This window comes from Peromyscus maniculatus, chromosome 21, assembly GCF_049852395.1.
Source record: "Peromyscus maniculatus bairdii isolate BWxNUB_F1_BW_parent chromosome 21, HU_Pman_BW_mat_3.1, whole genome shotgun sequence".
In the NCBI taxonomy this organism is placed as follows: Eukaryota; Metazoa; Chordata; class Mammalia; order Rodentia; family Cricetidae; genus Peromyscus; species Peromyscus maniculatus.
In genome coordinates this window covers 53,130,638-53,418,995 of record NC_134872.1, presented here as the reverse complement: position 1 = coordinate 53,418,995, position 288,358 = coordinate 53,130,638, and the positions used below count along the sequence as shown (strand labels likewise).

At 39.1% G+C, this 288,358-nt stretch overlaps 1 protein-coding gene across 1 annotated transcript; it reads left to right on the top strand.

Annotated features, from left to right (window-relative positions):
• Positions 1-88,739: 88,739 nt before the first annotated feature.
• On the top strand, positions 88,740-266,719 carry Ptchd4 (patched domain containing 4). The gene is made up of 3 exons (XM_006994449.4): positions 88,740-89,368; positions 146,762-147,242; positions 260,909-266,719. The coding sequence occupies exons 1-3, from the start codon at positions 88,769-88,771 to the stop codon at positions 262,540-262,542; spliced, it is 2,715 nt and encodes a 904-aa protein (XP_006994511.1). The 5' UTR covers positions 88,740-88,768; the 3' UTR covers positions 262,543-266,719.
• The last annotated feature ends 21,639 nt before the right edge of the window (positions 266,720-288,358 follow it).

Below are 288,358 nucleotides of genomic sequence, written 5' to 3'. Positions count from 1 at the left end.
TAACATCATTCTAACAGGCTCTAATCATTGCCTACACACTTGATTAGAAATTAAGAATGGAAAAGTATTAGAACTGCTCATTTCTAGTGTTAATAGTATAAAATTAATCTTTATAAAATAATGACCCCTTAGAGCTATAAGAACATAGGGGAGCACCTTTCATTTCATATGGAAAACCACTCAAAGTGCAACTGCCTGGGAGAATTTCTCAAAGACAGATGGTAAGAAAACAGTAGTAAATGTGCACCCTAATCTTTCTTCAATTTTCTTGTCACATACATTGCCAACATGCATATTCTACTCTATATTACTTTCTCCATGAACTAATCTACTACCTACACCATGAACTCTGGACACCAAATCCCACGAAATTACGTAGCTTGGAGTTAAAGTTAAGTTAGAGTTCAAACAACAACTTACTCCACTAGACAAATGTGAGTTATCTGCTGTGTCGATGGCAGCATGAGCCACTGGGAGGAACCCATTCTAAAGCAAGACTTGCCTTGCAGAAGCCAATGAATCTTATGGTACAAAAGCCAGGACAAGGATTCAAGTAGAGGCTGTCACTAGCTATCTCCAACTCAAGGTCAGAAAAATGCAGTGCCTGATGGTGTGTCAATCCCAGGTCACAGATGAGCCACACATTCACTATGCATGAAAAAGAATGAACTCCCTTGGTTACTACGAATATCTGCAAAGGCCTGTTGGTAAAGACTGGGTCCTCATATCAGGGTGCTATTGAAACATAAGAATAGGTGGCTAGGTTATTGAGCACTTACCCCAAAAGGGAGTTTTGAGATGCCAGTCTTTTCCTTCCATTCTTTTACTTTCTAGTCACCTGTGCCTCCTTAATGTCACCTAATTACAGATGCAATAGCCATGGGACCAACAAAACACAAAATGAAACATCCAAAATCATGCGCCAAAGTAAACTCTATTTTTAAAATTATGTCAGGCATTTTATTACATTCATATAAAAGTGATATAAAACTTACTGATTATAACCTATGAGATACTCCTCTGGTGGCCCTGTTACCATCTAGTTACCCTTAATCAGATTCACTTTCCCTGCCACTTAAAGAATTAAAAAGAGGACAAATCTCAAGTACATCAGGTAACAACAGGGAAATCAGGGGGCAGGAACAAATAATAAAAAATGCTTTTATTGGGGATAAGAAAACACACACAGCAAGCACACGGAGGGAAAAAAATCTCCCCAAAGCAAAGAGGGGCTCAGAAAGCCAAAGCCTGATCCCTCTACAAAAGTTGAGATTTTTTAAAAAAGAATTTAAAGTGTCCCCTCCCACCCCCAGCTGCCCGAATTTAGGATTGATAACTTTGAAGAAAAAGAGGATGGCTGACTGGCCTGATGGCTGATTGGCCCCCCAATTGTTGTGTGATATGTCCTGATCTGTCCTTGAACTTGTTGACCCAGTTCTCAACAGGGGACCACAGGAATAAAAAACTCCAACAAGGCCTTTGTTTTAGGCTGCCAGGCTTTTGTCTGACATCAGGAGGGTAAGGAAGAAGCTGGGCATCTTGGAAGTTCACAGTCTTTATTAGCTAGTCATGGCCATTCCCTCTGTCTGTCTGCCTACCTGGGAATCTTCTTAACTCTTAGCTCCTCAGCCAGATTTTGAATTCCTGCCCACAATGTACTCAGCACTCACAAATTATAAGATATTCGTAATCCCTCATCTCTGTTCATCTGTTGATTTTATTACTCAGGTAGAGCCAGTTTCTTTATGGCAAGGACACTCTGCATCTAGAGCATCTATCATCCCAGGGAAGGATAGTCTCAATAAAAGCTATATGTCAATGAAAATCTGCAGAGAAGGCACAAAATAAAAAAAATAAATTACAAGACAAAGTTATGTTTCCAGTGGTAGAGGAAGCTGTCACTGTGGGAGTTTCCTGGAAGGTAGAAAAACCCGATTTTATGGGAATCGGTTTGAGATGAAGTTTCTTTGAATAAGTACATTTCAAGCTCAATGAAAATAACACTATTAATGCTGTCATTGCAACGGTGTCTGCTCCATTTGAAAACCTGTAAGTAGCATGGTTTTGCTTCTAAGTTCTTTTTATTAAAAAGAGCATCGGGGAGTAGATTTGTGGATTAGACAGATACAAATGGAGCAATCTAGGAGATGGCACATTTGGAAGTTAAAAGGAATAAGGAATGAAGGTGATTTTTGTCACAAAATGCCATGTTTCAAAGTAATGAACCCTAACATATATACTTCAAAATACTGATTAGAAAGCAGGTACAAAGGATTTGTCAACTTAATCACAAATGAACAGAAAGTTAAAATCAAAACAAACAATAAGTGCACACACACACACACACACACACTTCTTAAAAATTTGATAGAAAAGCTTTTGATTCACCATTCATTACTTATTCAGTAATGTTACCATTAAGTTAGAATTATTTTTCTCACATGGCAAGCAATTATACAAGTATATTGTATGCTGTAGTCCTTAAAGTAAAATGTTTAAGAGCACTGGCTGCTCTTGCAGATGATTTCGGTTTAATTCCCAGTACTCATGTTGTGCCCAGATTGTAACCCCCAGAGAGACCACCAAGGACGAGCATACCAGAATGCAAAAGCAAGGTTTATCTGTTACAAGTCATGACAGGGAACTCAACTCAAGCTATCTCAAGTGAGGCAGGGAAGAGTTACTCTTTCTTGGGGAAGTTAGTTTTTATAGGCAAAACCCATAAAATTTCTTAGAGGGGAGGGGGTTAGTACGGGTCCATCCTTGATTGGTCCAGTTTTTCCGGGGCCTGTACTTTATCTTATTCTAGCTTATCTGTTTGCCCTGTCAGGAGTTTTACAACTCCTCTCCGGGGTCTGGTCATGTTATCTCCGGAGAGGGGCATCTCATGGTTAATTGGTTACCATCAGACATCCTGACTCTGTTCTTTTGTTCCTGGGGCTGGCTCCATCATTTCTGGGGACTTGAAACTGGCCTGGGTCTATCTATATTGAGACATCTTTGTCTAAGGCCCTCTTTTTGAGACAATAGAGTGAGGGTCTTGTTGTGCCTAGATCACATCCCCAAAGCCGCCACTGGACACTTTAGGTACAGAATGCAAAAGTAAGGTGTTTTATAAGTTTACAAGCCTCCAGGGAGGCTCTTCCAAATCTCTCACTCACAGCAGGGAGGTTGGAAGGAGCGCTCCCCTTTCTTTGTGAGGCTAGTTCTTAAAGGCACAGACCATATGATTTATTTTAACCTGCCTCCCTTTTAGTCTTTTGGTCGAATATCCTGACTGTTTTCCAAAGTCCCTGTAGCAGATACAGCCACCTGGGGAAAAGGGGTCTAAGTTCTTATCTACACTTAGGAATCCTGGTTTAAGCTTCTCTTTGTCTGTAGGGGATAGAGTGGGGGGTTTTACTGAGGTATCACATTTTCCCCTTTCTTTCTTCCTAGAGGGGCTCAATCATGGGCCCCTAACTTGTTCTAATTTAAGCCATTTTTATATTTTCACTTTAGGTTCTGCACATGACTCATATTCAGTGGTCCTGACTTGTGTATAACCCCATTGTACCATGAGTTATATGGTGCCTAGCCTCTGTTTTATAAATTGTGCTAGTGTGTTAAGGATATAGGGCCTGAGTAAGATAATGAGGATCACAGTGGGCCCTATTAGACTTGCCTCTATGTTAGGGAGCTTTTTTGACCCAGCATTTTAGCCTTACTGAAGAGGGGACATGGACAACGTATTTTCTTCTGGAACTGCTTCGAGCTGGCACTGGGGCGCAGTTGTCGGGCGGGGGCAGAAACCTGAAAAGCTGGTCAAAGACTGGGCAAGGGGCATTTGTCAGAAGCATGTAGCTGCCTGACCCCATAGGGACAGGGAAGAATCATGTTAGCTGGGCTGGTCCACGTCAGCTTTTAGCAAGTACGGAGCTCACAGTCCTCTGGAGCAGTGTAGTCAGCAACTGAAGCTTGGAGGTGACTGCTAGCCAAGTGGAGATCTGTTGAGACAAATTTAAACTAGAAACAGAAGTTAAAATTTATGAACTTATTTGGAACCCTTAGGTCCATATCCCTTAGTAATGGGAAAAGCACTAGTCCCAAGACCACGAGAGAGGAAAATATCATCTTTTGGAATACTTATCTGGGGTCCTTTCGACCTCTGTGAAGTGGGTCTAGGTTTTATGACTCTTTTGATCCTTTGAGGCCTACTTACAAAATGACATAAAAGTTTACATAATACCAATCTGTACTGAAATTCATATTGTAAACAAAGCAGGTAATGGGTATCTGTAAAACAGCAGAAGTGGACTCATACCTTTGAGTCCCAACAAGAACTACAAATTTGGGTTAAAAGCTTGTGCATTTTCCTTCTGTCCAGAAAGCCAGGTATAAATTGGACAGAGATTTTTGGCCTAATGAGAAGCACTTTTAGGTTTATATTTAGATGACATATATTTAGATGACATCTAAAACAAATCTAAAATGTTGAGCTTGTTACTGAACAGTAAGTAGTCATTGCCCTATCAGGGCTTCTAAATGTTAAGCTCTGAACCATAGAACAGGAGAGTAATCTGAAACATATTTTATCTTAAATCACTTTTTTTGAGATCGTCAAAGCTTAGAAGTTTTGTTGGTTTTTTTTTGTTGTTGTTGTTTTTGTTTTTATCTTAAAAGTGAGCTAACAAGCTAACTATATCCTTGCAGAAGGATCTGGTTGTCTGATGCTGCCACACTGACAAAGTTAGAGCTAGACTAGCCATCAGTACTATCAGAAATCTGAGAAGGATAATATGTGAGTGCAGACCAAGAAGTTTTTAATCCTATAAATTACAAGGACCAATCCCTACGCAGGTCTCCAGAGCCTTGGAGGCACCAGTCAGAACAGCATCAATCTTCTTTCACCATCCAGCCCACTACGATCCTGTTTCCTGACTTCAGCACCAGCGGCTCCGTCACAAGCTTCCCATCAGCTACTTTATCAGGCTCTAATGTGACCATCATTTCTCCATCAGGCTGGGGGATGCTTCAGAAGAGACAATGTTGCTCCCAGATGAACTGTCCAGTCAACTTGATGTCCACATCTACCTGGCCAACCCTGGTGACATTATCTTTGATGTAGTAGGGAAGACACTCAGACATCAAGGGGTCCTCATTTAGATTTACCAGGTAGGGGGTCTTTTACAGTACCACCATCCTCTCAGACAGCCACGCCCATCTTAGCCAGCAATGTTTCTCTCTCCATTCTGAGGGCTTTTGTCTTAGGAGGCGTTTTTTTCAAGTCTTATTTATCTTGGCAATAATCTTTTTCGTCTCCTGTAGCCTCTCTATGGCCTCCTCAGGCCCAATCTGGGGCTCAGCACTGGGAGAGAAGGAGGGCTCCAGCTCCCCATTGTGTGGAGGAGGAGACTAGGGTGAAGCTGGGGTGGGAGGTGATGATACCACTGACAGAGCATCTCCAGGACTGTTTTCTTTTATCTTTAGACTTCTTAGGGCAGAGGCTGAGAGTCCCTGAGCCATCAGCAGCTCCCAAAAATGTGCCACCTCCTTCTGCAGCTCTCGGGTAAGCCAGGCCTTGGGGCATCTTGCCCTGTGGTCAGTGTAGCCATGATCCAGGCAGACACGTTGTGGTACCTTGTATGTAATCTTCTTTGGAGACCTTGGGTCACTGCTAGGATCTGGAAGCCTGTCTGATATAATAAGCTTTTAGATCAACATTTAAATGCCATATTCTGCAGATCTCTGAAGTATGAGAGCTGTCCAAGTGTATCTGAATAGACAAACTTTGATTCTAGTTACTTGTTTCAAGCTCAACCCTGAAAACATATGAAAGGGACTGAGTAAATAAGTAAACATATCCCTGTAATATTATATCAGTATTTACTTACCCTGATTATAATTTTTAAAAAACTTGATTATTTATGACTGACTATTTATGTTCTTTAATAGTCTATAATAAGTAGCCTAAAAACAATGCTTTTAAGTTGAAGCTCTTCTAGCATCAAATATGGGTTCAGTAAAGAAAGCAAGATAAAATATCAATATAAACATATATATGTATCATTTTATCTAAATAACTTGAGCTTAACAAACTTAGAAAATACAAGGAGGCTAGACAACATTTTTAAACATTTTTAAGTCATTGGTTTTTAACTATAAAAACTGTTTTTAAAAGATTAAGATCTCTCAAATGTCTTTTGTAATATCAGCAATAATACACACACACACACACACACACACACACACATATATATATATATATATATATATATATATATATATATATATATTTTAAGGGGGAGAAAACATGGCATAAATTACAAAGTTTAGCTGCCAGAGCAAGGTATATTCCTGTGTAAAAAAACCATTTAGGTGCAGCTTTAATATTTATCAAATATCTTATTTTTAAACATATGTTGTTATCTATTTAAATTTTTTTAGAAACTTGTTGTTGAACACTTGGTAAAGACATAAGTACTTATGTGTTAACCCGAGTAGATCTTTATAACCTTAGTAAAAGATGGCTGCCAGCCACATGGCTGCCCATGAGGTCACCAGCCAAGATGGAGGAAGACACATGGTTGCTGTTTAAAGCACATTTTTTTAAAATAATAATTACTTGCACATATACATACAGTTGGATCCAAGTTATATATATACATATGTACAGTTAAAGCTTGTTTACATTTTTAAGTCACATACCTGTACATATACATATATAAGCAGTTTGCAGAATCATTAGCCATTTTTAAGATGAAAACCAACCAGAATTAAATTTAGTATTTGCAGGTATAAGAAACCATGACAAACAGTTTATATTATATTTTTTTACCTTTTATAACCTTTTATGTACCCTCAGTCTGTTTCTTTGATCCTTTAAACATTTATTTTAGACAAATTTCCTTTAAAAAAAAAAAAAAAAAACTCTTACCAAAGTCTTTTTTGTGATTTCTTTAGTAATCCAGAATATATTGTAAAGTTGCAATATTTTAAACAAGAACAGAAATACATGCATATACCATAACAAGAATAACTCTAAATTTGCATCAGCACTGTACCATAAACAAGAAACTGTTGGTTAAACTTATAACATAGCCATGGTAGCTTATCAATCATAGGCAGTGACATTCCATTCTTGGAGCCAGACCTTGATCAGGTTTTAGCCCCAGGGCAGGTTATGGAGCCCCACCCAACAGCATGGAAGAAGAAGAGGACAGAGAAGGTGTGCACCATGGGAACAAAGGATTTCTGTTAACCTTAGATTTTTTTTTAAATACAGGAGAACGGCAGACTGAAAGTGACTCCATATCCTGGCTGGAGGGGCAATTAGTTTTTTACCAGCTCCCATAATCTGAGCTCCTCCAGGCTCCTGCAGGCTTCAGCCAGCTCTGTCCCATGTCCACATGGGAGCCCAGCCAGAACCTGCCAGCAATATCTGGGCCCCACAGTGCTCACAGCCTGCCCTAGCACACAGCCATGCCTAGTTCCCATGCAGCCTCTGGGCCAACCTGGCTGCCTCTATTTTACAGCTCTGTGAGCAAGCTGGGCCCCCCCAACCTGAACCCACTGCATCTAGGCCCTGTGATGTTCACAGGCCGCCTCGCCCTCTCAGTGACACCCTGGGTCTCTGGGGTCTCTGAAGTAGCAGCGGCGAGCGGGTTAAGTCTAGGGGTGAGAAAGTCGACAATGTAAACCAACAAAGAGAGAAAACAACAAAGCCACAATCAAAACAAGATACAAAAAGACACCAACAATTTCCCGGGACAAAGTACAAGTCGGCACTCCCTCCTGGGGCTGGGGGAGATACCCAAACCAAACAGTCACCTTTGAGGTGGCCTCGAATGGCTCGGGACCAGAGGGTCCCTTGCCCAAATGGCTCAGGACCAGGGGGTCCTCGCCCAAATCAGGGAAGGAGGCGTCCCTCTTCCCCTCTCAGGATCACTGTCCGGACATGTCTGTCCCAGTGAGAGCCTGCAAAAGTACAAATTGGTGCCTGCAAAAGTACAAATCGGTTGACCGGCACAAAACTAAAGTAACAAGAGAATGACATATACAGGACAGACATAAGACAGACAGTGCTTTTACCGATCGGTGCAGATGGACCTCTGGAGCTCTTAGGGGTCCTGGCGGGGTGGGGGTGGGGGTCTGTGGGGATCCCGGACGAGTCCCCAAATGTTGTGCCCAGATCGTAACCCCCAGAGAGACCACCAAGGACGAGCATACCAGAATGCAAAAGCAAGGTTTATCTGTTATCAGTCATGACAGGGAACTCAACTCAAGCCATCTCAAGTAAGGCAGGGAAGAGTTCCCTGTCATGACTGGTAACAGATAAACCTTGCTTTTGCATTCTGGTATGCTCGTCCTTGGTGGTCTCTCTGGGGGTTACGATCTGGGCACAATACTCATATCATGGATTATAATCGTCAGCAACTCCAGTTCCAGGGGATCTAACACCCCCCCACCTTTTTTTTTACCTCTGTGGGCACCTTCAGGTCCAAAGACCCTCATGCCCCAAAATGGCAGTACTGGTGACAATGTCCTAAACAGAAGGATTATTATTGGATGTACAAGTCTGAATGTTTCTGTTTACTAGAAAACAGATCTCTTAAGTCAGTTTGTACCATGGGAACCACCCTTGGTCCTCCAGAAGCCTCCCTTAACCTTCTCCCAAAGGTCAACTACCTTTGGCAAGAGTGCCTAGTGTTGATTTTATGTGGTGCAATGTTATTCATTAAGTGGCGCTGTTTACCGTGGGAGAAAAGCCACAAGGCACAATAAAACCCACTCTGAGAGTTTACTGGGAGAAGGGAGGGACAGGGGAGGGTGTGCTCAGGCCTGTTTGAGAGACAAGTGAGGAGAGGGTAGAAGAAAGAGAAGGGGGAAGAAGGGAGGAGGAGTCTGTGACCCGATTTTTATGGATTCCCCTACACATGCACATATGGGCTCACATAGCTTCACCACACATGGGCATAGATTGTGCGGTGATGCTGCGTGCAAATTATGCGGCCACTTGCTTGGCTTCTGAGCAGCAGTCAGGTAGCAATATTCCAGACTCTTTGCTTATTTAAAAAAAAACAATTTCAGTTGAACAGGAATAGGGCGCTGTATGACTACACATACGCTATTCAGTAGCCAAGTAAGGGGCCTTACGTCCTACGTTAATCCACACACTGTGTGGCCGCACAATTTGCATGCAGCATGACCATGCAATCTATGCACACATGTGGCGTAGCTTTGTGAGCCCATATGCACATGTGCGGAAGATACATAAAAAGCAGGTCATAGACTTCTCCCCCCCTCCACTTCTTCTCCATTCTCCTTCTTCCTCTCTCCACACATGTCTCTCAAACAGGTCTGATCACATCCTCTCCTGTCCCTCCCTTCTCCCAGTAAACTCTCCCAGTGGGTTTTATTGTGCCTTGTGGCTTTTCTCTCAGGTAAACAGTGCCACTTAATGAATAACATTGCCCCGCCATATAAAACCAACACCTAGTTTGAGATCAACCTGGAAAACCTATATCAGCTCACATCCCCACCCTGCTGATTATCATATAAAATCTGCTTGACTTTCTGCCATTTTGCTCTTCTCTGTGACCCCACATCTGAGTAGAAATCAGCATACCAAAGCTATACTGAGCTCCGTGTTACTACAGCACTATTCACAATAGCTAAAACATAGACTCAATCTAATTGCCCCTCAAGAAATGAATAGATACGGAGAGATGGCCTTCACATTTTTATCCCCAATCAATCTCTCTTTCTGCCCCCAGAGCACTCTAGTTCAGTATCTTTCTGCACCATTGCTTCTAGGTACCAGTCAGTGCACAGATATACATGCAGACAAAATACCCATACATACATAATTTAAATAAATGAATGCATTTTAAAGAATAATAATGTTAATAATAAAAAGCAATTTGGATGTGATTCCCATTCAAAAACTAATTATGTTCTTCACAAGTCTGGTATCAGGGATCACATGGAAGTAAAAGAGGACCTGGGTAGCCACAGCAAACTCTAATGCAAAGACCAAACCTAGAAACTTCATAGTCTCCTATTTTAAGAAATATTACAAAGTAATAGCAATCAACAGCAGAGTTTTGGTGTAAAATTAGATATATAGAGTAATGGAACAGAATATAAATCTCAGGAATAAATGCACACATAGACAAGCAGAAGATTCTCCCTAAGTGGCAGAAACACACACTGGAGAAAAGACAGCCTTTGCAGAAAGGAAATTTGGAAAACCAGATGTAACTAGTAGAAGTCGCTCACTTAAGCTCTGTCTCTAACCCTCTACCATAATCGGTTCACAACGGATCAAACATACATACATAAAACCTGAAACTATGAAACTACCTCAGAATAAAATGGGGCAAGTGTGTAGGCAGAATTTTCTTGTCCCAACTGCCTGCTCCCAAATAACCAACACAGAGGGTTTATATTACTTACAAATGACCAGCCAATAGCTCAGACTTGTTACTAGCTAACTCTTTCATTTAAATTAACCCATATGTCTTATCTATGCTTCACCACGTGGCTCATGGCTTGCTATCTAAATTTCTAAATGTCTTGCTTCCTCAGCAATTGGCTAGCATCTCTACTGACTCTGCCTTCTTCTTCCCAGAGTCCTCTGTTTCTGGCTGTCCTGCCTTTACTTCCTGCCTGGCTACCAGCCTGTCAGGTTTTTATTAACCAATGAGAGTAATACATAGGGTACAAAAGGATTATTTCATAGCACAAATGCTTCAAGATATTAATGTTGGCAATATTTGCTTCATAAAATCAAAAAAAAAAAGCAAAAGACAAAAAAAAACCCAGAAAAAGTGAAATTACTTCAAATTCAAAAAGCAAGAAAATAACCAAAAGAGTAAAAATAACCTGCAGAGAAGGTGGAAAGTTTGTGTCAATGACCTATCAGGAAAAGGATCAATGTCTAAAATATATTTGTAGCTGAAAAAACTTAAAGACAAGTCACCTGAGTTAGAAATGGTCCTGAATTTCAATGGACCCATATTTAAGAAACCACAGAGGATTCACAAACATATTAAAAATGCTCACTATTTTAACCATTCTGGAAAGACAAATTGAAACTACATTTTAATGTCAGCTCACCAAAGTCAGAATAACTATTATCAAATGAACAAATTCTGCTGCAAATAGCAAAACGGGGACCCTTACACATTGTTACTGGGGAATATGTATAATCAGAAGATTTCCTGTGTCCCGCCCAGTCCACAACCACTCAGACTCAAGTAAATACACAGAGGCTTATATTAATTAAAACTGCTTGGTCATTACCTCAGGCCTACCACTGACTAGCTCTTACACTTAAATTCAGCCCATTTCTGTTAATCTATATGTTGCCATGTGTTCTGTGGCTTTACCTGTGTGCCATTACATGCTGCTCCCTGGATGGATGGATGGATGGATGGATGGTGTCTCCCCCACCTTCCTCCTGTCTCTCTCTTGAATTTCCCACCTACCTCTAAGATGCCTTGTCATAGGCCAAACAGCTTTATTTATCAGCCAATCAGAGCAACACATATTTGCAGCATACAGAAAGACATTCTCCCCTCAGATATGACCTAGTGCAGCTATTATTGAGAATAGAGAATCTGCTTTACAAACTGATACTAAAATGATCATATTAGAGAATACCACATCTGAGTGGAAATCAGCATGACAAAGTTGTACTGAGACCCATGTTACTACAGCACTATCCAAAAGAGCTAAGAAATGGACTCAATCTAAGTGTCTCGCAAAAAATGAATAGACACAGAAACTGTGGTTTATAAAAGCCATGAAATATTATTCTACCATCAAGAAAAAAATCTTGCCACTAAAATTGTGGTGGAATTGAAGGGCATTGTCATTGTCCTAAGCCAAACAAAAAAAGACAAACACCTCATGTTCTCCTTTATATTTGGATACTGAAAAAGACAGCCTTAATATACAATAGCAACTTTGAATACTAGGTAAAGTCATGGAGGGAAGATGGGTAAAAAGAGGTTGGATAATGAGTACTAAAACACAATTATACAGAAAGAAGTTTCTGGTACTGCACAACACAGAAGGATAATTGTAGTCTGCAGTAAGCTGCTTTGTGTTTTATGAAGATGTAGGGAAGAAAAACCAAGGGGTGCCAAAAAAATGAAAAAAGGAAGTATTATCTATGATCAGAGTACATATTATGTGGTATTGGAATATCACACTAAAATTCATTATTGTATGTGTAATGTTAATAAAGAATGAAAAAATGACTCTTTGCACTCATGAAGTCAATATACAACCTCACACAGAATCAAACTCATTGAAGCCTTGTTGTGCTTTGAATGAGAATGGCCCCCACAAGTTTAGAAATTTGAATACTTAGTCACCAAAGAATGTCATTACTTGAGAGGTATTAGGAGGTATGGTTTTGTTGGAGGAAGTATGTCACTGGGGGTGGGCTTTGGAGTTTCAAAAACTCAAGCGAGGCCCAGTATTTTCCTTTTCCTGTTGCCTGCAGGTTTAAATGTAAAAATCCCAACTACTTCTCCAGCACCATGTCTGACTGTATACCACTATGCTAATAATGGACTAAACCTCTGAAACTGTAAACGACCCCCAATTAAATGTTTCCTTTATGAGTTGCCACAATCATGGCAGCTATTCACAGCAATAGAGCACTGACTAAGACAAGCTTATACGTTAGAAAAGGAGTTGGTTTTGAATTGGTCACACCAATTTGACAAGAGAAAAATAGTTTTGCAAAAATTTCTTAGACTATTTGGGATAATAGCATCTATTAATTGAATTTTATTAAATGAATACTTACTCGACCCACATTTTGCTCCTCACAGTGTGCTATGTGTAAAATTGTACCGTTGAAAAAGACAGACACAATCCTTCCTGTGGTAGTGAGTATTAATTGACAAGTTGAGAGAAATGAGAATTACCTGGGAGATGTGTCTCCAGGTATGCCTGTGATGAGTTGTCTTGGTTATGATTAAGGAGGGAAGATCTGGCCACTATGGTTGGAACCATTCCCTGGTTGGGATCTTGATTGAATGAAATTGAAACAGGAAGCTGAATACTGTTCACATTCCTACTTATGGGTACTGTGTCTAGCTAGTTCAGTCCTGGCACTGTGACTTCCTATTGTGATACACTGTAACCTCGAACTTTATGCTCAATAACAATTGTTTTTGTAAGAGTATTATATCACACAACAGGAAAAAAAAGTAGCTGAAGCAATATGCCTCATAAATTTTAAAATTTGGCAGCCAACTCTGAGTAGAGAGTGTAAGTTCATTTTCCAAAACTCAATTATCAAGTTTATTGTGCAACAAAAATAAGATGGTTGTTGTATCTCTTCAGTAATGGGAATCATCAATATTGTTTCTAAACTCAAATGACATCTAAGATTTCTTTAACTTACATTGTCTGTGTTCAAAATTACTTAGGTCTTGGAATGAAATCTATAATTTCCTAATCTATCACACGTGTGCAGTATGATTTAAAATACAAAATACACTCCTTGATCAAGCATCAGTCAGAAAACAAACACTTCTAATACAATGTAGTGTATTAGAAAGCAGTGACCCTAGTATTCCAGGTAAAATACTTGCTCAAGCAGTTGCCTATTTGAGACTTCAGTGACAGATGGTTGTCACTCAGGACGGTGGCCAGAAAAGTAGATGCTTGCTTGTAGCTATCATTAACTTATATAAGAAAACCAAATGCTAAATAAATCTACTTAGTCCATTATTAAAGATGAAAAGGGGAAATGTTTAATAAAAGGAATATTGCATCTGAGATCTGTAATCTAATGTGACTGCACATTTATTAATTTGGGCTCCCATGGGCAGAAGCCAACTGCTTCAGCAAATCAACAGCCCAGATATACTCAGACCTTTCCAGTATGTTTCATAAAAGTTCATTGCTAAATAAAAGAGTCATCTTGGGGGCAAAGCCCAAATTAGGACTATTGCCTACTCACAAGGTGGGTGCTGTGAATGTGTGGAAAATGGGGAATGATTAAGTAAATGAGATCTCAAGCCTATTAATCACATCTTCAAAAAAAATAAATCAAGATTTGAAAAGGAGCCTGTTTCTAAACCTCTTGTGACTTGAGTTGTAAAGTGCTGTCAAAACAGTTTGGTTCATCAGGCTGTGGATGCAGAAAGTCCATGGCACCTTCCAACTCCATGTTAAACCAGTAGAATTAAGCAATTAATCACATAGTCCTTCAAATGGCATTCCCCTCCTCCCCCCGTTAAAAAGAATGAAATAAGGCTGAGGAGATAGCTCAATTAGGAAAACGGTTGCCTCATAAGCTCAAAGATGTGAGTTTGACCCTGCATCCAAAAAAGAACATGGGTGTGGTGGCAGTCTTGCCAGGGAGGGGGAAACAGACATGCTACCTGGCTTGCTGGGCACCAATCCCAAGGAGGAGCCCCCAGAGCTTATAGAGAGGTTTTTTTGTTTTGTTTTGTTTTGTTTTATCTTAAAAAACAAAATAGACAGTTCTTATAGAGAGGTTTTTTTTGTTTTGTTTTGTCTTAAAAAACAAAATAGACAGTTCTGGGGAATGAAAATTCAGTGCTGACTTCTGCCTTTCACATGCATAAGTACAGGAGTGCACTCATACATACATAAATACACAAACAGACACACATATGAGAGAGAGAAAGAGACAGAGAGAGACTTGGGGAGAGAAGTAAAATCATCAGCTAAATTATATTAAAAGTCTGAAGTAAACTGAAAGGCAAAACGATCTAAGACAGAATACTACTTTACCTCTAGCTTCTTTTCAGTTTATGGCACAGCAATTTCCTAGCTTGGATATTGTTTGCCAATAAAAAATATTCATCAACTTGGAAACATTTTCATTGCTCTAAAGATTAAATATTGATGCCTTTGTACAATGTGCAATGATTGTATTTTCTCCACATTTATGTTAACTTCATTATATCTCATTTATGACAAAAATGTTTTCCCATATTATGTTCACCTTATTCTTTAACTTTGAATCATTTAATAGATCTAGTAAGATATCATGATCATAATGTACTTTACAACCAATAAAATACAAAAATTTTTATTTCTAGCTGGTGCATTTTTAGTCAATACTCATAGCATTACTTCCTTTCCTTTATAGAAAATGGTATTAACAATACCAATAATTTTCTTTTTTATTATCCCTTACTGGGGTCTCTGTAATAACCTCAAGTATAGATAGGAAAGACTAAAACAGGATGAAATCTATTACTAGATTTTATTTTTTTATTACTAGAGAAGCATACTTTCAAAATCAATCATCAAACTCAAGTGATTTGGCAAATTAGATCAGTGGTTCAACACATGTCCTCATCATTACTCCTTGCAGGAAAACCTTTAATATATTTTTCCAATGATCTATGTAAATTTTTAAAAACTATGCTTTGTGGCTATTGATGTATTTTAACCCTTTTGGAGAACCATGAATCATTGCAGTAGAGGTGATTTCTACCTATATAAGAAGATTTACAGCCGGGCAGTTGTGGCGCACGCCTTTAATCCCAGCACTCGGGAGGCAGAGGCAGGCGGATCTCTGTGAGTTCGAGGCCAGCCTGGACTACCAAGTGAGTCCCAGGAAAGGCGCAAAGCTACACAGAGAAAGCCTGTCTCGAAAAACCAAAAAAGAAAAAAAGAAGAAGAAGAAGATTTACACAATATCAAGACAGTCAAAACTCCAGCTTGGATAGGGAAGGAGCTCCCAAAGACCACCATGATTGGCGGAGGAGCTACTGGCAGTTTACAGATGCGAGGGAGGGAAAGTCATTCTCCCTTGAAAACATGGCAGCTGGAAGGTTCTCACACAACACACCTCCACACAAAAGGTGAACATACGGCAAAATTATGAGTATTGTGCACAACATCTCACATACTGGCTTACTTCTAGTTCACAAGATGCTGCCCATCTGTGTAGATTGTATTAATCACTTAACTAACCTACATTCTCATCATTGCTTTTCTGTAATTATCTTCCTCAATAACTATGTGACATCTAGAAAGGAAGATTGTCTGGGTCACATCTTCCAATTACGAGTTCAGGAGATAAATCTGAAATACACTGAGAACAATTAAGAGACAGTTTCTAGCAGAACTGAGTACGAGAAGAGAAACTTCTCTACAGGTTGTCATCCTTCCTGCAGACAACCTTTCACTTTAGATCTCCTGTGCAAGTGCTAGTCATGTCTCAGAAAATTGGACTTGTATTGAAGTAGAGACTAAATTCTCATAAAGGGTTGTCTGTAAGCAGTGTTGCAAGGCAATGCCTTATTCTGTGTCCCAAATATTTGAATGTGTAAACAAAATTAGCCCTAAATTGTGTTTTCAATGGTCATTACAGAATTGATACCATACAGGACTGTTTTTGGTTTTCAGAAATTGTATAATTGTGATGCCTCATATTAAATCATGCACCAGCTGGTGTACACATCCCAGAACAAATGGGTCATGGTGACTTTCCTGGCCTTTGAGCTGACAAGAGCATTCATGCAGTGGCTTTTCCATGGGGTAAAGTAAGGACACAGACTCATCACCTTGTCTTTTATTCTAAGCATCACAAACTGCAACTTTGATAATGAACCTTGTATTTATTCAAATAATTCTAAGCATTACTAATATTCATAAAGTACAATGTAGCATCTTGACTTGTTATACAAACAATCCCTCAAGTAATTCTGCCTGCTGTTTATACATTTATTAAAGAAAATAATTTAAAGTCAACATCTCTACATCATCTTTTTATCGCCATAGGCTTATCCCCATATATGCCAACATCATTTCATTAATAGTAAGTAGAAATAAATTGTAACTGTACTCTTCATTTAGCATATGTTAATTCTCACAAGATCATCACCTTTTCTTAATCAGCCACATTCTGTAGAAGAGGCCAATCTAGGTGCTGTGTTATACAAGTGATTCTATTCTTTCAAATAAGATCTTTAATGTAAAGCAGACTGGTCTGGAACTCCTCAAATACTCCATTTTGGCATCAATTTCCTAAGTGTTGGGACTTATATAGCTCATCCACAGGTTTAAAATAGCACTCATTGCTGGGGTACAGTGCCAATATAATTAATATGTATAGAGATTGTATTATGAAAAAGAATTCAAGCAAATGCAAAGGATGCAGGAAAAATTGATGGTTGGGTATCCAAGCTGTCATGGTGGTAAAATGAAGCATTTCTCATATGCCCACTTAGATTAATATGAGTTTTTAGCACCAGCCTGCAGACGCTCACTTCATTGTAATTTTCTGGAGGTGATTGTTCATTTTTACATTCAATGTATGAAATGTAGTCAATTGTAGCTACAGGCTTGCTGAGGATTTTATCAGACAGTAATTACTAGATAATCTTAACTACTGGAGAAATCTCTAAAATAGAAGCAGAAGTCAGATTCCTGGTCACCACTGGATCCATCCCACATCATGGAAGGAAAGTTCATTTCTATTAACTTCCTTCACTTTGCTGTGGCCTTGAATTTTCTCCTCTGTCTGTCAAAGTATGTCAAGACAGTTGCACAGATGGCAAAAGCCAAACAGCAACGCAGAACGTTGACTTGAGCTGCAGAAAGCATTTCAAGGAGAGTTCTAACAATCCAGAGGCTGGTTGCTGGGCAATTGTCTTAATGAACTGTAATTGAGGTGAGAAGACACAAGGAGAATCAATGTGAGGCCCAGAGGGCAGAAGTGAGACCTCAGGGGAAATCTGGGGTTTATTCTTAAAATTGTTTTAATTTCCTTTGTCCTAAAAACTTTCGATGTAAAATAGTGCTGATGATATGTCCTTGAACCACACAACAGTTTTATCAAAACGCAATGAGGGTACCACTGTAGAAGAATAGAAACTAAAATATAGAGGTTTGTTTAGGGAAAAGAGAAAATATGAATGACAATGTACCCATTACCTATAGATTTTCCAATAAACAAAGGCTACAGTTTTCTTCTAAATTGAAAATTGCTCAAGACTATTAGTGAATTAGATGATAGCTGATGAGTTTGATTAATTCTAAAAAGATTTTCCTTTATTATAATTCATATTACAATATGTCTTGTTTGGACTTAAAAGATACTTATTTTTCCATTAAAATGCAAATGGCTGAATGAAATTAACAAACAAAAAGATAATTAATAAATTTTTGTCTCACATGCTGAATTTGACCTTTAATCTATTTTCTGTAGAAAAGAAAACAGAAAAAATAAGTATTAAGTATGAGATACTCAGGATATATCCAGTAGGTACACCGCATTAACATGAAAATAGATGATTAATGATTAAAAAGTCACAATGTACATACAAGTAGCATTATACAGACTGAGAAGATTGTATATATATTTAGGAATATATATGTATGTATATATACATATATGTAGGTAACAACCATTTGTGTAAAAAGCAGTCATGAATTTGAAAGAGAGCAAGAAGGAGTATATTAGAGTGTTTGGAAAGAAGAAAGAAAAGGAAGAAATGGTTTAATTATATTATACTCTCAAGAAATAAAATAAATAATTTTAAAAGTTCCAATGCCTGGAAGATTTTCAAGTTAATAGACAATGAAAGATGTTTAGCTGAATTATAAATCAATGATTTAGAGACTCATTTTTCTAATCAACCTTGTGAGTTGAGACATTGCCTGTAATTCACAAGATAATAGAGCACAGCTTCCTGAACCTCTTACCATGCAGAAAACAAGCATGAACTGGACTTCCAGATCTCTGAAGAGGGATAGAGCCACCAGGTGGCCCTGGGGAATAGAACTTAACATTTAAGTTAGCTTAAGCAATAAAAATGATAACAGCAACAGCCTCAAAAAAAGAAGAATCAGTTCCTTGCCCTTGGCTGTTTCTAAGTCTCCTCTAACTGTGCTGTGTATTTAGAATTCTCAAAGTCACGTCTAGGTCTACATGCTTTGCCTTAGTGATCTCCCCATTGACTCCTAATGCAAAGGTCCTTGGATGACCTATGACCCCTGATCATCACCATCAGTCAAGATTTTTCTGCCAAGTTCAGACACGTACATCCAATCAGTTCTTCCTGCTGTCCAGATAGAGTGCTCTAAAGGAAATTCAAGCCCAGCAGATTGAATCTATCATTTTCCTCCAACCCACTTCTCATCTGTAACTGCCCTGCTGCATCAAGTAGGAGTTCTACCTTGTTTGTGGGTATAGATATAGGTTTCAGCCAAAAATAGGTGGCTTCCCTCCCCACAATCCACTCTTCATTTGCTATTTTTTTTAAATCTCATTCTTAAATCTTAAAGGTACCTCCATCCCTGTAACACATCCACCAGCCTTGTCTGGGCTAGACTCTCCTTCCGGAAGCTTGACACAACATCCCATTGGCCACTTCTTCCTGTTTACTTAATGCTCCAATAATTCGTTGTTATTAAAAAGCAAAATAAAATGATTTTTACTAAAATGAAGTTTTATTTCCCTATACCACACAAAAAGAAATCTAACAAATGCTATCACTATTGTACTTAAGCCCCCACCCCCTTTTCCTCCACTGCTGCCTTCTACAATCTCACTTTCTTGGACCAGGCCCTGTAGAGTCCTGTGACCTCATGTGTCAACTCTTTGGGCCACTCTTTAGCCTCCATTAGCCTCGTAGCCTTTTTCATGGCTGCCTAACCTTTTCCACCCATGTGCATCTTTCAGACATCAAATCAATCCATTTCTTTTAATAGAAGTCTGTCTGGAGCCCTAGGGTTCAATGATGTCTCTTCTCTATTAATCTTGTGTTCCTTTTTTTCAATCCTAATGCTTGTCAAATTTTTCTTTTATACATTTGTGAAGTCTTTGTGCTGTTTGCCCGTCCCATGTCCATGCTTCTTGTCCATCAGGGACACAACCATGCCTTCCTTGTTGGCTTTATTCTTGACAAGAACAAGGAGAACAGGTGTTGAAATAAATAAGGAGAATGAAAGGAAACAAACAAACAACGGTGTATGGTCTTCTGGCAACACCAAGCATGTGTGCTTCACCTGACAAAGACATGACTAAACTCTATTGGGCCATAAAAAGAATGAAATCTTACCACATACATCAACGTGGTTGAAACCAGTGGTCACCAAGTTTAGAAAGTTAAGCTACATCCAAAAGACACAGGTAAGTGGCATGATTTCCCCTTCTGTGGAATCCAGAGAAGCTGGTCTCAAGAAGCCTTGAGAGTGGAAGGCTTGGAGGTGCAGTAGAAAAGAAAAAAAGAAGGAATTTAAAATTCTATGAGCCGTAAATTGCAGTTAGGTAGGTGAAATAATTCCTGTGGTTCCTTTACTCAACAGGGTTACCACAGATAATAATAATGCTCAGTATAACTCAAAAAAGTTAGAAGAAAGGATGTCTAACTCTTTCACCACAGAAAAATGATAACTATTTGAGAATATGAATGGTCTATACTTACCTCAGTTTGAATGTACACATTCACAATGCCCAAATGTATTGAAATATCGTATCACACCCATAAAACGCATTATTCTGGTGTCACTGAAAAGAAAACAACTGATAGAAAGGATGTGGAGAAAGTGAAATGTGTGTGCAGTGCTTTGAGAGACAGAAAGTAGTGTAGCCATCAATGAGCATAGTACAGAAATCCCTCAAAAATAAAATAAAAATAGATTTATTAAATGAGTAATCATAACTTATACACATGCTTTTAGAGAATTGAAATCAGTATCACAATAAGATATGTGAACTCCTGGGTTTCGTGTGGCATTACTCATTAATAGACAAGAGATAGAAGCAATCTAAATGGCCAAGAGGTGGATAGATAAAGAAAATCACACACACACACACACACACACACACACACACACACACACACACACAAATATATACACGTGCAAATGCACACAGAAACCATTAAAAGAAGGAAGGAAAGCCTGCAATATGCTACAATAAGGAAGACTGAGGTCAGTATGCTAAATGAAATAAGATGGATATAAAATGAAGAAGACTTCAGTTTTCCATATAGATGACGTCTGTGAGTAGTAGAGCTTCTAGAAACAGAAGAAAAACGAGGATAGTTGGGGTTATGTTTAGGATATATGTAGCCTCTGGTTTGCAGGATGAAAAAGCTCTAAAGATTTGTAGAATATGTATAATTAACACAATTGAATTGTCCACTTAAACAAAGCTAGGATGGTTTGTGCTTCATGTATACACGACCATGAAAAAAGGTTAGAAAATTGGAAGAAGGGCCTGTGAGATGTCTCAGTGGGTAAGGTACCTGTCTCCAAATGTGGTGACCTCCTTTTGATCAGCAGGATGTAGGTGGTGAAATGAAAGAACCCACTATCCATGTTGTCCTTCCTCTGACCTCCATATGTGTTCTGCAACATGCACATGCCCTGTCCTCCCCTTCATCAACACTCACACAATAAATAAATGCTAAAACTTTTTCAATAGAAATGCAACAATACACTGATGTATTTACAGCTTTACAGCTTTAGCAGTGCAGCGTTTATATGGTTCAGCTTAAAATGTCACACGAACTGGCTTCCTACCCAAGCGTTCATTAGTAAGAACGCTTATTTATTTGAGCAAGCATCCTGGAGCTTTTTCTCTTCTTTAACGATGCACATAATCATAAAGAATAAAACAGCAAGCATTAAGTTTGGGGCTTGTCTAACTTCACAGCATCCAACAAAAATACGTTTAGCAACATTTGCATATATAAAGCTAGAATTTAGGTCAGGGCTACAGCTCACCATCTACAGAGGCGAGGGGAAAGCTGAGGAAGAAAGGATTCAAAATAGAAAAGAAAGCAGAGGGCAAAGGATCCTTGAGAGACATTAACAATAAGAGTCTTGAATGCAAGAACTAGACTAGAGTAGAAAGTTTGAAAGGTCACAGAGGATACCCAGGCTTAGGTTAACCATCACAGACACATTCTCAGAAGCAGCAAAGGAAAAAGGCTTTTGCACTAAACAGAGGTTTGAAGTCTTGTTTCTTATTTTAGCACGAAATCACATCCCATTCTCGTAGAAGAATTCTTCTGTGTTTTATAATGCATCATTGATGTTCTACATAGGGAAGAACAAAATTAAATCAAATTCTAAAGCACAGTGTGATGTAAATTGGGGGGTTCATTTATAAATTCACTTTTTAAAAGATAGCAGCATTTAAAAAAAACTAGTTACTAAAATTCATACAGCTTACAATGCAGGGGGAAGAAAACATCACTGGTAAGTTAAAATGACATTTATGCTTTAGAAAAATTACATAAGGAGGCTTTCATCTAATTCCTGTATAGTCAATAATGAGAACCAATTTCCATGTTTAATTGAAAAGAATAAAGCAAATAACATCCAAATGCAATTGAATTTTTTTTTAATGATCAGGTGAGTGTCACTCAAAATCATTGAACATAAAACAAAGAATTATTGGCAACTCAGATTATTAATTAGCCAATGATAGTTGCTCTTAAATATGCACTGACACATACACAGGCGCATGCATGCGCACACACACACACACACACACACACACACACACACACACACACAGATATTTTATAAAAAGCAATCCAAAATGTCGTGGGTCTAAGAAAAAAAATGAAGAGTTGAGGCAATCATTTAAACACAGCTGCCTGCCAATTTTGACTACAGTTATATTTAGCCAAAATTTTCCTCTTCTCAACTCCTTAGTTAAAAACTATAACCAGCTGGAGCTAAATCGGTGCTAGGCTGCCATGCCAAAGGAGAGAACAGAAAGTGAAACTGAACAATAACAACAACAACAAAAGAGTAAGGAATTCAACCTAAAACAACTGAGGCTGGCTGGGGAGTCAATCATTGCCACAGCTGGGATTGAGAGACAAGTTAGGCAGGCTCCAAGTCTCCTTCACACTGTCTTTAGAAGACTTCTGACCAGACTGTGTGCTCCACTTAGAAGGCTGTACTCACTCTCTCACAACGGAACTCATGAAGAGAAAATGCCTTTGCTGAGATACAGAGATGAAAATATCGAACATATGAAATAAACACGAAGCATAGGGACTCTCATATGTATCTGGTGCTTGATAATTGGCCAGGACATCAGCGTTCTCCACCCTTGTCTTATACCTGCATTCCTGGTTAGGGAAGTGCCATTCCTGCCATCTTGCCATGGAAAAGGATAGAGAGTTCAGATGGGAGCATCACGTGACACTCTGCCCTTACCACTCAAATGCAAATGTGTCATATTTTCATTATTCACTAATCTATTCATTCAGGTAAATGGCTCTTAAAAGGTAGGGTCTGGTATATCTTTCTGCCATGCCAAGTAATAAAAAACTCATTTTAAACTTGTTGTTTTATCTCATTCCTTCTTTGGATGGAAACTACTAGAACAATTTGTTCTCTTCTCAATCGTGTCCATGTCCATTTTGGCGATAAGTAGTCTCTGTGTTCATGAGGTAAGTCTTGGCTATACAAAGCATTAAGGTCTAGCTTTATTCTCAACTAAAAGAAGAACTGGTCTCCATCCAATGCAGGAGCTGTGGCTACAACGTAGAAAATTAAAAACACTATATTTTATTGCCATAGTCCACATTACCTACATTTAAGAATTTAATAATATTTTTGTAAAAAAAAAAGCATAATATAAGCTATTTCCTGTGACTGTAATTGCACATTTCATAAAGCAGTTAGCATTTTACAAGCAAATGATATGTACTCTGGTAACCACTCTCCATTCCTTATAATGTAAAGCACATTCATTTTGACACACATAGGGAAATTATCCAAAAAGGATTTGTACAATAAGTCAGGAAACTATTGAGGATCACATTGCAGAAGGAATTCCAAGCTTTCACATTCTCTGTCATGATCTATAGATGAGAAGGTGGTCATTACAAAACTCTCAGTTTTGTCAAAAATCGCATCTTATTTTCTTTACCAGTAATACACAGATAAGAACAACAACCACTGGATGAGGAGCTTGAACAATGCTGAGATAATAATCCATGTAAAGTCCATAGCCACAGCGGGAGCTCAATACACACTAACTGCTCAAGGAACTAGTTATCTTTGTGGTGACCAAGATGGAAGAGGGGTATATGAAATGTCACGTGATACAATCATGAGAAATCATCTCTCTACTAATTTTTGGCAGTTCCATGGTTTGAACTCTATAAGGAATATTTAATTCAAAAATAATCTATTAAAAATGGTTAACAAATAGCCTTAGAATGTGAAATGTCATTGTTGAAGCCATAATAAAATATGATAAATCAAGCTAAGTAAGAGAGATACAGTTTTTTTGTATTATTTACAATAAGTGTTCCTGCCCTGAAATAGATGACAGTGAATTTGTCATTTTAAAGGGAGGAAGATTAATAACACTACAGTGATTCTGCTAAATGTACATAGTATCAAACCACTCTTTAAATATGTCTCTCTCTACCATAAGCTAGTGCATTTCTCAGACCTTATTAGAGAAGTTTCTTTGTGCAGTATGTGGGAGTTAATGCAGAAAATCATTTCTGATCAAGGCACAAAGGGTCAGTGGGATGGTCAGCTACAAATGGAAGATCTATGTCAACTGTCCCAGTTACCAGTGGCCATCTCAGAAGAGGGGCTGAAGTGCTTTAAGAGGTAGATGCCAGGGAGGAATTGAGTGAACTGATATCTTCTGGATATGACAAGACTACTAAACACATGAACTCACAGCATCTGTGGTGACCTGCACAAGAAAGTCACTGGATCAAGCCAATCAACATTCTAACATAGAGTAAGAAGGGACTGACAAGCTCCACACCTAACTGAGGAGCTGTAGACAGTTGGTGGCCACTGGGGGAGGGAGAGTCAGTTTTCTGTAAGGGTGTGGCCCCTAGTAGGTTGACCATGATCCAGTAGACAGCACCATAAATTGGACTAGATAAGTTATTAAAAAAAACAAAAAAAGAGGATAGGAGTGGACATGAAAGGGAACAATGAGTGGTGAATATGATTAGAAGACATTGTATGAAACATTAAAACAATGTAAAATGTTGTATTAAAAATGAGTACGATCTCTAGTTGTTCAGTAGTATTTCCCAGACCATTGAGAATGCTGTTTACTCTCTGTCTATTCAAAAAGCAATGCTGTACCATAGTAATATGCATACATAAATGCATTAGTAGGCTACAGCCACACTTAGGGATACTGCAGGTAAAAACTGCAGGTATAAACCCCTATATAATCCATGACTCTAGTAAATAGTAATGATGAGGTTATGCCAAAAAAAAAATCTAAAGCTTAAGTTCAGTTCTACTGTGAACTAAGTGCATGATCTTGGGAAAGTCATATTGCGTCTTTAAGTCTCTGATTATTTATGTAACAGATGAGGGCTGTGATGGGTCACGTGAAGTCTTTCTATTTATAAATGTTCAGGTGCTCACTCCTAGGCAGAGGATGAGAACTGTGTGAAACAGCTGCTGTCACTCAGTATGGAAGAGGTATTTGATAATCTTCAAAGACTCAGAAATATTCAGTCTCATCCTAAACTCCTTTGCCTTAGATTTACTAATTTCAACATTGGATATAACAAAAACTGTCCACAAATACACATTGTGTGCACAAATGTAATCTGGTGATTATTTGTAAGGATATTGAGGCCATTAGAAAGATTTTTAACAAGAATAATTGGAACAATTCATACTTAGTGTCTTTTTAAAATGTTACTCTAATAATATAGTAACATATAAGTAGTGCATGCTCTTATACTGAAATTTTGAACCAGTCTCGATCTGCTTAGTAAAGTAAGATGTAAAATGAACATTCACTTATGAAGTTCCAGCATTAGCATCTCTATTTGCAATTTAGTGAAAGACTGTTTGGATTTATAAAATGTAAATAAGAGGAAAACTTAGTTCACCTCTCCTCCAACTCTAGCTCATCTGTTTTTAGTCTATCTTTTAAGTACAAATGTTCTTAACAAGCAAATGATCCAGACATTGTCAACACACTTCTGTATTTGTGAGATTTCTAGACTGCAGATGAACTAATGAACTCTTGGGATAAACTGAGACTGTCCTGAGCTTCTTTGTGAAAAATCTTCTTTCGGGTGCTATTTATCTTCGTGAAATCATTAATTTAATCATTGCCTTAGTCGATTTTCTATTGCTTTGAAGAGACACTATGCCCATGGCAACTCTTATAAAGAAAACCATTTAATTCAGACTGGCTTGCAGTTTAAGAGATTTTGTACATTATCAGCATGGTGGGAAGCGTGGCAACACACAAGCAGACATGGTGCAAGAGAAGGAGCTGAGAGTCTTACATCTGATCCACAGACAGCAGGAAGAAAGAGACAAGGCCTAGTATCAGCTTTTGAAACACAAAGCCCACCTTCAGTGACACACCCCCTCCAGCAAATCCACACCTACTTCAACAAGGCTATACCTCTTAATTTCCCTCAAATAGTGCCACTCCCTAATGACCAAGCACTCAAATGTGTGAGCCATGAGGGCCATTCCTATTCAAACCACCATAATCATCAATGTCAGATGAAATTTGAATGTTAACCATTAATTTGGAAATAATTTCAAGACTGACTTTGGGTCAAGCACAATGATTCAAATGTTAATGATACACACAAATGCACACATATACACAATACACATCTACACATAAACATACACACATGTATACATATACAGATATGTACACATATATGCACATACACACAGATAAATATACATATATACACACACAGATATACCTATAAACACATTTATGCAGACATATATACACATACATGAATACATCTTGTAAGGCTAGTTTATTGTTTGTATTCAGTCTTGTATTATGCTTCTCTTCTAGTTTGGTTTTTATTGCTATGATAAACACCACAACCAAAAGCAACTTGGAAAGGGGCATCAAAGACACTCTATATTGAGTTTATCTTCTTCTTGGCAAAAATAACCATTTGGGCAAGAAACTGTTCTTGCCTGTACTGCTTGATCAACTGGACATGAAGGACCTATAGGAAGGTGACCACTGAACTTTGCTTGGTGAAATGGTTCTTCAGGTTCCTGCTTCACAGAGGAAACTGCCAGACATTCTATAGGACACAGAGAGAAGTGACTGAGAGACTCTAGGCCTGTGGGCTGAAGACAGATGCCCTAATTTTACAGAGGAACTTAAGATGACTGTCCAGGCTGCCAGCTGTCTCTGTCTACTCTTGCAAGACTCCTGAAAGTTGCCTGTATCCTTCTTCTGTTTCTCAGCTAATAGTATATCCTTCTGAAGTCTTTGATGAGGTTAAAGACTAGATACTTATAATTTTATTAGTCACGATAAAAGATAAGTTAGGTATGAAAACTTAGATTCACAAATATAGGATAGATAGAATATCTTCTTTAATTTTGCCAAATATAAATAGACTAGATATTATAAATAGACTAGATATTGTAACTGTAATTCTTGCTTGATACTTGTTTTGTTATATGTAATTTTACTATATTAAAGTTAAAAACTTCCCTTTTAGAAAAAAAAAAAGAAAAGGGGAAGTGCTGAGGATGCTGTGAATGTGTTGCTCTGATTGATTGATAAATACATCACTGATTGGCCAGTAGCCAGGCAGGAAGTATAGGATAGGTGGGACAAGCAGACAAGAGAATTCTGGGAAGTAAAAGGCTGAGTCAGGAGACGCCAGCCTGCCATCCAGGGAGCAACATGTAAAGGCAACAGGTAAAGCCACGGAACATGGGAAGACATATAGATCAACAGAAATGGCTTAATTTAAGATATAAGAACTAGATAGCAAGAAGTCTGCCATGGCCATACAATTTATAATTAATATAAGTCTCTGTGTGTTTAACTGGGTCTGAGTGGCTGAGAAGCTGGGTAGACACAGGAATACTCCAGCTACAGAAAGGAAAGGGTTTATTTGCTTTACAGAGTCCATTTTGTAAGGTAGTCAAGACAGGAACTCAAGGCAGGGGCCTGGGAGCTGGCACTGAAGCAGAGACCACAGAAGAATGCTGCTTAATGGCTTGCCCACTTTTTCTCTCTTATATACCCAGGACCACATGTTCAGGGACAGCACTGCCCACAATGGACTGGGCTCTCCCACATCAATCAATAAATCAACAAATACCCCCACAGACTTGCCTACAAGCCAATCTGATGAAGCTATTTTCCCAAATAAACTGCCCCTTCTCATATAACTCTAGCTTGTGTCAAGTAGACAAAAAAACTAACCAGCATAGCTACTGAACTCTTACAGTTGTAGAAATTTCTGTTTGACTCATACATACAGCAAGGGAAATACAGACACACACATACACAGGAATTAGTGAGGGAGATATTCATACTGTGTCACATGTTAGTTGTGTGTTTCAGTCAAATTCAGTAAATTCTTCTATATAGTGAGAGCAATAATATGATGTCTACACCACAGGGTTTGTGGGCTATATTTAATATATCAGAAGAACACATCTACAATTCATAACTCTATTCCCCTTTTCCATAGAAGGAAGCTGCTGAGATTATAAAATGATATTCTCTCCATTAACTGCATTCACTGCTTTTGTGTATAACTTGTTACCACTTTCAAAGGTACTAAGAAAGGAAATAACTAAGTTTGGGCTACCCTGATAACTGTGCATCATCATGAGCAGTATATTAAATATAATCAGTAGAAAGATACTAAAATAATGAAAGACAAAGACAGGCAAAATAGTTGAAATTCCAAGAGAAAACTGGAAAAATGCACTTGAGTCAAAAGGGAGGTGGGTATAAATGTTACCAGATACCTGGAAGCATGTTATACAGATGCCTAACTATACTGCTACAGTTTGGCAGAATGTACACAGGATCAAGGTCATCAAGGACTGAGTTAGGTGTGAATACAAATTATTTACTATGAATAAGAATTTAGAGCTATCAAAATTCAGAGATTAGATATCCTTTTGGCATATACACTGTAGAGATGTCCCTTCATGGAAGGAAACTGCCCTTTACTTCATATTAAACATATAAATACTCTAAGATAAAAATAATGGATTTCACATTATAAAATTGTGCTTATTGTTCTATGACGGGTGACATAGAAAATTGTGAAAGGAGTCACTGGGACAATTAAGCAATCTCTGAATCTTAGTCTATTCTGTGTGGCTGTAACAGACTACCTGGGGTTGGGGAGTTTATAATAAATACACTTTTCTTTTTCATAGTCCTGGAGGCAAGAAATTCCTAGATCAAGACACTATTTGCATTCAATTAAAGGTCTTAGTTATTTGAACCACAAACTCTCTGCCTAGTTCTATCCTAAAATGGATCACTTAAAGGACACATCTGTTGAGCAAATTACAATAACCATACTATATAACTGTGTCTTCAGTCATGGAAATACCACACCCAACCAGGAATTACATCTGTTAGTCCCTGACGCTGAGTTTCAGGGCCCTGGGTTCCCTGTCCAAACAAGACCATCTTTCACATTCCTAGTCTGATGTTTGTCTCAGGGGTACCAAAACAACACTCCATTGCCAGATCCCTCAAAAGTCCTAAATTAACAAGGACATCAGCCTCCATCTCTGTCACTCAACCCCTTCCCTGTTAGGTTAAACTCAGCCAAAAGAACGTCTTTGATCATGTAATTTCTTTTCCTTTGTTTCCTTGCCCTTGGACAACTCCCAAAAGAGATCAATTCAGTTTCTAGTCTCTAAATGAAAACACAGGACCAAAGATTTTGTTAAGTGTAGATTTAAGGAAGAAATGTAAAATGGGAGTGTATAGACTATATTGACAAAGGGAGAAACTTCTTATTTATTATCAGCTGTCCCCAATGCCTGCTTCTCTCTTGCTCTCTTTTTTTTTACCCCTTTAAGAGGAAGGCAACCTTTTAAGATAACTTCAAATGCACTCATACTGTAATTTCACAAAGACTTACTTTCATGCACTATAGAAATAGGCCGTTAAATTTGCATGTCTAAAGGAACATTTGGGTAATTGCCTTGCTTAAGTACGTTTATTATGTCAGTCTGTGAAGCCTCATGAAAAGGGAGGACAGAGTCAATGATCCAGTCTGATTTTCACGTGGAGAGAGCAGAAGTCACCAGTTTCTGTTAACAGCGTTGTCTGTGTCACGGTCTGACTTTGCAAAGGAAACAGCGCACACATCCTTCTCTAAAGGGCTTGCTTGTCTGCTTGGTATCTGAACTTTCTGGCTGGAAGTAGAGAGGGTTTCAAGAGTCTCCCTTGAAGAACTACAGAAACGAAAACAGAATGCAAAATCCCTATTGCTAACACTGTATCTCAGTAGTCAAAAACTCCCTTTAACTGTCTGAGTTTCCATCCAGTCACTTATAAAGCTATATGTAAATCTCTCCCTATAAGGCCTTTAGTGCCCTCACCTCTGAATCAGCAGGATGGCAGGCCCCTCTCTGTTTCCAACTTAGAACCATGTGCAAACAACAGTAAGCCTTGTTTGTGTTTAATCAAAGGTCTTAGTCTTTTGAACCACAAACTCTCTGCCTAGTTCTCCTAATATGGAGCAAATCACAGTAACCAGAAAGACAGCTCAGCAGGTAAAGACTCCGGCTACCAAGCCTGACAAACCGAGTTCAGTTCATGATACCCACATGATGGAAGGAAAGAACCAGCTCTCTCTCTCTCTCTCTCTCTCTCTCTCTCTCTCTCTCTCTCTCTCTCTCTCTCTCTCTCTCTCTCTCTCTCTCTCTCTCACACACACACACACACACACACACACACACACACACACACACACACACACAAAAAAAAATAAATGATAAATAAATTTTAAACTAGGTATTTTGGTATCTAATAAGTCAGCTTTATGTCACTGCAGCAAGTATCTGAGCTAACGATCTTATATGAAGGAATTTTGACTGTGGTTCATGGTGTTGGGGGGTTTCAATCTACAGGACATATGGCAGAACCATTCTGCAGGGCATAGCCCATCACCATCTGATTGGAAACTCAAAAAAAAAACAATGAAGTGGCCAGGTCCTCAAATCCCCTTCAGCAGCATACTTCCAATGATATGAAGACCTCCCACTAAGTACCATCTCTTAAAGATGCCCTCTCTTTGCAATGGCACCATGCCAGGACAAGAGCCCTTACCACAGGTACCTTTGGTGACAGTATCCAAAATAAGGTTCCATGCCATTCTTTAATATATAAAAAGAGTTATTATCTAAAACACGAAGAACTTCTGGGACCTATACTCAGATATATTTTAATTTCTCTTTATTTTTCAGAGAAGGAAACTCAAGACCTTGTTTTAGTTTCTACCTTCCTATTCCCGTGCAGTTGCATTCAGTAAAACGTTTACTGTGTGAACCAGGTGTTTTCACTGTCTCTCGATTTACAGTGCACATTGTGATAAAGTAAGTTCTGTTGCTGCGACTGTACAGAGTTCAGCCCCTGCTTTCCACCTGCCTTACCAGGGAGATTTGCAGCAGCTTTGTGCAGAAGAAAGCTTCCTAGGAACACTCAGTCCTGGGAGATTCGGTTTCTGGAGACACAGATGCTACTTATGCTTTAAGAGCTTCTACCTAAAGTCATGGTTCCACAGTCTTTTCTCAGGAAAAAATGAAGATGCCATTTTGAAAAATGCTGTTTATTTTAACCAGCATGTTATGGTGTCTAAATAGGTCTTATTTGTAAAGCACATAACATCCTACAAAACTTGTAGCTTCTACTTTGTTGCAAGGTATCATTTGAAATAACTTGTATGCATCAACTCATTTAATCTTTGAAACAAGCCAGTGAGGAAAGGAATGATTATTTATACTATAAATAAGAAAACTGGGGTGCAGATTGAGCAAACAGTTCCCCAAAACTTTCACAGCTGGCAAATAGCCATCACAGGATTTCAAGATAGTCAGTTTGGATCTGATACACATTTCCTATCTTTCTGTCATGATCTTTTTCTCAATTTGAAATCACAAACAACTATTAGGCACTATTTTTTTTCTTCCTCCAAAACTGACGTGATTATGTACTGAAGTTTTATAAAATGGTGTGTCAGCGCCTTTAATCCCAGCACTCGGGAGGCAGAACCAGGCGGATCTCTGTGAGTTCGAGGCCAGCCTGGACTACCAAGTGAGTTCCAGGAAAAGGCGCAAAGCTACACAGAGAAACCCTGTCTCAAAAAACAAAAAAAAAAAAAAAAAAAAAAAAATGGTGTGTCAGGGTAACTTTTAAGTTACGCATTAAGTTCAGACAGCTTTTTAAGAAGATGTGGGAAGAAAAAAAAATTAAGTTGGTTAATTATTTAAAATGTTGCTTTTATTTTAAAAATGATATGTGCAAAATTTTTAGATGACAAAATTGATGTCATATTTTTATAAACAAATAAGAAACTTTGAATAATTTTATAATGGAAAAGGGAAGTTGTATCCTGAATGTGGCCTGTGTTAACTGCAGAGGATGGGAAGTCCCAGGTACACAGGAACTGCAGCTCATTAAGAATTAAGAACTGTCAGTCAGGCAAAAGAGATGCTCAGCAGTTAAGAATCCATGCAGTAGTTCTAGAGGACCTGAGTTCAATTCCTAGGACCCAAGTCAAGAGACTCGCAACAGCCATGTCCAGGAGTTGTAACACCTCCTGCTGGTCTCCACATATACCTGCACACGTGATAGGCACACATATACACACATGAGGTGAAAATAAAGCCTGTTTTTAAAAAGGTTTGACAGTCATGACTCACTTCTGAGACAAGTGAGGACTTCTCATGTGGTGACTGGCAAACAGCTTTGTGATTCTCCTATTTCCCACTTGACGTTACCATTTCCTTCTGGATTTTAGATCCTCACCCCCACCTGCCAGGAATATCATACTGATAGACTGGAACTGTCCTCAGCTGGCTGCAGGTGTCTTCCCCTCAAAAAGCCAACCCTGGCCTGAGGGTTATCCAATGACTGAGCTGAATGTGGGGAAGAACAGATGCAAAACCTAAGGCCAAAACTATGTTTGGGAAGATTTCAAAGACTGATTCAGTAAATCTCCTCATAGAGTCAAGCCTCAAATTCAATCTCAGGGTTTGTTAGCCCTTCCTGCTTTGGAATGTATTCCGTGTGCTTCTTTAAAAATTTACCTCCAAAGCATATTCTTCCACATAGCACCATGCTACTCCATGTCTCAGACTGTTTCCAGGAAGCAGTCATGTGACCCAGGACAACAGCCTTTTAGATCATTCAAATCTGATGGTGTAGATTTGACCTTGGCTCAAACAAAGAAATAGGTGAAATTTAAAAAAAAAAAAGCAAGATTCAAATGTTGGTTGGTGAGATCATCAAGTTCCTCAGGGTCAAAAAGGAATATACAAAAGTAACTCTAAGTCATAATCAAATGTCAGCATCAAAACCAGGAGAAAATGAGGTCACTAGACCTGGCTGCCCAGAATGAAGGTAGAGCCAGAGCCACATCACTCAAGTGGAGAGGTGACCTCATGCAGGAGTATTTTCACAGTTTAGAGCTATTGTGTGTTAAAAGTATGACTCATATACACACAGTCTTGGAGCAAATGAGAAATATTATGACTTGCAGACAGATCCAAGAATAATACAGCCATCTAGTAGTTCAAAGAAACAGAAGGAAACAGCCTAGTTCTGTGCTGGGCTGGTACTGATCTGTCTTAGTTGTCTTCGATGTGGGTTCATCCTCATCCCTGATTCCTATGGATTTCTTTGCCTTTGCCTACCAATAATGGAAACTAAACATTTCCTGGAGATTCTCCTTATGTGATGACAGAGATAAAGCACGAAGGCGGGGAACCAGGTTTCCAAGTGAGTCAATAGGTCTTTTCGTGGTTCTCAGAACAGTTAATCTTTCTTCCATGAGTCATGCTTTCCTTCTCTGGAAAATGAAGGAAAAGTGGTTGCACAAGCATGACACCTCTATCAGACATTTTTCTCCAACCAAAACGCAGGGACTATCATCAAAGGGAAGGCAGAAAGACAATAAGATCCAGAGGTCAGGGAAGACCAGAGTGAAACTATATCTTCTGGATATGAAAGGACAGCAGCAGCACTCATGAACTCACAGCAGCTTTGTTTGCCTGTGCAAGAATTGCACAAGATGCATCCAGCCAACCCTCCAGCATAAAGGAGATCACAAGCCCACACATCTAACTGAGGAGCTAAGGGCAGCTGATGGCTTCTAGGGGAGGGAGAGTCAGTTCAATTTAGTGATGTGGCCTCTGTAAGTTGTACGTGGTTGGGTGGATGGACACACTCCTGTGAATATAGAAGCAGCATAAAATGAACATGAGTAATAAAAAAAGGAAATAAACAGAGGACACAAATTTTGGAGAGGTAAAGGGTGGTATCTGCAAGAAATGAAGAAGACAAGTGGGTGTAAATATCATCAATATATTATATGCATGTATGAAATTCTCAGAGGACCAATAAAAATATTTTTATGTTTGTACCAAGTGACTCAGAAATATTATCGAGCTTAAATGAATTATTACATATTAAATTTATGCCATCAAATGTGACAGAATGTTTATTTTTAGTATCTAAAAGATTTTTTAAAAATAGACAATCAGTATTTTATTAAACCAGTGTACAAGAGCATTACCCTACAGCACAGATCTCTGTCCAAGGCCAGCCTGGTCTACAGATCAAGTTCCAGGACAGCCGGATTACATAGAGAACCCTGCCCCCGCACCCCCAAAAAAGAAAAGAAACTCCCTAGTGCATCTACATGCATGCAGTCAAATATTCATACACATAAAATAAAAAATGGTTAAAATCTAAAACAGTCATTTTAATTTATATCTCCAGAAAGTCAAGAACTAGCTGGGCAGTGGTGGCACACACCTTTAATCCCAGCACTTGGGAGGCAGAGGCAAGTGGATCTTTGTGAGTTTGAGGCCAGCCTGGTCTACAGAATGAGACCCAGGAAAGGCACAAAGCTACACAGAGAAACCCTGTCTCGGGGGAAAAAAAAAGAAAGAAAGAAAGAAAAAAAGAAAGAAAGTCAAGAACTAACCCACTGAAAACATCATAGAATAAAGTGTAAAAGTCACCTTCGTATAAAGGTTCAGAACAGTAGGAATTACAAGGTTAGTCATATGGGAATGGGGATGGCGAAATGTAAGTGAACAGGGATGACATTTGCAAAGTGTGGCCCATTTGAATGTTCATTTTAATCAGCAGGGTAATTATGCAAAAATCTAACCTAAGGGATTATAGCGTTGGGGATTCTAGAATGAGCTCAAGGTAATCTGAAACATGAAAGGGCTACATCCTCAGAGACACAGCTCATACTGTAGAAAAACACTAAGATTTTGGTTTTTTAATTGGGTTTGCATGGGCCATACCCTAGGCCCCTGGGAGGCTTTACATATTAGTATTCAAGCTTTTTTTGTCCTGTAGTTTCACAGACTACAAGAATTAAAGGTGAACCAGAAGTGACAGAGGAACAGTCTGAAATCATAAGAAAGAAAGAAAGAAAGAAAGAAAGAAAGAAAGAAAGAAAGAAAGAAAGAAAGAAAGAAAGAAAGAGGGAGGGAGGGAGGGAGGGAAGGAGGAAGAGAGAGAGAGAGAGAGAGAGAAAGAGAGAGAGAGAGAGAGAGAGAGAGAGAGAGAGAGAGAGAGAGAGAAAGAGAGAGAAAGCGATAGTGTTTAGTACATTTTAAGGCATAATGAGAAGTTTAAGATATAAATGTAAAATTGTAAACTATAGAAAAGTTATCATGAACTTCAAAACACTGGCCTCTTGAGAAATGAAGAACAAAATAACTAAATAAAATCAAAAGAACAAAATAAAAAGAAACTCCTTTTAAACATACCCAACCATGGATTATCATTACCTTCAGAATTAGGATCCCAATGCAGAAATTTGGGGACAACGCAAACATTGAGACCATAGCAAGCATCTAGTGGAGAAATATTATGAGTAAAAAAAAAAATATCCTGGGGCCTGAAAGATAGCTCAATATTATGTTAAAGTGCTTCATATAAATGTGAAGATCTGAATTCAGACCCCAACACATATGTGAAAAACCGGGAAGGATGGTGTGCACTTATAATCCAAGAACCTGAGAGGATTCTGGAGTAAGAGGCTCTCTGAGGCTTACCAACTAGCTAGTTTATTCAATTGTTAGGATCTAGGTTCTATGAGAGACACTGTCTCAAAGAATAAGGTGAAGAATGATTGAGGAAAACATCTGTGTCAACCTGTCAGAAGCATTTCCTATTAGGAAACACACAACTATAATATTCTCCTTAGAACCAGAAAGGGCAACAGAAACTGAGGAACAAAACACCCACCCAAAAAAAGACAACACCAGAGATCAGCACCTAGAATTACAATCATCCCCAAACCCACAAGCCTAAGCAGCATAAAAACACAAACAAGAACAACCAGGACAATACGTCTCCTCCACTAATGCCCAGCAACACTACTACAGTAGTTCCTGAAAAATGGAATATACCTGAATCACAAGACAAGGACTTCAAAATAGCCAATATCAATGTATTACAAGTCCTAAAAGAAGAAACAAATAATTTGTTAATGAAAACACAAACAGTGGAAAGAAAGGAATAAAGTTCAAGACTTGCAAGTGGAATCAATAAATAAACCAAAACTGAAAGAAAACTGGAAATAAAAAATTTAGAAACTTGAATAGGAAACTGGAAGCAAGAGTCATCAACAGAATACAAGAGATGATAAAGAGAATCTCAGGAACTGAAAACAAGATAGAAGAATACAGGATACTTTGGTCAAAAAATATTGAATTTAAAAGAAATCAGGTATAAAACATCCAAGAAACCTGGGGCACTATGAAAAGACCAACTCTACAAATAATGGGAATAGAGGAATGAGAAGAAACCAGCTCAAAGGCACAGAAAATATCTTCAACAAAAATCATAGAAGAAAATTTCCACAACCTAAGGAAGAAGATGCCTATCAAAGTACCAGAATCATATAAATAGAGAACACCAAAGATAGAGAACCAGAAAAGAAATTCTACATGTCACATGATAATCAAAACACAAAATACACAGAACAAAGAAAGTTTATTAAAAGTTGCAAGAGAAAAATACCAAATGACATATGAAAGCAGACCTATTGCAATAACACCTGACTTTTCAATGGAAACTTTAAAGGCCAGAAGGGCCTGGAGAGATGTTCTACAAACTCTAAGAGACCACAGATGCCAATCCAGATCATTATACCCTGCAATACTATGAATCACAAGAGGGAGAAAGAAAGACATGGCTTGATAAAACCAAATTTAATCAGTTTCTATCCACAAATACAGCCCTACAGGAGGCTATAGAAGGAAAATTTTACCTGAAGAGGCTAACTATATCCAAGAAAACACAAAGAATAAATAATATCAGACCAGCAAATAAAAACTTATGGGACACAATGAAAGTGGTGCTAAGAGAAAAGCTCATAGCATTAAGTGCCTGCATAAAGAAGTTGCAGAGATCTCAGAGTAGCAAAAATGTGAAAAAAAAAAAAAAAAAAAGCATCTTCAACAAATGGTGCTGGTCAAATTGGATGGATTCATGTAGGAAAACACAAATAGATCTATACTCATCATCTTATATAAAACTACTCCAGAACTACTCCAGATGGATCAAAGACCTCAACATAAGGCTAGATGTACTGGATGTAATAGGAAAAAAAGTGGGAACTAATCTCAAATTCATTGGCACAGGAAATGACTTTCTGAACAGAACACCAATAGCACAGTCTCTAAGGACAGAAATTAATAAATTATACCTCATGAAACTGAAAAGCTTCTATAAGACATCATTCACACAAAGCAGCAACCAACAGAATGGGAAAATACTTTTACCAACTATATATCTGGTAGAGTGCTAATATTCAACATAAAATAAAGAACTCAAAAAGTAGGCATCAAGAAAACAACCCAATTTAAAAATGTGGGAGAGAATTCTCACAAAGAAAACCCAAATGGCTGAGAAACATTGAAGAAATGTTCAGCATCCTTTGTCAGCAGTTTACTAATGCAAAATTACTTTGAGATTTCATCTTAGACAAGTCAGAATGGCCACAATATATAAAACAAAAAGCAACTCATGCTGTTAAGGATGTGGAGTAAGAGAAGCACTCATCCATTGCTGGTGGGAGTACAAACTTGCACAGCCACTGTGTAAATCAGTGTGGCAGTTCATTAGAAAGATGGGGACCTATATTACTCAAGATCCAGCTATACCACTCTTGGGCATACACCAAAAGGACAATTCATCCTACTATAGAGACACTTGCTCAACATGCTCACTGCAGTTGCTAGAAACTGGAAACAGACTAGATGACCATCAGTGGAAAAACAGATAAGAAAATGTGGTACATTTATGTAGCTGGAGAATTTCTCTCCAGCTCCCACCAAGTCCCGCCAGTCTCAGAGCCCACTTATAAAATAAACACACAGACTCTTACATTATTTAAATGCTTGGCCATTAGCTCAGACCTATCATTGTCTAGCTCTTACTCTTATATTTCTATTAATCTATACTTTGCCACGTGGCTCGTGGGTTACTGGTACCTTACATCTTCCTTGTCCTGGTGGTGGCTCCAGGCAGTCTCCCCCTCTGCCTTCCTGTTCCCTCAATTCTCCTCTCTGTTAGTCCCGCCTATGCTTCCTGTCTGGCTACTGGCCAATCAGTGTTTTATTTATAGAGAGCGATATCCACAGCACATTTACAAAATGGAATACTAGTCAACCACTATTAAAAAAAAAATGAAATCATTAAATTCACAGGTAAAAGCATGGAACTAGAAAAAAACAATCATCCTGAATGAGTTAACTCAAGCCAGAAAGTCAAAGATGGTATGTATTTACAGATATGTGGATGTTAGCTGTTAAGTCATTGGTAAGCAAGCTACAGTATAATCATAGGTGTTAGGTAGAGATTAGAGGGAGGAAAATAGAATGCAGTTATGGATAGAGAGAGATGGGGAGACATGACACTGAAATGTGCAGATCAGACAGGGAGGAGGAAAGAGGAGGACAAGGAAGGAACACGGGAAGGGACAGCTAAAACTAAGGACCATGGGTGAGTTGCATGGAAGCCTAATATGGCAGAAGTTTTCTAAAATATATACATATATGAAGGTGATCTGAATGAAATCACACAACAACAGGAGGACAGAGTACCAACTGGCCATCTCTTACCACTAAATGAAGCTCTTAGTGCCAGGAATAGGCTATATCTAATTGAGTTGTTGGCCAAAGAGGTCCGATAGGAGCCCCCAAACAACCCATGCTATTGTCAAGGCTATTGGTGGCTCCCCACAAACTACGGTTAAGGCCCTATTAATGAAGTAAACACCTACCTAACTCATTGAACATGGAGAAGTCACGCTGATGCCTACATAGAGCCTTCACCACTAAGGTAAGGGAAGGTACTCTGCATATTAACAAAGGTAAATGTAAACACCAACCCAACCACAAACCTTTTGGTCTACAATGGTGACCCACCTGTAAGATAGTGGTGCCATAGTGCCACAAAGCTTGTGGGAGCAACCAACCAATATCTGATTTGACTAAGACCCATTCCATGAGATGGAACCCATACCCAATACTGCTTAGGTGGCCAAGAACCTGAACGGCCCGAGGGTAAAACAAAATAGTACTATAGCTGGAGAGTTTTATCTCTGAGTCCCGCCAAGCCCCAGCAGTTGGACAGCTCACTTATAAAATTAACACAGAGACACTTATATTATTTAAACTTTTTGGCCTAATGGCTCAGGCTTCTAGCTATCTAGTTCTTACATCTTAAATTAATCCATTTCTATTAATCTATACCTTGCCACGTGGCTCATTGCTTACCGGCATCTTTACATGTTGCTTGTCATGGCGGCAGCTGGCAGTGTCTCCCTCTGCCTTCCTGTTCTCTCCATTCTCCTCTCTGTTAGTCCCACCTATACTTCCTACCTGGCTACTGGCCAATCAGTGTTTTATTTATTGACCAATCAGAGCAACACATTTGACATACAGACCATCCCACAGCATATTATTGTTCTGCTAAAAGAACATAGCAACCAAATGACTCCTAACAACATTCTGATATACTCACAGATCTATGCCTTGCTCAGCCATTATCAAAGAAATTTCCTCCTGTAGCAGATGGGAACAAATGCAGAGACCCATAGTCAGATGAAATGCAGAGATCAAGAGAACTTGGAACACTCATCCCTAATTGGGATGTCTCCATCAAATCCTTCCCCTCATGACTCGGGGAACCCTGTGAAAGAGGAAGTAGAATGAGTGTCCATTGTATATATATTATATAATGGCAAGTTTGCAGTTTTTAATGGGATTCCTGTGCATGAGAACATGTGTGTCTCTGCATTTTTTTTTGTTATTTTGTTATTGTTCCTTAGATGATATTTGTTTTCTAAGGAGAGACAGAAATGGTGTTGATCTGGATTAGATGGAAGGTATGAAGGAATTGAGAATCATTGGGGAAATCTTAATCAGAGTATATTTATGGAAAAAAATCTATTTTCAATAAATGAAAAAAAAAAGATGCTCCTGTTCAACTTATAACATATCATGCTTTTAATGAACATGAATTCATGCCCAGAGAAATGGCTCATCAGGGAAGAGCACTTGCTGCTTTGCCAGAAGACCTGAGTTCAGTTCCAGCACCCACGTCATGTGGCTCACAGTGGCCTGTAACTCTGGCTCCAGGGGATCTGATGATGTCTTTGGACCTCCACTGGCATCTGTACTCACAGCATATACCCACACTGATATAACAACATGCATATAAATAAGAACAAATATTTTAAAGTACATGACTCCATGTATTTTTTAATTATTCTATTTATTTACACGAAGGGAGGCCCTCATGTCAGCACATGCCTGTGGAGGACAGAAGACAACGTGAGGGAGTTAATTCCCTCCATTTGCCATGTGAGTCCTCAGGTCATCAGAGTTGGAAGTGCATGCCTTTAGGCACTTGCCAGGTATCTTACTGGTTTTCCCTTCAATTTTAATAAAGTAGTTATTATCCTTCCCACTTAAACAGACTAAGATTAAGATTTAGATCTGCCTGACTTCAAAACCTATCTTTCAAAATAATTGTTCTTTTCTGTTGTTACTTTCAAATTCAAAAATTATTTTTATTCTCAGGAAACCAGAAGTGCCAAGACTGGGAAAAGATAAAAACATATTAGTAATAACCTATCAATCTTACCTTTTAAGCAATGAGATATTGTTATAAATATACTTTAAAAAACATTTTAAAGCAACATTTTAATAGCATGAGATATTGTTATAAATATACTTTAAAAAACATTTTAAAGCAACATTTTAATAGCATGAGCTATTTCTATAGATTAATTTTAATAGTATTCTGTTTTTGTCAACTTCAATTGAGTGCCACTCAGTTGGGTTTATGTTTTACTTTATTTTAATAACAAAACTACTGTAATTTCATATCAAAACATTATTTTTTTAAATTTTTACTTGTTTGATCATCCCTGGTGGCAATGAGGAAGAGGTCATCCTCTAATGTTTGCCTGAGAATGCAGTGAGGTCTTTAAAGCTAACTTTGGGAAAGGTACTGATTAACTGGAATTATAGTTGTGACTCTCTTCTTTTTCTGCTAATCCGTGTAAGGAAATGAGAAAGTTTTACATATTTAATGGAAGTGGCAAGTTAGGAAAATATATCCATGAACATTTCTTTTAAAAATCAATTTAGAACTAAAGGTCTTGAACCTCTAAACAGACTTCTCAAAAGGGAATAATTTATGCTCAGCTCCCTAGGGCATCACCAAACCCAAAGGCAGCCCAGTGAGTCTGAATTTAAAGGTAAAACATTTCCAGTATCATGTTGAGTTGGGAATAGGAACATCTGTTCTTTCAACCAGTTCCCAAGCATGTCTGGCACCACAGCAACACAATAGTTATTTCTTTATAACTTCAGGGGCCAAGCCCAGAAAGAGAGCAATCAGGATCGTTTGCAGAAGCCTCTTCATACTTTCATCTTGAATCTTGACAACCAAAAACTTCTTTATAACTAGAATGTTACCCTTCATTAACTTAAAACTGAATTCTATTTAAAGGGTCTAGGTATTGCCTTGACAATTTGAGTTACTTCAATTTTCTGTTTTTCCTTCTTTCCATTCCCCTATGAAAAGGAAGATGGTAAATGAGCCTATGTGTCATGTCTGTAAAGTGAACATAAGCAAGACTCTTTTAAGCAGCTGTCTATTTTGCTTTTAGCAAAAACAGTTTCTCTTTTAAAAATTTTCAGTGTGTGTGTGTGTGAGAGAGAGAGAGAGACAGAGACAGAGACAGAGACAGAGAGACAGAAGGAGAGAGAGAAAGGGAGGAAGAAAGAGTGCATGTGCGTTTCTGTGCACTACTTGCATGCAGGTGTCCCCAGTGGCTGAAGAAGGTATCAAGTACTCCATAGCTGGGCTTACAGGCAGTTGTGAGTCATGTGAGTATGAGAAACCAAATCCAGTCCCATTGAAGATCAACAAATGCTCTCAATGGTTGACCCATCTCTCTAGAGTCCAAAGATAGTTTGTCTTGCTGTCTTGTGCTAGCAGCACAGGTCTCTATACATTCTAGGGTGGAACTCTCCTGGCTCTGTTGCTTTAGATGTGGAGGCTCTGCTTAGAGCCTTCTTTCCACACTATCAGTTCAGCAGTCCTAGAAATAACCCTTGTGTAAATCCTCCCTCTTTTTGTTTGGCTTCATTAAAAGAGAAATCTCAGAAAACTAGGTGTAAAATAAAATTATCATTTTCCAAGAACACATTATACATTTAAATAATTTTATTATCATGTGCTTTATGTTTAAATAAATTCATTTAAGAGAACATTAAAATAAAACATGACAAATCTTCATTGTTGTGGATAAATGATACTTAGGTTGATATGGAGGACTTTTTAAAATGAACATATCCTTTCATCTGGAGAGGTAGCTTAGCCATTAAGAGTATTTGGTGCTCTTCTAGAGGATCTGAGTTTGGTTTCCAACATCCATGTCAGGTGACTCAACACCCCTGTAATTCCAGTTCCAGAGAATCTGACACCTGCTTCTGGCCTCCTTGGGCACCAGAGCACATACAGCATACAATCACTCAGACACACACACACACACACACACACACACACACACACACAGAAATAAATGATCCAAAATAAAGATATCCATTGTGCAATTGTGTGTATAATATGTATAATATATAATATAAATATAATACAAATATACAATGTTTATATACAATTTATATAATGTTTATATATAACATTTATGTTATATTTTTATATACTAATATATATATATACAATTTGTAAAAATGTATGTAGATATACTGCTTCACACTATTAATATGTGCATAATACTTGATAATTTCTATATCATTGGTGATTCTTATAAGAAATATATAATTGAGATAAAGGGAACTTACAAAGGATGTGAAGTACTTAGGTATTTACAACTCAAGAAATAAATTATCATGCATAATATTGAGGACAAAGGTAGAGAATGATTTTCTTACCAGAACCCTGTGAAAGCATGACCATGTGTGGCTTGTCTAGACCTGCCCAGCAGAAGTTTGGCCATAGGCAGAAGTATACAACAGCTACCACTGGCATCAGAGCAAAGTAATAACAGAGTGTAGGTTCCAGAAATAAATGTCATTCTGCAGTTCTGTTAGTGTTTTCATAGGACAATTCAAACTGAAAGCCAAAAGCAGAGGGGACCCCATATCAGCCTCTGAGTAGTCAGAGCAATATGGAGAATGGATATAGAATGATGATACAGAAGCATGAACTTCACAGCTTTAGAAGGATCATCTCATTAATATGTACTTATCACATGTCAGGATGAAAGAATTCAACAGTATATGAAATAAACACACTACCTCCCTAAAATTTACAGTTCTATAATGAAGGCAAAGCAAGCTAACATTTAGAAAGTGTCAGGCATTGTGTGCAATGTTTGTATATATTGCCTTAGTAGGTAATTAGATAGCACCAACTTAGTTTTCTTTTTTCTTTTAATTTATTCTTCTTTCATACAATACATCCTGAGCACATCCTCCCCTTCCTCCACTCCTCTTAGCCTCCTCTTCCCACCCACATACCCTCTCTCCTAGATCTACTGCTCCTCTATTTCCCTTCAGAAAAGAGCAGACCTCCCAGTGATAAAAACTGAACATGGCATAACAAGGTACAATAAGACTAAGCACAAACCCTCATTACAAGGCTGCATGAGGCAACCCAGTAGGAAGAAAAGGATCCCGAGAGTGGGCAAAAGAGTCAGAGACACCTCCATGCCTACTGTTAGGAGTCCACACAAAAAAAAAAACTAAGCTAAAAAACTACAGCATGTGTGCAAAGAACCTAATGCAGACTTATGTAGACTGTGATTGCTGCTTCAGCCTTTGTGAGCCCCAGTGAGCCCTGCTTAGTTGATTCTGTGGGTTGTGTTTTCCTGCTGTCCTCAACCCCTCTGGATGTCAGTCACAGAATGGGGGCAGGAGTAAGGGACTGCAGACTGCAGCATCAAGATCAATCTGAAAAAAGCGAGTTTGCAGAGGAAGACCAGAAGTTCTTTACCTGGGTTTCATCTGATGAACAAAGTGTTATAATACCATTTTAGGCCCATTAAGGAAAAGCTGCTGCCTCTTAGCCAAAAGAATGGAATGTACCTCTGAGTGGTAATGATGCCCCATGAGAAAGGCAGGTTCACTTTAAGCCATGCTAAAGAGGTAGGAGGAATAATTAACCCTCAATGAGATATTGTATCTTTCCTTACCAGAATTCCCAGCCTCTAGCACAGTGGCTACAAGCCACCATGAGAGTCCTTTGTGTCTACCTGTAGTAGGACAGGTCCATAGGGTCGAGGACATTGACTCAGACCAGTTGCCAAGGCATGCACATAACATACTTCCTTATGAGCCAACCTGGAGTCTGCCTGAGGGCCTAGCAACAGACTGTCAGAGTTCCTGGTCACTGTCAGAGTTCCTGATCATGTCCCGCCAATGGGGGACAACCACACAATGCCACAAGACTGTGACACAGACTGGGTGCTGGGAGGAGGGTACATAAGGGCTTTCCCATTATTAAATAAACGAGTTCATTGTTTGCCTTCAACTGACTACTGCTGTCTGAGCCATTGATGCTGTGCCTTCTCACCACTTGTCCTGAGAGGGCCACTAGGATACAGCAACATCTACCCATATTTTGAGTCCTCAGATAGGTACATTTCCTTTTTCCTCTCTTTCCCCCACCCCCACATGCTGATCAGAGCCTATGAAGCCTTTCTCCTATCTTTTGGGTTTTTCTCCACTCTTCCTCTAAACTTCGCCTCCCCATCACGTGGCTGACTATCATCGCGTGGTTGTCCACCATTCTGCCTCAACTCAAATGGCATGGTGTTTTCTTCTCTCCTCAATTCTGCTCTGGGAAGCTGTTGAATTTGTCAGCCTACCTGCCCTGGGGTGTTTCTTCTAAATTAAAATAAAATTGTCCTTGAGCTTCCCTTTGAGTCCATCCTTAAATTCTTTTATTGATGAGACTAAGAATTCCAAGAGGGGAACCCAGTTTCCCTGGTACCAAGAGCATGCATGAAATAAAAAAAAAAAAAAAAAAGCCTGCAATATACAAATGTAAAAAGTGCTGGTTCTACGAAAATGTCCTATAAAGGATCATGTTTTCATGGCCCATAGCTTTGGGGTTCTCTTCTCTTAGCCCACTAGCCCACTGCCAATCTCAGGAGTGCTTTCCATTTCTTAATTGTCTCTATTTCTATTTCTTAACCACATGTCCTTGTTGTCCTCTTTTGTTCTGAGACCTAAAAATCTGGAAACCTGAACTCTATGAACACGGGTTTATGGACCGACACTAAGTATGTTTTTCCTTTTCTTTCTCTTTGTCTATTTTGGAAACCAGTCAACAGCCTAAGCATGCTTTCCTCAACAATCTTGGATTTCTCATGGTTTTTTCATGTTTTTCTCCCCATCTCCCTTATCCTGGAGGCTGCCAGGATCTCTATTTTATCCACTCTGTTGCTTTCTCCCCTAGATCTAATAACATTGTTCATTTTTAATCCATTCCTATATTCTTCATTGATGAGATTAAGAACTCAAATAGGAACCACAAAGTTTTCTGGCAGCATAAAGTTAATTTTGCCCCATTTTTGGATGCTATCCGTAATATCAAAATAAATATTATTGGGTGGTGTTGTTTGTTTTTGCTCTTTTGCGGGTCCTGCCACTCAGCTCTCAAATAAATCATACATGGAGGCTTATTCTTAATTATAAATGCCTGGCCTGAGCTTGACTTGTTTTTAGCCAACTTTCCTTAACTTTAAATGATCTCATCTGTCTTTTGCCTCTGGGCTTTTTAATTTTCTTACTTCTGTATCCCTTTCTTCTCTTACTTTGTGGCTGGCTGTGTGGCTGGGCCCTGGTGTCCTCCTCTTTCTCTGGCTATGTCTTCTTTTTCTCTCCCAAATTTCTCCTTCTATTGATTCTCTCTGGCTGACCCCACCTCCTTTCTCCTGCCTTGCTATTGGCAATTCAGTTCTATATTAGACCATCAGGTATTTTAAACAGGCACAGTAATACAGCTTCACAGAGTTAACAAATTCAACATAAACAAAAGTAACACACTTTAAATAATATTCCCCAACAATTGGGCATCCTTTGTGCAAAGAAATAAGCCTTTCCAGACATGAACTGAGTCAAAAAGAAAGCATTGCATTGATGTTTACAGATTCCATTCTCCAGCAAACAGCACAGTGTCATGGTCTCCAGTGAGTTTCAGTTTCTCTAGTAACTACTCTAATCCAAGTTTTATTTTCTCCAATTACCTAAACAGAAAATGACACTCATTGTTTTAATTTGCTTTTTTCTAATTATTCATGAGATCAAATGGATCCATTTACATTTATTAGCAAATACAATTTCTTTTTTTGTTTCTCCTTTTTCCTCAGTAAAACACCAAACGGCAGATGATGAAGGTGTAGCGGGAGGGCCCAGAGGACAAGTGGAGAGCAGGATTAGGAGTCAGAGGAGGCTTCCATGGAGGATTCCAGAGAGGCTCAATTCTTGGTGGAGGCCACAGGGCTGGAAGAGGTAAGTCAAAGAATACCAAGGAATGGATTCCCATCACCAAGCTGAGCCACCTGGTTAAGGACACGAAGATCAAGTCCCTAGAAGAGATCTACCTATTCTCCCCACCCATTAAGGAATCTGACAGTATTGATTTTTTCCCCTGGGCTCATTCCTAAAGGAAGAGGTTCTAAAGATCATGCCAGTGCAGAGCAGACTTGGGCTGGCCAGCAGACCAAGTTCAAGTCTTTTGTCACTATTGGGGACTATAATGGTGATATTGGTCTTGGTGTTCAGTGCTCCAAAGAGGTAACGCCAGTGCCACCACCTTGGCCAAGCTTTCTATTGTCCCTGTGCAGAGTGGCTCCTGAGGGAATAAGATTGGCAAGCCCCATACTGTTCCATGCCAAGTGACAGGCCATTGTGGCTCTGTGTTGGGCGTCTCATCCCTGCCCCCAGAGGCACTGACATTGTCTTTGTTCCTGTGCCTAAGAAGCTACTGATAATGACTGGTACTGATGACTGCTACACATCAGCCAGGGTCTGCACTGCCACCCTGGGCAACTTGCCTTTGATACTCTTTCCAAGACCTACAGCTGTAGGTCCTGACCCCAGATTTCAGAAAAGAGACCATGTTACCAGGTCTCCTTATCAGGAATTCACTGACCGTCTTGTGCAAACCCACAGCAGAGTCTCCTTTTAGAAGACCCAGGCTCCAGCTGTAGCCACCACATAGGGTTTTTATACAAGAAAAACAAGGTGAATTAAGTTTGTTTTAAAAAAATTCTACTGTAGACTAATTTGTAAACAGTCTTATTAAATAAGAAACACAGAGCCAAATACAGAGTTAATAGCCAAAGAGATCAGAGCAAGAGCCACGACTAGCTTACCACCAGCAGTAGCTTTCCCAGAGAGAGCTTCTTCCTGTCTGACTTGTGTTTTGATTGCCTTCCTGTTCTGCCTTCTCATTGGCTCTAAGCCCAGCCACATGACTTCCTCATTACTGCCTGACTATACTGACCTCCAAGTCTCTATAGTTGGTACTGGGATTAAAGGCATGTGTCACCATGCTTGGCTGTGTCCTTGAACACATAGAGACTCTGTCTGCCTTTTGTGATCAGATTAAGGGTGTGTGCTACCAACTCTGGACTTCTGCTTATGGTTCGCTATGTGACCTCTCATCTCCAGGCAAACTTTATTTATTAACATACAATAAAATCACATTTCAGCACAAATAAAATATAACAACATTTCTCAACTATCTATAGGACCACATCTATTATAACTTAAAATAGATTGGTTGTACTGTGTTTGAGTTGTACACGATGTTTGTTATGCATATGGACATAATACAGACATTATGATGAAATTTGTCATTGGAAACAGCCACCTCTATGGAAAAAAAAATACTAAACTATTGTCTTAGGAAACTTCCATTTCATGTCTCAGTCATGGTGTACAGTTACGCTATACCATACATTTATTCTTTGTACAGATCCGCAGCCTTCTGTCTTTGACCAACATGGCCTTCTCTCCCCATTTGAACATTTCCATTTCCTCTGCCCTATGGCTACGGTTCTACTGTTTCTGTGTATGACTTAAAAACAAAATTCACATATAACTGAGATTATACAGTGTTTTTCTTTCAATGCCCACCTATTCCTGTTAGCATCACACCTTCTAGTTTAACCCTTATAATTACAAATGTCAGGAAGTCTGTCTTATTAAAGGCTAATACATGCTGCATTTTCTTCACTGGTAGTATGTGGACGGATTCCATAGTTTGACTCTTAAGAACGGCATTGCCAAGGCTCTCCAGCTGCTCCTCTGGAATTCTGATTTAAGTTCCTTTGGATATATACCTAATAGGGAGATTGTTAGATCATGTGGTAGTCAAATTTTTAATTTCTGAGAAACCTGCATACTGTTTCCAATCATGGCTGTTTCAGTTCATGTCGTCCACAGTATGTAGGAAATCTATGTTGTGCACTCTCTTGCCTGAGCCCTCTATCTATCTATCTATCTATCTATCTATCTATCTATCTATCTATCTATCTATCTATCATCTCTATCTCTCATTAATTAACAAGAAAGGAGGTTATACCTTACCATGATTTGTATTTCTATATTTCTATTCTCTGATGATTAGTAACATAGACCAGGACCCAACCCTAGAAAAGGGGCAAAGGAGTTAAAGAACTTGGAGGCAAAGTTGAGAGGAAGCCATCTGTTCCCTTCCCTAGTACGCCAGAAGCATTGCCAACGAGAAAAAGAAGATGCCCGAAATCAGACGGGAATTTGATGGCCACTTAAGACTGGACACTGTATTTGGCTGCACTGAGTGCTTGGTAAATTAATGTAACCAGGAATTGTCCATTTATGGCAATTGTGACTTTTCTGAGCAGAGAAAAGTAGAAGTAGCTCCCCTGAACAGTCGTGAAGGATGACGCAAGGCCCATCGTGGGAACCCTGGTTGTTGGCGCACTGTTGGATGCACTTGATCAGAAAGCTTCTGGGAGGACGTGCTGGCACTTACCTCATGTTGCCATCGACCTGTCCCCTTGGGAGTCATCAGGGTTGCTTTGGATCCTTTAAACTGATGCCACCAGAAGAGCAATGGCTCCTCAATGCTGCCTGTAGTAAAATGGGCATTGTGTCTGTGCCACAACAAAATAGGCCTCTGTATCAGATAAGCATCTTTGACATTGAACCCTGTTTTATTAATATGGCCTTACCAGTGTTTTTTTTTCCTTTTTTAATTAGCATACATTAGTAACACAAAAGAGCCCTTGCTTTTAAAATAAGGTTTGCCTGGCATTTTCCATCCTGCATTTTTAATTTATACTTATTTATTTATTTATGTATTTATGTGTTTACTTATTTGGATGCATTTATGCCATGGCCTATGTGTGGAGGTCATAGGGTAACCTGCAGGAGTCAACTCTCTCCTTCCACCATGTGGTTTGATTCCAAGTCATGAAGCTTGGAGGTAAGTATGCTGATCCACTTAACCATCTTTTTTTTTATTTATTTTATTTTACAATACTATTCAGTTCTACATAACAACCACAGATTCCCTTGTTCTCCCCCTTCCTGCCCCCTTCCCCTTCCCCCCAGCCCACCCCCCATTCCCACCACCTCCAGATCAAGGCCACCCTCGAGGACTGAGATCGACCTGATAGACTCAGTCCAGGCAGGTCCAGTCCTCTCCTCTCAGATTGAGCCAAGCGTCCCTGTACAAGTCCCGGGTTTCAAACAGCTATCTCATGCAGCGAGCCCAGGACCTGGTACCACTGCCTAGATGCCTCCCAAACAGATCAAGCCAATCAACTGTCTCACCTATTCAGAGGGCCTGATTCAGCTGGGGGCCCCTCAACCTTTGGTTCATAGTTCATGTGTTTCCATTCTACTGAACCATCTTGAAGGCTCCCATCTGTATTTTCTGGCTGTTGCAAATTTTGCTTTAGGTTCATAGTACATGGTGATATTGTGTCCCCCAATATATTTTGCACCCTAATAAACTTATCTGGGATCAGAGAACAGAACAGCCATTAGATAGACATAGAGGCCAGAAAATGGTGGCACATACACCTGTAATCCTAGCATTCCAGAGGCAGAGATCCATTCAGATCTCTGTGAGTTCAAAGCCACACTGGAAATAGCCAGGCATAGTGACACACTCCTTTAATCCCCGGAAGTGACGGCAGGAAGCAGAAAGGTATATAAGGTGTGAGAACCAGGAATTAGAGCCTTTGTTAAGCTTTTAGGCTTTTAGCAGCAGTTCAGCTGAGATCCATTTGGATGAGGACTCAGTAGCTTCCATTCTCAGGAAACATGATCAGCTGAGGAATTGTTGAGGTGAGGTTGGCTGTGGCTTATTCTGTTTAGCTGATCTTTCAGCATTCACCCCAATACCTGGCTCTGTGTTTTTTATTAATAAGACCTTTTAAGATTAGTGCTACAATAGTATTTTGACTCTTAATTTTAAGGTGAACCAAAGAGACCCTTTCATCTCTCTCATGGTGGGATAGTATCAATTTACTAAGGATATACCTCTTAAAAACAGCATTTATATAATATTTGAGTTATTTGTCTTTTTCTTGTTTCTCTCTTTTGATTTTTTTTTACCCAAACCAATGTTCTCTATCACTTAGGGGAACACATAAGCCTTTGTAGCTCTTTTCATTACTTTCAAAATATTGTGATTATTTATTTTATGGTTGTAATTATTTTGATCTAATGACATAATAGACTAAATTATTTTAGGCAGTAGGTGTACCCTTTCCTCTTGACAGTGTAGTCATTCTGTCCTTGAACTTTACATTGGGATTCTCTATTTTAAAGTGAGATTTTCATGATTTAAAATATTAGAGAAACATGTGCACATGTTTGTGTCCAGTCTGTTGCCAGGAAATAGAACAATGAGAGACACACACACGGCTTCAGTGCTGGCAGAATGTCAGGACTTAGCCAATGGCAGGGAAACTCTGCCTTCTGTCGCCAAGCTTAGCTCATTCTCTGTGGCATTGTTCCTTCTGACCACTGCGAATTTTGCTTAGTGATGGTTTAGGTTCATATTATTTTGACTCGCAATTTAGGTTCATAGCCTTTTGACTCCCAGTTTTGAGGTGAACCAAAAAGACCCTTTCATCTCACTCATGGTAAGACAACGTGGCAGAAAATAATTCAGATGTCTCTAATTTTGGTTATCTTGGTTCAGTAGTTGTCTCTTGGGAGTTGGATCACCCCTATTAGAAAGAGAGAGTCTGTTACTAGAGAAAGAAGCAAGGCCCTCCCATGACTACCATGCCTTACTCATGGATTAGGCACTTTATAATATATACACTGGCATCTTTTTGCTCATTGCTAGGTCTCTCCAAGCAACTGTGTCCCTATGTCCGATTCTGTAAACAGCAGATGTCTCCGCTGCTTTAGTTTTTCGCTCTTCCACCCTGTCACTTCAGGGTAGGCGGTGCAGCTTGTTTCTGGTTGCATCTAACAATGCTGGCTTTAGCTATGTTGTTCTTTGTGCATTTATTCCCAGTAACAGAAACTTTATCTGGATTTAGCTTGCTATTGAAAAGCGTCTATGCATCCCACACTGTCGAACCTCGTTAACTAAGGCCAGCATTGCTGGTAGAGGGTTCTAATGAGGTTAGTGGTAGAAAATCTATTTATAGTAGGTATTTGTTTGCATAAAAAAGCATGTCCCTAAGTACTCTGGGATATATTGAGTCTGCCTGTAATAAACTACATTTTAAGTTCTGAGTACCTAGTTCAGGAAGTACTACTCACAGCATGGCCTAGAACAGTGGTTCTCAACCTGGGGACGCAACTACTTTAGAGGGTCGCATATCAAATATCTTGCATATCAGATATACACTAAGATTCATATCAATAGCATAATTATAGTTAGGAAGTAGCAGGGAAATAATTTTGTGGTGTGTGTTGGGGGAAGTGGGGGGGTGTCACCACAACATAAGGAACTGTATAAAAGGGTTACAGCATTAGGAAGGTTGAGAACCACTGGCCTAGAAACTCAGAGAGGCCAGAAGGTCTGCCTCAGATGTGCTGTGAGATAGTGATAAGACTTGGCTACAAAGACTCTGTCCTAAGCCTAGCATCAAAATTATTTTCTTTTGCTGTGAACCTATGGGTACACTGTTTTATTATACTACAGAAAACATGGCTGAATAGAGGTCATTGTCAGGGGTTCTGAGATGGATAGGACTGTGTTGATGATTTCTTTCCACATAAACACATAGTGGCTTTCCTTCTCAATTAGCCTGCTTATCATACGGACTCGTGTTATAGTTCTCCTGTAGAATGGATGCCTGATGCTTCTGTAGTATTGGCATCTTGCACACAGAGCATGCATTACAGAAGCAGCAAGCAAGCAGCTTTGAGTTACCCCTGTGATATAAGAAATACAGTTATTTTGCCAAATCCCAGAAAAGTAGAGATTTTGGAAATGTTCAGGTCTGCTTCTTACAGAAGTCCCTTACCACATGTCCAGCTAAGCTAACAACTAATCTCAGAGGAAGCAGGGATCCCTTTAAGGACTGGAATACTGTGGGCTGGCAGCCACTAGTGGAGACCCTGTGGCTCCAAAGGCATACTGGAAATCTGGATCAGGTTTGTGTTAGTGATGCCAACCTCATTACTACCAGGAAGGAAGAAGCTTCTCAAACAAAAGGAAAAGCAATGAGATCCTCTGTCACACCAATTCCAGAAGAGAAACAATGATAAAATTACAGGGAAGCTTGAAATTTAGTTATTTTGAGTTTGAGACTTTTAAGGGCCCTGCTCATCTATTTAAATCTTCAAAACACCATAAAGCACACCACCCTGTCTTACTGAGCAATCTCAATGTCTCTGTTTCTGTTTTCATTTTTTTTTTTAACTCCAATAAGGACAAGAACACCTAGAGTTAACAAGAATAAGAAAGGAATCTTACTGGAAAGAATACCTTCTACAAAAACTAGTTAGCAATACATAGGGCCACCATAGCTTAGTCACTACACTGGAAATAATAATTTCATCATGAAGTGCAAGTGCTTGCCTCTATCCATTTAGCTGGCTTCTGTCGTCAGTGAAGCTAATGTGACTCCTTAATTGGCTGCTGTGTATCCAGCATCATAAGCTGAACTTTGTGTTGGTAAATGTAAAGTTGGTGCTACTTAAGATGTCTTCAGAGGTTGTTTCATGTCAGAGAATGTCAGTTTAGGTGATCATAGCATCCTCACTGATGCTATGTTCTGGATTCCATACAGGAACTCAGTGACTGAAGTGACTAAGCTGGTCTTTGTTCTCTACTATCTTCTTCTGAAGCACATATTAAAGGTTACTTTTTCCCTCTCCCTGCTTTGTGGCTTGTCTATGCTATTTCCTAGATATCCAGAAAGGTGACTCATTAGTGTTCACAGATGGGAGAACCTAACTTGTATAATTTAAAACTTCTCTGTCTTTCCCCCCAATCACAACTTGACTCTTGTCAGGTCCCTCTGTTTATGACAGCTCTCTTCTGAGGTCTTCTAGAGGACCAGGGCTATGTCCTATTTTTTGCAAAGATGCTAGGCAAGAAGGAGATGGTCAGTGAAGCTTGGCTGAATGAAGCCATCCAAAGGTAGACCAAAGATGGACTTGATAAACACAGGTTGTGTAGAGCCTGTTGTGTAACAGTGTTCTCTGAGATTGAAACATTCCATCTTGCCAGGGACGGGAGGGGGGCTCAAGGTAAACAACTCAAAATACCTTGAGGAAGTGACTTAAACTGACCAGATTCACTATACCCCATCCCTTCCAAATGTGAATAAAGATTGCTGAGAGTCACTTCCACACAAGACAAGCTGCCAGAAGGACTTTCTTTCTTTTTTTTTTTTTTTGAATTTTTTAAAATTTTATTTTATAATTTAATTTAATTTTACATATCCCCCACAGATTCCCTTGTTCACCCCCCTCCCACCCATCCTTCCCCTCCTGACTTCCCCCCAGCTCACCCCCCATTATCATCTCCTCCTTGGCAAAGTCTCCCCTGAGGATTGAGTTCAACTTGGTAGATTCAATCCAGGCAGGTCCAATCTCCTCCTCCCGGGTTGAGCCAAGTGTCCCTGTATAAGCCCCAGGTTCCAAACAATCAGCACATGCACTGAGGACAGGTCCAGGTCCCACTGCCTGGATGTCTCCCAAAGAGATCAAGCTAATCAGCTATCTCACTTATCCAGAAGGCCTGATCTAGTTGGGGGCTCCTCAGCTATTGGTTCATAGTTCATGTGTTTCCATTTGTTTGGCTATTTGTTCCTGTGCTTTTTCCAACCTTGGTCTCAACAATTATTGCTCATACAAACCCCCCTCTTTCTCGCCAATTGGACTCCTGGAGCTCCACCTGGGGCCTGGCTATGGATCTCTGCATCCGGTTCCCTCAGTCATTGGATGAGATTTCTAGCACGACAATTAGGGTGTTTGGCCATCCTATCACCTGAGTAGGACAGTTCGGGCTGTCTCTCGACCATTGCCAGCAGTCTATTGTGGGGGTATCTTTGTGGATTTCTGTGAACCTCTCTAGCACTTTGCTTCTTCCTATTCTCATGTGGTCTTCATTTATCATGGTCTTTTATTCCTTGTTCTCCCTCTCTGTTCTTGATCCAGCTGGGATCTCCTGCTCCCCTAAGCTCTCTTTCCCTCAACCCTTGCCCTTCATTACCATCACTCACGTCCAGGTTGTTCATGTAGATCTCATCCATTTCTCTGTCATTGGGCGATCCCTGTGTCTTACTTGGGGTCCTGTTTTCTAGGTGGCCTCCCTGGAGTTGTGAGTAGCAGTCTAGTCATCTTTGTTTTACATCTAGTATCCTCCTATGAGTGAGTACATACCATATTTGTCTTTCTGAGTCTGGGTTACCTCACTCAGGATGATTTTTTTCTAGATCCATCCATTTGCCTGCAAACCTCATGATGTCATTGTTTTTCTCTGCTGAGTAGTATACCATTGTGTATATGTACCACATTTTATTTATCCATTCTTCAGTTGAAGGGCATCTAGGTTGTTTCCAAGTTCTGGCAATTACAAACAATGCTGATATGAACATAACTGAGCAAGTGCCCTTGTGGTATGATTGAGCATTCCTTGGGTATATGCCCAAGAGTGGTATAACTGGATCTTGGGGGAGATTGATTCCCAATTTTCTAAGAAAGTGCCATATTGATTTCCAAAGTGGTTATACAAGCTTGCATTCCCACCAACAGTGGAGGAGAGTTCCCCTAGCTCCACATCCTCTCCAGCATAAGCCGTCTTCAGTGTTTTTGATCTTACCCATTCTGACAGATGTAACATGGTATCTCAGAGTCATTTTGATTTGCATTTCCCTGATGATTAAGGATATTGAGCAATTCCTTAAATGTCTTTCAGCCATTTGAGTTTTCTCTGTTGAGAATTCTCTGTTTAGTTCTATAGCCCATTTCTTAATTGGACTGTTGGGCATTTTGATGTCTAATTTCTTGAGTTCTTTATATATTCTGGATATCAGTCCTCTGTCAGATGTGGGGTTGGTGAAGACCTTTTCCCATTCTGTAGGCTGTCGCTTTGCCTTGTTGACCATATCCTTTGCTCCACAAAAGCTTCTCAGTTTCAAGAGCTCCCATTGATTGATTGTTTCTCTCAGTGTCTGTGCTACTGGTGTTATATTTAGGAAGTGATCTCCTATGCCAATGTGTTCAAGACTACTTCCTACTTTCTCTTCTATCAGGTTCAGAGTAGCTGGATTTATGTTGAGGTCTTTGATCCACTTGGATTTAAGTTTTGTGCATGGTGACAGATATGGATCTCTTTGCAGCCTTCTACATGTTGATATCCAGTTATGCCAGCACCATTTGTTGAAGATGCTTTCTTTTTTCCATTGTATATTTTTGGCTTCTTTGTCAAAAATTATATGTTCATAGGTATGCGGATTAATGTCAGGGTCTTCAATTTGATTCCATTGGTCCACATGTCAGCTTTTATGCCAGTACCAAGCTGTTTTTATTACTGTAGCTCTATAGTAGAGCTTGAGGTCAGGGATCATGATGCCTCCAGAGGTTGTACAGGATTCTTTTGGCTATCCTGGGTTTTTTGTTTTGTTTTTTGTTTTTCCATATGAAGTTGAGTATTATTCCTTCCAGGTCTGTGAAGAATTGTGTTGGTATTTTGATGGGGATTGCATTGAATCTGTAGATTGCTTTTGGTAAGATTGCCATTTTTACTATGTTAATCCTGCCTATCCATGAGCATGGGAGATCTTTCCATTTTCTGACATCTTCTTCAATTTCTTTTTTCAGGGACTTAAATTCTTGTCATATGGGTCCTTCACTTGCTTGGTTAGTGTTACCCCAAAGCATTTTATGTCATTTGTGGCTATTGTAAAGGGTGATGTATCTCTGATTTCCCTCTCAGCCTCTTTGTCAATTGTATATAGAAGGGCTACTGATTTTTTTGAGTTGATCTTGTATCCTGCTATGTTGCTGAAGGTGTTTATAAGCTGTATCAGTTCCTTGGTGGAATCTTTGGGGTCACTCGGGTATACTATCATGTCATCTGCAATTAGGGAAAGCTTGACTTTCTGATAAACCAAGCTGCAGACCAGACGGGCTGTCTATGAAACCAGCTGACATGCCTAGAAGAAGTTAAGGCCAAAGGAGTCCACTGGAAAGGACATTCTCCAACCTGTTTGTCTGACTGCAAGCTGTGCAGTGTGCTCCAGGTTTCAGCTTTTAAGAACTGTTCCCATGATGGAGGGGAGGGATGCTTGATGATGTGGCTGCCTCTGAGTCATTTCTGTGCTTGTAAGTAACGGTCACCCATATTCCTGTAAGTAACCCAAAAAAACATCACTGGTTCACCAGAGTTAGACTCTGGAGATCTCCACACTTTGGTCTGTGGTGAGCTCCCTATCTGGGGTGAGGAGATGTGTGTTGTATCTCCTCAGGAAAATTCTTTTCACACAACAGCACCTTAGACTATTTCTACTCAATTATTTATCTTTTCATTAATTATTAGTTCATTATAAAGAAATGAGCCTGATATTTTCATTTTGGTTGAATTTATTTCTATTTTCCAAATCTGCCATTTATTTCTCTATAAGTGAAGTATCTTTAGTTTCAAATTCCTTGTCTTTAAGGTGAAATAATGCTGACTTTTAAAGTAGATATGCATACAAATTAAACTAAAATTACATAAAATTGTTAGGAAGTATGCTTATCATATATGACAGGAATTTCTCCAACAATAAAAATCTAATTTTTCCATCTTAAAAAGTTATATTCATGAATAATTTTTGGAGTTTCCTTTAAACAATTGGTTCTTAAGAGTATTCAATCTACATGGTTTTAATGGAAGCTTTCAGTTGTGAAGCTGAGGGTTTTCATGGTTACACAGGTGCAAGATACTCTGAGCAAGCAAAAATCCTTCTAAGTAATTCAGAATTAAAATATAAATTTGCTTCTGCATGAAACAAGTTGACAGGTGAACAGGGAGAGGTGAGTTCCCTCTCTTTTCTCCCACCAATGAGGATCAATGAGGAAAACCCTGATTTTCTAGGATTCCTCAGAATTAAATCCAGTGGCTGCTCTAGTTTGGGGTTTGGGTGAGACCTGGGAGCTTGGAGCCTATAAAAGAGGATGACTAAAGTCTCATGCAATAGCCAACTCTATTCAGAGTATCAGATCATTTATACCCCGAGGGTTAAGAAAGGTCTTATGAGCAAAGCTCTCACGAGTTCAAAGGAAGACAAGCTGTACATGGCAAAACCGCACTTTTCCATGAAAGCATGTAAACAATTAACAATGGCCAGTTGTAATAAATAATATAAAGTAAACTCACTCCTATCCTTTACACCAGGGAGGGGCACAAAAGCACATTCCAAGAACGGGTCTATGTATTTTTAAGAAACTGAGATCACAAGACTCTTGTCTTGTTTCCTTGTAGTTTGCTCACAAGCACTCAGAACTCCCCTTGCACAACTTTCCCCTTGCACAACTCTCTCCTTGCACGACTCTCCCCTTGCACAACTTTCCCCTTGCACAACTTTCCCCTTGCACAACTCTCTCCTTGCACGACTCTCTCCTTGCACGACTCCATTTCTGGACTGTTGTTGACACTGGGTCTCTAATTTTATGGACTTTTTTTTAAAGATCAAAGACATCAAGTTACCACTTTACTAATTTCAGGGTTGTGGTAAAAGCCAGGTAGCTTGACATTCAATTCAATCCTGTTCAACACAGAACTATGTGTGTTCAGTATGAAAGAGCAGCTCCTTCTACACTGGAGTCATTTCAAGGGTTTTACATGCAGATAAAAACAATTACAATATCTGATTGTAGGGTATCTACTGTATATCAAGTCTATGCTATATATTTTGTAATTATTGTTTCATTAAAACATCACAAAGATCTTATAATTTGAGTTATAATGGTATTGCCATTTGACAATGAAGAATTTATTAAAATCAAATAAATCACGTAAAGTTATCATCCGGTAACTCTGCTAAACTCAAATCATGCTAACAGCAAAAATCAATGCCGAACAACACCAACTCAAGAAATTGTGTGGATGTGTTTGATAGCTCAGTAGTGTTTGAACATTTCAAGGTTAATTAAAAATATCATCTGGTTCCATTCAGGGGAAAAACATTTTTCTATAGCCAAGGTTTCTACTCTATAACTGGTCCCCACCTAGAATTTAGCTTTTTTCAGTTTCATTTACTTGTGATCAATTGTGATATACAAATATTAGATGAAAAAATCCAGACATAAATAATTGACACATTTTACATTAGAAACTATTCAAAGTAGATGATGAAATCTCATTGCCCCATGCCATCCTGCTGTGGTCACAAATCACCACCTTGTCCAGTGTATCCATATTTTATATGCTACCTACCCTTCAGCCACTTAGTAGCTGTCTGAGCCGTATGTATTTGAAATATTTTAGTCCCTACAATATTGTGCTTTTGTTCTGAGCATGCTATTATCCTTAGAAATGAGTTCCAAACTTCCAACTAGTGATTTGAAAATTTTATTACAGTGCCTTGTTATAATTACTCAGTTTACTACTAGTTTGTTTTTTAGTGTCATATTATGCCTTACTTAAAACCTTATAACAGGTATTTATGGATGAATAAATGGGTGGATAATATCAATGTCCCTTTTAGGGAATGAGTATTCAGCACTTCCTTATTCTCAGCACTTGATAGGTTAATGAGTCTCTGATTTGACCATTATGACCTGCCAAAAGAAGCTTCTGTGCCTAAGGCTGAGAGATGTACAAGTCTAGGAGTCTAAATATAGATATTGAGAAACAGTTTAATTACACAACCATTCATCAAAGTATTAGTTATAGACTCTTCTATAAGGTCTGAGAGATCTCTATCCATAGACTTTTGAAAAGAGTTATTGTATCAGGCATATATTCCTTCCCATTGAATGAGCTTAAGATCCAATTGGAAGAAGCTGGTTGTTCCTGGAATAGTCATTGTACCAGTGGGTATATCTTGTCTAGCAAGTCAGGACTGTAGCACACAAGGCCCACAACTTGGTCAGACTATTGCCACATTTTCTCCCACAGCAGACTTCATAGCACCTTCTAGTACTACAGATGTTAGTTATCAAGGAGATTCCAACTCTCTATAAGCTTGATTTCTCTGTGCCTTATATTCAAAGAGGTCTTCAGCAATATATTGTCTTCAGCAATAGGATCTTGTTATCTAGTTACAGTGGACAACCAAGAGCAGTGGCTACAGCTTGAGTTCTTTGGGGAGTCTCTGGCAGGTCGGTATCATATATCTCATGTTTATTTCCCAAAATGTAGCTAAATTTAGTCAAAATTTTAAAGAAATTTTTGATCTATGATAATGCACTTGTAGCAAACTTTTATATTAAGTAAATATATAGATGAATACTTGTCATAAATTTACCTAGATTTATGTTGAAAATCATTTTAATAGAGAAAAAAATTATGAACTTTTAATTCTGTTTTGTATCAATTTTTGTTTAAATCACTCCAATTTTATTGGTAATAAAAAGTTATTTTCATTAAAGTACATATTAAAAGAGTGGTTGCCAGAGCCTAGAAAAATATGTGGAGGAGGAAAAGATGAAGACAGAATATTTAATATTGTAGGGAAATTATTGGATATGAATTCTGTGTTCTCTGGCATAGTAAAACAACTATGAATGTCAACAATTAATGTATATCTCAGGATAGCTGGTAAATATTATAATAGTCACAAATCAAAGAAATTATAAATATCTGAGATGATGGATAGGCCAATTATTGTAATCTGATTATGAATAAACTATTCATATATCAAAATATTATGCCATATCCTATAAATATATTCAGTTATTGTCAATAAAAATAAAAACAATTTTTAAAATATCAACCATTTAATAAATCTCTTTTTGTATTGATTATCTAATATATTAATTAGCATCTCCTAATCTGGTACAATATATATTAATGCTTATTTTATAATTCATTATATACTTTAATAAGTAAAAGTCCTTATGCTTCTATTATGTTTAGGTTTTCAAAGGCATTCTCAATATTGCTATGCTGGTGAATTTTATCTCAAGTTGACAGAGCTATAGTCATTTTGGAAGAAGGAATCTCAATTGAAAAACTACCCCCACCAAATTAGTCTATAGGAAAGACTATGGTTCATTTTCTTAATACGTGATTGATGTGGGAGGGCCCTGCTCACTGTGGGTGGGGGCACTGCTGGGCTGGTGTCCTAGGTGCTATAAGAAAGCAGGCTGAGAAAGCCATAAAAGCAAGCCATAAAAGTAAGCAGCAAAGTTCTGTGGCCTTTGCTTCAGTTCCTCCTCCAAATGCCTACAGTGAGTTCCTGTCCTGACTTCCTGTAGTAAGGAGTGTGACCTGAGAGTTATAAACTAGAATAAACCTTGTCCTCCTCCAAGTAGCTTTTCAATCAATTTCTTATAGCATAGCAATAGACGATCCAAACTGACTTCAGATTTATGTTCCTATGCTGCCCTTGCCACAGGGCACAATTCGTTTCAGGACGTCTCCCATACACTGTGTTCTTTTTTATGCCTGTCTTCTGTACAGTTCTTTAATAGTCAACCTCTGGACTCTTGTCACTGTTGAAATATTTCTTCTTCAAGAGGCAAAGGAAATGCCTTCTTTCCGAGCTTTAGGTGAGTTCCTCCCCTCTTTGCACTCTACTGTATTCTTCCATAACATCACTGTGAGATTTCAGATATCTATTGTAGATTTGTCTCTCTTCCTGCCTTTGTATCAATCTACTATCTGTCTTAAGTTTCTAGGCAGAAGAGACCACATCCTACTTATCTTTAAATCCCTAAAGCCTTGTACAATAGGATTAAAAAAATATTGTAACTGTTTTTAAGTAACTTCATCTTTTTAGTATGTGAATTGTAGCGTATTTTTGTTCCCCTTTTGTGGGGACTACGAGGTCTATGCCACAATCAGACAATTAGCGTTAGGAGATGCACAGCCTTTGCTGTTCTACCAGTGCACTCCAGAACTCTGCACTTCACTGAGATGGAACAGTTGTTTCCCTCTGTAGCTGTCATTGCAAGGTAGTGTCTCTGTTTAGCATGAGGAAGAGAGATCTGTGCTGGGGAGTCCAATGTTCTCAGATGCTATCCAAAGAAGCATTTGCCAAAACCACTACACATTCTGAGTGCAGTAGATTGTCTACCACCCACGTGGTCTGCCTCTGAATAATGTATGTTTCACAGTGTGTGTGTGTGTGTGTGTGTGTGTGTGTGTGTGTGTGTGTGTGTGTGTAAATGTGATAGCTTTTGATAAGTGGACCTTTCTGAAATCAGCATATCAAGATTTAGCACAGAGGAACAGCATTTGTCTAGCAAGCACAAGGCCCTGTATTTAGTCCACAGCAGTAGGGAAAAAGAAGATAATGAGCATGACAATAAAGAAACTTCCTTGTGATTCTTAATAATAGGACCTATCCCAATCTCCAATTGGTCACTAGTGCAGGTTCCTTCCATAAGACTTAGTTTGTTTTTCTGCAGTTGCATATATGTAGAATTATACCTGTGTTTTCTTTTCGGGTTGGGGGCTTTTGGATTCTTGCACTCAATATAATTGTTTAGAGATACTCCCGTGCTGTTATGTGTATCAGTAGGAATCTCTAAAGTCAGTTCTCACTACAACCTACTGTGATGTCTAGGAGAGGCCATATTTACCTTTCAAATTAAAATATTGTTCGTATGATCCTCTATTCCCATTTGTGTTATTACCCAAACAGAGCCTCATAGCCTATAAATCAGAATTATTTCACTGTAATGTCTTTTGAGATGTAAACTTCTAGATTTAGTTATATCTCTTAGAAAGAAGGATTTGGAAAGATTATCTGAAACATGTGGTGAAAGTCAGTTTTCGACTTGTTCAGTTCCCAATGTCTTCTAGTGTTCTGCCCTTGCCGTCCTTATTTAATTACATTGCATAGTACACAGTGAGGCCTTGCTGTCCATTTTTCCTGCCGTATAACCCTATTTCCTCTTTTTTCTTTTGGTCCATCAACACAGTACAAGATTCCCACAGTCTTCTAAATAAGTGTCCTCAAGGAGACTCTGCCCATTGTCACTGACCATGACTCATACCTTCATTTTCTTGTATTAGGCCTTTATAGGAACCATAATACCACCACTCATACACCGAACAAAGAAAGTATATAATGCTTCAGCTAAAACAAGTTCTATTCTGCAATGTTCTTTCTCTTTCAATCCATTTTTATAAACAACTATGTTTTCCTAGATTCAGTGTGAATTATATTCCTTATCTTCTCTTTTTTGGTGTGCTCTTATTTCAATTCCTGTTTGCCCTATCATTGTATATTATTATACATTCATTATACAATAGACATTGTGTAGGTCATTAACAGTATAGTAATATTTATTATTACATATTCATTAACTTTGTGGTAAACTGATGTAGGCACAAGACACTTTTCTGTGGTTTATAAGTGCTCAAGTCTTTGAAAATGCCTCTAACTGATGAGGATTTCATTTCATCAGCATAAATGCCATTCTTTCATCTTCCAAATGAATAGTAAGCTCCTATGGTGAAATTCCCATCATGCCAACTCAGGGATTGGCAATCACCTTGTGACCAGCTTCCATCTCCCAAATTATTTCATCCTTAAAATGGACAGATGGAAAGAGGCGACAAAGTACATGATGAGACTGGGTTTAACATTTTAAATAGGAGGAGCAGTTAGTTTCTTTATTTCTTCCATGCTTTGAAGCTAAGTAATCATACAGTTGCTTCTTCCGCTTGATGGAATCTGTACTAGGAACTTCTCTGTTGCTGTGATGTGTACCCTGACCAAAGGCAACTTAAGAAAGAAAGGGTTTGTGCTCAAGAGAGAAAGAGTCCACAGTGGTAGGAAAGGCCTGGCATGGCAGCAGGTACAGGAAACTGGCTGATCACATTTTCATCTATACACAGGAAGCAGAAAGGGGAGAGAGAAAGTGAGATGGGCTATAAATCCTCAAATCAGGCCCCAAAGACATCCTTTCCCCAGCAAGGCTCCAACTCCTGAACCTCCCATAGTACCTTCAAACAGAGCTGCCCACTGGATACCAAGTGTACAAATTCATGTACCAATAGGGGACATCTTTTTTATTCAAGCTATTAACAGTATCACACCTTGTTCTATGTTCAGTCTTTACAGACTATTGACACATCAATTTATAAACCTACCTCCAAATATTTGTTCTACTTCAAGAAAAAAAAGGAAGGAAGGAAGAAAAATTACATGAATGCCCAAGTGAAATGAAATGAAACTTAACATTTTACTTTTACAGTAATTAAAACATAACTCTGTGGCTTGGAATGATTAATCTAACTGACTCAAGCGAACACTCTTTAAAAAGAGCACTTCTTGGACAAGTCACTTTGCTTTTGAGATTTCAGTTTTTCATCTGAAACACAAAGGAGTTTGAAGCAGATGATATCTGAAGTTTCCCTTCTCTCCAAGCCTCCACGAAACTGTGACTCTATAATATGTGCCTCGCAGGAGTTCTGCAAGAATTAATGTTTTTGAAATAATTTAAGACCTAAGGATGAAAGGTTTTATGCTGGTGCCAAAAAACTATTTTTATTAAATGAAGCGTGCCAGGGAAATCTGTTGTGCCCAGGGACAGCTGCTGTCAGTGGCATCCCCAGCCTCGCCTGCATCCAACACAGTTCCCGAAACAGAAAGAGAAACAAGAATTCCACCAGGAGACCAGAAAGGACAGAAAGTGGAGAACAAAAGCGTTCCTGAAATTCCAACCCGAAGGCAACAGCATGCATATGCAAACTTGTCCTCCTGGCCCTTTCACATTCGGGGTAGAGGAGTCCCTGGTACCCCACCGCAGTTCCGACCTCCTGACCTCCTCATTTAACTTCCAGCCTCAGCACAGCAAATCTGTTTGATGCTCCAATTTTAGCTACTTATTTAACTGAAGTGATTACCCAACTGTTGGTGATTTGCTGGCACTCTTACCCTGCGAGAAACGTCACAAAACACGACAAAATCCACTAACAAGAGTTTTATTAAGATAAAGGAGAGGGACAGATGTGCACAGGCCCGTGGAAAAGACACGTGAGTAAAGATGAAGCCGGGAATCATGGCACGGGCTTGTAAAGGCTGGGCCACGCCTGTGCACACAGGCCCATGTGGCTATTCCACACATGCGCATAGATCACATGGTTGCACTTCTAGCTTTACACAACCACGCAAAGCCAAGGGGTCCTGGTCATGCAAGATGTTTTGATCTGGAAATGATTAGGCAGAAGTGGCTAGGTCCACCGGGCATGCACAACCATGCCCAACCCTGGGGGCGTGTTGTGAATCCATATCACCAACCACTAATTTTTATCTCCAGACTGTTTATACATTATTAATCTATTTTTTTAAATTTTGCCTCAGCTAATAGACAATCAAAAAAAAAAAAAAAAAACACAATCAATGCATAATTATTCCATGACTGAGTAGCAGATCTGTGACTCATAGCCAGTAGCTCGTTAGCCACAGTTTATATGTTTTAATTATATTTTTATATCCTCATTATTTGCTGAGCATAATGAATCATACAGCTGCTTTTTTGACAATGAGACAAAGACTCATTGCGTTAGTCTACAATGTTGACTGAAGGCCATAACCTACCTAGTATGCAATACGAAATTGTGCAACAGTACTGCAAGAGCAGGTGTGAACTGCATCACAGCAGGGTTTGTTGTTGTTTGTTTCATAAGTTGTTACTTTACGTTTACAGGTGTGCCTGTGTTTGAGAATGGGTATGTGCATGCAGTGCACAAGGAGGCCAGAAGAGGGCAGGATATCCCCTGGAGCAGAGTTACAGGTGTTGCTGAGCAGCTTGGCCTGAGTGTTGGGAGAACTCAGGTCCTCTGGAAGAGTAATGTGCCCTCTTTATCTGCTGCACTGTCTTCAAGCTGCCTCTTCCATGCTGTGTATTGACAATAAAAGAGCCATGGTGAGTCTGGGTCCACTTCGGCACTGTTAAGTTCAAGTTTTGAGTACTGTGACTCTACTCCATGGGGCCTTCTATATTTTTTTTATTACTGCCACCAATGTCTAAATGAAAGTGATGCTGCTTTTGCTTTATTTATGAGTATAAGATTGTAAAAACATGCCAGTTTGAAATACATTAATGAAATGTACAAAAATATAAATGTTTGGACTTCTTTGTACTGTATTTCTCACTTAACCCAGACAATGATGGTGATTTTGCTGGGATTTATTTAACCCTTGCAGAATATCCTCTCCGGAGGAGATGGACAGTAAGTTCTGCTAATACAGACACTGCTCCAAGCTGATACCACAGGGGTATTTTAAAAAATGAGGTAGAAAAGGTGGTTATGGTAGAACTGATTGAAGTGTGAGCGTAAAAACTTTGTAACAAGTTAAAATTGTGAAAATGGTCATATTTAGGTATTGTGGTCACTTAGTCACTTAAAGGATGACTGAACATACTTTTGTGACTTCACATCTGGCACAAGAGAAACCATCAACTCAAGGCTTAGGTAGAAAAGTGATAGGTAATACAAATAATTTCCTTTAGTGACTGAATGTGTTTTTGAACCTACCTTTGTACCAATGTCCATTCCGTATTAATGTTACTGTTTGTATTTGTGAGTGCCTGTAATCTGTGCACAGTGATGACAGAGCATTCTATGTCCATTGGTAACCTTATTTTATCATGGAATAGTTATTTTCTCTTTATGTAAATATTTTTATGCTAGTTAAAAAAGGTAACAAGCTTTGAAAGAGATACATTTTAGTTTTGGCCCAGGTAGTATTTATCAGAGTGAGTCTTTTTTTTTTTAAGCATCAAAAATAATTTCCAAGGAGAGAGATTATCTTAAGTGGAGGGGGGGAAGGAGGAATAAAAGAGAATAACGGAATAGGTTAATATGGAAGCAGGAGGACTCTCAGGAAGGAATGGGCCAGAGGGGAGGACAGGAAGATGGTGTGAAACGGAGGGATTTATAAAGTAGTATATTAAGGTTTATGTGTGGTCACCGCCATACCATTGGAGGCCCATGAACTGTAGACAAGTGGCTGTGAAGCCCCCAAGGGACTGGACTAGGCCCTCTGGATATGGAAGATGGTTGTTTGGCTCGAACTGTTTGGGGAGCACCCAGGCAGGGGGATCAGGATCCGTCCCTGGTGCATGGGCAGGCTTTTGGGAATTCAGTGCCTGTGGTGTGATGCCTTGCGCAGCCTTGGTACAGTAGGAAGGGGCTTGGACCTGCCTAGGCTCAGTGTGCCAGGCTCTGCTGACTCCCATGGGAGACCTTGATGTGGGAGATGTGGGGATGTGGGGTGGCTTGGGAGGGAGGGCTGGAGGAGGTGGGGTCTGTGGGTGGTATGTACAGTGAGTAGAAAATTTCTTAATAAAGAAAAATGGAGAAAAAAAAAAGATTTATGTGTAAGCTGGGAGGCAATGGCACACGCCTTTAATCCCAGCACTCCCTCAGGAGGCAGAGGCAGGCGGATCTCTGTGAGTTCGAGGCCAGCCTGCTCTACAGAGTGAGTTCCAGAACAGGCACCAAAACCACACAGAGAAACCCTGTCTGAAAAACACAAAACAAAAAAGATGTGTGTGTGGAAATGCCACAGTGAAATACATCACATTGTATGCTAACTTGAAAGATGATAAGGAAATATACTGGGAAGAGAGCTGTCTAACAGAATGAGCACAAACAAGTTTAAGCATTCTACAGTGCAGATTGGAGCTTCCCTGGGAATGATTTCTTCCAGACCAATACCCCCAATCACCAAAAAATAACAATATTGACTTGTAATTATTGACCTAAAATATGATAGATAAGCAAAACCAAAAGAATTATGTACATTTTTGAACACATTTGCTTAATGTTTTTTCACATTTAAGTTTTTTCCTCACAAATATATTACCTACTCTCAAATTTAAGCAGATAATAATGAGTGTTTATCAGTGTAGGTTCTCAATTAGCTAATATGTATTGATATATAATAATATGTAATAATACATATTGTTATATTAAAAAGCAATATGAACTGAGGAGCCTCCATGTAGTAAGCACTGAAATAACGAAGTGGTGATGGACACTGAAGGAAACAAGCCAACTGACTTCTCATCCAAACAATTCCATAGAAGAAGGCACATGGAAACTGTTAAAGAAAAAGATCAGAATATAAAATGGAAAAAAAGTCAAATAATTTCATAAAAGTCCAGGATTTGAGTCATTAATGCCAGAATCAAAGTGAAGACATGAGATGGGACATAATTTAGACATGAAATTCCAATTTAAGACATAGAATCAGGATTCCCAAGGTTACTGATAAGAGCAAAGCATGTTTGAAAATCTCCTAATGTGTTCAGTCCTAAATGGGACATCTTTATCAATATGCACCACTGTTCCCACAGCCAACAGGCAGGAGTGCTTCCAGACATTGTCCCCTGGTCATGACAGGGCTCTTGAAGTCATGATCTCACAGCAGCTGAGGTTGCTTGTATAAGATCAAGCCAGTCAGAATCTATCGGCCATTGATGAGGGTGAGGGAATGAGAGCGATTTTCTTTGCATTTGTGACCTTCATAGGCCACCCATGCTTCAGTGGATGACTCACACCCATGCATATACAGCCAACACTAACTGGACTCAGTGGTTGGTATTTTAGACACACACACACACATAGACATGAAGTTGGTAGTGAGGTGTGTTGGGAGAATATGGAAGGAGTTGGATAAGAGGAATAGGTGTGGGTGTGATCATAATACTTTGTGTACAAGTATCAAATTCTCAAGAAAAAAATCCGTAAAATAATTCATTACTTTAATCTAACTTTAAAAAATTTAAAAATATTTTTATCAGCTTTGTGCGTATCTACTTTTAAATTGATGACTAAGCAATTTACATTTATGAACAAAATGATATTTAAAAACAAAAACAAAACAAAATCCTATGTAATAGGAAAATTCAGCAATGGGAGCTTTGTTGATGACTGCTAGTTTAATCATTAAGTTACATGTAAGTTTCCAAAGGACTCATCATCACATTTATAATGAATATCATCAACAGTTAGCTTTTAAATGACCATACAATTAAATCCATTAAAAGATGTTGATGTTTTTATTCCTAATCATCAGAATCTATTAAAACAACAACAACAAAATTATATGTGGGTATAGCCAGAGATGACTCCTGGGTGAATGGAGACAGTCTGATGGGTATTATTCTACCTTAATTAGGGATAGTGTCTTCTACCACTTAGTAAGTGGCCCAAACTGCCTGAAACCTCAAGTACAAATTATGTAAATCATGAAATCGACACTATTCAGTGTGTTCTTAAAGCCATGTCTGTGTTGGAAGAAAGTTGCTGTAAATGATTCTGCTGCCATGGTATTTAATTACTGTTCATGTTTGGGGATGTCTGGTGTTGTTGTTGTCACTCACTGCACTGTGGCATGGAACCCTTCTGTCTTCAACACCAGCAAATTTGTGTCAATGTGCTCATCACTCATATTTCTTTGAACCAGGGATTTGGACAGAGCCTCTGCATTGGGAGAAAAGACAGGTAATTTCATCTTTGTGAGATCCCCTTTGAGCTAAAAGCACAATCTTTTAGTCCCTCGAACATTAAGTGGTATTCTTGGAGGATTTACTGGATTTTACAGGTTTTTCGAAGTACGGCTTTTAAATGACAAGTCACCTTCAATAACTTCATATTCGAATTTAGAAAGCCACTCGAACATAAGAGCATTCATATCATATGCTGATTGTGTTTCTTCTCTTTCACAGCCATGTTTAACCACTGAAAAATATCCATTAAACAAATAACAAAATGTCAACTTTTTTATGAAAAAAGGAAACATCACAAAACTGTAAATCGCATTTATTTCAGAACTTGGGCTTGTCATAAAATTCATTTATCTGAAATTAACATGTATTTTGAGCAACTAAATGTGTTTAGGGATGAAAATTTATCAGTACTGATTAAGGAAACCCAACCTTCCTGAAAGGACACAAGAAATATGACCTCAGAAACTAAAAGTTTTCTATTATGTTATCAGATCTACCAACACTTACCTTGTTGATGGTCCTATAATGTGACATGTCCATTCCAAAAGTTGACTTTGAAATAAAATGCAATTGTTGGCTAAAGTTTAAATTCAGGTAGGTAATTGTATACTATAAAATAAAGTTCATAGTATTACTGAGAAGGTGTTTGTTTAATATGTCAACGTGATGTATATATTGTGTCACGTATCTGAAATTTAACTGCCCAAGATTCACCATATAACAATTCCATTGAGAGTGTGGATACATGTATAATTGACCTTGTCTTTTTTTTTAACTTTAAAATGGATGTAGTTTATTGTATATAAATTATTCTATAGTTAAGTATAAGACTTCCTAATAGGCAGAAACAAAAATACCACCACAGAAATGCGAAGCACAGACTATGACTCACTTCCTATGTGCTGGGCAAGTCTTCTTTCAGTTGACCTAATACCTTTTATTTGTACTTCCATTTGGGGCACTTTATCTTGATTGACTAGCTCATAATACCTGGGTTAGGAAATAAACTGTAGTTCTTATCATAGCAAGATAATTCTTTTTGGATAGTTATGGAATTTTCATTTGTCTCATCAGCTTTGTGGGTTTGTGAATTAGAGACATCTGGATTTGGATCCAGACTCTGCCACCTAGTGGCTATAAGACCTTAAGAAAGCCATTTATCTTCTTGGAGCCTCAAATCATTCACCTAATAGCTTAGTAATAGTTAATAATATTGCCACCTAGGACTTTTGTCTGCAACTATTAAATTAAGTAATATGGTGTATGTAAAGTTCTTAGCTTTTAAGAATATTCCCATAACCAGTCATTATTGTGACCAACATCATTAACATTGTTAGTGTTTTACTAATAGATGGCTTGGCTTATCAAATTTATTTTTTATAATTACTGAGATTACAGTTACTGGTTTGAACATATGTCATAGGATAAAAAAGTAGGAAACACAAAATTTCAGATACTTAGTGTTTGGGATGCTATAGGTATTGAATAGATCCAAGGAATAAGTAATGAGAGAAAGTCATAAGAGTCTAACATTAAATTCCGTTTTATAGTTATTCAGATTAGCCCTGTCCTGAACCAGTGTTGTATGGCATCATGATAGAAAGAGAGAGGTGTAGTTGGACATTTCTTTGGGCCACCAACCAGCTCCCAAATAAAGACACAGAGACTTATTGATTATGAAAGCTCAGCCTTAGCTTAGGCTTGTTTCACTAGCTCTTTTTAATTAATTTAATCTTATTCATCTACATTTTGTCTCAAGACTTTTTACCTTTCTTTTATTCTGTATGTCCTACTTTTCTGTTTCCCCCAGGTCTGTCTGTCTGGCCCCTAGTATCACTTTTTCTTTCTTTCTTTTTCTCCCTCACAACCTAAATTCCTCCTGCTGCTCTTTCTTTGCCCAGAAGTTCTGCCTATACCTCCCCGCTTGATACTGGTTGTTGGTTAAGTGGCTGCACTTGTGGCTGGCCGCCTCCCATGGCCGCCGCCCATGGCCGCCATGCCAAGGAAAGAGAGCGCTGGATGTAATGGTGATGGAAGAATCACAAGCCATGGTTACCTTTCTAGAGCTTTATTGGGAGAGAGAGGGAAAGAGCGAGCAAGCGAGTGAGCGAGACAGAGAGAGACAGAGAGACAGAGAGAGACAGAGAGAGAGAGAGCGTGTGGAAGCGAGAGAATACGAGAGGAGAGAGTGCAGAAAAAGAGAGGGCACAGAGAGGGCACGCCTGCCTTTTAGGCTGGGATGCCTTTGCAGGCTGGTGACATAATTGAGGACATAATCCTTACACTGGCCATTTAGCTTTTCATTAGACCAATCAGGTGTCTTAGGCAGGCAAGGTAAAACAGCAACACATCTTTACACAATTAAACAAATGCACCATATCTTTACATAGTTAAACAAATATTCCACAATATAAACAAATGCAACACACCTTTATATAGTTAAACAAATAGTCTGAAACAGACAGGCATAGGGAGGAGGAGAGTAGCCGGTGTTTAAAGGAAGAATTGGCAGATCCTCCATGTCTACCATTTCAATGTTTTAAATGGCACACAGCTCTACTTCAGTTTTAAGTCCACTTTGGACAAATGGTGCTATAACATTTAATTTCACCAATATAATTTCAACAGTGTAGTAGCTAAAGATTTACAATGCAAAGGGTAAACTTGATATTTTTGTCTTTTAGAAAAGAACATTTAAACTAGATGTAGTGGAATGTACTTGTCTCAGTTGGGAGGCTCAAGTTCGAGGATCCTATGAGCCCAGAAGATCAAGGCCAGCATAGGCAACAGAGGGAGGCCCTGCCTCGAATTAAAAAAAAAAATTAATGGACAAAACAATCCCAGGACAACAAAATTGTAAGTCAAATTTTAGCATTTGTGAGACAACAAAAACTGGATTGTATATACATACATAAAATCAAGAATGTATATATAACATAAAAGTAGACGTGAAACTGTCCATGCCAATCAAAGAGAACTATTTGGGGGGGGGGGTGAGGAAAGGAATACATGAATGGAGTCTGCTCAAAGTGTATTATTTATGTATATTAATATAAAAATATCCCTATGAGGTCAAGTACAATGAATATACACCAATAAAAAAGAATATTGAATAAAACAACAACAACAAAAAAAGCCACAAGGATTGTACAGTGTTCCCATCTCCACCTGCCTCCAGTTGGGTTTGAGGTGGATGAAGCGGGAGAGTACTGAGAAAGATGACTGGACGAGGGGTTGCATTTCGGGGTCAGAGAGAAACCTGGTGCAAGGGAAATTCCCAGGAATCTACAAGGATGAACCCCATTAAGAACATAGCCTGAACTGGCTCCTATGACCAGGCAAGACTTTCAGTGGAGGAACTGGGACACGAACCAGCCACACAGCCTTTGGCCTACAATCTTTCCTGCCTATGGAATGTGCTGGGTTGTTCAGAGATTGTGGGAGCAGCCAACCAATGACTGGTCCAGCCTGAGACCCAGGCCAGGAAAGGGAACCCACTCTGACACTACCTGGAATGCTAGGATAGAATCAAACATGATTGGAGAAAAAAACATCAACATAATGATGCATAACGATATTCTGCTATACTCATAGTTCGGTGTATAGCCCAATTGTCATCAGAGAGCCTTCATTCAGTAACTGATAGAAACAGATGCAGAGACCCACAGCCAAACATTAGGCAGAGCTTGGGGAACCCTGCTGAAGAGAGAGAGAGGAAGGACTGTAGGAGTCAGAGGGGTCAAGAACATCACAAGAAAACTCACAGAAACAACTAACCTGGGCTTGTATGAACTCACAGTTGTCTGAACTGACAACCAGGGAGCCTACATGAGTCTGACATAGGCCCTCTGCATATATATGACAGATGTATAGCTTGGTCTTCTTGTGGGACTCCTAACAGTGGGAACAGGAAGTGTCTCTGACTCTTTCACTGACCCTTAGGACCCTATTCCTCATACTTGATTGCCTTGCCCAACCTTAATACAAGAGGAGGTGCTTATTCTTACAGCAACTTGATATGCCATGCTTTGTTGATCTCAATGGGAGGCCCCCCCCTTTCTTAACAAAAACAGGCAAGGGGTGGATTGGGAGGTTGGTGCAGAGTGGAGGTGGGGAAGGGAATGGGAGGAGAGGAGGGAGGGGAATCTGTGCTCCAGATTTCAAATACATTTAATTAAAATAGATTTCATCATTTTCTTCAATTGTCTGGAATTTGCTACAAAAGCCAAATATTGGACTACAAATTGTGATGGAAAGTATATGAAGATATTAATAAATTTAAAACTGCTTGGGGCCTTAAAAAAGAATGTATGGTAGAAATGATTTATCTTTTTACAGGTGTTATATTTTTCTCCATAGATAGTCTCTCACCTTATTAATCTGAAACTCACTCAAGATTAAAGTAAGAAAAGCTAATGGGAAAAATACAAATGCCACTTCTCATTTACACAATTTTGCTGTTCCCGCCTCATAGCAGACATGGATTCTTAGTTCACTGGTATTGGTCTGGAAAATACCTGAATTCCCTTTCCTTCTCAGATCCAAATATCCATCTACCATGCCAGTTCCACTGAAAAATAGAAAGGGAAAACACTAAATTACAAACAACAACAAAAAAGTAGGTTCATCTTACCTAATTTAGAAATAAACCTTCAGCACAGAACCTGCAAGCTAGGTTCAGCCTGCGAACTTTATATAAATTATGTGCTAAAAATAGAATTTGCCTTTTGTAAATTGATGAAGAAAAAAAATTAAAGTATGTCATGTGAAAATTAGCATGAAATTCAGATGTACACATTTATACTAGTACACAAAATACTAGTATTTTGCACACTACCCATAGCTATTTGGTGTCAAAACAACAGAGCTGAACAGTTGTAACAGCCCAGACTTGGAACTCTGGTTGTTTGGCCCTGCTACTTATATTACAGCAAATCACCTAAACACAGCTGCAGTTCCACAGCATCCCTATTGCCATGGACAATACTTCATCATACTTTTTATTGTTTTAGGTCATGACAAAGAGAAAGAAGAAAGGAGACACTGCATATTGTAGTGTTGCGGTGCAATGAAGTGTGGATTAATTCACTGTCAACTCTTTAAATCATTGGTGCCGAAGGGAAGCTAAAAGAATAAAATGTGGACAATTCCAAATTAAGTTTTCTTCACGTCTCTGAAAACCAGTGATCAGGACAAGCAGGAATTTTGAGTGGATATCCCTTCTCAACAGACTGTCTTCATAAAACAAAAGGCAGATATGAGGCCACAGCCAAATTTCTCAGCAGTTCACTCTGCAGCCACTGTGGTAATCTGCTTCCCTGTGTGGACTTGTGAATGATTATGTTTGTGGCAGCTGAAAAGTACAGAGGGGGGCAATTAAGATTATCAACTTTTAAAATAACTTCATTTATTTTTTGAGGTTATAATTACATTATTTCCCACTTGTCTTTCCTCCCTCCAAACTGTCCCATATACATCACCTTTTCTCTTTCAAATTCATTGCCTCTTTTTTCATTAATTGTTGTTTACACACACACACACACACACACACACACACACACACACACATTGCTAAATGTAACATGTTCAGTCTACATAATGTAAATTTCATGTATGTTTTCAGGACTGACCATTTAGTAATTGGAAAACCAATTTTAAGACCCAGTGGATCAGGGAGTTTGCTATGAGATTCTGTCTCCTAGATGGGGCTGACACTACATATGCAGTCTCACCAACATGACTGCCTAAGCATGAGCTGAACAAGACAATAGTACTAGATCTGCAATCAAGGAGACAGACCATGAAGCCTCAACCCTACACAAAGATCTATAGGCAATTAAGAAATGCTGAGAGTGAGAGAAATAGTTTTCCCCAGGGAAGAACACACCAGTTTTTCTCAAAGTCTTAGCAAGATCAATTTTCCAAAGAGTTGAAAAGTTTGGCAATGGTCTCAGTAGTCAGTTTAAGAATGAGGGGAGTGATCCCAGTGGTTTTCCTGGGCTTTTGTGAAGTAAGATGTTACTCCCGTACATCAGTTATTTCCTGTTGGAGAGGTCTGTGGAGAGCTTGACGTGCCTGAACCATTGACTCTTACCAACATCTTTGTAAAACAATAGAGAGGATATTTTCAAATGAAGCTGAGAAAACGCTAATTCAGTACTGCCTGAAGTGGAATCTGCTAAGACATGGTTTAAGTGATGGTATCGAGAATATATGTGGAATGCCAAAGGCTTTGCTGTTTATAAGTTCACAAAGTTTACAGAACTTTAAGATGCTTAAAACCTGAGTTATTTACCTTATTAGTCATCAGCAGTTACTTGGCAGAAAAGCATTTGAATGTATGCTGTCATTGGGTCAGGAACGTCAATAGCAAGTATCCTAAGGGTTCAACCATTGGGTGAGTTTGAGATCAGATCCCAGACTAAATTGTCTCTGAACATGTATTCTCAGCCACTATTACCAAACACTGAAAAGGTTTGATACTAGGTCAGTGTCAATATCCTTGTGGACTCAGCAATGTTCCTTAATGAGCAGTAAGAAAGACTAATACTTAGCCGGGCGGTGGTGGCCCACGCCTTTAATCCCAGCACTCGGGAGGCAGAGCCAGGTGGATCTCTGTGAGTTCGAGGCCAGCCTGGGCTACCAAGTGAGTTCCAGGAAAGGCGCAAAGCCACACAGAGAAACCCTGTCTCGAAAAACCAAAAAAAAAAAAAAAAAAAAAAAAAAAAAAAAAAAAAAAAAAAAAAAAAAAAAAAAAAGACTAATACTGATTCTGAGATACATTTTAGTAACCACTCCCACATAAATAATTTTTGTGTGAATCATACAGTGGCAGATGCTACACATGCCTTGTGCTATGGAAAGTTAAAACTCTTACCTAGTCTTTATCCATATACAAGTTGACAACGGCTTAACCCACAGTTATGAGCTAAAACTCAACTTCAGTGGGAATTTACTGGTCATGATGAAAGTGTCTAGGGAGTTTTGTACTTAATAGTCCAGTTAGCTATACAACTGAAAAACTTCCACAGAACCTCCAATTAGAAACTACTAATCCATACATTATCTCATGTACAAGTCAAATATCAGGACAGGTATCAAACAGACTATAGCAATGTCTTCCAAGATGCCTTTATGCTGAAGAAACTCAGGCTTTATACATTGGATTTAAACAATGTGTAAAAGAATGTTTCCTAGATAAACTAGACAAAACCTAACTCAAGATAAACAATAAGTAATGAACATTAGCTATCAACATGGTAAAACAGAACACTAACTTTGAACCCCGAATGTGTTTTTAGACATTACTATAACAAATTCGTAAACTTAATTATTTTGTAGTGTTATCATCTTTGAAGAGATTGTGTAATTGTGGTGGCCATCTAAATATATATGTCCAAGTTTAATAATTAAAAGTTTATGACAGGAGACTGTGAAATGGAAACAGTAGTCTATGGGGGACAGATAACATGTGGCATAAAGGCAGAAGGGAGTCTACTGGAAGGAGGGAGAAGAATAGTTAGAGATGAGAGGGGGATACAGTAGAGGAGTGGGGAAAGAAGCCAAGAAGAGTGCTTTTGTATTAAAACTTAGAGCCCTATTATGTTAGTAAAATCATGTAATGAGACCCATTCTTTTACATCATAAAGCAGTGCATGGAAATTTTTGTTTCGTCCTGTTATATAAAACATATAGGCTGGAGTGATAGCTCAGAAGTTAAGAGCACTGGTTGCTCTTCCAGAGGACCTGAGTTCAATTTCCAGCAACCACAGGTTGGCTCACAACCATCTATAATGAGATCTGGTGCCCTCTTCTGGCCTCCAGGCATACATGCAGGCAGAACACTCTATACATAATAAATAAATAAATCTTTAAAAAAAACATAACATCTTCAAGTTTACCCAATACATATACTACCTGTGCTTTAACATCGTAAGACAACATTTTTCAACATATTTTCATGTAGGTATGCTGGAACAACACTTAACAGTAAATTCCAAAAGCTGAAAAACAAACAAACAAAACCTGAAAATGCATCCAAATACATTGTTTCTTAGTATATGTGCTGCGGAAGCGAGCACCAAATACATTGTTTCTTTTACCTCTAGGAATCTATATGTGTGCTTACACTTAGTAACAGTGTTTCTCTACTCTGTAACATTAGCAGCAGTAGAAATTTGGAACTAAGCCAAATTTATATATATTAAGGGCATGGTTGAATGAGAGAAGTCCATTCTGCATAAAATTACAAACAACGTAAGTGATAGCTATTTGTAGCATTATTACTTATACGCGCTTTGATGATTTCACAATGCACATGTATTATATTGAGAAAAGAAATGTAATTAAAATTAGGTCTATAAAATTGATTGCATTTTGTGGGGACAGTAAAGAAACAATGAAAAAAACAAGGGTACAAAGTGGTAAAAGTCCATGAATAGAAAGCTCCAGAAACATTGTTCAGAAATGTGAAGCACTCTTTAAACAAAAAGGAAGTTCCAATTCTCTAACTTCAGCTTACCTAAGAAAGGCACACCCCTCGAAAGCTGCAAGCTTTTTATTTGCTCAGGAAGATTCCAGTTATTCCGTAATTCTTTGATGGGTGTGCTAAACAAACTTGGCTTCTCACATCTTCGTCATCTCACACCTGCTCATTGATTCAGAATCTTTTTTTTTTTTTGTTAATCCTGCCTTTGAATTCATGAGCTGGCTACAGTGAATTTGTTCAGATCTCAAAAATCACCAAGAAAGGAACCAGTTCCTGAAAGCACATAGTGCTCCATACAAGAGCAATAAGCACAAAGACCAAGATAACCCTTTATCACCAGAGGAGTTGCTGCAGGTGGCAGAAGAGAGACAAGGTCCAAGCAAAGATGATGGAGAACACAGAGAGTGGACACAAACCGGACCATCACCATATCATGGGCTGCAAGGTCTGACCTTCAAAGTCAGAGGGAACTTGCTATAGGACATATGTGCTTCTGGCATCTTTCTTAGATTTGCCTAACTGTATCTTCTTTGAGGAGAGCACTTCTGAATGAATTGTGCAGCTACTGTGTTATTATATATTACTATTACCCCCAAATTATTGGAAACTGGAGATTTATGCTGACTAGGCATCGAAACCGAAAGATTTATGTGGACTAGGCATTGACTTCATTAAACCCAAGCAAGTGTGTTACTTCATCCCTCATTGCCTGTCACCATAGAGGCTATGAACAGAGACAGAAAGTGAATCTGAAAGTGCCACTCTACACTTAGAGAACCAGCAGTCTGGGAAGACAGCAAGGTAACACCTCAGGAACAACCTTCCATCTCAGCTGCAGCCAGCCAGTTGTGTAGAGAGAAGACAGAGGAAACAAAGGCAGCCAATGACTCTGGAGCATAGTCCTGCTCTTCTGGTCAGGTGGTCCACCATATTCCTGAGAGTGGTGATGGCCGCGCCTCTGTCGTCATCGCCTGCACACTAACCCGTCATTCGGTGGATGTGAGGGCTCTCACACTTCTTCAAGCACTGGGTCTATTTACTTTCTGCCGGTGTCAACCTTGTGCTACTCCAGGGGCATCTGGTTTGGGGTGGTAGTTAACTCAGAACAAGCAAACTATTAACAACGGGCGTGGTAAGGAATCAATAACATAAAACATACGTGTTGTGTATGTGTACGTGCAGATTCCTTTTTAGAATAGGGAGTGTTTTGTATGGCACAGCCCCTTCCTTTTCCTATCCTATGTGGAAGGTAGGCATAGATTACTTTAGTGTAGTGAAGCTCACAATAAATTTTAAATCAGTTCAGCAATGGAAAGATCCTTTCCTAAACATGAGCAGGACAGAAAGAAATTCCACTACAATTTTTGTGCAAGACTATTGATTTTACCCCTGTCAACAAGACCACTAAATATCCAGTCTTAGCCTCCATGTTTTCTGGAGAAGTGTTGTCTACTTACATACAAACAGTTATGTGAAGTTTATTTATAAAAACATTTCCACTTGGATATAAACTTGCATTTCTTTTTCTAACTAAAAGGCTAGATATCTCCCAAAGGTCATTTTAGAATTCTTCTGTTTGGTTGACAGGCTGAAAGCCAAATGTTTGAATGTCAAACTTAGTCTGAGTTTGTCTGCTATCTAATGTCATTTAACATCTACTATTTCTGAAGAAAGCTGTTTCCCCAGTAAGAAAACTCTGTTTCAAGCAAAGCCACAGATTTTGTATAGGTTTGCTTGAACCTGGAATCCAGGTCTTCCATTTCGTCTCTACTACATTCTAAAGGGACAAAATCATCACAAGAGGCAAGGTAAAAATTACAGATAAGAGGCTGGAGAGATGGCTGTATTTAATAATGCTTTGCTGCTTCTCCTGGAGGACCCAAGTTTAACTTCCAGAACTCATGCAGGGCAGCTCATAACCATGATAACTGCACACACATGGCAGATAACACACAGGAACACACACACACATAACCCACAAAATATTTCTAATTAATTTAATTAAAAACCATTTTAGAGTGTTGGAAGGGAAAAGGGGTGAGGGAAATTGTGTAATTATATATTCTTATATATCTTGACATTAAATGCTTATATGACTTGAAAATCATTAAAAAAATCATGATAGGGACAAATGGTTCTTTCATCTGACATTTCAAGGTTAACAGTGAGTCTCACCTTTTTAACAATATGTAGTAGTGTCAGGTGGAAAGATACTCAGAACCCAGTCACAAGTTTTCAGAGCAGTGATATTCTATGTACGGGGAGGGTTGAACAGTGGGAACACCCCCCACAGGTATAAGTAATAAATCATATTAGTTTTAGGAAATAAAAGAAATAATGAAATGGTGAAAAAATCTGGTATGTTCATAATAATCACATACTGTTATTTCAAACAATATCAGTGTTCACATGTTCTTCTCCACTGGGTTAGACCCCTCAGTCTATGCTACCTCCTCTCAAGTCCCACTTTCACTGTTTATATTGCCCTTCTTCCCTCCTAAACAAGGGCATAGATAATCAAAGCTCTCCTACTAAAGTGGTCTCTTTCCAGTGATGTGAAGACAAACATTGCTATTTGATAGGGTAATCACATTATGGACCTTTGTTAAAAGCACTAACGTCTACAGTAACACAGAATGCCTCTTTAACGGGAGTCTTATACCTACTTCAACTCAAGCAATGGCTTTGCCAGATTTACTTTTCAGAGTTCACATGGAGAACAGCCTTTTCAACTGGAAAATACTATTTTTCATGGTTAGGATGGCACATTCATTGGCAACTCATCTTGAAGGAGCAAGCATCTCTCTGGGCATGGTGAACACCACTGAAAGCCTAGCTCATCATCCAACATAACCTGATCTGAATATTAGTTTGAGTTTGTGAAGAAAATATGTATAATGCTGTGATGATATGTCAGGAATGTACTCATGAATTCATCCAGAAGAATGAAATATATTTTAGAGTAATTTGAATAAAGTTGGGTTAAACAGATTTCCAAGGAAGAAAAGTGAATTCCTATCAGAAAGAAGAAAGAAGGAAGAAGAAATGCAGAAAATAAGTTATTTTGGGTCCAAACCCGAATGACTTGTATTTCATTTGGATTTAAGAAGGAAAAACAAAACAAACAAACAAAAACAAGTTCAAGACACATTTTAAATGTGACCACCTTTTCCCCAGATTAGAAACTATCTATTTAAATAGTTGAAAACCTACTGTGGACACAGAAGCAGGTAGCCTTTATAGGTTGATCCAGGAAGACGCCACACTGTAATATGATTTGGCAGAAGAATTTAATCTTCAGTTTAGCTATTCTTCTTGTGGCCGTATTTCAGGTAATTTTGCAGCCTTTATCATTTGCAGAGCAATACCAAAGTTTGGGTTCTTGCATTCTGGGCCACTTTTAATTCTTTGCTATCATACAAATGTACAAGTCACTGGGAAATAAAAAGGTAGGCTGAGATTCAAGCAGGAACCAACGGTTATTGCTTGTCAGCATGTGAGAAATCCAGCAAGTTAATGCATTCTCCAGATTGTCATGAAGTCAAAGCAGGAGGAATGTTAATAAGCATCTAATTCAAGTCCATTGCTTTACACTAGCTTACAGATAAAAAGCTAAAATTTATTCGCATGCAATGGTTTGGCCAAGGTGAAGTGATGGTAAAGAGGACTGGATGCTGATCATTAAGGTAAAACTACCTCTTGATTAACTGCTATTTTTCCATAACGCTATCTGCTTTTCTACCTCTAAAAGGTACTAGTTTAGGAGATGGGAATATAGGCATTGATATAAAGAGCTTGTTTTGGCATGTGCAATGGCCTGATTCTAAATATCGGTTACCCTAACACACACACACACACACACACACACACTAGTTCTGTGAAAATGTCTGTGCTTATAACTCATAGGTCGATATGATCTTCCCTCCTTTAATAATATCTAGTGGAATATTTGCTACTAGAATGAAAATGGTGTTTAGTTCAGGTTTTAAGCCCACAGCATGAGCTCCTAGGATCTGTCCATCTCCAGCCCCCTCTATTCTGGGGTTACAGGCATTTGTTACCATATCCACATTTTATATGGGTGATGTAGACTTGAACTCAGGTCTACAGCTAGTGCTCTTACCCAATGAGCTTTCTCCCCAGCTCCAAATCCTAATCAAACTTCTGACAAAGACAAGATATTTGCAGAGATTCCAAATATCAGTAAGATCTATCTCATGTGATTATGAGAGCTAGGTTTTCCAAGAGAATAATACATTTGTATATTATTTACATAAATAGATTTTCTTTCTATCATATTATAAAACTTTGCAAAAATGACAGAAAGAAAATTAAAATAAGAAATCAATTATTCCCTTTTTAAATGTATTTTTAAATAAAAAAAAAGATTCTCTTAAAACAAATCTTCTTTGTGCAGAAAAATCTGCTCAGAGGTTACTGTTGCCTGCCAGATATCCAAACATCTGCACAATACCATGCTTCTTCCTAGAGAAATGTTGCTCTAACCCAAAACACACTCAAGATAAACTTCACACATGACAGCAAGCTCAGGGATGGAGCTGGCCCCATTCCCAGCCCAGTAAGAGTCCAGGTTGGCCTAAGCCAATTACAGTGTTATCATTCCTACTGCTAGTGATTCATCTAGACATAGGCACGGGAAATAAGACTTACCAAGAACTCCACAGGGAGTCTTCTGGGAAAGGCTTCTTCACTCTTTGAAGACACATACAGGCTGAAGCCGTTTCTTCTTCATCTGAATCTTGTTTGGTCTGCATGCCTTGTCTGTGAGCAACACCAGCACAAAATGCCAACCCAGATGAGGGAGAGGACCTGGGTTTCTAAAACTGCCTTTGAATCTCCAAATCAACTAGTTCTGTAACTGTCGTTCTTTGTCCTATCTTATTATGTGTGTGAGGTAAGAAATCTCCTTATTAATTGAGTCAGCTGCAGCTGGAAACATCCAAAATGCTGAAGATCAGAATTCAGAATTCTCTCTCTCTGTCTCTTTCTCTCTCATTATATATACTATATATACTATATATTATATATATATATACTATATATATATATATATATGTATTTATAAATGGTGTAGGTTTCTGGGATGTAACAACCCCAAACAATAGGTACTGCTAATCTTAGAAATGAACACTCCTTGAAACCGCCACTGAAGGCTAGAAAATAGTTTCATGAAGCTCGTGGCTAGCCTTGCTCACGGGGTGCTGGCTAAACAAGTCCTGGGTGAAATGTCCTAAGGGAGTCACATATTAGACTGGGTAAACACCAGAGAGCAGGGGTGAACAATGTCAGAGAAGATGGTGAGAGAATTTGTTGCCTGATCCTTGCATTTATTGACCCTTTTGAGACCCATAGCTATACTGCATCCTAACGCCTCCTACCAGAGATTAGGTTCTAGTCTCAGGAACGCAGCCAAAAGCGATGCTTGCCACTCTCTACCCAAGCCACCACACCCTCCTGAAGGGCACCTCCATGCTTGTTTCCCTTTCATTTGCTTGGCTGGGAAATGAACTCAGGCGTGACCTTGAATGTCACCAATGGAAAATTAGTGAACACAGAACCACACCCCTGTCTTCTTCCTTCCCCTGCCACCCAGGAATAGCCACAATCAATATTAACTTTGAGCACCATACAAATTTTTGCCTTATATCTGATAAGATCTGGAGGCTTGTTAGAGTTGCTACTGTGAACAAGGTCAGCTCAGCAGACTTGCAGCACTGAGTGTCAGCCCTGAATAGGTGAGTTAATGCCATCCAGATTTACAAATTAGGAAAGTGAGGGTCTGAGAATGGAGTACCTCAGTCAGAACATCCCAGAAGTGAATTGTAGAAACATTCTGTGTCCCCGAGGCCCTTTCTAAAAAAGAACCACAGAAAAAATTCCAATTTGGCTCTAAATCTTGAAAACTGATATTGACCAATACACTAAATAATGAAGGTTGTGTGAATTAAACATTATTGATTATTGTTTTACGTGTACATTCCTAAATACAGCTGCTCTTAGCTTTCTATTAAGCTTTAAGTCATATTTGCAAGAATTATCATGCGACTCATATTCACTGATGTTTTGGTGAAGATTAGCATTCTATAGTTCAATCATTTCTAATTTCCCCCCATCTTAGCATATAATTTGTCTTTCTAATGAATCTCTGGTAGCATTTAACTCTAGGTTCTCAAAAGTATCAAAATTAGGGGAAACTAGGCTCTTCCGTCTTCATTTAAGCAAATTTTTCTAATAAGAATTGATACATTTTATCATAGAGAAAAAAAAGCAATTTGAAAGTCACCTCAAAAGTCAGGTTTTTCACTGTGGAATTCCAGTTACAGGTTAGCAAGAGTGATGGACTCCAACAATCTGTGTAGTACTATAGTACAGCAAGAGGCACCAATGTAAATGTTCTTATTATTAGTTTAACATAGTAACAAAGGATATACATATAGAATATGTGTATACTTATATCCATCTCTGTCTACTGAAAATGGCTAAAAAGGATGACAATCAGCAAGCAAATGGACAAACATTTGTTTCTGATATAATTCTCAAAACAATACAATCAAAACAAAAATATTTAAGACTTCTAGAAAAAGTAGCTAATTCTAGAACCAGTCGTGGAAAGATACAAGGTGAGCCTGGAACATCTTGTAAGATTATAAAGTAATGAATTTTTTTAATGAATGCTTTTTTAAAAGAGAAAAAGGGCATCCCATCACAATAAGGTATGTCAAAGAGACACAGGAGCCAAGTGGTTAACCAAAAGTATGGTCAAGGGCTAAATTAAAAATAATTTCAATAATCAAACAGTCTACAATTATAAAGCAAAGTGCAAAGAAATATATATAGGTTTATATGAAGGTAAATAAAAGCTAAATAGAATAACAGTATCAGTAAAATAGACCAGTATCCTGCATAGACAAATTTCAAATGACTCACAGTCCCAGCTTCAAGGAGGAAGGAGGAAAGGCTAGCTCTTCACACCTCTAGAGTAGCTGCACATAGCAATTTTCCCCTCAAAAATATAGTATGGAATATGGTTCATTTCACAATGAAGGAAGCTGATAAGCATGAATCCAGGCAAGCAGTTGGGTTCACATTAAGAGTCACATTTATAGAACACATCCTTGATGGGATACAAAAGCAGCACTTTCTCTCTATGCTCTTCCTTCATCAAATCGCATCTAATTCTGAGAGAAATATCCCATAGTTCCCATTAGGGAAAAATTATAAAAGGACCCCATGAACCTCAAAAGTTTTGAGTAGATTAATCAAAAGCAAGGACTGTCTGAGACACTGACCCAACTAAAGGACACCAAAGGAAACATGGCCACTAAATATTATGTGGGTTTGTAGATGGGATGCTGGGACAGAAAAAGGACATGAGTTAGAAACTGAAGAAATAACTATATTAAATATACTATACTAATATATTAACAATGGAAGAAATTGGATGATAGTTTGAAGTCATCTTCCTAAGATTTTCTAATCTTCAGTACTTTCTAAAATTTCCTACAATCTAAAAATGTCTAAAATTAAGCCATTTTTATTTTATCACCATCAATCTCATCATCAAATTATAAATAGAAACATTTTAATGCCACCTTTATCTTTCATTTGTGAATATATGCCTTTATCTTTCCAGGTGACTTCATACTGCATATAATTTTCACTTAACAGTGAATGAATGTATTTCCATGTATTATAATTCTACACAATGTCTATTTATAACAGTCATTCATTTTAGCAAGCCATTATATTTCGCTTTGAGTCAATTATATATTATAATCTTTCCCCCAAATTATGATGGATCTATTAGGGGAGGTAATGAAGAAAGTGCAAAGAAAAAGCTAGGTCAGAATAATTGTGGCAGACTTGTGTATTGTGAGAAGTGAGGTGGATGTCTACTGTTGATAACAATGGAAACAGGACTCACTGAGAAAGAAAATACCCAGATATCAGTTCCAGCCTCAGCATTAACTCTGGGGGTAGCCTTGAAGTCCCCTAATCCCCCTACTGTCCAGGGTCCTTGTTTACAAAACAGAATATGCAATTTATTGAACAGAGTCCATTCCCAAATTTTACTGTTGTTATTTTAAGACAGTTTCTTAGAAAAATGCATGTAAAAAATCTGACCAAGTACATTTAATATAATAAAGAGACTGAAGAAAATGGTTGTAGATATTCTAATACTTAAGATTCACTTAGTGTCTGTGCATATGAGTGTTTTTCCTGAATGTGTGCATGTGTACCGCATGCATGCCTGGTGCCTGTGGAGCTCAGAAGAAGGCAACGGCTTCCCTGGAGCTGGAGTTACTGATGGTGCCACCAGGTAAGTGCTGGGAGCTGAACCCAGATCCTCTCCAATAATATATACTCTTACTTGCTGTGCCATCTCTCCAACCCTGATATAAGTACTTTTCATTTTTTGCTGCATAACCAAAAGTTTTGGATCATGTGGCACTGATGGAACACATTATAAATGGTATAAAAATCTGATAGTGGGGGGGAAAAAGGCTTCCCTTTGAGTGAGAGAGAGAGGAGTATTGCAAAGACATTGGGTTCAGCTGAACACAAGGAGTGGCAGTCTAACAGTAGAATGACCTTCCAAGAAAAGTGGAAAGGCCTTAGATGTGAAGAAGTTTGTAGCTTAGACTGCCTAGTGAAACATCAAGAATATTACAGAAGCTATTTCCCAACACAGTCACCAGGATCGTTTCCATTTTTATAAGGCTGGAATTTTTCTACAATCTCATTTGCCCAGTCCTATAAATTCTGGTTCTTAAATATTATCTTTTCTCTTAGAATTGGCTGTTTTATTTGCTGCCTTAGCTGAGGGATCACTTCTAATGAAGAAAAATAAATATATAAAGTATCTATTTAGAAGATGGGCCCATTAGCTTGTCTGTGTCCTGAGATGTGCACCCCTGTAAGCATCTAATGGAAAATGGGTCCCTGGTTGTTACCAAGAAAGTGAGCAAAAAGCATCCCTTGAGACCCTGTCTTCTCTATGGAAGTCGTTCCGAATTGGAAAAATCAGTTCACAATCAAATTACACAACTTGTTTTCAGAATTTCTTCATCTTGTTTGTATATTTGTTTGTTTTATTCCCCTCCCTCCCCCAAACAGGAACTTATGAATACCCTAGCAGCTTTGAAACACGTTGAAACTGATCTGGTCTGCTGGTGAGAGCCCCTGGCCTTCACACTTAGGAGCACTGAGGGCAGCATCGTGGGAGTTTTCTTTCTCTATGATGGAGACTTAGTGTTTTCTTCAAGATCTGCAGTATATTGCCCCCTGTCCACCTAGCTCTCTTTCTTCAGACAAAACTGCCAGCTGCGTCTCTGAAAGTTTTACTTCTGAAATTGGGTTGACAGAAGAAAAGTATCCTAAACTAAAGGTCCTGAAACGACTGTGATAAGGAAAGCAGGGTGGGGGTGGGGGAGCAGAAGCCAATAAGTACTAAAAACTTTAGGTCCTGAACCCTCAGGCTTACAGAACGTGAGTATAATACTTAGGGAGAAGACACACTGCCTGTGACACACACACACACACACACACACACACACACACACACACACACACACACACACACACACACACACCACATTTCTATTGGTAAATGCCTCCTCTCCAACCTCCAGAGCGATGATGAAGAGATCCAGGGAGCCCCAAGCCCTGGCATAGATGGGGTCTCTGGCAGGCCTCAGCTTAGAAGAGCTTGTGGCAAGGCAGCCTGGAAAGTGTTGCAAGGAAAGCATTTGCTTTGTGGAATGTTGAAAATGCAGCATCATCCTCTCTGCTCCCTTTTCTTTGGCCAAAAGACAATTCGAGGGCACGGGGCTCTAAGAGGAGCTTGAAATCTGCCCTCTGGAGAAGGCGTGGAGCCCCTCCCTCCTAGGCTCTGATGGTCCCTGCTCCCGCGGGCCAGCAGCTCCATCACCCTTTCCTCTTCCATTCACTCCAGCCGGGAAGAGAAGGAAAACAAAACTCTAAAAATAACTGTCAGCATCTTAAAAAGAGAAAAGCTTCGCTGCCACCACCACCACCCCCCTCTTCTACTCCCGCCCTCCCTCCGCGCCACGGGGCACATGTCTGCTTCTTACAACACCGCGAGGCACATGGTCCCAGTGAGACACCGAACCCCATCGGGACAGAGAGGAAATCCACATCTGTGGGACGCTCCGCACAGAACCGCCACCTCCAGCGAGGGAGGCCGGGGGACTGCAGCAGCGACATGAAGAAGGGCTAGAGCTAGGGGACGCGGCTCATGCGGTGAGAGGCAGCGCGCGCGCGCTGGCCAGGGCACGGGGAGGCCGGGGACACCGGGTGGGCCCTGCCACCCCCCGCAGTGCCCGCCGTCCGGGGGGGGGGGCCCACGCGCGCTCCCGAGACTTGAGACTTGCGGGCCTTGCTGCAACTTGCTGCAGTGTTTGAAAGAGTAGTAAGAGCGCATGGAGGTGGGGCCGGGGGAAGACCGGGCGGAGCGGTGGTTGCGGGGTGTGCGCGGGGAGGGGGCGGGGAGGAGGCGGTGGCGGAGGTGGGAAGGGGGGAGCTGATCCCCGGGGGTGGGGGGAATGGGATGTGGGAGAGAGGGGTAGCCCCAGCGCTTACACATGTCACATGTGCTTTTTAAGACGGCCGGGAGCGCCTGCGAGCTGGATCTGGTGGAGGATGCTGCGGCAGGTGCTTCGCAGAGGGCTCCAGTCATTCTGCCACAGGCTGGGCTTGTGCGTGAGCCGGCACCCGGTCTTTTTCCTCACCGTGCCGGCAGTCCTGACCATCACCTTCGGCCTCAGCGCGCTCAATCGCTTCCAGACCGAGGGCGACCTGGAGCGCCTGGTTGCTCCCAGCCACAGCCTGGCCAAGATCGAGCGCAGCCTAGCCAGCAGCCTTTTCCCCCTGGACCAGTCCAAAAGCCAGCTCTATTCGGACTTACACACCCCTGGGAGGTATGGCAGGGTGATCCTCCTCTCCTCACCCGGGGACAATATTTTGCTCCAGGCTGAGGGGATCCTGCAGACCCACCGAGCCGTGCTGGAAATGAAGGTGAACCACAAGGGCTATAATTATACTTTTTCCCATCTATGTGTATTGAGAAATCAGGATAAGAAATGCGTGCTGGATGATATTATTTCAGTGCTAGAGGATCTCAGGCAGGCTGCCGTCTCCAATAAGACAACAGCCAGGGTGCAAGTAAGGTATCCCAACACTAAATTAAAGGTATGCTCCTCCTGCATGCTTCTGCCACTTAAAGAGGCGGCACTTCATTTCTTGCCCTAAACAAGCAAAGAAAATGCAGAGGTCTCATCCTTAAGGCTCAGAGGCTACGGCTTCTTTCATTTCTGGAGGGGTGGAGGGGAAATGATGGGCAACTGAGCAAAGAAAATGTGCAATGAATGGTACAACTAGTTAAGAAATTCAAAGCCAAAACAAATACCAAAAAAAAAAAAAAGAAAGAAAAAAGAAAAGAAAAAGAAAAAAAAAAGTTTCTGAGACCCTGCAGTTACATCTTTGTTCAGGGTTAATAAATCAGTGGATGGGGGAGGGGGTGTCCTGAACAATTGGGGGATTTCTTTTCATAATGGGGCTCAATGTATTTCTTATTACTGATTACACATTCACCTGATATCATATCCACCTTTTCGCATCTTCTGCCTGGCTTGAATTTTTTACAGGTGTGGTCATGGAATTTTGCTGCCTTGTGGTTATGTCTGTGTGTTATGAATGTGGCAGGGATTCCAGGAATTGTGTGTGTGTGTGTGTGTGTGTGTGTGTGTGTGTGTGTGTGTGATGTGTGTGTGTGTAAGCTTGCATAGCAAAAGAAGTAGGAATTTTCTATGAATCAGAACAGGTATGTCTACTTAACTGATGCATTAGTTTCCTTAGTATGCCCTTCCTATCCCATAAAGTATCCCAGACCCAAAGAAGATTGATTACAGCTGCCAAATAACAAAAGTAAAGAAAAAAGTTCACAATCAGCAGAAAATACAAGGCATTTCAACATTAAGTTGGTATACTGTTTGGACTCTCAGGTCAAATTTTGACGCTCAGTGAGATTCCTGAACTCATTCTCCACTGTCAGGACTGAGGTGCTGCAGCCAATGAGGCATGCAGTCTGCAGGTGACTGAAGTCTCAGGGACAAATGTGACTTCCAAAAGACTCACTGCACCATTTGTGTGCTTGACCCTATTCGTGCTCGGAAGCTACGCCTCCAAGAACTCCCAAGACAGGTGTTCCCCAAGAAGAAAATGATGTATGTGGGTCTGTGTGTGTGTGCTCTTCTATGGAGATCATGGAACTGGGAAGACCAGTACAGAATATCGCAATGCCCAGTTATCTATTTAACAGTCACCAGTATAGAAAATGCAAAAGACTTCCTCAGGAATTTTAAGAGAAAATGCATATTTCCTGAGTTAAGCAACAATTTAGTATGGTTAGAAAACTAATGATAGCTTTGCCTTGCCTCCTTTGAGCATGGTACTTTGTTTGCAGGGATCCAGAGGCTGCCCGGGTCTCAGCTTTACCAAACTGAGCAGCCCCTCTAAGGCTTAAGGAAAGCAGAAAGATGAGTCATTAGCTTACACGAACGAGGTGAAGGGCTTGCCTGCTTTGTGCTACTGAGGAAGCATGATGGAGATCTGTGGTTGGGCAGCATGCTTTTCATTTCCCCGCTCCTTCGCCATCACCATCATTGCTTGCTAAGGAAAGGATGTGGTGGAGAGGTGGTCTTTCTCACCTAAAGTCGTAACCCAGTTCTCTTTGGTGTCAACCATGTAAAGAAAGATTTGAGCTGTATCATAGTCACACTTCAGTGTGTTTTCCCTATTGAGTCAAGTTTGCAGGTCATTAATATGTATAATTAGTTGGGTCTCAATCACCTTTATTCAGCAGTACTCTCCAAGTGGAAGGACATCATCCAATCAGCAGCTGTATACATTTTGTTGGTGTGGCAATATCATCTTGACATTTACAATACCAATCTACGTGGTATTCTTTTTATTCATCCAGTAGTTATTAGTTGTGCCTGTGTGATTTTCTGCCTGGTCTTCTAGGCACATGAGATTGAATTATGGCAAGATAACTGGTGTTACTTCCAGTGAGTTTCAAGGCAGTAGATGTCAGCATTTTCATTCACCAAGACAAGAGTAACTTGCCATCACAGGCTCTGCAGTTGTGTGCACTCTTGAGCCAACACCATGCTGGCCTATGGTACATCTTCTGTATACACTTTCTGACTGACTGATTGGATAGTTGGTGGATGTATAGGCAGAACTCTATGAGTAATCATAAAGAAAAGGTGTAACTCACTGCAAGTTTATTGAGTAATAGAATTAGTCTGTTACCCACAGAAGGGACAGGACTATCACATGTGGGCTAATGTTCTTATTTAGCTTTATTCTATCATTCATCTTTTCTCAAGTGTGCTGGTTTGAGTCTGTGTTTATGGCTTCAATGGGGAGGGTGTCTTTAAGCCGTCTTGGGGTAAATGAGCCTTTTGAGGTATTTCGAGAACAACAAACCTTCTCAAGACTAGACATAATCTCACAGGCGCTCATGCAGTATAAAACACAATTCTGTAAGTACCACAAAAACCTAGAATTCTGCCACAGAGACTCCAGGGGACCTCAGGAGCAGAACTCTGTGGCCAAGAGTAAAATGAGATGGCTTGTATTGATTGTGTGTAGTTTTCAAATGATTTGAATTTTTGTGTGGCCATGTGTCTCGAGGTGTATCTCCATGATGTTGGTACTCAAAAGTTTGATCACTACTGTTTTTAGTGATTTAGAGGGGAAATTTTACACATACATTTTAGTTTTTTAATTTATTTTGTTCAGCTCTATCTTACCAATATTCCCACCTCTGTCCAGTATTAAAAACTTCTGTGCTGGGAAAATCCAGCAGTAGGAAGGAATCACAAGTTTGGGGAACTGGCAAGATAAATAGCAGCAGCTGGACAGTGTGAAAAGGAACTGTCAATCACTTGGCTTCAAAGGGGCAGTAGGTGAGGGCTGGACATGGAATGATGATAGGTAAGCACTGATTGACAGGGAGAAGTCATCAAAAACCTGAGTTGTGATGATCAAAGTACTAAAACAGCCTGCCTGTCTTGAACTCAGAAAGAGTTAGATCTGGTGAACATAATAATCCTGAAAATGTGATTCAGACAAGCGGGGGTCACATAAATTGGCCAAAATGGAAAAATCCACCTGGGAGATTAAATATACCCAATGTGAAAAAGCAGCACTTGGCCTACAGAACCACAGAGGCAGTCAGATTGATACAGGCTTTGAAAACAGAGAAAAAGCTGTAAGATCAGAAACACATGTATAATATGAATTCTGTAATCTTTACTTGGAACTGATCTCTGTGAGGTAGCCTCAACTGAGCCCATGGGCCATGCCTCACTTCCTTTGTGCACTCCTTTTCTCTTCCCCAGCCTTGACTATATCTCTAAAGACAATATTTACAGTGAATACTTATTGACTAGTTTAGTTCATTCAGTGTCACAAAATTATTATCAGCCTTTGTGACATGCTTCCATTTTAAAGATATTATTTATGTTTTACAGATGTTTCTAAAGTGTTTTTTAAGCTCATAATTGAAAGACTCTTAATACATACGTATATACGTGCATACACTACAGTTAAATATATGCGTTAGGTAAAGTAGTACAATGTGGCTACGTACACATACAACTGTTAAATAGACACATGAGTTACAGTAATACTATGGGGCCAGACTGAGTTTTTAAGTAAAATTCCTGCAAATTGTTAAACAATTCTGTATTTATGAGCTGTGCTAGACTGTAATAAATGTTTTCATTATCATGCAGGCAGCTTGGGTGGTTACAGCTCATGTGCCCCTGCTTCTTAGACAAGTCATTGTAATCTCACCTTTCTCCCCGTGGAAGTGGCAGTTCTCATGTAGCCCCAATTCTGTACAGTTAAAGCAAATGTAGTACAGATAAAGGGGTCCTGGATCTCAGCAACTTCGCTACTACTAGAAAGGAGTAGCTCAGATCCGATTTCTCTGAAGCCTATCTCTCCCGTTAAATTACACCAACTTCCATATATCTGGACACATTTTACAATCAGTATGTACATCAGTATAGCACCTTTATAAACAGGAGGAGCAAAGATACACATTTCTGACCATCAATAGAAGACAGTGCTTCTTAAGTACATTCTTAAGTACATTATCCATTTTTAGAAGGTGTTGCAGTTAATTATATAGTTCTGATCTCAGTGGAAGGGGAACTAGAGCCAAATTGAAAAGCTATGGTCAGCAGTTTTTAATTCTACTCCTAATTCAGTCTAATATATATATATATATATATATATATATATATATATATATATATGTATACATATACATACATACACATATATAAATTTTCAGATATTGTGATTTAAACTTACCTTTTTGACTCTGCCTTTCAATAAAGGGAGAGAAGTTGCTACCATATTAAATATTTTCTTTGTATCCTAAAGGTTTCCAGATGTTGTGTGTCATTTAGTTTATATAAATTTATAAATTGCCTTCCCATTTTATAGGAAAAAAAACAGAGAGCTTCAATTATTTCCTTGTGATCCTCAAGTTAGTGCATATATTCAGGCTCAGCAGACTTAAGCCCAGATCTGTGTAGCTCCAAAGCCTAATTACAACACACTTTTTGTCTTACCATTTTCTGAAATGTTCTCTGTAACAATTTTATAGTAGCCTTTCTCAGAGAGAGAGAGAGAAAGAGAGAGAGAGAGAGAGAGAGAGAGAGAGAGAGAGAGAGAGAGAGAGAGAGAGAGAGAGAACCATTTCCACATTACCCCCTTGCTTCCTGGGAGTGACTGGCTCCTAAAAAGATGGCAGGATGGCACTCCAGTCAGGGCAAACTCCTGCTCTCTACCTAATATGGCAGATGCTACAAATTGAGCAAACTACTCATTGGCGCATGACTTCACCTTTGATATCATGCCCCCTCAGCTAAGAACCAACAGGAGTTTGCCTCTTGGATCAGCTAAAGGCGAGAAAGCTGAAGGTGACCCAAAGTTTTGAGCCAGGGGCTTATATGTCAAGGAAGCTTGTGATTTTCTGGCTTGCTCTAGCACCAAGAGGTGGGGAAGGGGGAGAATTGATGAGATAGCAAGAACTAATCCAATGCAGTTTAAATGGAGAAATGTTCAGGAGACCTTGGTTCCAGTGCTAATTCTTTGAAGACAGGTTAGTGACTGATTGAACTCACCATCAATTTAGGTGTCAGGTTTTTTTTATTGTGGGACATTTGACAGAGCCAAGGCAAGAAATCGCAGGAATTCTTGTCACCCAGCAAAGTTCTCTTATGAGTGTTAGACAGCATTCCTACACATAGTATGTGTTATCATAGTGGATTTGCGGTAGATTTGAATGATGCTATTGAAAAACACTGATCATGGGTTCCTAACTAAATTATTGTATATGAATCCTAGCAACCATACCAGGAATTTATTGATTCCTTAATCTGTGAGTACACAGATTGTGGTCAAACATTCTCAGTTTTGGGGCCTACCTCCTGCTCACTGGCTGCAGCAAAGACTTACTTTAAATCAAATTAAATTATTATGTTTGCATGTACTTATGCACATTGCTGTTTTTAATACACTGTGCTTTTTTACAAACATTTTAATTAGCATGCAAAGTATTAGATTTCATTATTGAACTTGTAGAAAAGTTTGTTTATGTTGATTTTTTTTGCCTTTGCTCCCCTGTGCCCCATTTGCCCTCTTGTGTTCTTACACCTCCAGTAGATTTCTCCCCATTCTGTCACATGTGTCTATTGCTACCCCTTCTGTACCCCTCCCCTTCCCCCGCAGTCGCCTATCTAGTTTTATAGTATATAACATACTCACATCTTCTTTAAAAATCTATGTGTGAAAGAGGTTGCAATTCTTGTCTTTCTGAGTCTGGGTCACCTTGCTTAATACAATATTTTCAAGGAAGCTCTTAATAAAAAAAATGAATGAATAGATAAAAAGGGAAGGGAGGGAGAGTTAATTTCCTACACTCTTCTTCTCATTTCATTACTCTTAGCTGGTCTGAGGAGTTCCTTGAGGATTCAGGACACCAGTGGCTAGGAACAGAAGTGGGATGGAAGTCAGTGATGTGATAGACATGCATGACGGGCCTAACGCCTTCCGGCACCCCTTAAAAGACAAGCCTTTGCCTCTTCTGTTACTTTAAGGCATAATTCACTGTAATGAGTTTTCTCTCATCGTTTCAACTTCAAAATTTTTAGTACAGCAACTCTTTACAATACATTTGGGTAACATTTGGAATTTTTCACCCACTGGCTATTGCAACATGATTGGGCCACATTGCTTTTAATTCAGTTTTAGAACTGATCAGCATATATTCAGACTTATTTCAGTTATGATCAGACATTCATGGGTTGTGCTCAACATAAAAATTTTTGAAGATGACACCTGAAAATTGCAAACTTCTAGATTATCCCCCCCAAAAAAATCATGAATTACACTTCAATTTCTTCTCTATACACACTTCAGAGTTTGAGATGTCCCTGTGTTAGACCTAAGGTGGGCCTCAATATTTTTAATCAATGACTTGAATTTAGACTATCATGTATTTGCTTCAAATCAGAAATGTTAACAGAAAAATAGGTTAGTGTAGGGAAATATCAAGGAAGTGTGTGGCAGATTATCGGGTAACCATTCTACATTGAAAAGCCCTCGCCTTCATCCTGTAGAGTTGGGTCAGTCACTTGGTGACACTTAAAGCTGATTACAGTCATTCAGCAAACCCTGAAATAGTAAAATTAGATCCAGCTCTTTTAGAAAGTAGCATTTCTCAAGCTCTTTTGCAGGTACTGAATAGCCGTCTCCATGCTGAGCTCTTCTCTCCAGGTACATTAACAGCATCAGAGAACGTGACACACAGGAAGCACACATGGGAGCGAGACTGTCTGAGGGAGGTGAAACTAAAATCACAAGGGACTGCAGTGTGCCTTTTAACGTGGTATGGTAATCTGTGAGTTTTCAGAGTTCCTCACTGAAATCAAGACTCATTCTTTGTCATGCTGAGCAATCCAGGCCTCTGAAAGGTACCTAATGAGCTGCACTAAAAAAAAAAGTCTGTGTTTATGTAAAGGATTTGGAATGGAACAGCCGGTGTTCCCTCTCAGGAGCTACCCTGCAAAGTGAGAGGACCCACCTATGATCATCTAACTAGCCCCTGTTGTCACAAAAACAGCAGACAGAGTGAGGGCTCTGAGCTCAGAAGCTGGAGAGTTCACCAACCACTGATGGAAAACGTTAGATTGTAACTCTACCACATACCTATATAGGTTTTTTATTTTCATTATTCCCTAAGCAACATTCATTAACTATTTTATATGGCACTGCAGTTGGCACTTGCAGCTATTATAAGTATTCTAGAGATTATTTAAAGCATATAAGTACAAAGGAAGAATAACATGATACGCAGCAAGATGCATATATGTTCTGTAAATATAGAGAGTCATTTCATATAAGGAAATGAGCATCATGGATTTTGATACTGGCCCAGGGATCCTGGATTTACCTCCCATAGATCCTAAGGAAAGACTCTAGGCTTTGGGTCCTGGAAAGCCAAAGATGTGTTTCAAGCATTCTCACAGTTTCAGAAAGCCCTTGATGTCGATTTGGGTGTTTGCAGCAGATGCTGGTCTCACTGAGTGTTTAGAATTTAGCATCAAAGTTTATACCACTCTTTGAGTGGCAGGGTCTTTTAATGACTTAGCAGCTAAGATTGCTCAATTCTAGCTGTCAGTATTGACCATACTGATGTGGTGAGATACATAGTACATCGTGTGGATAAAATTCAAAGGCATTGGAAAACACATTCACTCAGGTAAATATTGTGTCTGCTCAGTGTCAGGCACTGTATTGCCCACTGTGAGTTCAGCTGGAAGTAAATCAGATGTGGCGCTAGCTGCCTGAGAAAGACAAAAATTACACATATAATTCATAATTACAGATTACCATGGGCGAAAAATACATGACATTGTAAGAGTAGGTATCAAGTCTTGTGGTGTTAAAAACTACTTTCTGAAGAAATGGCTGTGAGCTGAACTGTGAAGAGTGAGAAGGCATTTATATGAGAAGGGTGACTTAGATGCTTGTAGAGACAAACATTTGATTAGGAGATCGGGGTACTTTGGAAACACTGAACAAAAGCCATCATGGGTGGAAATTATAGAATAAAAGCCATGAAGGTGTTAGGGACATATTGATAATTTCTTAAGATCAAGGTTTGTGGATCCAGAATATCGAGGTGTATGTCTTTGGCTTGGACTATCTTTCACAGTGTCAAAATTGCATGTCTCTGAAATGCTAAGCCTCCAAACCATTTTATTTTCCTTATGGAACGTTGCTAAGATATTTAGATACATAAAGCACTCTTATGTGCTTTAGGGAATTCTCATCTCTGTCTAATTTGCATTATGGGTCTAAAGTGAGTCTGTATGTGCCTAGTGAGCTTATAGGGTAAAGAGACCTCTTTATATAAATTAATTTGCCTGGAAGGATCTAGCCAACAAAATGGAAGTTGCTAAGGTAAGGCCTCAGGGAAGGTTATAATAAAATAGGTAAAAGCTCATTCAGGTCAAGCTAACATCCTGCAGCTATGGGTTAGCTTGGAAGAGAGATACCTTCTGAAACACACTGAAAATGATCTTCATGAATGACTACAAAATACACAAAGAACAAGGAACGTAATTTTAGATTTGAGAAAGGAAGGAGTGGCAGAAAAAGAAAGATACTTTGCCATCTGTCTATGTGGCCTCAGTTCAGGAGAGGCTGTAGAGAGAATTACATGTATCTAACACTAGAGAGAGTTGCCAAATTTAACAAATAAAAATATCAGACAACTGATTAAATTTTATTCAAAAAGATAGTAGGCATACGTGGTAAGTACTACATCGTCTGAATTCATAGAAACACGTTTGAAGATTTGGCACCGGGCTGCCAGGACCAATTCTTTCTTCCCCAGGAAAGGTTTGAAGGCCTTGCTATGAAAACAGGAACAGGCCCTGCTTTGTTTTATCTCTTGCACTGCAAGGGAGCAGAACAGTCTGGAGCTTCCCATTGTCTCTGATGGAAGAGCTGAGTCTAAGTCAGGGAACTGAAATTTTCCCAGCCCCAATTCTAATGCTTGGTGATCACCAACTATCCAGGGAACTAGAAAGGAAGGCAAGGAAAGTCTAGCTGAAAACAAAAGTTATTCTAAACATTTCCAGAAATGGACACATAAATTTCTGAAAAGACCAGAGTCTTATTCAGGTGGGGACGTGAGCAAGTGAAATTTAAGTCACTCATAATATGACCTCACTTACATATTCTGGCCTCAGAACACCATTACATTTATTGTTCTACTAATTCTGATAGACTACTGAGTGAAGATTCCACTTAGCCTAAATACCTTTTATTGTATATTTTAACTATGATAAAATGAAAATAATTTTTTTTTTTTTTTGGTTTTTTGAGACAGGGTTTCTCTGCGTAGCTTTGCGCCTTTCCTGGAGCTCACTTGGTAGCCCAGGCTGGCCTCGAACTCACAGAGATCCGCCTGGCTCTGCCTCCTGAGTGCTGGGATTAAAGGCGTGCGCCACCACCGCCCGGCTAAATGAAAATAATTTTAAAGGAAGGTTGATTAGTGGAAAACATATGATGGGTGTGTATACATGCAATTTGTAGGGTGGAAATACTAACTACCACCTTACATTTCTAGAAGAGCTGGGTACCCATTCTATGGATGAAACCTTTTACTAAAAGCAAAGATGATACATGCTCTGAACATCTTTGCAACAACAGTAATAAGTACATATATCATTTAAAATGTGTCTTCCTTTCCTCAGGACTATAAATGTCTTAAGGTTAGAAGCCATATCTTGCTCCTATTTATAGCTTCTCCATAATATTCAAAGACAGTCTTACACATATAAGAAATATTTCATAAAAAGAAGTAAACATGTTTTTAAAGGAAGATTCTCATTAGTGCTGCTTGGGGTTGCCTGACAGTCTTTATCCTTCTTTTCCCACACGATCCTAACCTCCCATGTGCAGCTAGCTTCTTTCATGGTACCCATTCCACATGGCAAAAGCCCAGCTTGTCACTTCTCCTTTCCCATGACTCACCTTCCCGTACAGTTAGATGTATAGAAGGATCTTCACAGCGTGGAGACATGGGTAGATGAGGTATAGACTGTATCACAGGCCACAAGAACAGGGGCACTAGGACAGAGGAGGTGCCCCTGAGGACAGACACCTCGCTAGAGCTCCCTGGGGGCCTGAGAGAAGCTCGGGGTCTGAACTAGTTTAGTGACCCCCTTTCATAGATAGTACACCCTCTCTCAGGGAATAGCACATAAAACCGATATTAGCAACTTGACACTTGATTTCAATTCATTCTTTTCAGTTATTTTTGTTTTTATCTTAGGGATTATTTCTAAGGAAGTGGACTTCTTCATTAGAAATGGCTGTGGAAGTGGAAGTGACTGTGAAACTAGACACATTCATTTAAAAAAAAAAATGTCTTGTCAGAGTATCTTTTCCTAAACGATGTTTTATACTTAAAACTTAAGTTTGTTTGTCTTGTAAGGCAATGTTACCTTACTCACCCCCTGGTAGAATATTTTAGTAATTAATAGCTGCAATGTTAAGTGCTATTTGCTTCCTAACTTTCCTTGTGCTCAGGACACTGATGCTTTATTGATGGCATTAAAGCGGTTGGAATTCTTTAGCAATCTGACAGTGTGCCCTACAGTAACCACTGCTTTATAAAGGTAAATTCTTTGTCTTTGGAGATTAAAATAGTAACAACTAACCATAAATAGTATAATAACAATTAATAATTAAGGACTGAATCTGTCTCCTAATTTTTTGATTGCTTGTTTATTTGAGTTGGGGTCTTATAGTCCAGCCTAGCCTTGAAGTCATAAAGGAATGGAGGATGACCTTGAACTTCTGACCCTCCTGCCTCCATGTGCATACAGTAATCACAGGTATGCACCACCATACCAAAACTCCCAGACTAGTTTTTAAAATAAGAATTGAACAAAATTTGTGTTCGATTCCATTTTTTGAGTTTGAATGCATTACTTAAATTCTTTATCCTTCCTCTTTTTTCTTTATTAAGAAATCTTTTATTCATTCTACATACCAACCACAGATTCCCCCCACTTCCCTCCTCCCTCCCTCCCTCCCCCAGCCTTTTCCCCAACCCACCCCTTCTACCTTCCTTCAAAAAGGTAAGGCCTCCCATGGGGAGTCAGCAAGGCCTAGTACATTCAGTTGAGGCAAGTCCAAGACCCTCCCCACTGCATTAAGGCTGCACAAGGTGTTCCACCATAGGCACTGAGCTTCAAAAAGCCAGCTCATGCACCAGGGATAGATACTGATCCTACTGCCAGGTACCTTTTAAACAGATCAAGCTACACAACTGTCCTTCCTCTTTTTGTGTAAAACAATTAATTCTTTATTAATATTCATGCTATGTCTAATTTCCAGCACCTAGTAGTTTCTTCAACAGCTTTAACATTTTTATTAATATAAACTTGTAATGACAACATCACAGGAATCAAATGAAAAGTCATTTACCATCCCCACTCACCAAGCCAATTTTTAAAAATCCAGTTCTAACAATAAAATATATAGTTATTATCATAGGGTGGATACCTGTTTGATCCTTTTTTATTTCCATAGTTTTGTAAACATGTTCATAATATCATTTTTATCAATTTCACAGAAGTTCAGTTGGTAGTGCTACTACTCACTCTAGAACACTTCTAGGATTTTTTTTAATCTTTAATAAGCATAAGGAAGAAAGCAAAATTTTCTGGCTCATTAATAGGAGCTTTAGGTAGAGAACTTTTTTATATGACTTAGAATGCTACTTCTGTAAGTATAACTATTTGTGCACGTGAAATATAAATATAGGTCAACAGACTCCTGGGTAGCAGTATCCCAGGAGAGACCTTGAATAGACATTAGGAGGACCTAAGTTATTTATAAGCCAGCTTGAAATACTATACATTTTTAAGAACCACAACCAAGATTAAGCTTCTAAGAGTACCTTGTGGCTTGTCAAACTGAGAACTAGTTTTCACTACCTTTCAGTTGGTGAAACTCAATGATTCTCCAGAGAAATAGGTCAGAATCTTTCTAGTTCCCTGATACCCACCTGGCTTCTCCTCAGATCCATTAAGTCAGAATCTAGGGAGTAAGGAGCTGAGCGCTGGTATTTTCATACACTTAAGTGATTCCAGTGGACAATCGGATTGGGAAACTTAGACCTAAAAATGACTGAGTTTGCCCAGCTCTTTAGCAGATAAAATGAGAGGATCAGACGCATTAGTGAGGGCCCATGATGCTCCTGCAGAAACTAAACTTTATGTTTATCTTGGGGCTTCAAAAAGGGGAAGGAATGCCCTGAACTTAGTGGTACCACTTTCTTCCTAGGGAAGCTGCCTGTACTGCATCTGGGTGGCTAATGAAAGTGACCCTATCCTCTTCTGTCTTCACTTAATCTGAAATTGACCGAACAAAATAGAACATCTTAATCAATTTGTTATGCACCAAAAATGTCCTGAATTGTTCACCACTAGGAAAATGTATCATCTTTTCTTGAAAGACACACTTGCTTAATGGATTTGCATAATGAGATTAATTTTTAAAACTGCAATTGTATGGTAAATTGTTACTGTCATGGTGGTACACATAGATGTGATAACTCTTGAGAGTTCACAAGAGTAATCATACTAGAACTTGAAGCAGACCTTTGATTTTTATTTAATTGCTATTAGCCCCCCAACTTACATCAAGATAATCTAAGTCATGCACAGCCTAAGGTGGCTATTGTCAGTCACTTGGAAATGCATTCATAAATACTACCCAAAGTTAACCTATGCTTTAACTAGCCACATGATAGAGATAAAGAAATGTTTCTCCAGTGAAAGGTTGGGTAGATTAACTCTTGGTGTTTTTAATTGCCACTTTGAGTATGGAATGCTTCATATTAAGAATTTAAATGGGACCACGGTGGAGTTCAGCTGGTAACACCCTTGCCTAGTATGCACTGAGCCCTTTGTACAATCCCTAGCACCACATGAACAAGCATGTGTATACCTGGAACCCTAGCACTTGGGAGGTGAGAGCAGGAGGAGCAGAAGCTCAAAGTCCAGGCCAGCTGGGTCTACTCCCTGTTTCAAAAGAAGAAGAATAAATGAAGTGCCACCAGTTTCTATTTAAATAGGATGGAGGAGAAAATCCTCAGCCAAGTTGCACATCTTTTCTTTTCCCTCTTCACCTGTGAAAACAATCATACAAGTTTTTTCTTGATGCATTTACTACGTGAGATGTGAAGCTAATACATACAAGTCCCCTGGATTCACCAGGAGGCTCATGGTCTCAAGTCAACCTATCTTAAAACAGCATTTACAGTATGTCTAATTAAAGAAAACTCATGTTCATTAAACAGTAACGAATATTTAAGGTAGTTCAGCCATACAATCTAAGTGCTTTCCTTGGGTCACAAGAAAGCCTTTCCATTTGATTCCCAATGGACTCACAAATCACACCCTTAGTCTCTTATTATTTGTAGATGATGGTTGTAAATTGCTTGATACATGGGGTGAATGGATGTTTAGTCGGTCAACATGAGTGATGTAGCATCCACCACAAGCTGTTGATAACTGCCACCTTCATATTAAGTGCTTTATTTTTGGCAAAATGGTAAAATCACTTAATGAACCTGAATCCATATCCATATTATATTTTCCAGAACTATATAAAAGTGGGATTATTCCTCTTCTGTGTACTACTTTTGAAATGTTAAGTAGTTGTGATTATATTGAAGAAACAATATCTACAACATAGCATTTAAATATGGATCCACGATGCTTTATCTAGGAAGCTTTGTAATATGTAAAAGTCCTCCATTGTCATGTCACTAGGTAGTATCTCTCTAGAGGGAAGTTTTCCTCATATTTATTTAAAACAAAGTATTTCTAGTTAGTCTTTCTCCGGTAGAGAAGAACCCTGGTCATAACCATGTTTTTCCCCCTAGCAATATAGACTTCATGCATGTCACATGTTTGGTGATATTCACCCCCATACTGTCCTCTCTCATTCTGCAATCTCTGCTTCCATTTTCCTACCTCCATATCATTAATAAGTACTTTTTCATTTCATATCTTTTCTTCCCTAAACTCCACATATGAGAGAAAGCATGTGATGTTTGTCTTTGTGAGTTTGGCTCACATTATGTGACATAAGGATCACTGGAGCAATCTATTTCCCATAAATGATGCATTTCTTTCATGTGCCATTCTCTCCTTGTGATGTTGAAAATGCAGTTATGCTTTTTCATCATTCTCTTTACTGCTTAGGCAGTCTGTTACACATGGGCCTCAGTCTTAGCCTCTTATTCACCATTGCTTTCAGCACTTTACAGAGAACCCTTTTAAATGGGGCACAGTCATGAGTCTGCTGAGACTGAACCCCATAGGGCACGTTGTCATTATAGAGACTGGAAAATTTTCCCTCTTCCGAATGTTCTTGTCACCACATTTATTTCAGTGAGTAGCTTTTTTGACGAGATACGTATTCTATACTTATACTGTTAGACATTCTGCATTAGGGGCTAGTGTCTGGTTATAGCCATATTTGTAGGCTTTTGCCAGAAACACACCATCCAGGCAGAAAGGAGAACACGTAAGTGGGAGTTTAGAAACTTACCCCTGGTGCTTCAGTATTACATGTTAATCCAGAATGATCCAGAACTCCAAGGAAAACAAAACTGATGCAGCGTGGCTTTCAACTTCCTCAAGAGCTTTATAATCAAATTGGCTTTTGTAAAAGAGTATTGCTAGTAGGAAAAGTCTTTCAGAGAGGCTTATTTCCATTGGTAATGAATGCTTTCCTTTCAAAATGTATTAATTAAAATCGAGGTTAGTGGAAAGCTGTGCCCTGTAAGCAGGGAGATATTTTGCTGTGATCAGTTTCTTTGAAGGTTATGAAGTCAGCATAAAATTCCCAATGATTTTATAGATAGAAAAATGAATACAAAACATAAAGTTATTATGGGTAGGGACCAAGAAATATCAAGATGAAAAACCACCAACGATATTAATCATCCACAGGAGCTGGGTAGAAGATTGTTTCAGAGTGGAACTTTCCATGAGTGCCCCCAAATCATCCAGCCTCTGGCTTTCCCCATAGTATGTAATGACTGCTACAATAACCATGGCATTATTTAATTAGTAAAAGTGAAGCATGTGTATAAGATGTCTTTTATAAATTGTGATACATTTATAGTGAAGATGGAGAAACTATAAAGCTTCAAGTTTGTGCATTTTAAAAAGGACAGGACATAAAATGTTAGTTTCTAGCCTGTTTTATGTAATACCTGGTTTCAAAAACATTTCTTAATGTCCACTTGAATGGTAAATCATCATTTTATTCCCACTCAACAAATGAATCATTTTTACACTTTTAATGAAAAGGTCACATTAAACTTTTTTTAGAACAGAATGGATAAAAATTTTCTACAAGAAAAAAATCACATTTTATTAACTGCAAGGTTTTGTGTTATATTTTTCAGAGAATTAATGTTTACAAATCATAAATCTCTGAGCCTTTGTGTTAAGAAATAAGCTATAGACATGTGCAGATTTTTCATATGGATTCTTTGTATTAATGTTTCAAGTACAACATTAAATAGTCATCATCACAGATGTCTGGGAACCACAGACATTCTTACCTGACTGTCATATGATTCAATTTTTTTTTACATGTCTCAGTAATTCAATTCTCTGATTACTAATATTTACTTGTTTTCTTTAATGCAAACATACTAAAGCTGTAGGTAGTGAAATCTCTTTCATTAAATATTTTAAAGGCAGAAATATCTATCAAGTCATATATGATGCAGACCCATGCAATTAGCTTTATGATGCATGGCAGTGGGTACTCAAATGAACCAAGTACTCTATGTCATTTTTATCAGGCCCTGCTCTAGATAACTACACATGAACCAACTTAGTTGTCTCTCATTATTATAGTGAAGCAGGATCCTAATTAGTCTTAAATAAAAACCCAGAGTCAGATGTGAGAGTGAAAGATGCAAGATCAGAGTAGCAGAGCAGTCAAGCCACGAGAGACTTCTTACCTCTACAAAAACTCAGACCAAATGGGCACTCCTGTCTCTATGAATCCTTAGATTGAATGGGCAGATCCTGTCTCTATGAATCCTCAGACTGAATGAGGCCAGAGATTCTGTCTCTACCTGCCTTAAATTCCTGTCCCCATCTGCCTTATATCCCTGTCTCTACCTCCCGAGTACTGGGATCAAAGTTGTGAGCCACTACCACCTGGCTCTATTTCTCTTTTAGACTAGTTCAGCCTCATGTAGTCCAGGGTGGCCCTGAACTTCTGATCTTCCTGCTTCCTCTTCCCAAGTGCTGGGATTAAAGGTGTGTGTCACCACTGCCTGGCCTCTCTAGTTAACTAGTAGCTAGCTGCGCCCTCTGATCTCCAGGCAAGCTTTATTTGTCGGAACACAAACAAAATATCACACAACATTGTAATCTCATTTTTAACAATGGGAAACTGAGGAACAGAGAGTTAAATAATTTATCAAAGTCCATTCAAACTGGATGGAGCCAGTAATCTTATTTACTTTTCTCATTACTGGCCATGGGCCACCACGTCTGTCTCTCAGTTTTGCTTTGGGCTGCTCATACTATTTCTAGCTATTCCTAATGGTTTTCATAGGAAACTCAAATTAGAAGTTGAAAAGTATTCACCAGATCATCAAATTCTCCCACTCCAAGAACTAATAAAACTATGTTCCCTATAGCCCTTTTCCAGAAGTAATTTAGTCAGTTTTATTAAGTGAAATTTATGTGCACCCCATTTAATTGATCGAATTTCTGCCATGCTCCTTGGAATACTCGTCTACAGAACTCATAAACCTGACTAATAACACAGCCCTTCACTATTATAAAACTATTTCTCTTTATTATGATATTTTATTGTTCCTTTTTCCATTAATGATACAGATTGACCTTAAATAATTCTTCTTATTCTAATAAGTCATACTGATTTCTCATTTTATGAAGGCCAAAATCAGAGTCTACTGTGGCTTTGTAGTCTATAAACCATTGTAAACAAGAATATATTGGATGTAGCTTTGTGAACACAACTTCTGACACTCAGAGAAATGGGCAACTAAAGTCTTCTAACCTGCGGGCGGGTGTCCATTGTATTTGAAGATATGGTGAATAGACATTTATGGAGCCCTTCCTTTATTCAAGACAATAATGGTTTGTGTGTTTTCAAACCAATGTGAAGTAGTAACCCAACTAGCAATGACTTTATAAGTTAACTGACCTGTCGCATAGATACAGTGAGTCTACAATGCACTAAATGCATGTTAAGGGATGTAGACACTGCTGTCCTATCTATATACTACCTTGTACTGTAGAGGACAAGAAATCATTGTACTGTCCCATGAGGCTTTTGGGATGAAGGGGGATTTAAGCCGGTTCTAAAAACAAACATTGAAATCAAGACAGAAAAATACAAGGAAAGCATTTGGATGGGGGGAGGGCAATCTTTCTAGTATTCTTACTTGGATGATAAAGTGGCCCTTTTATCTTCAGTAGACAAACAGAAGAGGATGGTTTTACTTTGTAAGGTTATGTTAGGTGAATGAAGGAGCCACAGAAAGCCTTCAAGTAGTTGTTTGCCTTAAGAACTTCAAGTATGCCTTTATTTAAGTGAACCCTAAATTGTGTGAGCTCTTTATTCAGACCAGGGTTTCTTAACCTTTATTGATCCTTAGAAATGGAAAAGTCTTCCTTTGAGGGAGATCCAGCAGGGTACCTGCCTCTGCCCATCAGGTCCTTGTAATGTTTCCTTCCTGCCCCCATTCAGGACAGACAAAAACAAATCTGAAGATGTTGCCAATGTTCTCTGAGGTATGAAATAACCCCCTGCTGAGCCCCTCTATTCTCATCCAGTGAACCCTCAGGGAATCCATTCCCTCAGATCTCTGTCCTTCCCTAAGACGGGCTGTCAGGAAAGAGTTTCTGGTCCCTAACCTAAATCTTTCATTTTGCCTGTGTCATCTCAGAGGGTATATGCCTACCATGTCAGGAGGATTTAGTCTCCTTGGCAGGAGGCCGGACACCAACCTCTGCAGAATTTCTAGATGTCCAGTGAGAGACACTGAGAAATACTCACAAATATGTCTTTTACCCCTAATGAAAAACTCCCCAGGCTTGTTCACTTGTCAACATTGTGCTCCTGTTTAGATTGAAAACCTATTTCAATTGTAAATCCTTCTGGGAGGGGAAACTCAGCCCTAGGAAGCCAGCACAGCTGGTGCTTCTGGATGGTAAATGATTCATCTTCCTTACATCGGGGAGTCAGAAACTGCTAGTTGAGATGCTAAATCCTCAAGGTAATATTGTAAACCTAGTCACTGGCAGCAAGGAGGGAAAGACCTACTAAATCACAGAGGCCTTCCTCCACAGATTTAGAAGCCATAAAAAAATGCTATTTACTAACTTGATTTTCCCCGATTTGGTAACATGGGCACAATAGGTTGTCCCGGGAGAGTCTCATAAAATCCAGCTAAGCAGAAGTCATCCTTTACACACGTTTTAGACATTGTCAGAACTGTGTCACTCATGTATGTAGTTCATTTTATTTTTCAAATGAAATATTTTGACCTCTCTGAAAAACACTTTTCCTCTGGAACCAGAAGGAGAGCCTGGAAGCCAGAACCACCTGTACCAGTGTAGCCTGTAGCAAACACGGCATTTGATTGGCTGCTTGGCGATAGATATTTCTCCTTGGAGTTTCTGTTTTCACATTTGGCTTTTTATTGCGTAATCTATTTCAATCCAAATTATCTTTCTGTTTTAAGCTTGTCTTGGGTTTCGTGTTACTCAGGAAACTCCTCGGCTTCTCTGACAGTCTGTTTTAGATGTTCATTATCAGGCTTTTAGGTAACTAGTAATCCTAGAATTTCTATTTTTACCCTTTGAAAAGAGGTTCCACTTGTTAGTTATTTAGCTGCGTTGTGTTCTTACCCTGCAAGGAAGTGTCACGAAACACGACAGAATCCGCTTATAGAGTTTATTAGAGATAAAGGGACAGTGTGCAGGCCTGTGGGAGAGACACGTGCGTGGAGAAGAGGGACTGGGAAGCATGGCGCTCCACTTTAAAACCGGCTGGGGGCGTGGCCAGGTCATGTCACTACTCCACGCGTGTGCGTAGATCACATGGTCACATTGCGCGCTTATGTGGCCATGTAACATCACGGATCCTGGTCACGCGAGACACCTTGACCCGGAACTTGCTAGGCGGAGGTGTCCGGGTCCTCCGGGTATCCTGGTTACGAGACGCTTTGACCCGGAAATGCCTATCCTGACCTGGAATTGGCTAGGCAGAAGTGTCCGCCAGGTATATGCAACCGTGGGGGCGTGTTGTGAACCCTTCACTACTCTCACCAGGGTGTCCATTTTCCATAATAATGACACACGTCTACACATGGCAAGGTCCATCTGTGTGTTAACTATATGTGTACTCATGTCTTAGTCTCTTTAGACTGTTGTAACAAAGTCATCAGTAAAGAAAGTGGTTTAAACAAGCAGCATTTATCTCTCACAGTTCTGGATGTTGACAAGTCCAAGGTCAGTATAGAGAGATTCCCACCCCATGATTGCCCACTTCTTTGTCTGTGGACTACTCTTTCTGTCTATGTGTCCTCAGACAGTGGATGGGGTGAGAACCACCCTCCCCCCTTGTCACCTAATCACCCCACAAGGACCCCATCTCCACAAACATACATGCATACTAGAATTTCAGCATTCTCTTTCAGGGAGAGCAAAGCATTCGGTCTGCCATCACTTGGTCTAAACAAAGGTCATTGACTGTGTGTGTTGCAAATGAGAATTTTTCAGACGGAAACTTGGGAAACATTCATGTTTTGTGACCTAGCCTATTTGAACAGGTGACGCCATATGATACAAAGTCAAAGTAAACATTTCCGTTAGCCAGGCTTTTCATTTTTGTGTTTAGTTCTCCTGAGAGCAAATGTAGAGAAAAGCAAAAGGTACAGACTTCTACACATAGTCAAGGCAATCTGCTATGGAGGCAATTCAAGCTTCCAAGTGATAATTAAGTTCTTTATCTAGGGAGATTTCACCACCCTCAGAACATCTATATGGATACATCTACAAAAACTTAAATTCTCAATGAAAACTGGCCAGGTATGGTTTGTACAACTGTAGTCTATCAGAAAAAATAATAAATGAATGAATGAATGAATAAATAAATAAATAAACACTGTAGCTCTCAGAGCAGGTAAGAAAGAGGAGGAAGCATTCTTGGAAACAAAATTTTCAATTTCAGTTCAATTGTTAAACTCTTTCTTCAATTAGAAGAACAAAAAAGGAAAAGCATTCTGTTTATGGGACCCATGAGCCATGCAGCTCGATAGTCAGGCTCTGATAACGAATCCCCGACACTACAAGCAATACTCAGCTTATGGTAGTGGTGCTCAGGGGGCTTTAGGAGCATCCGTGCTATTCTCTCCTTTAGAAGTTAGGAATAACCTGAGAAAGTGCAAATTCTTGAATACACAGCTGCCTTTAGTGCACCCCAAAGAAGAACATTTAATCCAAATGAGTTTCCATTTTATTGTGGTTCCTCTGGAAACATATTTGAATTTTATTTCATTTGAAAAGTTGACAGGTTGTATCATAAACCAGATATTGCCTTGCATATGTTATGGGTAACAAATAAGTTATAGGGCCTTCAAATGTCAGAACAATTGAGAAATGTATGATACAGATAAATTTAGAAATACACAATGGAATATAATTAGAAATTTCTGGAGAAGACTGAAATAAATGTCCCTAGAAAAAATACAGTCAGTACAGTAAAACATATGGAAATACTTAGTATTATAGCTAATATAAAAAGGTTAAAAGAATCAGCACACCCTATTAATTACATATGCGTTTGATTGATTTAAAGTGAAATCAAGAGCCGGAACATAGTTAGCAGTTCTTATTGGTCAGACTCCCAAGCAAAGGAGACTAGATGCACAGTCCCAGTTTTATATAAAAAAAAAAAAAAAAAAAAGAGGCTTCTAAGCAAAGCTCTTCTCATCTTAAGTTAATTAACTCTGTAAAGAAGAGCACTGGCTGCTCTTCCAGAGATCCTGAGTTCAATTCCCAGCAACCACATGGTGGCTCACAACCATCTATGAGAGCTGGTGCCTTCTTCAAGCATGTAGGCAACATGCAGGCAGAACGCTGTATACATAATAAATAAATAAATCTGAAGAAGAAGAAGAAGGAGGAGGAGGAGGAAGAGGAGGAGGAGGAGGAGGAGGAGGAGGAGGAGGAGAAGAAGAAGAAGAAGAAGAAGAAGAAGAAGAAGAAGAAGAAGAAGAAGAAGAAGAAGAAGAAGAAGAAGAAGAAGAGCTAAAGAGATCGCTCAGAGACGTAGAGCCCTGGCTTCCAGATGACCCTTGCTCAATTCCCAGCAACCACATGGAGACTCATAACTGTCTGTAACTCCAGTTACAGGGAGCCCAACACTCTCTTCTGGCCTCTATGAGCACTGAACACACAGGGTGCACAGGCATGCCTGCCTGCAAAACACTCTCACACATAAAATAATTTTTTTAAAAATTATTCTGTAAAGAATCAGCTCCCAAAGAAATGAATGAGGATTTAAAGCCAAATAAATCTCTCGAATCCAGTGACTCAAGAATACCAAATGAAAGTGCTTAGTTAGAAAGAAACGATATTCTATATCATTCTAAACTGAGTTAGTTCAAAGAAGGTCAGTTTTAGGATTATGTTCTGATTTATGCTTTCTGACAACATACTTATGTCCTTGGACTATCTTATTTGGGAAACTGACTACACTGCTCAGGTTTGTCTTTTCAATGATTTTTTAATGTCCTCTTCAAACAAATTGTGAGTTCATGAGGAGTCCTCCTTAGTCATAAGTCAACCAGAACATATCAACCAGCAAGGATATAGCTTTTTGCTGTGCTTTTATTTTAAACAAGGTTCTGCTATGTAGTCCTGAATTGTCTAGCATTCACTCACTATGTAACAGACCAGAGTGACCTCACATTTAGAGCAAGTGCTAGGATTAAGGCATTCACCACAGTGTCAAACTTTATAGCTAATGTCATGGTATAAACTTTAAACATCTTAATAAATTTAGACATTCATTCAACATACACTGCAGTGATAATTTTTTTTAACATAACCTGTTACAGCCCCGTTTCAATGACATTTCAATTGCTGTGATAAATGCCATGGCCAAAATTAATATGAGGAACAAAAGATTTATTTTTTATTTTTATTTTTTAGAGTCTATAGTCTATGAAAGGAAGTCAGGGTAGGAACTGGAGGCAGAAGCCAGAACAGAGATCATGAAAGAATGCTGCTTACTGCCTTGCTCTGCCTGTTTTCCTAAATAGCCCAGCAGCACAAGTCCAGAGATAACACTACCCACAGTGTGCTGTGGCCTTCCATAACATTATTAATCAAATGAATACCCCCATGGACTCTCCCAGAAGCCATCTGGTGAGTGTATTCAGTGAGGCCCCCTCCTTCCAGTGAGGCTCCCTCTTTCCAGATGACTCTAACTTGTATTAAGTTAACAAAAATCGGACCAACACAAACCCTGAAGGAAATGAAGATATATTTGATCCAAAAAATACTCTTCAAGCTTCACTAATTAATGTGCAAAACACTCATCTGTGGAATCACACAGACAAAGGTCTGACCATGTGGTGGTGGATACAACACCTGGAAGCTAGCTACATCCTTCAAGGGTGTATCCCCGGTGATATACTAATGAAAACCTGATGATGTTTTCGAACTATTACAGCTTAAATTTTTTAAATGGGTTCATTTCTTCTGAGCTAGAGGAGGGAGTAGACTTGTACTGTGGTAAGTAATCAGAGCTAAGCAAAATGTTCTAACTCCAGAGGTTGTTAGTAAAATTTATCACCCCAAAAAAAGATATTTTTAGAAATATGACATGCAGCTGTCTCCTGTCGATGATTTGGATGCAGGGCTGACTGGAGCCAGGGGGTGACATCTTTAGAATCCTCCTCCTATCATATGATGGATGCAAGGATGGCATGCAGAGTTGACAACTTATAATAAAACACCATGGCAGAGATGGGAAGGGTGTCATAACAGGTCAAGGGAAACTCAGCTGTTTGTCTGTAAGAAATGCTATATGTCCTGTAATGTAGGGAGTTGTGTAGTCTCTTAAAGGTTTGTTGTGGGAACATGAAGATAAAATTTATTTTCAAAAGCTGTGCTTAAAACCACAACTTCTTATCCTTACAATAAGAACAGTATCTTAAAATACTGTTGCATTGACGTCCAATGACACTTTTAGCTATCAAGACGTGATTTGAGAGGATTTTGTAGGTATCATTTGGAATGTGTGGCAAAGCACATCTGGAGGCTTGAACCTGAGTATTGTATATGTTATTCATTTCAGTAGAAGACATTTCTGAGCACAATGAAAGTAGGGGTTGATAAAACTGAGATGCATAGGTTTCACTTTTGTGTGCTATGCATCAGCAGACTTTTCAGTAAAATACAAAGGAATCTAAGCAAATAATCATGGCTGTCTCCCACTAAGACTTTATTTTTTAAAGGAGGGGGGCTGATTTTATATATAGGCTGTAACTTGTTGAACTTGCTTTATATTTTTAAAAGAAAAAAATAAGTATTGTTTTCAAAATGTTGAATGATTCTTTTTTTCAAGAAGCATAGCATTTCTATTAATTCGGATGAATAGTTCTTAAATACTTCTACTAGGTGTCTTGTATTGTCAGCCACAAATATTGTTTCTGTGTCTATCTAGGTTTTCTTTCTATTTTTAGAAAATACATCCTATAACTAAACTTTAACAACAACAGAAAAATTGCATAGGGCTGACCACTTTGTGTTGGATAACCAACCATGGAGCTTATCCCTGGTAGAGGCTAATTCTCCCATAGCAGTTATATATGTAATGATACTAATCAAAGAAAAAGTGGTTATCAATTTGAGAATGAGGAAGGGTCTAGGAGGGCCTGGAGGGAGGAAAGCAAATTGGGAAAGTAATGTAATTATATTTTATTTTTAAATGAAAAAAGTAATTTTAAAAGAAAAGTCCTATTCTATAAAAAATTTGACAAATACAGGCTATTATTCCATTCTTGTGTCCAGTTGAGAAGTCATCTGTGAACCATAAAAGGATGAGCTATGAAGAAGAACACTACAGAATGACCTGGAAATACCTTCATGGTGATGTGTTGAAACTTTTAGGCAGAAAATGTCAATTTTTTCCTTCTTTATGTTAAAAAAAAAGTTCCTGTCTTGAAATTGCCTAGGGATACAAGCACAGAAATTAAAATATTAATGAAACTACATAACATATCAGCATGTAGTTATCAAGGGGAATGGTCTATACTGTACAACTTTTGCTGGGCCCTGTAAAACACAGTCAGGAAAAACAAGGATCCCACTCTCTTCCTTTCTCCCTCACTTCCCTCCACAGACCCCCTGCAGCTTTACATCATGCATCTCAAATGTTGGACACAATTTTACTGTAGATTTTGGATCAAGGATGTTTCTACCTCTAGCTTAAGTGGCACATCTTCCTTAGGTCTTCTGGAGCCCTAATATAACTGCCACATTTCCCATAAGCTTCATCCCCACCCACCCCCTACCAGAAGGCAGACAGCCTCAACTTTATAAATAGTTGGCATCTGGAAGCACGTTTTCATTTATGAATATTGCTATGAGCTTAGCGCCTATTTTGGGTGACATCTCGGAGAGTCACTGAACACGGACCAGCAATCACAAGCATTTGAATCAAGAGTGATGACATTTTTGGGTTTGAGATCTTATCCCTGTCATGGTGTTCAGATGAACCTCTTACAACATACCTGTAGTGTAAGCTATTTTGTTAATGACACAAAGTAAGAGTAAGGAAATACACAGACAGGGAGGGTGTACTTGAGGGGGTCACTTGAGAATCAAATGAAATGAGTGGGAAAATGGAGGCTTAATGCTCCAAGTCAAAGTCTTTTTATTATGAAAGTTTAAAAAAATGCCATTTTCATCATAAAATGAATTATTAAATACTCTTATGAAGAATGAGTGACATATATCATATGAGTTTGTCTCTCAGTTGGCATTAAGACACCACTAATAGTGTGGCTGTGTAAAAGAACAGTTCACACCAGTTAATTAGAATTTGGGTGTAAGTACTACGAGAAACCATAGAATGAATGTAGAAAAGTTTTGAAGGGCCTTTGTGTGTTTTTCTGTGTTAAAGCTCCATTCATACCTTCCTAACTGTGGATGACATTAATATGCTTATCTCTCTGGATCTTTTCTAATAAGACTGTGTTTCTCTAGACCCCACTCTTGTATTTGTTTCCCTATAATATCAACTTAGCCACTGTCATAGGGATTATATAGTTATAATAGAACATATGACCTGGGGATGGGAGGGTTTGTTTCATCTTATAGCTTGTAGTCCATCATCTAGGGAAGTGAAGGCAGGGACCTGTAGTTGGAAGTTTCTCTGGTCCTGCCTGGGCCCTGTAACCCAGGTCCTCTCTCCTGCCTGGTCCTGCGGCCACTGGAGAGAGGAGGCTTAATATTTACAAACTCTATTGCCATTAGCTCAGGCTTATTATTGACCAGCTCTTACACTTAAATTAACCCATAATTCTTATCTATGTTTAGCCACGTGGCTGGGTACCTTTTCTCAGTTCTGCCTCGTCATCTTGTTCCTCTGTGTCTGGCTGGTGACTCCTGACTCAGCCTTCCTCTTCCCAGAATTCCTTTAGTCTGCTCACCCTGCCTATGCTTCATGCCTAATTGGTATTTTATTAAACCAGTGTACATAAGCATTATCCTACAGCAGGAACCCAAGACAGAAACCTGGAGGCAGGAACTGAAGAAGAAGCCAGGAGGGGATGCTGCTTACTGGCTTGCTCCTTCATAGATTGCTCAGTTTGCTTTCTTGTAGCTCCAGGACAACTAGCCCAGAGGTGGCATCCCCCACCCCTACACACAGTGATCTGGGAACTCCCATATAAATCACCAATTAAGAAAATCTACCATAGTCTTGCCAGGCTGGTGGAGGCATTTTCTCAGTCAAGCTTCCAGCATCTGAGTGACTCTAGCTTGTGTGAAATTGACATAAAACTAACAAGCACAGCTACTACTACTTTCTATCCTTTACATAGTAGAAAATCAGCATATGTGTTTGGCATGTATGCTAAAGAGCTAGACCCATGACCACTAGCATGCATCATTTTAGTCTTTTGTGTGACTCTGTTTCTTTCTAGCTACTGTTTTATGGTAAAAATTAAGCCAATGAGAAAAGTCAGGCATCTGATTGAAGTGCTGGATTTTCTTGTCAGTTGTTTCTAATTAAGCACTTTGTTGACTGATATATTTATTAAGTTCTCTTGGTGTCAGATGTCTGCCTAATGTTTTTAATTAAGCAAGACCTGGAAAACAGAATATATTTGTAGAAGGAGGAAACTGCAGTGCAGTTTCAGGACAGGATGTCTCAAAGATCAGTCCAGCAAACAACCTCTAGAAAAACAAATTAGGTCAGAGAATTGGTTGGAAAGGGCAGCCATGATTATTCCAGTCCTTTTCTCTATTCAAAGTGCTGTACTAATATTCTGCAGTACCTTTCAGCCTAACTAATGGACTCACTTTAACAGAGAGTTGCAGGGTGGGGATGTCTTTCTCCAATCAGGGGTGAATTTTACATTTCTGTTCATTTTGCATGGAGGTGTATTCCCTGCTCTGTCACACTGCATTATATTGCAGTAGTTCCTCTTTATAGATCACCTAAGAATGATTTCAGGGAGTTGTTCCTTAAAAGGCACAAAGCTAGGAAGGAAAGGTTAAAACACAAAACTGATTCCATGTTTATGAACTTCTCCCTTATGCACACTGCATGGTGGAAGTATAATGGAGTCATTTTTACTCTCATGTAGAAATCCACTCTTTGGAGGTCAGGATTTGGATTTTGACTTCAAATTCAGATATCTTTTCTAGATATTTTATAAGACTAAGAAAGACCATAACCTTTTCATTAGAAATGAGTTTTCCCCTCATCATTGAATAATAGACAGTTGATAGGATGATTGAAAACACCAGGGACATTTTTGGGTAAATTATATGCAGCTTTGGCTGTCAGTATTCTGTGATAACGACAGAGAGGGTATTAGTAAGCCAGTTTAATAGGGAATGCTCTGAAAGGGCTAAGCTGATATGGATATTTGTGTAGATCTCCTGTGTTTAAATTGGTGCTGAAGAGAGATTTTAGTGAGTGTGGAGTGAGTGGAGTGAGTGTGCAGCACATCCTTTGGTAGCTTTTGGTAGCCTTACCACAGTTACTTTATTTACCTGACACTTGGTAAGAGGCAGACTTCAAGATGTTGGAAGTTAATTTTCTGATATGACCTAAGAGCTACTATCTTATATTGCTAAGTAGATGTATCAGTCTCTTGTTGTTGTTGTTGTTGTTGTTGTGTGACAAAACATCTGACACACAGCAACTGCAGGAGAAGGGATGGCTTATTGTCACTCACAGTTTGAGGACACCCTCCATCATGGTAAATAAAGTGTGGCAATGGGAGGTGAGGCAATTGCATCTCCAGTCCGGAAGCAGGGAGAGATGAACAATGGTGCTCAGCTTGCTTTCTCCTTTTTACTCAGTCTGGGACCCCAGTTCATGGAATAGCGCTTCTCACATTCAGGGTGGATCCTTTCTACTCTGTTAAAGCTTTCTGAAAACACCCTCATAGACACACTCAGAAGTTTGTAGCCATGGTGATTTTAATTCTAGTCAAGTTGACATGCAAATTAACCCTCACACCATGGAAGGTAAATGTGGGGGAATAAAACTGAATGGGCAATAACAACGTTGATAGAGCTCTGTGAAAATTTGGAGTCTAATTAGGTACATCCTGGGTGGACACCAGCCTTCTCTATATGTTCCATTCTATGAACCAGTTTTTCACTAAGCTGAACTGCTACTACTGTTCCATAAGAATTAGTTTTAAAATAAAACTCATCTTACCATGATCCATAGAAGTTGGTGATTGATAAGTAAATAACCTTCTTTAGGGTTTCTATTGCTATGAAAAAAACACCACAACAAAAACCAATTTGTCAGGGAAGAGCTTACTCTGTCTCACAATCCATCATTCAAAAAAGTCAAGGCAGGAACCTGCAGGCAGGAACTGACACAGAGGCCATGGAAGATCACACCTTACTAGCTTGATCCTCATGGTTTGCTCAGACTTCCCTCTTACAGTACCCAGGACCACCAGCCCAGGGGTGGCATGACCCACAGTAAGTTGTACCCTCCATGTCAAACATCAATTTTAAAAAAAATGCTTCATAGGCCAGTAGAGAAGGAGCAATTTCTCAGTTGAGGTTTTCTTTCTTCCCTTCTTGTGCTGTTGACATAAAACTAGGCAGCACATAAAGATTGAGCGTGTGGATTCTAGTAAAAACTGGTATTTACAATTGATATCATACATTTTTATATATGACAATGAGGTAATTTTGATATTTTGGGTGGTATTAGGGATTGAACCCAGGTCTAATGCACACTCAATAAGCACTCAGGCATACCTAATTCCTAAAGACATGATTTTAAAGACATTTCTGAATTCCCTTAACTACCTGTTATCTTTACTCACGAGTCACCAAAATAAGCCTTTGCTTTTTTTAGATGTTGTAGTGAGGAGGTAGAATGCTGGACCAAGCTGAACATCAGTCTCACAAATGAGAAGGCTGAATTCTAAGCTTGACTGCTTCTATTATGAGTTGTATTGCATTGGAAAATCCTCTTCATATCGCTCTGAAAATAGGAATTAAAAATAAGAATAATACCTATATTGCAGAATTATCAAGGCAATTAAAGTATTTCAGAGCATCTACCAAAATATCTGGTATACAGAAAACAATAAATGCTTTTATTTTTGTCATTCTTACTCTCCTAGATTACTGGTAAAATACTCCTTCGTAACAAGCTGCTCCTCGAAAATGTAACTTATATCTATAGGTCTTTCTAATTCATTAATTATAGAGACAAGCAAACAACACTCAACAACACTCATTTTTTTCTTCCCTTGATTTCCCTGAGATAAATCAGCCTGGCAGCTGGCTATCGTTGAAGGCAAGAGGAAACTGCCTCAACAAAAGTATTTGCCAGAGTATAGTTTTTGCTACTTTACTTTATAAAAGAAAAAAATTCAAGGTGGGTCCTTAATAGGGGCCCATTGTCACATTTCATGATGGAAGAACTACATTCATTGCAGTTAAAAATGAAGGAATATAAGATGTAAACATGAATGTTAGTGAAGAGGATTGACAAATGCATAGCATGAATCTTAAAAGTTCTTATTAATAAAATCAAACCTGAGGCCAGTTATTGGGGTGAGTACTAGAAAATCAGAGAGACAGAACAAGCCACAGCTAACCTCACCTGGCCAACTTCTCAGCTGATCTTGTTTCCTCAGACTGGAAGCCTCTGTGTCCTCATCCCAATGGCTCTCAGCTGAACTGTGCTGCTCAAAACCTAAAAGCTTAACCAGCTAAAAGCTTAACCAGCCAAATGCGTAACCAGCCAAATGCTTCTAGTTTCTGGTCTTCACGCTTTATATACCTTTCTGCTTTCTACCACCACTCCATGGGATTAAAGGTGTGAGTCATCATGCTTGGCTGCATCCTTGAACACATGGATTTCTGTCTCTGGAATGCTAGAATTAAAGGCATGTGCTACCACTGCCTATCCTCTATGTTTAATATTGTGGCTGTCCTGTTCTCTGACCCCAGATAAGTCTATTAGCATGCACAATATTTTGGGGAACACAATACCACCACACAAATGTTGCTTACAAACCTGTGGGGAAGAGTGACATGGCTTCAGAATTATGAGACTGACATACCTATGTCCCTGAAATAAGAATTAGAATAATATCATCATTAAGTTTTTAGATCATGCAGGGCCTTGACTATTGTCCATGCTGTAGTACTCAAAGTGACACCCACTGAGTCTGATGAGATGGCTTAATGGATAACTGCTGTGCAAGCATGAGAATTTGAGTTCAGATCCCTGAACCCATGGAAAACAAGTTAGGTAGGCATGGCTGTGACCATTCCTGTAATACAGCAATATAAGGAGTGGAGACAGGGGAGTCAAGAATTGTTAGTTTATTGCCTGTCTGGGGAATAAGGTAGAAAGTGACAGAAAAGGACACCTGATGTCCTGCTCTTACACACATACATATATGGATGTGCAACACACACACACACACACACACACACACACACACACACACACGCGGGGGGGGGGGGTATGATGAGAAAAGGGACATCCATAGCCTCAGAATCACCTATAGTATATTAGAAACAAAGAACCAAGCCATGTCCAAAACTCACCAAACCAGAGTCTGCAGTTTTGCAGGACTTGCAGATTATCCTTCTGTGTGCACAAGTATGGGAAGCAGGACACATGTGGAGGTTTACATCTGTGAATCCTAGCACCTAGAATGTATAGAATATAGAAGAGGATCGGGAGTTCAAGTCCAGCCTCAGCTAAGTGGTGAGTTTGGAAGACAGTCTCGGTTGTAGCCAAGGCCATATCCATTACATTTTCTTATTAGCTTCAAAGTTGATATCTATGTCATGCTTTCACCTGATAAAATTGGTAAAACATTCATTGAAGCACTCAGTAAATTTGAGGAGAGAGCTTTCCAAAATGCCTTTGGAAAAAAAGTCATACTTAATCTCATGCTATAGCTTAAAGCAGCATATTGTATAGGAACATAAGTTTTTCATTCCCAGTGCTTTTTCTTCATGTTTACAAATCATGAGATGTTCACTCTTACATTTTAATTGTGTAACATATCATATATACATAAGAATGTATAAGGAAGAGATGTGTAGCTTACAGAATAGTTGACTACCTATGACAAACCAATAGCCACCATCTTGTTAAATGAAGAAAATTTGTAGCATTCTCGTTATGATTGAGGACAAGACAAGGTTGTCAACTTTCACTGTTCCAACTCAGTATAGTAGTGGAATCCTAGCTAGAACAATAAGAGAAGGAAATAAGAAAGTACTGAATAGATAGAAAAGAAGAAATCAAAGTACCCCTATTTGCAGATGATATAATCTGCTACATGAGAGATCCTAAAGACTCTATAAGAAAACTCCTAGAGCTGATAAACACTTCAGCAAAATGATAGGTTACAAAATTAATATACCCAAATTAGTAGCTCAAAACAAAGTGAGAAGAAAAATGGGGAACAATCCCATTCACTTTAACCTTCAAATAAATACAATACCTTGGGATAAACCTAACCAAAAAGTTAAAGATCTATACAATGAAAACTGTACAACACAAAAGTAGCTAAATGAGACACCAGAAGATGGAGAGCTCTCACATGCATGTGGACTGGTAGGTTAGGGTTGCAAAAAGGCAATCTGCAGACTCCATGCAATCCTCATCAAAATTCCAAAGCAATTCTTCACACAAATTGAAAAAAAAATCTATTTGAAAATTCATATGGAAACACAAAAGACCCCAGAAAGCCTAGATATCTACATATAGGAAAATGAAAGTTGATTCTTCACTCCCCCTCTACACATAAACCAATTCAAAATGGATCAAAGATCCCAGTGTTAGATCTGAGCCCCTAGACTGATGGAAGAAGACTAGGGAGATCACTTGAGGACATAGGCTGAGTAAGGGCTTTCTGAATAGTACTCCACTTGTCCAGAAAATATATGGTCATCAAGTTGGACTTCATGAAATTACAAAACTTTTGTACTACAGAAGAAATTGTTAAATGACTAAAGAGGCCATGTACAGATTGGAAAAACTATTTGCCAACTATCCATCTGCCAACTATTCTCCTGTCTGAAGTATACAAAGCTTTGAAAATCTAAACACCAAGAAAATAAATATCCCAATTAAAATGTGGGCTAAGCAACTGAACTGAGGATTCTCAGAAGAAGAAATACAAATGGCCAATGAATATTTTAAAAAGGAGTTCACCATCCTTAGTTACTAAGAAAATGCAAAGTAACACTACCTTGAGATTTCATCTTACCCCAGTCAAAATGGTAAGATTAAGGAAACAACAGACAACTAATGCTGGCAAGGTTGTGGGGAATGGAACACCTTGTGCACTGTTGGTAGGAGCACAAACTGATGCAGACACTGTGGAAATCAATGTGGAGGATCCTCAAACACGAGAGAAAGATCTACTATATGACTCAGCTGTACGACTTCTGGACACATTCCCAAGGGCTCTGCTTCCATCTACAAAGACACAGCCTGATCAGTGGTCCTAGCTACTCTGCTCACAATAGCTAGAACACACAAATAGCCTAGATGTCCACTAACTGGTAGACAGATATTGAAAATACGGAACGTATATACAATGGAATTCTATTCAGCTGCAAAGAAAAGTGAAACATGGAATCTGCAGCTAAAAGGATGGAACTGGAAAACATTATACTTACTGAGGAAACCCAGACCCAGAAAGAAAACTATCTCATGTTCTCAATCATATATGGATCTTAGCACCAAATCTTTAGACTTGTGTGTTTAACATGGAATACTTGTAAAATATAGGAAACTGGAGAGGAACCATTGGGGAAGAAACATGTTAAGGGAAGGGGGATAGTGGAACATGAGTGATATGATGGGAGGAATGAGCATGATGAGAAAGAGTTTTACATGTGGGGGAGGGTAACTAACACTAAGGATATAATAAATGACAAGTGGGCAGAAGGGCAGGAAAAAATAAAATGTCTTTGCTCCCTTTGTGTGGGAAATATAATACATTCCAAAATAATGTAAAAACCAAGAAAAAGAAAAAACAAAAATACTCGTGGAAGCACCAAACCACTGTGAGGAGCTCCACATCCATCCCACATCTGTCACATTATACCCCATTTCCTCCGTTCTAGTCACAGTAACAGAATACGCCCTTCGTGACAACCTTTCTCTTATTTTCCTTTATGGTTTTTCTCTACAAACATACATCTCTGAACAGTGTGCTGACACTCGTGCGTTCTTGGTCATTTGCATGAATGGGATTCTACAATATGTCACTGACTCAACTATGCGTTATTTATCCATGTTGATTTGCTTAGCATTAACTGACCCTTCTGTTTTGCTGTGGTGTCTTTCATTGAGTTATAATTTCAAAACCTATTTTTTCTAATGTTTATGAACCTTTATTTTCCTTGTTCTTTGGATGTGTGTGTGTGTGTGTATGTGTGTGTGTGTGTGTGTGTGTGTGTGTGTCTGTCTGTCTGTCTGTCTGTCTCTGTCTCTATCTCTTCTGGCTAATTTTCTTATACAATGTAACCCAGAACTATCTGTCTGAGGATATTACTGACAGTAACCTGGGTCATTGTACATCAGTTAGCAACCAAGACTATGCCTCTAACATGCCTGTAGGTCAGTCTGATCTGAACATTTCTTAAATAGAAATTCCTTCTTCCCAGGTGACTCCTGATTTATCAAGCTGATAATAAAAACCAACTTGAACAGTCATTCTACTGGGTTATGTTCTCATGTGAGGAATGACAGTCTTGTCACTATCCATAAGAGCCCTTTTCAGATGTGGCTTAAAGAAGCTCAGATATGCTTGGGGATCCTATTTAAAAGGGAAGCAAAGTAAAAACCACAGCTCAAGGAATATTTTCATTTATGCTTATTTCTCATATTAAGTTGTCAACAACCCTTCCCGGATATTTTAAAGTCACAATAAAATCAGTCTTCACAGACAGATGTAAGAAATTCATTTTCTTCTTTTATCAAATTGAAATTATACCAAGCTCCTGCTACACTGTTCTCTGTGGTTTCAATAGTATCATTGTAGATAATTCAGTGTTTCCTTGGGATCTCTTAGAATCGTGCATGGGCAATTAACCCAGGTTAGAAGACGTCTATGACTTAAAGCCATCATTTACCAATGCTTTTATCCATCTTCAATCCCATATGTTCCTCACCCCTCACATTTTTTGTGTGTGCATATGTATATGGGGTGCATGAATGTGCTTACATGTGTGTGAACATGCATGTGGAGGCCAGAGGTCATCCTTGAGTATCATTATTAAGGAACTATTCACCTTGTTTTTTGAGACAAGGTCTTTCATTCATTATCCTAGAGCTTGCCAAGTAGGCTGAGGTACCATAAACCCCAGGGATCTGCTTGGCTCTACTTCCTCAGCTCTGGGATTATAAGCATGTGCCATCATACCTGTCTTTTTACTTGTGTTCTGGAAGTTGAATGCAGGTCCTCATGCTTTCATGGTAAGAAGTCTGAAAACTGAAATACTTTCCAGCCTCACATCTAGTGTTAATGAAAGAAGAAGGGGAAAATCCTAAAACACCATATTTGTCTTTAGTTTTGCATTTACTGAGACACCAGGAGTTATATTCCTAGTCAAATCCCTGAGATTATGGCATCACTAATCTTGACCCAAGTGAGGAAAAAACAACACAAATAAACCTGAACCACAGAGAGCAATTTTTCCATACTTTTAGCACATGGCTGAAGGTTTTAAGTTTGACCCTCAAACACTATTTTTATAGACTCACGGTATTCTTTAAATGCATTTCAGTCTGTTCTTTGGACTCCCTGTTAAGAGTTAAGTTCACTGGAGACTCCACGGGTCAATGGGTTCTAGAGGTTGTCCTATTTTCTCTCCCTCGGTGGAACTGCTTGTGTTTGTACAATGTGAACAATGTTTTCAAGACATTGCCAACCTTTGGCCTTCCATTTTCTGTTATACAGTTTCATGACAACATTTTCTTTTTAAACTTCCTAAATTCCCCATTCTAAAGGTCACAGTGTCATGTCTGACTAAGTCCAAGCTTGATTGAAATAAGTTTTTTAAAAAAGAGGTAAAGACAAGCATCTGTGTACACGTCCTTTATGAACAAAGGGACCCCTGGCTTCTGGAGCCTTGCTCAATATTCAGCTGGTCCCTAGCTTCATTAACTACATATTTCCACCTACTTGCCTGAACTCCTTTCACTTCCTGTTGCACCATCAAAATGCCCTGAGAAAAATAGCCTAGAGGAGTAGGGGGTATTTAGGCTAAGAATTCCAGGTCACAGTCTGACTGCAGGGAGGACAAGGGAGGAACTTGAGCCAGTCAGTTGCAGCCATAATCAAGAGCAGAGAGAAAAAAGGAATCAATTCATGCCTATTGATCAGTTCACTTCCTCTGCTCTTCTGTAGTCCTGGACCCAGTCCTATATATTATTTATAATGAGCTGGATCTTCCCACTTCAATTGATGCAATCAAGACAATCCCCTACAGACATGCCCACAGGCCAACTGATCTAGGCCCTCTCTCCATAAAATACTCTTTCCAGGCATCAAGTTGACAATTCCACATTGTATCAAGTTTACAATTAAAACTATCACAAGGCCAAAACCCTCAGTCCAACTTCTTTGTATAGTCTTTTCCTCCTGTGCATTGTGTTTATTTCATTGGCTTCTCTTGCTGTCTCTTTACTTACATGTGCATTTTTAATGAAGGAAGGAACCAAAACCCAATTATTTTCTCATGTTTCTCATACCAATCTTGAATCATTAATGTTAAGCTGACATTGCAAGGACTGGAGAAAGATATCCTAGGGTAGAGATCCTCAAACTTGAGCATACATCTGCTAAAGACACAGGCATTCAATGACACTGATGAAGGATGGTGAGGAAGACTGATTCATCAGTGTCATGAACAGGTATAGGGACATCAGCATAGTGGTGAACAGAAAAGGAAGAAAGACTGAAGTCAATTCTAAGCATCACACAGGAAAGTGGGGATTTACAAACCAAGGAACAAGCGAAAGGATTTCTGGGTAAAATTCACCAAGAGGAAACATCAGGAGGGCTAACTAAACTGACCTGGTAAGATTCTTGCCAATCAGACATTACGTGAGAGATAGTGGAGAATGAGGAACCCAGCCAGATATCTAGGATGATCGTATGTTGAGGATAGGGCATCCTGGATCAACTTTGAAGCATTCTTCATAAACAGCTTGCAGAACATTTGTAAAATTCCTACAATTGTATGCATTAACATAGAAGACCAAAGAGCAAGGTCTGCTTTTATAAATTATTTGGAACAGAAGTTTGAATACAGTTTTGTCAAGGATAGGATCTTGTCACCTCAAACTCATCTCACAGCTTAATAAACCAGTTCTCACTGAGTCTCATCCCCTGAATCTCTGATTCAGAGAATCAAAAGTCAGTGAATTTCATATCATATTAGGTTCTCAGTTCATATTAAGGCTGTTAGTTCAGAGAATGTACTTTGTTATACAGTGAATAAAATCCAGGATTTTGATCACGCTGTGGAAGCCTTTTGCTGCTAAGCTATATATTCTGTCCCTTACAAGCACTTTTTGAATACCACGATATTAGAAATATCTACATTCTATGGTATATTAATTTCTCAATTCACAGTGACCCACCTCATCCTCATAATTTTCCATCATAAATGATAGAGTTTGAACTGTTGCTGTTTATTTGTGTCTTATCATTATTCAAGCCAAAATCTGTATGGCATATTATATATATGAGGCAGGACGTCTGAATGCATTTTTCTGCAATATGACAAAGTTCTTATTTATCTACCACAGAGATAATGTAGAAAAAGAATATGAAATAAGGGAGAAAGGTAAAATAATTTACATTCTGTACTTGAAATGCATTGTAGTAAGAATCATAAAGCACTGTGATAATGGAGTTAGAATTTCAGGAGAAATTCATCCCCCCCCCTTTTTTTTGGAGTGATATATAAATGCAGATTCCTTGTAAAGCCAAAGGGTTCTGGAGGGAGCAGGGCTCTGTGGTCCCTGTTAAAGAAGCACACTCTCAGATACCATCAACCAGAATTTTATTATTGTGCACTGTTCAAGACATTTCCTCTCTTAATCAACATTTAAAGAATGAGGTGGTTAACAAGTAAATGCAACCTTTTCATTGCCGACAACGAGAATTTGTTCTGACAAGGGCTGGTGACTGTGCCAGTCAGGTCCGGAGTCGTGGAGCTGCTGACAGAGGCAGAAAGGCTCCAGTGTGATTCAGGTGTAAATGAACAAAACTGTACCAGAACAGAGAGGTGGTAACTCTGAGACCACCATTTCTCCCACCTCGGCACTCCCTTGGCTGTTTCTGAAATGGATCTGTGTGAGAGTTCCAAGTTCTATTTAAATATTAACACTCCAAATCTACAAGATCCTAAAATATAAACATTAATTGAAATATTTCTTACCCCCAATCAGCTTTGTTTCATAGACGTATTAGCCAAATTGTTTCCATATAACCTTTGCTTTTCCAAAGAAAGGAGAAGCAGAAGAAGCATGCCATAGTGGCCGATCATTGATCTTTACATCTGCCCTCTAATTCTGGTCTCTCATGATAATGTCCCATCTACCAGCTTTGGTAACCACATGTAGTTACCTGGTAATAACTGTCCTTAGACATCTATCTTTAACTTCACATGCCATTAATGAGATATAAAACTCCGTATTTATAGCCTTCCATGATAAAGTAGATGTACCAGTTTGTATGAAATAAATAAATAATATATAATAAATATATAAAAACTATACATATATATACATATATATATATATATCACATAATTGAGATGGCAAATATCATGGCTAATTTTAGTCAGAACTCTACAATATACTCAAGCTTCCTTTGGCTTTCAGGGTTTCCTTAAAAGTTCAGTGTTCATGATGCTTCATATATCATGTTTGACTTTTCAAAATCTGTCTATTTAGTCGATAGTCATTTCCAGAGTAACAGAATCTCCTGTGGGCAATCCTGCTCATGGGAAAGGTGCAGCATCCAAACCGATTATTCCTGTTCAGTGATATTCTTAACAGTGATCTCTTGGGGAATGTTGTTACCTACTTTGTCTACCAAAAGAAGATTAGCAACTAATTTCAAAAGTCTCAGGGACAAATAAGAAGTGATTGGAAGGCTATGGAAATCAGTGCAAAGAGATTTTTGAGAGAAGGCAGAAACCATGCAAATATGCCTGACACCATTCTGATTACCAATTTTATATAAAAATATTAATTACCTGGGCCCCATTCATCTGCTAGGAACATTCATGTTTTGCTATTATCTGTTAGTATGATGTGGCATTGTAAGTTTCTGTGTGTCAGTATGTAGACTTCTCAGTAAGTCCTTATGTCTTAACGCCTACCTTCATTGACACACTCTGTGAAGAAGTTCAGGTCTTAGAGATAGAGTGTGGTTTGCAGAGTCCACAAAACCTACTCTAAGTCCAAAGGGAAAAAAAATGGAGGCCTACGCCACTTGATGAAGAGGCACAGCCAACACAGTGTCCATGGAAACATTTGCTGCTGCTGTTGAATGGAGGCAGACACTCACATAGCTCATCTTGAAAGTCATAGAAGGATAGAAGAGAGCACTGGGATGCAAAGATGATCACATGAGATGGAAAGAAGACAAAACATCACAGTTTTCTTTCAAAAGCCCTGGTGCTGCCCCAGCTTCCTAGGATCTCCCCACACTGAAGGTGACAGACTCTCTGGGTGACGGTATTCCAGATCTACAAGGTTCGGTGGATGGAATTTCCATAATGATGGAAGGAGGTTTTGCAAAGTACCTTCTGGAAGATGCTTTACATGGTTGACTATCAGCAGGTTTCAGACTTGGAAATTACATATGCTAATTGGAAAGCAAACAGGTTCCTTTATGTGCTCATAACAAATCTTTTCTGCTTAGAAAAGCAAATACCATGCAAAGAAAATAATTTAATCGAATGAGACATACTTGTCTCTTTGTTTAATAAATAACTTTTGAGAAGATACGTATGATAGACAATTGTAAGACAAAACCATGACTACTTTATCCTGCCTTTAGGGAATTTTCAGTGAATAGAGAAAGAAAAATCTTTAAAATATCATGTAATAATGAGAAATGTCATAGGAATGATACAGAAAATGGCCTAGAACCAGAGGGAATAGATTTCTTTCAGCTTAAGTTTATCAAAAATGTTGATTATTTCTAACTTTTTTGACTGTCCCATATATGAAATTCTCTGGCAAAAAGAAAAAAATTGTTTAAATCATTGTGTTTCTCGGAAATGCTGGAGCTTTATTGCTCATATTGATCCAGTTTGAAAACCTGTTTTCATCTCACCAGCAAATGTATTGTCAAATTGCTCCCCACACAATATGCTATTGTTTCATAAACAGGAACTCATTTTTTTTTGTTAATTTCTCATAGTTTAATTTTATTTCTGTCTATTCATATTGTTTTCAGGTCAAATGAAGTTCAAATTTTGGAAGTATTCCTTCCCAGCACAAACAAACATACACACATGTACACACAGAGAGAAAGAGACAGAGAGATTGCCATCTCCTGCTTAAAAACTGCCAGAGATTCAAGTGGCCCTGAATAAACAAGCTACCCATTTACAAGTAATCCTTGCATATTCCACACCTAATCTAACGCCATTTTTTTTCATCAATAGCTCTATCTTTCCAGATGCCTGGTCATAAATCAGGAAATCTCTGAAGTCACTTCTAACAGTTTTCTTTATATTGTACCCAGAAGAATGTGCATTCTTTTTTGAATATTTGTTCTCTTTTAACATTTTTTAATATCTAGCATAACTTTTTCAGAATGTGTCATTATTATACACTGAGCACAGAATCCTGAGGAGTCCTTCCTTCTGTGAAGGGTAGTCCTGTCAAGGACAGAGATACATCTTTATAATGAGATTCAAATTTCTCATTAAAAGGCAAATCCTCCTTCTCAAAAGGCTGTACCGGATACAACTTAAACTTGACTGGTGAGAATTCCCTGTTAAGAGTATTGGAAGAATGTTCCAATTAGAGACAATGTAGGATCCAAGTTACTTTTATTTTAATGAATTAGGAAATGTGAATGCATTTTCAGGCCAGAGCCAAGAAAAAATTATTCTGAGATAGCTCAGCACATGTCAGCCAACAGGCTGGCATCCATCTCCATTGCCTCTTTGTTTACTGGATGAAATAGTTCATTAATGAGGACTCTCTATGAGACAATGCTAAGTTGCAATATTATTTTGTCATGAATTTTCTCAGTGTTATGCTCTTATTCCTATGAGTTAGAGTCTTCTCACAATAGCTGCTATGCTTAGGAAAACATGCCCTCGGATGCTGATATATCATAATTTTTTCTTAACAAATAATCACTGGAGTCAGGTACAGTGATACACACTGGTAATCCAGGACTCAGGAGGCTGAGGAAGGAGGAACAGGAGTTTGAGGCCATCTGGGTTTCATAGTGAGACTTGTCTCAGGGATAGAAAAAAACAAAACACGTTGGGTTTGGGATGTAGCTCAATGACAGAGTCCCTGTCAACCATATGTGAGGATCTGGGTTAAATACCAAGCATTTATAAAAAAAAAAAAATCCCACAGGAGTATTTGTTTTGCTTAAATCTCAGCTTACATTTTCATGAACCCATCCGTTATTCTTGTATCTTTGGAAATTCTCACTGGTCCACTTGTTTTCACAGTTCCGAGGGGCTGGCTTTTCAGATTACATGTTGGAGTGTTTTGCAAGAGTCTCTTTAACGATGGAGGAATCGGCTCAGAGTTCTTGCCCAGGCATCTAGAGGAAAAGCAAACCACCAACAACAAAACATCATCTCTTAGGAGCTAGAGACAGAGCAGTCGAGAGTAAAGACCACAGGACTAAGACATTTGTTTATTCATGTGGTGTGCAATGATTGAAATAGACGCTGGAACTGTAAGTGATAAAATGACACCAGTGTATATCAAATTTCCATTCACTGAGGATGATCAACTTTCTAAGCAATAAAAATAGGACCTTTTTCTTCCCTGTTTGTACTGAACTGGGGATTGAAGCTAGGGCTTTGTGCATGCAAAGCGAGGGCTCTACTACTGAGCTACACTTCCAGCCCCTCTTTACTCTTCCATCTTCCATTTCACAAATTTAATTAGTCACCAAATTCTATCTATTGGACTTCTTAAACATACCTTTATAATATGTACAGCACACACACACACACATATATATACATATATATATATATATATATATATGAAGTATTGTGTGGAAACAATACATTAAAATCAAAGTTTGCTGCAAATTATCTTGATGAAATGTATTTCTCTGAATAATCCAGTCCAGTGTTCAAATTATGGAGCTCCAAATACCAGGAGAAACTGATCAGTCCCTCTGACTTTAACTTACTCCATCTTATATATGAAATTAAAGATGAGTATTTTATCTTTTGAGACATGATCTCTCTACACAGTACTGGTTGTCCTAGAACTCACTATGTAGACCAGGTTGGCCTTAACCTCACAGAGATCCCCTGTCCAACCTTCCACCCAATGCTGGGATTAAAGGTGTGTACTACCACATCTGACAAGATAGTTTTTTTGTTTGTTTGTTTAAAGAAAGAAACCATGAGAGACCCCTTTGTGCCTCAGCTAATGCTTTTAGTTACAGGACCCTCCAGTGGGGGACTTTCTTTCACTTATTTTAATAATAAATATAATTTCATTAAATGTACTCATTTATTTTACATCCCAACTGCAGTTTCCCATCCCTCCTTTTATAACTGTGGAGTCAGATTTGGATTTTCCATCTTTCTTTCTGGCTTCCAGAGCATTCCACAGACTGCAGACACTGCCTGTCTATGGAACCTGTCACACCTTGAAGTTCCACCTGCTTAGCATCTGGAACAAAGCAGATGGTAATGCTGACAGGTTCCTCTGACGCTAGATCCCAAGGGATCTTGGCCTCCCTGCATTAAGCAGGGGAAATGGCCTGACTCTCTGAGCTGAGTCGTATCAGCATCGCTGGGTTTGCTCTGATAATGAACTGTCTTTCTTGTTTGTGAAGACCCCTGGCCAGGTGGTCACCCAAAGTACCTCACAAAGGCAGGTGACATGTCTTCTTTATGTTTCCCTTCAAAATTGTCCTGCAAACTTTCACTGACCTAGAAGCAAGCTCTAGGTGGTATTGAGAGCAAATCTCCAGGCCTGCATCAGGCCTGGTCTGGATCTTTCATTCCTCATCTTAGCTAAATACACCCTTTTTAAAGAACCCTAGAAACGTTCTTTGTTTGTATTGCAAGCTGGGGCTGATGGGAGATTTTTGGTGTCAAGAACCATGGTCTGTTTTAATTCATGTTATCAAGATCAGTAAATCTTTCAGCCACTGCTTTTTAATTAGATAGTTAACTGTTGATACAGGTTTCACAAAAATAACACACAGGATGCCATATCAAATTTGACTCTGATAATGAAGCTTATAAGCTCTACAATCTCAAATTATAGCTGAAGAAGGACCAGAGCATGTGAATGAAGTTAGAAGAGCCCAAGTAGTAACACTGGAACCTCTACTGTGTACAGCGGGTCTTCCTTCTGAAGAGTAGGCAAGAGAGCTCAGTGCATTTCCTAGAATGTTATAAAAGAGGGTTTGTAAGAATTCTTCATGCTGAAGTTTTATCCTTTAAAAAGAACAGCAGTAATTTATTGAAGAGAAGTATTGATTGTCGGATTATGAGAAATTAAGCTGCTAAAACTAAAATCAAATGGAGAGAGGCTATTTGGATCAAAGTCTAGGCTCCAAATACAGTGAGCTAGGATGTGGTTTCATCAGGAAGACACAGGGAGGAGGGATGTTTTTGTGCTACTAGAAGGAAAAGCAGTCCAAGAGTATGTAGTGAAGGCAATAAGACCCTCAGGGCCACAGGGCGGGTTGGTCTGCTTAAAACTGGCCTCATTTTCATTATTGCTTTCACAAGAACTGCTTTCCCTCTGATCTGTCTAGCTTAGTATTTCCCCTTACTACACAGAAACCTAAAGAAACCCAGTATTAACACTTTGGGGTTTTCTACCACTTATACCTATGTTACAACCACTTGGATTTCTAAGGCTATCATATTTTCTAAGTAAATATGTGAGTGTGTGATCAAAAGAAAGATGTAATTTGTGAATATTATTAACTGAAAATCCTCACAAGGATATAAAATTTTTGAAAAGTAGGGAATTTTTCTCTGAACTATTCTCATTTAAACAATAAAATTACATGAACTTTTGCCTTTTTCACTAAAATTAGTAAACTGTTATTAATTTATAACTTAACATGTTTCTGATCTAATTTCCAGCTTACATCACACTTAGTTTGATTTGGCCTCTTCTCTGCCACATCAGACAAGGGACTATAGGTGGAATACAAACTAATTTTAGTGTAAACCTTAAACAAAAACAACCAGAAGAATTTGTTTTCTCTCTGAAGAAATAAAAGAGAGTAATTATGTCTTAAATTTTTAATGAGTTTTGATTAATCTTTTGCAATGATACTTTTAAAATATCATTTTAAAAACCCACATGTGCTTTGCTCTAGAGTGATTTTTTAACTCAAATATCTGGATGTTTTCTTTGTGATGTTTCCTTTCCTGAGGCATTGGGATATCCCTCTTCCAGATAACATTTAAGACCGTTTTCTAAAATATACCTCACCAGCCCAGGAAAGGTTAACACAGTGGCAAAGCTAAGCCATTACACTCTCATTCCTCATGATGAGAAAAATAATATTTAGCTCCCACATGGAGCTGCAAGATAAGAGAATAGTTACATCCTTGGCTTTATCAAGTGGCATTCAATTATTGTCATAATTGAGGCATTATAATTTGGTCATAGTAGTGATCAATTGCAGGGATCTCATTAGGATGTATATCACAGACTGTAATTTCAAAGCATGCCTGTCCTCTGGGGGATTACAAAGAAAAGGTAATTCAGTGGTGATAAATTGGACTTAAGCAAGTGTTGCATCCTTTATCTAGCATTTTGCTAACAGAGTTCAATAATTATGCCTCATTGTGAGTTTAAGGTAGTTGACTTTCAGATAGCAAAAGGGAAAATGCAAGAACATGGGGAGGAAGGTTCTGAGACAGTTAAAGAGAGAGGGGGGACGGTGAAAAGAGAGGTAAGTGATGAGCCAAGAAAAAGATGAAAAGTTTGTTGATGGAAAAACAATAAAGCGTTGAGGTCTGAATTGACTTGGTAAAGACCCAAGACTGGCACTTGTGTTTTGTCGGAGGAATGAGGCACAGCCAAACTCAAGCACAGCTACAGATAAAGGCTGTATTCCTGACCTTACACAATGTCTGTTTCTTTGACCTAAGGAAAGGTACAATCTGTATTCCCTATCTCCACTAAACTCAGACGTTAAGTGGAGATGCATATTAAGTATCCAAAGAGGTCTCTTTGAATGCATATTCAATACATTTGAAAATGAAAAGAAAATAATAATTAGAAAATTGCATTTTCTAATTTCTAACATTACTTCTAGATTATATAAACCAATGTCATATTTCTTAGTAGTTTTATTTAATTAGTTCTAGAGTCTTATAATTATAGCTATTTAGATAATTCAAGAAAATATGTAAGCCATATTGGTTTTTCAGGATGCTTTATGCATAGTAACTGCTCAAAAAGAAAAGTATTATTGGGCCACCAAATTCATGAGATTTTCTTCATTGAGAAAACAGTAGTTAGCCAAGTGCAAGGTCGGATCATCTCAGAGATTAAGCATATTAGGATTTTACCCTACCTTTAACACTGGGCATCTACTGACACTTGCTTATGACTCTAAATAGAATGCATTACTAATTGTACCTTGGTGGGTAAAACCACAGTCCATCGTGAAGAAGGCTGAAATGTCCAATGATGAAGTTATTGCTTAGAATTTGAGCTGGAAATGAGGGAATTCTGACTCTCGGGCCCCTCGCCTCCTCCACTGCCATTCTGTTCTAGGTGAAACTTGAAGTGTCACACCTAACTACTCCTCTCATCTCCGTCTACCTCTTCGCTCTGTCCCAACGACACATTGCTCTGTTACTTTTGTAGATGCTCGAGGGGTCAGTTTTCAAAATAACACAAAATTCACTACAGATGATAGCAAAATGACCTGGAAGTCTGTACATAGTACAAACCAGTGCTTTTCCTTGGAATGCTGACATGTGTGCGCACACTTTCAGTGAGTCATACTTCATGTGTGTGATTTTGCAGCACCAGCATGTACCTCCATTCTCTAACACACTTCAGTCCTGCAATGTTCCTCATGTTTTATTCTTTCATCATTGTATTTATATGCTTTGTTCCTGTAACAAAAGCATTAACTCTTCTAAGGGAGAAAATGCATTTTTCCTTCTATTTGTCCTTATGATGTTTTTCATACCCAGCAATCTGCCTCCCCAAACACTTAATACAGATATTTTTGATACGTTGGCATGATGGTAAATCTATATAATTTCCAACAACTCCTACATCTCTAAGAGGCAAAATTTTTCTAAAATGCCTTTAACACTCCACAAGAGATAGTTCTTGGGGAAAAAACACAGGTGTGGAAACATTTATTTTCAGAATAGTGTGTATTCCAGAAGATGCTTAAAAATATCTTTCTAAGGCTCACACAATGTTAGGTAATATGCTTTAGAGGAAGCTGTGAGGAAGACAAAATATGCATATGTACATTTGTATATATGGTATGTATGTCATCTTCCCTCTCCAGTACACAGTTCCATCTCTGATGTACTCCAGAAGTTCAGTTCTTTATATTGCAATCAATGAAAGCTTTGGGGGCAAAACTATCCTACTCACTATCTGTTCCAATTTCATTGTTACCCCAGCTCCCACATTGCAGATTCCAGGCATTCTGGATGTTCCAGAAATACAATGTTCTTACACTCTTCGGGAGGCCTTATGCATAATGCTGTTTTCTATGTGCACAGGCCAGGAAAAATCTCATTGCTACTCCTCTGAAAAGCCTTCTTAGTGCCTTCTAGGACAAATGATTCCTTCTTAATGTTCCCTTAGCACTTTATGATAACCTATATCAGATATATAGGTATATAAATGATAGATAGATAGATAGATAGATAGATAGATAGATAGATAGATAGATAGATGATAGATAGTTGGTGACACATAGCTAGAAAGAGAGAGAGATAAGTAGGTAGATACATAGATAGATGATAGATATAGATAGATGAGATAGATAGATGATAGATAGATAGATAGATAGATAGATAGATAGATAGATAGATAGATAGATGATAGATAGATAGATAGATAGATAGATAGATAGATAGATAGATAGATAGATAGATAGATACCCCTACCTACTTACCACTCCCACCTCACTCTTATATTCCATCCCACAGCCACAAAGTCTCTGAAGTAAGTAACTATACTATTCAATTCAGTGCTCTATCTTGGGCCCACTGACTATTTGAACAAATGAATGAGTCTACCTTTTTATTTGTTTCCACCCATGTGTAACATCTAGATACCTAGATATGCTCACTCAGTCTAATTAGACTCAAGTCTAATGTAAATATCGGCAATACTTGAGTTTTCCTGATTTTCCTAAGTTTCTCATTCCTTAGATGATGTTTTTCATTTAAACATTTTTTTATAAAATGTAACTATGGCACTGTCCCATTTCCCTGTCCTTTCTCCAGCCCTTCCATGTGCCCCCTTACTTCTTTTCAAATTTATGGCCTCCTTTTTCTTTAATTGATACACACATAGATACATAATTGCTACTAAGCCCATTTAGTGTGTTGCTTGTATGTGTATATTGTCAGTGCTGATCACTTGTTATTAGATAACTAATTAGGGGGTTCATCCCTGGAAATTTCTTAATTGCCTGTAGGTCTTTGTTTAAGGATGGGGTCCCATGAGATTGCTCCCTTCCATATTAGGACGTCTGTTGGTGTTGTCCTTTTTCAGGTCTTGTTCAGGCAGCATATTGTTGAGGTATCGTAGGTGAATAGTCTTGTCAATTCTAAAAGACACAGTCTCACAGCTGGCTTACTGCCCCTTTGATGTTTACCATCTTTCTGCTTCCCTCTTCTGTGATGTCCCCACGCCTTGGGTGCAGGAGTCATGTTGTAGATGTATCTATTGGGGATGAGCAGCCCATGATCAAATGTTCTCTGTGTTTGGACCAGTTGTAGGTTTCTCTGATCGTCTCTGTTGTTGGCAAAGTGAAGCTTCTTTGATGAGGGGTGGGAGCTGCACTTACCTGTGGGTTTAAGAATAATTGGTTAGAATACAGTTAGGAATTACGCTGATCTAGTAAAGTGAGACTGTAAGTTCTCCTCTAACACCCATGAACTCGCTAGCCCCTGGTAGTTGGATAGGTTTCTAGTACCAGATGTGATTTCTTTCCTGTTCAGGGAGTCGTACATCCAATTAGACAGTTGTTGGTTACCACCAAGATATTCGTACTACTATTGAGCCATAAGGACATCTTGCCATACTGGTCATTATTATGATCCAGAGGCTAGGTAGAGCTATCGGTTGCTTCCCTCTTTTGTCAGCTTGTACGGAAAGTTCTGGAAATGTAAAAGTTAGTCGTTTTATGGACTTTAGCAGGCTTTTAGGGGAGGTGCAGTCCAGATCACATGTCCAAAGTGTATAGTGTTTTCAGCAACAGGACCTTATCTTTTCCCTGTTTAAAGAATGTTTGAACTCCACTCTGAGGTTTCCCCTGTAATTTGTCAATATGACCTGTTTTTCAACTCAGGAGCTGATACCTATGTACCATATTCTTTATAGGACCTATGGTTATAAACAGAGCTTTGTAAGGGGAAAGAATCTTAATCCAAAAAAAGGAGTATAATAGTGAGACTTTCACTATTTCTACCAAAGGGTGAGGGCATCACTAGACACAGGGACTTGGAGTGTTCCACACATGCTAATTTAGGTGACATTGAGCTTCTTTAAAGCAGGTCAGCATCACAGTGATATACTGATGGATGTAAAATACTCATCCTTGAATAGCCATTATGATTCCTTTGTGAACAACTTAACCTAAAAAATAATGTTTTTTAAAGAAAATGTGGGTGATAATATCACTAATATGAGCTACAGAGAAAGAAAATATTTATTTTAAAATCATTATGGGAAAAGGGGGGATTTTCCTCTTTGGTTCTTAGTCTCAATAAAGATTTTTGAAATGGATTTGAAAGAAAATTGTTAGAGTATGAAAAAAATAGGGCTGGGAAGAGGTAAATCTGGCAATTGCCATGAGGAGGGATATGGAGAGAGGAGAGAGAAAGCAGGGAGATATAGTAAGGGAACAGCAAACAAGACAGGCCAGAACTGAGTGGCAGAAGGAGAGGGAGCCTCTAGAGAAAAGAGACTCTGAAAGCCCAGAGTGTCTCAAGAGTGTGCTTACGCCTTGGCCAGTATCCAAAAGAAAACGAGATAGAGGAAAAAAAGAAAACGTTATACTTTTCTGAATAACACAGAAAAGCTGGCAGACCATAGTGCTGATGGTGGAGTCCCTGCAAGTGAGGGGATTCTGAGAAAGAGAAGCACATTATCTCATTAAAGGGATAATTATTCTTCCCATCTTCTTTGCATGGACTTAGGTGAATCAGCCTTTCCAAGGGGTGATGTCTTGCAAGGCCAGCTAATTGACAGGCCCAGCTGGAATACTGCTAAGAGAAGGAGACGCTGATATGTAATGTTTTAATCTTTGAAGCATGTCTCCATCCAGGACATGATGTTTTTCCCTTTGATCAGAAGACAATAGCTTTTCCTCAATGGGGCTCAGCAAACCCTGATATCACCATCAAAGCTACTGTAGCATTTGTTCCTCAAAAGTTGAGTCTTTAAGATCACTTAAGAGATGGTTTGAAATTAGAAAACAGGTATCACCCATTTCCACTGTGGAAATCCGAAAGCTGTTCTCAGACGAGATTAGCATCTAGACTAGAATGTTAATCACACATTGGCTTACGGCCCCATGTAGGTAGTGCTATTTAGGAAAAGAATGATAACATATTAGAGATAGGGCTAGGAATATAATGTAGTGGTTGTGCACTTGCCTAACATATTTTAGACTGTAAGTCCAATTATTAGCACACACGCTGTGTATACACACACACACACACACACACACACACACACACACACACACACAACCAGAACTGTCTTCTGACACCTCCACTCTCCACCCAAGACAGGACTGAGCACATCTTTATCATTTGGCCCAGGACAAAAATGGAACTGCTTTTTTTTTTGGGGGGGGGGAGGGGATCTTTATCCTCCCTATATCTGTCTCCTGTCCTCACCAATATAATTCATATTTAATACAGGTGATAACTGTATTTCTATTCAGTTTATAAATTTATGGGAACATTTGTCATAAACAGAAAAGAGTTTAATGTCTGTATGCTATTGTGTATAAAGCAACTATGGCAGAGTTGATTTGATAGGGATCTGAAGAGCAAATGACTTTTTACTATCTAAAATTGATTAGTTCCATTTGGGTTACCATCTACATCTTAGAGAAAGGGGACAAGTCTCTTTTTGTTGTTATTTAAGACATCTCTCTGGAGATTACTGAAGGGAAAAGAAAGAAGTGGCTTTGTCCAGATTTAGAAAGTGATAACACTTCCTGTTACTATGAAAATGGGCACAGGTTATGTTGTTTTCCCGTGCATGTTTCCATTTTATCACAATAAAGCAGACAGATCTAGCTTGCCTTGCAGCATCTGATGTCTTCACCACTGAGGAATCATTTGGTTTCTTTTGCTGTGATAAACGCCATGGCCAAAAGGAACTTAGGAAGAAGTTTATTTCAGCTTCAGATGTAGCCCATCATGAAAAGAAGTCAGGGTGGAATTCAAGGCAAGAACCTGGAGGCAGGAGCTGATGCAGAGGCCATGGAGGAGTGCTGCTTACTGGCTTGTTCAGCCTCCTTTCTTATAAATCCCTGGACCACCAGCCCAGGAGTGCCATTGCCTCCCAGTGAGCTGGACTCTCCCACATCAATCAATATCAAGAGAATGTCCGACAAATTTTCACCTTCCCAAATAACACTAGCTCTGTCAAGTTGAAAACAACAACAACAACAACAACAACAACAACAAAATCTAAGCAAACAAAAAACAGGACATCATTTAATGAAGAGTACATCAGAACTTCAGAGATAATATAAGCCAAACTTTTTTGCCTTACTGGGAGAAGAGACAAAACAGGAAGCAGCCCTTGTCACCTGGTTATTGTAACACAAGTAGGAATTAAATTCCTATGACTTTGTCCTGTTTCTATATTCTTGACCCCATGTTTCAGACACCTGCTTGCAAGTGGAAAATAACTTTAAACGACTAAGTGAATAAACAGTATTATATAAATATCCATGTGTTGTATATTAATAAGAACAATATCCACCCATATCTGAGCACTGATCATACCTTATATTAACACATCTGACCTTCACAAGACCTTAAAATTCTTATTTTATGGACTATAGAAATGACCCTGGAAAGTACAGCCCTCAATTGTTTTAAGAAGTAATGAATCTTATTATGCCCAATGAGCTTAAGACACCCATACTCCTTGTCAGGCTTGGGCTGGGACCCTAAGCATCATAGGTGGCCTCTCGAGTCTTTTCATATAACCAGTATTTTGCACATCCTCTCTTTCAAGTACATTTACAAATTATCCCCAAATATGCACAACTGTGTTAGGAAGGAGAACGTTGGAATCAGAAACATGAATGAAGCCATCATCGGTGCTCCTGTAGCTGTAACCTTATTTTTGCCTGCTTACTCTCTTTTGGACCCATTGATGCCTTGAAGCTACTGCAGCACAACCCTTCCCCATAGAATAATGGAATAGCTGCCTATAAAAATCTAAATCAGGATCCTAAATCTTTGAGTTTGTTACTTAGGTTTAAATCATTCCAACCAATTCGGTCCACTGATATGCTGACATGCTCTGTTAAAATTACTTTATATTCTGGTAGGCTAACATTTTTGTTTTATTTCAGCAGCACAGAAACTATGTGTTTATTTTTTTAGCCTTCCTCTCTGAAAAACAATCTGCAATACTGCACTTTCTGAGCTTAAAATATGACAAAAGGAATTACATTTATTCTCTCTTAAGGGCATTTTAATGCTTTAAAGACCTCATCTAGAAAATGACTTTTTTATTATTCTTTAATCAAATACCTTGTAGGAAGTTGTTTTCTTATTACTTGCTTATTCCTTCCAAATATGAAATCCTGTGAAGGAAAATCAAGATAAGTGATGATTTCATTTAATCCTATTTTGTATTTACATTTTACAAGAGGGAATGAAACAAAGAAATACGTTAGGAAATATGGTGGAAGTATTATTCATAAAAATAAACAAAATCTCATTATTCTTTCTAAACTGTTATGAGCTCCTTGGTATGAATACAGGAAAACTTACTTTTCAGTAATAAAAGGCAGCTGACCATCTGAAAGTTTATAATACCTTTGTAGCATCTGCCTCATTGAAAAGCAATGAAATCTGTATTACAACTGCCTTGGCCAGGAGCTGTGCTGACAAATTATTTCACAGCCACAAAACTATCTGGATGTTAACCCAGCATCCAATGAAGCAAATAGTTGGCTTTTTTCCTTATCATGTCAAAGCACTGTTGAGTGGTTTTTGCTTTGCACAGTTGTCTACAGCATGAATATCTTCACATTCTATCTCTGTGAGAACATATTCTCTGATCTTTATTCTGGGTTTAATTCCTCCCTCCACTGTAGAAGTGTGGATTGGCTGGAAGTAATTTGAAGGTTTCAGAGTAGTAGCTTTCAATACTATCTAAAAGATCCAGGGATATTTCTCCTGCATCACTGTTACTGGACAGCGACCATGATGCAATGCTTTATGACCGTGAGACAGCATTGTGACCTGTGACTTTATTGATTCTCCTTGCAACACTTTACCTACCAGAGACTGCCTTGGCTGGCATTTTTTTAGGCAGCATCCAGAATCTGAAATCCTTCAGGGTTTCCGAACTGAGGGATTTGCTTCAGAGTCATCCTGACCCCAAAAAACTTTATCCATAGTGTGTGAGTGTAAGAATTCAGAAAAGTACGTAAATCTTTCTCCTGAATAAACTCACCCATGCTTTCACACTGAACTACCAACCTTTTCCCTTAAGAAGGCAATGCTGAAGGAGCACTATTTCCTCTCTCACCTCACATCTTATCACTCCTTAGGTTCTTTGAAATCCTGTGTCCTTTGCCTTCAAGTCCTGTTGCATGCAAATGCTTCTTCCCTGGCTGTCTTGCACTCACGGAGGCCCCCTGTCTGCGGTCACTAGTAGTGACTTACTGTCCTGAAAGTGCTAGATGCACAGTGAATACTGACCAGTAATACATGCTGGGGGAATGGTATAAGGAACTAAAGAGATTGAAAAAGGGAGAATGTTTCAAATTACCCAATTTTAGCAAAAACTGTCTCTACAATATAATGTGGTTAGTAATTTACACCTAAAGGTGAGTTCACTCAGTTAGCAAAGGTTATGCAGAGAATGGGCTTGTTTAAGGCTCTGGGGAAGTTATTAGTAAGCAAACCCGGAAAGGTCACGGCTCTCAGCTAGTGTGTACTCTAACTGAAGGGACAGAAAAGGAGCAATTGAATGACTATGCACAATTTTCTCAGGTAGAGATCATTAGCAGGAAGTTCATAAAATAGGGCAATGCAATGGCCTGACTTCACAAAACAGGGTGTCCAGTTTAGATTATAATTTAAATAGGTTGTTGTTGTTGTTGTTGTTGTTGTTGTTGTTGTTGTTTTAAGCTAAGACATCCATAGCAGGAAGTGGTCTTGGATTTAAGAAGAATATGGAGAAATATTCAAAGCAAAGGGAACACCAGACACAGACCTGGAGGTGGAAATTAACTTGATGTGCTCAAGGAGGAAGATGAACAGGGGGAGGAGGAGAAGGGGCCAGTGAGACAGGAGAACATCAGGCAGGGTCAAAAGACATCTCTAGCTGTGACCATGCATCATCATCGCTCTGCAGGCCTGATAAAGGGCTCCTGTGGCAGGCCTAGTGCAAGTGCAAATCAGTGGAAGGATCAGGTAGAGAGATGATGTGGTCTCTCTCATTTCCAATTGACTGAGTAGGCTCTGCCTATGACGTAGAGAGTACCTTGGGGAACAGCAGAATCAGACCATGATACAACCAGAGACCTGAAGTCATCTTGTGTTGTTGACATAACAACTGAGCTCAGTCCAGCACTGAAATAAAGCAACACTGAAGTCAGCATGCTACCATGCTGCCATTAAAAAAAAAATTAACACATACCTTTATGGTAACACAAGACTTCTATATTCAGAGAAATTTCAAAATTTGTGGGATAAGTTACTATGAGAAATGAAGAGATTGAGTCAAATTACAGGCAACACTTTATCTGACAGGCTGCCTTAGATAAAGAGAAAGAAATTGGAAAGGAGAATACACAGGTAAAATAAAGTTTTGATACATGAGTCAAAGTGGTTTCTCTGCTCTGGCATCATGAAGGTCTAGAAAGGATTGGAGTTGGTGTCAGAAGATGTGAGTAGGAACTAATAGGTATGTGTTTTCTAAACATCTAGGTTCACTCACCTAACAAATAAAAGTTGTGCCTATGATTTGTATGAACAGCATTTCTGACATCCACATCTCTTCAAACTCTTTGTATAGGTAGCTTTTTCATAGAGTAAGAAAGCCAAAAACTTACTTCTATATCCTATAATCATCACTTCATATACTCCTATCTCCTCCTCCTAAGTTAAGACAACTGAAGAAGACACAAGCAATGAACTACATAGAAATTTCCCCCAAATAGAATGAGTTCCACGGTATAACTCAAGTCACATTGTCTTCATTTCATTGACCTGACTGAATGTACTGTGACTCCAAGGAAGTTCACCACAAGAAATAGAATGTTTGCTGCATTCATTCTTAGTACCTCCTACTTAGAAGTATTTAATGATTGATTAGCTTGAGAAGAGGAACTCTTTGCTACTCTTATCCAAAAGTAGAATGGTCTCATGCCCATAATGTATATGATTGGGTTTCTGAAAACTGTAATGGGTAGGTTGGTTGAGCCAACTGCATATACATGTTGTAATCATCCAATGGAGTTTTGATCCAGGATATCAAAACACCTCATTTATATTGTACAGGTGCATAGCTTTAAACATAGACCAGCAATTCATTCTTATTATTTAAATATAACAAGGGAAGATATACCAAAGGTGTATCTCTTATAAGGCATTTTTATTAAAAAATGAAAATTGGCCGGGCGGTGGTGGCGCACGCCTTTAGTCCCAGCACTCGGGAGGCAGAGCCAGGCGGATCTCTGTGAGTTCGAGGCCAGCCTGGGCTACCAAGTGAGCTCCAGGAAAGGCACAAAGCTACGCAGAGAAACCCTGTCTCGAAAAAAACAAAAAAAAAAAACAAAAAAAAAAAACAAAAAAAAATGAAAATTGTACAACTTCAAAAGAAAGGTTGGCAGTTGGTCAAACTCAATAAAGCTTGACTATTTAAAAATCTATACATCTTTAAAATTTTGACTTTTGTCCAGACATACAATCAGTGCCTTCCTTGTCTACTGTAATCTCCAAGTGAGACCTGAGGGACACATAACTCTCTGCACTGCTGCTAAAGTTCCCCAGAGGTCTTTTTAATGACAGAAATGAGCTAAGACAAAGCAAGATATTCTTAAAAAGAAACAGAGCTTTAGGGATATGGGGATATTGCTTTCTCAGATGATCAGACACACACATTTAAATAAAGACAGAATTTCAAAGCCATAGAAAGAAAATTGAACCAAAACATTGTGCCAGTTTTTAGGTAAAAATACACCAAATAAGTGAGCAATTTTGGTATAGTGAGCAAACACAAACTATATCCACAGTCACTCAGTTCTGAGGCATGATTCACATCTCTTTTCTCCAAGCTTGCCAACCCTCTTTGCAAGATCCAATGGGTTTAAACAAGGAAACTTACAGCCAAACCTTCAGTTTGATGCTTTTTACTTAATTTTTTATTTTATGCATATGGGTGTTTTGCCTGCATGTAGTTCTGTGCACCAAGTGAGTGTCATATGCCCATGGAGACAAGAAGAAGAGTCAGATCTCTTGGAACTGGGGTTACAGATGATCATATGCTACCTTCTGGGTTCTGGACATTGAACCAGAGTCTTCTAGAAGAGCATCCAGGGCTTTTAACCACTGAGCCATCTCTCCAGCCCCAGTTGAGTTTTTATAAAGAAAAGAAATAGTAACATTACAAAGATCCCATGGCAGCAGTTGATACACCAAGGGAGAACCCACAAAGAGAATTGTTGTTAAGAAATAACTTGTTCATTTGGGTTTGGTCAAGTTTAGCTTCCTCCCTTCTTTCCTTCCTTCCTTCCTTCCTTCCTTCCTCCCTCCCTCCCTTCCTTCCTTCCTCCCTCCCTCCCTTCTTTCCTTCCTTCCTTCCTTCCTTCCTTCCTTCCTTCCTTCCTTCCTCCCTCCCTCCCTCCCTTCCTTCCTTCCTTCCTTCCTCCCTTCTTCCTTCCTTCCTTTCTCCCTTCTTCCTTCCTCCCTCCCTCCCTCCCTCCCTCCTTCCTCCTTCCTTCCTTTCTTTCTTTTTTCTTTTTTTGTAGTTTTTCAAGGCAGGGTTTCTCTTCGTAGCCCTGGCTGTCCTAGAACTGGCTCTGTAAGCCAGGCTGGCCTCAAACTCATAAACATTCACCTGCCCCTGCTTCCTGAGTGCTAGGATTACAGGCAGGTGCCACCACTGTCCAGCAGTTTGGTTTCTTAAGATGGTTGTAACTATTTAACATGTAGGTACACAGAGTGACTGTGTATTTTTCAATGTCTGATCATTCTCCAAGTTGAACTTGTATTCTCTGAACATCTCCAACTTTTTGTGTTTGCAATATATACTGAAACATAAGGGTTACTTTTGTGCATGTTAAAAGCAAAATGCAAATAAGTGCCTCACATTTTGGTGTCTGGATTAAACAAATCCAGGATAATTATCTCAAGTGCTAGCTAGATGCCTAGTAGTTCCATGTAAACACCTATGGTCAGCACACTGGTCAGTATTATGTTGCCCTTGCCTACTGGTCTCTAGAGAGAACTGTTTCTTGCTAGGAATTAACTCTATTATACCTTTGTGAGACTATCTTTCCCAACGCCATTCACATACAAACTACTTGGAACATAAAGTTTCTTTTGTGCACTGTTGGGTGCCATCTCATCCAATATCAACAGTGTATTTTCAGCCCTGTAAATCATCCTGAAGCCTGCTGTTGAGCTCAATGTTCTATGAACCATTACCATTAAAGTGTGGGGACAACTGTGACAAAAAAATAAAATTTCTAATTAGATTAAAATTTCGCGGTGGCTGTCAGGGAGCACCCTCATTGGATTAGAATAACTGGCAATTCTGTATCCATCTAAGTGTGCTTTAAGGAGGAATGACTGCTTTGTTTACCCAATTCCTAGGACGATGATCTTGTCCATACTTCCTCAAGCCCAACATGGAAGCTAGACCACCATTTGGTGACACTACCTGAGAATCTTCTCAGCCTTCTTTGGGAATTTATTTATAGCAGAAGATAAGTTTGAGCCAGATTTGGGTGTTGGGGGGAAGATTGTATAGACCCAGCAAGTGCTGGTATCACATGTGAAAGTGTTTCAATACCACACTAGCTTTGAGAAAGGTATTTATCCTATTTTCAGCTGTTCATATAACTTCACTAATGTAAGGAAGTAAGACTGTTCTTGTCTTCATGTGGTGCCTATATTGATTCTGGAAAGCTTAGCATATTTATATACTGTATGATTATTTTTTAACTTTTGAAGCTCAAAGACAGTTTTCTTACAATTTAAAAGGAAAACACCCATGACAAACTAAATATTGGAAACTTATAGAGGAGACGAGAAGAAAAAAGGAAGAAAAAAATGCCAATGAAGCATATAGGACAGATACATGACAGGGGATGAGGCTTTAGAGAAAGTGAGAAAACCCAAAGTATCATGGGGGTTGGGAGAAAGCTTATTTACATTCTGGCCAATGTCTGAAAAGAAGAGGCAGAAAAGAGAATGCCTTTCTGACCCACACCACAGGAGGGTTGTAGACCAGTGGAACTTCATGATGGCTCGCCAGGACAGGGCTGGGGCCAGGAATTCTGGGAGGAAAGGTGTAGTATCTCATTGAAGGAAAATGTACTCCATGTCCTCAGCATGGTCGAGGGTGAGCCTCATGCCATGCTCTACTTACAGCTAAACATAAATCATAAACTTGATCTGCTCTTAAGAAATTTGACTAGATTGCTACTGAAGCGATGTAAGGAGTAAGGCAAGTCTGGTGTAGCTTTTGTGACACCGGCTCCATCGTCTCTATTCCTATTAGTCCCGCAGGGTTTCCCACACAGCTCCAAAAGGTTAAGAACAAAATCCTGACTCTCCTCTCCACCCACATCAATTCCACAATCACCAGTACCTCTCTTTGCCTTCCTTGTGCTTCTTCACTTAGACTAAGAAACTGTTCCTTGGAATGTGCATCCTTCTGGTAACTGAAGTCTCCCCTCTTTCTGTTTTCAAGGATGGGAGGAACAGTTTTATTGGACACCAGCTGGGCGGGGTAGTGGAAGTGCCAAACAGCAAAGACCAGCGGGTCAAGTCAGCCAGAGCCATTCAAATCACCTACTACCTCCAGACCTATGGTTCTGCCACTCAAGACCTCATAGGGGAGAAGTGGGAGAATGAGTTCTGTAAGCTTATGAGGAAGCTCCAGGAGGAGCACCAAGACCTCCAACTGTACTCTCTGGCATCTTTTAGCCTCTGGAGAGACTTTCATAAGACCAGCATCCTGGCCAGAAGCAAGGTCCTGGTGAGCCTTGTGTTGATCCTGACCACAGCCACCCTGTCCAGCTCCATGAAGGACTGCTTGCGCAGTAAGCCCTTCCTGGGCCTCCTGGGGGTGCTCACGGTATGCATTTCCATCGCCACTGCCGCCGGGATCTTCTTCATCACTGATGGGAAGTACAACTCCACCCTGCTGGGAATCCCTTTCTTCGCCATGGGTAACTATCCATCCTTGTGGTAATCGGAGTCTGGCTGGTTTGGGGCAAGGTAGTACTTTCTTGACTTCTCAGGTGGAAATCTGTTGTAGTTTTGCTTGGGTGTGCCTGTGTGGTTGTGTAAATTTTTCCTTGGAGTTTGTCTTACCTTGTTGAGGCCTTCCAAGGGCATTATGCAATAATCAAACCATCCTTCCCTTTAATCTGATGACGTCAGAAGTCTTTAAATTACACAATATGGCAATTCTCTACTCATTTTCTTCAGAGCTGACAGGTTAGAAGTATCTGACTTTAAACTAAGGAGAGTGGGTGCTTATTTCCAACAGAATTTTGTGGCCCCAATCATAGTTATACTCAATGATAGTCACATGATAGTTAATAATATTGACAAATGAAACGTCTAAGAACAACTAATGCATCTTAATCTCAAAGATCTTCTAAAGGAAACTCAAACTCAATTGGTAGCTTTTCAAAGAACCTACTCTATTCTTTTACCTGAGTAAATATTAAAAAAAAAAAAAAACCACCCGTGTGATGCCACTTAGATATATTATCCAGTTTATATGTTTTATCTCTGGAGAAAATAATTAGTAATCATCCTTAATTAAGATTCTGAATGTTCTCCCAGCCAAACATAAATGATTCCTAAGTATAAAAACGTTGCATGTGTGCATGCACGTATGTTGTATACATGTATGGATTTGTTCTGGGAATAAATCGTGAGTGGGGACTCAGTGACAGGATGGATGCCTCTTGTTGACAAAGAGAAGATGATGGTGATATCTGTGGTCCTCGAAAGGTTCTGCTCTAGGTAGTATAATTGTGTGTGTGTGTGACAATTCAGAAACTGAACCTCCAGGTAGTGACCTGGTGACCTGGCACGACCAAGAGATTCTTATGCTGGGAAGAGCAACTTTCGATGTACTAGCTTAAAATCAGTTGTAAATAAGGTTCATTATTAAATGCTAAATACGCAGGGATGGGTGCAGAAAGCTCTCTAAGTGGCCCAAGCAAGCACCTATTTCTTTTCACCTTCACAAGCATATTTGTAAATGCACGAAGGGCACACAAATTGTACAAGCTGAGGTCAGATGTCTGTATTGGGAATCCAACTTCAGCATCCACTTCTTTCATAAAATACTAAGGGAAGCTCTTCAAATGATTGCTTTTTATTTTGAGAGAATACAATGAAAGATACTAGTTGAAAGTAAACACTCAACAAATAGCTACAAGTGTTAGTGGGCTACATTGTATGAAAGGGCAATGAATTCCACAATGATAAGGAAACAGCCCTTGGCTTCATGAAATTGAGTCTTCAGGATTTTGCATATCATGACAAATGCATATTCATCAGCTAATAAAAACACCCTTTCCAAAAAACCATGTAAAATATTTTGCCATCAGTGATAAATATGAGTCCAAGACTGAATCATTTATATATTTTATTTTCTTCTGAATATTCCAGTCTCTTCTTGATTTGAAAAACTGACACAAGATTTCTAAGAATCACAGTAAGACTCCCAAGTAAGTCACGGCTTGCTCAAGCCTGGTCAAAACCAGTAGCATCCTAATCATGAAATAGAAAGATACTTTTCGGAAAAGGAAAGAATTATACATTCTATACAAATAAGGTTAAAAAAAAAACCTATACTAATGCCAGATTGTAATGCCAGGCCTACAAGGGCAAAGTGGTATTTTCATCCCTAATACCAAGAACACTAAAAACAGTAGTGATAGAGAAGTCTACATGCACAGCATGCACTCTGTGCCTATCCACTGACCTTTAGAACCACAAATCAACTCTGGACACTGTGGGCATAGACTTAAGAAGACAGTTCAGTGTGCATTCTCAGTGCCCCTGCAGTTATAAGAGGAAAGTGTCTGCTGTGCTCTGAAGGCATAGCAGTTAAAGACCCACAAGCACATGTTTAAAAATCCTGCTCCATCAATATCAAGAGTCTGTTTTCACCCCAGTTTTCTGCTTACGCTGTGTGATACTGAACACTCAGTAATATCAGTTTGCTCTGGTTCTTCACATTGAAAATGAATAATTGAGGCTACTCAGTATTCAGTCTGAAGATGCCACAGAACTATTCATTTCCTCATTCATTGAAGGTAGAATTTTGTCATTTTTTTTTCAAATTGCAGGGCTTATATTAACTTCCAACCTCTAACCTGAAAGAGAGAGAGACAAAGACAGAGAGAGACAGAGACAAAGAGACAGAGATAGAAACTAACTTACTGATAGGAAATATCACACCCTTGCATACAGAGCATCAGATAAGCAAAGCTATGATTCACAGAAAACACATAGCTATGGAGGTGCTGAAGAACAATGTGATGTTAAATATAAATAAATTCTGTTTGTCAAATACATATTTGCCAGTGGCATGCATGATGTTGGTTGATGCAAACCCTCTGGTGAATTGTGTTTATGAAATTTCGAGGCTGCTACATCCATCATCTAAAATCAGTAGTATACAGGAGGAAGCCCAACACTTCTTGGAAACCTCTATTTCTGTCCTAGTTAGCTTTCTGTTGCTGTGATAAAGCATGACCAAAAGCAACTTGGGGATGTATGAGTTTATTTGACTTATGTTTTCACATCATATTCCATCATGAGAAGTCAAGGCAGGAACCTAGAAGGAGGAACTGTAGCAGAGGCCATGGAACAATGCTGCTTATTCACTTGCTCTCAGGGCTTAACATTCAGCTGCCATTCTTACACTTCCCATGACCACCTACCTAAGGACAGCTCCACAGGGGTTGATTGGGTTCTCCTACATTAATCATTTATTTAAAAATGCCCCCACAGACTTGCCTATATACTATTCTGATGGAGGAATGTTAAAAAAGAGCCACCTAGAAATATAGCAAAGAGCTTTTGGAAATGAGAAGAGGAACTGAGGACAAGAATAAGTGGATGGATGGAGTAGAATGAGCAGCCAACTAAAGAGAAGGGCTAGAAAGATTCTATGGGGCACTGAGCAGGTAATACTTCAAATTTTTATCTGGGTGAAATAGAATACTATATGAACCACTTTGAGACAAGAAGGTATGTTCTGATACCCTTGTTTAAAGAGTCTTTAATAGTGTTGTGTAAATCAGTCTGCAAAAGAGCAAGAATAAGGCAAAAAGTGATCACAAAACCATCCTGGGGTACGTGATAACGTAACAGCATCAGAGCAGTGACAGTGGTAAAAATGGATTCAACTCAGAATAGGGTACCCAAAAGTCAATAGATAGGATTTGCTGACGACTGCATATACCCTATAGGAGAAAGAGATATCAAGGGTAACCCCAAGGTTAGCAGAGTGAATAATTAATAGACTGCAGTTGCCACTGACTACTAAGAAGGTCTTGGAAAAATGAGTCACATGTTAAGGTTAAAGTAATCAAAAGGTTACTTTTGTATCTGTTAAGCCAGATATATCCATTAGGCATCCAACTTTAGAAATGTGGATTGGACTAAATATACAAGACTGTGTGGAATTCGGGTTCAGAGATCATATTTGGAAGTTGAAGCTGGAGATATTAGTCACTTCTCATGGCATTAGTAATATTAAATAGTTTGAAAATCTGCTAAGATCAACTAGACAGATGATTATAGACCAAAGCAAATGCCTTTGGCTCCAGCCTGGAATAGTCAATATTTAAGACTGAAAAGATAGGTTGATCCAGAGAAATGAACAATAAAAATCATTTGACAAGGAAGAAAAGCCTGCAAACCAAAAAGAATAGTGTGCTGGAAGCAAAGTAAAGATGTTTACGAGGAGCAAGATACCAGTGATGTAAAAGCTTCTAGTACCTTATGTCCCATGAGAACTGAGAAGTGGAAGTGGCCTCTGATTCATGAATCTGAAGGCCAGGGATTACTTTAACAAGAACTGCTTTGGGGAATGGTGAGGGTGAAAGGGTCATTTAAAGATGTTCAGCGAGGTGGGCAAAAGAAAGACAGTGAGTAAGAACACTACCAACTACTTTTGCATTATTTGCTTTAAATGGAAAGCAAGAATGTTTATGTGTGGTAGGAGATGGTCAAAATAAGAAAAACTTCAGAGTAAAACAGAAAGAAAAGAGGAAATTACAAAAGGAGGAGAGAAGGTTCTGCCTCTAGATCACAGGCAAGTCACTGGCTTTATATAAGGCCATAACCAGTCTATAGAAAAGGAAAGAAACAATACCAGGACAGAACCATTCAGTGGGCTGATGAAGGCATGGGAGCCTGCATGTGGAAGTTTTCCTCTGTGGCTTCTATTGATGTTAGTGTTCATGATTTTAATAAATTAATGAATGAGCAAGAATGCTGGACTTTTAAACCCCCAGCCACAAGTAACTGGGTGAAGAAGTTGAATTTGATCAGAAAAAATAAATCCTAAATAACATGCATACAAAAAATGTTAATGTTCACCATTTTGTGTTGGGCCATACTCATAGCTAGTTGTCTTGCAGCATGTGCTCACATTGAACAGAGCTGGGCTAGAGCAAATATGATCTTGTTCACATGGTTGGTACTGAATCTTGGATCTCTGAAGGATGATTTCATCTTGGACCGTTGAACTGAGTATGTAAATGTGTCCTTACAACCATGGTGTTCTCTGAATAGTTAGACTTCTTATATTCGATCAAGGGTCTCCTAGAAAATGTATTTCAAGAAAGCTATGCAGAAGATACAAGTCTGGCCTACATGCAGAACTTGCTTCACATCAAAACTGTCATATTCTCCTGGCTGCACACCAATCACTAGGGCCAAGCAGGATTAAAGAATTGGACAGTAGGACTCCATGTCTTAAAGAGATTCTTGGCAGGATAACATTTCAGAGGAGGGTGTGGAACAAGAGCTACTATTCTGGCAGTCTTTAGAAGATGTGTTCTTTTTAGAATCATAATGTGAGTGAGCAAGAAAAATAAAGGAGATTCTAGAGGTACTTGATACAAAGGTTTCTCAGGAGAGATTATTCTAGTGAAATAACTACATTCTGCTCTTTCTGGCAAGTGTAGGATTGAGGATTTCAGGATTTCATGGGACCAAACAGGCTTGATATACAATGGATTTTATCCCAAGGAAAATAATATCACCAAAAACTATTATAGTAGCTGTGACCACAAGTACACTGAATTACTAACAAACTATTAACAAAGAGGAGAAACTGTCCCTGCAATCTGTAAAGAAGTTAAAACATACCAAGGATAATTTATACAATATGTAATATGTAATTCAGAAGTGTGAATTTTTCAAACAGGATAAAATATGACATCTGTGACCACCCCTGAGGATGAAGAATGGTACTTGTGGTGAGACATCGTGTACCATAATAAAATTTGCCTAAAGATCAGAGAACAGAACAAGCCACTAGATTAAACATAGATGCCAGGTAGTGATGGCACACACCTTTAATCCTAGCACTCAGGAGTTCAAAGTCACCCTAGATTACATGAGATTGACTCAGTCTAGGAGAGAAACAGAGCCAGGCAGTGGTGGCACATACCTTTAATCCCAGTACTTGAGATCTCATGCCTTTGCTTGGGAAGCACACATGCCTTTAATCCCAGCATTAGGAAGATTGAGACAGGAAGTGATGGCTGGGCAGAGAAAGGTATATAAGGCAGGAGGAGACAAGAACTTAAGGCCTTTCAGGCTGAGGAGTCCTAAAGGTAAGAGGTGGGTGTGACTTGTTCCTTTGTCTCTCTGATCTTTCATCATTTACCCCAAGATCTAGCTCTGAGTTTTTATTAAAAGACCTATTAAATTTCATACTACAGTACTTGCAAGACCCTCAATCCCAGTAACACAAGGAAATAGACTAGAACTTTCCTCAGGTACATATATAAGGAGCAACCAGTTTTCCTTAAAGCAAGACTCTTAGAGCAGTGGTTCTCAAGCATCCTAATGCTGTGATTCTTTAATACAGTTCTTCATAGTGTATTGCACCCCCACCATAAAATTATTTCATGGCTACTTTATAACTATAATTTTGCCACTGTTATGAATCGTAATATAAATATCTGATATTCAGGATATCTGTTATGAATAGGTTGTTCAATCCACAGAGGGGTCATTACCCACAGGTTGAGAACCACTGCTCTAGAGCTATCTGAAAGGGGGACTTGGGAAGTAGGGAATCTTTGAGCTGGAAGTATGTCTTCAAGAGCACCTTTAAGAGCTTTGGGAGGGATGAGAGAATGGTCAGACAGGAAATGTATAGAATTCTATGGGAATATGAGTCCCAAGAAAAGAACTAAGTTTCTTGCACCATGTTTAGTATTCCATTATGAGAGATATATGGCAATAGTAGTAATGCCCTCCCCAGCTTCTCATCTCATCAAAGTAAAAGACAGCCAAGTTCTAATAATATCTCCCTTTCCTTCTCCTCTTCTTCCTCATCCTTCTTTTTCCTTCACCTCCTCTTCAGCTTCCATCTCCTCCTCTTCCTCCTTCTCATTCTCCACCTCCTCTTTTTCCTCCTCTTCTTTTTACCTTTTACCTCCTCCTCTTCCTCCATTTTATTCTTCATCTTTCCTTCTCTTCTCCCTTCCTTCTCTGTCTTCCTGCTTCCTAAATCCTATAAGCCATTTTCCATACCTAACATTTGTAGTTAGGGTATTTCTTACAACTCTATGCAAGATCATGAATATTTCCCATCTCTTCTTGCTTCAGCAGTCTTCTAGGGATTCATCATTGTCTAAGTGTATACTTTTTAACTTGTTATCTACCTTCCCTCACCAGAATGCAAATCCCTCTAAAGTATGCAGTCACCTTGTTCCATTCAGTTACTTCCCATGATAATAAACAGCATCTGGTAAAGAATAGACTTAACAAATGTACATAGAATTAATGATCAAATGGCCTGCTAGTGTTTTTCAAATGGTTTGTGATGTATTAGAGGATCGTTAAACTAATATAATGTGTTGTGAATATCATTTTTATTTCACTAAGAAGAAAAGAGGGAAGGTAAATATAAGAAACTGCTACCTAAGGTGCTTCTGTAACATATTTTTCTTAAGTTTCATATATAAGTATACAAAGGGTCGTGATGTGAAATAAATTTCCTAACATGGGCTACTATCAATATTGTCTTATAAGACAGTGTCTAGAAACTTCTTTGGATTACTGTCTTAAACACAGTATGGTGCCAAGGGAGGCAATATTAGCAAAGGAGGCAGCTGGAAGAACTCATCAGAGGTGCAAACAGCACCTGGTCTTGCTGGGAGTAGAGTTAGGAAAGGACTGTTTTCCCTTTGTTTATCATGCTTGTGTCACATGCTCCATGGCATCTTATCTAGAATTTTCCTTCATTGGGGAATGCAGCTGTGACTACTTGACATCATTACCATTGTCTAAAGCACACACAGTGGGCATTTTTGAGCACTGACTTGTGGATGGTTTCTCTAAGTCTTAGCTTTCTCAGAATAGGATGTCTAAAATTTTGTTTGTTTTTGAATGAGAAGTCTTAATGTGTCGTATATGCTGTTGTTCAATTTTAATTTCCTTGCATTGTCCTCTGTTCTTTCCAAGCTTTGACCTGAGTCCATTTTAATAATTAAGACATTGTCTCACTGCCATAGTTTCTTTTCTGTTTGCTATGAGATACTCTGACAAAAACCAATTTAGGGGAGAAGAGGTTTACTTTAGCTATTTTAGTTCACAATTCCAGGTTACAGTCCAATACTAAGAGGAAGTAGCAGCAGTAGGAGCTTGAGACAGTAGTCGTGACCCCCCACATTAAATAATAGAAAGAGATGAGTGCATACATGCTTACTTGCTTATGTTCAACTCAATTGCTCTACTCTCATAAGAATCCCACACACACCTAAGATCAGTGCCACCCAAATTAATAAACTTAATGAAGACAATTTCTCCCAGTCATGCCTACAGGCCAACTCAGTGTAGAACATCCTTCATTAGACTCTCTTCCCAGGTGATTCCAGGTTGTGTCAGGTTGACAATTAAAGTTGACTATCACATTCCCTTCCTTGTTTTCATAGGTTTTTTTGAAGGGAGAAAAGGAAGATCTTAGCCTAACAAAACATTAAAGGTTATGTCAAATATTGGAGGTAGCATTGAATAGGATGTACTCTTTGTTTATAATGCCATCCAAAATTAGTTAGAATTATAGGCTGACTCCTGATTCCTTAAGGTTCCTTTACAATATAGCAGTGGTTCTCAGCCTTCCTAATGGTGCAGCCCTTTAATGTTGTGGTGACCCTCAACCATAAAATTATTTTGTTGCTACTTCATAACAATAATTTTGCTACAGTTTTGAATCATAATGCAAACATCTGATATGCAGGATGTCAGATACAAGACCCCTGTGAAAGGGTCATTTGACACCCCACCCCAAAGCAGTCACAGCCTACAGGTTGAGAAACACTGCTCTATAGACTCCATCCTCATTTTTGCATATGTATTTGTTCAAGGACTTGTTCAAGCACTGTACTGAATTTTGGAATGAAGAATATTGTTAAATAACACAATTTTACTCAGAGTGAGAAGCATGTAGACCAGCTCTGAAGAATTTAATTTGTGTAAATACTCTGGAAATACATGTAAATATGCCTCACACTGTGCAATTTGTGGTGTTTCTATTTTTAGTTGGTGAATCAGTTGATAAATCAGGATTGAATATTAAGCAGATAGGGAAATGAGTGAAGCTGCAATTTATTCACTACGTGGTAGAATGATGGATGTGCCAGAGAGCTTCGAGTCTCCCAACCTGGACTTCTGAGCTGTCCTCAAATACATGTCCATCAGAAACAGCCTCAACAATCCTTGTTAATTATAATTGACTTGGCTGTCAAGTCAGAATGTGCCAAGAAAAATATTTCTGACATGGGGCAGCTGTAATTGCCAGGCAGAACGTGATTTTCTGCAGAGCTGCTTCAAAGTACACACTGCCATTCACACTCCAAGAACGCAGTAAAGCTCACGTCATTGCTTTTTCATTTCCAATGAGAAAAGCCCTTAGCAGGCAAAATTTACTCTAAAAGTGAAATTTTATTTCCTATGTAAAATTAATTTTTAAGCTAGAATTTTCATACCCTTTCACCTAATACAAGAGAATATTGACATAGAGAAAAAGAAGTACACCTTATGCTTATTTGGCAGTCCTAGAGGACTGCCTCCTAAGAACTGAAGAGCCTCTGGGAGATGAGTGTACCTGATTTTCTGAAACATTTTGACTTCTACACTTCTACACTTCTCAAATACCTCTGTATCTGAATTGTTGGTTACTTTTTACTTTCATTCTTACTCTCTCTCTCTCTCTCTCTCTCTCTCTCTCTCTCTCTCTCTCTCTCCCTTGTGTGGTGTGTGTGTGTGTGTGTGTGTGTGTGTGTGTGTACATGTCTATGTCTCTGTGTGTGCTTGTGTACACACATGTTTTTTGTGAATGTGGTCCATGTAGGCCAATGTCTTCTGGAGGTTTTTCTGTCTTTCTCTTTGTTTGAAATAGAGTCTCTGTCCTTTGGGTTGGGTTGTGGTTGTCCTTTGTTTGTCCACTATGACTATGGATGCCAAGCTAAGTGGCCTGCTAGCTTCCATGGATTCTATTGTTCCTACTTCACTCCACAGGAACAAAAGGACTGTGGACTACCCCTATGATTTTAAGTGGGTTCCAGAGATTCAAACTCAGGGATTTCCCCTTACATAGCAAGTATTTTTACTATTACTGAGCCGTATCTCCAACCCTTTCCTTATAAAAACTTTTTTCATTGTCTGTTCAGTATGCACGGTGCTGTGCTGTGTGAGGACATTTTAATGCAAGTATGTATTGTGCGTTGAGCATATTCCCTCCCATGCTACTCATTCTTCCCTCTCCATCTCTTATCCTATTCTTCATTCTCTGGATTTCTTTTTATGATTGAGCTGTTTTTTTTCATCTAGGCCAAGGCAAAACTCTAATATTCAAGCCTGGGCTATGGACATGGCTTGTTAGATGTCACCCTTAGAGTACCTGAGTACACCTCTAAGTTTACATTTACTACAAAGCAGACGTTGCTGTCTGTTTTTGCCATGATTGACTCGCCCTAAATGGGTATAAGAATGGGTACAGGTGAATGATTAGTCCAGGGATGGTTCCCATTTAAAATGAAAATTCTAAACAATATCATAGTTAACAATGTAAATCAGCATGAAATGGGAATTTGTGTTGTATTAGTTAAATATCTAATGACATTCTCTGAGATGACACAATGAAAGACAGAGACAAATGATAGATACATTAGTGAGTGACAAAAACTACTGAAGGAAATGGAGGTACTTTTACCAGAAAGAACAAATTATATTAGATTCAGCTTTTAAAAAAAAGAAAAGAAACAAACTTTTGTAGCTGAAGTTTTTCTGTGTCCCTCCTGGTCCTCAGGTGCTCAGACCCAAGTAAACACACAGAGGCTTATATTAATTAAAACTGCTCAGCCATTAGCTCAGGCCTTCCAAATGACTAGCTCTTATGTTTAAATTAACCCACAATTCTTATTTTTGTTTAGCCACATGGCTTAGTACCTTTTCTCAGTTCTGTCTTCACAATTTGCTTCCTCTGTGTCTGGCTGGCGACTCCTGACTCAGCCTTCCTGTTTCCAGAATTCTCTTTTCTGCTTATCCCGCCTATACTATACTTCCTGCCTGACTACTGGCCAATCAGCGTTTTATTTATCAACCAAATCAGAGCAACACACATTCACAGCATACAGAATGACATTCCCATCAAACTTTATAAAAGTTAATTTATCCTTTCTTTTTATTTATTCTTCTTTCGTACAGTACATCTTGACCACAATCTCCCCCTGCTCCACTCTTCCAACCCCCCACCATCCACTGCTCCTCCATTTCTCTTCAGAAAAGAGCAGGCCTTCCAGGAATATCAACTGAACATAGCATGACAAGATGCAATAAGACTAGACACAAACCCTCATATCAAGGTTGAACAAGGTAACCCAATAGGAGGAAATGGATCCTAAGAACAGGCAAAAGAGACACCACCACCCCTATTCCCACTGTTAGCAGTCCCATAGAAACCCCAAGCTACACAACCATTATATGCATGCAGAGGTCCTAGCACATACCCATGGAGGACCCACGATTGCTGCTTCAGTCTCTTTGAGTTCCTATGAGCCCTGCTTGGTTGATTCTGTGGACCCTGTACTCCTGGTAGTCTTGACTCCTTTGGCTCTTACAATCCTTCCTCTCACCCTTCTTCAGTATTCCCCCAAGCTCTGCCTAATGTTTGGCTTTGTATCTCCTCCAATTAGCTGCCAGAGGAAGCCCCTCTCATAACAATTGGGCTAGGCACTAATCTATGAGTACAGCAGAATATCATATTATTAGGAATCATTTCATTCACTTTTTTTGCCAATCATGTTTGGTTCTATCCTAGATCTCTGAGCCATCAGCTTCCAGTTTCTGGCAATCCAGACAGTGTCAGGCATGGGCTTTATCTTGTGACATGGGTCTTAAGTTAGGCCAGTGATTGGTTGGCCATTCCAACAAGCTCTGAGCTACCATTGCCCCAGCACATCTTGCAGGCAGGACAAGTTGTGGGTGGAAGGTTTCAAGGCTCATTTGGGTCTCAGGCCCAACACTGGATGCCTTGTCTGGTTACAGAAGACGGCCAGTTCAGACTCTGTATCTTCTGTCTTCCATTACTGGGTATCCACTCTAGGGTTACCCTCATAGGTTCCATGAAGTTTCCACTGAACTAGGTTTCCACATCACCTACGAATGGCCCTCAATTCCAGTTGTCTCTCCCTCTCCCATCTGATCCCTCCTGTTCCCATCCTCACCCAACCAGGTCCACCAGCACAATCTATTGTATTTCACCTTCCCAGGAGATCCATTTATTTCCCCTAAAGTGGTTTTTGTTTGTTTGTTTGTTTGTTTGTTGTTGTTTGCCTCTCTGGGTCTGTGAATAGTAGCATGATTATGCTTTACAGCTAATATCCACTTATAAGTGACTACATATCATGTTTGTCTTTCTTGGTCTGGGTTGCTTTGCTCAGAATGATTTGTGTTCTAGCTCCATTCATCTTCCTGGAAATTTCATGATCTCATTTTTAACAGCTTATTAATACTCCATTGTGTAAATGTACCACATTCTCTTTATCCATTCTTCACTTGAGGAACATCTAGGTTGTTTTCAGTTTCTGGCTATTATGAATAAAGCCATTATGACCATAGTTGAGCAAATGTCCTTGTGATTGGAAGGAGTCTTTAAGTCTATACCCAAGAATGGTATCCCTGGGTCATGAAGTAGATCAACTCTCAATTTTCTGATGAACCACCATTCTGATTTCCATTTGGCTATACAGTTTTGCACTACCACCAACAATGAAGGAGCATTCCCCTTGCTCCACATCCTCACCAGTATGAGCTGCCACTTTTGTTTTTCATCTTAGCCATTCTGACAGGTGTAAGATGGAATCCTAGGATTGTTTGATTTGCATTTCTTGAAGGCTAAGGATGTTGAACATTAAGTTCATTAAGTGTTTTTCAGCTACTTGAGATCCCTCTATTAAAAATACTCTGTTTAGCTATCTACCCCATTTTTAATGGGATTATTTGGTTTGTTGATGCCTAGTTTCTTGAGTTCTTTATATATTTTGGATATTATTCTTCTATTGGATATGGATGGTGGAAATCTTTTCCCATTCTGTAGGCTGTCATTTTGTCCTATTGACAGTGTCCTTTGCCTTACAGGAACTTTTCAGTTTCATGAGGTCCCATTTATTGATTGCTATTGTTAGTGTCTGTGCTATCAGTTCTATTCAGGAAGTTGTCTCCTGTGCCAGTGCATTCAAAATTGTTCCCTACTTTCTCATCTATCAGAGTCAGTATGTCTGGTTTTATGTTGATGTCTTTAATCTAGCTGAACTTGAGTTTTGTGCAGGGTGGTAAATATGGATCTATTTTCTTCTACATGCAGACATCCAGTTAGACAAGCAACATTTGTTGAAGATGATGTTTTTTTATTGTGTATTTCTGGCTTCTTGATTTAAAAAAATCAGGTGTCTATAGCTGTGTGAATTTTATATCTGGGTCTTTGATTCAATTCTAGTGATCAATGTGTCTGTTTTCATGCCAAAACCATGTGGTTTTTATTACTACAGCTGTTTAGTACAGCTTGAAATCAGGAATGATGATACCTCCAGAAGTTCCTTTATTGTACAGGATTGTTTTAGCTATCCTGGGTTTTTTGTTTTTCCACATGAAGTTAAGCATTATTCTTTCAGGTCAGTAAAGAGTTGTATTGGAATTTTTGATGGAGATTGTGTTTAATTTGTAGCTTGTTTTTGGTAAGATGGCCATTTTTAGTGTGGTGATCCTACCAATCTATGGGCATGAGGATCTTTTTCATCTTCTGATATCTTCTTCGATTTCTTTCTTCAAAGATCTGAAGTTTTTGTCATATAAGTCTTTCACTTGTTGATTAGGGTTATACCAAGATAGTTTATGTTGTTTCTGGCAATTGTAGAGGATGTTGTTTACCCAATTTCTTTCTAGGTCCATTTATCATTTGTATAATGGAGTGTTACTGATTTTTTTAAAATTAATTTTGTATCTAGCCACTTTGCTGAAGATGTTTCTCAACTCTTGGAATTCCTTTGTAGAATTTTGGGGGTTGCTTATATATACTATCATACCTTTTATGAATAATACTTTGACTTCTTCCTTCCAATTTGTATCCCCTTGATCACCTTTTGTTGTCTTATCCCTTGTATCCCTACTCATTCCAAGTCTTTATCATGAAGGGATGTTGGATTTTGTTAAAGGATTTTTTGACATCTAATGAGATGATCATGTGATTTTTTTCTTTCACTTTGTTTATAGGGTAGATTACATTGACTGCTTTTCTCATGTTGAACCATCCCTGCATCTCAGGAATGAAGCCTACTTGATCACGATGGATGATCATTTTGATGAGTTCTTGGATTCTGTTTGCAAATATTTTGTTGAGTATTTTTGCATCTATATTCATAAGGGAAATTTGTCTATAATGGTATCAGGGTAACTGTGGCCTCATAAAATGAATTTGAATTCCTTGTGTTTCTGTTTTGTGGAATAATTTGAGGAGTCTTGATTTAACTTTTCTTTGAAAGTCTGGTAGAATTCTGTGATAAAACCAACCATCTAGCCCTAGGCTTTTTTTTGGTTGGGAGTCTTTTAACCTCTATTTCCATAGAGGTTATATGTTTATTTAAGTTGTTTATCTGATTTTGATTTAACTTTGGTAAGCGGTAGCTATTGAGAAGATTATCTATTTCTTTTAGATTTTTCCAAATTTTTGTTCAGTACAGGTTTTTAAAGTATGACCTAATGATTCTTTGGATTTCCTCAGTGTCTGTTGTTATGTTCCCCTTTTTGTTTCTGATTTTTGTTAGTTTGGATGTTCTTTCTCTGTCTTTTAGTTAATTTGGGTAAGGGTTTGTCTATCTTGTTGATTTTCTCAAAGAACCAACTCTTTGTTTCATTGGTTCTTTTGTACAGTTCTTTGTTTCTATTTTGTTGATTTCAACCCTTAGTTTGATTATTTCCTGCCATCTTGGGTACATTTGCTTCCTTTTGATCTCAAGCTTTCTGGTGTGCTGTTAAGTTGCTGGTATGAGATCGCTCCAGTTTTTATGTAGGCACTTAGTATAATAAACTTTTCTTTTAGCGCTGCTTTCATTGTGTCCCATAAATATGGGTATGTTGTGCATTCGTTTTCATTGAAATATAGGAAGTCTTTAATCCCTTTCTTTATTTCTGTCTTGATGCATTAGTCATTCAGTAGAGAGTTGTTCAATTTCCATAGGTTTGCAGGCTTTCTATTGTTCCTGTTATTGTTGAATTTCAGCTTTAATCCCTGGTAGTCTGATAGTATGTAGAGGTTATTTCAATTTTCTCGTATCTGTTGAAACTTGCTTTGTGACTGAGTATGCAGTCAATTTTGGAAAAAGTTCCATGTGGTGCTGAGAAGAAGGTATATTCTTTTATATTGGTGAAAGGTTCTGTAGATGTCTGTTAGAGTTATTTGGTTTCTAACTTTTGTTAGCTACATTACTTCTCTGTTTAGTTTTTGTCTGGATGGCCTGTCTATTAGTAGATTAATCTATTTTTAGGAACAAAAGGGGCAGCGTATGGAAGAAACAAGACAAATGACCCAGTTCAACAGATAAAAGTAAATAAGATCACAAAACAAGGAGACAGCGAGTGCAGAAGGAGTCAACCCCTGTAGGATTTGGAAACTGTGTTGGTAGTAAAGACTCATTTTAACACTGACTGAATTGGTGGATGTACCCTTTAACATTCTATTACATCTCACTTCTTTTCCTCTCTGGGCTCAAAGGACATTCTGAGTTTGTATACTTCAATGCTGTTACAATGTGCTTGGGTTATAATTGGTGTCCTTAACAATTAACTTCTGCTTTAATATTTATTTTATTACTTTTGAAAATTTCATACATGAGTATTTTGTTTACATCATTTCCACCCACATTCTCTTCCCTCCAATATTTTTTGTTCCCCCTACTCTCTCTCATCTACATGATTTCTGCTATAAATATTATGGTAACACGTATATGTATATGTACATACAAGCTGCTGAATCCATTTAGTGTTTACAAATGACCAGTTGCTATTGGATAACCAATTAGAAGCCTCATCCCAGGAGAAGACTGATTCTCCTTCTCTCAGCAGCTACTGTCTGTAACTACATAAGGAGGGGTGGGAGCTTGTGAGATTTTCCCCATCCAAGTTGGCATGTCACATTGTCATTATGTCTTAAGTCACCATTTTGTTAAGATCTTAGGGTTTAATACCCTGTTATTTAGAGAAGACGCTATCTTGCAGCTGTAGTATTGATCCTCTGCCTCTTACATACTTACCACCGCCTCTTCTATGGGGTTCCCTTAGCCTTAGGTGCAGGGTTTGTATTATAGGTGCATCAGTTGGGGCTAGGCACCCCATAATCAGAATTTCTCTGATGATTTTTTTTCCATTTGTGTATTTCTGGGTGATCTTTGTCTGTTGCAGAAATAAGCTTCTTTATGATGAGGGCTGAGTGTTGTTGGATTCTGGCTTTCTCTTGGGCCACCAACTAACTTCCAAATCATGACTCAGAAACTAATTCTTAATTATGAATGCTCTACCTTATCTTATGCTTGTCCTACTAGCTCTTATAACTTAAATTAACCTGTTTCTTTTCTTCTACATTTTGCCTCCAGGCTTTTTACCTTTCATTCTGTGCATCCTACTCTGTGTCTGGTTGGCTGGCAGCTGCCTGGCTGGCTCCTGGCATTTCCCTCTCTTTCTTCTTCATTCTACACTTCTTTCCCTAGCCTAGATTCCTCCCCTTACTTATTCTCTCTATCCACCAGCCCTGCTATCTCTCCACTGCCTAGCTATTGGCTGTTCAGCTTTTTATTGGCCCTTCAGCTACTTATTAATCAATTGCCTTAGGCAGGCAAAGCAACACATCTTTACCTAACTAAGCAAATGCAGCATAAACAAGTGAAACATACCTTTACATAGTTAAAGTAACATTCCACAATAGCTGAGAGCTACTCTTACCTGTGTGCATGAGGTTAGATGTTTAGGATGCAGTTGGGAATGACACTGATTTAGGAAAGCAGTTGATGATATGATATATGCACCCAAGGGACGCTGGCTGGCCAGGGTATCCCGCCTGTGCAGGGAGACATTCTGGCATCCTAGGCAGATGCAGAGGCAGGCAGTGGTCGAGACACACCATGCAGGCATGGCAGCGGTGGTGGCAGCAGACATTCATTCACAACCCAGGATCTGCATCCACGCAGAGTTTATTATAATATAGAGATAAAGATACAGAAAGACAGAAAGCAGAGAGAGGAAGAGAAGAGAAGAGAAGAGAAGAGAAGAGAAGAGAAGAGAAGAGAAGAGAAGAGAAGAGAAGAGAAGAGAAGAGAAGAGAAGAGAAGAGAAGAGAAGAGAAGAGAAGAGAAGAGAGGAAAAGTGGAGGTGTGTACACCTCATGGCAGGGAAGAAAGTGAGCGGAAGAGAGAGAGGAAGGGAAGGGAATTTTTTTTAAATGAGGCTTTTACATCAGGATGTAGGGCAGTGCCAAGGGGTGGGATTTCAAGGGGCAGGTCACAATATTAACAGCTGGTTCTCCTCTGGGGCCCATGACTTCACCAACCACAGAGAACTGAGGTTGCCGGTATCAGCTATGAGTGGGCCTTAAGTCCATTTAAGTGGCTTTTGGTTACTTTTCTGAAAAATTATACCTGGAATAATGTTTTATTATTCCACTAGTTCACAGGTGTGGGCTGCTTTAGGCAGGGATGAAAATCTAAGAATGAAACTTGAAGCTCATTCAAAATTTTTCATTTACTTGAAAAGTCTTTGAAAATGTTAAGGCAATTCTAGATTCCAAATATGAAAGTTTTGTTTAAAGATTTTTTATCTTTTCTTTGGTGCTTCTTTTGGCACAGAAAAGTGTTCTGCTGACTGTTTTCTCATGCAAATCAGCTCCTTACTTGCCTAGATGTAAGTAAGGACTGGCATTTCTATTCAATAATTAAGTAAAGCCATCAAACCCATTCTGCGATCTGTTGTGGGTCAAGGATCAGAACCTACAATTCTTCCCTCTTCTCCTAGACATCTCAGTCTACAGCTGTTCTCAGCAGAGCATTGGAGGCTTCTCAGGATTCTGAGAAGAGCTAAGGTAGCAGGACTTCCAGTTGCCCCCTCCTGCCTCTGACAATGTTCTTCACATTGTCACATTTCTACATTTGTTTAAGGGAAAGTGACTGCGGGTTTACTTTCGTATCACAAAAGAAAGAAGGGGGAGGGAAAGGAGAGAGGGTAGGAAAGAAGAGGTGAAAGGGAAGAGGAGGAAGAAGAAAGGAGGAAACTATAAACACACACACACACAGGAATGTGATTGTTCCTTTCCCATTCCATGCCACCTCTTTCATAATGTAATGGAATGTAGAAACAAACTAAATGTGCTCCTAGCCTGAATGGCTGTGCTCTAGATGACATACTTCCTGTTGTCCTCTTTGAAGTATTTCTGCAGGTGTGATGTTCATTGCACACCTCAAACGTCCCTCTTATACACAGATGGACTTCATTTACAGGGTGGCAGGAGATAAGAGCTCAGGATTGCCATGAGGAATGGAATGAAAGAGTGCCAAGAGATCAATTATGACATGATCTTTAGTTTCACTATTTTCCAATGTCGATCCTATAGATCAGGATAAAGACACAGTAGCAAAATCATCAGTGTTATGACTCCGTTAACCAAGTTGACAAGAGATAAAAATGTTATCCAGAACTTGTGTTCTGGTAATCTTTCCAAACAGTGGGTCACATGTAACTCCTAAAAAGGCTTTCCTTTTGCTCAGTGTGTAAAATACTGCTTATTACTAAAAAGGCTTTGTCATGGCCATAACCTACAGCAAGGGGACCAAAAGTATCAGTATCAACTCAGGATACCCCCAAGACCAAGAACTCAACACAAAAGAGATTTATTTGTACCAGGTGGACAAAGAGCAGGAAATAAGAGACAAAGACAGGAGAGAGAAGACAAGGGAAAGGGGGGGAAAGAACAAGGAAAAGGAGGCAGGGGTATTTGTGTGGGAGGTTACAGGACGGCCTCTGGATAGAGAGAAGACAGATACGACCCACAGGAAAATGGCAGTTTATAAAAGTAAAAGGGGAAACTCGATGTTAGGTACTTAATTTTAATTGGCCATGCTAATTAGGTGAGCCAAAGGTAGCTTTTAATTGCTGGACATCAACACATTGATAGTAGGACCTTGGTAATTAGCCTCAGGAGATAGAAGTGGCCATAAGGGAATAGACATTAGCTGTTAGCTTTAGGAATATAATCTGATGTTTTTCAGAAGGCAGAGAGAATGTGGGAGAAAGGTGAGGCCTGCCAGAGCCATGTTTGCCAGGTCTAGGCTGGCCAGAGTCCCTTCAGGGACATCTTATAAATATCTAAGACTCAAAAATACCGTCAACATCCCTTCCTCTTTGTCTCCCAGATTCATCCTGGGAAATCTCTCTACATGTTGGAGAGCTGCCCATCTTGCTAGAGTCTACCAGTCTATGGCAACCTCACTTTTGTGTTGCTAAGCAGTCTCTAAATGGATCAGTATGGCTTGCTATGAACTAAAGAGGTACAATTTCTTTTGAGACTGGGAGACAATCTTTCTTTGTTATTCCCATACTGATCAAATGTGTTTAATCTCGAGTGAGAGAACTTCTTCCCATTTCAGATGGTCTGGGGTTCTTTTCTGCTGCCTGTCCCCATAATCCCCCAACGACAGTGTTCTCAGAGTTGCGTTTGCTGTGGGATGTTCTGTATGTCCGGTGGGAGCCCGTTCTTGGGTTCCTCATGGCTTTACCCAGCAGGTCCCCATAGAGGATGATTAGGACCACGGGCCTGAGTGCAGGTGTCTAAGATGGTCTGCTCTTGGCTGTGCTGTGGGATGGTCTGTATGTCAAATTGCTCTGATTGGTCAATAAATAAAACACTGATTGGCCCATGGCTAGTCAAGAAGTATAGGCAGGACTAACAGAGAGGAGAAATAAAAGAACAGGAAGGCAGAAGGAGTCACTGCCAGCCGCCTCCAGGACAAGCAGCATGTAAAGATGCCCGTAAGCCATGAGCCACGTGGCAAGGTATAGATTTATAGAAATAGGTTAATTTAAGATATTAGAACAGTTAGCAAGAAGCCTGCCATGGCCATACAATTTGTAAGCAATATAAGTCTCTGTGTTTACTTGGTTGGGTCTGAGTGGCTATGGGACTGGCAGGTGACAAAGATTTGTCCTGACTGTGGGCAAGGCAGGAAAATTCTAGCTACATGCATTACTTAAGTTGGTTTCTTGCATTGGTCACTTGAAGTTTGAATGTTATCTTGAAGAAAGGAAAACCCAAGCCCCTTGCATGTGGTGAGAATCTTGCTGAATCTCTCTAATGCTATCTCAACAGTGTCACCAACGAGCTGTAATTACACAGCTCAGCACTGCTGTGCTCTGATAGCTGTCTGGCCCAGGGACAGTGGTTTATCCAAGGAGGCTAATGAGTTTTGTTGTCTCTACAGAGCTTCTAAGTTCAATCACCTTTACATCCATTGCTCTGATCAAATAAAGCCTTTTATGTCCACCAACACAAGACTATTTCCTGTCTCATGATATTCTTTTTTTCTAAAAATTCCCAGGGCCTTTCATTTATTCTAATTTTCAGGGCTCTCTCATTATGGCTTAAAAAAAATAGCCTCCAAACTCAGGGATGGCTGAATGGCTTCCTCTTCTGCTTTCTCTGCATGCTTGTTTACATGACTGCTTCTACCTCCCTGCTGAGTTTCAAAGCCCACATTAAGAGATTGAGACTATTTCTGTATTCTCAGTGAGTAGAACAGGGCCTAGCCTAGCGTGGGAGGTATTTTGAAGTTATTTTGTACTGCCGGAATGGAGGGCTGCTCTGCCATTGACCCTGGGCTTCAGCCTTGAACTCCCAAAAGTGCTAGATTCTCTTTCAACTGTCACACCATACTTTCTTTCCATCTTTCTATTTCCTGATCCTTGCTCTGGATTAGTGATTACCTTCTAGGGACTGGGTGACCCTCTTTCCTTCACCCTCTCCTTCAAGCTTTTTGTTTAGTTTGGTCAGTAAGACTGACTAAAAAGGGTGAGAGGAAGGCAGAGAGCTACAAAGAACTCTCTCCAGGTCCTGCCTGTCTTGCTGTGGCACTGTTTCTTTGGCAATGACTCTGCAGAGGCTGCTCACTCAGCCTTCAGACACAGACTTGTGTATGTGGACATAAAAGCTTTCATTTAATCAGAGGATGAATGTAAAGGTGGCTGAGTTTAGAGACCCTCGGCTCTCACTAGTCTCACTGGTCACACCGTTCGAAGCCTTTCTTCCTTAGGACTTAACAGTCCTAACAACTTCCTGCCCTTGATAATATGAAGATACCAAAATGTTCGGCTGGAAGCTCCAGCTCACCCCTGCAAAAGCTGGATTTCTCTCTCCCCAAGTCCCACCCTCTCAGAGAAAGCTTGGATCAGCATTCTTGGTAACTGCGATGGCTCCTCACCTAAAGTTGCCAGTGGTCCAATCCTGGCCTAAAGTATTATAACTGGGCACAAACCCAGCTTGTGGCAGACACGTCACCCCTCAACTACAGGGTACATAAGTGCCCTCCTTTAATTGGGCCATGTGATTTTCTCCTGCTCCTTCCTTTCCTTAATCTCTGGGGAGCAGGGGATGGGGGGACGGTGGCAGCACTGGAGGACTCACCTAGGAGTTGCTTTGCTCAAAATAAACCTGGTCTTTTACTTTTTAATTCAGCTGGATCTGGCTTACTGCATCTGCGGAGAAACCTATTATCGGGGTACAGAAAACCTATTACCAACATCCTTTGTTTCTTTTGTTTTTTTCATTGGCTCTGACCATATCTACAAAAAACAGTTCCCTAATATAAGTGTATAATCACACCACCTAAGGAAATCTATGTCCTGCCAAGCCTCTTAAAATTTGCCTGCCTATGATAAGGGCATCCCAGCAACCATCTGAATTTGAAGTATTTCCCAGAAGCCCATTCACTTATGTTAAGTGGTGTCAACCAATTTCATGGGCAATCGATGCCACTCTCTACCAAATCATGTCCTGACCATCAATGGTCCTAACAGAAAGCCAGCTTTATCTACCTGATTGTAGACATTGCCCTGCATGTGGACACTTGCCCTCTGTCCATCTCAAGTTCACAACACCTTTAATTCGTTGCACATTGTATCTCTTTTCAGAGACCAGGCTAGAGTCATGGTTCACTTCACCCCCCTTTCATAATTCCTGGGATATGCTTCCCTAGTAAGTTGATATTTCCAGGCCAAAGCTTCCATGCCAGCTGTTTTTATTTCTTTAAATGTCCCCATTATTGTGATGAATCTGCCCTTTGAGAAACGGTTCATGTTTTTATCGTCACTCTTGGCAAAAGTTGAGGTGGTCATTAATAGCAACTATCTTCTCTAAGAAGTAACAACAGGGAACAATCCCCTGAAGAACACCCTGTCCCAGGGGTCGCTTTCAGATCGCAGTGGCTATTTTCTCCCACATACCCAGTTTAAGCTAAAAGTAGTTGGATATAAAAACGTTGCCTTTAAAGTCAGAGTTACCAGATATATATAAAAGCAGCTGCCTGTCCTTGTTTTGTGCCGTGATTCCTGTGCTTCCGCAGATAAAAATAGCGCTGGCACTCACTCCTGGCACGCGGCACTGGAGGCTTCTCTTAATTTGTTGTCCACCCTCATCCTGAAGGCCTCTTCGTGTTGCTGCTTTCCAAGCATTTCCTTCTCCATGAGTATCTGTGTCTCACGCTACACAGAGCTATTCATTCTCCATTTTCCAGACTGACACATATCCCTCCACCAAGCTCTGCTCTTCCAGAAACAATATTCTCTATTCCTAGACAGTAGGGTTTAATTTTTATTTTTCTTAATTAGTTTTTTTTGATATTATACTATAACTACATCATTTCCCCCTTCCCTTTCCTCCATCCAAACCCTCCTGTGCGCTCCCCCTTGCTCTCTTTCAAAGTCATGGCCTATTTTTGCATTGATTGCTGGTACATACAAATAGATATTCCTACATCCATCAGTATATCCTTCTCAGTCTGCATTCTATTACCTGTCAGTATGGTAGGGTTTTTTAAATTCATTTTTGCCTTACTGAGAAAATAGTGCACATTTGTTACAGGAAGACAGAGAAGCAATATAAAACCACCACCTGAGACAGTAGTCGGTGAATATAGCCTTTGCCTTTGTCAATTGATGCTTAGATAAATACACAAACATAGAGAAGTACAAAACAAAAATGAGGTGGTTCTCTATATGCCTGTCCTATATTGAACCTTCTTTCCCATTTAATGCTAAATCGAGAATATCTATTCATGTAGAAAAATGTATAAAATCTTTTTTATACCCTTTTTATACCTACCTTTGCTAATATTAACATTTTAATGTATGTGAGATTCCCACTCAGTGGAAGAAATAGAATATTATGAGTCTTGCTGCAGTCTCCTGAGGGTCATTCTAAGTACAACCTGCTCCCTGCGATCACTGGGGCCCTTGCTTTTACAGTGGTTACCTTCAGGTTTTCTCTGTAACTTCGCTATCTACCTCACTGTATACATGCAAAATGCCTATGTGCTTTCTGTCTTTATGCTGAATAGACTATATTATCAGTTTAAAATGCCTTTATATTTAGAATGGACTATGTTATCAGTTTAAAGTGCCTTTGTATCTAGAAATGATTCATGTCTTTAAAACCAGATTTGACATAAATCTAGTTCCCGGGATTCTTTTCCTCATAAATATTAAATATACACATTCTATTTCACTAAGACTGGGCTCTTATGATTCCCACATCTCTCTTGCTAATTGTCACAGCCAAATGTGACAATGTTTTCCAGGGAGTTAGGAGAGAAGTCCATTCCTTTAGTAGCTAAAAGATAATTTTGACAATAATTAATTTATATCTTCCATATTTTCTTTATCATTTTCTTGTGAATATTTTTAATTAGCATGTAAAGTAATGGGTTTTATGCAGCATTTCTTACATTTCCTCACACACACATATGTTTGTGTTGGTGATACTTTTCATTCTTTGTCCGTATTTTGAATTAAATTAACACATTCCAATATTCCTTTTTGATGTTTTTTATTTTAGTAGTATGTATTCATTGTTTACAGTGCTAGGATTCATATATATATATGTATGTATATTTATTAGACTTTTTGGTCATGGCCACCCTACTCCTTTAACTTGTTACCTTCCCTCTTCCCACTGCCCCTTTCTTCTGCCTAAGTAGCCTCCTTCTATTTGCATGTCATATATACATACATATTCTAAATTCGGCATTTGAATAGAAAGTAAGCAATATTTGTTTTTCTAACAATAGCTTATTTAGCTTATCACTTTCCTCGAGTCCCATCCACTTTCCAGCAAATAACATAATTTTGTTCTTTCTGAATAAAATGCCATATGGTATTTAGCATGCATGTTCTTTATCCGTTCATCTGGTAATGAACATCTAGGCTGATTCTGTAACTCACCTATTTTGGAAGATGCCAGAATGTGTAGCAGAGATAATAACATACCTATGTTTATCATATCACCTGCTCCCAACATTTTGTGCTTAATTTAGAGAACACACACTACACATTATAGTGCTCACCCTCAATTGACCCAAATGTATGTTTTTTGAAAACTTCATACATGAGTACGCTACGGTCTTCACATTATTTTCCCCTCTCTTCTCCCTTGCTTCCTTCCCCACTCCTTCTCAAATTCATGACCCCCCCCCTCTCTGTGTGTGTGTGTGTGTGTGTGTGTAATATCTTTAAATACAACCTGATGATTTTATTTAGTGTTGCTCATAAGTATATGTGCTTAAAGCTGACCATTCAGGATTGGATAACCTATCATGGGGCTCATCCCTAGAGAAGACTCATTCCCTCTCCCTTAGTAGCCATCAGTTGCCTATAGTTCTTCATCTAGGATTAGGGCCTGATGAGATTTCCCCAATCCACATTGGTGTTTCAATTGCTGTTATCTTTTTTTTCAAGTCTTGTTTAACCAAATCTATTGCTGAGATTTCATAAGTACAACTTCCCTGTCATATAGAAGACATATATATCATCTCAGACAAACTAGTATTTTGGCCTCTTACAATATTTCTGCCCCATCTTCAGTGATGTTATCTGGGGCTTAAATGTTGTTGTCTGTTGGGGATGGGTACCCATGATCATTTGTTCTCTGCATCTTGACCAGATTGTAGCTTTCTATAATGGTCTTTGCTGCAAAAAGAAATGTCTTTGATGACAAGTGGGAACTATACTCACCTGTGAGAATAGGGGTAAGTATTTATAATGCAGTTAGAGGTTATATTGGTTTAAGAGAGTAACAGTAGGAAGTTCTCATCCATGTCCTCACCATGTATGATTAGATCTAGTTTTACAGTGCTGGATATGAATGCCCACCAGTTTAGCTGTGCTTATGTACTATTAGATGACTGTTGGTTACGCCTAGGATATAAGTGCCACTACTGCACCTTTCAGAATATGTCGTCATGGAGTCATTGTTGTGGTTGATCGACATTACAAAGCTTGGTAGGACTGTTGATTGCTTTCTCCCTTAGCAGCTTGCATGGCTTCTTCTGGTACTATGAGAGGTAATCCTCAGGGAAACGTCTTCTAGGTCAGTTCAAGCTTGATCCCTCCAACTACTCTTTCTTCATTGTATGTCTTTAGGAATAGAGTCTGACCTTCGATTTCTAAGAGGCAAACAAGGGCTGTGACAATACCCTGTATTGTCTGGTGGGTCTCTTGAAATGTCCTCAAACAACTCAAAAGGATACCATGCCTGGTATTGTGGGTTCTCATTTTTGTTAGTCTATGGCTTTTTGGAGGAGTATTATCACCCCAAGTGGCATAGCTTCAACATAGATGTGTAGGTACACATATATATGTAATTTAAGTAATAAAATAATATGATCCCTTATGACTTTTTCAATCATCTTTAGTGCTGTGGGATGTCGTTCTGTATGCTGTGAATAAATATGTGTTGCTCTGATTGGTTCATAAAAAAAAAAAAAAAAAAAAAAAACGCTGATTGGTCAGTAGCCAGGCAGGAAGTATAGGCAGGACGAGCAGATGAGGAGAATTCTGGGAAGAGGAAGGGTTGAGTCAGGAGTCGCCAGCCAGACACAGAGGAAGCAAGATGACAAGGCAGAACTGAGAAAAGGTACCAAAACATGTGGCTAAACATAAATAAGAATTATGGGTTAACTTAACTGTAAGAGCTAGTCAGTAATAAGCCAGAGGTATTGGCCAAGCAGTTATAAATAATATTAAGGCTCTGAATAATTATTTTATAAGTGGACCATGGATGGGACTGTGGGGGCTTATCGGGGCCTGAGAAACATTCTTCCTACACCTTAGTGTTACTTATCCATCCTCTCTCCCTTTTCCACTCTGTACCCTCCCTCTTAGCTGATTTTACTTCAAGAACACAATTATTTTATTTACTCTGTGCTAGACTTTGATGAGCCCATATCTACAGAAATCACACTTAGTCCCACTAGGGGAAACAAGTCCAGTGACTTCATGAGAGTAAGACATGCAGTATCTCGCAAGGCAGCTCCACATAGGTATGAGTGGTGATATACTAATCCATTCAAAGGCTCTGAGTTCCTGTGTCTTAGGCTCACAGCTGCTAACTGATATGCATAACACACTCTCCAAGGACAGTAGGGGCTGGTAGGGATCTGTTTGCTGAAGAATATATGCACTCTCTGAAAGAAAGCATTTATACTTTTTTTTATAAACATAACACCTATTTTAGACACATCTGCAAGCCAGATTTTGTGGTCCTGAAATCAGAGCACTTACAAGGTACCAAGGATACATACTTAACATGTGTTAATCAAGTTATTTCTCACAAAAATAATATATGGAAATGGTTATAAATCAAGACAATGATGTATGTAAAATGTTAATGATGACAGAAGGACTTAACAAATGCAGCTGCACTCAAATTCCACAGCTCTGGTTCCATCTACATTATCTGTCCCTAGCACATTGTCTCTTCACATCATTAAAAGTAGCTAATTACTTAGAATGATTAAAGTTCAATAATAAACACAACTCATACTGTCTGCCACATACTTTAAAATCTCATGTATAGTTCTCATTTCATAAAAGGGAAAGATAACATATAATATTGTGTTAACATTGTTATATGCTAATATAAACCATACTAATAATTCTCCAATATACATACAATTGCTTAGTTCAATATAAATCAAAATGTACCATGAGGTCAGTTGGGTTTTGACTCTTTTAAGAAATAATTTAGTGGCTGGAGATCTGATCCAGCAATTAAGAGCATTTGCTGTTGTTCATGGAAAGACATGGGGTCAGTTCTCATTACTCATGCCAGGTGTTTCCAACCTCCTGTAATGCCAGCTCCAAGGGATCCAATCCCTCTTCTGGCCTCCAAGGTGCTGCACATATACTCATACATAAAAAAATAAAATGGAAAATGCAAAAAAAAGGAAATAATGTAAAAGCTGAAATTTTAACCAACTGAAAATGCAAATTAAAAAAAAAAAACTTCTCAGCATGAGATGACATCACCCCACGTTTTCCTCATGAAGTACACCCTATGGATAAGGCATTTACAAAAGTGACATGTTTTAAATGAAAATCTTCCCACTAAAATGACAGCCTTTGTTTCCTTAAATTAACAATGCAAAATAGGACATAGAAACAGAAACTTATCTAGGATAAGGATGGAGACACCATATAAATAATTATATCAGCATGAATTTCATTTAATTAAAACAAGTTTCTTCACCTTCCACCAGATGATTTATTCTAAGTGAAAAAACTAAATACAGATATTTGTATTATGGATTGTTCCTTTTAATATTTTTACCTAATAATGTTAAAACATTTTAAGACAAAATAAATGGCTTCCATACAGTGACTTGCTATCCATCCGTATGCTATGCTACTGCAAATAATTTTATTGCCAGCTTGAAATACTAGACCATGCTAGCTTGTTACTACATAAATTTCCATCTGTATCTTAACATTTGTCTTCACATCATTTATAGATTTTCGCATGTCCTTTACTTGGTGCTGTGGTCCCCTTTTCAGCATTTACTCATGACATAGAAAACCAGTCCTCAGCATAGGAAAGCTTTCAGCTGTACCAGCTAAAAGGAGCAGTACAGATGGGAGTGGAGCATAGAGGAGGCAGGAGCCTGACCCTAGTGAGTGGTTTCTCCGAGGAGTTCCAGGAACTCACAGGAAGAGAGAAATTATTCTCTGAGAGCACAAGTCATTTCGTGAAATAAATGAGGGCTGGGGAGAAGGCTCTCAGTCAAACACTTGCCATGCTAGCGTGAAGATGTGAGTTCAGTCCCCAGCACTTCTAATCCCATTGCAGTAATGGCAAAGACAGACAGATCCCTCCAGCTTGCTGGCCAGCCAGTCTAGCCAATCCAGTGAGTCCCCGACCATTGAGACCTGTTTCATAAAACAAGGTGCATAGTGACAGAGGAAGATACTCAAGGTGACCTCTGACTTCACACCTATATATACTTGCACCTATACCCTCATATATACTAGGACACACACACACACACACACACACACACACACACACACACACACACACCATCACCATCACCATCACCATCACCATCACCATCACCATCACCATCACCACTACCAATAACAACTCAATGAAAATTTATTGTCATGACTTTGGAATTTCCATATTATGTCTGTCATTGCAGAGCACTGAGGTAACCTTATGCTCATACTAAAGTCATCCATAAAATCTTGACAAAATATATGGCATGAAAATTTACCCTTAGAATTAAAGTAAAAATTTCACTCATAAATTATCTGTTTTCACCACTTTTAGAACATCTCCAGCCATTGTTGCTGCACATATAATTTTTATTTTAGATCATAAGCACAATTACGGGATTGCCTGAGTGTTTAAACTAAAGTCATAAAGTGATTTATTAGCACACAGTATCCTTTCAGGTGTAGAATGGGGGGGGGGTAAATACCTGCCAAAGTTGTGCTCACATGAACATCTTAGATATTTACCCCCCAGTTCTTGAAATAGCACCAGAGCCTTCCTGAAGAGAAAAACAAAAATCTTTAAAAAAAAGAAGAACATTTTATTGCCTTGATTTTAAATTTTTTATTTTTATTTTAAATTAAATTTCTCCTCTGTCTGAACAGAAAGAAAATTAAATATTTATGCCACCCAAAGCCAAACCTTTCTCTTCTGAAATTTGGGGACACAGGTTGAGTCATACATAAGCTTTGCACTCACTTTGCAAAGGCATCCTAAAAATTTTCTTCAGTCACATTCATTTACTATAATGAAAGCTCATTTCCCTTCTGGAGAAGCAAACAAAGGTTCGCATGCTTTAGGACACAACGAGGTTCTCTCCACCCTCCACCTCAGCTCCAGCACATCTGCCCTTGACTGCTCAGCTTTCATCGGTCTGTTTGGATGTCTGCTTTGCCATTCCATTGCAAACCCCCATAAAAATAAACTCTATGGAGTCAGTCTTAGAAAGTTTCTCTGCCTTTGTTGCCTGAATTCAATCCTGTTACCCAGGTACCAAGACTTTATTCACTTTCCACTTGTTGTGCATATAGCATGTATGGCTTTACGGATGTTTTAAAGAAATTAACATTACTTATCTTCATATAGCAGAGGCCCTGTGAGATGGCATACCTTTCTATGGAGGCAGTATACATTACACTCATGAGTTAGTTCATCCTTTTATTCAATAGTCTAGTTGAACACTTGTTATCTGTTGGATAGCATGCTAGGTAGAGAGGGTATAGAGGGTGACTTGTTTGTCATGGATAACAAGCCCTTACCTTTCACACATATGAAAGATAAGAGTGATTAGGGCATTAGCTGATATAATAAATAATATTTAGCACCACGAAGAGGCCAGAAACAATATAGGTCAGGTCATGGTTTGTTTACTGGAGAAAATTCACGAGGAAGTGGTTTTGATATCAACTTGACCAGTAGCCATGCTTCTCCTTAGAGATGTTACCTCAGACCATTTCAATAAGCCCTTCTTTACTAACCAGTGGGAGTGACCCAACAACCACAACCACAACCACGGTTCATCAGAGAAGACTATCTGCTATGCTGGATTAAAATGAATGTGAATCAATGTTTGTGCATCTCCTTGGATTTATGCCAGGTTGGTGATTTCCTGGCAGGTAAATGTTGTGGTTATGAGACGTGCACAAAGCCATCTTATTAACAGAGGCATGAGATGTAGCAGCCAAGGCACAGCTTGGGAGAGATAACTTAGTAAAATGTAAAAGTTGGAGAAAAGCAAAGTAGTCTGCACTAATGAAGACGAGCCTGGATGAGAACCGGAAGCATGGCAAGGCAGATTGCCCCCTGATCTGAGGAGCACAGCACTTATGGGCAGCCTCCCAAGTCACAATGACTCCCCCACCACCAAATGTTATGTGTGTGGAGATGTACAATCAGCAGGGAAATCAGCAGATCCACTGCAGGAGGTTTTAAGTGAGCTGGACCAAATTTAAACTTGAGGACGAGCCCACCCTTTCCCTGGCAAGCATCCTCTCGATGTCCGCAAAGTCACTGGAGACAAAAGTGTGTTTATGTAATAAACAAAGAAACAATAGCACACAACCATAAGCTGTGTGGTCCAAGAAACAGAAAACATCTAAGCCTACTTCAGAAAGGATATGAACACCCTGATCCTAAGATCACAGCAATAGAGTAGACACAAAGGTAAGCAGTTAAGCTGATGAGACCGCAAGAGGAAAGCTGACAGAGCACACAAAAACTAGAAGAAAAAAAAAATTAGTAGAAAAATGAGCTACTGGACTGACAGCTGGGGAACCTGCCTGGGACCGAACTAGGCCTTCTGAATGTGGATGACAGATTTATCCCTAGTGCATGAACTGGCTTTTTGGAACCCATTCCCTTTGGAGGGATGCCTTGCTCAGCCTAGATATAGGCGGAGGAGGGACTTGATCGTGCCTCAACTTGATAGGCTAGACTTTGTTGACTCCCCTTGGGAGGCCCAACCCTCTCTGAGGAGTGGGGGAGGTGAGCAGGAGGCAGGGAGGGGGAACTGTGGTTGGTATGTAAAATGGAAAAAAAAAAACAACTTTTAAATAAAAAAAGAAAAAATGAGCTACTTTGGAAGCAACAAAATATAATATAAGCTTGAATGGAAATACCCTTAGAAGTGGGAAGACAGATGAGAAAATCACACCAGAAAGACAAAACAGGAAAGCAACTGGAGACGTGATGATTGAGACAAAAACACTGGCACAACAACAAAACAGTTCTGAAGAAAGTAAGAAACTAGGAAACCGAAGTGCCTGCCACCACAGGCATTAGGAAAAGGACACGTGATGCACCTGTGACATCTCAGGATGGAGCACACGTGACTGTCTCCGAAATAGGAAACACGTTTATTTTTTAAGTGCAGCTATAAAAAGAAGAATCAAAATAAAACTCAGACAAGAAGCTAAGACAAAACTGCCTCAAAGACAGAACCAAAGTCACCAATGCTGAGTGACAGAACAGAAGGCCATTGTTATGACTGTTAAAAGTGTGTGTGTGCTGTGTGTGTGTGTGTGTGTGTGCGCGCACGCGCGCACGCACGCGCGCATACGTGCACGCTTGCACACGTGTGTGTGTGTGTGTGTGTGTGTGTACATATATATCTATGTATATGCAAACATATACACAAACATACACAAATAACAGAATTAAGGAGGGGGAAGAGGTAATGAGACCTACACACCTTTCATTCTCTTATGGGAAACAATAGGCAGATATTCAATAATTAGCATTGGAAATATGAAGTTAAAATTCTGTTCTTTTGGTTTTTCATTAAATTCATCATTTTTACTTTGAATTTTCACTAAGAAACGTACAGTCTTAAATAGAACTATATGTGAATTTTAGTCATTTATTTTGAGCAACTTTAAAGAACATGACAATATTCCACCATGACCAAAGGAATTTAGTAATCAGCACTGATAGTAAACAAATGGATTCAAAACATGATTTGGGAAAAATGAATTTCCCAAATTCATTTTCTTTGGGAAAAGCCCTTAGTGAACAAATGTCAGTGGTATTTTAAGTAAGATGAGTAGTGTGGAGAAAAGAAGGTTAAGGATGGGAGAACAGAAGTGAAAACAGAGGTAAGGAAAGCAGAGGTGATGTGTTGATCTCTCTAGATAGCAGCCTGGGTGTCTTTTCCACAGTAAGATAAACCCTGCAGCATGCTGACATGCTTACAAACAATGATTCTGTTTGATTTGGTGTGGTCTGTGTGTGCATGAGGGTGTAAATATACACTTAAAAACTAGGTTTAGTTTTGTTCTATGTGAGGGCCCTGGGGAATCTTCTTTTCTGGTTTAATATTCCTGTGTATAAAAATAGAAGCATTTACATTTCAGGCTTAATATTCCTGTGTATAAAAATAAAATAGCTTCTCTTTTACATGTTTGGATATTTAAACATTATTGAAAAATTTGCTTTAACAGGAAATGTTATTGTATTACTGGGATTGATGTAACTGAGCTTTTAAATTCTTAATGGAAATTCAAATTTGTTTTTCTTTTGTAAATTACCCATTCATATTCTTTTCTATTTAAGTGAGATATGTTCTTTAAATTGTGAATGTGTAATAACCTGTTTATATAAGCTAAACATCTCAGAATATACTGATGCAGTGATATTTTTACAGACTCCTAGCCACATAGGGGAATTCATTGCCCATATGGGAATTGAGATCTGTGAAGGCTATAAGGAACTCATGTTTTTCTTCTGGGAAAATAGAATTGGGCCTTTGGCCTTACTCAAGAGAGAGAAATAGAAGTAAACTTGTTTCCTGGCTGACCTATGCTTAAGGAAGACTTCCCAGGAGTTTAGAGTCTCCACACACAACCTGAGCAAAGAGCATCAAAAAGATTTGTACTCTCGGGAATCACTTTACCAGAGGAAAGACTCTAGGGATTTTAGAGTGATGTGGTCTTTAACAGTCTTTAGATTACATCACCAACCAGAAGGCCAGGGCAGGTGAAGCACCTGAGTCTCACGATGCCCTAAAAGCAGCAAGCCAAGAACAGATGCTGGAAGACCTCCTTTAGGGGCAGCCTTAGCAGCCTTGTGTGACCCATCTCTCCTGACATTTGCCTTGCGTGCAAATGGCCTGAGATGTGCAGGTAAGGCTGAGGCAAAGGCCACACTGTGAACTTTCCAAGGGAAAGGCATCCCCATGCTAAGAACAGTTCAGTAGAATGGCGCGAGGAGGACTCCTGCCTTAACTAAAAGGTGAAAGCAGTAACACAATTAGGAAAAGGGCACATCGATGCCACAGTGATACTTCCTTGGATGCATGCAAAAGAAGACAGAGTTCATGGTGACGAAGAAGCATTAAGGACAACTTCACTGAACAAAAGTGGTAGATCCAAGGCCAGGTAGTATAAATAGCTAGGAAACACCAGAAAATGACAAATCCATGGAACAAAAAAATAAAAAACAAAGACAAAATGCTGTAAATACAAATGTTAAGAAACCAGGAAGGAAAACTTTAGCATTTGTACAAACACCTGCCTACATCAGGAATAAACATTAGTGTTAGAAGCTTTAATGGAAAACATTTCCCAAGTGGATTAATCATTCTCGTACTTATTCAATAACTATACAATTAGCCCACAATATGGGGCAAAATATGCTTTCAGTTGGTATATGATAGAAACAAGAAACACCCTATAACTTCAAGAAACAGAGTAGAAAATAAAGGCAATGGTGCAGTAAGAAGAGAGTTGTGCATGTACATGTGAGTGTGGATGTGTAAATTCATGCATTAGTGTGTGAGTGTGCATGCATACATGTGTGTATGTGTATGATGAACTGATTTTTAAAAACGTTTTTGTTGTTTGAGAATTTGAAAAGGAACGTATAATGTGTTTTGATCAGATCCATCCCCAATACCTCCCCTCTAATTCCTTCTCACTATTTTCTCCTTCCAACTTCCTGTACTCTTCTTATAAAGCCACGGAGTCCACCGAGTGTGACTATGTGTGCTTGGATGCAGGACCATGAGTTATCAGCTCATCCATAAGGGCTCCCATTGATTATATTTTCTTCTATATCCTCCCCATTTTTCAAAATTTCCATGCCTTATGTTCAATAATCACTTGAGAAAGTCCAGCAAAGATGTCTATAGCCTATCATAGCTTTACTGTTATTGCTGCATAACTATCTTCATTTTAAAAAACAAAAATACTTAACTCAAAGTAACTGAAGGATGATGCTGAGACTTTAAGCAAGGGCCATAGTCTATCTTTAATTTGGTCTGTATTTTAAGATTGCTTTGGTATATTTCTAACAGTCTATATTGGTAACAGTATTGTGGTGGTGGCCCAGTGTGCAAATCCCATGTCTCCTAGTTTAAATGTTACAGGTACTGTAACCAGGATTGGTCTTCACCATTAGCTTTAGTGTTGGCTATAGTTAACCCTTGGCAGTGTCTCAGTGAACTCCTAAAACATTTCCACACTAATAGATGCATAACTGCTTCTCTATATACACAATCATCCTCGAAATCCTAACCCTAGTGTAGACCCTATTCCAAGTCCCCTAAGCATCCACCATGGTGCTAGTGCCTGGACCCACTAGTGCCCCCTCCTTCCTAACCTCTGCTTGTTTAATAGTTCTGATAGAGTTTCAGTTATATATCCAGCCACGACTATTGCCCCCTCCATACTTATTTTCATCAATGTTAGTGGAAGCAGAACATCTCTGTAAATCCCAGGAAGTAAGCATGAGTGAGAGATTCTCCTTGATAATTCTGTACTTGTTTGTTTCAGGAGATGCAGAAAATCCCAACTATAACTCCAAAATTTAGCCTTCCACAGTCATCCTTACTAAAGGCCTAAGTTAATTAAACATAAATACAGATCCATCTGATGGAGGGAAATTCATTACAGTAAAATAACTATTGAAAAATATGGTCATTTGGCTGGTATGTACAGAATGCACAATTACAAATACAATGTTAGAAATAACGGTGTGAATTAAACACAACTCATAAGGATAAAAAAGATAATGATGTGTATATGGAGAAAAAATAGTAAGTGAGGAAATGAGCAACATGAAACAAGGGGCATGATTAGAAGAGTACTAAAAGCATATAATGAAATCATCACACAGAATGACGCTGAGAAGATAGCCTCATTCAACATGCAGCAACAAGATCCATTAAAAGACAATCTTTTAATTTCAACTCTCCACAGATGCTTTAAAACTATGATCATTATTATATAAAATTCTACAGTCTTTTCATCTCCAATCTCTACAGATGCTTTAGAACTGAGATCATTATAATATAAAACTAAAAAACACGAAAAGAGTTGAAAATAACCCCATGTCACCTCTTAGAATAATTATCATTAACATTTAATGAGTCTTCGTCTGAGTATTTCTCACTTATTATATATACAGACATCATGGTTGGATGGATAGATGGATAGATGAATGGTTGGGTGGAGGGATAGATGGATATTTAGATGAGAAATAATTTCAGATATTTGGACATATTTTGTTTAATGCGTATTTTTAAAGCTAAAACATTTCAAACAAAAATATTCTACTATAAAGCCCAAAACACTTATGGAAAATTATTTCTAGAATGTTTATAGACAAGAGAAAAAGGGCTGGGCAAAAATACTAAGAGGACAGAGAGTTTCAGAACCTGTTTTCTCTTCGAGGTCATCCTTAATTCACCTCCACTGCAAAACATGTTTGAGCAAGCACATGTTACTCTCTTATAGCACCCTTTCCCAGCTTCCGAACCTTGCTATCATATGCCTTTTTTTTTTTACAAACATTTCCATCTAAATGGATCCAAGCCAACCATCATTCCTTTACTGAACCCACACACAGTTCTTCTGTTTTGTGACCAATTTAATAATGTTCATTGTTGACTTCCCTTACTGGGCTGTGACAGCTTCGCACACTCAACATCATTTCTAGCACACATGCTCCCCAATCTCATCTTATTACACCTTCCTTTAAACCCAGTGATTCACGTTCATGTTACTGTGTCCATGTATTTTTCAAAAGCTAATCCATTATTAGAGTTGCCTCTTGTTTATTGTGTTCCTCTCATGTTAGAAATGGACTTTCCTTTTATGTCCTTATCACCATTCCTTCCCAAATTTAATGTTATGTGAAGTCCATTTTTCCCTCTGTGCCCTTATTTCTGTCGCCTACTGCTCTTCAGAGCCCTCTACTGGTTACCCTACATCTGCAGACCTGTTCCCATCCTCACAGTATCATTTAGGTATCACCCTGAGGGCCCTCTTCTCAGTCCTATAATGGTGGCCCAAACCCCATGTCTTCTTGTTTAGAAGACATTTATTATGCAAGAAACAAGATATTCTTGCTTTAAATAGAATATATTTTGAGTAAAGGAGAGTGGCTGGAGAGAAGACTCAGAGGTTAAGATTAAGATCAAGATCAAGAATCCAAGTTTGGTTCCTAGTACCCACAAAAGGCAATTCATAACAGCCTGAACTCCAACTCCAGGGAGATCCAGTACCTCTCACCTCTTCATCTAGACTCACATGTATATACCTACACATAGACATACATCGAGACATGCAATCAAAATTAAAAAAATTAAAATCTTTGGATGGAGCGGAAAAGATGTTATTTCTGAATACAAGCATTACCATTGTATCTGCAGCAGGGCCAAAGTCATTTGATTTCCCAGATTCTATACATCACTTTCCGCCATCGCTCTCAAACCTGGTTCCCCCGAAGTATCAGGTTCAGAAAAGATGCCAGGATTTTTTTCTTTTTATTGAATTTTATGCTGAGCACAAAGGAGGCCATTTGAACTCAAATGACACATTTTTTTCCTTACCAAGTTCCCATTTTTAATTTCAGCAATCATACCTTCATCATCATACTTTCATTTCCTGGAGAATGTCTTGTTGGCCCTTTTAAACCACCTGATCAGAATTGAGGAATTCAATCTCCCTGCCTGGCTTCCTTGTGAGACCACTTAAGGTTCTGAAGGTTCTGGTCAACGTCACACCTTCTCTATGTCCTTTGATTATTTGGGTTTCAAATTCAAGACTTTCTTCAAATCTCTTGTGATCCCCGGTGTGCCAGATGTTTGAATGTGATCCCCTGTGTGCCAGATGTTTAAATGTAGCCAGTGGGAGGGTTTTGTGCCAGTCACCCATTTGACAGTGGGCCTCTTGGACCAGTCAGTTTTTCTAGGTCACCACTACTTGAATTTTAGTATGGGATCAGAACTTCAGTGCTTGAAGGGTTTGTTAAAACCAAAAGAGTCAGGAGTCACAGCTGAGCATTTGCATGATCGTCAGTTTTTATGTGATGCGTGTGTGGCAGGTAGGGAGGCACTGGTTAAGAACCACTTGTCTTGAAAACACCTTTCCCTTTACTCCATCAGTGACTGTTCTCCTCTCTGCTTTCCATATCCCTCTTCATTAACAATTGCCAGTCTGTCTCTCCAATGGCTTTGCGGATAGATTTTATATAATAAAATAATCTCCTCTCTTGTTGAGGCTCCAGCTGGAGAACAGCACAAATGGATGGGCCCAATCGGCTGTCTTTGAAATCACTCTCCATGCTTACCTTTCCCTGCCTTCTATGGGTTTCCTTAAACCAGAGGAAAACCAACTCACAGGCAGGGGACATCACTGTGGGCACATGGGAGCCCTCCCCTCTTCCCACACTCACCCACAGGGTGAGACAATGTTCTCCCCCTGCCCGACCAGTGTGAGCTAAGGAAGGTTTTGGAGAGAGGTTTGGGTCGATTTTCTCACCTTCATTTGCTTTGGTCTCGACCTGACAGTATTTTACTCCTCCTGTATTGTTTGGGTGGTGAAACTGTTCCTGTTCTACTGAGGATTAAGTTCTTTGTCATTTAATTTGTTCTTAATATTGGTAATTTCAAAGGAGATTAGAGTAGAAAATTGCATTGTGCCAACTTTAATTGGAGATTTTCTTTCTGAGGATTCTAAGTTTACTGAATTTTTATTTATACTGGCTTGAAGTAAAATGATAATTACCCATTTGGAAATTCCTCAGGCTCTTTGAAAAAGAAATCTCCTAATACCTATATAATTCTGTTTAATTTCTTTTTCTGTTTTTTTATGTTTTTTCCTATTCTTTTTCTGTTTTCATGCTAGTGACATTTAATATATTTTTAATGTAATTACCTTAGAATTCAAGTCTACTAACTCTTTTAAATTTAATTTTTTGAGAATGTCATGCATGAATGCTGTATTTACATCATTCACTTTGTTCTTCTCTACACCTTCCAATTCCTCCCATGTTCTCTCTCAGTGTATTGCAAATTAATGACATCTGCTTATTTAATTATTATAGCTACGTATGTGTTTGTATATAATCAAATATATACTACTGAATCCATTTAGTGTTACTTGTGTGCCCAGGACTGACAGGGACTAGATAACCTACCAGAAAGCCAATCCCTGGGAAAATCTGATTCTCCATCTCTCAGGAACCACTGATGCCTATAGCTCTTCATGTAGGGATGAGACCTTGTGAACTTCCTGCATCTTCAAGTTTACTAACAGTTGAATTTAAATGGAATTTTTGTTTACATGCAGATACATCTGTGACAAGCAGTGACTGTTTTGTTTGTTTGTCTGTTTGTTTTGAGACAAGGATCTCACTCTGTAGCTCAGACTGGCCTAGAATTTGCTGTTTTGCTGAGGCTGGCCTCAAATTCAGAGCTTCAGCTACTCCAGCACCTGGCTGGGTTAGTTGTATGAGCTATCATACCTGGCTCAATTTAATGTAAAAAGAGAAAAGCATAACTTCTCAGGATAGCTCACTAATCATTTAAGAATTTTCTTTTCAGATTTTCTAATAGATGCCTATAAATATTAGATATCCAAGGATATTATCTGGACCATTGAATTTAAAACTGGACTCTATCAAGTCATGCATACTCACAGTGACAGAGGCCACTTTTTTAATTTTTTTTTATTAAGAGATCTTCTATTCATTTTACATATCAACCTCAGATTCCCCTGTCCTCCCTCCTCCTGTCCCTCAGCCTTGCCCCCAATCCATCCCCCATCCCCTCCTCCAAGGCAAGGTCTCCCCTGGGGAGTCAGCAGAGCCTGGTACATTCAGTTGAGGCAGGTCCAAGCCCCTCTTCCCTGCACCAAGGCTGAGCAAAGTGTCTCACCATAGGCACTAGGTTCCAAAAAGCCAGCTCATGGAGTCCCATTGCCTGGGGGCTCCCTAAACAGTTCAAGTTAAACAACTGTCTCACTTATCCAGAGGACCTAGTCAGAGGCCACTTTTATAGATGTCAGTGTGAACAGATCCCTCTCACATGAAAACAAAGCCAAGCCCCTCCATATCCCTGAAATCTTGACATGTAGGGGCTGGATATATTAGATGGTCAGTTATTCTAATTTTGTTTGCCTGCATTTCATTCATAGTCCCTATCTATGTTGTTTTCCTCATGATCCAATGAAGAGGTAGAAAACCTGTCTATCAATTTCAAGTATAATTCAGACCATGAAAAATGAGCATTACTCAACTGTTGTTAAGTATATGCATGTATCCTTGATCAATATTTAAAATTGGTAAGCTAACATTAAAGCAAGATATTTCTTGCTCTTAAGATTTACACGAGAGACTAGATACATGACTCAGTGGTCATGAGAACACACTGGTTTTCACAGGCCTCAAGCTCAGTTCTCATTCTCCAAGGTATAGAGCTCAACAACTGCCTATAACTCCGATTTCATAAGAGACCTAATGCCTCTCTGTATTGGTTGGCTTTTTATTGCTATGATTTAAAAACAAAACAAAAAAGAAACAAAAGTTATAACAACAAATAACTTGAGAGGAAAGGGTTTATTTAGGTTATACACCCAGATTACAGTCCATTTCTGAGGGAAGAAGCCAAAGCAGGAACCCAAGCAGGGCAGGAACCAAGCAGGGCAGGAACCTGGAAGCAGGAACAGAGACTGTGCTACTGACTTGCTCTCCAGACTTACATTCAGCTACCTTTCTTTTTCTTAATTTGTTTTAAATTTATTTTATGGGTATGAATGTTGGGTCTGCATGTACATATGTGCATCACATGCAAATCAGGGATCAGAGGCATCAGATTCCCCTGGAAGTGGAGCCACCATGTGGATGCTGAGAACTGAATCCCAGTCTTCTGAAGAGCAACAAGTATTCTTAACCATTGAATCAATTTTCCAGTTCCTCAGCTTCCTTTCTTATACCTCCTAAGACCACCTGTCCAGGGACAGCACCACCTAGAGTGGGATAAGCTCCACCCACAGTAGGGTAAGAACCACTCACAATGGGGTAAACACCACCCATAGTGAGGTAAGCCCCACCCACAATGGGGTAAGCATTGCTCACAGTGGGGTAAGAAAGTTATGAAAGCCCACATATGGTACCTGCTCTTGCTGTGCTACAGCAGATATGGAATCCTTCGTGCTTCAAACTAGCTAGCTTTGGTTCATTATCCTTCAAATAAAAACACAATATGACCTCAACTATGTGCTATACTATATTGCTAACCACAGACATATTACTGTAATCTTTAGTGCAATCATTAATCAAGAACCACCCCCCCAGACTTTCCTACAGGCCAAGCATATGGAGACATTTTCACAGTTGAGGTTCCCTCTTTCCAGCTCACCCAAGATTGTATCCAATTGACAAAACCCAGCCACACACCCTGGCCTCCATGAACACCTGCATTCACGTGCCATACCCTCACACACATCTATACACACTCTTAACTAAAAATAATTTAAAAAAATACACCCTTTTAAAAAGGAATGGCATAAAGTGTTTATTTTCCCTAGTCTCTTCAAAGGTAAACAGTTGTCATACATGTTAGAATATCAACATTACAAGCAATCATTTCCAGCCTGTACAGCTACAAAAGATGTTTTTGCTTTGCAAATGATTTTCATGGAAAATGAAATCTATGTTCAAATGTGTTCTGACATGTTTCAATTAAAAGTCACCCAAATTTAACACGTGTTCAGAATGCTGAAAGTTGCTTACTAAAGCATGCGTATTGATACACATTGCTCCAAAGCACAATTTTTCATTTAAAAAGTTTACCCATGTGTGCTCCATTAGATAAATCTGAACAGCAATGGAAGGAAATTGTTGTCTAACTAATGACTAACAGGAGTGCTTTTACAAACAGAAACATTTCATCACTGTTATCAATCTTCCGGAAGGTATTTCATTTAGCAAAAAGAGATATTTGAACGTGCTGTTGTTAATTCTTCACAAGGCCGTCCAACACAGCGTTAACATACTGCATGGGAAATAAAAAGAGATTCCAATTGAACTTGGAATAGAGTATGTTCTGCTAATTACTGAAAAGTTACTGCTGCTCTCAAGCAATCAAATAAACCATTTCACAGAATGCAGAGCTTATGGTGTTGACATAACTACGACGTGATTAAACCACACATTTCCATCATAAAACTACTTTGTATAAACGTGCTGTTCTTGGTACTGAAAGTTAGATGATTTTTGTGTATCTGAGATATTTAAAACTGTCTATCAATATTTCTTCCCCAAAGAAAACAAATAAAAACCCTCCAAGAAGTAGCATGGAATATCATTTTCAGTCAATGGTAAACACTTACATGCCTACCACACATTCTCAGTCCTTTAACTGTCATAGTCAATCAGGTCCACGTGTTTAGATCTGACCAATGCACTTAAGCCAGACTGATGTTTACGTCTGTAAGTTTGGCTACTAAAGACAGTGCCTTTTGGAGGACTTATGCACAATTTCCTCCAGTGACTGGCTGGCTTTACTTACAGGATGTCTGCCAGGCTCATTCATGAAGTCAAGTGTGAGAGCACTCCATACATCTCAAGGCTGTGGTATTGTATTCCCCCAAATATTGTGCATGCTAATAAACTTATCTGGGGTCAGAGACAGAGCAGCCACAAGATTAAACATAAAGGATAGGCAGTGGCAGCACACGCCTTTCCTCCTAGCATTCCAGAGGCAGAAAGCTATGTGTTCAAGGATACAGACAGTCATGGTGACTCATCATGCCTTTAATCCCAGAAAGCGAGCCTTTAATCCCAGGGAGTGGTGGTAGAAAGCAGAAAGGTATATAAGTCGTGAGGACCAGAAACTAGAAGCATTTAGCCCGGTTAAGCATTTGGCTGGTTAAGCATTCAGGCTTTTGAGCAGCAATTCAGCTGAGACCCATTCTGGATGAAGACTCAGAGGCCTCCAGTCTGAGGAGACAAGACCAGCTGAGGATCTGGCGAGGTGAGGTAGCTGTGGCTTGTTCTGTCTCTCTGATCTACCAGCATTGACCCCAATAACTGGCCTCGGGTTTGATTTTATTAATAAAAACTTTTAAGATTCATGCTACACAAGGCTGAATAATATCCAATTGCCTATGTACACCAAGTTTTCCTTATTCATCTATCCATAGACAATTAGATTTCTTTCCCCACTTGGCACCTAAGAATAAAGCTGCTATGAACAAGGGAGCACAGGTATTGCTTGAATACAAATTTCCTTTTCTGTTAGTGCAGAAGTGAGACTGCTGAATTGTAGGAAAGTTCTGCTTCAAATTTTTCTTTGAGTGTCCGAGCAGCTGGACCAGTTCTTTCCCCATTTGACATTCTCACCAACAGTTAACAAGGGCTCAGGTTCTTCACACCCTTACAAACACTGTTTATCTACCTTCATGCATGATGAAGGCTCTTACTATGCAGTCTACCCTTGGGGGAGCTTATACCATCTCAAAATCTAAGCTCACACAGAGTGCTCCAGTTTGGGCCTTGTTATTGTGTTTTATCATTTTTTATAAACAGCCAATTATCTTTGACAAGTATTTATGTAAGAAAAATTATCAGCATATATATATGTATATATATATATACATATATATATATAACTCCTATTCCTCAAGCCTGTTTATAATCCTATATTCCTTCAGCTATCTTTTTTTTCTGCTCAAAGACCTTCTGTTCTAGTTTCATTCTACTGCTGTGACTTAAAAAAAAAACAAAACACTTTGATCAAAGCAACTTAGGGAGGGAAGGTTTATTTTAGATTACACTTCCTGGGCACAGTCCATCATTGCAGGAAGTCAGTCAGGACTGCTGCAGAACCCGGTGAGGAATGTTACTCACTGGCTCAGCTACCTTTCTTACACAGCTAAGCCTACCTTCCTGGGAATGGCTCCACCCACAGTGGACTGAGCCTTCTCACATCAATTTTCAGTGAAGACAATTTCTTACGAAGACTGGCCACACAGGTCAATCTGATCTGGGTAAATTATTTAACTGAGTTCCTTTTTTCTGGGTTGTGTCAAGTTGACAATAAAAACTAACCAGCACACCTTGGTTTGGGTTTGGTTTGATTTGGTTGTTTTGTTTTTTCCCCACAATTATTTTTGTTGATTCTTTGTGAATTTCACATCATGCACCCCAATCCCACTTATTTCCCAATCCTTCCATATCCACCTTCCACCTGCATAACCCCCACAAAAGAAAATAGAAAATAAAAATTTTAAAAAATCTCTCTATGGAAGCTGTGGTGTGTCACAGTGTATCACACAATATACACCTTTGTCCAACCAGTTTACTTGCAAATGTTCAATGTAATGAGTCATTGGTCTGGTTCAAGGCCCCTGGCTTCCTCTACACCACTCATACCAAGACTTCTCTCAGATATCTTGCTGTTGCCCTAAGGCATGGAAATCCTACAGCCCCTTCACATGCTCCAACAGCTCATCGATTGAATAGGTATTGGGGTGGGCCATCTTAAAGCTCTGGATAGGCTGAGTTAGTCAGCCTGCCAGCTCTCCTGCACTGTCCAGGCAAGGTACAGGGCTAGCTCTCCTGAGACCAGCATACCTTGTAACATTTTCTGTGAAGGTTTTGTTCTTCCCTTTATTTTTGCTATTTTCTTCAGGTACATAATTCTAGAATGGCAGATTCTATTATTTTCTTTCTTTTTTCCTTCAAATGTGCAGTGGTTTGAAAGAAAATGGCTCCCAAAGGGAGTGGCACTAATAGGAGGTGTGACCTTGTTGGAATATGATCTTGTTGGAGGAAGTGTGTCACTGTGGAGGCAGGCTTTGAGGTCTCATATATGCTCAAGACACCACCCAGTATCTTAGCTCACTTCCTGTTGCCTGCAAAATAACGGATACTCAGCTCCTTCTCCAGCACCATGTCTGCCTGCACTCTACCATGTCACACCATGAGGATAATAGACTGAATCTCTGAAAATGTAAGCCACCCCAATTAAATGTTTTTCCTTTGTAGGAGTTGTCAAAGCGAGTTCCAGGAAAGGCACAAAGCTACACAGAGAAACCCTGTCTGAAAAAATAAACAAACAAACAAACAACAACAAAAAAAAGAGTTGCCATGGTCATGGTGTCTCTTCACAGTAATAGAAACTCTTACTAAGACCAAGTGTTTCAATGATATTTCTTCACTGTCTTACCCTCTTTCCAGTGAAAAATTATGTCATCTTAATTTTTTTATTCTGTATGAAATATACCCTCTCCCATTTTATAGCTTTTAAGATTTTCTTTGCTCCTGATCCTGACTACTTTAACAACAACGTACCTTTGTGTAGTTTTCCTCACGTTTCCTGTATTTGAGAATGTTGGGTCACTTGGTTTATAGCTTATAGTTTTCATCAAATTTTGGCCATTGTGTCTTTAATTACTTTTCTTCTTTGCTCTTCTATTCGGAACTCTGATAGGACATTGTGTAATTCAGGTTGCTTTCAGCTGTCTTAGTACTCATGGTCCATGGCATACACATGACTATTAACTAATATAAATATCCACTTCTGCTTTTTTATTTTTACTTTTAATTTCTTTTGAGATGGTGTCTCCTTGCGCAGTGCAGGTTGACTTTGAATTCTACTTCAGTATCCTCAAAGTTGAGATTACAGCAATACACCGTCACTCTCAGCAGGGTTTAGCTTCAAGTAGCTAATTTTTATGCTCATTATGGAATGCATTTTCCCACTTCCTTTGATGCTTGGTTGTATTTTTATTAGATGCCAAAGATTACCTTTGCATTACTGTAACTACTACAGAGATTTATATGAGGACAGCACTTATTTACCAGAAGTCTTTCATTCTCTCAATTTTGCATTAATACTGTCAGGTGAACCCAGGCATAGTGCTTGTAGGCCATGTGCATTCCAGAATAACAATGAATATTGTTCAACACATTTGTTGCTAACATACTGTCAAAAATCTCAAAAGGCAGAACAACCCTGACAGAGCTCAACATTCCCCACTATGATGCACAATCTTTAAACCATGGCTTCTCAACTATAGTTTTCCAGCATGACTGGTGGTTGACAGACACTATTCATGAGCCTAACTGAACTCAGGCTCAGTTTCCTCTCTTTCTTTTGAATGTGTCCTCCTTCCCCATTAAAGGTGATTTTCTTACATGCACTCGTTAATATTTTATAGATTCTGAGAGTTCATTCTACATAACTACTTTTTTCTCCAGTATTTTATTTTGCAAACACTAGCCAGCATGACACCCTCAGACTCTTAGCAACCCCTCAACTCAAAGAATATTCAAGACTCTCCCTGGAGTTTTCCCCTCTGTACTATGGACTGGAATTTCTCTCAGGGTAGTATGCTACAAATAATAGGAGTCACACCTTTTCTTCTTCATTCTCAAGAACCATTGTCTTGAATTTTCTGATGTCTAAACACTGAAAACCATTTTTTCTGCACAATTTTCCTGAGTGAGAGTTTTTTCATGTGGGATCTGTTTCAGGTGAAGAGGAGAATGGGAAATCTGGTCCTTGTTACTATGTCTTTTCCGGAAATAAAAGTCAAAATCAGTGCAATTTTTAATTTTGTCTGTCACCACAGTGTAAGCCTGATTAGTACATACTTGATACACCTACCTATAGTAGAAATATCACAAGCAAAGTGTCTAGGAAAAAATAATTTATGCCCTGTAACTTCTCAATTTGTTACAAAAGATTAGCGTTTCCTATTAAAATTTAGAGAAGATTATATTAATTGTTTCTCATGATACGATTTTGAACATCAGTATGGAATTAGTTCTTTTCAGTGTCCAATGGGCAGACCTTCTCAGAATTGATGTATACTGATCTAGTCCTAAATCTAAATGACAGAAATCTACTTATTCTTGAACCCAAGGAACTAGTAAAATTCAAACCCATCGGACCAACAGTCTTGCTCAAAGACCAAGTGTGAAAATCAAGTGAAGACATTCTCACTCATATGTTGGACAATTGTTGCTGCCAGGGCAAGCAGCCAAAATACCTCCCCTTCCCATGGAGCTTGGGTTTCTTCACAGCATGACAGCTGGTCTAAATGTAACCCAAGAGAGAGAAAGCCAGATGGAATCTATAATACATTTTCTAATAATCTGGCATAAGATATTGCCCACTGTTGCTTCTCTTATGTTTTTTGTTTTGTTTTTGTTGGTGGTATTTTGTTTTTTGTTTGGTTTTGTTTGGTTTGGTTTGGGTTTGGGTTTTTTGACACGGGGTTTCTCTGTGTAGTCCTGGCTGTCCTGGAACTCACTCTGTAGACCAGGCTGGCCTCAAACTCAGAGATCTGCCTGCCTCTACCTCCCAAGTGCTGGGATTAAAGGAGTGTACCACTACACCCAGCTCTACATTTTGTATTTTGAAGTCATCACAAGAGCCCATCCAAAGTCAAGAAGAGAAGAAACTATCTACATATTAGAGAAAGGAGTAGCAAAGTTCTAGAACAAAGTATCAGGAGACTGCCACTGTGACAATTTTTGGAAAATTCAATGTAGCACACTAATACTGCTAATACTGGCAGCACCAATGATGCTATCAGATACCTGGAAATATTATGCATTAAAGTTACAGTGACAACACAAGTGCTGCACTCCTCTGGGGATGTCTGCCTCTCTCTAATGTCCTTTTGGTATTCATGTCCACCTCTTTCACTAGACACAGATTCTCTGAAAGCATAATTTGCACCTTAGTTATTCATTTTGTTTCAACTCCTTAGCAATACGTTTGCACTGAGCAGGCTAACACGTTCAATGCCTGGATGAAAAGTTGGAATTTTTCCAATGGAAAACAAATAAACAAAAAACTGTACATGTTTTCTCAACTAATTCCAATTCATTAGTAAACCGCTAAGTACTAAGTCTTTTTCCATTGTAAAATGGAATAGATTGTGTCAAAAATCGAAAGCATGGGGCTCAACTGTAGCTTTCCTTAAATGTTGAAATAGGATATAAATTTGTACACAGAATGTTGGGAGGAAATATACATTCAAAAGCTGCTGCGATCTTGAGTTCATTCAGCTCCCTGGATCCTCTCCTCCTGCATTTCACTTTGTCAGACAGCATTCAAAATTAAATGAAGTTTCCAGCTTGGAACAGATAACATTTTATGTAACTAGTAAGCTAAGCAGCCAACGTTTGCAGGGGAAATTATTTTCAGTCCGAAGTCATATCAGGACATCACCCAATACTACTTGTTTTTTTAATGGAACACATAGAAATCGCTTTGGATAAGATAATCATGGCCTTGCTTACTTTCAAAAATTCCTTTTATGCCCTCTATTTTGAACACTTGAATTCTAATTTCTCAGTGACTACCTTAATTTTAATCTAAACCAGTATGATTCCATCTTTGTACTCATGCTAGAATCGTTCCTTTAAGAATACCTTGAGCATTTTGTGCAATAGGAAATCCTGTCTGGGATGCCCAATGAAGAGGTTGTTTCATTTCACCCTCACCAGGATAAAAAGTGTAAACTCTGAAGTGTAAAAAGATGCTTCTTAGTTAAAAGTTCATGGAAACTCAAAAGCAGATTCAGGAAAAAGCAGACCCTGCACTTACATGTACTTAGCTCTTTCAGTAAAGTTTCATCTGAACTGTAGAAGTTTTAGCTTTTGGCAAATACCCTAACCTTTTTGAATGGCTGATTGTCAAAATTCCCTAGACTTTTAGCTCAATCTTGATATTTTGAGCTCTGTAATAAATGCTGTTTTTTACACAGTCACTGCTTACTATTTATCAGTAAGTTCATGTAACTTTCACACCCATATTTGTCTTAATTAATTAATATAATACATTTGAGATAATTTTCACTTTTGAATTATTCATCAGCTTTGTTTTAGTATTAATTTATTTTTATTAAACCTATTTAGTCTGAAAATGTGATTATTTTCTCCATATATGAGAGATGTTTTTGTTGTTGCTGCTGGCTATTTAATTCCATGTTGGCAGGGTTTTTTCTCAGTGTACTGAAGTTGCTAAAACTCTTAGAAGGACCATTTTCCATAACCTAGAGTTATTCTGGAGAGTCTTGTGTTCTGGAAAGCATACTCTAGTGTTATCATTTAAGACATTCCCATTCTTATCACTATTGTCATTGTATGCTGTTTTCTACAGTACTGAACAAAGTACACCTGCAGCTCTCATTTTTCAAGTCTGTATGGACTAAGAAGATTGTGTCTACACATACACACACACACACACACACACACACACACACACACACACACACTCATATATGTAATAAAAATCAAAGAAAGAGGCCAGAGACCATACATATGAAAGAGGGCAAGGGGCCCTATCGAGGAGGATGTATATATAGTTACATTCATATGCATGTGTGTACATATTTATTCTACAGTTATTTTAATTTTTACTTTTTGAAATTAAAATATAATTATATCATTTCTCCCCTTTCCTTTCCTCCCTCCAATTCCTCCTCAATAGGGCCCCCTGCTCTCTTTCAAAAGTAAGGTCTCTGGCCTCTTTCTTTGATTGTTATTACATACACGAGTGTGTGTGTGTGTGTGTGTGTGTGTGTGTGTGTGTGTGTATGTGTGTGTTTATATGTGTGTGTGTATAGATACAATCTTCTCAGTCCATATAATGTTATTTGTGTGTATATGATTTCTGAGCATCTTTGTGTGCCGGGTACTTTTTTAGACACTAAGACGAAAAGGAATGAGCATCTCCTGGAGAAGTGCATCTTTCATGTTGATGGAGTCACAACAAATAATTACAAAGAGATTGGGTCCTTAAGCCGGGAGAGATAAATAAGACTCTGTTGCAGAATTGCAGCCCAGGAGACAATTAACTGTGCTTTTTAGGAGCTCCATTTTGAAAGCTTACATTCAAACAGGTGTAGAAAATCAATGTTCTGATAAATGTGAGTAGGGGGCTGATAACTCATCCAGTAAAGTGCTTTCTTCAAACATGAGAATCTGAGTTTGATCTCCAGCACTCATGTTAAAAAGTCAAGTGCAATGGTCTGTTGTGTAGGTAGATCTCTTGAAGATCATTTGTCAGCCGGCCTAACCAATGTTGAGTTCCAGATCAATGTGAAAACCTTTCTCAAAAAAAAAAAAAAGGAAATGTGGACAGCTACTGAACAGAGCTACCTTAGGTTAAATTCTGGCCTCCACAAACAAACATGCACATGTGCGCTCACATGTCTTGTCAAGGAAATAAATATAAATTATCTTGCCACCACACCCACTCAATTTCATCAACCCCCTTTTACAAGATTTTCTGTCTGTTTCATACTAATCTTTTTTCAAATCCATGCTCATGATCATCCTCTTAGACCTATTGTACCTCTCTCTTGACTAGTGAGATTATGGCACATTCAGATGTCTTGCTTTGTTCCTACTCTAAACATAATTTTTTTGAAATTCAGTGCTATGTTCTAGTTCACAATTTCCTAGTAACTATAAATTTTGGTATTATTTTTGTATGCTGTGTGATACCTCAGGCTCATTTTTCTCTTTTGATCTTGGGCAACTTTTCCAAAATTATTATAATGTGCAGGTTCATCATCCAGTCTCTTTGGCATTCATTGTCACACAACTTTTCTATCCTTCAGTTTCCTGGCGGACAAAACCTGATCAAATATTAAACCAGGAAATAAATAAGAATCTCTAGAGAGATAAAGGAGATCCAGATTAGAATTAAAAAGGAAAAAAATTCACCCTTCCTTGCTTGGGATGGGGCTATTATAATTACTCAAGTAATTCCTGAGTGAAAAACTCTATCATGTTATATAATTTATCCCCAAATAAAAGTCAGTAGTGTGGGGCTGGAAGCTCCTTGATCAAAAAATTAAAAACATTTTTTCTGCTTCTTTTGTTTATTAAGAAAATTTTTATTCATTTTACATACCAATCACAGATCCATCTCTTCCCTCTTCCCACCCCTCCAGCCTTCCCACCCAACCCACCCCCCATTCCCTCCTACAAGAAAGTAAGGCCTCCCATGGGGAGTCACTAGAAAAAAATGTGGGAGCTCTTCTAATGATAGAAACCTGGGCAGCTCCAAGTGGGTAAGGCTCCTGCTCTGCAGATGTGCCTTGTGCTAGTTAGTCATGAGAGAGTATTGAGACTACCAAGCAAATTAGGAAGGCATGTGGAGGAGAGACTGGAAACAGAGAACTGCATCCATAGTAAGTCAGAGCTACTAAATCCAGACTTCACAGCATCCCAGTCAATGGAGATGTTACTCTGCCATAGGAAAAAATTCTACTCAAATTTCACCAAAGTGCCGAAGAAGATTGATTGATAAAAAAAACTCTAAAAACTTTGTTTTACTTTGATTTTAGTATTCTAAACTGCATGAGATATCTATAAGCCACCTTTTTTATTGCTCACCCCTCCCAAAAATCTCAGAATACGAAAATCCCAGAATCCCTTCAAACAACATCTCAAACTTACTCTTTAATGATTATGTCCTCTCTTCCTTCTTTCCATACCTTTGGGATATTTCCCCTGAAAAGATATTACTTCTTGGTCCTTCAAATAAAAACTAATCTAGCTGTCTGTGACTTTCCCTGATAACTTTCTCCTCTATCCCTTTAACCCAGGAAACTTATATTAAAAAGTAATCAAGAAAAAAGTGAGAACAACACAGAAAAAAATATTAGGCAAGTAGAAGAATGGGAAGGTAGGAAGGAAGGGGAGAAAGGTCTGGTACACACATGGCTACATCACTGTGCTTCTGTTCTCTGAAGGTGTAACTAATATGACATGGAACCTAGACACTGCCCAGCACTGGTCATACAAACTCAAACACTGTGTAATGTAGCTCTCTGACTGATAAACACGAAAGTTCTATAAAGTCACCACAATAATGTAAAACACCACCCAGCACCCTGGGCTACCTCTTATCAATGGCCCTTTAAGCCTAAGGATAAACTAGGCTTTGGAATAATGCATTTTGATTTCCCTGCATACCATCCACTTTTAGCTCTTACTTGAGTGATAGAACAATGGATATTGTGCCTAACCCCATCCATCTGTAGTATCACACTATTATTTCACTCCCATTTTTATCAAAACTTCTTGGAATTTTCTCTTTTCAACTTCCTTTGATTAGGAGTTTGTGCCCATCATCCCACCAATTATTGACAAGGTCAACAATGAGCCTGACCTTGCCAGACCCAATCAACTAAATGTTGAGCATTCCTTTATTTACCCTTTAGGACCCTGAGTCTCCTGGCCTTTTTCATTCAACTCAGTCTGCTACATCTCATTCTCTTCTTGTTGTTTTTCTTCACCTTCCCAACTTTTAAAACTCAGCCCTTCCTCTACCTCCTAAGTCCCTATGCAACATCTAGTATTTTACACTCCACGGATATTGTGGAGTCTCCCACATTTAGAGTTGTGCTTCTTACTTCCATTCCTAGACACACACAGACCATCCTATGTATCCATTTATCAAACATATTTTTATCCACTTCACATCTGCATTGCTCCACACTAGTGATATTTCTGTCAATACTCACCAGATTCATGAGATCCAAACTAATGTCCTGAGTCTTGCTCCCACCCAGCTTCTGTTCTCCACATGGAAGCCAGTGATTTTAAAGCTGTTGTTGATACCATGCAACATATCACCTTCAAACCATTCAGAGCTTTGTCAAAATCATTATCACCACTGTGTAGCTAGAGTTTTCCTGCCTTGCCCACAGTTAGGACAAATCTCTCTCACCCGCCAGTCCCACAGCTGCTCAGACCCAACCAAGTAAACACAGAGACTTATATTGCTCACAAACACATTTGCCATACAGAACATCCCACAGCACCACTGTAAGTTATTTACAGCATTACTTAGGACCTCTCGGGAAAAGACTGTTCAGATTGGGCTTTGGGGTAGATTTAAATGAAGAAGCATGAGCAGAATGTGGGAACTCACAGCTGATTGATGGCCAAGGTCATTAGGTAGGGCAGACTGGAGCACTGCTGGTTCTGCAGGATCAAAGGCAGGGTCTGGGACATAGGAGGGGTGGGAAAGAGTCACATGCAAAGAGCTGCCTGTCAGGAACCGGGACCTTGAATAAATGACACAGTCATCCATAGTGACTCCTCAAACAGAGTTATTGCAGAAATTTCCCAAACACCTTCTCCCTCCCACACACAGACTTACTGCCTGTGGCTCTGTGTTTTCTGCCAGGGAACCTGTGGACTCAATCACACCAATGAATCTTCTGGGCAGAGAGAAGGAGGAGGCATACACACTGAGAGTATAGAGGACGCCAATGGAAGCTGGAAAGTGTAGCTGGAAGTTTTCCTGTGTCCCACCCAGTCTGCAACCGCTCAGACCCATGTAAAGTTGATCTGACCTCCAGCAGGCTGGGACACAGAAAAACTTTAAGCCACAGGAAAGAACCATTTTCCCTACTTGGTCATATCTGCTGCAATCCTTCCCTTATTGTGTTCCGACCATGGAGACTTTCCAGGTGTTTATCAAATCCTAAAGCTAACTCTAAGGTATTTACACTCTATTCATACTTCCCTCTACTTGCAACCTGAATCTCCCTTCCCATCATTCCAATCTCCTCTTCACACTGTCTTCTGCGTAGGCCAGCCCTGACAACTTATCTAAAAGAGCCAGAGGCCAACCCATCTACAGTCACCCTACTGTCCTCAACTTCTGACATCATCATGCCCCTTTCATGATCTCAGAAACATAAAGTTATTGGTCTAGTCACCTGCACTGATTTGATAACTCACTTATTTTCCATTTTATTGAATACGTAATTTTCAGGAATGCAGGGACACTATCAGCTTTCTATGAAGCCACTGAAAGGGGAAAAGCCTAGCCACCTCATATGTGAGCACACTATGCTGGGAAATGACTAGGTTTGCAATGTTGGAGATCCTGTAGTCAGAGAGAAACTAGATTACAGGTAAGAGACCAGTCAGGTACAAGCAGAACCTCAGGCAAACACACAAGTGTTAAGAGAATGAGGGACTCGGAAGCTCTTGAGTGATGTAAGTAAGAAAACACTGTATCCCATCACTTAGAAGCCCATTTGAAATTACAAAGCACAGAAGACAGAGAGAACATTTTGAAATCAAATAGAGACAAAGAAGACATAAAGTGGACCAAGATTTAGCTTGAACAGCAGACAGTAGAGTGGAATTACCTTTAGTGCACTGAGAAAAAACTGTCAACGTGGAATTAAATAGCCAACAAGAACAAAAGAGTCTCATATATGGATAATTAATGGCATTTTCAGACTAAATGGATTTAATAAAAATAAAGTAATATAGTTGATGAATAATAACTCAAAAAAGAGAATGATCTCAAATGAATTATATTAACTAATTAAGACAAATAAGGGTATAAAACCTGAATGAACTTACTAATAAATAGTAAAACATTGAATATATAAAACAATAACAAAATTTATTTTAGAGCTCAAAATATCAAAATTGAGCTAAAAGTCTAGGAAATTTTGACATATAAATGGGAAGTATCATTAATATAAAATATTCTTTAACTGAGGGGTAAGTTATTGATAAATTTTAGACACTTTTGAATGAAACATGCAAATTAACATTTCTCAAATAGCCCTTAATACATGTGTGTATAACTTTTAACTACTGGAAATTATTTGAAGAAAACAGTACAAATAAGGCCAAATGTAATTAAACTTTAAAAAAAAAAACAAGATAAATTAGATGTACCAGGTAAAAGGATACAAATAATTGAAATATTTAAGTAATCACAGTGTAGATTATCTGAACCATTCATATAAAACTGTCTGATTATACCATTTTAAAATATAATTATAGGATCTGAAGAGATGGCTCAGTGGTTAAGAGCACTTGCTGTTCTTGCAAAGGACCCAGGTTCAGTTCCTAGCACCCACAGGAAAGCTCACAGCCATCTGTGACTCCAGTTCCAGGGGATCTGAATCTGATGCCCTCTTCTGGCCTCTAAGGACACTTGCACACACCTAGAGTACATATTTGCCCTTGGGGTGTACATGCGTGCACTCACATGTAGGTCACACTATACTGATATGGGAGAAGGCAGAAGACATACAGTTACAAACCTTTATTAGTAAAGGTGAGGGGTCCCACACCCTGACAAAAGGTCTGTGAGGAAGGTCAGTGTTCTGGTGTGTGCTGTCACTGTGCATAACAATGCACTTTTTTAGATTACCTGACTTCCATGCTGACTTCCTCAAATGCTTCCTGAAACTCTTAGCAGTCAGAGCAAATAATGATGCACATGAGAGGGAAAAAAAATAGGCAAAACACTATCTTCCCCATTTTTTCCCCTGGATGGCATATTCCATTAACAAAAAGTGTTCCTCCTTTTGCAAAACTGACCACTGTCTGAGAGGAAAGATGGGCAGCACCAAACTCTAGCTTGCTGGAGAATTAGGAGCCGTACTTTCTATTATCAAATTTTTGTAGACCTGAACTTTTAGAGCTAAATGTGTGTCTAACTTTAGGGACGCCTTTACAGTCTTCTTAAGTGTGACAAGAGCAGTAGAGAGAGACCTGCAGCTCAATATTTCTGTCCTTAGAAGCTGGGCTGGTACACAGCAGTGTGCGTGTGCATGTGTGTGCATGTGTGTGTGCACGTGCACGTTCACATTTACTGTGTTTACTTTTGTTATTTTAACTGTAAAGCCACATGCCTAAGGGTTATTATAACCTAGGAAGTATTTTTGACAGAGAGGGTCACTAAGTCCTACCCTGGGCTAATAACCTTTGGGCAATTGATGCCTGCTGGAGCAGGCACAGTTAATTTTCTTTAGGAGTGCAGTCCCTGACTAACTGCCTATGTTACAGTAGAAGATCTCCATGCACGTACAGGCACACTAAGTGGACTGATTAAGCTTTTAAAGGATAACATGGAGTTGGGACGGAAAAGTACTGAGAGGAATGGGGACAAATTGAAGGAGGGAGAATGAGTGACTGGTTTAATTAAAACACATTATACACATATATGAAATTCTCAGGCAGTGTTTTTTTTTTTTTTTTTTTTTAATCCTTCTCAGTGCACCAACCAAACAGTTCTGTCCTTTTCAAGGTAGCTTTTCTGAGGCCACCAGTGTGCGCCGGGGATGGTGCCACTGTCAGGGATGTGCTGGCAGCTCCGCAGTTGGAATCCCTTTGCATTCTCAACTATGCTATTTTGAACATCTTTGAGGGTAGAACTGCTTCATCCTTTGAGTGTGTGCCTGGTTTTATATGAGCAGCTCTGAGTCACCGGAGCCAAAGCCCATGAACTAGGAGAACGGACAAGTTACATAACAGTGCGTCACTCTCAGTTAAGGTGGGCTGTTAGACAGGGAGCCTGGACTTGGCGCTGCCTGCCCCAAACTAAAGAGACTCGGGGCCTGCAGGTGTTGCCTTCCTGATATGACTGGGTCATCAACACAACTTAAAAATGTCTACAATTCCTAAATGCGAAGTATAGCAGTTAGTGTCTGTCCAAAAACACCAATGGAACAATCAATGTATGCAATTTATCCTACGTTTTATTCATTTTTCTATACTTATATTGACTGATATAAAATATTTAACATACACATTTATTGGGTGTTGTGTAATGTTTTAATGAATGTAATCATCATCTAATGGTTTTTGGGGTTTTTTGTTTTGTTTTGTTTTTGTTGTTGTTGTTGTTGTTTTTCCAAGACAGAGTTTCTCTGTGTAGTTTTGCATTTTTCCTGGAACTCACTCTGTAGCCCAGGCTGGCCTTGAACTCACAGAGATCTGCCTGCCTCTGCCTCCCAAGTGCTGGGATTAAAGGTGTGCGCCATCACCGCCCGGCTCAGTATCTAACGTTTAAGTCATGATCTATATATCCATTTCCTCAGACATTTATCATTCCTCTATGGTAGAAAGCATCCAAAACTCTTTTTCTTGTTTCCTAAATATACAATAAATTGTCATCCATGAATATTCTACAGTACCAGAAGTTATTCTTTAAATCCAACTGTAAGTTAGTGCATTGGCTGATTCTCCCTACTCGTTCCTTTCTCCTCCTACTCTCCCCCATCCTTAGGAACAGTCTTTCTATTCTCGATGCCTCTGAGATCAGCCTGGCAGAGGTGACGTATGAATGGAAGCCTGCAGTACCTGTCTTTCTGTGCCCTGCTTATTCCACTTAACATCATGATCTCCAGCCCCATGGTATTGGAATGATGGGATTTCATTCTTTTTCAATGGAAGAGCAATGTTCCATTACATTTGTGTGACACATTTTCTTTATCCATGCTTTAGTTAATGGACATCTAGGGCATTTCCATCTCCTGTCCCAAACATGAATATATGTATATATTAACTAACACTTAAAGAAAATCATATGGTTCTACCATCTCTCAGTCCATTTACTGTGCACTTTATAAATATTAGTTCCTTAAATCACACTCTATCCCTATGAGGCAGGTTCTGTTTTTAACCTCCTTTTACAGATAATCAGAGTGAACTCATATAACTTCTCCAAGGTCAAACAGTCTCCAAAGTCAATCATCCTAGTTCACTAGACCAGCTTGAATTTCCTCCCTCTCAGTTGAAATTCTCCAGCACTTGGTATCTTTTGGCATGTGTTTTTGCCACTTCTTGGCTTTGCCACGTATAGGGCAGCCCATTACAAGATGGGTTCTGGTAGCACCCTTCAGACACCCAGGCCATTTTTTCTTTCTACCCAATCTTGGTGTGCCCACAGTTTCTGTCAAGTGGAATGGATGTGTTAAGAAAAAAATGAGTTTAATTCCCTAGTAGGGAATTGGGAACTTGAAACCATTAGGAAAACAAGAAGAATGGTCTCCATAGGCTTCAATAAGTAAGGAAGACATGCCAGCTTCACCCAGCCACCCCACTCCAAATAGCTCTCCTGTCATAGCGCATCAAATATGTCTCCTGTATAGTGTATACGCAGCCATCTCTTTCTGGAGGAGCACAAGTAGTTTTTTTCTTTCTTTTTTCTCCCTCCCCGAATTGCGAACGTGGCTATCATTGAAAGACAGAATCATCAAACCTGCTAGCAAGGACTCTGGGAAATGTGGCTCCTGTGTACAGCTGCTACCCTGTCAAAGGGAGCAGAAAAAATGACAGCAGTGAGAAATGGCTGACAGTGGGGTACACTAAGAAGCCAGGGAGGCTTTGCTCCAACACAATCTGTTTTGTGGCTGTGTCAGCAGGCCAAGAGCACATGTATGTTAGACTCAGTGTCAGGGAGTCAATATCTATTAGCGATCTGCTGTGGAGCAGCCCTGGAAAAGATGCTATTGGAGATTCAGCCTTGCAACCTCTCCCACACCGCAGTATTGATTTGCCTGTTAGTGTGGGGTGGCCGGTTCCTTTCCCCCTTCAAATAGACACAGGATGACATGGGTCCTGAAACCCAGCAGGAGTAAGTAGGAAAGAAAAACAGCAGCATGTGCATTGTTTCCTCTCGTGGCTTATTCTCCTAGTGTCTCTGCTTCAAAGCTGTATTTTTCAAAATGCTGTTTCTCAAACAAATGAGCACAATAAACTAGCCAAGGAAAGTGTCGATTTAGCTCGCTTTTAAAGGCTGTAGAAGTAAAGGCTTTAAGTATTTATGGTTTTAATTTTAGGCTGAGATGCAGTGCAGTGACCTAGAAAGGCTAATGCTTTGTGATATAAAGCCTGAAAAATATCCAGCTGAACAACTCTGGGGAACACCCTTTGGAAATTAAAGGAAAATTATTTGTTAAATTGCTTCTCTCTTTCTTTATGAGATTTTTTTTTTTTTTAGAAAGTCATCCTGTAGGGGGAAATACATGAGTAATGCAGAGCCCAAGCTGGCTGGAGCTAATGCTTCTTCCTAAATGATAGAACAAAATACTGGGAACATCTGGGTAATTTAAACTCAATATTCAGGTCAGTTGCTGTCATGACATGGTCAATGGCATTGCAGTGACATTCAAGATGGCTCTATGCATTCCTCCTGTGGTATTCTTTAGTGTTTTCTCCGTGGTCATGTATGAATCTAAGATGAAAGGGTAACAGAAAAACCTATGGTCCGATCGATTGCCACTTTGTAATGAGAGCTCTTTGAGGAAAACATTTATAATCACAATTTACAATGCCAGGGCATAAGATGCTATGGCAGCTGTGAACCCATCTAATACAAGCACTGGGAATCCAAGTTGGCAAGAGCACTGTGTCTTCTTAACCACTGAGCCACATGGCATTGCTTAATTTATTTTTTCAACACACCAGACTTAGAGACTTTTACACGAACCATTCCCTCTACCGAGGGGGCTCTCCTGTTTGATGCGGTCACCTCCATCAACCTGGTTGGACCATCTCTGTGTCAAAACTGGAGGTTAACCTTACAGCCTCATTAGGCCACAGCGCTTCATCGTACTCTGCTTTTCACGTGTCTTTGTTTTGTTTTGTTTATTTGATTTCTACTGCCGTCGTCACGTTGTGACATGCTATCTTTATTTGGGATTTTATTGCTGCGAAGAGACACCATGACCACGGCAACTCTCATAAAGAGAATATTTCATCGTGGTGGCAGCTTACAGTTTCAGAGGTTCAGTCCCTTACCATCATGGCAGGGAGTGTGGTGGCATGCAGGCAGACATGTCGCTGTAGCTATAGCTGAGAGCCCTGTATCTTGCAGGCAATAGGATGTTGACTAACACAAAGTGCAGTATCCCAAGCATAAGAAACCTCAAAGCCCACCACCATAGTGACACACTTCCTCCAACAAGCCACACCTTCTAATAGTGCCATTCCCTATGAGATTGTGGGGGCCAATTACATTCAAACCACTACTATTGGTGAAATTATTAAGGCCACTCCACGTAGTTAAAAGGGAGGTTTATTTTGTGGGGTAACTTACAAGTGAAGGGATAGGTAACAGGGTCTGGGAAAGGTATAGCACAGTCTGGCGGTGTTCTCTGGAGAACTCTGCTCGGTCTACCTTCAGCGTCCCGGGTCCAGGAACCAAGAGAACTGGCCCATTCAGATCTCCGGTCTTCAGGGTCCTCTCTCAGTCCTTCTTTGTAGGCGTGACAGTTACTGAAGACTCAGTGGGGGTTGCAACTTCCAGATCAAAGCTAGAATGGCTACCCACTACACACTACACATACCCTTGTTGTTACACTCATTTTCATATTTTTTCATGTTATTATACTCATTCTTTATATTTTTATAATCTTTTTGTTTTTAACATAGTCTTCAAAGTAATCAGGATCTGTGGCTAATTAATGTGTCTCAGACATTTAGTACGGTACAAGGTACATGACATTGAATTTTCAATGAATGATGAGTGATTGAATGAAGTTATGGAATACTTGTTTCTACTTAGAAAACTTGACTGGGCTTATGAAAAAGAATATCAGATGAAAAGCCAAAAGACTTGTTGAAATTCTGAATTCACCTTTACTATCTATGATTATGGGCATATCTAAAGCTTTCTTTTGTCATATTCTGTGTCTTTCAAGGAATAACCATGTCCTCTTTACAGAGTATATTCATAATCATGTTTGAAGGAATCATTGAAAGTTCAACAGTTTATAATCCTAGTACCACATGATCTATCATAAACTGAATACTTCATTTTTTTTTGTTTTTAGTTTTTGTTTGTTTGTATGCATTTTTGGTTGATTGGTTGGTTGGTTGGTTGGTTTTTGGAGACAGGGTCTCTCTGTTATGTAACTCTGGCTACCTTGAAACTCACTATGTAGACTGGACTGGCCTCAAACTCACAGAGATTCACCTGCCTCTGCCTTCACAGTGCTGAGATTAAAGGTGTGTGAGTCACCATGCCCAGCTCTAACACTTCAATAATAAGCAACAGTGCTCTCAGCTAGGCGTGGTGGACCATCTGTAACACCAGCTCTTAGGATGCTGAGGTGAGAGGATCACCCTGAGTTCCAAGCCACCCTAGGCTTACATAGTGAGACCTTGTTTAAAAGATAGATAGATAGATAGATAGATAGATAGATAGATAGATAGATAGATAGATAGATAGATAGATAGATAGATAAAGACAGACAGACAGACAGACAGACAGATAGAAACCAAGTGAACTCTCAAGCATTATAATAACTAGGGGTATCCAAACAGTCTTTCTATACATGCCAAGTACTATGAGCTCTACCTTCAAAATCTAACTCAGAATCTTCTAATTCTCTTCACTCTGCACTAGTACTGCCTTTCAAGTCATTTTCTTCCTTCATTTAGTCATGAGCAGCCTCCTATCTTGTCTTCTATTGTTCTCTACACACTGTTCTCTCCAGCTCACCTCTAACGACCTTCTTAAATAAATCCAATCAGGTCAGCTCCATGCTTCAAATTACTTAGAGACTTTTCTCTCCCTCAAGGCAAGACCTCAGCTTTGTAGTGTAACAGACAGGGACCAAGATAGACATCTCTCCTTGGACAACTGGGTGTCTGCTGTGCCAACATTTCTAGTTGTTTCTGTGCTTCCCCAAAACATGTTCTTAATTTGGGGATTTTCACTTACTGTTTCTTCTGGTAAGATTTTTTTCCCTTTCCTATTCACATGTCTCAATGTCCCTAGCTTTCCTGTTTAAATGTCACCTGTCACATTATGTAGTAGTCCTCCCCACACCGCTTGCACACTCTACCATATTAATCTGCTTCATTGGTTTTCTTTATTTCCATTCACTTTTCACACCTAACATGACTCTGTCTATAGTCATTAATTGCCTGCCTCATACCTTAGCAGTACACAATATCAATTACAGCAAGAACGCTTTTCCCGTTACTATGTCATATCATCTAAAACAATGCCTGGCACCTAATTAGCGATCGAAACATTTGTTGAATACATGAATGAATAAGAAGAGCTGAAGATGAGATACAAATAGACTTGAGTGAACAAGAGCTACTAAGCTAGGGTTTGCAAGCATGTGGATTCTAATTCATTCCTAGCAATGCTCTTCCAGTATTTGAGCTTTCCCATGATGCAGTTCGGTATGTACTGAAGAGAATGTGTGAGTTAGCCATAGTATGATCTAAACCAGAGCTGACAGAAAGCATAATGTGAGCCAAGGGGTGATACTCCTCTGGAGTCCATGCAGGCATCTGAACAATGAAGTGCCCCATGGCATAATTCTCATTTTAAAAGACTCAACATATTAATTTCTTCTCTGAGTTATGCTCACCATGAAAGCTCTCCACATACAACTTAAAGCTACAGAGACAATATGGTTCCCAAGTGATTTGATAGTTTCATTTCTTTATTATAAGAATGGAAATACATATATTTTGTATGTGGAAAGGAATATGAGTTTATTTTTCTGATGAAATTCTTAACACACACACACACACACACACACATCTGATTTCTTGATCTGTGACCAACTTACTAGAAATGAAATACTCAATCAAAAATACCAAATAAACAAATGACATATATTCAATTGAATTTACTTGCTATTGTGAAGACAATTTTATTTGATTTTATACATCAGTGGAATGAAACATTCAAAAATTTAATGATGTAATACATATCCAATAATTGTAATGGCTTTATAAACTCCTAAAAGTTTGAAGTTTTATTTAAACTCTCTCTTCAAAGTTAACATAGGTTTTACAGTCAAATGTGAATAATACCCCTCACCAGGGGCTGAAGCTAACAGAATCAGAGTGGGTGAGGAAGTGAATGAAGGTATAAATTTAGAATTCTGCAGGGAGAGGCTTTCTGATTCTCTGTCATGGCACTTCAATTCAATCCCAAACACTTTATGAAGAGAGTTTATAAAATACATTTAAGAAGAAATATGAAAAGAGAACCAAGTAGGAAGCTAGTCAAGCTTAACTCCTCACGTACTAACTAAATCACATATAAATGTGCTTATGTGTGTGTGCCTGTATGTGTGTGTACATAGATAAAGTCACTAGCTTTAGATCCATAGTGTATGTGCTGAAAATCAAATATAACATTCTTAACTTAATATTCAGAAAGTTTATACCAATAGAACGAAGTGCCTTTAGGAGGAACTTGATAACATGGATGTGGATGCTTATAACATATACATTAGCATTTTAAATAAGCAGATAACCTTACTGATCTACAAAGAATATGTAAAGATAGCATCCTATATGTTTGCAGGCAACAATCAGCTGAAACACGACTAGCTAACTAATTGGCATATTTTATAAATAAGTCATTTGTTTTGTGGTGCCTGGTAGCCAAAGTAAATGGTTAGCAGTTTAGAAAAATTATATAATAGTTTGTTTTTAAAAATTAGAAAGAAAGAAGGTAATGCATTTCATTTTAGATAAAGTATTTTTCCACCATCAATGATGATTGGCCTCAACCAGTTTTTTTTTTAATATTTTTTTTTACTTTACATACCAACCACAGTTTCCCCACCATCTTCTCATCCCGTTCCCTCCTCCTACCTCCCTATCTACCTCCTCCCCCATCCACTCTTCAAAAAGGGTAAGGCCTCCCATGGGAGTCAACAAAACAAGGCATACCAAGTTGAGGCAGGATCAAGCTCCTCCCTTCTGTATCAAGGTTGAGCAAGGCATCCCACCATAGAGAATAGGTTCCAAAAAGTCAGCTCATGAGCCAGGGACAAATCTTGGTCCCACTGCTAGGCTCCACAAACAGATCAAGCTACACAACTGTCACCCACTTGCAGAGGGCAGCAGGTTGGTCCCATGCAGGCTCTCCCTAGCTGTCGATCTAGAGTCTGTAAGCTCCTACAAGCTTGGGTCAGCTGTCTCTGTGGGTTTCCCTGTCAAAGAATAGATTTAGGTCAACTACACTAACTAACAATAAACTATGATTTCTCAGGACAGTACTTGGTCAGCTTGTGTCTTCCCTGACTATCTAGCAGGCCAAGGTCAGCTACATAAAGGTTTAATTGAATCTAGTCTGAGTAAAGGATCTGTTAGCCATTTGCTTCACTTACATTTTTCTGGTTGATTCCTTATTGAGACTCAGGGTCAGGAAAGAGTATGTTCAGTATACAGCAATCACTTTGAAAACAACCCAGATTAAAATTACCGAAGCCAACCTCTCTGCTGCATAGAATTCCAGCCCTTAAAAGTCTTAGTGAATCCCAAAACTCTCTTGTGGGAATGTTTAATTACATACTAGTGGACTATAAAGATCTGAAAATATGTATTATTCATTTCTATGCTTGTTCATACAAATGCATCTGTAGGTTTCCCCATCTGAACTTATTTACAGCACCTATGGAGCTCATGGCAGGGAAATGACTTCATTTTATCATGTGTTTAGTTGGGCTCCTGAACTTTTGCTGTAGACATCAACCTCTGCCTGGTGACTTAGTTAAGGTTTCTATTGCTGTGAAGATACACCATGACCATGGCAACTCTTATAAAAGAAAACATTTGACTGTGGTAGCTCACTTGCAGTTTCTGAAGTTCAGTCCATTGTCAGTATGGTGGGGAGACTGGTGGAGTGCAGGCAGATGTGGTGTTGGCTGTGTCATGATCAGAAGGCAACAGGAAGTGTCTGTGATGCTGGGTGGTATCTTGAGCACAGGAAACCTCAAAGCCTGCCCCCACAGGGACAAACATCCTCCATCCAACAAGGCCATACCTACTCCAACAAAGCCACACCTCCAATAGTGCCACTCCCTATGTATGAGGTCATGGGGGCCAATTACGTTGAAACTACCACACCTGGCCTATTATCACAACATATGGCTCCTCCTTTGCTCAGTCACAGAGAGTTTCTGCAGGCAAGACTCCTATCAGGAAGGATAATCTCTGACTCTTGCTTCCTGGCCATAATGAAATACGGAAGAATGTAATGAAGACATGTTTACTGTACATGTGGCCTGGAACATGTATCGAGTACATTATAGATGCTCTGTGTCTTCTTTGATTACTCATGAAAAGTTTGTTCATCTATAATACTCTATGGCTTCGTATACATCATTTTAATCATCACAATAAATCTGTTTGTTGAATGATGATATTGCTCCTGCTTTATAGACAAAGCCAGGGAGATAAACTGTCAAATGACACACAGCCAGGTAGTAGGTTAGGTTCCAAACTCAAGCAGTTTGTCCACAGTGCCCAGGTTCTTAACCTTCACACTGAACCAAATAGAGCTAGCCCTGCACTGACACCTTCCCAGGTAAGCCCCTCAAAACTAGCTTTCTTCAGCTTTTCCTTTGCATGGAGCCATCTATTACTATTCAGGTCATTCTAGGATGCAGCATTATGAAATCTCCTGAGAAGCATTGCTTTGAACTTATACTGCAAACAAACTTGTACTGCATCCTAGTACACACTCCTTAGGAGAATAAATGTCTCTCAGGGGTCAGAAATCAGCACAAGCATTCTTTTATCATAAACACATTAATCTCATTCTCATTCATCATTTCTTTCAACTACTGGGGAACTCACTTATTTTTGTCCCACCTCCATTCTATACCTTTGTCCCTGAAAAAATGTCCCTGTTCTTTAACCAAACTTGAGTCAGCCTTCCTGTAGCTCTCCTTATATCTAAGCTTAGTCTTGAGGTCTATTCTTGTCTCCTCTAGCCTTGTCTTAGCAAGAATTACACTGTGGTGATTTAGTGAAAATACTATACCCTTGATATCTGTCAAATTCCTTTATAGCTTACCTGGGGAACCACCCTGACCAAGCGTCAACATCATCCCATTGAGTCAACATGAACAGAATATATTTTATTATTCTTGTGCATCTCTCTTCATCCCTTTTCCATCCATCTGTTTTTTTCATTTGCAGTAGCTGCCCCATTTCCTTCATGTTTGTAGTAGTCTCAATCCTCTCCCCACACTGTAAGACCCCCTGTCACAATTATCCTTACACTGAACATCTTTAACAGGTGTCATTGATTTTTTTCCCCTTTAGCACTTGCTTAGTATTTTTTAAACTTTCATTTAACATCGCCTTCTTACTTCATTTTTTTAATTCTCTCATATATTAGCTTAGTATTTCTTTGTCGATGATTTTACAATTCATCCTTATTTTCCTACATTTTTTAATTATTTTTTTTTCTCTATTGTGCTCTGGACATAAAGTGTCTCTCCAAAGTCTATATGTTTGAAGATGTGGTCCTCAATAGTTGTGTTATTTTGAGGTGACTGGGTCATGAGGGTGCTGACCACATCAGTAGATTAAGTCATTGATGAGCATAATTAGGGTGAACTATTAGAAGATAGGGTTCACCTGCCCCTTGTTGGCCTTGCAATGGTGTGGACATAGGAGAAATGCCTACCTCCTGCCTCTAGCTACCTAAGGTAGGTGGGAGAGTTGGCCCTGAGAGCAGGAGAGATGGCCCCACCCCTCACCAGCTATAGCACTTTGGGAGACAGGATCCTGAATTTCTCCTGGACAGCACAGTAGATCTGGTCCTGGTGGTGTGGGCACAGGAGAGCTGGCCCTGAAGGCATGAGGGCAGGAAAGCTGGTCCTGCCCCTAGCCAGCTATCACAGGCAGGAGAGCTGGCCCTACCCCTCACCAAGGCAAAGCAGGAGAGTTGGCCCTGCTGGCACAAGAATAAGACAGTAGGCATGGTGACAACGCAGCTACCACCCAAGCCCAGATCCAGGGCTTTGAGTTGGCCCACCCCAACATCTACCCCATCTGAGAACTGCTAGAGCATGCAAATGGACCAGTCCTGCAGAACCAAAGCTACAGGACCTCCATGGCACAGGGCAACAAGAGGTTATCCAAGATGAGTCCCAGTGAGGATCCAGTATGGATAGTGAAGCAGAAGCTGGAGACCTAGAAACAGATCAATGACTCATTGCAATAAACATTTGCAAGTAAATCTGTGGGCAAAAGGGCAGACTGAGCGACATACCATGACACACTGCAGCTTCCATGGTGAGGTGTTTTTGCTTTGTTTTTTATTTTTATTTTACTTTTTAAAAATCATTTTACTTTTGTTGTCTTTGGGGAGAGAGGTTGCAGGCGGGAGGGCAGATATAGAGGGATGGGGAGATATGTGGGATTGTGGTGCATGATATGAAATTCGCAAAGAATCAATAAAAAGTTAATTTAAAAATGACAGCTACTAGGGGAATGGAGTTTAAAGTATCACATGGACAGTAGTTATGAATTATTTTCTTCAGATGTTGTTTTGTAATATTCCTGGCTGGGAAAGAGCAGCAGTCCTTCACAGAAACTGAAGTCTGACATAAGCTTATTGCCATCAAAGGTTGAAAGCTAGATTTGACTTTCAGTAAAATCAATCTATAGGGAAAAATTTATTTCACAAGATTGCACTAGCCTAGAGTGTCTTGAAGTGTCTTCATTGCCTTTTATGCTATACACTGGCATAATTTCTATTAAGAAAAAGAAAATGCTTCAGAAATTATGTACACTTGAAATTAGGGTCTATTTGAAGGAGGTGGTGCCCTGTGACTTTGAAGGGTCTAGAATTTCATCAGGTGTGCCTACCTATTCATTTCTCTGTAGCCAAAATTCTAAACAGTCTTAATAAATAAGAAACACAGAGCCAAATACAGGGGTAATAGCCAAAGAGATCAGAGAACTAGTGAAGAGCCACAACTACCTTATCTTACCACCTTGCCACCGTCGCTTCCCCAGAGAGAGCTTCTTCCTGTGTGACTTGTGTTCTTATTGCTTTCCTGTTCTGCCTTCTCATTGGCTCTAAGCCCAACCACATGACTTCCTTGTCACTGCCTGTCTATACAGACCTCCAGATCTCTATGGTTGGTACTGGGATTAAAGGCTCATGTCACCAGGCTTGGCTGTGTCCTTGACTACACAGAAACTCTACCTGCCATGTGATCAGATTAAGGGCATGGGTTACCACTGCCTGACTTCTATTCCTGGCTTGCTATGACCTCTGATCTCCAGGCAAACTTTACTTATTAACATATAAATAAAATCCCATTTCAGCACAATTAAAATATCAGCACATCTCTCTTTTCTTCCTAATGCCACACGTCACCACTCCCCTCCATTATGCCTTTCTAAGGTGTTTTTTCTGACTTGTCATGGGACTATAAAGAGTTAAGTGAGACGACCACAGACTGACAAACCTAAAACCATGGGCGAAAATAAATCTTTCCTCTTTTAATATTTTTTGAAGTCAGATTATTTTCTTCCAGCCGAGCATGAAAAGTGAGTAACACAGCCCCTTGAGAAAAGTTTCAAAAGCATACATCAAACAAATTATTATTATTATTGCTAATAAATCCCATGAAGTTTGAAAAGTTTATTTATTTAATTATATATGAGTCAATATTCCCAAAGTGCCCGTTTAATGCTGGAATGTTTGTGCAGTGGATATTTAATATTATTGTATGTGTATTCCATCAGCAAGCTTTTCTGGACTAAGAAATTGTAAGTAATCACTCACTTCAGCGTGTTCCATTTCAAAGAAGTCCAGGAGATGCTGAGGTTCTGTTTTAAAATGAAGGAGGGGGAGAGGTTGAGATTCAAGTCCATCTGGCCTTAAGCAGATCAAAAAAAACCCAGGCACTTCTATGACTACAGAATAGAAAGAGGTTGGGGAAGTGAGAAGAAATAGATGAAAATCTCGTCTCCAACTGACAATTTTTAACAAGTGAATTAGCTCTAAAATAAATCACCCAATACAGGCTTTAAGGCAGACAACTGAATTTTATAGTTTAGGAGAAGTGTCTCTGAAAGGTTTGACCCAGCACCCAGTATTGAACATGTATTGGGGATAATAAGAAAATATTCCTAGGAGAAGTAAGGGAGGCGTCTTGTCAACATATCACTAATCTATTTCATCAACTTTTGTAGACCCTTGAGAGGAACGAAGATCTGGAGAGAAGCCAGAGAAAAGAGAGGGACAAAAAAGAGTTTTTATTCTTGAAGTTCCTCAGGGGAACATAAGAGTGAATGACTGTTTTGAATGAATCGGATGGAAAGATACTAAACCCCATTATGACATGTTGGACTTTTGGTGCATTGTAGCATATGGGTAAAGAAACTTTGATAGTCTTTGGATCATATGAGATTGGAAACTCCAAAGAAAATCTGAAAATTGGCTTAGAAATGTTCAATTTAAAATTTGCAATAATGGACTGGGAAGATGTTTCAGTGGGTAAAGTTCTTGCAATTAATCATTAAGATCTGAGATCAGATCCCCAGGCATGGTGACAAACATCCTCAATCCTTGAACTGACATCACAGTGATGTGCAGAGTCTGGGGACTGCCTAACCAGCAAGCCTAGCCAAATCAGTGAATTTGGGTTCAGTAGGAGTCCCTGTCTCCAAAATAAAGTGGAGCAAGAGAGGAAGACATAGACCTCTGCAGCGCCTCCACATGCTCACAGAGGCAAGTGTGATATTCTTGCAAATATGGATAATCTTGAAAAACTAAAGTATCACACACACACAAATTGCTACATGTACATAAGAGTGAAAAAAGGATCTGAAAGTAAGAGAACAGTCACTAAAAAGGAAAAAAGAAACCTAGAACAAAGTCCCAGAATAGGAAATAAAGGACATTCAAAAAGTCAACTACCATTGATTAAAAAAGAGAGAGGAACCTGGGAGAGTATTGGAAGTCTATGACAGATGGGTGTTAGGAATAACCTGACTTCATCCCAGCTGGAATTGTGTTACAATAAAACTAATGGTGTCTGTGTGTATGAGAGAGAGAGAGAGAGAGAGAGAGAGAGAGAGAGAGAGAGAGAGAGAGAGAGAGAGAGAGAAAGAGGAGAGATCACTTTACTTTTATTGTAACACTATATATATGAGAGAGATACATACATGCATACATACATAAAATTGTACTACAAGTATTACATTAACATATGTTAACAAGGAGTAGTTTCTATGCTATGTGGAAATGGAAGTCTATGTTTCAGACATCCTTACATGGAATGCTGGGCTGTCCAATGTGTCTCATGTGTACATGAGAATCCTTTTAGTGGATGGATCACTGTGCCTTTAGATCTCATATTCTTCAACATATGATATTATCTTTTCTTTAAAATCTCACTTAGAAAACATTTCAGAGGATTTATGACATACTAGTTGGAAAACTTTTCTAGCCCCTAAAATATGAGGGTTATTATTATCCTTCTATTGTTGCTCCAGCATTATGCTATTAGAAGCTAAAGCCGTAGGGAGAATATATATTTATTCAAATAACACACAGCACAAATGAGCATAATAGTCTGCATTAGTCAGGGTTCTCTAGAGTCATGGAACTTATGAAATTAATCTCTCTCTCTGTAGATAGATAGGTAGATAGATGATAAATAGATAGATAGATAGATAGATAGATAGATAGATAGATAGATAGATAGATAGATAGATAGATAGATAGATAGATAGAGATAGCTATAGCTAGATATAAATATAGATGTATTTATTGAAATAACTTAGAGGCTGCAAAGCAGCTAATCCAACAATGGCTAGCTGTGAGCAGAAATTCCAAGAAACCAGTCCACAAGGCTAGATGTCTCAGCTGGTCTTCTGTATATGCTGGAATCCTGACAAAGTAGGCACCAATACCAGTGAAGGAATGGATGGGCTAGCAAGGTGAGAGCAGGCAGGCAAAGAGCAAAAGCTTCCTTCTTCTATGTCCTTATATAGACTTCCAGCAGAAAGTATGGCCCATATTAAAGGTGTGTCTTCCCACCTCAAGATCCAGATCAAAGGTGTGTCTTCCTACCTCAAAGGTATGGACTAGAAGTGGATTAACCCACTTCAAACAAAGCAGAAAATCTCTCACAGGTGTGCCCTGCATTTCTGTAGTTCATTCCAGATATAGTCAAGTTGACAACCAAGAATAGCATCACAGAGCCTATTATTTCTTCATTTTTAATCTTATTCAGACTTGGAAAATATATTTTAAAAGTACAGATCATTTTAAAGTAAAGGAAGTATTTCACAGCTTCTCGAACAGTAATGACTGTGTAATTGCTAGGTTTCTCCACCTGAAACCACCACCACAAGTGTGCTTTTATTCGTGTGTTTAGTTCCTTGTCTTTTAACCACCATTCAAGGTACTTGGCTTCACTGTGCATTCTTGATGCTATGTTTGTCCAAGTAGAAATTCTTCCCAAAATGGACAACATTGTCAAAGTAAAAGTGTCACATGCATGTTTGTGTCCCACTGGACCCTAAGGACTTTTGCATGTACTGTGATAAGAATTAAAAAAAAAAATCCCAGGCACAGTGTGATTGAAGCAAGACTGGTAAGGATTTCAGGACATGGATGTCATCCCTTTTTGTTTGGAATGAACGGAGACTGCAAAAGGCAGGATACTCAGAGAGGTTAGTTGGTTAACAAACTAACTGAAAAGGACACTATCTTATATAAAGCCAATGTCAAATATATCAATTTACGCTTCATAAATCATGTGAAGTAAGAATGCTACCATTTCCAATAACCTGATAAATATTTCACATTGCACATCAACTCTCTGTCCTGCTCGATTAACAAGGACTCTCCAGTGCTAACTCATAGGCTACCTGGAGCATGCCCACACTCTAGTTCTCATCCCCAGTTCTTGCTTCCAGCCCTTCATCACTTATTCCTTACTGAGACTATAATGTCCTCTACCTTCCTCAAACCTTCCCAGCATCCACATGGAAAGATCTGGTGGGCACATCTTTACAGAGTGATAGACCCAAGTAAATTGTGACTAAAATCATTTCACAACAAAGGGCTATCTTAACACAGTGAAAACACACACACACACACACACACACACACACACACACACACACACACACACACACACACTTTACACCTTAAAGGCCATTTTTCCCTGGTAAGAACAAATAGCAGATGTCTGGGATCAGCCAGAGAAGACCCATTCGAAGATGAAAAGAAACTTGCCTAGGAGGTTTCCTGGGACACCAGTGGATAGTTTAGAGATCAAGGTCTATAATTTGCATGTACATAGGGAAGAATATGGTGTCTTTCCCAGCATTTCAATCCACCTTCCATAGAGGAGCTTATCATCTCCTGTTGTCACCAATGCTTTTGCAATCAGACACTGCCTTGCCCATGATTCTGTGTCATGACTCTTCCCAGGACCCCTTCTCCCTCTCATCTAACCCAAAGCTCATCTCTGGCTTCTGACTCTCAGCATTCCATATCATGAATATGAGCACATTAAGGCTTGCATATTTAACACATTACTGATTGCATATGTCAGAGCCAAATTCTTTTCTCTGGTAATAGGAAATGCTATTCGTGACATACGTATTTCCTGTATGCCCACTGAAAGTCGATGAGAGTGTTCCTATGAAAAGTACTTTCTTATTCAATAGAAGCCCTATACAAACACCTCCTTGGATACATTTGTAGAGCATTTCTGTCTAGTTCTGTGTGGGACTCAACATGGGGAGAGGTTAGAGTTCCTTTCTATAAGGAATTTACAGTTTTAGGAGAGCTACTGAGCCCATGTGATGCTATTAATAAATAATATTGCTGGTTATCTCTGAGGATATGCTTCACTAAACAGAGAGGAGGAAATGGGTGTCATTACATTCAGGAGAGGGAATCAAATTGCATTTGCTTTTGTTTGAGTCCCTTAGCTGGTGTGAACCAGTATTGAATATGCCCTGAGTTACTCAAGTAATTGCTGCTCTATTTTCCTAAATATTTACATATTTTTAAATATTGGAGGAAAAAACAGTACAGAAATTCATGATCAAAATTCAGTGTGGTTGCATCTTACGCATTCCCTAGCAAGTAGCTGAAAGAAACATCAGAAAGGCCAGTGCATACTTCATTCACTATGTTAACTCCTGTATGCTGCTAATATTTAAAGTATGGAAAAATAAATGTGTCTAGGACTTGCTCTAGTAATGTTAACTTGTTAATGCTCAAACATTAAGCTAGTGCCAAAGTAGTACCTGGACTATAAATCTCAATGAGTGCCAGTGGACTACCAAAGCGTGCATAGTTCTCATGAATCTTTCATTGATGTTAAAAACTAAAGTATTTGCTTTAATGTACTAAATCATCTGGCCAAGGTGCCCAGAAATGTGACAACTATGGTGATATATTGTGTACCCTAATAAGATTTGCCTGAAGATTAGAGGCACAAAGGAACAAGCTACTGCCACGTCTTATCTCTAGGACTCCTAACCCTGAAAAGCCTCTAATTCCTGTCTCCTCATGCCTTATATACCTTTCTCTCCAGCCATCACTTCCTGAGATTAAAGGCATGTGTGCTTCCCAAGCAAAGACAGGAGATCTCAAGTGTTGGGATTAAAGGCATGTGACTCCCAAGTGCTGGGATTAAAGGTGTGTGCCACCACTGTCTGGCCTCTATGGTTAATCTAGTGGCTTGTTCTGTTCTCAGATATTCTGGCAAATTTTTTTAGAGTACACAATATATCACCACAGACAGCCTTATACATACAGTTGCCTAAGATTTGTTATGAATTTCCATGGTGGAGGGAGACACATTTTGATCATCTGCTCTCTTCCACCTTTTCAGAAGCCTCCATGCTTACCCTAATGTGTGGCGTCTCCTCCCATCCATTTCTTCTTCTTTTCTTTCTGCAGAAAAATCTTATTGTTTTCTGACAGCTGATTTAAGGCCATTGACCCAATTTCAAGCACAGGTCACAGCAACTGATGCATTAGTCAAAAGAAGTTTAGTATGAAGATCTCATAGCATGTTTCTTATTTCACAGTGAGTGTGTTCTGCTTCACATAAATGAAGGTCAGAGCTGCAGGTGAGCTGAGGATCTAGCCTCAGGGTCACTCTGTCAACACAGCCCCAAAAGCCTGGGCAGTGAGGAGAGCATCCCCTGGTGAAATAAAGAGCAAACAGAAACTGGGGGTGTACAACATACAACCACAAACAAATACCTGACCAAGAGCAGAATTGTCATGGTGACTTACACTGACATACAGTTAGTACATGCTGGGCGTTTGTCCACAGATCTTCCATACAATAGCATCAGGGTATGGCAGACTCCATTTCCAGGCAACAATTCAAAGCCCTCATGGAAGCCTGGAGATACTCTCTGGAAATTCACAATTGCACATCATATGTGACATATATGATGCCACACTGTCATAAACTAAAACACAGAGGTGATTTTGTTTTTTCAGTTTGTGTTTTTACCTACCAAAAATGGAAAGGGCTTGAGTTACTTTCTCTTAAAAATAGAAGAGGACTCAACATGCTTGCAAGGTTCAGGAGGAAGAATGCTATGTACTGCTGCAGAAGCATCCTTTTGGGTCTGACATACTTCCTTCTTGTGATTTTATTAACTATGACTGTATAAAATTAAAAATAATAACTTTCCACCTGGGTGTAGGAAGGATTTTGACATTCAGTAATCCATTTTAATTTTTATAAGTAGATTTTCTTTATTTTCTGTTAAATCTTCTTCCAGAATTTAAATCCCACATTCAAAAGAACATTTTCATTGTAGAATGTGAACTGCTATTTCTGTGCAGATTTCTTTACCTACCAAATTTTTCATTTTAAACTGTTTTTAAGAAAAAATTTCCATAATTGGGTACTTATAAAAAGCAATTGCGATTAAAATGATCTGGTTGTTAAAATTAAGTATTAGGCACCAGTTCACAACTTTGATGATAATAATAATTCACTCTAAATACAGCCCCATTTAGAGCTCTGCTATTTTAAAATGTTTTGCACACCCCAATCATAACTAGCTTTAACTCAAATTGTGTTTTAACTTAGAAATTTCCAGCACCATGTGATGAACCCATGATGACTTACAATATTTCGCCTAGGTAGCACCACTGGGATAGTTTACTTGCATCAAATCGCTCATCAATTCACTCATTCAGCATCAGTAATATATTTGTTGATTATCGCCTGGAACAAGCCCTCTACAAAGATTATCAATGGAACTCCCAACCTGGTAGAGAAGGCAGGAATACTACAAATGAGAATTATAGCATACTAGACGACATGTGGTGGGTGATGTGCTATACAATTATATATAATTCAGTGGTATACAGCTGTGCACAAGGCTAAAAACAAAGGTGAAAAGACACATCGTCAGAAAAGAAGTCTATGGAAAGTGATGTAGGAAGACGGTTTTAATTTTTCATAGGATTGCTTTAAGTACCCCCCACGCCCTTGAGTTTTTTGCATAGCCCAGGAGGGCCTGGAACTCATGATCTTCGTGCCTCAGCCTCCAAGTTTTAGAACGATAGGCTTGTGCCACTACTGAGCTCCCATTAGTCCGATTTAATACAAATACCAAATACAGCTCCAAGCATTTTCCTTCCTAGGCAGTTTTAAGAGAACTTTTGTTTCCGTGTCTCTCACTAACACTCCTATTTAGAGAAATAGTTGTGTGCCAGTCACACAAACTATTCCTACCTAAAGTTGGTGAGGATGTTTTCTGACACACAGTCTTTTCAAAATTACTCAGATGAGCTTTCTTTACTGGTATGGGATCTTTTCTTTAAAACTCAACCACCGGAAATCTTTAAGGATGTGGTTGCTTGGGAAAGTCAACATTTAGAAAACCAGAGTCATGGCCAGATGGTAGTGGTGCAAGCCTTTAATTTCAGCACTTGGAAGGCAGAGACAGGCAGATATCTGAGTTAGAGGCTACCATGGTCTACATAGTGTCTTCCAGAATGGCCAGGGCTACATAGAGAAAGTTTCAATAATTCAAGAGAGAGAGAGAGAGAGAGAGAGAGAGAGAGAGAGAGAGAGAGAGAGAGAGAGAGAGAGAGAGTTACTGGACAGGGAGTATCCTTCCTAACTTCATGAGAATTATAAGTTATTTGCATGAAAATTGGGAAATGAAACAGGCACTATTGAAGTGCTTTGAGATTTTATTTATAAAAACAAGATAAAAAATCTATTAAAATTTCAAGCAAACCTTGGAATCTGCCACTTCTACATACAAGGGATAGAATTTTTTAGACATTGACTTTCCATTTGTTATCCAATAAAATTTTTGGGAAGGGGCTCTGGCTAACATGGACAGCATCATTTGGAGCAAACTAGAACTTATGGTCAACACAGTCAACAATAAATAAAAACAAAAAAATACCTTGTCATTTCAGCATCTTTCTCAAAGGTCATAGGAACTACCCTATCTGATAACATGGTATCCCTCATGTCACTCACAATTGCCCTGTGTAAGCAGCTAGTAGAAAGGAAGGAGCCCCTTAAATATTCTCCCCTGATAGCTCTCCCCTTGTAATAGGGCAAGTACATGTAGAGAAAGGCTACCTAATTACAGTGAGCTTAGGATGGGTGTAGCTGAACTTACCTCTTTAGTGAAGTCCCTGGAAATGAGTCTTCCAGCACCTAGAAACCTTGTGAATCATTGGTCCCCAAAGAAGCTGAGGGAAGAATGACTTCTGCCCAAGGACATTAGTCCTGTCCTAAGGGGCTCTTTGAGTGGGCAATTGAGAGGAAACTCATTGGGCAATGCTTGACACATTTCACAAAATAAACTTTGAATGAGAAGCGAGTGTTTCAAGAATTCTCTAACTGTATAGATTATAAATAAAGGTTAATGGTATAAAGAATAAAGTTTAAGGCTAAACATGCATATATATATATATATATATATATATATATATATATATATATATATATATTATAATATCCTATGAAGGAATCTTCACAATTGCACTTGCAATATTGAGGTCAGAATGTCTTTCAAATGCCCTTTGAAAACAAGAGTGACTTGAGCTCCAGCACCTTCGCAGACGTTGGTATTTTGTGTTCACTAGGCTTGACAGGCAAGGAAAATGAATGGGAGCTCCCAGTGCATGATTCCTGGCAACCTCTCTGCCATCCCCCAGGTAAAGCAGCAGTCATTGTACACCAGCGTGCTCATTAGTGTGGGAGGCACCCACAATCAATCCCCAGGAACTGTTCTTCCCTCAGCTGGAGAATGATGAGATTTAAAAGAAGAAAAAAAGTCACGCACAATTGGGAACGAATCAGGAAACAAGCCCTAATGAATTGTCTCAGAGTCTAAGGGAATGAGCAGCACATGTGAATGTATTGGGAAAGGGGGAATGACTAAAAAAGCAAGCCAATGCAGACGGCCACAGATCTTTGAATCCCCACCTACTTTCTGGTTGTCACTACAGGCCATGTGTTCTGAGATGTAAGACAGGTGAAAACTGAGGAAGCTGTGATGTTTCCGGCCTTCTCTAGGGAGGCTGCAAGCAGCAAAGACCTACAAGTCAATTTGGAGCAGATACTTCACTTAGGCAGCATGGGTAGTGACCAAATATTCAAGAACTTTCATGGCCAAGAAATATGAAAATGACCAGGAAAGTTCCTTAAAAGCAAATGTGGTTACAGACATTCATCGCAATAAACAGTATTTTCATAAACATGAAGTAGGAATTAAGTATCATCTTCATGCAAGTATTTGTCACTGTCTTCTTTTTTCTTGACATTTTTCTGAGTACTACAATATAGCAGAGACCCACATAAAGTGTGTTTCCTCTCAGCTTTAACAGTAGGGAGGAGACCATCCCATACTAGCAGGAAAGAGACAGAGACAGAGAGCTAGAGATGGGAAGAGAGAAAGAGATAGAGACAGAGACATACAAAGACAGAGATACAGATGAAGCCTTTCTCTGTCTCACCTGGCTGCTTATAAAATAATCACTCAGAGGCTTAGTATTAATTACAAATTGTTTGGTCTATATCTCAGGCTTATTGCTAGCTAACTATTACATCTTAAATTAACCCATTTCTATTAATCTATGAATCTCCATGTGTCTCCTGGTTTTACCTGTGTTCTAGTATATCTTGTTCCTCTGGCAGGCCACGTATCTCCCCTGACTCTACCTTTCTTCTCCCTGCATCTTTGCTTGGATTCCCTGGCTGGCAATAGCCTGTCTTGCCATAGGCCAAAGCAGCTTCTTTATTAACCAATGGTAGCAACACATATTCAAAGAATACAGAAAGAATATCCCACAGTACTTCCCCTTTTCTGTCTAATCAAAATGGATGGTTTTCATTTTAACATAGTAAAATTACATATAACAAAACAGTTATCAAGCAAGAATTACAACTACAATATCTAGTTTATTTAAATTTGGCAAGATTAAAAAAATGTTCTATCATCTATCCTATTTTGGTGAGTCTAAAGTTTAGAACTAATTTACCTTTTATCATAACTAAAGAAAACTATAATTATAACTGTCTAGTCTTCAACTCCATCAAAGACCCCAGACAGATAAAATATTACCTGAGTAAACAGGAATTGCATTACAAGCAATATCCAAAATTCTAGAAATGACAGAGACATCTGGCTACCTGGAAAGCCACCCAAAGTTCTTTTGTAACACTGGGGCACCCATCTTCAGTCTATAGGCCTAGAGTCTCTGGTAGACTTCTTAGTGAAGCTGAAAATTTGAAGAACTGTCTCACCTATTTTGGCAAAGTTCATCAGTCTCTTTCCTCTGGTCCTGCAGAATGTCTGGAAGTTTCTTCTGTGAAGGAGGAACCTGAAGGACCATCTCACCTTGTTTTGGCAAAGTTCAGTGGTCACTTTCATATGGGTTCTATATATCTAGTTTATACAATATATTGTCAAACAGTCCAGGCAAGAGCAATTTCTTGTCCAAATGGCTAAATTTTGCCATAAAGAAAGCAAACTCCATATGGAGCTTCTTCGATGTCCCTCATCTCTTCTGAAGTAGATTGGTGCTGCCAGGAGCAGATGTATCTCAATGTCCAGAAAAGTTTAAGTTCTTACAACATTTTAAATGCCATATTCTGTAGGTCTTTGAAGTGTTTGAAATCACCTATCTATCTGAAATATATTTCTGCATATGTAGAAAACCTAACTAGCATAAGTTTGACTATTGTAAGTGACTATTAATTTGTATTTTTAACTGTACATCACATTTTTAAATAAGTTGCATAAACATAATATCTTAAACAAGAGTAGAAATATACATATAGTATAGCAAATTGACCTTAAATTTGTATCAATAAACCAAAATTTGGTGCTTCCAGGAGCAGATGTGTGGAAGGATGGATAGATGGATGAACAGACAGACAGATGGTTTGATGAACAGTGGAATACTATTTATAAACATAATGGGGGAAAGCCAGCCAAAACCAAAGGAAAGAAACTGATCCTAAGTGCTGTTTCATAGGAGGCGATCTGAGAAGTCTCTTTGAGGAGACAACATTTCAACAAATATTTGAATGGTTTGTGCAAAAGGAAGAGGAAACAATCCCTTAGCCTCAAATGGTTGTATCTGTGTTCTTTGCTTGAAGACACACTGCCATTTTCTTCCAGGTAGGGTTTTGACAAACCCACTGGAAATTCCTCTGGAACATAAGAACAGAGTTATCCTGAGCTGTCTGTTGTGAGATGCATGTTATGGGCCATGCACTGTACCACATAAGATACCTGCCTTATTTCTTACAATCTTCACATGTTTGTAAGGGAGACATCATGGTCTCTATTCCACATACACAGTGCACATATATACATACAAACAAAACACACATACCCGTTAACTAAAAACAAATATAAGAATGAAAATAAACCTATATTCCTTAAAACACATAAGGAAGTTTTTCTTTATTAAAATTTAAATATGAAAGATTCTTTTAAAGGTTGTTTCTATAGTGAACATATTTAACTAATGGCTGTGAATTTGATTACTTTTACAAGTTATTATACATGACATCCTCTCACACTTATGTCTCTGTCCAGCACCAGCCCACAATATATATGGTATTTAGGAAGACTAGGAACTTTATACAATAAGCATTAAATATACACAAGGGCTCAGCAATGTAAAATAGATATCTAAATGGACAAGCTTGGGTAGTAGAAATTAACAAAAGTAAGTCAGCAATGGTAGTATGCATCAACAAAGGGACCATCATAGGATTTCTAGATGTGACTGGAAATAAGATAAACAAAGAGATTCAGTATCTAAGCATGGAACCCAATAATAAGACGGACACTTGATGTGAGTCCAAATGTCTATGCTCTGAGCAAGGACACCCTCGTCTGCTTCCTTGAATCAGTCCTATTGTAGGTGAGCCAAGCCTGCAGGTAAAGAACTGGCCTGCTGAAAAAATATGCATAGGGTTTATTGTACAGGGCACACAGCCAAAGAAAGGGATGAATGGGAATTGAAACTCAGCCCAGACTCTGCCTGCCAAACCATATGTTCTGTGAGGGGCTGGATCCACCTGAGAAAGTGCACCTTTTGCTGAGTCCATCAGCCCTCTTGCCAAGTCATGAACCAATGCAGCTGCAACCACCTTGAGGATTTTCTCGTTCTAACTCCTCCAAGGGTCAATCTCTTTCTAAAGAAAAAATGGGGATATGATATAGAAATTATTTTTAAAAGGGTAGATTATTAAATCTACTTTAATCCTAAAAACAACTGTTAATCTCAAAACACTTTACATTGGTATGAATTTTGGTTTATTGATACAAATTTAAGGATAATTTGTTATACTGTACATTTCTACTCTTGTTTAAGATATTATGTTTATACTACTTATTTAAAAATGTGGTGTATAGTTAAAAATACAAATTAATAGTCATGTTGTGCTGGCAGCAATCTTGGCGAAGGAAAGCAAAGACCGGTATTTAGAATAGAGGGAAGTGAAGAGAGAAATGGGGTGAGATGGAAAAGAAATGGAAAGGAAGAATCAGAGAATCAAGCAAGCTCAAGCAAATATTAAGGAAGTTTTTGTTTTGTTTCAAATAAGTTTCCTCATTCCTTCTGGCAACTGTCTTGAATACCTCAAAACCAACCCTATTTGAAGATAGAAAGTTGAGCTCAGCCATGATTGTTCTAATTCTGCTTTCCATTGTGATAGGAAATACCTGAAAGAAATCATACTAAAGGGAAAAGGTTTGTCTTGGCTTTTTTTCCAAGATTTCAGTGCACAGCCAGCCCAATGACTCTTAGGTCTGTGGTGAACTAGGAACACTATGTCAGTGAGAGCGTGGAGATAAAGAGGCCATTTAGCTCATGGATTAAGGCAGCAAGAGGAAAGAGAGACAGAGATAAAGACAGACAGACATATGCCTTCTCGAAAGGTATATCCACACTGAATTACCTCCTTCAACTAGGTCCTCCCCAATATCCCATTAAGTGAAGGATCTATCAATGGATTCATCAGAGAGGTTGGTACTCTCATGATCTACTCACCTCTAAAGTTCCCACCTCTGGATACTACTGTCCTAGGGATCAAGCTTTTAAACACACAAGCTTGGAGGAGCAACTGAAAATTAAACTGTAACATTTATGTTAGCATTGAGCTTATCTGTGGGTAATGGATATCTGCAAACTAGCAACTTCATGGATATCAAAAATCTATTCCTCTCTCATGTCAAAGTTTAGGCATGGAAATAGGGTATCCTCTGACATCTGGAAACAAGTGTGCTTTTAAACAGATAACCACAGAGGATGTCCTTTACCTAATGGCTCAGATGAAGTTCAAGCCATCACAGCCATGTTTTAAGCAGGGAAAGAGAGAGGGCCCATGTCACAGCCAATGAAATTAAGTTATCAAATCTGTTGAACAACTTTTCAGTTAATGTAGCAACAAATAATGGCAGAATCTCAGCTTGCTGTAAAGAAGAGTTGGAAATGTTACCATAGTTCATATGGTCTTACATATAGATAAAAACTAGGGGTCCTAAATCTTGGAAAATGAATTTGGGGATGAGCAAATACATACATATAAATTAAAGCAGATTGTGGTGATATTGTGTTTCCCAAAATATTGTGCACCCCAATAAACTTATCTGGGATCAGAGAACAGAACATCCACCACTTATAGAGGCCAGAAAATAGTGGCACACACATCTTTAATTCTAGTATTCTGGAGGCAGAGATCCATCCAGATCTCTATGAGTTCAAAGCCACACTGGAAACAGCCAGGCATGGTGACTCACACCTTTAATCCCAGGAAGTGATGGCCGAAAGCAGAAAGGTATATAAGGCAGGAGGACCAGGAACCAGAGCCTGGTTAAGGTTTTAGGCTTTTAGCATCAGTTCAGCTGAGATTCAAAGAGGACTCAGAGGCTTCCAGTCTGAGGAAACAGGATCAGGAATGAGTAATTGGCAATGTGAGGTGGCTGTGGCTTATTCTGCTTCTCTGATCTTCCAGCGTTGACCCCAGTACCTAGCTCCAGGTTTGATTTTATTAATAAGACCTTTTAAGATTCGTACTACAGCAGATTGATTCAATTTTGTCTTATCATACTAATCCCTCCCATAAAGAAAAAAATACTAATTTGTATAACAATATAATAATACGCCAATTTTATCTTGGGGGCAGTGGGACTAGAGTATGGTCTCAAAGTAGCATGTTTTAAACTGAGGCCTTGTCTGTTATGAGGTAACAATAGTATTTCTTGAAATGTTACATAATATTTAGTTTGGCTGGTTTTTTTTTTCCCACTCTGTCAAATCAGCTTCTCCAGCAGACACTTTAGTCCTTGTCTCAGAATCCAAAGTCAACAGCGTAGCAAATGGAATCAGCCTTCAGTGATCATCTATTCTCCCTTCCTCTTCCTATAATCTTAAGAACAATCAGCTAAAACCATTTAGCTGTACTTAGGAGGTCCCTGTCTTCCTGTCTTTCCTTCTCTTTGACACCTGGGTGGTAGACATCGTTCAGTAATGAATCCAATTCCAGCTAAAAGTTAGTGTCTCAATCGGTGGGCTAACTCTTCACATCCGTTAACTTGCTTGACTGGGCTTGTGTCTTTCTAATAATTCTCTCTAATATGATTCTCTGTTGGAATTTTTATAGGTTTTGTGTCACAAAGTAAGAAATTTCTAAGGCTATGTACAATCTATTCTGGGGACAAAGTTTTATAAAATTTTTATTTATTAATTCATTTATGCCTGTGCCTGCCTGTAGCCTGTGAGTATGTGCATATCTCTCATAGCTCTCTCCCTCTCAGTCTCTCTCTCAGTCTCTCTCTCTCTCCTCTCTCTCTCTCTCTCTCTCTCTCTCTCTCTCTCTCTCTCTCTCTCTCTCCCCCTGCCCGTGTGTGTGTGTATGTGTGTGTGTGTGTGTGTGTGTGTGTGTGTGTATGTGTGTGTGTGTGTGTGTGTGTGTGTGTGTGTGTGGTGTGTGGTGTGTGTATAAAGGTAAGTGGAAGGTTTTGCCAAGGGGTGCTTATTTCTATTCCTCTATAATAGGAAAAGGAAAAGAACAATTAGGAGAGACATAGCTCCTTAAATGCCACCTGTGGGTGGTAGAGAGGAAGCCTTTTTCTTGCTCTGACTCAAAATGGAGCCACCTACAGCCAGAGGCATCCACAGTGTCCACATGGAAGATGTAGGTGGTTTGTGAGGATTCCTACAAAGAGGGTCAACAGTCGATCTCTCCAGCTTCACCAGCATATGGTGTGGCAGTCTGAGTCTGAAATGCCCCTGACAGACTCGTGTGTTCAATGCCTGTTCCCCAGCTGGCAGCACTATTTTGAGAGGCTGTGGAACCTTCAGGAGGTAGGACCAAGCTGTCAAAAGTAGGTCACTTACAGATGGGGCCTATCCCTGGCTTCAGTCTCACTCTCTGTTCTACCATCACGTGAGGAAGTTCTGCCACATGCTTCTAAGGCATGAGCTCAGTCATGCTGTCCCCTCATGGACACTAACATCTCAACATCCTCTCCTGAACTCCATGGGCACCTGAACGCACATGCTCTCTCTCTCTCTCTCTCTCTCTCTCTCTCTCTCTCTCTCTCTCTCTCTCTCTCTCTCTCTCTCTCACACACACACACACACACACACACACACACACACACACACACACACGTACAACCATGCTCACACACATACACGTGCATGTACACATGTACACACACTTATACACACATGCAAAACCATGCACACATACTTACAAAAAAATTTTAATTATAAAGAACTAAAGCGCTTCCTACCCTACATTGTTTCTGTCAGACACTGTGGTTACCTGCAGTACTCACTTGTGTGTATGCTTTTCTGATTGGAGTGTAACCACGTCTGGTCGGGTTTTGCCTTATTAGTCTGTCTTCCTTCTCCCCATTAACCTCCTTGCTCTTTCAGAAGAACTGAACAACGCCCTAGGTTCCTCTTCTGACTGCACGGAGAGCCCAGTGTCATAGTTAGGTTTCTATTGCTGTGATAAAACACCATCACCACCATGCAACTTAGTGGGAAGAGAGTTTCCATTAGCTCATAGTTCCACACCACAGTTCATGACCCAGGACTGTGAAGGCAAGAACCCAGAGGTAAGATGTGAGGCAGGGGCCAGGGATGAGTGCTGCCTACTGGCTTGCTCCTCATGACTTAATAAACCTGCTTTCTTATAGCACCCAGGGCCACCATCCCAGGAATGGTACCACCCACAGTGAGCTGGGCTCTTCCACATCAATCACTGATCAAGAAAAAAAAATGCTGTAGAGACTTGACCACAGGCAAATCTGGTGGGGACATTATTTTTCTTAATTGAGGTTTCCTCTTCCAAAATGACTTCATCTGTGTCAGCTTGACATGAAACCAGACAGTATCCACAGGAAACAGAAAAGGATGCTCCCATCTTCAGTCCCTTGTGAGTTTGCCCCTGCCAGGTGCTCTAGCTGCCTGGGGTTTGAAGACCTGAAACGAACGTGGATCTCTTTGGTCACACTCACACTATCATACACCCTCATCACACTCTTTCACACTCACCATGCATTGAAATCAACCTCAGCTACCATGGCTCGGGAACCTTGCAGTTCATGGAGAAGGATTTGAGAACATTGCCAGGCACCCAGCTCCCAGATCTCCCATTTCCTTTCCTGGGGTGGCACAACCATTGGTGTCTTTCAGACTGTTGCTAATCTTTTGCCAGTCAGATATCTCCCATGACCCCTGATACTTTGTACTTCTTTGTCTGAATAAAGGACAAACCAAAGGCAACAGGAAAAGCCTGGTCGGTGTTTTAATCAACAAGGTAATTAGAAATTCCAAGCCTGTAATCGGTGGTCAAATTATTTACAAATAGCATTATGATTGGATCCTCACTCTTTTGGTGTTGGATGCAGTTTTCTTATATGCAAGATAATCTCCTTTGACTTGAATATGGGTCTCTTCTAATCATCTCCGAAGCTTTGTAACTGCCTACGCTTTTACTTCAGAGCTGATGAAACTGCCACTCCCCCATGAAAGCCAATTAGGACTTCCAAAGCCAGTGCGTGTTTCTCCACACTTGGTTGACCTCCATAAAGTATTTTTCTCTACTTTAGCATATGCTTAAATTCTGACTGTACTTCAGTCTTGGTGACTCTTACAGTATATGCCTTATCATAAATCAGCATACTCAATAATGTAAGAAATGCTGACACACTAAATATATCAAATATATCATGTTCTTCAATAAGTACTTAAAGATTTACCACCAGCCTTTGAAACCCATATTGACAAGTGATCTGGAGCCTGGGGCAACCATTTTCTGCCTTTCCTTTTTAAGCAGAGAGACAGTAAAGCATCCATGACATTTAATTATGTTTCTTTGCTGTGGAATTGCCATTGTGAACCATTTAATATGACTAATCACCACCTGAGGCAGATGTATTTGATTGTCTCAAATATGAAATGAATTCTAATAAGAACCCAGGCAGTGTCTTTTAAAATTTTTTTAAAGTTGATGAAGGTAAACAGAAAAAAAAGAAACTCAAGACAAATAATGTATCATACCCATGCGCTCTGCAGACTAGTTTTTAAGGAAGTATGTCTTTCTTCTTTTTATTGTGTGCTGTGTATGTGTGTATGTGTATGCATGAATATGTACCTGTGGGAATGTGTACACATGTGTGCACATGTATATGGAAGCCAGAGATATTATATGTCTTACTTCATCATTATTCACCTTTTTGAGGCAGGGTCTCTCCCTGAACCAAGATCTCACCAAGCTGGCTAGCCAGAAGCTCCAGGAAGCCTTCTGTTTCTGCCTTCCCTACACCAAAATTATAGGCACGTGCATTGTTCCTGGCTTTTGTGTGAGTGCTGGGGACCTGAAATCAGGTCATGCTTGCATTGCAAGTGCATTGTGCACTGTCTTCTTAGACCTCTTCATTTTCCTTTGCTATTTTGTTACCTTCTGAGGATTCCCCAGAGAAACAGACCAAAAGGATGTGTAAAATGTTACATGCATTCACCATATAAATTTAAACATACCTATTAGGATAATTGTATGAGAAATAAGTATTTTTTTAAAGATTCATTTTATGTATATTAGTGCTCTATCTGCATGTACACCTTTATGCCAGAAGAGGGCATCAGATCCCACTATAGATGGTTGTGAGCCACCATGTGATTGCTGGGAATTGAACTCAGGACTTCTGGAAGAACAGTCAGTACTCTTAACCACTGAGAAATCTCTTCAGCTCCCGAGGTAAGTATTTTATTATAAGGAATTCTTCCATGTGGTTGCAGAGCTGTGAAGTCTCTAATATGTCTTCTACAAATTGTAGATTCAGGAAAGCCAGTCTGAGTGCTCTACTGCCTTAACAGTTAGACAGACGACAAATTCTTCCTTATTTTGAGCTTTTCCTATTTAGGTTTCAACCAAATTGAATGCAGCCTAACCATGCTGAAGACAATATACTCAGTCCAATGATTTAACTCATTCCAAAATACTCAAATAAAAGACTAGCAAATATCTGGGCACTCTGTAGCCTGGTTAAGTTGACATACAAAATTATCCATCACATGATGCTATGAAAATATTTTACATTCAACTGAAAGAAACATAAAATACACTGCTGAGAATAAGAAAAATAAATCTATCTTCCAGAAGCTATTCTATGAACATAATATTCAGAATTCAGATATTTGGATGTACTTATTGCATTGACTAAATGTCTCCATTATTATTCATATTTTTGATATGATATGGACAGAACAGTAGACAGGAACAAATGTATCAGTATGTTATGGACACTGAGGGAGAATCAGTGCCATGTGAGCACTCATGAATAAGGGATATTCAGAAACAGAGCAGCAATGTAGATAAAGGGTATTTCAGCATGTAGGCAGGAAACAGTTGGCATCACAATTTACTAGGTACTGTATAAAAATGCGAGTCTGAGAGTTACAACTCAGGCTACCAAAAAAAGTTAGAATGCACAACCTCAGTAGCTCCAGTCCTCCTCAAGCACGCCAAGCTTTAAAAATCTCTACTAATAATCTTTTCTCTATAATAATTTGAAGGAACTATAGAGTTAAAATGAGTTCTTGGCAGCTGGTGATGGCTGAGCAACTCTCCTTTGGGGGTGTGGCTGTGGACGGCTGTGCACTCATGAGTCACTGGACTCAGGGAGTTACTAATAGCAGACTTTTAAAGGACCTGAACCTAGCAGCAGGAAGCCATGAAGAGAATTAGAGGAGTTGGAGGGAGGAAATGGCGGGTGGGTATAATCAATGTTCATTGTATACATATTTTTTTTTAAAAAAAAAATCCTTCAAAGAATAAAAAACTATTATGAACCCAGAGGAAATTGCAGAAGAGGGGGCGGAATGATTGTATGAGCCAGAGGGCCAGGATTCTCAACAATGTGGTTGCCTGAACAAGATCAGCTTAATGACGATACCAGCTGACATGTCAATGTGGACAGGTGAAAATCCACATAATCTCACCTTTGGATGAAGCACCACGGGTGGTCAATGGCTGCTGAGGAAATGAGAATCAATTTCTTCTAAGGACGAGCTCCCACATAGATTATCCAATCCCAAGCAGTCAGCCCTGGATACATTCACATAGGAACAATGCAAAATGGGTTCAGTAGGCTGTATACAAATGCATGAATGTGTGTGTGTGTGTGTGTGTGTGTGTGTGTGTGTGTGTGTGTGTGTGTACATGCAACGCTAATAATTAAAGAAGATCATAAGTGAAATGGGATTGCTTGGCACCCAGACTGAAACAAGCTGAGCAGTGTGAAGAACTTCTTTCTGTTAAAGGAATGAGTAAGCTATTTTCCTGGTAGAGAAGAGGCAAGAAACAGTACCCCAGCAAAAAGCTGCATGAACTCAATTCATGGAACATGTGCCAATAGGGTCCTCCATTGATGAAAAGTCTTACTTGTGCTAAGTGGGAGGAAGGAAACCTATGGTCCCAGAGAAGAACCAAATTAATTATTACATATTGGCGAAACAATTATCTTTTCCAAATTGTGCTTGCTGAGTCTGAAATTTAGCTCACTGCTGGGCAAAAATATTTCCCTTTTATTTTGAAATTTCATGGGACCAAGGTTTCTAAACATAGGCCAATGAGTGGTAAAATATGAGACTTTAAATGCAGCCAAAGGCTGTGCCCTAAACTTCTTAGTACATTCCCTAACTGCAGAAACATGTGAGATACTTCCCATACATATCCTCTCTAACACAATCAATACAAATATCTCAACATGGGATGTAATGCAGGGAATCAAGTATAAAAATATGATAGGAACTAGGGGATGAAGGGAAGAAGAAAGTCTGGAAGAACTCAAAGTGGGAAATTTGGTACCCAGAGGTGAGAGATTGATGTCACTGCTAAGCAGGAGCCATGTACTTGTGTGTACCTGCTACAACAGCTTTGGACATACTGTCACAGCTGGTTCTGGATTTGCTCCCATGATTAGAGACGACACCACTGCAAATGTTCATACAACTATCAGGTCCATAGCCACTGGTGTGTTGCAAAATTCCTCCCAGATCACCAAGGAAGAAGAAAATGATTTCTTTCCCCTTTTTACTCCTCTCCATTCTTGCACTGGTTCATACCTTCTCTCGTTGAACATAACCTACAGCCAACTGCATGGGAGCATGGAAAATAGAGTTTCCAGACTGGCAGCTTCAGACAATACACAGCCAGGTACAGAAGAATGGGGACCGAGAGCAAAGATAAACTACAAGCATTCAGTCTATTGATGTGGTGCAGAAATCAGTCTTCTGGGGCTATGCAGACTAGAAGTAGACAAAGTGAGAATTGACAAGAAAGTCTTTATTCATGCTGAATCTAATGACAGCTAGCACGGGAGCATTGGGAGTGTAATTTTACCTTGAGAATGACTAGTAAATTTGGAGATTACACCCTGTTGGAAAAATGCCCCAACTTTTGAGAATTTAGTTTTTGAGTCCATGTTATGCTCCTGAAACCAAGCCTGTTAGGGTTAACACTTTCCACTACACTGAACGCTATTCTCAGATGTAAGATACAGTCTGAGTTCCTACATTTTGAACTGATAAAACAGGGTAGATCTACAGACACTGAGTCACATGGGTTCACATGCAAACTTTGAGTTTTCCATAATGACTGTTGTGAACACTTTTTTAAAAAATACCAAAGCAGGAGCTGGAGAAATGGCTCAGCAGAGTCATCAGCTGCTCTTCTAGAGGACCTAGATCCAATTCTCAGCACCCACGTGGCAGTTCATAATCGTCTATAACTCCAATTTCAGGGAGTCTGACACCTTCTGGCCTCCATGGGTATTGCACATGCTCATGGTGCACAGACATACATGCAGGCAAAAATCCTATGCACTTAAAATACAAATAAACAACCAAAGCACAAGAACAATGAAATTAAATAATAATAACAGCTAACCTTATTGACACTTTCCTAATATCCAAAGATACTATCAGAATCATTATTAGTAGCATCTTACTTAATCAGCATGGAAACCCAGTGAGCTAGGTACTACTGATGAATATTCATTTACAGATGGGCAGTTATGAAGGACAAATACAAGTGCCTTGCACAACTAGATAGGACTAGGGAAAACAGGATCTAGGGCCCAGACAGAATGACAGCAAGCTGAACTCTTACCAAATCTGAATTCTAGAATTAAAGCTAAATGAGTAAGGCTATAACATTGGTTAACACAGACCTAGAGGCAGTTTGTCAAAGATGACTTACACAGAGGTCTTTCTAGTTTTCCCATGGGGTAGGCGTTTGCTGCATATTACTAACATACTTCATCTGAGGCAAACAAAATACTTAATTAAATGTCTGGCTGAGATTATACAGCATGCATGGCTTTGTAAAGTCCGTTGTCTCTAAGTGTCTTAGGTATATTCCTTCTAGTGTTTAAACTGTCTCAAACCACAGTGCTGGTTTATATCTCAGGATTACATTTCACTTCCAGAATTCCTTTGACCATCATTATTTAAAGGAGCATTGAGACTTCATATTACTGTAAATGAGTCATTCTAAATATAAACAGTGGTTTTAATTTCCGTAACTATACATTCACACCCCCCCGTATACCAGGCACCCTGCTAGGTATTCCACATTTGATTTGCACAGTATTCTTAAGAGGAAGGCTCTGAATTGAAGGAACCAGTGTGTCTTTTCTACGTACATCACTATTATTACATCATTATTCACATATTGTAATCTTCTCACACAGATCATTAACCACCTGCAATTTCAGATTTTTGGACTCACTGTGAAGGAAAAGGTTATTAAAATGTATATTTGTCTCATTGTTGAAGTCAGTAAGAAAGATGGGACTAAAGTGGTTGAATTTAGAGTCATGGCATAATTAGGTCTGATCAAAAGCCTTGGTGAGTTCAATTTGCCCATTTGGGTGAAAACCATGGTATTTCTTCAGAACAATATTGGCAGAAACCAGGGTGAGATTCCCATAGCATGGGTTATATAAGCTGTGTAGTAATCTCACCTATTTGGTTCCATAAAACTGGAATAAAGGAAAATCACCTAGTTAAGCCTTCATTGTATACACATGATGTTTAAAAGACAACACCCCCCCAGTAGGGTGATACTATGTTAGTTGAATTACTAAGCACCCAAGAGCAGAATCAGCTGTGTCTCCTGGCATGGAGAATGTAACACTGTCCCAGAAGCAGATTCTGAGGGAAAAAAAGAAATACCAAACTTCATACCATGCCTCATACCAAACAGTCACCAGTAGAGGATGAGGATGGGAGTGTGAAGCTAGACTTAGTAATGACTAGTTGTTTGCCCAGTGCTTACCCCATAAATAGTAACTAACCCCTTAAGGCAAGTCATCAGGCTTGATTCCCAGTCTCCTAACTAGAAGAGCCTTCTCAGGGTTCATCACGCAGTCCCTGGCCTATATATGGTTCCATGTTGGCAACTTGCTTTTCACATATCTTGCTTAACTATTGCTGTCTACTTTGCAGATTACCCTGAGGCCACTCTAGAACTCAGGTACTATTCTGCATTATAGCTATTTTTGCAGTGTTAATCACAACTAGTTTCATGCATGAGTTATTAAATATCTTCCTAAATAAACCCTCTCCATCTCTCAAATTAGTAAAGGAAAGAATCAGCTTCAGATGAAGATAGGGAGTCCAGACTCTACTATAGCCTGCTACCACTTTCTTAGTCTAGGAAATCTGAAAGCCAACTCCTAGCATGCCATGTACTATTTGCAATGGCCTTCTTACCCCCTGCAACATGTCAGGCAGGTCCCTGTTCCATTGCACTTACCAACTTTTTATGCAGGCCATATTTCAAATACGATCTTCACAGCAAGCTCTTTAATGACTATCTTACTTAATGATCCTCTGAGCTGGGAATGTTGACACAAAACTCTAAACTTAGCAACTCATGAGGCTGAGATAGGATGATCGTTTGACCTTTGAAGTTTAAGACCAAACTAAGCAACACAGCAGGGCCCTGTCTCAAACACTAAAGAAATAAAACAGAAGTCACCTATCCCTACCCCCAAACACTTCGAATTCTCCCTTTCTGCCTAAGTTTTCTAATTCATCAACACATAACACACTGAGCTTATTTCTTTTAGAGTTTTTCTCACTAGAGTGTAAAGTCTAACAGCAAAGGGGCTCTCTGTCTTGATCCCTGCTCTCTCCTCCATATGTAAAATGATGTCTTGTTCATATTATCCAATCAGTAAATACACACCTAATAAAACAACGAATAAAATGGGCTTTGTATAAGCATTTTTGTTCCTGAAATAAAACATTGATATAAGCAGTTCATTCTCTTTTAATATCTAAGAAAATGCAACCATTTTCACCCACAAAAATCTGTGCTCCTCTTTGTGATCATGAAGAATGCTTAAGAGTTTGTAGGGTCTAGCTAAATGGCTGAGTTCTCACCAAGTACGTAGGAGGCCTCGGCTCTGTCCTCGGCACTGCAGAAACAAAACACGTGGAAGGTGCTCTTTGGAATGTGTCTTCCTTACTCTTCCTCTCTACTGGCAGAATAGATCAAGAGGGAGGAAAATAAAGTTGCAAGACCGAGAAAGATGTACTTTCTGTCTAAATACATGCACAGGAATTGTGTATGGGGACATTGTGCTTAAATGTTATGGGTGTGTGTAAATGTACTGACAAGGCCTCTTGCCCTGAGCTACAAGGATGCCAGGAAAATTCTTTTTAGTGAATCCCAAGGGTAGCAGTTCATTTTATAATGTTAATTGGAATGCAAGGGATGAATATGTTTCTTCCTCAGAAATTTAGAACAAAGACAAACAACTGTTTTTCAGTATTCTCAAGTGTGCAAAGGTTACCTATGAGCAAAGGGAATTGGCTCAAGACATATTTAAAATGTCCCATAAGATGAAAAAGGAACAAAAAGAAAGATTAGAACATGAATTTACTTCTGTGGAATCAAAGGAAAATTAACTGACAGTTTTTAAATTGGCTGCTTTGAACAAGGAAAACCCTGGCCAATAAATCAGTCTTCAGGTGGAATTCATCACTAATATTTGCTACTTTTTGTTTTAAAAGATTTATTTTTATTTGTGTATAGGTGTGTGTGTGTGTGTGTGTGTGTGTGTGTGTGTGTGTGTGTGTAGTTGCTCAAGGAAGCCAGGAGAGGGCATCAGATCTCCTGGAGCCGCACTTAGACCTTTATCACCTGACCTGAGTGCTGAGAAGACCAAACTCCATTCCTCAGCAAAAGCAGAAACTTCTGTGACCCACTGAGCCCTCTCTCCAGCCCTGGCCTTGGCTTTATCAACCTGCAGCTTCATTTGCTAGTTTTAGAATCATTTCTTTCAGACCACTTTCCCCTGTGAGCTCCCATCTCCCCCCTACATGACCTGCAGTGCCTTGTTCATTAACAGCCAAGGCCTGTGTCCTGGGATTAATGTGTCTTTAAAATGTTTCAAGTGCTTATTTTTTTCTTAAATAGTTATTTTCTGCTACTCAGACTATAAATCTCTCAAAGTAGAAATAACAGAAACCCCTTCTCTCTAAGCTTTCAGAAAACATGAACCATACTGAGTAAATGCCTGTTCAAACTTGATTTTTATTTTAAATTTGTGTTCATCAAACATGGAAATGAAAGGATTGCATTTTCACAGTGCTAAAAAGAGGACTTCCTGCAGCCTGGCTGATAGACTGTGAGGACAGTTATTCTGTCGTTCCTGTTCTAAGGTCATTGAATCCAATGCATTCCTGCTGCCCTGAGTTACCAATGATAGTCAGGATAGGAAAACAACACCTACTCTAACTTCAGTTTCTTCTTGTACAAATTGCCTTATTATTATTATTATTATTATTATTATTATTATTATTATTATCATTATTATTATTATTAATTATCGTGTGTGTGAACAAGTGAGCACATTGCCATGGTGAAGGTGTAGGGGTCAGAAGACAGCCTTTTCTCCTTCTGCTTTTTACATGTGTTCCCACCATTGAACTCACATCACCAGGCAGGCACCACAAACGCCTGTATCCCCTGAGCCATCTCCCCACCTTCCTCATACTGATTTTGATCCTTTAGCTAGTTTATCTCTGTCTAGTTTTGAAAGGACACAGAGAGTGATAGAAACAACAGTGGGAAGGTGAGGAGAAAGAAGGCGAGTTTTGAAATTCACATCTGAAGACCACTTCGCAAGAGTCCAGAAGAAAAGCGGGGGGTAGTGGGGTATGGCATGGTCATCACCATCTGTGAAATATCATTATGCCAAGGGTCCTTCAGGCCTCTCTCCCTGTGCTTACCTGCCACACATCTGCGACACAGCCTCTCTCTCTTTTTCCCACCTGACTCCTCTCGTGGGAAAGCTAAATTGGTTTAAATCATGTGGGAGTATTATAAATACTGTTTAGTGATGAGAATAAATTGGTTCAAATCACATAGGTACTTTGCTAAGTGCAGACTGATGAGGAAGCTTGGATGTGCTGTAATTTATAAACAAAATGAAGGAGGTTATCTGGAACATAAGAGTTTCTGTGTTTAAGATCTTTGAAATGAAGGGGAAGACTTTAAATTTTTTATTTTTATTTTGCTTTATGTGTATGGTGTCTTTTGCCTGCATATCTGTCTGTCTGTATACCATATGCATGCTTGATGCCCACAAAGGCAAGAAGAGGGCATCAGATCCTCTGGAACTGAAGCTACAGATGGTTGTGAGGCACCCACCATGTGGGTGCTGGGAATGGAACCAAGGTCCTCTGAAATAGCAGCCATCACTCTTAACCACTTAGCCTTCTCTCCATCCCAAGGAGAAGACTCATTCTGTGAAACTAATGTTAGCAGGATGCCAAAACCAGACAAGGCACAATAGGAAAGAAAACTCAAGGCCAATAACATTTATGCAAAAACTAAATGCCTCACCAAAGACAAGCCAAAGAAAACAAAAAACATATGAAACTATTATATACTGTGACAAAGGGGGGTTATACTATGCATAAAAATATCTAGCATGAATTATGTTAACATCTAAATTAATTAATACACCATATCAACAGAATAAAGGCCAAACACACATGACTATCTCCACCCAAACAAAAGGCTTATGGCCATTTCTGCCACCATTTATGATTTAAAATGAAACAAAACAAAGAGACTACAAGCTAGCAACAGAAGGGAACTTCTAGACCAGTGAGACTGCTCAGCATGAAATGGTTACCTTCCACATGGTAGAAGGAGAAAACCAACTCCCACAAATTGTTCTCTCCTCTCCACATGAGTGCTATGGCAAGCGCGCGCGCGCACACACACACACACACACACACACACACACACACACACACACACACATGCACACACATGCACACACACATACACAAATGAATGAATGGATAAGTAAAGAAGTAAATAAATATGATAAAAAGTTTAGAGAGAACTGTAATTCGATGAAAGGCGTCTATAAGAAAATCATGAAAGCCAGACATATTAACTGACGAAAGACCTTCAGGAGCTGTTGCCCCCTGCAGGTCCGGGCCAGAGCATGGATGGGCACGTTCACTGTTTCTAGCCACAGGCTTTTTAAATTTTTTCTACACATGAATGTTTTTCATCCACAAAACTTTCTGGTAATTCTGGGTACAGAGAGATACCCAACAAGTTTGCAAATCAAACATTTACTAACAAAAACGCCATAAAGAAATTTTATTTTAAAACAGTTTCTGGTGCATACATTTTATTACTTATTAAAGACAAAAGCAAATTTACAACTAATGAGGTGGACATGATCTTTTTTTAACAATTTAATTTGATCATTTGGGTTTTTGTACAAAAAGACACAGAGCCTCTTCAAGATTTATCAGATTTGATCAACATTTTAATTTTATAATCAACAATTTTGAAAATGTCAATTTTCAAAAATGCATAGTAAGAAATAGAAAAAATATGTTTAGCGTCATTTCACAAATTCTGTTTTAATCCTAATCTAAAATTCATTTAACAACTTTGTATGAAAATCAAGTTACCAAATTAATAACAAACAGTAATTTTAAAAATCAAACATCACTTTTCTTAATTTTTGAAATTATAATTTAATTACATTTCTCCCTTCCCTCTACTCCTTCTAAACCTTTCTGTCTACCCCTTCCCCATCTCCTCTAAATTCATGGCCTCTTTGTTCACTAATAGTTATTGCATGCATATATGTATATGTATGTATACACATACATGTTCCTAATTGTAGCCTGCTGAGTCCACATAATATTACTTGTATGTATGTTTTGGGGGGAGCAGGAGAGGTGGTCTTCTCCAGAGAAAAGCACATAGATTGGTTGTCCAGTTAAAATGGTCAGCCCTGAAAACATACATCTATACCAATCAAACATTTTAACACAATAAAATGCACAAAGGATACTCCTTTGATATTTAAATACTGAGGAATAATGGTAAGACGATGCTCAAAGTCTTGGCTTTCTATAGTTAAGTTGTCTTTTTTTTTTTTTTTTTTTTTTGTTTTTTTGAGACAGGGTTTCTCTGTGTAGCTTTGCGCCTTTCCTGGAGCTCACTTGGCAGCCCAGGCTGGCGTTGAACTCACAGAGATCACCCTGGCTCTGCCTCTCGAGTTCTGGGATTAAAGGCGTGCGCCACCACCGCCCAGCTTAAATTTTTTCTTTCTTGGTTAGTTGTCTTTTTCTATAAGAACATGAGTACAAGCACTCACACTGCTGACATCCAGACTTGACTTGTTTTAGGCAGAATTTATTAGCACTTCCTACAGGTGTGTGCACCATGAACACAAACGTGTTTCAAGTGCTGTATTCAGACCTGAGGCTGTGTGAAGTCCTGTGAGGAGATCTGGGGAAACTATACTATGGTTACCTCAATCTCTTGCACACTCGGTTAGTAAGTTTATTCCTGCAGATTTTATTGTCCTTAATGTTTCATTACTTTTTTATCCTTCAGAAACATTCTACTTTGTAGCTGGAGAGTTTTCTCTCTGGGTCCTGCCAAGTCCCGGCAGTCCGACAGCCCACTTATAAAATAAACACACAGATGCTTATATTATTTAAACTGTTTGGCCTAATGGCTCAGGCTTCTAGCTATCTAGTTCTTACATCTTAAATTAATCCATTTCTATAAATCTATACCTTGCCACATGGCTCGTAGTTTACGGGCATCTTCACATGCTGCTTGTCATGGCAGCGGCTGGCAGTGTCTCCCTCCACCTTCCTGTTCTTTCTTTTCTCCTCTCTATTAGTCCCACCTATACTTCCTGCCTGGCCACTGGCCAATCAGTGTTTTATTTATTGACCAATCAGAGCAAAACATTTGACATACAGACCATTCCACAGCACTACTTTTACCAAATTTTACAGAAACCCATATTCAGTTGACCTTATGGGAGTTCCTTCAGGGTCTAGCTGGGGCCATTAGGCAAGAAAATAAACTAAAGGATATTCAAATAAAAAGGGTGAATTTAAACTATTTTTATGTAACTGTAACATGATTTTTTTTCAGAAAATTTTAAAGAATACTCTGAAAAAACATTAGAATTTATAGAAAGGTGCATTGTTTTCAGGATACAATATCAGTACACTGGAATGTGTTTTATATGACAACAACAAATAACGCTAAAATGAGATGAAGAAAATAATTGCACATATTGTGACATTAAAGAGAATAAAATCTGCCAGGATAAATTCACAAAAATAAAAAATAAAAAAGTGTGCCATTTCCTACTAAAAACTAACCCAAAACCGAAGGAAATAAACAAAAACCCTGCTAAATGAAATTAAAATATAAATAAGTAGAAAGGATGCTTCATGTCCTTAAACCAGAAGACAGTACTCAACTTAGTCCTCACCAGAATCTGCAGTGGCCTTGATGAGGAACTGACCAAGTTAACTTCAATTCCATATAAAAAAGGAAGAGTCTCAGGCTAGCCCAAACAGTGCTGAATAAAAGAAAGTTAGAGAAATTAGGCTTTCAGATTTCAAAATTTACTGTAAAATGAAAGTAATAGGAGCTAGAGAAATGGCTCAGTCGAGTCTTTGATGCTCTTCCAATGGAGCCGAGTTTGACTGCTAGCAGTACCACAAGATAGATGTTGGAATCTGTTTCTCCACATGAGGAAACTAAACACACAGTAGCTTCTTGTGGAAGGCTATCGAGTGAGACATAAATACAGCTGGGATCTGAATCTACGTTTAAACACTCTAATTTGAACTTGATATCCCTTTCCATGCTGCTTCCACTCCTCATCTCCATCTCCACCTTTAGGAATTGACATCAAATACTTTCTTGAATGCCTCCTGCCTATAAACTCCCATGGCAACAAGGCCAAGGCAACCAGTGGACTTAGCTGCAGACCGTGGTGGCAGACATCTGAAAACTAAGCTGAGAAGGGCCCTTTTCAACTGACAAGGAAACCCATACTTGGCAGGTGCACATCCAGATGCCAATTCTCCACCATTTCTGAAAGGGCCTTCCAAAACGCAGGCTGCATTCTAGGAGTCATGTCCGTTTGCTCTGTGAGCCAAAGAATAGCTCAAAGTCTGGAAAGTTCCCTTATGGCTTATCTCCTGCCACAGAACAGCTCTATGGGATTATTCTAAATAGCAGCACACATCAAAATAACTCAATAGTTGAAAGCAGCCAATCAAACCCATTGTTTATCATTATTTTTCCCCACACCTAACTTCTTAAGACCAAAAAAAAAAAAATCAAAAAAGAGGAAAAAAAATCTAAACCTACTTTAGATATACCTGGTTCAAATTCAACCTCTGCCTTTGGAAATTAACACAAAGTATTTTGTTTTGTTTTGTTTTGTTTTGTTTTTGTATTTAATTAATTTATTTATTTTGTATCCCAACCACAATTCCCCCCCCTTCTCCCATTCCCTCTTCCCACCTTCTCTCCATCCCTGCCTTCCACCTACTCCTCCTCTGTTTCTGTTCAGAAAGGGGCAGGCTTCCCATGGGTATCAACAAAACATGGCATATCAAGTTGTAGTAAGACTAAGCACATCCTCTTGTATTTAGACTGGGCAAGGCAATCCAGTATGTGAAATAGGTTCTCAAGTGTCAGCAAAAACTTTAGGGACAGGCCCTGCTCCCATTATTAGAAGTACCACAAATAGACCAAGTTACACAACTGTCACATGTATGTAGAGGGCTTAGATGAGTTCCATGCAGGCTCCCTGGTTGTTGGTTCAGTCTCTGTGAGCTCCTGTGAGCCTAGATTAGTTTCTGTGTTTTGTTGTTGTTGTTGTTTTTGTTTGTTTGTTTGTTTTTGTGATGTCCTTGATCCCTCTGGTTCCTACAATTCTTCCTCCGTCTCTTCAGCGGAATTCTCCGAGCTTGGCCTAATGTTTGGCTGTGGGTCTCTGCATCTGTTTCCATCAGTTGCTGGATGAAGCCTCTCTGATGACAATTGGGGTAGTCACCAACCTGGACACAGGAGATGGCCGCTTCAGGCTATATGTCCACTATTGCTAGGAGTATTTGCTGGTGTCATCCTTGTAGATTCATGGGAGTTTTCCTTGCATCAGGTTTATAGCTGACCCCAAAATCAGCCGCCTTCCAGTCATCTCTTTCATCTCTTCACCCCCTCCACCCATCCCCAGCATCAAGCATTTTCTGACCCATCTGTTGATAAACTGACTTTGCGGTAAAGCATAGCTTAGAAGCAGACTTGAGGACAGACCCCAAGAAGCTGGAGGAATGAGAGCCTTTCCAGTGAAAGGGAAGCCTGCCATTGGCCGAGAGGCACCCAGCGGCTGGCACAGCACCACACCCTTGTCAGCAACAGCTAACGTTGTGATGAGCACTAGCTATGTGCCAGGTAAATTTATACTGGTTGACTCCTGTGTTATATTCCTCTTAACACAGCAAAGGTTTCTTTCAAAGGTTACCACTCTTTTCTTTCTCTGTAGGTTAGCAAAGAGAACTACAAAATAGCCTCTTTGCCCAAGGCCACACATCTGATAGATCACAGTGAGGGAACTTAAATGGACAAAGCCCTATGGTAAACCCCCAAGTTCTATTACCTCTTGACAGTTGGTGCATGGAAAAGTGGCAACTCCCTGTGGATTACTTTTCTTTTTCTTTTTCTGGAGGTGGATACAAAAGGAGAAGATATAGATCCAATGTACTTTAGAAAGATTTTCTCCAATAAAGTTAATTCATTCATAAAAGAAAAACCAAAAAGGAAGTTCTGGTTCACTAATTAATGACTACTCAAAGGACTGGAGCCATGTCAGGCATGAGCTACCTGGTTAAATGAGTTTCCATGGGCAACAGGCCATACGATTCAGAGGTGATTGCAAGCATGCATTCTTTCTTCACAAGGGAGAAATGTTTGAGAAAGGAGAGAGAGAGAGAGAGAGAGAGAGAGAGAGAGAGAGAGAGAGAGAGAGAGAGAGAGAGAGAACTCTGGAATTCCCCCAACACACTTGTCCTCTGCAGCATCATGCTTTTACTGAGCATCTGTGGGCAAATCTGAAAATTTTCTCTCTTGAATAATATGTAATAGAAACTGAGATGGTACCTAATTTAAATTTGCCACGTAAGAGTCCTTTCATTTCAAATACATTTTTCTAATGATTAGATCAGACATTTTTTAAGCACTCTATAGCTTTTGGTGATACAAGGAATCCTAAGTCATCATCCATTTTACTCTTTATAGAATTAAAAATCCCCAAAGCTGGCAATTAATGAACTGTTAAATTCAGACATATGGATGTGATATGATTTTCAAGTGGGACAAATAGCAGTTATTAAACTTCAAAGTGATGGCATTTTCCTATGTCCTCTTAGTGGGAGGGACTCAGGAAACAACCTTCAAATGAATAACTTAAATTTCTAATCAATTTCTGTACTTTAAATGTCATTAGCTCAATAAATGCTAACATTATTTTAATTTTTCATTCCTCTACGTTCTTTCTTACTTCCTGTAGAAAATGATCCTTTACTCTGGGTCTTGGTTTTTTAAAAGGCATGCTGTGTTTAGCTTGCAAACTATCAATCTGTCCCTTTTAACCATTGTATGATTTTTGAGTTTTCCGCCCTACTTTAAATTCCTGCATCCACTTTTTTCCTAAAGCATTAAGTCTTTGATTCCAGTTGATTCCTAGTGTCCTCCCATAATAACATCCAAGTGATTCTCATGCTCTATCCAGATCGTCCCTCTTCTCAAAGGCCCATTTTACATTCTCCTTTCAGTGAGAACAAACTAAAACATTACTTCCCTGGGCAAGCCCTGCAACTTCCTTTTGGTATGATTTGGATATGTCAATCATCCTGGGCTTGCCTCTCAATGGATGTTCTCGGTTATAACTCCTACACTAAAAGAAATCAGTTTGTAAGACAACAACAAGAAATCTTTAATATATTTCATTTCCTCAAAATAAGATTCATCACAAAGTACCAATACATTCAAGCCAAAGACCACCAAATACACCAGGACAATTTTACAAATTTAGATTCATTGAATGATAGCAGTGAGGGAAATCTACATCACTGAGGTGCAGGAGCATTGGAGAAAGAAGGTATTTGAATGGACTCACTTCATTTTTTTTTTTTTTTTTGCAAGCGTTACAGGATTTGAAAGAGTGCTCGAAGGACTATAGTTTGTTACTGTCAAGAAGAAGGGGAAGTCTCTGCTCAGTTATCTTGAGAGATCTTATACCCAGGAATGCAGAGCTAAACTGCAGTTAGAAAAGAATCAGCCACCACTCGCACTCCCCTTCCTAGGAGGCATTTGGACCATTTTGTACTTTGGAAATGCTGTCTTGTTTGTATTCATCTGTGACCATAGAGGGGATTTATTTGGTCTCAATCTCTCAAGCCACAGAGTGGCCATGCCTGGTACTGTTTTGTGAGATTATAGTCAGCAGCACAGCACTAAGCCCTGCTATGAGCACCAGGCCAGCTCATGGGAGGACCAAGGCCTGCTTGTCAGCACCCAGCTGACAGGCCTTCTATTTTGCACTCAAAAAACAATATATATTTATTTTGTACAACTTGGAAGGTATAGAGGTACTGAGAAGAAATGAAAAGTTCTACAACATGCTTCCTTAGCAGGAAGAACAGAGTCTTCATGGATGCTGTTTCTACAGAGGACTTCAGTCCATGGTAGCATCAAGGCCTTGAGGGGAGGAAAGCTTAAAGGAGAGTTCCAGGGTTCCCAGCCAGCTCAGCTGTAGCAGTACAGCTACCCATAACCAACACACAGAGAAACAGACATGGCATCCCAGCACCAAAGATTTGGAACATTCCTGATGGCAAGCATCAGAACCAGCATCAGGACCAGCATGATGGTTTTCCTCTAAGCAATGTGTCTAATAGGATCCAAGGACATGTGCACAAAGGCCCTCCGAGGGAAAGCTTTACCTCAAAGGGAAAGCTTCATTGCTACCCCATTTTAGAGAGGAGGGAACTGAAATAAGGAGAGGGAAAAAAAAGAATAACATGTCATAAAGCTAGGAAGTGGGCGGTTTGGGACAAACTCATTAGTCTGCTGTGGAGACTATGCAACTAATCACTACATCGTATAATATTACTTACATAATTTTACCAATTTAAGTTTGAAAGTGCCTTTGGCTATTAATAATACATACATATATGTAGTGTATAGATATGAAAAACACATATATACACACTGGATTTAAGCAGTGTTTATACAAATATAACTATGAATAGTTCAAAATGATTAAATGTGAACTGTAGAATCAGACTGTTTTTCTCTTACTTATTAATACACACATAAATCACACAACAGTTCTGAAAACCACACAAGACTGTTAAGTTCCTTTTTTATTATTAAGGACCTAATAAGAACCATTAACCTCCTCTTACGTGGATAGAATGAGTATTGTTCAGATTCATGCTGACTTCCTCTGTTCTTTGTACTGCCATGCCCATCTTACCATGTATCATTCACACTAGAACAGGGGCATTTCAAGAGAAATCTACTTCTACTACTTCAAGACAATATCAAAAGAGATCTTCAATCAAGTCTCCAGGCAAAACCAGCACGTGTCCCTGCCTACAGCAGCTTGAAGAATGCCTGCCAAATTGCTCTCTACCCTATGTCTTCTGAGTTTATATAAGCACCAGGAGCTTAAAAGCCTTGTACATCATTGGTGAGCTGAGTGACCTTTGTGGGACTTGATAATCACATTTATTCTAGATGACAGCTAGCGAAAAATATAAATATGTATTGATCAGCATCGGGAGGTCAGATACCACAGGGGTGGCAAGACACCTAAAATACCACCACTTAGATCGACATGGATTATAGTCCCATTTCCCTTTTGTTTAATTTAGTCTGCAGTGGTTTGGTTTTTTGAAATGAGGTCACATTCTGTAGCCCAAGAACTCTCTATGAAGCCCAGGATGGTGCCAAACCCATAGTGATCCTCCTGCCTCAGCCTCCTAAATGTTGGGAATAAAAGTATGACACACAATGCCTGAGTCTTTCTAATTGTATTTATAATTAAACAAAAAGCAACATAGAAGTTTCCTCATTTCAGATTCCATTTCCTGTCATACTACCGAGTCAGCCAGATTCATGAATTACATGCTGGTTTTCCAATTGGGCCTCACTGGCCTCTATCTTCATCTCTACCACAAATTATTAGACAACAGTCAGCAGGTGTCCTGCTTAGTAAATTCAGGCAATTCACATCTATCCATGAAATCTTGCACTGAACATCGGGCTGTTGGCTATTACTGTAAGAACCAATAATAAATACTAATTATTAAAGTAACTATATACAGTATTATTAAATCCATATTTCATGAATTCATAAAGTATATAAATAATTATGTAAATAAAACATAACTAAACAAGCTTTATATTAACTAAAATAAGTTTCAATTTATGTTAATTTATAATAATGTAATTTTTTTCAATGAGGATGTGTTAAAATAGATGTTAAATCTTGTCGGTTCAGTTTCACAGACATTTAGTAATGCTTACTCCATTCCAAATAGTTTGGTATAAAAATGAAAAGGACAAGTGCTTGCCCAAGATCATGAGACATGATCAGCAATGAACACTTCCAGTTGAATGTAGTGAAAAGGCTGTGATACTTTATAACAGAGGATAGGCATGTTGCTGGCCAAGTGGGGTAAAGTGAGCTAGAAGTTAGACCAGGCTTAGATATCAAGATTCTGCTGAAGACCACATTAAGAATTGTACATGGGAGGCAAAGGCAGGGGGATCTCTGTGAGTTTGAGGCCATTCTGATCTACATAGCTAGTTCCAGGCCAGTCAGGCTACACACAAGACCCCGTCTCTAACAAAACAGAAATAGAATCACCAACTAAAGAAAAGAAAGCATAAATGTGATCACTGACTAACTCCCCATGACTTGCTTTGACTGTTTTATGTTATCCAGGACCATGGGCCTAAGCATGACACCTCTCCCCTGTGAACTAGACCCACCTACAGCAAGCATTATTCATCAAGACAGTACTTGATCACAGGCCTACCTATGGAAGAATTTTCTCAGTTAAGAGTACCTCTTCCCAGTTAGGTATAGATTTATGTCAAGTTAAGAAAAACCAGTACAGTAGCTAACCAACACAAAAGTAACTGCTAAGGTCTCCCTAGAGCATATCATAGTAAGTTGTATTGTTTTCAACCTCTGTGTCTGTGTCTCTGGTATAGTGTAAAGTTTTCATACACCACTGACAGTTAAACATGTTCAAGATAGAAGGGAGATCAATGTAGGGCTCTTTCCAAGGCAAATGTAGAGAATTCTAAGTCCACTGATGATTAAAATAACTATAAACACACAGAAGATGCATCCTAGAATATATAGAGTAGAAAATAATAGTATAGTTGATTCAATCAAAGTGGATTCTATTAAAATTATTTTCATTTGATTGCTTGGGTCTGGAGATATTGCTCTGTGTTTAAAAACACTGACTGCTCTCAGAGAAGACCCAGGTTCAGTTCCCAGCACCCACATGACAACTCACAACCATCTGTTGCTCCAGTTCTAGGAGTTCAGATACCCTCTTTTTGCCTCATTGGACAACAGGCACACAGCGCACATGCAGGTAGAACACTCATACACATAAAATAAAAATAATCTTTTTAAAAGTGGCGTCTGTAAAAGATATCTTAGATTTACAAAATAATACTGTTCTGGGGGGGAAAAAGCAACTTTCTGTTTTAACACATCAATACGATAGGCAAACATAGCTTGTTGGGGGGTGTTTACTTAAGACTCAGGTGGGATCATACAGTTCTGTTCTCATGCTGATCTCCTTGAAGACTGAGATCAGCTTTGTTTGCTAACTGTCTGTTGCTTTTCTCATTGCTGTTACTAAATATCTAACAAGAAGCAATTTAACAAAGGGAAGATTCATCCAGTCTTACAGTTTAAGCTGAGATGCAGCCCATCATGGCCAAGAAGGAATGGTGACAGGACCATGAAACATCCAGTCACATCTGCACTCAGGAAGCAAAGACCAGACAGGAAGTAGAGCCAGGCTACCAACCATAAAGACCTATCTCCAGTGACTCATTTCCTCAGCAAGGCTCTGTATTCTAAAGGTTCTATGCCCTTCCAAAGCACCGCCACAAGCTAGGGGTGAAATGTTCAAACATGTGAGCCTCTTGAGAAAATTCCATATCCATACCAACACAGTAGCTATTTAAAAAAATATATTGGAATATTTGCCTTTGCACTCTTCCACTAATATGACCAAAAATGGGAACCAAATGATCAACTTTTCATGTGTTCCATTGCAAATAGAGGAACTTATTAAATCGTTGCCAGTCATCTATGCCAGCAGGCACGTAAGTTTTTATTACTGTTTGCTGCTTCTATTTGTTTTCACTTAGAAAGAAGTGTCCACAACAATATCCTTTCGGACTTTCAGGACATCCAATACATACATATATAAACACAAGTCTGTTGTTTCCTTTCATCTCTCTCCTCAAATTATTCTCCCAGGTTCTCTTCTACTCAGCTCTAAGAGTCATCTGTTTCTTCTTCCATAAAATATTGCCCAAGGAAACGTCAGTCATTCAGTGTTGGCCCAAGTGTGTCACTTACATTGTCCCAATGTGCTTTTCAAAGATGTATTAGCCTAATTCAAGAAAATCATGGGCAAAGTTTGCCAGTATTAGCAAAATGTACTTTTGACATTGGGTTTATTAATAATTTGCTATATGAACAAACTGATCTCTGATGAAAGAAAAATAATCACAATTTCCTGCACACATATACACACACACATTGTCTTAGTTTTGTTTCTCGTTGCTGTGATAAACACTCTGACAAAAGCAACTTTAAGAACAAAGAAGGTTATTGGTCTACCATTCCAAGTCACAGTTCATCATTGTGGGGAAGTCAAGGCAGGAGCTGAAAGATGTTAGTTATGTTACAGCCACAGTCAAGAGTGGAGAGAGAATGAGTGCATGCTTGCTTGTGCTTACCTTGCTTTTTCCATTCATACTGCACAGGATCCCAAGCCCAAGGAATGCCACCACCCACAGCAGGCAGGTCCTCCTACCTCAATTAGCATAATGAAGACAATCCCTCACAGGCCAGTCTGGCCTAGAGATTTCCTGCTTGAGACACTCTCTCTCTCTCTCTCTCTCTCTCTCTCTCTCTCTCTCTCTCTCTCTCTCTCTCTCTCTCTCTCTCACACACACACACACACACACACACACACACATACACACTGCACTACTTGTGTTTTCTAATTAGTCAGGACCTACATTGAAGTTGTTCCTAATTATCTATAGCCTTAGGTAAAGATGACAATTTTAAATAGGACAGGAAGACAGACCTACTACTACTCAGGACTGGAGTAGCAGAAAGAAATAGTCCAAGTTCAGACCATCATGTAATAAGGCAAGTCATACATTTTATTCATATATCTTCATCTGAGATTATAGTGACCTGGCCTTGGGTAATGTTCAAAGTTTGAAGACTTTCAGGTAGAACATTAAGAAATAAGACATGATTACATAAACAGAAGAGGAGGTTGCAACTTCTTTTAAGTATGCAGATGATTAAGAAATGTAGCACAGATAATATGTTATATAAACTGAACAAGCAGGACCCATAAGAAGGTGATCACTAAACTTTGCAAGGCAAAATGGTTCTTCAGGTTCCTGCTTTGCAGAGGAGATTTCCAAATATTCTACAGGACACAGGGAAAAGTGACTAAAAAACTTTAGGCCTATTGGCTGAAGATGGATGTCCCAATGTTACAAGAGAACTTTGGATGACTGTCCAGGCAAGCAGCTGTCTCTGTCATTTCCAGAATTTTGGAAATTGCTCACAATACATTCCTGTTCACTTAGGTAATATTATATCCTTCTGAGGTCTTTGATGTAGTTGAAAACTACATAGTTATAATTTTCCTTGGTAATGATAAGAGATAAATTAGATATGAAACTTTAGACTCACATATATAAGATAAATAGAATATTTTCTTTGAATTTTTCAAATATAAATAGACAAGATATTATAACTGTAATTCTTGCTTGATAACTGTTTTGTTATATGTAATTTTACTAGGTTAAAGTTAAAACCTTCCTTTCTGATTAGACATAAAGGGAGAAGTTGCTGTGGGATGTCTTTCTGTATGCTGTGAATATGTGTTGGTCTGATTGGTTGATAAATAAAGCTGCACTGGCCTATGGCAGGGCAGGATGGAGCCAGGTGGTAAAATCTGAGAGAGATAGGAGGAAAAGAAAGGAAAGGCAGGGAGACCCCAGTCTGCCACCCAAGGAACAACATACCAGCAGACCAGTAAGCCATGGAACATGCAGCAAAATATAGATTAATAGAAATGGGTTAATTTAAGTTATAAGAGTTAGCTAGCAAGAAGCCTGTCATATGCCATGCAATTTGCAATTAAAAAAGAAAAGAAAAGAAATGTAGCACAAGAGTAGGGACTAATTAAAACCAACAAACAAACACACGAGGGTTTAAAAAAACAAGAAAATAAAGCAAACAAACAAACAGAAGAGAATAGGCTGCCCATGGTTATCAAACTTGCTAGACAGAGCAACACGTCAAGGAGAATAAATATGTGGATGGGTGAATAGGTTACAGATATATTGATGTAAAAAATAGATAGAATAAATAATTATGAGACTGAAATAAATGCTTAAAATTGTTAATAGAAGCTTTCTGTTTTGTAGGATATAAAATACATTATAAACAATTATTGTATCTTTTACAATTTTTCACTGGAAATGTATCCTCTTTTGTGATCTGGAAAGGGTGATTAATTAAGCAAGCATGTGTGTAAGTAATTTGCTTTTCTTTCAATTAAGCCAATAATTCTCAATTAAGGGCAGTTTTGTTCCTAGAGAGTATATATCAATGTCTGAAGAAATATTTTATTAGTATGACTGTGGATATACTATTGAGATCAAGTAGATAGAGGACAGGAATAAAACTAGACTTTCTACAGTGTACCTGACACTCCCCACAGTAAAGAATTAGGCAGACAAAGATGCTAATTGTTTCAAGATTGGTAAATCCTGACATTAAACAAACAAAACATTTACCAAATGCTCATTTCTCCATGTAATGAGTTCTACTTATATTATTTAATAATCCTTTGGGAATTTAATAAAATGTGTTTTGATCATATTCATTCTCATTTCCTCAAATCTTCCCATATTCACACCCCCTTTCCTTACCACCCAACTTTGTGTCCTTTTTTTTCTCTCATGATGGCCAATGTGTGCTACTGTATGGTGCTCCTTTGGAGCACAGTCAACTCACCAAGGGCTATACTCTTAGGGAAAACTGATCCTCCTCTTCTAGCACCCAGCAATTGGCAGTAGCTCCTCAGGTAGGGGCAGAAATGCATGCCCAGCTTGCCTCACCGCTCTGGGACTTGGTGTGGCTTGGGCTTGCACAGGTCTTGTGCATGCTATTACATCTGCTATGAGCTCATATGTGCAGTTCATATCTGCCTGTTGTAGCACAAATCTTAAAAGATCTTATTAATAAAATCAAACCTGGAGTCAGGTATTGGGGTGAATGCTGGAAGATCAGAGAATTAGAACAAGCCATAGCTTCCTCACCTCGAAATTCCTCGGCTGATCCTGTTTCCTCAGACTGGAAGCCTCTGTGTTCTTATCCAAATGAACCTCAGGTTAACTGCTTCTCAAAAGCCTGAAAGCTTAACCAATTCTAGTTCCTCATCCTCAAGCCTTAAATACCTTTCTGCGTTCTGCCATCACTTCCTGGGATTAAAGGTTCTTGTTACCACGCCTAGCTGTCTCCAGTGTGGCTCTGAACTCACAGAGATCCAGACAGATCTCTGCCTCTGGAATGCTAGGATTAAAGGTGTGTGTGCCACTATTTTCTGGCCTCTATATCTAGTGGCTGTTCTGTTCTCTGACCCCAGATAGGTTTATTGGGGTACACAATTTTGGGGAACATAATATCACCACAGCCTGTTGATTTAAAGAATTTATTTTTAAACATAAAAATTGAATGAGTTCTTGAATTGTCATAAAAGTAATGCACACACACTCACACACACACACACACACACACACACACACACACACACACACATGCCTCTGTGATAATATATACTGTATGCATTTAAGTTATATATCCAAGGGCTTAGTGTATTCAGGCTGTTTCTACTTATTATATTTTCTCAAGGATTTATGGTATGAATAGTATCTACCCTTAAATCACTTTGACCTATTCTCATCTTGATTATGTTCCTGCATCTTTATTTTTTACAGAAATATTAACAGTTTGATTATAGTGACACTATTTTTTGCATGTATATATTCCTACTTTTAAAGCAGTTGTATTAGAAACTGTGATCTCCTCTTATCAGGACCATGCAAGTCAAAATGGCCTGAGCTGACTGACATGTAGAGAAAAGTTTTCTTCTTTGCCTTTACATCTTGTGTGTTGACTTATTTAAAAGCCCTAGGTAGATGTATATTGGTTTGTATAGTGTTAAACATTATGCAGCTCTTCTGGATAGAATTGATACTGATATATATATATATATATATATATATATATATATATATATATATATATATATATGCTGTGAGATAGCATTCTGTATGCTGTGAATGTGTGTTGCTCTGATTGGTTGATAAATAAAAGGGTGATTGGCCAGTAGCCAGGCAGGAAGTATAGGCAGGGCAAGCAGATGAGGAGAATTCTGGGAAGAGGAAGGCAAGATGACAAAGCACAACTGAGAAAAGGTACCAAGCCACATGGCTAAATATAAATAAGAATGATGGGTTAATTTAAGTGTAAGAGCTAGTCAGCCTCCATCAGTCACTGGACAAAGGCTCTATAATGTCAGCTAGATTATTTGCTAGGCTGGTCACTAGAGTAGACTGGTCCAGGCACCCTCTGAACCACTGCCAGCACTCCAAGGTGGGGTCAAACTTGTGGATTCCTGAGAGCCTCCCCAGGTACTCTGCCTCTTCCTATTCCCATGATGTCTTCATCTATCATGGTATCTTCCTCCCTGCCCTCCCACTCTGTCCATGTTCCAGCTTGACCCTCCCATTTCCCTGTGTTCTCATCCCCCACTCCTCACCCTCTGCCACCCCCACACACCCAGTCCACTCATGTAGATCTCATCCACTTCTCTTTCACAGGGTCATCCATGTGTCCCCCCTAGGGTCTTTCCCTGTTAGCTAGCCTCTCTGGAGTTGTGGGTTGCAGTCTGGCCATCCCTTCCCTCACATTTAGTATCCACTTATGAGTGAGTACATATTATGTTTGTCCTACTGAGTCTGGGTTACCTCACTCAAGATGATATTTTGTCCAGTAACTGATAGAGGCAGATGCAGAGATCCATGGGCAGGTACCAGGCTGAGCTCCGGGAATCCAATTGATGAGAGATGAGAGAGGTGAGGGACGTGGAGGTCATGATGGGAGGATGGGCAGAGATGACCGGCCACACTAGTGGAAGCCCATGAACTGTGGACTGGTGGCTGTGGAGCCCCCATGGGACTGGACTATTCCCTCTGGATACAGAAGATGGTTGTTTGGCTCAAACTGTTTTGGGGGCACCCAGGCAGAGGGATCGGGATCTGTTCCAGGTCTATGGGCAGGCTTCTGGAACCCAGGGCCTGTGGTGTGACACCTTGCACAGCCTTGGTGCAGTGGGAAGGGGCTTGGACCTGCCGAGGCTCAGTGTGCTGGGCTCTGCTGACTCCCCATGGGAGACCTCCATTTGGGGCATGTGGGGATGTGGGGTGGCTTGGGAAAGAGGGCTGGGGGGTGGGAGGAGGGAGGAGGGGGTATCTGTGGATAGTATGTGGAGGGAGTAGAAAATTTCTTAATAAAGAAAAATGAAAAAAAGGGGGAAAAGAGCTAGTCAATAATAAGCCTAAGCTAATGGCCAAGCAGTTATAAATAATATAAGCCTCTTTGTGTTTACTTAGAGGACATGGTGAGAGATATTGTCCTGACTGCCAGCCAGCCAGGACACAGGAAAACTTCCAACTATATATACCTGATATTTATTTATTATTTATTATAATATGATAACTAGTTTATTATAAAAAATATGTTTGAGAGCTTATTTATAGTCAAGAATTCAGAAGTAAATGGGCTGGAGATGTAACTCAGTGGGTAGAATGCCTACCTAACATGCACAAAGACCTGAGTTTGATCTTAGCGGTTCATGTGATGAGTTACAGCACTAGAGAAGTAGGAAAAAAGAGGCTTGGAGTTCACAGTAATCCTGGCTATACAGAAAATTCTGTCAGGCCTTTGCTACATGAGATCCTGTCTCAAAAACAGAAGATGTTAGTGGGTATGTTCTAGATGTCTTTAGTGGTCTAATATATTCTGCATAAAAATAATATTTTCCAGAACAAAGTATGCAATTCATTTCCTAACTTGGAAGACTACACACCCTAACCAGAATAGAATTTATCCTGAGAAATTTTCGTTCCATAGCTAATTGGCTTGAGGTTGAGAACTTAAATAAATGAATAATTATTTAGATACAATTTTAGGAAGCATTAAAATGTCAGTATAGCTGGGATCATCCAATATGGTTTTGTGACAAAGAGGACTGAGCTGACCTTGAACAGACAAATGAGCACAAGAAGCAATGAGGGACACAGAAAACAGGATGAACAAAACTGAGAAGGTAAGGCTTGTCACAGCCATATTCATGAAGTCATAAACAAACAGCCATGGCTGGGGCAGGCTATGAATTTGAGCTGCTAAGAAGTCACCAAACTGTGTGATAATCCTAAGAGTGAGTATCATGGAAAAGCCCTATGAAATATCTACACTATCCCTAAGAATAAGATAAAACCTGCCATGCCCAGAGATTACATTTTTACGCTCAATGAATATGTAAACCTAACAGACCCATCATCCTTGTCCCACGCACAAAGACTTTTGTACTACATAAAGCAAAAACCTGCCCTACATAGGCCAGCTAATGCTCCATTAAAATGACCATTAACAAAGGCAAGCCAAATTTAGTCTTAAGCAGCATGTGGCTTTTCCATCCCCAGTGACTACAAAGAAAACTAATGCCCTCATTTCCAAAGAGAGTTGCTATAATTAAAGTCTTATTTCAATGACCCTAACCACTATCATAATAGATTCTGCTGTCAAAAGAGTAAGAGAGAAAGAATTCCTCTTGGTCAATGAGTCTTACGGAAGATACAAATGAACACTCATTGTTGCTTGTTTCATCAATATTTTTTTCAACACCAGTGTTCACCTTATAATTATACATGGGAAGTAATAAATAATTGCTTCCACAAATATTTGTAATCCTGCCTTTTACCCATCTACAGTTTCATAACCCTCTCTGCTTGTTAGGATAACGTCTTTCCTGACAGGAGACTCAGAAAAGACACCAGAGGTTTTATATTTGAGGTAAGAACTCTACTGCTTAATTCCCTTTAGTGGTTACCAATTATTAATAACAGCTCCCCAAAGAGCTGATATGCTTTAAAAGTCAAAGAATAACATCATATATACTTAAATTTATACATACTATCATTAAATAAATTTATGAAACATGACTCATTAGTTATCCATTAAAAAAGACTATAAATGTTCACTCTCCCGCAAAGCATCACTGTTCTTGGAAGAGATTCAGTCATATCTAACAAACTCACAACTGGTCTCGAGAGGTAGCTCATGGTTCTCCTAGGTGACTCCACAGTGCTGGACAGGGTAAGACACCTTTTGGTTTTACAATTGGCTTCTTGGGTGATTTCCAGTTACACTGAATTGTAGAGCACAGTGTCAGTGTCATATGAATACCACAGCTGAAAAACACTCTGGATAATAAGTCTGAAATAAAAGGAAGGAAATGAATGTGGGGGGAATCAAGTCACAAAGTCTACCACCAAGACAAACCCAGAGGACTTGTGCTGAGACTGTAGCAATCGCAATGTCTTAGCTAAAGCACTGCTCACTGAATCATGTTTGGAGCTCTTAATTAACTCCGACATCTACCTAACATGCAAGGTTCATCATGCAGGTTTTTGTGAACTGGGTCATTCTGTGTTCTTCAAGGTCATCATTGTCTAAGGCATTTCCTGGAGAACAACCCAAGCACAGCTTGTGTCAGCTCCCAGGAATGGTTCATGTTTGGGATTGCTATGCCTACAATGGGAAGAATAATCTATGAAGATTTCCACCCATGCAGAAAGTAACCAATGCATATATTCTGGGTGATGATTGATAGATTCAAGGAAGTGGAGGAAAAGGGGAAATTACAATTATAGTCTAATACCTTTTCTTTCACAGCTGCTTTCTTCTTTTGCTAGTAAAAAAGTAATTCATTCTTAAAACCTCTCAGTTTCTTAAAAGTAACTGGACAGAGCCCAGAGCAGATACCAGATTTACAAGTAATATTTGTTAACTAAATCCTTTGCCTGTTCATTCTTATATACAATATATATGAGGGTGCCCAGAAATTGGTTAGAAAGAAGTATTCTTCATCCACAGAGAGGAAACAAAGGTGCTTGTTCAGTCACCATGTAAATAAAAGCTTCTAAGGGGCTCAAAAGAAACATTTGTGGTGATCTCTAGGCCTGGGAGTCTTTTATGTGACCTAGGGAACTGTTTTTCAGTTGCATCTAGTGTTAATTAATAAAAATTCTAGGACTGGAAAGATGACTATGTGATTAAGAGCACATAATACTCTCAAAAGAAGACCTGGATTTGCAGAAGACCCACATGATATGGCTCACAACAACCTGTAACTCTAGTTCCAGGGCATATTGTGCCTCTGTTCACCACAAACACACATACACACACATAAATTTTTTTTTATTTAATTTACATTTAAATTCATAGAAGGAGTCTGGCAAGAAGGTTCAGTGGTTGAAGTGCCTGATGCTCAAGCAAGAGAACCAGAGTTCTGATCAGGTCCTCAGAACCTATTTAAATGTTAGGTGGTCATGGCAACTCATCTATGATCTGGCATTGGAAGGTGGAGACTGGCTCCCTAGGATGACATGCCTCATTGATGAGCTCTCGGCTTCATTAAGAGATTCTACCTCAAAAAAATGAGGTTGGAGAACTATCAAAGAGAAATCTTGACATCATCTGTAAGACTGAACATACACCAGCACATATATGAGCATGCACCTGTAAACACACATGCACTCATAAGAGAAAAAATGACAAAAAAAGCCTATATGAATGGATGATGAGCATATTATCACCACTATTTTTAAAAAGTATTCATTCAAATGTTTAATATCATCTTGTAATTCTATAAATCAGCACATAAATCCATTTGAAGGGACTGTGGATGAGTTATCCAAGCATGTGCATTGATATTAAAGATTCAGGTGACAGCCTCTGCTCTTGACAACTTAAGACAACTGAGCATTCAGGGAGAAAATACCGTGTGGATACAGCAGTGTGTCTACAACTTACAGGGAAATAGAATAGATAGTGAATGTTTTATTTTGCCCAGAATAGCAATAAATTCAGTCTTTGCTCAAGTGTAAACATCGACCAAATATTTCCTTGGAGTTGCTAATAAGAAAAAAAAACAAAAAAACACTACTTCGAAGAATAGAGTACGTTCATTTAGTATCAATAATCTATATGAAATCTACTTGAACCATAGGTGGAAATAAAAACAACTATTCTTTTTCTTTCTTTTAACATTAGGTCATGGAACTAAAGGAGTATTTGAGCTTCTGTCTGGATGGCGGAGAACCAAAGAGAATTTACCCTTCAAAGACAGGGTAGCAGACGCCTATTCGGATGTGATGGTCACCTACACCATGACCAGCTCCCTGTACTTCATCACTTTTGGTATGGGGGCCAGCCCCTTCACAAACATAGAGGCAGTGAAGATCTTCTGTCAGAATATGTGTGTCTCTATTCTGTTGAACTACTTCTACATTTTCTCTTTCTTTGGCTCTTGCTTGGTCTTTGCTGGACAACTAGAGCAAAATCGATACCACAGCATCTTTTGCTGTAAGATCCCTTCTGCAGAATACTTGGACCGCAAACCTGTGTGGTTTCAGACAGTAATGAGTGACGGGCACCAACAGACATCCCATCATGAGACAAACCCTTACCAGCACCATTTCATTCAGCACTTCCTCCGAGAACATTACAATGAATGGATTACCAATATCTATGTGAAGCCATTTGTGGTCATCCTATATCTCATTTATGCCTCCTTCTCCTTCATGGGGTGCTTGCAGATCAGTGACGGAGCTAGCATCATCAACCTACTAGCCAGCAACTCCCCAAGTGTTTCCTATGCCATGGTTCAGCAAAAATATTTCAGCAACTATAGCCCCGTAATAGGATTCTATGTCTATGAACCCCTTGAGTACTGGAACAGCAGTGTCCAGGAGGATCTGCAGAGGCTCTGTAGTGGGTTCACTGCAGTGTCCTGGGTGGAGCAGTACTATCAGTTTCTGAAAGTCAGCAACATCAGTGCCAATAACAAGACTGACTTCATCAGTGTCCTACAAAGCTCGTTTTTAAAAAAGCCAGAATTCCAACATTTTCGGAATGATATCATTTTCTCTAAGGCGGGGGATGAAAACAACATCATTGCTTCTCGCTTGTATCTGGTGGCCAGGACTAGCAGGGACAAGCAGAAAGAAGTCATAGAAGTTCTGGACAAGTTGAGGCCCCTGTCTCTCTCAAAGAGCATCCGGTTCATTGTGTTTAACCCTTCCTTTGTTTTCACAGACCATTACAGTTTGTCAGTCACTGTGCCTGTTCTGATCGCAGGCTTTGGGGTTCTCCTGGTGTTAATCTTGACTTTCATCCTAGTGATCCATCCTCTGGGAAACTTCTGGCTCATTCTTAGTGTCACCTCAATTGAGCTGGGCGTTCTGGGCTTGATGACCTTGTGGAATGTCGACATGGATTGCATTTCTATCTTGTGCCTTATCTACACTTTAAATTTTGCCATTGACCACTGTGCACCACTGCTTTACACGTTTGTATTAGCAACCGAGCACACCAGAACACAATGTATAAAACGCTCCCTGCAAGAGCATGGGACAGCCATTTTGCAAAACATTACTTCTTTTCTTATTGGGTTGGTCCCCCTCCTATTTGTGCCTTCAAACCTGACCTTCACACTGTTCAAATGCTTGCTGCTGACCGGGGGTTGCACGCTTCTGCACTGTTTTGTTATCTTACCTGTGTTTCTAACCTTTTTTCCTCCTTCCAAAAAGCACCACAAGAAAAAGAAACGTGCCAAACGAAAGGAGAGAGAGGAAATCGAATGCATAGAAATCCAAGAGAACCCTGATCACGTCACCACAGTTTGAGGGTGGAGACTTTTCCTTTTCCAGTGTTGCACAACGATACAGGGCAAGTCAAGCTCAGACCTCAGCTGCTTGGGCTGGCCAGGGGTAACAAGGCAAGTCAGATCAAGAGTGTATATTATTCATGACATGTCCAAGGGTCTGCTTCCTGTGGGGGAGGGGGGCGAGGGACTGAAAGGAGGGAAAGTTCTTTGCAACCTTATTCTCCATGCGAGACGAATTTCCAGACACTGAATCTTAGAGCTTTTCCAAGGAATGGATGGATCATATGTTAAGACAGAAGGCTGAAAGAGCTAAGGATTCAAAAGAAATGCTTAGAAGAAATGGAGAAGAGAGGTGGTGGTCTCCAGATAGGGGGGAAGACATAGGAAATGTCTAAATTTCCATGTCACTTTTCATGCTTGTTTTTAGAACAGTCAAAGGAAACCTATGCACATGGGAAGTACATATTTAATCCTGTCTAAACCAAAGGACCACCCAATCCATTTTGTGTGTACATATAAGTATATAGACACTTACACTTGTCTCTAGTGTACATTGGTGTTTGGGTGAAGGAAGGTGTCCATTTGCAGCTAAGGCTGGCCTTTCTCTAGAAAGTCAAATCAGCTTTAGCCAAATATATAAGCTCACTAGGGGGAGATGCAAAATATATAAATGGCCACTTAAAATCAACTCAACTGTCTAGACAGCAAGAGTGTTTTCAACTGTGTGATTAAAAAAAATAAACAGAAATTTGAATCCATTGAATTCTACATGTCATGTTGTTGGTCATTGAGATTCTAACTTTGGGACGACTTTACAAAAACATTAAAAGGTATTTGAATCAGTCAGCATGTGGACAAACGTTTAAGACTTAAAATAGTTGAGATGGCTTATCATTAGCCTTTAACATTTCTGTGTATTTGGAAGGCCAGCATGGCTGCTCTTGGATATCTCACCCACCTGCAAATGAGCACTTTAAGCATATTGTCCTTGTATACATATGTAAGGGTACACAGTATATGTGTGAGAGAGAAAGGAAGAATGAGATGACATTCCACAGTTACACGTTCTTATTTTAGATGATGAAAGTACACGGCTATGGCAGATAGCAATTAACAGAGGAGAAAGAAAGTGCACGGGAAACTCAGAGAGTGAAATGGGCCAATGCTATTCATCATCCCAGCATCAAACAGTCCTTAGTCTAAGAAAAACTTGTCAACTCTATAGACTCTAGTATGTTCCTTGGAATAAATTTGGAGCATTAACCCAGGCCATGATCACTATGGCTGCAGCATCATTTTGTAGTTTCTTGCAGTTATCATTGTCTTGTTAACTAGAAAGTAAGCTCCTACAGCAAGCATAGCTCTCTGCAGGGGCCATACTAACCATGTGTAATTGCTGCTGGATTCTTTATATTTAAAAAAATGTACTGAAGTAATGTTTCCATTGAGTTAGTGTTTAAATCTGTACCCTAAGCAGGTACTCAGCCTGCTGGGTACTTACATGGACTAAGGCTGTTGTTATTCATGTTGGAGAAAGTTACTAGAAAATTCCTTTTCCCTGCCGTGTAGGGACCTAAAGAACAATTTATTTCCAGGTAGAATAAAACAAAAGCTCAACGATGATGCAGTCTGCTAACAACTCTTCCTCCCAAAGAAAGCTGATATTTTTCCACCCACGTGGGTTGTATAATTTAACTGCATTAATAATAATACCCTTAAAAGGCAAACTATTACTAGAACTCTTAGAAAATCCCATTCTTTTTACGGTGTTTGGAAATGATATTGATAGATTCGTGAAGCAAGAGCCCTGCTTTGGTAAACCATGCAGATTTTAAAATAGACATTTGTTAAATAAAATTTCAGTTTATGGAATGGCATTTGTTCTATTCTACCTTAAGACCACTGTGTTTCAATGTCTCCCTGACTGTGAGTGCAATAACTAGAATTAAGTAGGGAACATAACTGCCTATAGCCACATTTGATGTTTTCTCTGTATCTGTAAAGTCATGTCACAGTTAAGGCCAGCCTTTCATCTCATGAACTTCTGCACAAAGGAAAACTGGATTTCAAACAGTTGACCTCCAGGCCATGATCTTATATTTGAAGTTGAATTTTCTGAGCAGTCTTTGGAGTTGAAGAACAGAATTCCTCTTTTGCAGTTCCTCAACATTTATGAAGATTGCTATCATTTGCATCTGTTTGTAAAGACGGCCACTGAGACACTGAGGATTCCATGTCACTCCATTTCTGGCTGTATTCAATGATACTCCATTCTCCCACCTATTTTGTATTTAATGTTAACTTATTTGAGTTTTATAATTATGATAAATCATTTTAGAAGCAAAGACAAACAAACAAAATGATTGCCAAGCTAATTGGCAATCTTGCCAATTGCCAGATTTATGGGAGTACAGACACATATTCTGCCAAACCAATAATTTTAATCTCTCCCAATGCACTTGAATGGAAAAAGACTTGTTCATGTGTTAGATAATGTCTTTAAGGATCAAATGTGTAATATAAACAGGAATTTCTCATTGTCCAACTGGCTAGAGAGGTAGCATTTTAGAAGAAATGTTATCTTCTCCAGAACACCGTGATTTTCTCTAAGGAACTGTAGCAATAATTAACTGAAATGAAACTCCATGTTCTGGAAGAGTAATAGAATACCCAAAATGCCTTGACTTGGTCTTAGGAAGTAATTTGAGCCCAGAAAAATCTCACCAAGCATCATCCAAACCTTCCAATCTCACTGTGAAGCAGATATTTCCAAAAATTCCTTTACTGTATATCAAGATGCACCCTAAAATATGAGATTATGATTTGGAGGTAACCCTCCATTCTCAACCATTTCTGGTAGCTTGTATACTCCCCTCTCTAGTTTTTAAAGTTTATGCTCATTTTGTCCATTTGTGAAATATTGATGGCATTCAAGTTAGGAATTTAACTACTATCAAACAGTAGACCATTCAAACACTAGAAGTAATCAGTGAAAAATCTTTTAGATTTGTGGAATATTTTACTTTACTGCAGTGCAATTTTTCCTTAAAATGAGAGATTTTAAAAACTTGTGAACCCCACAGCTTTTCTTGTTTAAACTGGACTGTGTCCCCATTAGAATATAGTTTATGTTCTACTCTCCTCAAAGAGGAACTCACCTAAATTATCAGACAAGATTTATGTAAATGTTCCATGGGTTAACTTATATCATGTGTAAGTCTGTTGAAAGAATGTGTACTTATGCATTGCCCCGTGCGTTCTTGCGGTGATCACAAACCTCTTTGAAGGCCGTGCATGGATAGTCTATGATAGAGCTTGTCTTTCTCCCAATTGACTTCCATTTAATTTCCACAGAAATAAATTCACGTTTTATCTTATGTTGTGAAAGGAAAAATTGTGACACACAAAGCTCCTATGATGCTATAATAGCCATTCTTGTACGTTGAACTTGAGTGTAAGAGCTACGTCCATTCTGTAATTATTCATTGCACTTTACCATAACAAGCCAATCCTTCTAGACTAGAGCTGGGGATTAACTATCGCTATTCAGAATGTGTGTGTATTTTTATACATTGACTGTAAATATTGTCGTTACAGTCAGATATTTTTATAACCAAATAGTTATAAATGCATGGCACAATGCATGCATGATTACTAATAGTATGTAGATTATTAAAGATACTATTTTTAAGATTATTACACATTTTATTAAAATTTTCATATCCCCTATTGTAAATGTCTCATAGGGTTTTGGTCACAAAGGCCTAAAGTCCACAGAAAACTTCATACTAAGGGAAGCAATCAGAAAATTGCCTTCTCTTAGTGTCAACAGCGGCTGTATACAGTAAGATGGCCACTGGTTCTGGTCTCTTGGGTAAAGGATCAGGCAGAGTCTGCATTAGCTAGTAATTAAACATACTTACATGCTCTGGGTTTGCTAAGGTCAGAGTCAACCAGAAGCTATCACACCTTAAGAATGGACTTGTGATGTTGTCTCCTGGGACTGGAGAATTCTGTGAGTTACTCTTCCCAGAGGGAAGTCTATGTTCAACCAGTTTTGTTGCTGTTTTGCACAGTGTTCTGATAATTCTTTCAAAGGTGGCCCTGAAAGTTTTCACTTATTTCAAGGGAATTTCAAGATCACTTTCATTCTCTTAAAAAAAAAAAAAAGACAAAATTCTTGCTCTTCCTGTTACAAAACAAAAACAAACAAACAAACAAAAACAGTAACAAACAGTTATGACAAACTTTTACGGCATCAAATCAAAACATCTACAGCTCAGTTAGTATGCCCTTGAAATCTCCTCATCTCAAATGTAAACAGAACTCTGCATCATCTCTGTAGCAGGCACTTATGCCAGCCTTATTCCGCAATGATCTGCAGATACACTGCACATGAAATAATTACATTTTCTTTTGTAGCTTTTCTTTAGAAATGACTTCAGTGACGGTGACAAAAATTAAAGGCATTTTCATGACATTCAGCACACAGGTGCTGCATGTGAACGTAGTCATACTTCCATTTCTGTATCCAATGACCAATGTTCATCTGTGTCGTGTTGTAGACAGGAGAGCAAGAGGTAGTGCTCTGTGTTCCAAATGTTTTGGAATTCAGGTCGATGACATTTGGATGAAATTGGAAGGTACTGAAAGACAGACAAGGCTACCTCTAAGAAATCGAGAGAGGGTGGGGGTGCAGTAGGAAGCGTGACATCACTGAAGTCCTTACATACTAGACTTTATAGGTTAGAAAAAAGCACAGAGGATCAGATGGTGCCTCAAAACTAGAGCTTCTTAACTGCTAGCAAACCTAGCTATGTGCAACTACTTCCCACTTGAAGATCGTGCTCTTGTCTGGAGGATTCAGACACTGAGCCTGATTCTAGATTTCTAAGCATGACCAGGTATGTAGACCCTTTTGTGAATGAGAGCAAAGCTGAAGGACTCTGGAGAGAGACTTCAAATTTAACACCCAGGAAAGTATTCATTTTCCAGATGCTGTAATACATATAGTGATTTTGGCCATTTTTATGTATTTAATGAAGGCCTCTTCTATATTGTTGATAAAGAAGTCATTTGCTTTTCTTGTGAAATGGCAAACAATTCAAAGAAAGACTATATGGAACCAGTATTGCAGAGTATGTGGCTAATGTATTGACCACATCTTAGCTCTTCTGCACCCTTAGGTTGTCAAGATAATAGGAGCTTAGGCTACACAGGGAGCCATTGCCAGATAGGTATTTTTAATTCAACAAAATATTTACAAATAACATCATTGATAATTTTGCACTTTTATAAACTATTGGAATCCAGTCCCTACTATTTCACCCAGCTGAATTTTCCCTAAGAAAGCTGGCATAGGTCAAACTACTTTTGAAATTTCTAAAAATCGAAAAGAAAGTTGAGAACATGAAAGTAGGAATGATTCACAAGCTCTTGGTAATTCTTGCTCCATTTCTTGGGTTCCTGTTCATCCAAGCTGGAGCTGGTATTAGTCATTCGTAATTGTGTTCCACTTTACTGTGTGGCTCATGGCATGCCTGATATGGTTTCCTTCCCCCTTTGTTTTTACAGTTACTAAAGCGACTCCATTATCTCCAGGGCTCTCTCAAATGAGTGGAAAAATAAGAGTTTTAATTTTTTGGAAGATTTCATTGAAGAGTTTCCTGGAAAGTATTAGGAGTGACCACCATGGGTAAAAGATAAGTGGAGCTTATTACAAATGTGTCACTTTCCAGTCCTGAATAGATTTAGTCTGGATTCTTGGTAAAGATTTTCCACAGCACACTGTGAGAAGCATTACATTATCTAAATGTGAGAAGGGAGTAGAGTCTCCCACTGGAAATTGAAATCACTTCCACCATCAGAGCTGGTAGATTGCAATTACTAGCAGCCATAGTGAGAGACCTTGAAAAAGAAAAGAAGAAGCTTCTGTGGTCTTACAAGTCTGGTACAATCTAAAACATCTATGTCTATATAGATTCAGGATATCCAAGCATCTCCTCTCCTCTGACATGAAAGTCCATTACTGAAATATCCGACCTTCTGCTCACCAGTGTGAATATTGCAAGGTATCTGCAGAGCTTATGCAGCAAGCTTATCTTATGTTCCCATTAATTATGCATCTCCTTTCAGCAATGGACTTCCTTGCTCTTAAGTAGGAAATCTGTCACTGTTTGAAAAGGGCAGAGATCTCACTAAGCTACCTCACAGGGATACTTAAAGATAAAATGGCGTACAGCCTTTGACTAAATGGTAATATAATACATTTATTGCCCTTTCACTTTGTAAACTTGTACCAAGCTAGCTGCAAAATGAACACCCATGTGTGCAGCTTCACCTGTTCCTACAATTTGCTGTATGCATTCACCAATATGACATCACTTGGGGAAGCTGTTCAGTTATCTCTTCACGGACATCCCAGAGAATGAAAATTAATTCAGAAAGAGTATTACTTTAGAAAGAGTATTGCCTAGGAATAACTTTGAGACAGCAGCCTGTCAGCAAGATGAGTCACCAAATGCTCTGTGACTAGCTTCAAAGAGCAGCCCATGTGCTCTTCCTTTCAATGGACAGGAAAAATCAATCCGTGTCTTTAATAATGTTAAGCAAATATGAAACAATAAAGATACATTTACATCCTAAGGGTTTTTCCCCCAGTAGGAAACTACTGTTTTCACCCATCGGTTAGGATTCTGAAACACTGGCTGATGAAATCAGTGAGGAGAAAATTTCTAGGAAGGACCACCTCACCCTCAGACTTAAAAAAAAAAAAAAAAAAAAAAAAAAAAAACAGGCGTGAAAGTAGAAACTGAGTGTTTTATTTCTTTTCCTTTCCCAAAAGGTTCCCAATCCTGGCTCAGTAAGATGCTAGTCTCTACAACAAAATGAAGAAGAATGAAAACACACATGGAATTGTAGGGCTCCAGCATCTTACCAATACAAGCCACATAGTAAAATACCACTGCCAGTCAGCTTTGGCCATGAGAATGGATTTTTAATATTATATTCTTTTTACATATAGGTTCTCTGCATTCTTTTTGATAAAAAAAAAAAGCCTTATATATATATCACTCCCAAGTTCCAACGAATGGATTAAAGACACCTGTTCCAGAGTTCTGCACACAGGGCTCCACCCCTAAAGCTACCTTATTTACAGAAACTTGAAGGAAACAAACTTAATACCAAAAAAGTGTGACTTAATTTGTAGTTCAGTGTCAATATCTTCTCCAAAAATAGTGGACTGCTCAAATACACATCTTAGATCTTACTAAGATGACTTTAAAATGTCATTCCAGTGATTTCAATTTGCCCAAATTGTGTCAATGGTCAAAATTTATATGTATTTCCATTCTAGGCAAGCAAAATAAAATAATTTAAAAGTGAGGTTTTTGTAACTGTCATAGGAATAAATAAATGAGATTCTCTCTGTATTTTCACGTGTAAATGTACATTCAATAGCTGAATGAATCTCACACCTCGATGAACAGAAACTGTATTCTAAATATTCATTTCATTATTATTTTCAAATTTTGGATGTCTTGACTTCACAGTGTACATAGCATAAGCCGTGCATTTTAAATGCTTCGCTATATATAGACATATGTATGGTTTTATTTTTGCTGTTTTGTTTTGTGATGCTGGGTCTTGTTGTGTAAACCTAATTGGCCTTGGACTCAGAGATCCCCTACCTCTGTCTCCAGAGTACTGGGATTAAAAACATGGGCTACTACACCCAGGCAGGGGTTTAATCCCTATTGGAGATTTGTTTTCTTTGTTGTTTTTGCTTGCTTGTTAAATAATTTGAGATGGGGTCTTTCTATGCAGCTCTAGCTGACCTGGATCTCAGTGTGTATCCTAGTCCTGACCTAGAACTCATAATCCCCATGCCTCCCCCTCTCGCCAACCTCCCAGATGCTAGGATTACAGATGTGCACCATCACTCTTGGATTCTTTCATTCTCTGAATTTTTAAGAATATTTTTCTTGGGCTTGGAAAGATGATTTAGCAGTTAAGAGCACTGATCGCTTTTCCAAAGGACGAGGGTTCAATTTCCAGCACCCACATGGCAGTTCATAACTGTCTGTAATTCTAGTTCCACGGGATCTGACACCCTCACAGAAACATACATGCAGGCAAAATACCAATACATGTAAAATTAAAATAAAAAGAAAAAGACATAATATTATTTATTACAAATTATACTATAATGTACATCAGCCAGCCCTACATAGTTAAGATAATTCACCAACCAAAGCAAATTAACATGTCTTGGCAGTCTTATAAGACATTTTTATGAAACCCTAAGTCCATAAATATCTCTACAATATGTAAAGTAGGAAACTATTACCAAAAATAGCCTCAATTATTGTACTAATTTAAAATCTGAAGTAATGTGTAGTTGCCACAAATAAATTCTGCCCAAAATTTATTACATTATCTGAGCCAATTCTCTCTGAAATTTACTGCATCATAGTGAATTCCTGCCATGACAAAAGGTCTAAAAAAAGCTTTAATTCGTCATTTTTCTCACCACTCGAGAAAACCAACAATAACTAAGACAGCGACCCCCTAGGCAGCATGCAGGCTTAGAAAAGGAGACCTATTACACTCCAGAGCACACAGCTCCACATCTGGATGAAATTAAAGGCCTTCAGCAATCGCTCCCAAGTCCTTCAAATCAACAATTGTAAGGAATACATAGTTAGCCCACATGCATGAGAATCAAGTGCGCCCAATACAAAGTCATATTGAAACAAATTAAGAGCACACAGCCCACATCAAAGGGTATCGCTGTAGCCTTTGTCCTCAATAACAGCATTTTCAGAATTAGAGCCATGTGCCTTGGAATGTCTCATTTTGGGCAACTTCTCACAGTTTTTTAAAAACAAAGATGCTCTTGCTACTCTGAGGGAAACGTTTTTTAATTTATTCATTAGCTGTTTCCCATCTGGGATTTAATATTTTAATTTGTAATTAACTTTCTTTTCCTCTTTGGGTAAAATTATTTTTCTGTGTAACAACTAAAATGCTTTTCCTTTGGTTAAGAATAAGCATGACTTGCATGAAGTGAAGTCAGAATTTAGCAAAATATAAGATAGATATGTGAGCATGCTTGCAAGCACACAATTCAGAGAAAGTTTGCTCATTGATACTTTATGTGCATCAGGCAAAAATTCCCCTCATGGTTTAGTCTTAGAGGCTGCCACAACATGGGGTATTCCTCTTAGAGAACATTCAGTAATTATATATTCAATGATAAAGGTTTTTTTTAAAAGAATCCTGAAGCTTCTCACTTGTGATCTATGTGAAAAGTGAATTTTTTTTAGCCAAATCAACCTGTGAAGAACTATACCTAGAATATATTTTTATTTCTTGTTTTCTTGGAATATTCTCTCTTATATCCAGTTATACATAAATGAAGAACAATTTTATGTTGGTTCACATAGCCATTGCTGAGAAGCTGAAATGCTGCCCCCGAGAACTTTACCCAGTGTGATAGTTAAATATAATTTTTAAAAATTGTATCAGTACAAAAATTAAAACAAATGCAAAAGTTTTTAAATATGTGAAAAGAAAGATTTGGTTTGGTGTCTTCTTGTTAGTTTATTTTGGCATTTTGGGGGGAAAAAAGATTGGAAGAGATCAGAAAATTTTTGTCATATCTAAATCTCTAGGAGGTTTCAAGCTGTTCTTTACTCCTCATGGCCTAGATTTTATTTATGTCCTCTCTCAATGGCTTGGATCTTGTTCATTTACTCAGCAATTATTAGGGGTACCTGCACTGACATCTTAAAAAAGAATTCAGAAGAATACCAAGGTTAGCTCTCCCAACAGGGTGGCTAGAGGAAATTCCTTTATGTGATATTTAAGGAAACTGGAGAGGGAACCATGAACGTCTACACTAAGAGTCTAAATGTGGAACAAGAAGAGGGAGAAAAGGTGTTGGGGGTGAGGACTGGACACATGGTCCAGGCTAAGGCTCTGGCACCGCCTCACAGAGTGGGTACAGGTGCAACAGAATATATTGTGAGGATGCTGTAAATGCTTACCAGGACCTAAGGGGGTTATTTGCAGTGAGAAGTGCATTCATGAAGAAAAAACTTTTCTAAAAAACATTTCCAGGCTTAAAGTTATGTTCTTACACAAGTTAAACACAATAGTCTTCATTTCTTTACTTCTGTAGCTATTATTAAAGTCAGGTACTCAAACCTCAGCAACTTCACATAAGATTTTTGTTACTTAGTATGCAGTGGTGCCAAGAGCCAGTTTCTGGCAAGGGCTTGTGCATATGCCAGCCGCTACATGGTCATATCATATGCATCATGTGGCCCTCCAAGGGCAGCCCAGAAATATGGACCTGGATAAACTGGGTCCCAAAGCCTCCAGGAAAGGCAACTCAAGCATTCCACTTAATCATACAACAGAGTCCGGATTACTATCCTACTCTACAGATTGTTTCAAGGAAGAGTCCATTGTAACCGGCACTGCTTCTGGGGCCCAATGCCTCATCTTTTCAAGTGTGCCTGTGTAACAGTTGTCTGTACAGAGAAGTCCAGATACAAATGACATGAGAAATAACCACACAGCTTACCCCTCCACCTGCTCATCCTCTTCTACATGTAAAATTTAAGACAGCGAGTTGGTTAAAATGCTCCACATCATATTTATAATTTTATTACATTTGTTTGTTTGTTTTGTATGTAGGAGCACACTCATGTCACCCCATACATGTGGAGGTGAGAGGACAATTTTCAGGAGTAGGTTCTCTCCCTTCATCCTGTGCATCCCGAGAACTGAACTCAGGTCACCAGGCTTGGCTGTAAGCACCTTTATCATCTGAGTCATCTCACCAGCCCTCAATCACTTTTGTAAAATCACTTGCATATGATTCACTTTTACTTTTTCTTAAAATCATGGTGAAAAATAATATATGTGCATAATTTCTGTCTAGAAATAACTCATTTGAATATTAACAACTTCATTTTATATGGTCGAAGTATTAGTCATAATAATTGGTATTCCAAATAAAACAGCAACCCCAATTTTTTTTTTTGTTGCTGTAATAAAGGAAGTTATGAGGAGGACATTTTAACCTTTGAATCTGAAATAAGAATTTGCCAGTGGTGTCAGTTCGAGTTATAGATAAGGTATAGGGAGGCTATCTTTCAGAATGTTTGAAAAGGTCCTTTGCTCATAGAATTGGGGTAGACACTAAAACCACCAACCAAGTGGTCAGAGGAGATGGATGTCAGCAAAGCCACTCCAAGGGATTATTTGAATAATGCCTGAATTTAACCAGTCAGTGATTTGCAAAGTCTTCTGGTCATCAGTATGACCCAGAGAAATCTTTCAAAGTCCTGAGTGCCCTGACTGGATATCAGACAAGGAAGTCAGTAATTTGTAAGTCCCCTAGTAATCCCTTATGCAGCTGAATTTCAAAAACTAGTAGCTAGACCACAGGCCAAACATGCCAACCCAATAAACACTTACAAAGTGATTACACTAAGCAGAGAAATATTGTTAAGGTCCCAAACAAGGAATGATGGTACTGTATCTGTGAACCACCATTTAGGGTGCTGAGGCAGGATGATGGCAAATTTCTCAAAATCATTCTTGATAACATAGCCAGACCCTGTTATAAAAAAAAATTAACACAGCAAAATAATAGGGGAGGGGTATCCATTATTATAAGTCAGAAATTTAAATCCCAAAGGGCATATCCAAAGGTAAAGAGCTAATTCTAGCAGGGGCAAATCCAGAGACAGTACATTATTTTTACCATTAAAACCGGGAAACTTGCAGACTGGGTATCCCATGTGGCAGGAAGCCAACAAAGTCATGGGAGCCAAGGGCAGGCAGTGTCCCTGGATCTACAAACACAGTCTAGCTTCAGTGATCAGAAGAAGAGTGGAAAGTTGGGTATGAGAACCCATGAACATGGGACCAAAGATTTTATATTTAATTCTGTGGACTCGAGAATTCCTTATCAAAATTATTATTACCAGAGCCAATACGTACTAATATTATTCTTTGATGATATCAATTTAGACTGACTGGGTGATAAAAGACCTGGACCTAAGGACATAAGTTAGCAGAATATTGTGTCACAGTGGAAAAATGTAAAATTATTGGCCAGAAATAAGGATGTGATAGCTAGGAACTGAAGGAGAAAAATGAATGCAATACTGTGAGGGAAAAGCTTCCACCCACAATATAACATAGACATCAAAGGTTTATTTCTGTTGTCCAAAGCACCAGAATATGGTGTCACACAATTAAAAATTAGCCTCTGTACTATTTCGAATTAATAAAGTACCTTCAAATGTCTGTTCAAATCCGTGGTTTTGATAGGGTACTACTATAGGAGCCAATCATTCATATTTTGCATAATATCCTCACTGTAATATTCTAATTTTATTTTAATAATCATATTTCTGTGATTTGAGCATGCAAGTACCATGTTTTTATTTACAGAGCTCTTAAAACAAAATATCAGCCTAAAAAAACAAAAACAAAAAAATCAGGAAATCATTTATCTACATAGTGGTTGATCTGATCCTCTAACATATTTACACCAGGGGAAAATGGTTTACGTTATCAAAATTCTTTAACTACAATAAATAAAAGATGAGTCAAAAGAGGAAGAAGGGAAATATTAGAAAAATAAGTAAGTATATCTGATCTTTTATAAGAATGATAGACACTCAGGAACATGATATATTCTTATATGCATGTCTTGTAGCTAAGAAATCTGTACCATCTAGATTTGTCTGCAATGTTTACAATTGTAACAATTATGTTAACTTGATAAGCAAATGATTCTTAAAATGTTGTGTTTCAGGGAGGTTAGCATTGCAGGCTTAGATATAAGATCATTGGCTGTCCTGTGACCTGAGATTCGGTCATGAATCACCTCCTGTGGAAGATTTGTGTAAAGTATATGTCTTATTCCACCATGTAGATATTGTTTGTAACCATTAGCACTGATTAATGCTAGACACGTGTATATATAAAGTTGTTTTCACAACATATCCCTACACAAAGCAGTTGCATAATTCAATGGATGCCTCTATTTACTGCAACTCTTTTCCTGTCGATACCAGAAATGTCAAACAGTCTTCCTTTATAAGTACATGCTTTTCAACACAGCACTTCATCATCCGGAGTCATTCAGACACTCCTTGCACGCTCCTCAGAGAGCAAATGGATAGATGAGAACAGTGTGTGTAGGTGGCAGCTTAAGAACATAAACGCTTTGAGATTTACTGGCACCTTGCCACACAGTGTGGTGGCTGCAGGTTGGTCATCCGCCTACCTTTGTGCTGTACCCCTTGAGTCATAGCTTTCACCAGGTTGCCAAAATTACATAATTGTCCATTCACTCAATTACTCACCAAGCCTTGGACTCCATGAAAAATGTTAAATACCACTCATGTGCCAGGGTCTGAGAGTGAATGCAGAGAGGAGAAGAGCACAGATGCCCAGCAAGGATTGTAGAGTGGTGAGCTATTAGGCGAAGTAACTGTCCACAGCTAGCAGAAAGAAAGTGATGCCGGTGACGCACGAGCTCGAGCATGTGCCATGCCGCCTGGCTAACTGCTCGGACCTAAATGCTTGACCTCACCATCAGCTCTCCAATGCAGGAAGTCTGGGATAAGGCCTGAATTTTTTTCATGTCTAACAAGCTCCCAGTGGATGCTGAGGTGACTGGCCTGTGGAACCTACATTCACTTTTATGTCATAGATATAGACGTTTGAAAAGAACAGGAGTTTAACAAGGCATGTTGGTGATAAATCTAAAAGACCACACGGCCTAAGTGCTCCATGGATGACATTCCAGGCTGCAGAAAGGAGCCCCCATCACTTGAGACAGTACTTGCCACATCAAACTGATGATGAGATTCATCTGGGAAGCTGTTACTATCTCTGGGTATAAATCTAAGGAATCTGTGTTTGTAACAAATCTGGCAAGAAGTCTTCTCCTATTAGGAATAAAAATTACATACTTTGAACTAAGGCCTATAGCATGAAAGATGATCATTTCTACAGAAGTTCTGGTATAAAGGGTTTAACTGGAATGTGTAAGGTGTCCGATAATACACAGGACCTGACTTAAACCTAAAATAGGACAACAATGGATACTCTCGATACAGCAGATCCCATGCAATGCTCTCTGTTGCTTATAAGAAATGCATACCTAGCAATGTATCTGCTCTTTTAATTTGCTGAATCTGACAACTCTAAGGCCATGGTGTTTGTCAAATGGGCAGGAGGACACCAGAAAGAATAAAGAAGAAAGAACACTATTAGGCTTAATAGACCAAGTGTTATCTTCACATGGTATGGAAGAGACTGAACGCACAGTAGCTTCAGTGTAAAGGTCTTTTGATTGCATAAATCTTCCCAAGGTGCTGAAGTATCCAGAGCAATGTTATACGAAGTTTGCAAAGGTCAAACATTATTGTATCATTTTTTAATACAAAGAAACCACCTCTCAATTCAGTCCAGCTGACAGCCAATGCTAACCATCATAGACTCCAAGTACACACTCCAGGCTTAAATCATGCAATAAATCCCAGAGCATTTGAAAATCTTTCTGCCCCTGCTTCATCAAGAACTGCTACCAGAAACTTAAATGTCATTAATGCTGGCAAAGGGTAGCTTCCCCAGAAGCACTCTGGCACCACACCAGAAACATTCCATTTCTCAAATACATTTGACCATGGAGCATCTTAACACTACTACCCATGCATTTGGCAGACACTGAGTCATGCCTTGTTAGAAAAGCGTGTCCTTGTTGCCAGAGTATTGATATGAAAAGTGTGTCCTTGTTGCCAGAGTATTGACATGCCTTGTTAGAAAAGCATGTCCTTGTTGCCAGAGTATTGATAGGTATATATTAGAAAGCTGGAAAAGAAGGTATTCTCAGGTCAGGGTGAAAACCAGTTATTTCCTAAAGAACACTGATGCTTTGTAGATAACCACTTGCAGAATAGACTGCTTAAGGGGAAACAACTCATTGGCTTGAGTAATTGGAGAGTCTGGACCTCAACAAAGACAACTCAAATCTGACTTCCCCTTTCATTCCAGTAGAAGTTCAGGATGAGGAAAGTAACTAAATAGAAATCATGTTGGACCAGACCAAAAGGGATGTGAACAAAAGATTACCAAGTAACCAACTATATGAATGGATATTTTCATATTTCTGAAAAGTGTTATAGTTTCATTAAAATACGGTTGGGAAATCTTTGTTTTAACACACTTGGAGCAAGTTATTCCTTTGAGAACTTTAACAAATAGAAAAAGAGAATTGCCTACAAGAGAGAATTGTGTGTGTTGAAGATGGTTGTGACCAGTAAATGAATACTTTATTTAAACCTTCTAACAAAAGTGATGTTTTAGTTCTTAGGTCACCAAAGGTCAATGTGGACATACCAAAACAAGAAAGAATTGTAAATTTTGTATCAGGTGATATCAGAGCTCCCCTGCAAATGTTCCAGGTAGTATTCTGTTCATTTGCTATTGAAGCATTATAACTAAATACAGCTCTTGGTTGTTTTTAACACTGGGAGATCACAACCAAAGTTTAAGAAACAGAAAAACTATTAATTGGAAGAAACTGTTCATCAGTTGGAAATGAAGGAAATCACCTAAGATGAGGGAATAGAAAATGAAACAGGCTCCTGGATCATTCACTGGATCATTCATCCAAAAAAATGTTTGTTAAGTATCTGGAATGTGCCACAGTATCCCAAATTCTGTGTGGTAGGCAAAACAATATTCAAATAGTTCAGAGGGGTAAATTAGATCTTAGCAGAAGATCTATTTGCTTTAACTAAATGAAACATTTTCCAAAACCATCATATACCTGCTTTTAACCTAACCTAAAACCCACACAAACTTCCCAGTTAATATTTGTTTGCCATAGTAAATAGAAATTACTAGTTTTTTTCTGTTTGTTGGAAGCAAGTATCAACAAGGGCCAGAGGTATTTGAGCAAGATGTTGAGGTTAAAGGCAAGGATACCCTACCAACTAATTAGTGTATTAACAATGCAAAAATGATAAGTCACAAATTCACGTGTTTGAAATTAATATGCTTAGATATATCAGTTAATATGAATACAAAAAGTTTCTAAAAATTGCAACTTATCTCAAAAGAAGAAATACTAGCAAATAGAATAGTCCAGAAAGAATTGAGACCCAAATAAGGAGATTGGCAGATAATGCTATTGTGTGATAGCAACCTTGCAAAGAATGTGAAATGAAGTCCTCTTCTCATCTGTTGCCATTTCTGCTTAGCATGGCAATAACCAAGGGATGGTGGCTTAAAGAAACAAAACAATGTAACTAACCTGGGAAAATAGAACTCATAGAGGAATGGAGAAAATAATCTCCTGGCTTTTTAACCTGGTGTTTGTCTATTTGGCATTTACTACTGGAGGGATTATGAGATAGATCTCTGTAGACAGTGGCTGATGGGTGTCCACAGAGGTGAGGAGTGTAGAGGCACCAAGTGACAGGCTTTCTTCTTCATTGAGTTTCACGGTGGAGAACACTACCTTTGTGGGTTTGGGCGGGGAGGGGGGCTATGCTTTGCTAAAGAACTGATAGAGATGTACATAAAACTAATTCAAGTCTATAATCTTAAGATTTTGTCACAGAAGAAGCAACTAAATTTTGGGAACACAATTTTAATACAATTACCCACTTGGATACAACTCAAGCAAACTGTTTGAACCATCTAGTGGATGTTTAACCCTGTCATTTGTCTGTTTGGATATATTTATAACCTGTACTTCACTAATAGCCCTGTGACATAACCAACAATATTCTGGGAAATTGGAAATATGAGTTTAAAAAAAAGAGATAAGATAATAAGGGAAATATTGAGAGATTGGGTAGAAGTACTAATAAAAGAGAAAGTGTTGCAGGAAGGATGAAGAAATCTACAAACACATGGCTATAATCTCTAAATTAGGATAAACAATGATATAAACCATGAAATATTATCAGAAAAGAATGTGTCTTGTCTGTTGATTTCCAAGTTAATGTATGTTTTCATGTCTAAAGTGCTCAAAATTGCTCATTTATTTTTAAATTGTGTTATCCTTGACTTTTCTTAATAGATGACTTTATGCATTTGTATCATATGACTGCACTGAACTTGTATTAAATCATGGCGGGGATAAAAAAAAGTACTCCAGGGTGTGATCTCTACCATTAAGTTGCTTGTAATCTATAAGAAGATGCTCATGGACAAACTGGTCACACAATGAAACGCAAAAGGTGATTCATGGTAATTTGTATACTTGAGAACTATGAGCCTTGATACTAGATTGTCGTTTTGTAAAGGAAATGAACTTCAGGTACCTTGAAGAAGATGTTGGATCTACCCAGCACTCTGCAGACCTTAACTCTGAGTGAAAGACTCATGAAGAAAGAGAGACATCACTCAGTCTGCCCTCCACCTTCTCACTTCTTGTCTCGCTTCATTTTGCATTCTCCTAAGTATCAGATAAATACCCCTGACAGAGGCTCTGCTTCCAGAGTGTCAAGAGTACAGGCATGGGCAACCTCACAATGAATTTGAATGCTCCCTTGCCTGTGGATTCCCTCCCCGTAATATTAGCTTATAGCCAACCACCCCTTAAATATTTCTAGGTAGCTTAAATATTAACAAAAGCCATGCTCTCTTTTGGTAGCACAGGGATTGTGTTCACATCCTAGCTTGTCAATAGAAAGAAAAATAAATATATTTGAATCAGGAAAAAGTTAGCACACATCCATAATAATTAAACATGGATGATTGCTATCACAAGGAAGTAAAAGATCCCACCCTAAGCCATTTTCTTCTGGAATTTTTGGGATATGCACACAAGCACACAAAGCCAGCCTGGCATCTGCATGAGTAAAATACATCATCCAATGCTTAGAGCATTGCCTTCTTCCCTCTATGAATAATTTATTAGCATTGTACCTGCTGTTTCCAAGTGCACAGTAATGATTTATTTATTAGTCTTAAAAACAGATGCTCATAACAAGACACAGGTTCTGTAAAATAGGTAACTAGTTCTCACAGTTGGAAGAGTTAAGGGGAAAGTGATGGGTTTAAATCCTCAGGTGTAAGGATGAATAGATGTTTTCTATACAAACAGTACTGGTTTTGTTTTATTCTCTCACAGAGAAAATTCTCTTCTTGTGAGTTTTCTCTCATGTCAACCCTGCCTCCTCTTCCTTAACATTTGTTGTTTAATTCTATCCAGAGGAATTCTGACTCAGACAGAAAATAGAGCATAGTCATGTTGTCCATTCAGGATCTCATAGATTTTGTGTCCTATGACTCAGTTAATAGATTCTCTCCAAAATAATAAATGTTACGTTGAGGAAGTAACATTGAGTTATTTGCTTTTAAATGCATTATTAATTATCCACAGTTTTCAGCATGTGGAAAGTTCTGTGAATCAATGACTACAGGTAACAGTGTCTTGGAATATGTGATAACTTTTATTTCTACTGTTTTGTGTCTGCCTTGCTGTCTGCTGAAATTGCTACTTACATTTTTACCTGCTGGAACTTTAAAAGCAAGGTGATCTGAATTCATCTGCTATTTCTGTCATACACATTGTGTGTCCTACATAGGGAACTGGCTTGTGGGAAGAGGTGAATATGGCAGGCCACAATCACTTTCTTCTTGCATCTGCCGCTACATCTAAAATTGGGGGTGCCTGCTACCTAGCCATGGTTCTGCCTGAGAGCCTCTCCTCTCCTATAAACACGATGTTTTCCTCTGGCCTCTCCTTTGTAATCATTCCAGCCAACAGCTTCGAGGGAACATACAGGAGACTAGGTGGGCAATCAATTAAATCTATCTGGAAACGAGCTGACCCTGAAACCCTCCCACTTACAAGCAAAACCAACTGGAATGTGCTGAGAACTGTTTTGGATGGATTTGGGTCTGAGACATGTGACTGTGTCCACAAATGTGCCGCCCTCATTCCTCAAGGAACCAATCCTGAATGCACAAAACTGCGGGTGGATCAAGAAGCTATTATAAATGAAATAAACTTTAGTGGCTTGTAAAGAGTGCTTAATGGCATCTGTTAGTGTGTTTAATATCTGTGTGTTCAGCATAGAGCCATCGTCATTGTGTTATTCGATTTACAGCTTCATCGTTACCGCCTCCCAGGTGAAACCGTTAACTCACTCAGCACATTGAACACTAGGAAACACTATGGGTTAAGGTGGTATGAAACTAAGCCAGCCTTGCAAGGCAATACCGGAAAAAAAAGTCAGAATGCAATAAAGAAATGTCGTTGTTACAGGTGACTACTTCATGCTGTCTGGATCCTTGTTTATTAATTGGGTACAGAAGCTATTCTTGCATCTTGTCGTGGTCAGGCAGTATGATGCCAACACCATCCAGGACAGAAGTTTTAAAAGGCAAGTTGTTTTTAAATGGTATAGTGATCTGGTAGGCGGCATTTAAAAAAAAAAAAAACTCTATATAGTGAATGCCTATCTATTCTTACTATCTAAAGAGAAAAATAAAATAAAATTTCCTTTTTCTGCTGGACCAAGATTATTTTCAAAGGCAGTATAGCACACCAGCACACAGTATCCCTCTGTTACAAAATTGAAGAGAGAAAGGAAAATGTGATCCTTCTAGAATCTTCTAAAACATCAGTAACAATAAGTAATGTTTTTAAGGTGGAACGCCACTGTGTGAATTATATCTAGGTTTTCTCTAAAAGATAATTTTGGCCAGACCTAAAAGACTCAAAAGTTTCTCTACGCAGCCTCGATCATAAACTTTGCTTCAGCTGTGGCAGCTTGGATTCATTACCACTTAGTGGTAGCACTATTTAAACATGAATATTCCTGATATGAAAAGCTATTATAAATATATACAGATTTATATAAAGGTTGATGACTATAATGCTTTTTTATACTAGAAAAACCATGTGAACAGAAAATCAATCTGATGAATGCTGTTAATCATTTTAACTTTTTTATTAGGTATAAAATGTTCATACAAATATTCTCTCTATAACTTACCAGAATTTATCAGCTTGTATAATTTTTATAAGCAGAAGAGTCTGGTTTTCTAATTAAAGTTTTGTCAAAGAAAATGAATTGTGTGGTTCTTTCTCTAAGGAAGCATGCTATTAAAGTGTCAAAAGTTATGTCCAGGTCTTCTCATCTCCTGCCTGTGGTTTAGAGATGAGACTGCGTGAAGCCAGCACATCTGGATTGAGGGCTTGTTAAATCCCAACTACTATGGAAACAATGAAGTCACATCTCACTGCTATCACAACACACTAACACCAGAACTTCCATGGAACTAAAAGCTGATTAGACCAAAGGCATCATCACATTTACTTAAAAGTTACTTTTCTTATCTGTGGGGCGTTTACCCACCACCCCCACAGCTTCCCAGAGTTTTCTTGAGTGCGAGCAGCAGGAAATATTAGATAGAAGGATTTATAGCGGAGAATCTTGCGGAGATAAACAGATAGAAAATAAAGGATAGCCTCGAGAGGGCCTGGAACCTATTCCAACGGGCCCCGACTGTCTCTGGTCCAGGGTTTTTATAGAGACGCCAAGGGGTGGAGCAAAAGACCTCCTCCCCCAGCACAGCCAAGTGCAGACCATCTCAGACACCTGCACTCAGGCCCGTGGTCCTGATCATCCTCTATTCGGACCTGCTGGGTAAAGCCACGAGGAACCCCAGAACGGGCTCCCACAGGTCCCCCCTTCTTAATATATAAAAAAATAACTATTAATGGCTTACAGCAATCTCCATAGCTGTTACACCTCCCAGTATGGGAGTAGAGGATGATATAGATGGCATTTCTCTTTTGAATTAGGTCCAAGGTGACTACAGCAGTCTTAGGTACCTCAAGCCCTTTCTAAACCAAAACTCGGTGACTACAAACTTCAAGAATCCCTTAGCTTCATCATTACCATTAACAGGTTAACAAATATTGCTATACATAGTCACAATTCTCTCAATCTTACAACACAAAGCAAACTCTTAACAGAACCATTTGAATTAGCATATATGGTGCTATATATAGTTAACAATTTTCTCCGTCTTACAACCTTAACTCAATCATTTGAATTTTCTTGTTAACATAGGAAAAACTTCGATGTATTTACATCAAACTTAAACATTTCCTCAATTCCACAAAGCCAGGGTGCATTAATATCAATAGGTTTCTGCGAACATAATTCAATCTCATAGCTCCTCCTTTTCTTTATAATTTTTAAGCAAAATCTCAAGCCTAGTTAGAAAACCCAAACTTTTCTGTTTAAACAGTTCCATTTGTAACACAAAACCAGTTCCATAAGTAATCCCATTTTTACATAAACAGTTCCACAAAACAATTCATAAATCTCCAATTAATAAAGCATATATGCATACACAAAATTGCATCTTGATTCTAAGTAGAAATACATTTCTTCATTTAAACAGTTCCATTTTTAGCCCAATTCCAGAAAACCGTTCCTAGGTCATTACTATAAGTAAGCTCAAAATTGTCCCATTGCAATGAAATCTCTATTGTTCATTTCATTTAAGTACCAAAATTCAAATGATAAATATTGGTACTAGCCTTCCAAATTTGAAGAAATCCATAACCAAAATGTTTTTGCAATTTTATCTCATTTTAAGTTCAAAAAGTTCAAACAAGAAATAAATTCTGGTATCAGGCTTTCACTTTCAAATATGAAGAGACGTTTTTCAACCAAAACTTTTTGCAGTTAATAATTTTTGTTCAAACAAGCGTCTCTTCAACTTGTGTTCTCACAGACAGACCTTTTTAGTTATAGTAATATTTTAAACCGCACCGTTTTTGCTGTTAGCTCAGGTTTTTTTTATGCTGCGTTGATATTCTATGGATCTCAGCTGCAGATGCCTTGTGCTGGTTCTGGCGTCCGCCATTCTTAGCGGCTTCTGGAGCTTTTGAAATCACTCTGTTGCCTGCTTTGCAATCTACTAGGACACTAGCTTCTGTGTCTCAGGTGTTTTTACCATATACATTAATAGACACACACTTAACATTTACACTTTTTCACAAACTCACATATAACATTTTTTGCCTTGCAAAGCATTTAGACTCATATTCAACATTTACACGTTTTTATAAACTCACATACAACATATTAACATCTACTTATTTATACTTTATAGAACTACTTTAGCAAATATATTTCCTATTAATTCTTATATACTTATAACTAGCATCTTACAAGCTTATTACTACATGTCTTAAGACTACCTTAGATACTTCTTACAAGCTTATATTCTTAAAGGAACTCTATTGATCTATTTTACAAACTTATATAGGCTACCATTAGCATATATCTAACTTAGCAAACACCTAAAGATTTCTTAACACAGATCTAACAAGACAGAATTTTACAAACTCACATATCTTATATTCGTCTCTCTACTTCTTACTCTTAATTATTATCACCATCTCTATCAGAAAAATTCTCTTAACTAGACAGGAAGTACGTACATCATTTCTCAAGTTTAGAGTTTATAGTCAGCTTTGTTATAAAGCACTGGGATTTAGTGAGTGTTGTCATTATAGAGTTGTGATACTTGTTGCTAGGGGATTGTAACATTCTCAGGACAAAGCCACACCCCAAAGTTTCGAGTTCTCTCAGCAGTTCCGGACAGGCAGAGATGCACTGTCAGCGGTAAACGGTTTTTAACTAGAGGCTGTCTCTTCACCCAAATTCATAATAGCTCCCCTAAGAACTTTAATTCAAACAAACGTTTCTATCACAGCAGTACTTTTGGTTTGCTCTACTGAAAAACTTCACGCTGAGGATGAAATTATCTTATTTAGTTGCTGTAAAGCTCTTCACCAAAAACTGCACAGCTATTAGGTGATATAAGGTATTTTTCTAAAGGCGCTAGTAAAGCCAAAAGCGGCACAGCTCCGAACTCTGTTTCCTCACTGTTTGCATTTCCCAGAAAGGTCCTTACTCTGATAGGAAAGCTTTTTCTCAGATTTCTTTTTGCAGCTGTGGACCTATCAACCCGGGACTTGTAGGAAAGCGCGCTACTGTGCTGTTCCCACCGGCTTTAGCTTTGTTTGTTCATTAGCAATCTTCCCCTGGGTCCTGCACCTTCCTGCCTCAGCTCTGTGCTCCAGGAAGTTTACCACTGCAGGAACCCTAGTATCCCCGAAATGCACTCCAACTCAGAGACGCTGGCCAGTCGCCTCTGGGTTTTTGGTCAGAAGTGAGGATACAATGCTTTTTGCATTGCTTCAGGGGATCTTTGCATTAGGAGGATTAGGAGCACCTTTTCATTCTGAAATGCTCACTCAGAACCTTTGCTGCCTCAGCTCAGCTGTAACAGAAAAGCTTGGCTTTTCTGCTTTTCTCAGGTAAAGTTTCCTGCCCTTTTGGGCTCTCTGTAGCTCTTCACCCTTCCTCTCCCCAAGCGTTCCCCTCAGGGTACTCTGACCCACTGTCTTTTACTAGCTTGAAGAGACAGAACTTAGAAGAGGGTTTTAGAAACTTGTTCCAGCCTCCTGCATTGCAGGGAGGATTGTTAAAGCTTGAAAGAGAACTTAGAGGGGTTTTGCTGTCTTAAGAGGTTTGTTGTTTTCCCTTAGAGCTAATCACAGGTGGTCCCCATACTAATATCTTCAGGTGATTCTAATTTTTGTCATCTCCCAGAAGGACAGATTTAGTTTTTAAGCTTAAGAGAGCTTTTGAGAAAGATTAAGGCTTTTTAGAGAGTTTTTTCCCCCCAAATTTTTCAAGAAAAGCTTTAGAGTTTAAGAGAAAGATTTTTCCCCCCCAGGAGAAAGACCAACTTTTCCCAAAACTTCCCAACTTTAAACTTTGACTTCTTACACGCCCATTTTTGCCTCAGGGAGAAAACACTTTCTCCTGCCGCTTGGACTTAGAACTTCAGCTGTCCCCAGGTCAAAAGCTTCCATAGGAAACTTTTTCTTCTCCATAAGCTCAAAGAGGAGCTTTCTTACTTCCCATAAAGCCCAAAAATTTTTTCCCCAGTTTGCTTTCAAAGCCCCCAAAGTTATAAAATTGAAGAGTTTTTCTGTCTAGTTGCCTTACTTATTTTTTCCTACACAATCTTACACTTCTAAGTTTTTCCTAAACTATATTACTACCCTATACCTTATACTTATCACAGATAGAAATTGAGAAAGGGATAGAAGATAGAAAACTTTGACAGAAGAGAATTTCGCTGCAGCATCGGACATCCTTCCAGTCCGCTTTCCTTTTCTCTCGAGGATAAAACCCCTGCCTCACCAAAATATATATATATATAAATATATATATATATATATTCCATAACACCGGCATGCCTTTCCACTGGCAGGGCTGACTCAGCACTTTCACCAAAAACTCTGTAATAAAACTATTATTTTCCTTTATCTTTAGTCCCTATTACTTTGTCTTAAGTCCCTGTTCATTTGTCTTTAGTCCCCCCTTTTTTTGTTTCCCTTTTTTTCTTTATTCCCTTTTTTCTTCAGTCCCTTTTTTTCTTTAGTCCCTGTTCACGGCGCCATTCTGTGGGGAGTTTACCCACCACCCCCACAGCTTCCCAGAGTTTTCTTGAGTGCGAGCAGCAGGAAATATTAGATAGAAGGATTTATAGCGGAGAATCTTGCGGAGATAAACAGATAGAAAATAAAGGATAGCCTCGAGAGGGCCTGGAACCTATTCCAACGGGCCCCGACTGTCTCTGGTCCAGGGTTTTTATAGAGACGCCAAGGGGTGGAGCAAAAGACCTCCTCCCCCAGCACAGCCAAGTGCAGACCATCTCAGACACCTGCACTCAGGCCCGTGGTCCTGATCATCCTCTATTCGGACCTGCTGGGTAAAGCCACGAGGAACCCCAGAACGGGCTCCCACACTTATCTACTCCCTAAGTGGGCAGAATGCTAACATCATGTCCCCAACATTGCCAGGCTTCCTCCAAAGAACTCTGGGAAATGTATATCTAGCAAATCTTTGTTATTCCATTCCATACCCTAAAAGAGAAAATGCCCATACCACTGAATTTCGGCACCCAAGTGTCTTCATATATTAGTTACTTTTCATCTTACTGAGACAGTGTCTCTGAGGAAAACGACTGAGGGAAGGACATGTTTATTCTAGCTCATCACGGCTGCAAGCCATGCTGGGAGGCGTTTGAAGCATCTAGCCACATTGTGTCCTTGTGCCAAGAAACAGCGATCTGGCATTTTGCTCAGCTCTCTTCTTTTCCTTCAGTCCAGGATCCCAACCCAAGAAATGTTGACACATTTAGAGGCCTTCCCACTTCCAATAACCCAATCTAGAAATTCCATCCAAGATGTGCCCAGAGGTGTCTTTCTATGGTAATTTTAAACCCTATCAAGCTGGCAGTCAAGATCAACCAAGACACCCTAGAAACTATGAGTAAGAATAATCAAAAAAACATGAACTAAATAATGTGTGTTAGCATGGCCACTGACGAATCCCTTATGAAATCATTAATTAGTAAGGAAAATATTAGCAGTTTTCTTCTCCAAAGAGTCTGCCTTGCCAGTGTGCTAGGAACAAGTTGTTTGAGAAAAATGGGAAGACTAAACAGAAAGAATCCTCCAAAAAGATGAAGTTTAAGGTCGTGCATCATTGTAATTTCACTCCCTTGATCTTTAAGGCTTACCTGTTCCCACTAGCTTCCTATCCCAAGTGTTCTAGCTAGACATTTGTTGCTGTTATAAACAGTATGACCCAAAGCAACTTGGGGAAGAAAGACAGGCTGACTTAAAGGTTATAGTCCATCATCTAAAGAAGCCAGGGCAGAAGTTC

Bases quoted from the DNA above. Each gene is read 5' to 3' on its own strand.
- Ptchd4 (XM_006994449.4), top strand. From the start codon at position 88,769: ATGTGCTTTTTAAGACGGCCGGGAGCGCCTGCGAGCTGGATCTGGTGG. The intron at 89,369-146,761 runs GTATGCTCCTCC...TCTGTTTTCAAG, and splicing joins ATCCCAACACTAAATTAAAG to GATGGGAGGAACAGTTTTAT. The intron at 147,243-260,908 runs GTAACTATCCAT...TTTTAACATTAG, and splicing joins AATCCCTTTCTTCGCCATGG to GTCATGGAACTAAAGGAGTA.